General features: G+C 42.1%; 1 protein-coding gene across 1 annotated transcript; it reads left to right on the top strand.

The window, feature by feature from the left end:
• The first annotated feature begins 84237 nt into the window (after positions 1-84237).
• On the top strand, positions 84238-266458 carry kdrl (kinase insert domain receptor like). Its single transcript, XM_080187404.1, has 30 exons — positions 84238-84637; positions 114673-114763; positions 130139-130353; positions 146328-146452; positions 163551-163710; positions 164870-165009; positions 168696-168855; positions 171684-171801; positions 178391-178560; positions 185796-185952; positions 186791-186905; positions 194245-194353; positions 199993-200301; positions 204838-204984; positions 209662-209793; positions 210745-210851; positions 214150-214285; positions 216408-216512; positions 220389-220502; positions 224014-224102; positions 225075-225240; positions 226294-226391; positions 227795-227917; positions 228014-228125; positions 237589-237688; positions 239295-239400; positions 244353-244483; positions 244661-244751; positions 249255-249355; positions 260318-266458. The coding sequence occupies exons 1-30, from the start codon at positions 84568-84570 to the stop codon at positions 260529-260531; spliced, it is 4011 nt and encodes a 1336-aa protein (XP_080043530.1). The 5' UTR covers positions 84238-84567; the 3' UTR covers positions 260532-266458.
• The last annotated feature ends 21900 nt before the right edge of the window (positions 266459-288358 follow it).

The following is a 288358-nucleotide window of genomic DNA, read 5'->3' as shown; positions in this document are numbered from 1 at the left end:
TACGTGTTGGGGTGAATGGATGGGGGTGGGGAGCCTTTTCTTTACTTTTATTTTTTGTGATCGGCCTTGACCTATCAGGAACCGAGGTCACTGACAGGGCATCCTGCCAGCATGACATCAAGGGTCCTGTCCCTTCCATTATTTTTTCAAAGTGCTTGAAAACTTGGCAGGAAAAGCCAGCAAGGTGGATGACAAAATGAGAAAATTCCACCCATTGTCCATTTATTCCTATCACCCTGCAGTTCTGGTTGCTACACTACCAGATGGACATGGAAGCTTTGGAGAGAGTGAACAGATGGGTCACCAGGATGTGGCCTGGTCTCGATGGCACTGGCTATGAGGAGAGGTTGACTAAACTCAGATTGCTTTCACTGGAAAGACAGAGACTGAGGGGAGACCTGTTAGAAGTCTACAAAATTATGAGAGGTATAGACAAGGTGGATAGTCAAAGGCTTTTTCCCAGGGTGGAAGTGTCAATTACAAGGGGGCACAGGTTCAAGGTGAGAGGTGAGAAAGTTTAAGGGAGATTTGCGGGAGAAAATTTTCACACAGAGAGTGGTGGGTGCCTGAAACGCATTGCCAGAGATGGTAGTAGAAGAGGCAACATTTAAGCGGCATCGCTCTTAAGCGAAAAGGGAGAGAGTAGAGAGATGCAGTCTGAGTAAGGCAGGTTTTTTTTATAGTTTAGTTCGGGTATCATGATCAGCACAGGCTTGGAGGGCTGAAGGGTCTGTTCCTGTGCTGTACTTTTCTTTGTTCTTTGCTTTTGGTTCTATTCCAAAAGTGACTTCATTAGCTTATGTCCAGGTGGTAACTCAGTCAGCTTCCCATTGTCCAAGCGACAATGTCTTAAAGACCCATCTCTAAAATACCTCAGATGATTGTCATGGATGTCTTGTTGCTGAGACAAGAGGTATAAGTCTTTCAAACTGCCGTGAAGTCACTGGGGGAAATTTTTCCACGCTACTCACCATGGGAATTGTAGCAAGCGGGATGGGAGTGAGGGGGAAGCTGGGGACAAACCATGTAAAGATCCATTGACCTCGGGTGGGATTTTTCCAGTTTTGAGGCGAGTGCGGCCAGAAAATCCCACCCATTATCTGTGATGCTTTTGCAAACGGACTGACTGCACTCCAATGAAGTTGAAATGTATGATACTGCAAATTGGTGTTAGCCATCTTGGGCTCTGAGTTCAAATCACTTTAGTCTCTGTGTTTTTAAAAATTCTATTTTCAAAAGTTCAATTCAGATTTCCAGCTGGAGGATGAAAAAGCATTATCTGGCAGAAATGCCATTTTAATGGCAACATCTGCCCTCATTTTCTAAGCAAGGTGCATAATGCACCAGGCATCCCACAGCAGAAAGGCACCCATAGCTTGTTCATTACTTGCCTGAAATTAAATCTGGCCCTTTAACATCGTGATAAATGAATGTCCTTTGAATAAACTTTGCTTCACCAGTCCAAACCAGAATATTCCAGATGTGTGTTGCAAAAGCTGCCTCTAATCATGTTGTTTTTATATTTTTTTTCCTGCTTTCCTTTTCTACTTGCTAGAGAATTAGTCTCTAACGGTGCTAATTGTTGTTATGTAATTAATCTCTGTCATTATCTTTTATCTCAGTGGAGCAGCCTGAATAATCCCATCGAAAGGAGGTCAGGATATGCCTTCTTACACTATTGCTCTCTTCATTTGCCTGCATATTTTTAAAAATATTTCTCTGATTAGGCTTTACATTTATTGCATACAACTGAAAAATGAGTGTAAGCACACAATAGTGAATTAGCCCAGAATTTTCTAGGCGTACCAATGAAGTGTACTCCCCCTTGAGTAAGTCTTGACTAATTTATGCTACTTAATGGCAAAATGTCATTATGAGTGAATTTTCTCGACTGCCAGAATATGTTCATCAAAATTTTCTGCTGTTCATTTACATGGCTTTACTCTCTGAACAACTAAGAACATGTGAGTTTCTTAGGTTTCTGTAAATAGCGCAGTAATGTGGGGTTTCATCAAAAACGTAGATATTGCATGGCCAGAATCACCTGAGGGGCAGAAATCTCCTAAAACGTTTCTGTCCTCAGTGGAAAAACCAGTGAGATTCCTGCTGGATGGTTTGGTGCAACTCAGTTCGCAATTCACCCACAATTATAATTATTTTTGGGGTCTGGGGAGATTCAAATTACATTCACCCACACTTATAGGGTGGAATTTTCCTGTCCCACCCGCCACAGGTATCGTAGCAAGTGAGACATAGGCCATGCAAAGGTCCTTTGACCTCAGGCAGGATTTTCTGGCCTTTGGGGCAAGCGTAGCCAGAAAATCCCATCCAGAGTTTTTTTTGGAGCAGGGACCTAAAAAGAACACCCTGAACTCCGGAAAACCATACACTCACAAGCTAAAACTATCTCTTCCCTGTCACTGGCATCAAGCCACCCTGATTCACTGGTACCAAAGCTCACTACATGTGAGCGACATACCACAATGGGGGTGCAAAAGGAGCTGCTACCTGCCTCCCTTTGGCACTGCTGAAACAGCACCTTTTGGTGGTGCCAACCTGGCCATGCCAATTGGCACTTCCAGAGTGTCAGGGATAGTGACCAGGCATTACCCAGCCATTCCCTTGACAACCTAGGGCCTTGAATAACTTCTAATACTCCCCAGTGTGACCATCACAAATGGTCTCCGTCTGTGGAGACCGATTGTGATCCACATTGGGTTCCTACTGTGCCAGAGGGTCGGAGAACTGTAGGAGTCAGGAGAATCCAGATCCAAACTGACCCTGTATATGCAAATTAATACTTAAATATGCTAAGCTAGTTCATGCCTTCAACGGGCGTAGGGGCTGGGAGAATCCCAAAAGGGATGCTTGCTGGTGCTAGCCATGCTATGGCCCCTCCCCAGCGATTCCCCGGCCCCAGTGCAATTTGTGCTTGAGTGCATAAGGCTGGAGAACCGTGCCCAAGGTTTCTGGAGTAATGCTATTAGGTTTTTTTTTCCTGTTGTTTTTCTAAGATCAGCACTATGGCCAAGATGCTGTCAGTCTCAGAATAGCAAAAATATTTTCAAATCCACCCCCGCCATCGCTCTGCCACATCATCAACCTATTCAGAAGGGCTAAGTCACTGTAATAATTTTGCCAACACTAACACTAACGCATAATTATAGGAGGGGAAGAGGAGCAGTAGAAACATATGAAACTCAGTGTGAGAGAGGATGGCAGACAAAAACACCCTAATAACAGAAAACTATCATTTTTCTCTTCTGTAAATGGGGCAAAACTATAAGAGAACTGGACAAAGGGAGCTTTACTCTGTATCTGATTGTGCTGTGCTAAACTGAGCATGAATCAATGTACCCTTCGATGTGTCAGCAGTAGTGAATGAATTGCAAAGCCAGCCTCCCCACACGGTGTATAAAAGGCTCATTAACGTGGCGAGCAGGTGCTGGGAGCCAGGCCAACAGCACAATTGCCTGGGGGATGGGAATGTTGGCCCATCTTCAGCACTTCAATCGGCGGTGCTCATTTTTAAAGGGAAATCTTTCTTCCTGTTTTGTTGATAACATTTTTTTTGTTGAGGTTGCAGTGGGATCAGTGTGGGGAACTGGTTTTTTGTAGGGAGAAGCTTTGGACGTGCTTACGCAGGAGGTGCAACACATTAGTGTCACATGTAGGGTAGCACTAAAGTTTATTTATTAGTCACAAGTAGGCTTGCATTCACACTGCAATGGAGTTACAGTGAAAATCCCCTACTCGCCACACTTGGCACTTGTTAAGGTACACTGAGGGAGAATTTAGCATTGCCAATCCACCTAACCTGCACATCTTTGGACCGTGGGAGGAAATTGACGCACCTGGAGGAAACCCACACAGACACAGGGAGAATGTGCAGACTCGACACAGACAGGGACCCAAGCCAGGAATCAAACTTAGGTCCCTAGTATTGCGAGGCAGCAGTGCTAACCACTGTGCCACCATGCCGCCAATAATAAAATGTTGAAAAGCAGATAGAGCCTCATTGTTCCATATGACCTGGGTACCATATGACCCAGGTACCATATGACCTGGGTACCAAAGGATCTCGATAGAATAAGAAACATTCTCAATGGAACCAGAAAGTTTGTCAAAGGACTTTTTTGGGGCTCTCCTGGGATCATTCTATTAAGTGGATGATCTAAATATCATCTTTAATGGTAAAAGCTAGCAATGAAACATCGCTAAAGTAGCCCATTCAGTGCAAGTTAATTGTAGTCGTACCAATTCAGACTGTTGCGCATTCAACTGAGTGAATGCCTGTAAAGCAAGATTATGCTATATCACTCTCATCAACTAAATATTCAAACCGTTAATTGAACATTTTTGTCATTTCTATTGCACACAGTTTGTAATGTACAGTAGTAAACTAGTGCAAGTTAGTTTTTTCCAACCAGAAAAGTCTTTGTCACCAGAGGTTTTGCCACAAGATCAGGCACAGTACTTACCATCCATTGATCATTCGGTCAATCCTTTGAGTGCTGAGGCTTCTGGTCCTCCAAATTCCTGCCTCCTCTCTTGTGCGAGGGAACAGCAAGCTCTCTCATGGCTGCCATCTACCTTTGATGCCCCTGCTCCAACAGGCATCTCCTTGCAGAGTCCAGTGCCACTAACTGGATGCCAAGTTTACCACCGGCCCAGAGGGGGGGATTAACCTATGAAGATTGCATCACTTGAGGGTTTGGACCTGGAAATTATCCAGGCTTTGGGTTCCAGAGTCAGATCCAAAAAGCTGCCATATTTCTGAGAATGCACTTGCTGTAACTAAATAATTCCATAATCCCTATAATAAATGCAGCATACCCGCAGACTGAAAATCTTTTTTTAGATGATATTCACTGTCTAAATGGAACTTAAACAGATACTATGCGCGCACATAAACTGAGAAGCAATGTGTAAGCGGCTCCCGTATCTAAACAAATGATCAAGAGAAGTGAAAGGTAGTCATTTATAAAGAAGTGATGTCCCATCAGTACATGCATTCAGACTCAAAAGGATGCAATGTTTTACAGCTGATCTGATTTTCTTTCCCATTGTGTTCATAATCTGACAGTCTTTGTTTAAGTTTAACGCAGGCCTCAGCAATGAATGTACCAATAAAATTCACGTGAAAAACCCCTACTGCTGAATGACATTCAGCTGACCTACAGATTCACTGCACTTCACTGTTGAGGTTTAAGTCTGCACCAGCGTTTTATTTGTGTAAACGCTGGAAACATGTGTGAGCTTGTCTTTTGTACTGGGGAAGGAGCAGGTGTAATAAGTGGCAGAGGTTTTCAGCAAATATGTCTTTGGAGCTATACAAATAATTGGGCAGAACTATGCAGAGCCAAAGTTCATCATGAATTGAGTTATAAGTGACTTTCTGCGGAAAGCTGCAACTCCTCTCCTTTGAAAAAAAAGGTTTCAGGGAATTCCGATTAGAAAGTTAGTTTCAACCTCAGGAAGTCATTACTTTTCACAGAGTCACTGACCTTGGAACAGATCATCAAAACATGTTCACAACTGGGGATTAAACCCTCCAAAGGGGAGCTGGATGATTTCCTGAAATGGAGAATTTCTCAAGCGGGGCAATCAGAGCTCATCTGATACCAAAAAAACCCTGTTGGGTTTTAAGCTGGTGTTGTGAAACTTCTCACTGTGATCAGTGGCAGGGTAACTAACCATTTGATTCGCAATGTCCTAGAGTTTATTTGATCAGTTCCAGCGGGAACAGAAGAATTTCCCAGAGCCTTTTCCCTTTCAAGGGGTGGAATCACCCTCTCCCACCAACTGAGAGGCTCATGGTGAGCAAAGGTGGTGACTATGACAACAAGTGAAAATTAGTCCTTATGGCTGAAAAATGATGGTGGGAATTTGCAATCCTGACCGTCATGGACAGCTGCTGTTCTTGCCAGAATTCAAAAGTAAACACCGTTTACCATGTCATTGCAGGATTCAAATCATTACCCATTGGAATTGTTCCCCTACCCCACCGTCCAATCATTTACCCTGCCAGCAGGAGTGCAAACTGGTCCAGAATATGGCCAGCCAACATGGCTTGCACGTGCAAGACTTACTTGGATGGCAAGTTGGAGCAGGTGGACAGAAGGCTGGAGCGGACAGAAGGTGTGTAGAGACCAGGCTGGTTGATGGGGAGGCAGCAGTGATAAAGTGAGGCGGGTGGGGAGGTGGGGAGGGAGGGAGGACGAGAGTTGTTCATGGGTCATGGGATAGCAAGGGACTATGAGGAGTGGTGGACATGGGGCTAGGCAGCAGGGAACATAAGAACATAAGAAATGGGAGCAGCAGTAGGCCATCTAGCCCCTCGAGCCTGCCCCGCCACTCAACAAGATCATGGCTGATCTGAAGTGGATCAGTTCCACTTTCCCGCCTTCTCCCCATAACCCTTAATTCCCCTGTCTATCAGAAACCTATCTACCCATAACTTAAATATATTTAGCGAGGTAGCCTCCACCACTTCAACGAGCAGAGAATTCCAGAGATTCACCACCCTTTAAGTGAAGAAGTTCCTCCTCAACTCCGTTCTAAACTGCACCCCCCCTTATCTTGAGGCTGTGACCTCTAGTCCTGTTATCCTTTCTAAGCGGGAAGAATCTCTCTACCTCTACCCTATCCGTCCCCTTCATTATCTTATACGTCTCTATAAGATCCCCCCTCATCCTTCTAAACTCCAACGAGTACAGACCCAGTCTATTTAGTCTCTCTTCATAGGCCAACTCCCTCAACTCCGGTATCAGCCTAGTGAACCTCCTCTGCACTCCCTCCAAGGCCAAAATATCCTTCCACAAGTGCGGCGACCAAAACTGCACACAGGACTCCAGCTGCCGCCTCACCAGTACCCTGTACAGTTGCAGCAAGACCTCCCTACTTTTATATTCTATCCCCCTCGCTACAAAGGCCAGCATCCCATTCGCCTTCTTGATCACCTGCTTCACCTGCAGACTGGGTTTTTGCGGCTCGTGCACAAGGACCCCCAGGTCCCTCTGCACCGTAGCATGCTGCAGCTTTTCGCCTTTTAAATAATAATCCCTCCTACTATTATTCCTGCCAAAGTGGATAACCCCACATTTGTTAACATTCTACTCCATCTGTCAGTTCCTCGCCCACTCACTCAGCCTATCCAGATCTCTCTGCAGACTTTCCACACCCTCCACGCAATTTGCTTTTCCACTCATCTTCGTGTCATCAGCAAATTTCGTCATCAGGAGGAGATGGGATCAGAGAGATGGGTAGGTGGTGTCAATTGCAGAATCAGAGACAAAGTGAGGGTACTTGTGGTAGAGGGAACAGTTACAGTAAAAGAGGCCAGGAGATGTGATAGAACAAGAGGATGAGGATCGATCTGTGGGGGGCCAGGAGCCAATTTCATCTGTTGGCGAAGACTCTGAGGTGGACACAGATCCTAAGGTTGGCCTGTGGGACAATGGCTGGGGTGGTCTTGTTGGGGAGAGAGGGCAGTTGAACAGTGACAGTGATGGGTTATAGGGTAAAGGTTTTACCGGTTATATCACTGCATCTGGGTTCTTCTCCAACATTCAGAGCAAGGGTGGAGGCAGCCTACTGACCACTATATCGTATTGTCTTTGATGACCTTGCTGGAAGCCTGGAGGGCCCCGGCCTTCTTTGAGTATCCTGCTGTCGCCCCTCAGAAGCTGCAACTGATGGGATCACAGAAGGGAGTCTGAATGCCGTGACATTCTTGGAGGGTCCTGGGTGGAAAACCCCAGGGGTGTCCATGTCATGCTTCTCTGTCTTTTTAGTCCGAGGGCCCCTTCCTGATCCCTTGAAGAGAAGGGGCACGTGGAAGTGAGATGTTCTGTATGCTTCTCACATAGCTGCAGCAAAAGCCCTTGTACGGCTTCGCCCATGGCTTTGTCCACAGCTTCATTCCTGGCTTTGAAGGTGGAGTGCATGTCAATGAGCATCTTGGCGGAAACTGGACTCTCCTCTGGACCAAGTTCTCTTCAGCATCTGCCATCCTCTCCTTGATGTGCACACATGTTAATGTCATTACATCAGAGAGCAGGCAGAGGGACTCTCCGCCTCACATGCCACTCTGTTGAGTACTTCTGACACCTCTCCCAGCTGTTCCCGCTTCTCACTGCAGAGACTTGTCACTAAACTCAAATTCGGCTTAGGGCCCTTCCTCAGCAGTCCTCCAAGTGTCTGAGGATTTGTCTCCTCCTACTGTGGACACCTATCCGTTCAATGACCACCACAGTGTGAGCCCAAGTCTAAACTAAGAATAGGCTCTTCAACCTCATCTGTACTCACCCCGCTGCCAGCGAGAATGGAGAATTTGCTGCTCAGCCAAAACTCCATTCACTGCAGCGGCACTGGAGAATCCTAGATGAAGTTGGTGGTTTTCAGTGTAAGTCCATGGTGAGTGTGCCTGAGCTTGTGGAGGGTGCAGCTGACTGCTATGATAGCTTGTCAGTTAAAAATTTGTCATCCTTGTCATCTTCCTTGTGGGCTAAGGCTGAATTTGGCGCTTGGCCTCACTCTCTTCCTGGTGGCAACTGTAATGGGAAGAGAAGAGAATGGATGAACGGATGAGCTGTTTCCTAATTTATACTGAGTCTCATCCTTGGGTTTCTATGTGCAGAGGTTAAGCTTCCTCACTGGATAGCTGGGAAAAACCAGCCTCACTGTTGAACGCCGGAACAGTCATCATTCTCCCTGCCAGCTCACTGTATGTACTGCGTGAGAGGGCAGAATTTGGGCATGACCCCTCCCATCTTCTTCTATCTTAAGGCAGGGGAAAAAAGTACACAACAGGCATGTCAGAGAGGATGGTTTGTGAAAACTTGTGATGCAGTTGACATTCGCATGCTGCCTATATCCACCACCAACCCACTGGCAACTGTGTTCCGTGCGAAAGGTGCACTGCTACTCGTCTCCAAGGTACTTCAGCAGCACCTTCCAGACGCATGAGCTTCAGCAGCTAGAAGGACAAGAAACATACCACAGTATCTGCAGTTGCCCTCTGCACCAATTAGCTCATCACGCGCTCCCCCCACCCTGCCCTCCCACCCGCTCCGCTGCCGCCCCTCCCCCCCAACAAAACTTGGGCCATCAATGTGGCAGTCACTTCTATACTTGCAGACCACATGGACTACAGTCAGGTAATGAGGCAGCAACCTAGCACCTTGCAAAAGTTTCTCTTATGCAAGTGCAACACAGATAGTGGCCTTGCCATTCAGGCCCTTATCCCAGTTTCTATTCAGGGCTGTGAGAAAGAGGAGTAGAGGGTTCACTTATCCTGCAGCGTGGATGAGGTTATTCCTTCTTTTCCTGCATTACATGGTGTTGCCCTCTGAGTTGAATTGGCACTTACCACCCTAGCTATCCCATCCCATGAGGTGAGACAGATGAAAACCCACCACCCCACCACCCCACCACCCCCCCATCCTTCAAGAAAAGGACACCATCCCTCTTGCCCTCCACTATGTGAAGAAACGTGTCCAGATAAGCATTGCTAAACCTTGAAACCACTGCAGGTTGATTCCTGTCTGTCCCCTCATAGCCCCTTTCAGATAATGCACCCAAAAATGACAGTGAAGCTTGAGACCTCCCGCCCATTCCACCATGTGAGTCCTTGGGAAACCCTTGGATGCATAATTAATCAGCTCAACATGGCATGATTTGGTGGGTTTTGCCACTGGGCTCTGTGGCATAGGTATCTCTGATTTCCTGCCCTCTTAGTCTCAGAGGAGTAAATCCCCACCATAAACTTCTCCCTGCAGAGATGGGCTGATGATAGAATGTGTGGACAGTACAGGATGCGTTGAGCATTTTGACTTCCACTGATCTTTTTGGGATATTAAACTGCAAAAAATAAATGATCAACACCAACCTTAAAGGCACAACTGAAATAATAGCTCTCTGCTTGACAGCACCATGGGCAAACTGAGTACAACGTGGACTGCAACATCTCTACTTTCTCAGGAGGCTAAGGAAATTCGGCATTTCTGCTATGACTCTCACCAACTTTTACAGCTGCACCATAGAAAGCATCCTTTTCAGTTGTATCACAGCTTGGTACGGCTCCTGCTCTGACCAATACCACAAGAAACTACAAGGGGTCTTTACGTAGCCCAGTCAGTCATGCAAACCAGCCCCCATCCATTGACACTGTCTATACTTATCACTGCCTCAGCAAAGTAGCCGGCATAATTATGGGCTCTGCATACCTTGGACATTCTCTCTTCCAGCTTCTTCCATCAGGAAAAAGATACAAAAGTTTGAGATCACATACCGACCGACTCAAGAATAGCTTCTTCCTTGCTGACTTTTGAATGTACCTACCTTATATTAAGTTGACTTTTCTCTACACTCTCGCTATGACTGTAACAGTGCATTCTGCATTCTCTCCTATCCTTCTCCTCTATGTACTCTTTGAACGGCATGCTTTATCTGTGTTGCATGCAAGAAATAATACTTTTCACTGTATGCTAATACATGTGACAATAATAAATCAAATCAAATTCATCAAATCAAAATGCAGCAGTTCAAAAAGACCAATCAGCCATTCACCACCATTATTATTCCATGGATAATTATTTTTAATTCTGATACATATTCACTTACCAATGTCATGAAGAGCAGGCTCTAGTCCTTGACTATTATTTATGTTGGCAATCAGTGTCATCTGCAATTCAGAATAATGAAAACCAATCCTCTGTAAATCTCATATACAGTGAGAAGTCTTACAACACCAGGTTAAAGTCCAACAGATTTATTTGGTAGCAGGAGGATGGGAGCATATTGCCGTTTCCTACCTAGCAATAATGACTGTAGTCCAAAGTACTTCATTGGCTCCGTAGTGCTTCAGCATGTTCTATGCTCAGGAAAGGGGCTAGATAAATGCAGATTCTTTCTCCTTTTGTGCAGGAGGGAGGATCTGCAGTTATACTTCTCCACATCAACTGCTTTTGAAGATGTCACAAATTCTCTTTTCAGGAGATGTTTCAAATTCTACCAATTATTAATCACGTTTAGGGAAAGCGATCCCTTATCACACAAATGCAATGAAACGGCCTTTTCACATCTCTGAATTTTTATGGAAGATTTGTAACACTGTGGGAAATTGCGTTACAGGCAATGAATGTGGAATTTCACCCCAGCTGTGTTAAATGGCTACAAGTAAAAATGTTATTCAGTCAAAATGAATAAAACCCAAATTGACTCACACTCCCTCATTATTTCCTTTCATTGTTTGAAAATGTGATATTTAACTGCTGATGGAGCTTATGGCCACTCTCTGGTTCAATATATGGAGTATTTTTTCACTCCTTATCTGCCATTACTTCCCACAATTTGCCTTTCGTTTATCTTTTCAACAATCAGGACCATATTGCAATTTGGTTAAGTGTCCCTATCTCCCAGCAATCTTTCATGATTCATCTGGTTTCTTTTCATTTACTTTCTTTGTTCATGCACTGTGCCCAGAGTTTTATGTGTTAACTGTTGCTTTGCCATTGCGCTCCTGTGCTTTTCTGTTTAGATGTCTTACTCAGCCTTCCTTTATTTTTCATCTCCATATTCCCAACCCCTTTTCCTGTGGATCATTTCTTTCCTCAGCAAATTGCAACTTGTTTGTTTCTGAGTATTTTGAGGCTCATGTTTACCCAATTTATGTGTAAAATTAGAAACAGGTTTCCATTTTTTGTAAAATCAGGTCCCATTTATGTTCATAAACCAGGGGCAAAAGTAATTGTTTCCCCTCTCCTGAAGCAGGCTGTGAGGCTGTTTAAATCTGGAGAAAAGGCACAGAGTGGAGAACCTGCCTTTCACCTCCCTGACTCCAACAGCGCCCCCCCTCCTCCCCCACCTTCCCCTTATAAAATCAGGGGAGAAGAAGATCAAGGCTTCTTGTGCCAAAGCCAGCTGAGGCCTAGACCAGTTAGTGGCCAATGAAGAGCCTCTTCCCACCATCACTGGTACTATGAAAAGGCCAGTAGAGGGCAGGAGGCCCTCCTGTTCATGCATTCAGTATCCCTAAGAGGGCCTTGACAATGGCTAGTGGTGCCACAGAATCTGAAAATTTGCTGGCATCTGATTGGATAGTAACTCTTGAGATGCAGGATCTTCACCTTCAAAAGCCTGGGAATCCCAATTTTAGGTAAGAATTTAATCCTGTTAGGGTTCCCAGAAATGGCTCTGTGTTTATGTATTGACTACAATCAGGTGCATGAGGTTGGCCTCTTAGAGTATGAGTTCCCTGATTGAGGTAATGATTGCCTGCCCAATCAGGGAGTCTCGTCTATACAAATGTCAGGACTACTGACAGTCTGGATTCTGACTTTGTAACTGAAGCACTCTTGGGAGTTTTATAAATCAAAGGAATCTGGTGAACCGAAACCAGCCTCTGAGAAGTTATTTCAGTTTGCCAATAGATTTCTGGGTGATGTACAAGGCCACCCTTGTACCAAGGCCATAGCTCTCAAATTCAGGCTTAGAAATCATGGAAGGCTCTTGTGCAGAAGGAGGCGATTCAGTCTCTTGTGCCACTGTTGGCTATCCTAATCACCTACTTTTTCCTCATCGCCCTATTAATTATTTTCTTTCATATACTTACCCAATTCCTTCCATATCTGCCTCCACAATGCTTTCATGCAGTGCAGTCCAGATCACAACAACTCGCAATGTAAAACAATGTTTCTTCATGTTACATCTGTCCCTTATACCAATCACCATATATCTGTTTCTTTTGGCTGACAACCAACACTTCTGCCAGGGGAAAGTGTTTCTCTTTATTTACCCAGAAGCCTTCAAACACATACATGGGCACCACAGACCTTAATTAAAAACAGCTTGGATTCTAATGAGAAACAGGCAACATTATTTCATGTGGTTGCATCCAGTGAAATTCATGTGTGCCTCCCTTTTTTGGACATAGATATCACTATCGATGCCTTATTCATCAGCAAAGGAATTCTAGAACAGGTGATAACACACATCACTGACAGTACAGTCTGGAATTGGCACCATTACCTATTAGGAAAGCATCTTTAAAACTTAGCACTGCAAATCACGAAAGACTCATGGACTTTCAACACGTCAGAGTTGAACATGATAAGACACCTGTTACAAAAAACAGATGTAGCTTTTCACTAAGCTGGAAAGAAAACAACTTTTAAAAATCACTATTCCCCTATTAACAGTTCAAAATCATATACCAATGTAGAAGAAGGTGAAATTAAAAAAGAATAATATTAGCGCATACTGGGAGGATTCCCTGCTCCCATTAGCTTCCGGTGAGAATCACAATGGCCCAGAGAATTGGGTGTCAGGCAGCGCAAACAGTTTTGTGAGCAACCCTTCTTGATGCAGTCAACCCACCAGCTGTCCCCATAGCTGGCGGGAACCTAATAAATATTCACATTGGCCATTTGACATCTAATTAGCGAGCTTGAAGCCAAATTCAGCGACCTCTCCCACTATTCACCCACCTCCCCAGCAGGAACTGCTGAACGGGCTTTCATAAAGGTCCTTTCAAGTGACGATCTGGCCTCTTGGACACCAATGATGCAAGAAGCACCACCAATCCCCTCAGCAATCCTCTCCCCTGCACTATGCAGGCATGAGGTTTATCTGACACAGCTCCCTACTCATGCCCCATTCCCCCTCAGTCCTCCCACTTAGCCCCCCCTCCTCCTCTAACTTGCCACTCAGGCCCCCTACCCCTCACATCCCACATACAGACCATGCAGCTTGGCTGACTTGAGAATGTTCACAGCTGGCAGGCAGGAATGTAGACATTGATCACAAGGCTGCCTGAAATCACCACCCCGGGGTGATCTTCACTAGAGGCAGCAGTCTGGCCATGATACCCATCCCAAGATCAACCCTCTGCCCCCAGCCTGAGCCCACTCCACCTCCAGGACCCCTGAGGTACCCTTACTCTAGGGCTGGCCAATGGGTTGCTCAAAATGAGCTTAATAGCCTCCTTCAGATGGGTGAATCCCACTTGACAGATGCTGCTAATGCCAACAGGAAACATTTCTGTTTTTCTGCTGTGGGCACTTAATCCCAGTTCGGGAGAATCGCGGCCATTATTTCAACACATTGGGCACGATCTTACCAGCTCGCCAGGCCGGTCAATTGGTGCAGTGAACCAGTAAGATTGTGTGTGAGGCCAAAAACCTGGTCCACTAGTGGAGACCAACTGTGATTCTTGCCAGCATGAGAACTGATCAGCAAGGAGGTAAGTGCAAGTGAGGCCGGATGATGTTAACTGCATTAATGAAAGGCATGTCATTAATATGCAAATCCGCTTTGCACCCTTGTTGGACACAAAGCCAGTCCTGCTAGCAAAATGGGTAATACTGCTTGCAGTATGAAAACAGACGCAAACCCAATTTTTCACTCTGCACATTATCTTACCGGCTCACCACCCCGATCAACTGGTGCGGCGAGCCAGTGAGATCATGCTCAACATCTCTGGTAGTCTTCTGTAAGCAACTTAAGAACCCACCTCTCTAGATTTTCATAAAGTGGGAAAACACAATTTTTTGAAAAGGGACACTCGTTTTATTCAGGTGATTATAACCCAGCTGATAAATATTTAAAAGGCTACCTGGAAGAAGGTAAAAGCTCTTAATATTCATCTTCCTTTAGAGAGAAGTAGTTTAGTTGCTCAGACTCAAATTAAGTGTCCGTAGGAGATGGTTCCTTTGAACTCAAGTGAAGATGATTATTTAAGGGGTGCTTCTGATCTGGGGTAGGCCCCAAAAGGGAGTTAGGTTGATCTCCCACTACATTTTGATGCTGGATTGTATCTTTTCTTTTTTCATATAATTTCGAAACCAGGTGACATCATGATCAATGTTTCCCAAATACTCTCCCACTGAAACATGCTCTACTTGCCTTGTTTCATTCCCCAGAACAGAAACTGGGCTGCTTCCTTCCTCTTTGGCTGGAAAGTTCCCTTTTATACATTTCAGTAATTCCTCTTTCCCTTTACAGTGTTACTATCCTAAGCTATATTCAGATAATTGAAATCTCCTGTCGTCACTATTCTGTCATTCTTGCAATAATGAGTCACATATTTTATATGGGGTGCACCATGCAATGGATGCAGATGCTCATCATTGATTCTGAGCACCCACATTGATTCTGGGCACGCATTGTCTGACAGTGTCTGGAGATAGCATTAGCACTCATCTATGCATCAACACTGATCAGTTTAAGAGAGTGAGTTGTTTTGTTGAAAACTTGTAACATAAGAACAGGAGTAGGTCATTCAATCTCAAATTTTTCTGCACTTGAACATCTTTCACCCAACTTTGATCTACCTCTATGGCTCTATAAATGAGGGCAATTAGGACTGGATTAGTGGTGAAAAGTGGCGGCATGGGCAAGTTGGGCTGAAGAGCCTGTTTCCATGCTATGACTCTATGAATCTATATCAATCAATATCCTTACCAAATAATAAAAATTACAATCATGATCTTAACAATTTTAATATTCTTAATATCCAGAGCTTTTTGAAAGAGGTAATGTCTAATTTCACTCTGTGTAAAGAAGTGCCTCCTGATTTCACTCCTGCAGTACCAAACTCGAATTTTAATCTTAAGTAAGTTTCACAACACCAGGTTAAAGTGTTTAACTTTAACTTTAAGTGGTAGGTTTATTTGGAATCACAAGCTTTTGGAGTGCTGCTTCTTTATCATAGTAATTTCAATAGTATGGATGCTGGAAATCTGTTTCTATCTCCACAGATGTTGCCAGATCAGCTGAGATTCTCCAGAATTCTCTTGTTTTATTTCTAATTTTAAGAAGAATGTTCTGAATTCTCCAGTTGACAGAACAGCTTCTCTGTGTTGACTCGATTAGGTTATTTTATCATTTTGAACACCTCAGTTAAATTACCCTTCAATCTTCTGAACTGAAAGAAATAGCCAAATTTATGCTACTTGTCCTCATAGTGTAACATCTTTCACCTTGGTATCATTCTGGTCAGTCTTGAGCCATAAATGCTCCAAGGTCATTACCATTCTTGACGTATGTTGCTCAAAAACTGAATGACCGTCCAGCTGGGATCTGATCGATGTTCTGATGTAGCTGAAGCATCACTTTCTCCTCTTCATATTCCAGCTTCCTTATAATAGAAGTCAACGTTCCAAAAGGCTTTTTGAATATTTTTTGTAATTGTGCAGTCATGTTGAATCATTCTGTACGGCAGCATAGTGGTTAGCAATGCTGCATCACAGCACCAGGGACTTGGATTCGATTCCAGCCTTGGTTCACTGCATGTGCAGTCTGCACGTTATCCCCGTGTCTGCCTAGGTTTCCTTTGGGTGCTCCAGTTTCCTCCCACAGTCCAAAGATGCCCCTTAGGCTCCCAAGATGTGTAAGTTAGGGGGGATTAGTAGAATAAATGTGAGAGGTATAGGTATAAAGTACGGGATGGGCCTGTTGGAGAGTCGGTGCAGACCCAATGGCCTCCTTCTACACTCTAGGGATTATGATTCCATGATTTTTTTTAAACTGTTGCTTCCTCTGGACCCAAGACAGAGGAATTATTCTGACTCTAATAAGTAATCTCATTAATAAATTAAAAAAAACAAAAGATCATCATTATAAAGTCAGCTTTCATGCAAAACATGTCAACACTGTTACATGTTATTTCATGTTGACCAAACTTAAAGAAAGATTGTGATTGTCACAATGACTGAATTTTTCTCAATGTAATTATGAAATGGTATTGCTGTATTTTACATCAAAAACATCACCATGCTATTGCAAGAGATGTCCTTCCTACCCTTATCATGGGTGTTTTGAACCATCATTCCATCAACCACAAGGTGGCAATAGCTCTCCAAACCTATGTGACTTGTAATCCATCCATTCCACAAGTCTCTAATTCTGTTAATAACATTCAGTGAAACGTAATGCAATCTCACTGCTTTTAAGGTCTCAGTGGTGGACAACCCATGGCCTGGGAGTCACATGAAGCTCACCTGGGCTCTAAGTGCAGCCCACAAGACATTTTCTTGACTGTTGCCCTCGCATAGGGCTGTCATATTCTGTTGGTTTCCATCCATGTAGTTTTTTTTCCCTACTGGTATGACTGAAATGATAAGCAAGGGTAAGTGAAGTGAAGTGCATGCACACAATACTGACTGTGAGAGCTGTGTGCTCCCAGTGTGTCCAAAGTGTAAAATTTTTTTTATCTTTTGAAGTTGATGATAGCTCCATCAGTATATAAATGATTAAATGATGCCTTATTGTGAAATTGTTGGCATGTATTAAATGTATTTAATTTAAGTCATGGGGTCATAGTTAGTGAAAAAGCCTGTGCTCGCATGTTCCTTTAAGGGGCAAGCCTTTGGAGGGTCATATGACCCAATTGAGCAATGGGTCTGGAGCATGCAAATCGGCCCTGGAGGGAGTGCAGAGGAGGTTTACTAGGCTGATACCGGAGTTGAGGGGGTTGAGCTATGAGGAGAGGCTGAATAAACTAGGCTTGTACTCGTTAGAGTTTAGAAGAATGAGGGGAGATCTCATTGAGACGTATAAGATGATGAATGGGATGGATAGGATAGAGGTGGAGAGACTCTTCCCACTCAAAAAAGACAGTAGGACTAGGGGGCACAGCCTCAAGATAAAGGGGAGGCGGTTTAGAACGGAGTTGAGGAGGAACTTCTTCACTCAAAGGGTGGTGAATCTCTGGAATTCTCTGCCCGTTGAAGTGGTGGAGGCTGCCTCGCTAAATATTTTTAAGAAGCGGGTTGATGGGTTCTTGATAAGAGAGGGGATTAAGGGTTATGGGGAGAGGGCGGGAAAGTGGAACTGAGCCACAACAGATCAGCCATGATCTTATTGAATGGCGGGGCAGGCTCGAAGGGCTAGATGGCCTACTCCTGCTCCTATTTCTTATGTTCTTATGTTCTTAAATCCTGGAGCCCATCCTGGGTTTTTCTTGTCATGAGGAGTCTAGAGTCATGAAGTACAGTAGCCTTTATATTACTCAATGTACATAGTTAGTTACCTTAATGAACCATTCTTTCATTAATCTTGGTGGTCACCCATTTTTGCAAGTCTGATTTCAATCTTGTGGCCCACTGAGACGAAGTAGGGCCATTCATGCATCCCACTCACCAGCCTCAATTGCCCATCACTACTTGGTTTAGTGGTGGCACTCTAGCCTGTGGGGGTGATTTTACCACTTTACCATGCTCACAAATTGTGGGGGAGGTTGGGGGGGGGGTGGGTGCGGTGGTGGCGAGCTGGTAAAATCACGCAACAGCCGAGCAATCAGGTTCGCATCTGATTTCTCACTTCTCGCGATCTTACCAGCACTGGATATCCAGCACATTCAGCCTCCCGGCCATTTCCAAGTTAAGCACCACCCACTCCACCTCATAGCCAGAGAAACATATAGTCCATTGTTTCTTCGCTAAGTGCATAAGATACTGAATTTGGGCTCACCCAAAAAACGGATCTGAAACTCTCCCATTTACACGCTCGTTAGACACTTAGAATTTTTCTCATCAAACTGCCCCTCCTGTGAGTAGGGAGCTTCTGGGATTAACCTCCATCCACAAATTGAACATATAACTCAGATCAGCAATTCAGTTCACTACTCAGGTGGAGATGCATTGTCAGTGGTGGCACTTTTAGCAGAGACATTAAATGCTGACACTGTTGAGATAAACTGCAATAGCATCATTTCAAGAGCTACAAGAGACTTTCTGTTGCCCTGGCTAACATTTATTCCATCCATAAGATATAGACACAGAAACAGACCATTCAGCCCAATCAGTCTATGCTATTTATCTAACAACTAACACCATCGGAACAGATTAGCTGTTCATTGTTCTTCGTAATGTATACAGATTGGCTGTCTACATACCAACAGTGAGTATAATTGATAATTAATTGGCAATGAAGCACCAAAGACACCCTGAGGATGTAAAAGACACATTTCAGTGCAAGATTTTTCCTTACACTTGCTAACATTTTATTAGAGGCATAAAATATGTATCAGTTCACAACATTAAATCAGGAACAAAGACAAATGTTCTGCTATCTTCAAGCCATAAATTAATTGTTAAACATTGCCACACTGCTGGCAAACACGATAAAACATGAATAAAAAATATTTCACTTACAACGTGGAAGATTTATTCCTTCTTGGAAATGTTTCATTTCATCGAAAGCAAGAACTCACAGAAAACTAATGGCAACTGCCATTGATATCCCTGTAACTATCAGGAATACAAATATCTATTCATTCAATATGTCTAATAAATAGATCTTAATAAACACGTTTTGTGGCTTTATTACACATATCACACTACAGTTCCAAATTTACTGGTGGGAACTTTGCATCCAGTGGGAGAGTACAGATGAATGGTGAATCATTTAATCCTCCACAGATTGAACCCAGTGAGATTTGAAGTCCCCAAACTCATCTGTATAGATTCCACAAGACTCCTCCTGGAGCCTGTTGGGAAACATTGAGAAGGACTGTGGGCATCAAGAGGCTGCTGTGAACACAATATACCTCAGTAAAGTGATTGTAAGGGACGTTGGGAAGTCACAACACTCAGGCCAGTAGGAGAGATGCTCAGGACAATGGAGCACTTCCAACAGTGAGCACCAAGTCAGCAGACCCAGAAAAAAACAAGAAAATAAATGAGCTGACCGATTTGTCCATGAGCACAGTGATTAGCACTGCTGCCTCACAGCGCCAGAGGCCCAGGTTCAGTTTCTGGCTTGAGTCAGCATGTTCTCCCTACACATCTTTGGAGTGTGGGAGGAAACCAGAGCACCTGGTGGAAAACCACGCAGACACAGGGAGAATGCGCAAACTCCATACAGACAGTGATGCAAGGTCGGAATTGAACTCAGGTCCCTAGCACTGTGAGGCAACCACTGTACAACTGTGCCGCCTTATTCTGTACTCCATGAGTCCCAAATGTTTCCCCGGTTGGTGATTGAGTAGAGAATTGGTGCCTCACAGACCCTTCCTTGAATTCTGCCAGAGAGTCTATCAGTCTGCAAGTAAAAATCATGAAGCAGTTTATCCATTCATGACATAAAGACACAGGGAGTACATGATTGTGTCAAAGGGAGCAACATGGCCAACAGGGTTCTTACTTTGTCATTTCACAAGCTTTGCATTGATCAGGCAGACTGGCAGGACACCATGATTGCTGGCTTAGCCTGGGTCCATTCTACCCTTCATCTGGCTCAAAGGAATCATCACTGTCATCAACATCTGCCATTCCTGCACATATGGGCATGACGTTGCCAGTGTATGAATGTTTCAGAATTGAAACCAGATTTGCAGTCACGACAATTGTCCTCATGGGTCTAGCTTCATGTCTCTCAGCCACAGGCCCAAGTGGAGCTGTATAAGGCAGTGCAGTGCTGAGCACACTTGAACCTGGTATCATGGCATCAGGGATCTGGGCCAGCAGGGAGATGGGGGAGGGAGGAGATGGAATGAGTAGGGATCCAGGCCAGCGTGGAGACAGGGAAGCAGGGTCGGACTTTCCCAGGCTAGCGTGGGAAACTCCAGTGACCTGATACCTTCTGTATTTCGTACACCAGTATTGAGCTGCATTCCTGTCTGTATAACTATTCCCAAGGAATTGACTTAATGTAAGGTTCTTCTCCAGAAATCATTCAAAACCAAGCTGAAGTGTCGAGTCCAGAAATCTCTTGTTTGGAAACACCAGGGGGTAAATCTTCCGGTTCTACCTGCCGGTGGAATCCTAGAAAGTGGGGTTGAAAATTTAATGGACCATTTAAAGGTCCGTTGACATCAGGTGGGAACTTTCGGTCTTGGGATGTGCGCAGCAGGAAAATCCTGCCCCAATTGTCCAGAAGATTCAGAGCAATCCCAAGCAACTCATGGACTCATTCACAGGGCCAGTGGAGCGGGACCTATTGGGATGAAGCCTTTGGAGAAGATCGAGGTTGGTGGGGGTGGGGGGGGGGGGGGGGGTGGGGGCAGGTGGGGGTGGTAAGAGATTTGAACATCAGGGTTGGTCCAGAGATGTTCAGGGGGCCAGCAATCAGGGGCTGGGGTGTCGGAGGAGAAGCAATCGTGGGACTGGCCAGCGACCAGAAAGCCAGCAGTATGGACCAACTGTGCATACGCCCATCTCCACTCTGACAGATCGGCGCATGCACAGTGTCCCATTCAGCATAATGTTGCTGGCCTCTACTAAGGGAATTGGCCATACCCTTAGATTTTCAGCGTGAATCTTTCTGAGGCACTCTGCAGTGCATGGAGTGTCGGAGATTCACCTTGAAAATCCTACTAAAAAACAGCAGGAGTTATTCCAGTTTTTACACGAGTTGGTACTTAGAATTTTTTTTTGAGAGAATCCTGGCCCGTGTTTCTTTTCAAGAGGAATGTTGTTGGGCCTCAGCTGTTCAAGTCCAACAAAGAAAGTCTATGGGTTATTTATTTCATTAGAAAATGAGCTCCACAGCACTAAAACAATCAACACGGACAATATCACCCTGAGTAATCTCTAATTTAATCAGGAAAAGCCATTTCATACTTGAAGCCATTCTGCCATTCACTGCACAAGCTATCGGAGGTTGGTTCTGATATGAGCTGCAATCATTGCCAAGCTGAAATGCAAAGGTGCTTCCTCTGTGTGGAAACTGTGACTCACAAAAACTGGTGTCATAGCGTCAAATGTTTGAATGAACTTACCACATACTAAGCTGACCTTTCTCTGCACCCTAGCTATGACTGTAACACTATATTCTACACCCTCTCCTTTCCTTCTCCCTGATGTACTCTATGAACAGTATATTTTTGACTGCATAGCATGGAAAAACAATACTTTTCATCGTATCATAATACATGTTATAATAAATCAAATCAAATAACAGAATTTAAAGGTGTTTTTGAATTGTCCCAGTGGCAGATAAGTTGGATAAGTTGTAAAAACTGACTGAGGCCAGACCTTTTGACCCTGTGAATGCTGCTGGGCCTTGTTAGAATCACAGACAACCCATTCATGTACTATTGAAGCTAAAGCAAGGGGAACTATGAGAACTAAAGGATCCATCTTAGCTTTCAGCCTTGAAAGGCTGTGATTTGATACAAGGAACTGCCATTGACTGTGTGCATGATGTTGTCTGGCAGCTAGCAAGACTCTGATTGAAGCCAAAATATCATCTGGGTGCATTCAGCATTAGTAGAAATTTTTGACATAGCTGCTCAAAGACTACTCAGTATAAAACCACCAAATTTAATCTCTTACCTTCCAGGATCTATCAACAACATTTGGTACACTGAAAAGTGAATGAATGTCTTTTATATTGCTCAGTTCCTGTGCTGTTTGGCATCCTTAATGATTCCTATAAACACCACCTCCTACTAGAAGAAGCTATTCATGCAAGGATAGAATAGAACATAAGGAGCTTTTTGCACTGTAGGCAGGTGCTCATTAACTACTGTGGAGAATATACCAATCGATCCATGAATATAAATTTCCACCAGTTGATGTCGGCTTTGGGACCACCATGGGCCTACAGCATTTTTCTTTCGAAGGTTTCAATAGAAAGCTATCGAAACTTGTCCACAATGCAAACAAACCTATCATGCGGATAGCAAATGCTGTTTCATGGGATTCCTGAATTGGGTGTGAGATTGCCTCCTGATTCTGAGGTCGCTAACTTCTTCAATCATTTGGAGAATTGGGGATCAAAGCATCAAATCAGCTCCCCCATCACAATATGCAAAGTGAGTCTGTTGCTGATACAGAGGTTTTATCCCCTGTGCAAAGTGCAGGCTTGGCTCCAAAAGCTCTGTTCTCTTTCTCCTGTGCCAAGATTCATGTGCTGGATTTGTGTGGTCTTTGGTACTCTGCATTTAAAGGAAGGATATTATCAGCTGTTATTTTTTGAAAGATGGCACCTTTGCCTGGGTGGAATTATTTTTGAGCTGTGCACCCTGCACATAGAATATTAATGTGAATCATAGAATCCTTACAGTGTAGAAGGAGGCCATTCTGCCCATCGGTCCTGCACTGACAACAGTTGCAGCTAGGCCCAATCACCATAATCCCAAATATTTAGTCTGACATTAGGAGGCAATTTAGCATGGCAATCAACCTAACCCACACACCTTCAGAGTGTGGGAAGAAACTGAAGCACCAGGAGGAAACGCACGCAGACACAGGGCGAACATGCAAACTGCATACAGACAGTGACCCAAGGCCAGAATTGAATCTGGGTCACTGGCACTGAGAAACAACAGTGCTAACTATTGCGCATTCCTGCTTCCCTTATATGCGTATGTGCTACTATGGTAAGAGGTATCTGTTGTAAGTCGTACAGATGTTGGGCTCTGCAATGATATGTTGATAGGGATTACAATTCCTCAGGCATGTTTAATGCAAAAGAAATCTGAACAGCTTCTAGAGCACCCCATAAATTGCGCAGAAGATGTTTATGTGTACAATAATCTTGGCTTGTCATCGAACCACATTGAAGGTGATGGAGATTGTATTATGGCAGCACTGGCATCATCAACTTCTGTCCAGCTGTAAAACTTAAATCTTGAGTTTGGAGAGCTGTAAAGTCCCAATTAATTTTCCAATATTAATATATCCTGGTTCAGCTTACCTTCAGTAATAATACTGATTTAATTTTACTTTTCCCTTCAGGATGATCATTGGGAGGTGGACATGTTCGCTACCGCCTGCTCCATAATAATCATTAGTATGTGCACTTAAAGCATTCTGCAAGCACTTAACTAAATTCTGTATCTGTTAACTGTGAGTACCTAAACAGCGTCCTCAATCTGCTTGATTACTTAAGGTATGTGCTGTGAACTCCATTGACGCTAGCTGAAAGCTGTTTCAGCTTCATTCCGCGTCAGCTGAATACCAATGCTGTCAGCTGAATGTTTGTAAGCAAATAAATGTTCAGATATGATTTGGTTTGAGTGTTGTGTGATTGCATTTCAAGTCAGTAATTTCACTTGATCATTATCAGATGTCAAATGATGACAAAGGGATTGCTTCAGTACTCAAAGTACCAAAGCCAAGTGCAAGTTAGACTCCTGTGTGAAAAATTATGTCAAAATCTTTAGGTCACTTTCATTAGATGCAAGTACGTTTGTATTAAGGAAATAGTAAGAATTTTAAAGATAATGCGCTCAGCAGTAGAAATAATGGGTGGGATTTTACAGCCTGGTTTGTCCTGAAACCGTAAAATCCTGCCCAAGTTCAATGGACCTTTCCCTGGTCCACCCTTCGCCTGCTCCAATTCCCATAGCAGGTGGGATGGTAAAATTCCAGCCAATCCATTCAAGCATTAAAATGAGTGCAATAATTTATGCTGTGAATACTTAGGAACCCAGCCACTGCTGCAGGCATGTATCAGTTCCAATCCCCAGCCTGGGTGAATTGAGAGGGTGAGCAACAGCAAGGACCCGACAAATCCTAAAATGATAGTTGAAAAGAAGAGCGATTAGCCAGCATTATAGCAAAATGTGAAATGGAAAAAAGCACAAACAAAGGAAGGAGTCTATGAATATTTATTAAGAAGAAATTATTTTACCTGGGTTTCCTCCAGGTGCTCCAGTTTCCCCAAATAGTCCATATATATGCGGGTTAGGTGCATTGACCATGCGCAATTGCCCCTTTGTGCCCTGGGATGTGTAAGTTAGGGGATTAGCGTGGTAAATGTGTGGGTTTGTGGGGATAGGGCCTAGGTAGGATTGTTGTCAGTGCAGACTCAATGGGCCGAATGGCCTCCTTCTGCACTGTAGCGTTTTTATGGTTCTGTGAAAATATCTTTGATGCTGATATGAGAAGTCAAATGTTCTCATGGCATTTCTTCCCTCTCTACATACAAAATAGGAGCAGAAGTAGGCCATTCAGCCCCTCAAGCCTGCCCAGCCATCCAATAAGATGATGGCAGATCTCTTTGTTTTGAATTGCACGTTCCCACCTACTCCCAAAAGACTTTAATTCCATGGCCAAACAAGAACCTATCTTCCACCGCCATAAAAATATTCAATGACCCTGCCTCCACTACTCTGTGAGGTAGAAAGTTCCAAAATTGCACAACCTTCCAAGAGAAAAAGATATTTCTCAACTTTGTAGAAAAGGGTGACCTCTAAATTTAAAACAGTGCCCTCGGTTCTGGACTCTCCCACTAGAGGAAACAGTCTTCCTGTGGTCACTTTGTCAAGTTCTTTCAGGACCTTTTATGCTTCAATCAATTTATGCTTCATTCTCCTAAACTCCACTGGAAACAACAGTTCATCCAACCTTTACTCATAAGACAACCCATCCATTCCATGTATCAATCTAGTAAATCTCCTCTGAACCACCTCCGACACATTACCATCGAATCCATAGAGTTCACGGAACAGCCGCCTAATGTGCATTCCAGTATAAAACAATATCATCCCCCTGCCCGCATAGACACAGGAAACCCGTCCACCCACCCCAACCACAAACACCGGGGCAACCCCCTTTCCCATACAAGGGAATCCCCCTCCAGTGGACTTCCTCAGAGAGCTGGCAGTGCCAAGATGCCCATGTCAGGGCACTGCTCGGGCATGTCTCTGTCCCCAGGGGGCTAACCTTACTTTTGCACACCTGACAGGTTTCCCTCAACTGCTTTATGTTTTTCAATATCTTTCCAATCCTCACCAACATCATGTCACATCAGTGATGGAGGAATGTTTTATTTGGGGAGATCATATGGTGGGGAAGCCTTTTAACCATAAGTCAATTTATAAAAAGAATTTAAATGAGGTTCCCAACATTTCTGGGAACCTTGACAATCAGAAGTCTCACAACACCAGATTAAAGTTGACCTTGACACTTTCACAGTCACCACGAGGGGCAGGAAAAATCAGAAAATGAGATTTTGCTACCGGGGCCTTCTGCCGTTGTTGCCATTTTGGCCACTGGCAAACACCAGCAAAATATAGAAAACAATCCTAAACAAGGATACGGTATAATTCTTAAGTGTTCTATTCTGGTCCTCCTTTTGAAAACACACATGCAGATCTCACATGCCACTGTTGGGACAGAGGTTATGCAGTTTTAGGAGAGCAGAGGCAATGGGTGGGATTTTCTAGCCGCACTCGCCCCAAGACCGGAAATTCCCACCTGAGGTCAATAGACCTTCAACCGTTCCTCCAAATTATCTGTCCCACCAGTAACAATTCCTGTGGTGGGCAAGACCAGAAAATCTTGCCCAATATATGTATCACTCGGCATCTAAAGTACACAATGTGGAGATGCCAGCGTTGAACTGAGGCGGGCGCAGTAAGAAGTCTCACGACACCAGGTTAAAGTCCAACAGGTTTATTTGGTAGCACAGGATTTTGGAGTGCTGCTCCTACATCATCATCAAAAACAGGGCATATATAGACACAAACTCAATTACAAGATAATGGATGGAATGAGAGTCTTAACGGGTAATCGAGCCTTTACAGGTGCAGACAATGCGAGTGGAGAGAGGTTTAATCACAGGTTAAAGAGATGCGAGTTGTCTCAAGTCAGAACAGCAAGTGAGATTTTGCAAACACAAGCAAGTCGTGGGAGTTACAGATTGTGTAACATGAACCCAAGATCCCGGTTGAGGCCGTACTCATGTGTGCGGATCTTGGCTAAATAGAAAACAGTACCACTGCAGGGAAGTCCATTGTCAACTTGTCGGACTACACACTTCAACCAGGCAAAATTGAAGTTCTCAGCCATGGGCTCAACTTCTGCCCCAACACCAAAGTGGGCCTCATCAGTCTTGCAGCAGACACAGAGGAATTCATCAGGCGAATGACACTCTGGGAGTTCTTCCACAAGCCCCAAGAGGCCAACAGTGAACCCAATGAGACAGTCAATGAACCGGAACAGCAGACAGAGAGATCCGCAGTGCAGCAACCAAAGAGGAAAGAGTTGAATTGGACTCCTCCGGAAGGCCGCTGCCCTTAACTCGACATGTATGCCCAAGCCGTCAGGAGGTGTGTCAAAGCCAGATTCATCAACCACACTCGCAAGACAGCCTCGAATGTCACCCAAGCACAACTCAACGTGCTCTCAAAGACCAACTGCAACATTGTCATCAAAGTAGCAGACAAAGGAGGGACCACTGTCACACTGAACAGAACGGTTTACTGCAAAGAAGTACACCAACAACTGAACAATGAGGAACACTACAGACAGTTATCTGCTGTCGACTCAACACTCTGATCAAGGTCTTTGATCCGGACCTTCAGAGCACCCTCCATGTTCTCATCCCATGCATTCCCTGCATTGGTGATCTCTGCTGCCTCCTGAAGATACACAAGGCAAACACACCCGGCCGTCCCATCGTATCACGCAATAGAAACCTGTGTGAGAACCTCTCCAGTACATTGAGGGCATCGTCAAACCCATCATATATAGAACCCTCAGGTTCTGTCGTGACACCACGGACTTCTTACAGAAGCTCAGTATCCATGGAACACTCCTTGTCACAATGGATGTCTCAGCACTCTACACCAGCATCCCCCTCGATGACAGTATTGCTGCAACTGCCTCAGTACTCAACGCCAACAACACATTTCCAGGCACAATTCTACAACTTATCCGCTTCATCCTGGACCACAAAGTCTGCATCTTCAACAATCAGTTCTTCGTCCAGACACATGGCATGGTCATTCAGGACCAAATTCACACCTTATTATGCCAACATCGTCATGCACAAGCTCAAACAAGACCTCTGCACTGCACAGGACCTTCAACTGATGCTATATACTGGATACAACAATGACATTTTCTTCCTTTGGACTCATGGCAAACAATCACTGAAACAACTATATGATGACATCAACAAGTTCCACCCCACCATCAGACTCACCATGGACTATTCTCTGGAATCGGTTGCATTCTTGGACACACACATCTCCATCAAGGACCATCACCACAGCACTTCACTATGCCACAAGCCCACAGATAACCTCATGATGTTCCACTCCTCCAGCTTCCATCCTAAACATGTTAAAGAAGCCGTCCCCCACGGACAAGCTCTCAGTATACACAGGATCTGCTCAGATGAGAAAGATCGCAACACACATCTACAGACGTTGAAAGAGCCCTCGTAAAAACAGAATATGGCGGTCGGCTCATTGATCAACAGCTCCAACGCGCCACAACGAAAAACTGCACCCAACCTCCTCAGAAGACAAACACAGGGCACGGTGGATAGTACTGGACATCATCCAGTACTTCCATGGAGCAGAGAAGCTACACCATCTTCTCTGGAGCCTTCAACATGTCATCAAATGAATGAAGAAGAACATCTCACCAAAGCCTTCCCCACACCCCCATTTCTTGCTTTCAAACATCTGCACAACCTCAAACAGATCATTGTATGCAGCAAACTACCCAGACTTTAGGAGAACAGTGACCATGACACCACACAACCCTGCCACAGCAATCTGTGCTGGATCACAACACAGATGCCATCATCTCATGTGAAAACATCATCCACCAGGTACATGGTACATACTCTTACAACTCAGCCAACATTGTCTACCTGATACGCTGGAGGAAAAGATGCCCTGAGGCATGGTGTTTTGGCGAGACCATGCAGGCATTATGACAATGGTTGAATGGACACTGTTTGGCAATCACCAGGCAGGAATGTTCCCTTCCTGTCAGGGAGCACTTCAGCAGCCATGGGCATTCAGTCTCTGATCCTTGGGTAAGCGCTCTCCAAGGTGGCCTTCAAGAAACACGACAGTGCAGAATTGCCACACAGAAACTGATAGGCAAATCCCACTTACATGAGGATGGCCTCAACTGGGATCTGGATTCAGGTCATACTATCTGTAACCCCCATGACCTGGGCTTGCAAAATCTCACTAACCGTCCTGGCTTGAGACAATTCGTACCTCTTTAACCTGTGATTAACCCCCTCTCCATTCACATTGTCTGTGCCTGTAAAGATTTGATTACCTGTTAAGACTCACATTCCATCCATTATCTTGTAATTGAGTTTGTGTCTATACATGCCCTGTTTGTGAATCCAAATCCTACTCACCTGATGAAGGAGCAGCAAAGCACATGCTGTGAAATAAACTAATTGGACTTTAACCTGGTGTTATGAGAATTCTTACTGTACCCAGCTAAAGTACAGGCATTTACATGTTAGTAAGCTGGTTTAAGAACATAGGCTGTATTGTTAGGCTTTCTTGCACCAGCCCTGCCAGATGTGTTTTTGTTGGGAGGTGCAAATAAATAGGCTGAGTTTCTGCCCACCCCTGACCCATTTCCAAAATGCAAGGGGTGGGTAAGGCATCCTCTAGGCTGTCTGTCCTTCTGCAGTTGGCGGCCCTTAGTTTTCCAATCAAGGGCCTTAAATCTGCCTCCATTGCCTTAAAACACTGCACTGCAACAGCTGGGCCAGAGTGCAAAGGCTATTTTTAAAACACATCAACTGGGGAGTGCCCTGTGCGCATCAGGGCAAATCCCTCAGATGTCACCCTCCCCTTTGTTCCTCCTCAGATGGCCTCCAAACCTTGCACACCAACCCCCCCTCCCCCAGCCACCCCCAGACCCCTCCCCACAACCCTGTCAGGGTCTAATCCCTTCCTGCCTAAAAGCCCACGACTTAACTCAGTTTGGTCACCACTGATCTTCTTCATGCAATGGTTGCAATCCTGGCAGCACCCACTACCTAGTTGTGGCACTGCTGAGACTGTAAGAGTTGCTGGCTGGTCAGATTGGCAAGCATTTCTCAATGGCAAGACTTCCTCCCACTGGGGGGGTGGACATCAAACCCTCAGCTTGTTTATGCTGCCCCCAGTGTGTTATCACTCCAAGACAGGCTTCTTAAAGGGACCTACTTTTCTTTGGACAGGAGATGAGGTGCGAATGGTCTACATTTCCAACCCCCTCTAAAATCCGGCCCTTACATCAGTTAGAAGTCAGACTGGTTTTCCTTTATCTAAATCCAATTAAAAGCTATCTGGCTGGAGGAGAAAGGCAACATTGATTACAATACCCAAGAAGTGGAGATGCCGGCGTTGGACTGGGGTAAACAGTAAGAAGTCTCACAACGCCAGGTTAAAATCCAACAGATTTATTTGGTAGCACAAGTACTAGCCTTTGGAGCACTGCTCCTTCATCAGGTAAGTGGGAGTTCTGTTCACAAACAGGACACTTAAAGACACAAACTCAATTTACAAAATAATGGTTGGAATGCGAGTCTTTACAGGTAATCAAGTTTTAAAGGTACAGACAATGTGAATGGAGAGAAGGTTAAGCAGAGGTTAAAGAGATGTGTATTGTCTCCAGCCAGGACAGTTAGTGAGATTTTGCAAGCCCAGGTAAGTCGTGGCGGTTAGAGGTAGTGTGACATGAACCCATGCACACATGAGGATGGCCTCAACCAGAATCTTGGATTCATGTCACACTACATCATTCTCCAAATGGTGAAACATTTCCGTTTTACCATTTGGAGAAGGAAATCTGCTCATCCTTACCTGGCATGTCTTCCATGTCACTCCAGAGCCACAATAATGACTCTAACTGCTCTCAAGGGCAATTAGGGATAGGCATCAAATTCTGGCCTTACTAACAACAGTTACGTCCCATAGAAGAAAAATAAATTGTCTTCAGAATTCATGTTCACGGTACTTTTGGTAGCTTCATGCTGCTGCTGTAAAGTTGGTGTTTGTCCATCTCTCTCTATCTGGGCAGAATCTGGGTCCTGTCCCACCATTCAAAACTTCATGACTTCAGTAAGACCAGAAGATCCCATCAGCAGAAGGAAACATCAAATTCCATCCAACCCTAATTGCATGCTGAAATTCAGTCAGGACTTGACCAAGAAAATTATCAAGGAATTTTATTGCAGCAGAAGCCAATGCCTTCAGGGGAAGCTTATTTGGCCAAGGTAGTCCATCCTCAGCAAAGTGCCTTTAACATCATAAAATGTACCAAGGTGCATCGTAGGTTACATTATAAAACAAAATTTGACACTGTACTGGTGGAATCCTCCCCTCCCCCCAGTCGTGTGTTTGTGGCGGTACGGGCAGCCCGCTATTGGCTGGCGCTGGGACTGGAAACACAGTTCCCCATTGTTCACCCCCCCTGCCGCCGGAGAACCCACGGTCAGGAGTCAGTGTCAGCGGGTCCGGAAGATCCTATCAGCAAGAACAGTCAGAAAATCCTGTGCATTAAAGTCAGTTGACCAGAAGCTACTGGAAGGTGTGTTTTCAAGGAGAAAATTGAGGTAGAAATGCAGGGGATTCCAGAGTTTAGGGTTTAGGCAATAGAAGACACAGCGATTAAAATCGGGAATGTACAGGTGGCCAGAACTTGAGCAGAGCAGCTACCTCAAAGGATCGAAGGACTGAAAGTAATTGCAGGGATCAGGAGGGGCAAGGCCTGGGAAAGATTTGAAAAGGAGGCTAAGAATTTTAAAACCAAAAGTTTGCTTGACAACGGACAAAATGTTACCGTCTCGCTCACCCCAGAATCGCGGTGATCGTGGCTCATAGATGGCATTCTCTGTTGGCCTTGGGTGGGTGAGGTGGCAAAATTCCAGCAAATATTTTATAGAAACTCTACAGTGTCAAAGGAGGTCATTTTGCTTATCAAGTCCACACCAACAATCCCACCCCAAGCCCTATCTCCACAACCCCACATTCCAGGGCACTATGGGCACTTAACATGGTCAATCAACCTAATCAGCAAATCTTTGGACTCTGGTAGGAAACTGGAGCACCCGGAGGAAGCCCACACAGACAGGTGAGAGAGTGTGCAAACTCCACACAGACAATGGTCCAAGTCAGGAATCGAACGCAGGTCCATGGAGCTGTGAGGCAGCAGTGTTAACCACTGTGCTACCATGCCGTCCTTTCGGATGGCTTCAAGTGGATTGAGGGATGAATAAGAGGGGGATGAATGAGAGGGATGAATGAGAAGTGCATCAAAATAGTCAAGTGTTGAGATAACGAATGCGTGAATGAAGGTTTCAGCAGCAAATGATCACAGGCAAGGAAGATGTTAAGGAAGTGGGAATAAGCATTCCTATCCTCACTATAAAATATTATTGAGGATTTGTATTGCAAGTTTCTCTTTATATTTGTAATGTTATTTTTCAGTTAAAGTACTTCTGAAAAGATCATTATGATCTTCAATGTAAATTTATTTTGAGTGTATTTATAAGCAAATATTTTTGGTCCGAGCGTGAGCTTTAAAGCTACAATGAGCTCAATAAGTCTTACTGTTTGAAAAGAACCAGACCGAATACCAGTTTCAACAGGTACAGTCTGCATGGATTAAGCTTGATGATAGTTGCATCATTAGCAAGGTTTTAAAGGTTTGTTTTGCTTTGATAAGGACTAATTATTATTTTAATTAGAGCTGTGGCATTGTTTAAAAAAGGAAGATCAGTCAAAAAATCTTTAATAATTAATCCCAGTGTGACATAACAAATTGCAGAAAGCAATATAAATTAGCAGCAGCAAGAGACCTTCAAAGCGGTGGAGAAAAGTTTCCAGATACTGTGGTTTGTATGGCCTGCATAAAAAAAAGCAAGGCTACCATGCTTGCTCCTAACTGTAGTATGAATATGTATTTCAAATTTTCTGCTTTCACAAGAAGCTTGCTGCTCCTGCCTGGAATTGGCATGAATACTCTGGTTCTCATAGCCACTGTCATGTGCCTGAAGAAGAATAAAATTTGCATCAAGAAAAGCCTGGTGGTTTACATTGTGGGAAGCACGCTTTGCAGCATCAGCAGTTTGTTGTCCTGGCCTCTGTTGATTGGCAAGTCCCTCCATTACAGGTGGCATTTTAGTTCTTTCATCTGTGATCTGACTGTCCATGTGAAACAAATCGCAAATATTCTTTCCTTCTACTACGTGTTCTGCATAACCTTCTCCATCTACCTCACCATTGTTTGTGGCTGCAAAGTTACTGAGCAAAATGCATTCATAATTTTCCAGGTCGTCACGCCCCTTGTGGTGCTGCTTGCTGAGGAATTTTTTGAGCATTTCTATGATGGGAAGAAGAGTCATTTCAACAGTGTGAATCAGACATGTTTTATGACCATAAACAATGGCCGAATTAAGGTGAGACTCGTGACGATAACACTTGTGTGGCTCCCTCTGACATTGTACTTATATCTACACATCCTGTACACCATCATCCAAAGTGCTCAGGCAATGCGGCGAAGCCAAGCTACCAACAAAAAACTTGCAATAATGTTTTTATCAATCTTTTTAATCGCTTCCATTGCACGCATTCCAGGTAGGTCATAAGCAGGTATATATATATATATCTCTATATCTATATATATATACTTTTATATAGTTAAAGAATTGCAATGTTAGTTGGTGAAACACACGTCAGCATGAACTATAGCCACTCAGGAATTCCCAAATTCTGTCCGGGATCTCTGCTGGGTTAACTGATTTTCATTTAAAGTTGCAGCAGAAAAACTACGTAAGACTTGCTGGGCCAATAAAAACAGAAAACTCAGAGTTCTTGCTGATTTGTAATGCAGTGATTCTTTCTTCCAAATGTAAGTGTGCAGATCTGTGATTGTGGAATTGTACTTCAGTGCTTTCAGAGAGACAGTAAAGAAAACCTAGGAAAAAAATTGCACTGGCATTTTGTTGGGAAAAATAATAGAATTGAAAACCAGACGTATGAGATATTGTGAATATTTCAACTGAAGAATCAAGAATTAAGAGGAAATTTTGTAGCATTTTATTTGATTTGTTGTTGTCACATGTATTAGTATACAGTGAAAGTACACATGCCATACAGACAAAGCATACTGTGGTGAAGAAAAGGAAAGGATGCAAAATATAGTATTACAGTCATAGCTTGGGTGTAGAGAAAGATCAGCTTAATATATGGTTAAGTCCATTCAAAAGTCGGATGGCAGCCGGGAAGAAGAAGTTCTTGAGTTATTAGTACGTGATCTCAGACTTCTGTGTCTTTTTCTCGATGGAAGAGGAGGAAGAGAGCAAGCCCACGTGCAGGATCCTTTATTATGCTGGCTGCTTTCCTGAAGTAATGGGAAGTGTAGACAGAGTCACCGCATGGGAGGCTTGTTGTGCCATGGACTGGGCTACATTTATAACCCTTTGCAACTTAATGTGGTATTGGTCAGAGCAGAAGCCATACCAAGCTGTGATACATCTGGAAAGGATGCTTTTTGTGATGGATCTGTAAAAATTGATAAGAGTCAAGATGGATGTGCCGAATTTCCTTAGCCCCCTAAGAAAGTGGAGATATTGGTGGGCTTTCTTAATTATAGTGAAAGCGCAGAGGTACCAAGACAGATTGTTGGTAATCTGGACAACTAGAAACATGAAGTAATCGTGTTTTAAATTATAAGGGCTTTGTTAAGATGAGTTGGTAAATACAATTTCCCCTGTTTGGAGAATTAACAGCCAGGGTTTCGCAATTTAAAATGATAATTAAGAGTGAGGAGCGAGGTGAGGAGAAATGTATTTTTACAGAGAGCTTATGGAATACTGAATGCTTTGCCAGTGGGAATGTTTGAGGTGATAGGTGTGTGTGTGTGTGGGTGGGGGGGGGGGAGAGATATTTCCATCTTTTAAGGGAAGAATAAATTTAAAAATGGAATATTTGAAGCAATGAAGATATAGGGCTGTAGAAAGAGATCAAGGCATTGAGTACTGCAGCAAAGAAATGGCAGACATGCTGGGACATAAGATCACCTCTGCTCAAAAATAGCACTTATTGTTAGCAACAAGCTTACTTCAGAAGTTACAGAATGATAGAAAAGTTACAGTGCAGAGAAGGGCCATTCAGCCCATCATGTCTGCACCAGCCACAAATGAGAAAAAAGAAACCAGCTGCACATTTCAATCTCACTTTCCAGCACTGTAGCCTTGCTGGTTACAGGATTGGTTTTATTCCTTGCTTAAAATGTAATTTAATAAACAGGTACAAATCTTGCCCTGCCTGGGAAAAGGAAGGAAAATTGATACTTGTCCTTTACTGTCACCTTCCATAGCATTTCTGGTGGCCACATTTGTAGGAAATGCATTACTGAAAGGTACAGATACATGTCACTGAACTTCATACAGGTTCTTACTAATTTATGCAGGGTGCAATGCAGGAGAAAATTTCTCCCAGAGTAATGCTGTTTCGCTGTTGTCAGTCTGAGAAGGCCAGATGTTGTTGTCCAGGTGTGTCTCCATTTTTGACTTCTTGAATAAAGAAAACTTGGTGGTTCAGAACCCCTTACTAAATGATATAAGTTTTTTTACACTCATTTTACATGGGAAACTGTTTTCAGTACTTGGCAATTTTCTGTTGTGAAGAAAATTAATTTGGAAACAAGGGGAAACAACCACATGCCCTGCAATAGCTAGTCAAGTCACCCACTTGGGCCTCTCCTAAGCAGGGATCCAGGATTCACATTCCCCCATCCCCAACTCTCCCATTTCTATAACAGCCTAGCTACCCTACATAAACCTGGAATAAACGGTCTCCCAAAGCAAAACTGCAAGGTGTCTAGACTGCTACCAAGGACGCTGTTGCCATCCCAGCCATAGCAGAGAAACACATATTCAGGGGATGGATGGAACATTGAAATAAAACATCAAAACGTCCACCAACTTTTAACATACTAAAATGTCCAAAGTCATTTCACAAGGGCATTAGCAGACAAAATGTGACAATGAGCCATAGAAGGAGACCAAAAGATTAGGCAATGGGATAAGTTTTAAGGAGTGTCTTAAGAATGGAGAGAGAGAGAGAGAAATGTACAGAGACAGATGGAATTCTAGAGCTTAGGTCTGAAGCACCTACTCTTTGAAAGATCATCTAACCCAGGTCCATTCCCGCACTATCCACCTAACCTAAACATCCTTGGACATAAGGAACAATTTTGCACATCCAATCCACTTAACCTTCACATCTTGAACCATGTCTTTGGTGGAGATGGCAGTGTAATAGTAATGTCACTTGGTTAGCAATCTAGCAACTAGAGCTAATGTTATGAAGATATGATTTCAAATCCCACTTTGGCAGCTGGTGGAATTTAAATTCCATTAATAAAATTTGTAATTGAAAAAGTAGACTCAGGAATGGTGACCATGAAACTATCACTGATTGTTGCAAAAACCCATCTGATTCACTAATGGGAGGAAAATCTGCCATCCTTACCTGGACTGGACTATAGGTGACTCTTGACCCACAGCATGCCACTTTGTTCAAGGAAAATTAGTGATGGGCAATAATCATTGCCCTTGCCAGCGACACCCAGCTCCCATGAAATATATATTTTTAAATGTCTCATTAAAGAAACATTGTCATGGAAGACTTATGATGGAATGTGACAGCATTCCCAGACACTTCGTACAGATTTCATACTTTTTATTAATCTCTTCTGTAAGCTTTGTATATTCTTCATCAAACACACTTTCACCTTAATGTAGAATTTTAACATTTGACATAAAAGATGAGCAAATTCTCCATGTAACTTTAAGACTATTTTTCCTTCTGATTCTTATCATCCAATGTAATTAATAATTGTCTAACATTCTGGTGAGAAACACCAGAGGTTTTGATAAGGAGAAGCAATAATGTTCCGATTGGGTAAACTGCAGATCCACTGACTTCCCAAAATTAATTGTCTTTTTATGCTTAAGTTTCATATGTGCCTTTTTCTTTGAAGGTTAACTCAACAGCATGGGTCTCACTAGAGTTTACATAAGCACATTTAAACTGGCTTACTCCAGCTATTTTGTATGGGGAGATAATGGCCTAGTGGTATTATCACTAGACTATCAATTCAGAAACTCAGTTAATAGAGGAAAGTTTATTTATTAGTCACAAGTAAGGCTTACATTCATACTGCAACGAAGTTACAGTGAAATTTCCCCAGTCACCACAGTCTGGCACCTGTTCAGGTCAATGTACCTAACCAGCACGTCATTCAAAATGTGGATGGAAACCGGCACACCCGGAGAGAACCCATGCAGATATGGGGAGAATGTGCAAACTCCACACCGACAGTGACCCAAGCCAGGAATCGAACCCAGGTCCCTGATGCTGTGAAGCAGCAGTGCTAACCACTGTGCCTCCATATCACCCTGGCACTGTTCTGGGTTTGAATCCTGCAACGGCAAATGGTGAAATTTGAATTCAATATAGAATTCCTAGAATTAAGAATCTACTGATGGCCATGAATTGATTGTTAGAAAAACCCATCAGATTCACTGATGCCCTTTAGGGAAGGAAATCTGTTGTCTTTACCTGGTCTGGCCTACATGTGACTCCTGAGCCAAAGCAATTCGTTGACTATCAACTGCCCTCTGAACAAGGGCAATAAATGCTGGCCAGCCGGTGATGCTCATGTACCATGAATGAATAAAAAAACTACAATTTTCTTTCATGGTCTCAATTTTAAGATGTACTTTTATACACCTTAGGCAGGATTTTATGGTCTCACTCAGGTGAGATCGTAAAATCCCACCTGAGGCCAAAGGAGATTTCTGTTCTGGGGGCTTCACCTACCCTGGAATTGGAGTCGAATTTTGGCCTGTGTGTCAATCCTCACCACTTCATTGCAAACACTGGTATTGCAGTTAAAGGAGTCTGTACCAAGCACATTGATCACAGGGTTAAAACTCTTAGTGATATGTATAACTTGCACAGATACAGCATAGTATTGATGCCTGCATCCAGTGTCTGGACTATTTGAAATCTTGCAATCAATGAATCCTCTATTCTTTGTGTCACCACAGAATGTCCCACTTGTTTCATGATGGCTAAAGGAAATGACTGTGTCTCTGGGATTTTTTTCAAGGCTACAGACATCTGATGCAATGGGCACCCCTCACCCCCACCACCGTGTCCTCTCCAAGAAGCAAATTAAAACTCACAGCTGCCCAGATGAGACACCTTAGCACAATCCAGCAATTTAAATACTAGGACTGATCAAGGGATGTCCAAATTGAATTATCAATCTTTCATACTATCAGTTCAACCTCAGGATAAAGTTGCATGCAATAGCCATCAGTTTTCCAAAATCTCTCAAAGCCTGACAATGCTTCATTCATAGGTATTTTAACAGATCAGTTTTCGAGCAAACTTCATCTGAAAAATCTAGTAGAATGCCAAAATCTTCATCATTATCCAAATAACAGGCATCCACCTCACAAAATACTCCAAACGAACAAGTTTCCCTCTTTGGTATGGATGTAGTGAGTGTCAATATTTCCACATCATTCTTCCGCTGGTCATAAGTTCAGATTTCAAAATCATCAGAGAGTAATCATATCCCAACAATTTAAATTTACTTCCTGCCATTTTCCAGAATGACCAGTAATCTTCTTGGTATCTGACAAAAAAACATTTTCATAGATTCCAATCTTCACCTTATGGCAGCCACTTTCTGCTATTTTATTCCAGGAAAAGGGAATTAAGGGTTATGGGGAGAAAGTGGGAAAGTGGAACTGAGCAACTTCAGATCAGCCATGATCTTATTGAATGGTGGGGCAGGCTCAAAGGGCTAGATGGCCTACTCCTGCTCCTATTTCTTATGTTCTTAAAAACAGTTGGTAAAGGACAGAACTGGAACTAACTTTTATAAGCACCTATTTCCAGACTTACACATTACAAGCATCCTAATTTAATAACAAGTATTCCAGCCTGTGACTAGAATTTTCCTGTCCCCCATGCCAAGGAGCCAATCATAGCAGGTGGGGGAACAGATCATGCAAAGGTCCGTTGACCTCAGGCAGGATTTTCCAGTCTTGGGGTGAGCGCAGCCTGAAAATCCAATCCAGTGTATTTTTCACTTTTCAATTATCAATTAAATCAATTGATAGTCCCAAAGAAAACTAAAGGAACTAAATTAAATAGAAATGTTGCTTTTTGGAGTCGATGGTGCCCTTCATCCCCTGCGGCGCCCACTGTTTAGGGAAGGCCTCAATCATGCCAATGGAATCCTCTGAGAATACCCGGCCGCACACTTGGTCGCAGAATGGGGAAGACAGTCAGGCCAGCTAAGCACCTCAACTGCAAAGGTCAGTTTGGCCAGATCCACGGGCAGCCTTACATGGAGATTCTCCTCCTTGCCACCCGCCCCTCCGCACTGTTTGTCAAAAGATAAGGAGCATAGGGAAAAATGCTAGAAGAACTTGAGGAGTAACTCTCTCAAAAAACTCAAAAGGGACTACAATCTCCCACAATCTCTGATGTATCTAACACGGACTCATCAAGACTACAATACAACCAAGCAGCCTGGCAGTCCATGAACCATTGGAATCTATAGTTGTATGGGACAGCTGCGTGCAGCTCTCTTCCCGGTCAGATCTCCAATAGAATGAGGATGGAAACCACAGACAGAACCCTGCACAGGAGACCCTGGGCACTCTAAGGCAGAAGATGGAACACCACAGCATGCCTGGGTGATAGATGACAGTGAGAAAGTGAAGGGTATGCAGCAGCAACCCGTACAGGAAACCCCCCAGCACTGTATTTATATTCTCTTATTGGAATAACCTATAAACAATTACAATAAACTAATTCATTGGAGGTGACAACCCCTAATCGATAGATTCCATGCAGTGCAGAAGAAGGCAATTTGGCACATTGAGTCTGTACCAACTCTCTGAAACAGCATCATACCCAGCCCAATCCACTCCCCCGTCCCACCTCCATAACCCTGCACCTTTACCATAGCGAATCCATCTAACCTGCCCAGCAACATCAGTGGAGAGAGAAATAGAGTTAAGTTTTCAAGTTTGCATGATTCTACTAGAGAGCTTCATAGTATTAAAGACTTGTCTCCAGAACTAACCCCATGCCTAGCCAAGCAATTCCAGTGATAATGATAGTTAATCGCATTGATAATTCCTACTGTAAACTTCCAGGGAGTTACCATTGACCAGAGACTGAACTGGACTAGTCATGTAAATATTGTAGCTTCCAGGGCAGATAAGAGGCTGGCAATTCTGTAGACAGTATCTTAACTAACTCCCTCAAGCCTGTCCATCATCTAGAAGACATAAGTCAGAAGTGTGATGAAATACTGTCTACTTGCCTGGATGAGTGCAACTCCAACAACACTCAAAAACCTCAACACCATTGAGAACAAGGCAGTCCTCATGTTTGGCACCTTATCATCACTTTAAACATTCATCCCCTCCACCAATGAGCTGCAGTGGGTACCACCTACAAAATGCACAGTGGTAACTCACCAAGGTTTCTTAGACAACACATTCCAACTCCACAACCTTTTCCACTGAGAAGGACAATGTAACAGATATATGGGAACACAACCACTTGCTGGTTCCCCTCCAAGCCACATACCATCCTCACCTGAAACTGTGGGTGGGATTTTCTGGCCTTTCCCAAGGGCAGATCTTCCAGAACCGCTAAAGGTGCCTCTGTCCCTCATCCGCCCAGCAGTGGGTTCCCCAGGGGCGGAACAAACGAGCCATGGAAAACATCATTGTCAGGATCAGAATATCTTGACAGCAGTCAACAGAGGGTCACTTCCACTGTTGGCAAATATTCCATGGCAGGGAGGTGTGTCAAAAAATCCTGCCCTATATGACCATTCCTTTGCTGTCATTGGGTCAAAATCCTGGAACCCCCGTCCAAACAAAATCTTGGGTGTCCCAACAGCATACCGACTGCAATGGTTCAAGAAGGTGACTTCACCAGGCTGATACCGGAGATGGGGGGGTTGGCTTATGAGGAGAGATTGAGTAGATTGGGCCTGTACTCGTTGGAGTTTAGAAGGCTAAAGGGGGATCTTACAGAGACTTACAAGATAATGAAGAGGCTAGATAGGGTAGAGGTAGGGAGATTCTTTCCGCTTAGAAAGGAAACCAGAATGGGATGGCACAGCCTCAAAATAAGGAGGGTGGGGCAGTTTAGAACAGAGTTGGGGAAGGACTTCTTCTCTCAGAGGGTAGTGAATCTCTGGAATTCCCTGCCCATTGAAGCAGTGGAGGCTGCCTAGTTGAATATGTTTAAGTCACGGGTAGATAGATTTCTGATCAATAAGGGAATTAGGGGTTATGGGGTGTAGGCAGGTAAGTGGAACTGATCCACTTCAGATCAGCCATGATCTTATTGAATGGCAGGGCAGGCTCAAAGGGCTAGATGGCCTACTCCTGCTCCTATTTCTTATTTTCTTATGTTACTATCACCTGCTCATGGGCAGTTAAGGATGGGCATAAATGTTGGCCTAGCCAGACATCCTGTGAAAGAATTTTTATTTTAACTAACCAGAGGGTGCAGGTTTAAGATGATCAGCCAAAGAACAAGGCATGACATGAGCAAATGTGTGCAAATAGTGTTTAAGCTTTGGAATGAACAGTCTGATAGGTTGTAATGTAGATTTAATTAAAGCCTTCAAATGGGAATTAAATAAACACTTAAAGGAGAAAAAAATGAAGGAGACAGGAAAGACCAAGGGAGTGGAGTTAAATGAATTATTTCTCAAAAAAATGCAGACTCAATAGGCCAAATGGCTGTTCTGTTATTCACAACTCCTGTAGCGTATTGTTCCCTGGTTCTATAATTCTACACTATAAACTACGATCTTACTTTCCACATCAAAATCACTTGAAACATCTCTGCAATTTACTTCATCATGACTGTTTAAGATGGTCTTAAAGAACCAAGGTTGTTCTGCTTTTATAGCTAAGGTGAGTAGAATTCCCATTATTCTCATGCCAAGAATGTGAGCATCAAATTAGAAGGAACTTTCTGAAAAGGAAAATCAAACTGAGCTGTTGAATGTTTTCAATACGATAATCAGGAGGGATAACAATTGGTGTTAAACACAATTTTAAAGTGTCAATATATGTGCCTGAATAAACAACTTCAATAATTAGAATGTGTAATTTTAATCACATTGCAGCACTTATCATTGAGAACTCATGGATATTTCTATTCTTGTTTTGATAGGAGCAATTCTTATCTTAATGGCAAACCAGAATATTTGCTTTGAAACAATAGCTGAGTTCTTGTGTGAACTTCCAGCCCTGTTCAATCCCATCGTTCTTCTCTGCATCAACACAGAGCTGCGAAATCAGTGTCGACATATTCTGAGCCGCAAGTCTTCTATCAATTTTAAAAGCAAGCAACTTCGTATAATGGTCAACTCAAAGGAAAACAATTGTGTAGAAGAACATTTAAAATGTAACCAGTGGAGGGCTCTCAGAAATCAGTGAGACTTACTTTGCAGAAAGATGAAAGTGACAGGAAGGCTGGAAGATTAATTAAGAGGACATAAAACCCAACAATCCCACAGTCTGGCCAGAATTTCACCAGCAGAGCAGGCTAGCGGTGGAACAGGGGAAGGTCTGTGGGATTTTAAGGTTTTGGGACAAGCGAGGCTGTAAACTCCTGCCCACTGTGTTCAATTGATCGTTTTCAATATTAATGAAAATTTTTAAGTGCCTGTTTTTATTTCATTATCTGTGAACTGTTATGTGTTAAACTAGTACAATATAAAGTGATGAAATATATATTAGAACATAGAACATAGAACACTACAGCACAAACAGGCCCTTCGGCCCACGAGTTGCGCCGATCACATCAACACCTACCAATCTATAGACCTATCTATAACCCCCAATCCCATTAAATCCCATATACTCATCCAGAAGTCTTTTAAAAGACCCCAGCGAGTTCGCCTCCACCACCACTGACGGCAGCCGATTCCATTCACTCACCACCCTCTGAGTGAAAAACTTACCCCTAACATCACTTCTGTACTTTCCTCCCCGCACCTTAAACCTGTGTCCTCTCATAGTGACCATTTCAACCCGGGGAAATAGCCTCTGAGAATCCACCCTATCTATTCCTCTCAACATTTTATAAACCTCTATCAGGTCGCCTCTCAACCTACGTCTCTCCAGGGAAAAGAGACCCAGTTCCCTCAACCTAACTTCATAAGGCATGCCTCCCAGTCCAGGCAACATCTTTGTAAATCTCCTCTGTACCCTTTCAATAGCTTCTACGTCTTTCCTATAGTGAGGCGACCAGAACTGCGCACAGTACTCCAAATGAGGCCTGACAAGGGTCTTATAAAGTTGCAGCATTACCTCCCGACTTCTAAACTCAATCCCTCGATTTATGAAGGCCAGTACACCATACGCCTTCTTGACCACCTCTTCCACCTGCGAGGCCGATTTAAGAGTCCTGTGGACCCGGACCCCAAGATCCTTCTGCTCCTCAACACTACCAAGACTCCTGCCCTTGATAGTGTACTCGTTCATTAGAGATCACATTAGCTCAGTTCTTCTGTCATGGTTGTCCAACTTAAATCTACCTGCCACTACTGTAAAGAGAAACAAATCCTGGCTCACTTAATTGATGCAAAGGAGCACTTTGCTGTACCAAGATGTTTCAACTTGAGAAGGGGACATAATAGATAGAATCACAGAATCCCTGCAGTACAGAAAGAGGGCATTTGGCCCATTGAGCCTGCACTAACCCCCCAACCTCATGTATTTATCCTGTTAGTCCCCCGACACGAATGAGGAATTTAACATGGCCAATTAATTTAACCCATACGTCTTTGGACTGAGGAAGGAAACTGGAGCACCCTGAGGAAACGCGTGTAGACATGGGGAAAACGTGCAGACTCTACATGGACTGTCACCCAAGGCTGAAATTGAGTCCAGGTCCCTGGTGCTGTGAGGCAGCAATGCCAACCACAATGAGCAAATGCCCTCTTTCCCAAAATTTTACTGATGAGCTTTGCCAAAAGAACCTTTGTGAAAATGTGCCACAAAGTTAGAAAAAAATTGTGAATTACCTTGATATTCATAAAAAGTACCTTCTGTTGACCAATCACAGAGTTGTCCTGATGTAGTTTGAGTACTGTGATGTGGTACAGAGTACTGAAGCAGCCAACCTGCTGGTTCAGCAACAGATGAAAGGTAAGATGTTAAGGGTAAGATCCTGGTATGGATAGAGGATTGGCTGGCTGGCAGAAGGCAGAGAGAGGGGATAGTGGGGCCTTTTTCAGGATGGCAGCTGGTATGCCTCAGGGGTCAGTGCTGGGACACAACTTTCCACAATATACATCAGTGATTTGGAAGAAGGAACTGAAGGCACTGTTGCTAAGTTTGCAGATGACACAAAGATACGCAGAGAGACAGATAGTATTGAGGAAGCAGGGGGCCTGGTTAGGAGAGCAGGCAAAGAAGTGGCAGATGGAATACAATGTGGAAAAGTGTGAGGTTATGCACTTTGGAAGGAGGAATGGAGGCATACACTATTTTCTAAACGGGAAAATGCTTAGGAAATCAGAAACATAAAGGGACTTGGGAGTCCTTGTCAAAATTCTCTTAAGGTTAATGTATAGGTTCAGTCGGCAGTTAGGAAGGCAAATGCAACATGAGCATTCATGTCGAGAGGGCTAGAATACAAGAGCAGGGATGTACTTCTGAGGCTGTACAAAGCTCTGGTCAGACTCCATTTGGAGTATTGTGAGCAGTTTTGGGCCCTGTATCTAAGGAAGGATGTGCTCGACTTGGAAAGGGTCCAGAGGAAGTTCAAGAGGAAGTTCACAAGAATAATTCCTGGAATGAAGAGCTTGTCGTATGAGAAATGGTTGAGGACTCTGGGTCTGTACTCATTGGAGTTTAAAAAAATGGGAGGGATCTTAATGAAACTTACAAGATACTGCAAGGCCTGGATAGAGTGGGCGTGGAGGGGATTTTTCCACTAGTAGGAAAAACTAGAACCAGAGGGCACAACCTCAGGCTAAAGGGACAGTCCTTTAAAACAGAGATGAGGAGAAATTTCTTCAGCCAGGGAGTGGTGAATCTGTGGAACTCTTTGCTGCAGAAGGCAGTAGAGGCCAGGTCATTGAGTATCTTTAAGACAGAGATAGGTTCTTGATTAATAAGGGGATCAGGGTTATGGGGAAAAGGCAGGAAAATGGGGATGACAAAAATGTCAAACATGATTGAATGACAGAGCAAACTCGATGGACCAAATGGCCTAATTCTGCTCCTATGTCTTATGGTTTTATGGTCTTATGAAGAAAAGAATGATATAATCTATCAACCTTTTTCAGAGTGGATGCACTTCTAAATTATTCCTGAAGCTAAGGTACCTTAAAGTTCTCTTGGTAGTTCACCAGCATTGGAATGACAATTGTTTAGAACTTTCCACAGACACGTGAACTTGATTTAACAAAGTGCCTTCTATCCAAGGGATTGCTGTAAAGTTTATCACATGAACAAGGGGCTGTTGAGAGAAACAAATTGAATTTTTTTAAGAATCAGCCAGATGCTCCATTAAAAAGTTGATACCAAGAGCTAAATTAGATGCTTATGGATGCCTCTCAGCCAACTAAGTCTGAAAAATGGGGTTCACACATTTTTGTTGAGAAGTGTGCGAGATGATGTTTTGGAAAAGGAGTTTGGACGCAAGCCTAATAACTAGCAGCAACAGAGCAGCAAAATTATCACGCATGTTGACATGATCTGAAACCGCCCCCAGTCAGTTTGCACTTAAACATAGCAGCTAGCATCTTAATTTTGTAGAGCTGAACACTACATTGAAAGAAATAAAGGATTCATTCAAATGGCCCTATTTAAAATGGTCAAGGTGTACTTGCAGTTAATTGCTGAATTGTTTTTCTGGCCACTTTTATACTAATTGTAGTTTTGGAGCTTTCTTATATTTGGCCCTCTCACATGTTCAGTCATTTTTCAATAGAGCACAGATTCAGTTCACAAAAGATACCCACCATTTCTTGCACCCACAATGCATCTCCCCTTTAAGAGATGCAGGCTGCCTTTAAGTAGAACGAGCCATTTAGAATGCTTGCCCCCAAACTGGTGTCTGCAGCCAATGAGAATAACATGGCAAATATGTAAAACATCATGCAACAAAAACTCAGCGTGTTTCTGCACCCCAATAAACAGGCATTGATTAATCACACACCATGATCCCCAAATTCAAATGGGACAAAGGTTTGGTTAGAGAATGCCATACCTTGCAGTTTCATGATGTTAGCCCAGCAGTGGGGAGTTCACCTGGAGCAGGAGGAGGAGGAGTGGTGAGGAGGTGAGTGGACATCCTGCCATATGAGGAGCCAAAGGTAGAGAGCAGGAGATGATGCCAGGTGTCCGGTAGGGAAGGATAGCAAGGGACGCTTTGATTTTATACCACTTCACCTCACTAGTGCTGTGCAGTGAGGGGGCTGCAGCCAACACACATCCACCACATCCCAGGAGCTAGTGCAGCCTCTATCCCTCCTCCAAATCAACCTGGGCCCTTAAACCACCACATCACCTTCCCCAGTCTCTCTCATCCCACCACCCTATCCCCCAGAAACATCCAACCCTATTACTGTGTCTGGGCTGGCAATGGTTACTAGTCTTGGTTGAAGGCTGGAGGATGATGATGACCCGCTGTTGTGCGCACTGTGATCCTGCCCCTAGTGCCCCTTAAGTCTGACTCCTACCCATACTCCAAGTGCACGCTGCCAGTCTGGTTATAAGGGTTGGGGACACATGTTTGTTGGGAAAATTCCCCGAGTTTGGTGATGCACCTCCACCAGCCTTGGGATGAACGAACCCTGAGACCCAGTATCTGACTTGGGGACAGCTGAACCCTCGCCTCCGGTAGACATCTGTGTACCCGAGCCCTTGGATATGTCCACCTCCACCTCATGTGCATGTGTCTGTGATGTGCCCACTAGTTAGTGACCCAGAAGCCTCAACACTAAAGGTACCCACTGTGGTGATAGTCTCCATGTTGGTTGGTTGTGTGGTAGATGCCAGTGTCGCTTCACTGATGGTGTCCTCAGCTGCTTTCAATTGAGTTTCATGTGCTGATTGGCTGCCCTTCAATATTCAGGGCTTCCATTCAAAAGAGGGAATGCTCGCAAGCTGGGGTCGTTCATATAGATGATCTGGAGGAGGGAACCGAGTGCAGGGTGTCGAAATTTGCTGATGACACCAAGATTGGGGGAAAGGCAAATTGTGCGGAGGGTGTGGAGAGTCTGCAGAAGGATCTAGATAGGCTGGGCAAATGGGCCAGGAAATGGCAAATGGAATTTAATGTTGGCAAGTGTGAGGTGGTCCACTTTGGTAGGAAGAATGGTAGGAAGGACTATTACTTACGTGGCGAAAAACTGCAGCAGGCGACGGTGCAGAGGGACCTCGGGGTCCTTGTGCATGAGTCGCAAAAACCCAGCTTGCAGGTGCAGCAGGTGGTCAGGAAGGCGAATGGGATGCTGGCCTTCATAGCGAGGGGGATTGAATATAAAAGTAGGGAGGTCTTGCTGCGGCTGTATAGGGCATTGGTGAGGCCGCAGCTGGAGTACTGTGTGCAGTTTTGGGCGCCGCACCTGCGCAAGGATATTTTGGCCCTGGAGGGAGTGCAGAGGAGGTTTACTAGGCTGATACCGGAGTTGAGGGGATTGAGCTATGAGGAGAGGCTGAATAAACTAGGCTTGTACTCGTTAGAGTTTAGAAGAATGAGGGGAGATCTCATTGAGACGTATAAGATGATGAATGGGATGGATAGGATAGAGGTGGAGAGACTCTTCCCGCTCAAAAAAGACAGTAGGACTAGGGGGCACAGCCTCAAGATAAAGGGGAGGCGGTTTAGAACGGAGTTGAGGAGGAACTTCTTCACTCAAAGGGTGGTGAATCTCTGGAATTCTCTGCCCGTTGAAGTGGTAGAGGCTGCCTCGCTAAATATTTTTAAGAAGCGGGTTGATGGGTTCTTGATAAGAGAGGGGATTAAGGGTTATGGGGAGAGGGCGGGAAAGTGGAACTGAGCCACGACAGATCAGCCATGATCTTATTGAATGGCGGGGCAGGCTCGAAGGGCTAGATGGCCTACTCCTGCTCCTATTTCTTATGTTCTTATGTTCTTACAATGCTAGTTCTTTGCAGGGCAACAGTGAGGTCAGTATGTTCAAAGAATAGAGAGCATGGGTATCCACATTATCCGTATCCATGGGGTGAATGGCCAGCCATGTCTACGTGGGGGGAGGGGATACCCCACGATTCTGTGTAGGGGGAGTGGGAGTGGGAGGGGGAGTGGTCAGCGGTGCATGTGAGACGGGGGCAGAGAGGTCTGTGTGGGAGGGAGGGGGTTTAGGGCCAGCGATGTCTGTGGGGACTGGACGGCAGCGATGTCTGTGTGAGGGGCAGCGATGCATGTGTGGGGAGGGGCCAGCAATCTGTTGGGGGGGGGGGTGAAGAGGGGCCAGCAGCTGTGGCCAATGATGCCTGGGAAAGGCGGATGAGGCCAGCGATGTCTGTATGGGGGTTTTGGGGGCCAGATGTCTGTGAGGGGGTGGGGTTGTGGGGCCAGTAATGAAGCCAGTGATGTCTGTGGAGGATTGTGGGGGCCAGCAATGAGACCTGTGATGTCTGTGGGGGCTGGATGGCATTGATCTGGATTCTGGGAGGTCTACTCAGTGATCTCCCAGAGATGTACTCATGCGCGGGTTCCTGCTCATCCTGCCAAATTTCAGGCTCTTTGGTGTGAATAGGTCCCGCCCCTGAGCATTTAATAACATTCACGATTGTGACCTCTGCATTGCACAGAGTAGGGAGATTCCAATCTGAAGATGCACTGAAAAAACAGTTGTGATTTACATTATTTTTCATGCCAATTCAGCACTTAGAATTTTTTGTTGGCGAATCGGGCCACAAGGACCCAATTCTCCAACCACCTCAGGTGGCCAATGACAATCCCAATCCTCCGGTGAATGGGGTATCAACCGAAAATCAAAATTCTCGATGGACTTGAAGGTTCTTGGGATTCACTCACCCCGCCTGGCCTTGTCCTGCCAACCCCGATCAGGATCCCATCCAAAGTGGGCAGCAACTCAATAGTTGTGCAAACCCGCTGATTTGAATGTCATTAGTCGGTTTGACAGCCAATTCACCAGCCTCCCACCTGGCTTACCAGCGGGGATGGCACCAAGCAGACTTTACTTGCGCTACACGCATGGAAACGTGGCCTGCTGTTTCTAAAGCATCCAGAGAGCACCAACAACCCCTCAGAAAAGGAGGACATCCTCCCTCCCACCATGTAAATCATGGGTCACCACCCACCCCCCCTACACACACCACACAGGCATCTGGGTGACCCAATCCCCCTGAGCCCTCCTTCCCCCTCAGACCCCCCAGTCAGTCTTCCTACCACCTCAGACCCCAAGATACCAGGCCAGGGTTTCAGTGCCAAGCTGTCAGGGGACAGTGCTCCATGGGCACTGCCAAGATGGATGGCTTGAAGGGGGATTGAGCGGAGGGTCTGGGGCAAAGGGACTAAAGGGTCTGACAAGGGAGTTCAGGTCATCCTCATACCTGAGGGGGAGGTGGTTACCTGTTATTTGTGGGTGGAGAAGGATGGCCCCTCTTTGCTGAGGGGTTGGAGGTGCTCTCTTGGTCAGTGTGGGGGGCACCAGTTCACCAGGAGATCCTGAGTCTGGATGGGGAGATCAGAGTGCCTTTTAAAAAGGGCAGCCAATTTTTACATTCAGTTATCTAATGCCTATTTCAAACTCTTTGGGCGCGATTTTACCATTTAGATTCTAAGTACTGAGCAGACTTAAAACTGGGAGTATTTCAGATGTGACTTTTAGACCCGTTCTCAGACACCCCCATACGCAGCCTGCCTGTAAAAATACCAGTGAGTCCAAACTGTACTGAACAAGCCTGTGGGCGGGCTTAACGCGCCCGAAACCCTGCAGCTCCGATCGACGCCTTCAACTCCGCAAGCGCAAACAAAAAGAATAATTCTCCCCTGTCACAGCCATTCTCAGGCAGTGGCAGTGGACCCTCCCTCCCCCCCCTCCGCACTGGTCTCAGGCAGAGTGGCAGCAGACCTCCCTTCCCCCACACCGAACTCAAGCAGAGAGATCCACCCTCCCCCCTCCGCCCTACCGATATCAGGCAGGGTGATCCCCCTCACACCCACCCTGGATCCTCGCATACAAGGCCCAGACTCTGATGGCTGTGACACTTCCCTCTCTCTCTCCTATCCCCAATGATTGAGGCACTGATCCACCACGCCCCCCCCCCCCCCCGTGCAACCCCTCCCCCTCCTCCCCATCAGCTCACTTGCCTTCCCCTCAGTGCTAACAAGCAAACTGCGTGGAACTTGCTGGAATCTCTGCCAAACTGCCTGCAGCTGATCTGTCCTAATGAGGGACGGCTCCATTAAAAACTCAAGAATGGACAGGCAGGCAGGCATTCCTGCACAAAATGTGTGCACGACCAGCCCCCTGATTTTCTGAGGGCAACTTGGGGAGATACTGGATGCAGCAGAGGCAAGGTGGGACACCCTCTTCCCCCCAGGAGGATGCAGACACAGAGGGGGCCGATGGAAATGTGGTCTGGGAAGAAGTTGCCACTCGGTCAGTGCCAGGGCACTGGCCTCCCTAAATTGCAAAGCAGTGCCAGAAAAAAGATCAACGATCTCATCCGTGCAGCAAGGTCAGTGCTGAACCCCATCTTGCATTGTCCCCCAAATTTCCCCAGATTCTCCCATCCCCAGTGCCCTGCATGCTTCCAGCTCCTGAACCCTAAGTACCTCCATGCTATCCCTCCAAGAGCCCCACTGCGCTTGCCCTCGAATGTCCACTACCTGATAATCTGCAGGAATCATACCACCATTTCTTTCATGGCTCCTTCTGTCTCACAGTAAAAAGTCTGACAACACCAGGTTTTAGTCCAACCTAAAGACGGGGTGATGAGCCAGACCTCCTGGTCCTCATTTTCTTTGAGGAGCGGGCACTGGAGCTGTCAAGGGAAAGGCAAATCACTTCGAGGCAACTTCTCGGGAGCATGGGTTTCTGGTGCAAGGGGTAAGGTTTAAAGCAGATGTACGAGCCATGTTTATTTGCACAAAGAGGATAGTGGGTGCCTGGAAATTGCTGCCGGGGGAGTTTGCGGATGCAGATACGATAGTGACTTTTAAGGGGAATCTCCACAGCTATGTGCATGGGATGGGAATAGAGGCATATGGTTCCCAGAAGGATAGGGGATAACAAATCAGATGGACAGCCTGGTCGCTACAGGCTTGGAGGGCTGAAGGGCCTGTTCCTGTGATATAATTTTTTTGGTGCTTTGTTCTATGTTCACAGAGGAATGTGACTTACGTGTTTGGCATCCTGGATTCCTCTCATTCCCTTGAACTTAACCTGGCGTCCTGTGTTGCAGGGACAGATCCAGATACCCAGAGGCCTTCTGGACTCAAGTCCCATACTGCAACTCTCACCCAACCTGGTCCACAAAGCTTGGGTGAGTCCTCGGAGGATATGAATGAAAGGACCTCTGAGGGTGGCACCGTTTTGGCATCAGCTTCCACCTCACAACTCACCATCCCAGATACTGACACATCGATCGGTCCAGTTAGTGGTGAGGTTTCTATGTCACTTTCTGGTGAGCACAACACATCTGATAACAGGTGGAGGAAGGAACGTCGGAGGCCTCTGACATGCGGAGTCCTGCCGAAGGTGAGGACTCAGCTGGTCCCAGGCTACATGCTGGGCCTCTGAGATCACTTCGCCCTCAGCTGCTGGAGATGCAGCAACAGAGCCTGGGAATGCAGGAAGGCTGACGACCACATTGGACCAACTTCAAGGCTGCTGGGAGTAGTCCCAAAGCTTTCAGGTGGACCAGCTTTGCCTGTCTTGTTCCCAGGCCAAAACTACAAGGATGGCATCTGTAGTGGAAAGCCTGGGGCAGGGGATCCTCAATATGAATAGCAGGCCCCAAGTGATAGGCGAGTCACAGCAGGCCATATCAGAGCCCAGAGGGCCACAGCCAAATCACAATGGGCCACAGCTGATGGACTGAACATAAATTTACCGATCTCTTGTATTGTCCACAGTAAGTCAAGTGCAGGAATTCTCGAATTTGGTAACATAAGATCTGGCAACTTGGTATACCGGTGCTTTGTGAGCACTGGGTTAGGGAGCATTCAAGGAAAGTGGGAACAATGAAGCGGCCCAAGAATAGTGGTTACAATAAAAGGAGATATAATGGCTACACAACCACAGAAACAGTTCAGAAGCTCACCATCACAGCAAGAAGAAAGAAATGACAAGAGCTGCATAGAAGAGGGCAGTTTCTGAAGACTTGAAGAATCCTGCTGCAATAACAGAAGAGACAAAATAAAAAGGGTGACAAAAGCAATGACAGCACTATTTATTTTTAATAATACTTGCAGTCAGCAGCATGATAACACTGCACTCATTAGTCATCTTGCCATCTTCTGCTTTGTACACAATCATGATAAAGTGGCTCAACTACCCACTACTATAAAGCTAACCCTCCTTTAATTAAATAAGATCAGTGAAACACAGTTGCCTTTGAGTTCCTATTTTTTTGGTCTGATGTTTCCAAGGCTGGAGATTTTTGGATTTCTTATGCTGAGTTTAGTGTTTAACATGACATTTTTGCCTCAGTAGCCACATGATTCCCACTTTCTTAACATTGGAGGTTTATTTTTCTGATAATACCTTCAGTTAAGCTGAAGTCATGTCCTTAACGGGTAGGTCATGTGTGCAAAATCATATCAATTGGGCATTTCTGTCAGACCACAGTATACTGCAGGGTTGTCTGATCCTTCCTCCCCTTTCTCACAAGCTATCGTCAGGGTGTTGTTATCTCTGAAATGAGCAATACCACCTACCAATACCAAAAAGATTTCAAACCATAACCTACCTCCTGACACAGAAAAGAACAGTGATGTGGAACATAACAGTCAACATTAAGTGTCAACTCTGCCTATTGGAACAGCACTTCCTATAGCTTCCTGTTGTACTATTTTACAGGAATTACACAGCACAGAAACAGGCCCTGTAGCCCATTTCAGTGTTCCTGCTATACATGAGGGTGACCCTACTATTCTTTATCGAACCACATTTGCATAAGCTTCTAATTCTTTCTTGTGTTTACCTTGCTTCCTCTTGAATGTATCAATGCTATTTGCTTATCTAACCCCTCTCTAGATAAAAACGTTTCTCCTAAGTTTCCCATTGGACATGGTGGCATGACCTCAGGTGACTACTCGTGTAGAGTTTCCACGTTTTCCCTGCGTCTGCGCGTGTTTCCTCCGGGTGCTCCGGTTTCCTCCCACAGTCCAAAGATGTACTGGTTAAGTTGATTGGCCATGGTAAATTGCCCATAGTGTCAGGAAGATTAACAGGGTAAATACAGGGGGTTATGGGGATAGGGCCTGAGTGGGATTGTTGCTGGTACTGGTGCGATGGGCCAAATGGCCTCTTTCTACATTGCCATGAAGTGATTCCAATTGGTGGCTATCTTACATTTATGTTCTCTAGTCTTGACTCCCCAACAACAGGACACATTAATGAAACAAAAGTTGTTGTAAGCAATTATTTGTAGTGTGCAGTGAAGAGGCACTACAAAATAATGTATTTTGTGGGAGAAAATGAGAGATTTTATCAATGATTTCCATTGATTTAGCTGATTGCAGCTGGGGATTGATGATAGCACTCTTACAGTGATGAGTAGAAAGTCTACCTGGGAAGTCTATCCCTACTGCTAGCCAGTGAGAATATGAGCGAACACGTGAGGTCATCAGATGAGGACAGACTTTAGCTAAGATGGATAACGCTTCCACAGAGTGACAATGTACAAACTCTTGCATAAAGAATGGGTATTTGGATGATTTTTCAAAGGGCGACCAGTGTCAATGGAACCAACCCAAGTAGCCAATACATTCCAGAAACATGGATCATTTTAGGGAAGAGATGAAACCAAAACAGCAGATCTTTCATTAGCAGTGGGGATGGAAAACAACTAACAAGGAATCAGCCACCCCTACTAAATTTGCTTTCCATTAATTTAAACAAAAATATCATGTTAACCCAAGTACAGAGTTTCCAAACTCCAGATATGTGTCTACCGAAGCATGGGAGTACAAGATCATACTGGAAGGAATTCTAATGCAATATTAGAAAATGTGGTTAGGTCTCCTGCTGAACTTTTCCAGCATTTTCAGTTGATTTCAGATTTCCAGCATCAGCAGCATTTCGCTTCCATTTTACTAGAGGGAATTTTCCCTGCGTCAGAGAACATTCTCTGATGCAGCTGGAAGATCAGCAACAGTGAGAACACGTAGCATGTTAAAAATGGGAGACCGATCAGGAGTAGGTTGGGATAGTCTTGTCTATAGTTGACAAAATGCATGCTGGAGGATTCCATTGGAGACAGATCAGGGACAGGAGCAAGTTGTATAGCAAGGTGAAAATAGGCATTCTTAGTCATGGCCTGGGCTTGTGGTAGGAAGTCCATCTTTGGGTCAAATACGACATCAAAATTGTGAACAGTCTGCTCAACTGTAGACAGTTGCTATATAGAGGGATGTAGTCAGAGATTAAAGAGCTGCATCTGTGGCAGAGACCAAAACAATGGCTTTGGTCTTCCCGATAATGAGTTGATGGATCCTTGTGGAACACACTAGGTAATGGTATAGGAGCAAGTATGGACTCCACTGCAGCTGATTCTCTGGGCTGGATTTTATGGACGTGCTCGCCCCAAAACCAACAAATCTGGGCCGAGGTCAATGGACCTCAGCATGGTCCGCAAAATTCCAGTCCCTGTTTATAAGCTGATACATAAAAATGGAACAAGGCAGTTGTAGTCTCACCTAAGCTGGATGGAAGTAGAGAGGTATTGTTTAAAGATTATTTATTAGTGTCACTAGTAGGTTTACATTAATACTGCAGTGAAAATCCCCTAGTCGCCACACTCCAGCACCTGTTTGAGTACACTGAGAGAGAATTTAGCGTGGCTAATGCACCTAACTAGCATGTCTTTCGACTGTGGGAGGAAACCGGAGTGCCCAGAGCAAATCCACACAGACACGATAGAACATATAGACTCTGCAGTCACCCAAACTGGGAAACCCGGGTCCCTGTGAGGCAGTGCTAACCACTGTGTCACCATACCGTCCTATTGGAGGAGGATGGTCTGGTGAACCATGTCAAAGGACAAAAATAAGCTGAGATAGGCGAGGAAGGAATAGTTTACTATTGTCACTGTCATAAAGAATGTCATGAAAAGGCGTCTTGATGCTGTTCTGGGGTGGATCTCTGATGGGAGGGATTCAAACATGGAGTTCCAGTAAAGATGGGCATGAATTTGGGAGGTGGCTACATGTTGAAGGACTTTGGAGAAGAAAGGGAGGTTGAAGATGGGGTGGTGCAGACAATTCCTGATTTTACAATTTTCATGTTATGGTGAATGGCACTTATGTTGTTTATAAATTGACACTTCATTTTGACTTTCCAGCAACGGTTTTGGCTTTTCAACACCAAGCCAGCATATTCACATTCATTCTGTGGTGTCCACCTATATGAATGAACAAGATCATTGCAGCCACAGTACAGTCTTTATTAGGTGAAAACATCTTTACTCTGTTGGAAACAAATGTTCTATTCTGTTAATCCACCTATAAGTCAATGTCAGCATTTTTTTACCGCTACCATCACACAACACTCAATGCGTCGTCTAATATACATTCAGACTTACAAGGTTAAACAAGCAACTGGCAGTGATTGATGTCTTCATTATATCCCCACAATAACTGAGGAACTTGTAGTAAGACGTGCAGGCATCAACAGTTACTTGACAGGGCAAGAGTTGAGAGCATTTAACACCACCAGGCGTCCCATGAGTGATTTCTGGCTTTGATACAGGAATCCCTTGTTTACATAATTATTTCACTGGGGAAATCAGTTCCAACTCCAACATTTTGATTCACAATGCGGTTTTCAAGAACCAATTGCATTGTAAGTCCAAGGTGACTGCCATAGCTTACAAGGATGAAGAGGTGAACAGTTAGCATTTTGAGGAAGGAAGGGGGTGATGATACCAGATTTGAAGGCAAGGGGACAGTATCTGAAATGAGATAACTGTTAACGATAGCAGCTAAAATGGGGGTCAGCCTGGTGAGCACTTTGGTGTGAATAAGGTCAAGGATGTAGGAGGTAAGCTTCAGAAATGTGATGAGCTTGGAGAGGCCTGCAGGGGACATGGGAGAGAAGCTAGAGAAAGATACAAGTTCAGGGCTAAGGCAGGAACAAATTTTAGAGGAAGTTTGGTCTGGTGGGCTAATGAAAGGCAGGAACGCAACGGGAGACAACTGAATAGGTGGACTTAATCATAGTGACAGAGAAGTCCATGAGGCGCTTGCAATTATTTTTGGGGAATAAGGTGGCGGAGACAAAGAAGAGGGTTTAAGAAGCTGGTTTGCAGTAAAAGAAGCCAAGATTCAATTTCATTTGCAGAATATTCTGGGGTAGTGGGCTGCTTTGGCCAAGGAGTGCTTTGTGTGGTCCAGCCAGACCTGGCAAGAGTGATTATATCATTTGTCTGCCACATCTACTTGAATCTACATTCCTGGAACACTTGGAGTTAAGGGAGAGAAATGATGGTCATAATGGAAAATTGCCCAATATGAGAGGGAGTAATGATTTCAATGGGCACTAGACCATCAAAGCCAGAGATGAGGATATAATTCAGCAGATTAGTAATTGCAGAGATATCATGGTGGACTCTGAACCAAAGATTACGCAATTAGGATTTTGAAAGCGCAGTTGAAAATGAAGTGGAAGCGAGAATTTTCCAAGCTGGATACAGAAGGAAGTAGGGTTGGGAGAGGGAAGTAGGGTGTGGGTACAAGGAGCAGTACAAGAAAGTGATCAGTAATGACTTTATCCATAATTGACACCATGTGAATAACAAGGCAGACTCACTGTCACAAATACTGTCAGAAGTAATCAGACAAGAACATCAGACAAATTTCATTGAATATGCTGAAACATATCATCTCAAATCACTCAGCGCTCACCATCCAGGAGAAAAATGTGACAGAAAATAAAACAAACCCAGCAGCAGAAGTGAAGAAAGTCTCCAAAAGTAAAAATATTTTCTGGAAGGGTGGACAAAAAAAATGGCAAAGAGTTGTTTCAGGTGTGAAATGGTGGTGGTGTTCCCAGGTACTGCTGCTCTTGTCCTTTTGGATGGTAGTGGTCATGGGTTTGGAAGGTGCTGTCTAAGAAACCTTGGTGAGTTCCTACAGTCCATCTTATAGATGGTACGCACTGCTACTCCTGTTTGTTGATGATGGAGAGATTTAATGTTTGTGGAAGGGGGTAACAGTCAAGCAAGCTGCTTATTCCTGGATGGTGCTGAGCTTCTTGAGTGGCGCTGGAGCTGCAATCATCCAGGTAATTGGAAAGTAGTTCATCACACTCCTTACTTATACCTTGTTGGTGCCCGCAGTGTAAGGATACTACTTGTTTTTCTTCAGTGGTTGAACTTTGTGGCTTTAATCCATACTGAGTGGCTGATATCCAAGAGAGTAATGCCATCTTACCATCATCACCCCCACTGTCCACCATCCCCCCCCACCTCCCCCCGCAACACCTCTACCTCCCCTATCTGTTCCACTCCCAGCACTACAACACCACTGGCAGACCCAGTGCAATGTAGGCTGGAACTTTTCCTCCATACTTCAGTCAAACATTTCCAAATCCGCCAAAGTTGCAACTTGTTGTTTATTTTTCCTATAAAGCAACCACTGGACTAGTGATACAATGCAATAACAAATCTCACTCTAACTGTTTGTTTTATGTGTCGTATGTGAGGCACTTGGGTTTCAGCTTTCACATTAAAAATACAGAACTGCAGAATGTGATCCCAAAACATCAATAAAATTCCTGCACATCAGCTCGATCATAAGGAATTCAACCAATTCTGTCATCTTTATTGTTGACCTTTATTCCAAGCTGTTTATCACCTGCCCAGTGTGTTTTTTTTTGTTGACAACTTTTATGGGTCTGTATCAGCTTTTTATTAAAGCTGTTCATAGCTCTTCCATGTCTCATAGGTGTAGTTACATGGAGGATAGTGAACAAAAAGATAGAATTAGAAGGTATGTTGGGCATAACTTGCAAGAAGTCGCCACACTCCGGCACTATCTATTTGAGTATAGCATATGACTCAGGAATCAGGAGAACCTTTTGGGCAAATTCCAGGCTTATATTTTTGTAGAATGCATGCCTGCTATGACACAATTAGTGGGATTTTATGACCTCCCTCATCCCAAAACCGTAAAATCACGTCCAAGGTCAACAGACCTTCCAATGCTCCACCCCTCGCCAGCTCTGATTCCTGTGGCGGGCATGGCAATAAAACTCCGGTAAATGTCCTTGCAATGCACCGTTATGCACCGACCTGTGATCACTTCAGGTCCAGTTTCCCGCTGTGAGTGAACAAACACTAAACTGATTTTTTGATTTATTGCAGGACCATCCCAGCATGCATGTACATGTTGTCAGATATCGTCATTTTGCCTGGGATAGTGTTACTGTCACTAGTCATAACTTACATGGGCAGGTCTAGGTAAGAACAGCAGGTTCCCTTCCCTCAAGGATATTAGTGAACCAGATGGATTTTTCTGCAAATCGACAATGGTTTCATGGTCATCAGTGGATTATTCATTCCAGATTTTATATTTATTGAATTCAAATTCCACCATCTGCTGTGGTGGGATTCAACCTGGGTCCCCAGAACATTAACTGAGTTTCTGGATTAGCATATTAGCAACATTTAAGAGACATCTGGATGAGTACATGAATAGGGAGGGGTTAAAGGATACGGACCGAGTAAAGGCAGAACGTTTTCTTTAGTGTAGTTAGAGCACCATGATCGGCACAGGTTTGGAGAGCCGAAGGGCCTGTTCCAGTGCTATATTTTTCTTTGTTCGTTCTTCATTGTCTCTCCAATGCTGCCTCTGTGTGATTCATAAGATTCGACCTGCTAAACTTTTCATGACATTCCAGTAACCTGGGATTGTCTTCTCTAGCCATCCGTTAAAATAGGAAAGCAGAGAAATATTAAGGAGATCAACATGTGGCAAAAAGCAAGTGGGGAGTGGAGGTGTGGGCGAGTGTTTGCAGGGAGGGGTCTGCATCATTTTATTGGGTATTTCCACCAGTTCTGGGACGATCGGAACTTTTCTGTGAAGATGGCCCCCACCTGAACAAGAAGAGTGCTAGTGTACTGGCATGAAGAGGGAACTGAAACATTATTTACATGAGGAGGCCAAGCAAAAACAATCGGAAAGACTAAGTGGAGACGCTAGAGACAGAGGAGATAAATATGTAAGTAAAAATGTAGAACCTGACAGAAAGAGAACTGGGGAAATTCAAAGTAGCCATTTAAAAGCAAGACAAAGAAAATCAAGGGAATTCTGAAACATGAACAAAAATGCAGTGCAAGTGGAAGTGGTGTCCAAATCTGCAGAATTCACACATCTGAATCAATAAGATTATGGGTTCAAGCCCCAGTTCAAGACAATGGGTGGGATCTTAAGCATACATTCGCCATCCACGGGATTGGCGACAGGGGCTCAATATACGCACGAGAACCAAAAGTCGTGAACCTCTCCGGCTAGATCGCGACTTCCGATTTTCACCAACCCGTGCTGGCGACATAATCAAGCATACGCCCTCAACAGGCATGAGCCTGATTTACATACACTATAACATATTTCCACATGGTTAAAGACCACCTTCCCCCCACCAAACATTGAGCCCCAGCCATATTTTCAAACCACGCCAATGTTGACGACAGGTTCACCCAGACATGAACCAGTTCTGGGGTGTCCTCCTGGGGGTGTAAAGTAGCCCCCGGTAGAGAGGGACATGGCCAGGCCATGGCTTGAAAATGCCCCCGGCACTGCCTTTTGGCACAGGTTGGCATTGACATGTTGGCATCGACCTGACAAACTGGCAGTGAAAACCTGTGACGTGGCAGGCGCCAGTGGCAGCCTCATAGGTGAGGGAGTATTCATTTATATGTGGTGGCGAGCATGGCGGACATGGCAGATGGGAATGCCGACAATGGCTGTTTGGAGAAGGCTGTGCCGGCAATGACTGTGTGGATGGGGCAGCTTGGAAGAAAGGGGGTCGATGTTTGGGGAAGAGGAAATTGCCAGCAATGACTGCTGGAATGGGGGAAGGGTTCTGACTTTCTGGGGGAAGGGGGTGGATGTGCTAGCATGCACTGCCAGAGATTCAACAAACTAAGTACAACCAAAAAAAAGGCTGGGAAAGTCACAAATTTTCCTGCCCATTTTTTTGGGAGAATCATCCCACCTCCATCGTTTTTCTAATGGAACCAACATTCTGCATTTTTTGGGAAGATTCCCCTCTATAGCTAAGTTGACATTGAGTGCCTTGCTGAGGGAATGATGGTCTGTCAGAAGTGTTGGCTGGAATTCTCCCAAAAAGAGTCCCCAATTCTCCTAAAAATGGGAGTGACTCCTGTGTGATCTTCAGAACGAATCTCCCACACTCTGAGGACTGCAGAGTGCTTCAATGGGATTCCCTCTGGAAATTAGTGATCACGGCCTATTCCCGCTGGAGAGCTGGCAGTATAGCACTAAGCAGGTCACTGCGTATGCATCATTCTATCAACATCAAGATCAGCGCATGCACAGTGGCTCCTATCTACTGGCCTCCCAATCACTGGTCACCCCATTTCCCAATCGCTGACCTCCCAGACTTCTCAGGGCAAGACCCGATGTCCTTCCGACCACGCATCCTTCAGTCTACCCCAATCACCCCAACTCCTGGCCAGCCCCAATTTCCCCAACCCCGCAGCCCCCCGCAGTCCTGACCTCCACCCCCACTATTTGGCAGTCCCAACCCCACCCCCCAACCAACATCCCCCCACCCAGATGACTAGATCTGATTGCCATCTACTCTCCCTCTGCCTGCGATCATCTGGAAGAGTGGCATTGGGATCCCCACTAATTGTCCTCCCATAGGCCTCGCCCCCAAATAGACCCCCTCCGACCTGCCCCTTGGAATTGTCCGATGCTCAGTTGGCACTGTCTATGGGGCACCACCGGCTTCCCCTGACCTCCTGTGGAGTCTCAATGGCCTCTACTCCCTTCAGCGGAGACAGCCGCCCGTTGCCTGTTAGTGGGCAGCAGTAGTAAACTCGCTGGCAGAAAGGGCGACCCTAGCGGGCCAGATGATTTCTGTCCCAGGCCCGCGAACGGGACACAAATGGGAATTCAAATATTGAAATCAGTTCCACACCAATTTCCAGCATGGAACTGACGGTGAACAAGGACTTGGAGCTGGAGACGCACAGAGATGCAAGTGTCCAGTGGGGAGCCTGCAAAACAGCTTCTGCTGATGTCCCCCAGCCTGTTGCGCTGCCAGGGCAGTGCAGTGGGCTCAGAGAATCGCTCCTTTTATCTTTGGATAAGACATTAAACCAAGATCTCATCTGCCTTCTGCTCACTGTAAAAAATTTCATTTGAAGAGCAGAAAATTCTCTGAGTGTTCTAGCCAGAATCACTGAAAAAGATTCTCTGATCACATATCTTATTGTTGTCTGGTAGTCACTGCCTGGGTATCCGGTGGCCACTGCCAGCTGGATTAGGGGTAGGGCCACACCACCAGCCACCTAATGACTTCAATAGCCTCCAAGTCCCCAGGCACGATCTTCATGCCAGGTCTCCACTAGTGCAAACCACGCCTGAAGGCCAGAAAATTCTGTGCGCTGGAAGTTAAACGGACTATGTATATTTCGGTGCTACTTTAAATATGCTAATCAACCTCCCCCACCCTTTTCTGGACGTGTCAGGTTTTTGCCATTAGGAAAGGGTTGGGAGGATTGCAAACTGGCGCTGGGCGCAAAACCAATTTTTAGGCCTGCGCACTATTTTCCCGGAGCGGCGTGATCTGCGCCAGACATGAAAGGTGGGAAAACCATCCCCTACTTTCTTCACTTGTTACAAATTAGTGACTGTACCAATGGACACCTTCCTCCATTTCATCTCCTCAGTAAAACACGTCTCAAGTGACTGAATGGAAATAGTTGCATCATATGCAATTACGTTCAAATCAAATAATCATATTCCAAAACATTTTACAACAATAGAAGATAACTAAACAACATTAAAGTCGCTGACAAGAGTACATGGGAAAAGAACAATTTGTTCCAAAGTTGCATTCAGTTGTAACTAATGCCAAAAATCCAACAAACCAAGACCGACAAGATTCTAACATTTCCCATGTTAGGACTTAGATAAACTGCCATATTGAGATAAGGTGACGCAGGAATTGATGATATTTCATTGAAAAACTTAATAGATTTTGGTGACCATTCGCAGTGAGAGACAACAACGAGCAAGTGGTTCTGCCACAAGATAAATAATAGCTTGGGTGATTTACATTTCTTTTATAGAGTTATTTAAAGGCTGATTTACGTTTCCTTCATCAAATGAAACCAATGATAAATACAGGAGGTTTCTCATCAATTGGAGCCAATTTGTCTGAGCCGGCCAGCGTACGGCAAAGTTGAGTTGTCTGGAGCCAGTCACATCCGTTTGCATACGTAGTTAATGTCAAGACTTACTCAGTCACCAGACAGGAACGCAAGCTTCCACACCCAAAGCAGCTTGACCTGTTCAGCCCATTTCCTGATTGACTCAGTCATATTACTGTTAACATAATGACCAAAGCAGCTGCCAGTTCAATATTTTTAATGCTGGAACTAGTAGATATATCTATTTTCTAGAGTAATTGTTTTACCTCTCTTTTGTGGTAAATTTTGAAATATGAGCAGAAAATAGTGTGAAAAAAAAGCCGTCAGTCAGCATTTGTGAAAAAAAAGTCAAAAGCTGAGAGGAAATCAGACTGGGCCCAAAATGCATGACTGAAGCAAGAGAATCATGGAATAGGACCCCTACAGTGCAGAAAGAGGCCATTTGACCCATTGAGTCTGCACTGACAACAATCCCAACCAGACCCTATCCCCATAGCCCCAAGAATTTCATCCTGCTAGTCTTCCTGACACTAAGTTGCAATTTTGCATGGCCAATCAACCTAACTTGCATATCTTTGGGTTGTGAGAGGAAACAGAAGTTCCTGGAGAAAACTTATGCAGACATGGGAAGAACATGCAAACTGTGCACAGTCATCCAAGCCGGAACTGAACCCAGGTCTCTGGTCCCGTGAGGCAGCAATGCTACCCACTGTGTCACCATGCCACCCTTCCTTTGAGGATTGACAAAAATTGGTCTCGTCTGAACAACTCAAGCAACCTCCGCAGGCAGTTCCCTTGATGGGAAGATAAAATACTGAATATCATGAGTGACATCATTAATCCAGATGATGGAACCTTTAAGGAATTAACTATGGACATATTTTTCTACTTGTGCAGATGGCCATGCCTTTAAAAGCTGAACTATTATTAAATGTTGACGTGTCCATTTACTTGAGCAGATGGCTGTGCCTTTAAGCGAGGGATGACTATTACATATTGGAGTGCTCTTCTGCTGAGCAGATGTCTGTGCCTTTAAGGGAGGAACTATTGACGTGAAATAATGTGCTTTTCTGCTTGAGCAGATGGAAGTGGCTTTGAGGGACAACATCCTCCTAAAGGTCTGATCAATTTTAATTGTATCTCAAGCCTGAGTAATCTTAAACCTGAACAGGAATTGTGTCCCCAAGTGATGCCAGTTGCCAGCATTGTATTATATTTTCATATCCAGTGTTAATGCTTTTGCACAGATATCAGCAGAAGGGAAATATCCACTGAGCTTCCGTGATTGCGTTTGTTAAATTTTCTGGAACAGAAGCATTGTTTAATTTCATTAGGGTCAGATCAGAATGGTTCAACGTATATGGGTAGATTTAATTTTAACATTGCAATAAAACTTTTACTTCAGCATTTTACCCACCCTCATAGCAACACCTAAGACTTTATTTCAAATCAGCGTGGAAATTGAGGGTGTGATTAGCCAAAGCAAGCAGCTTAGAGTCGCAGAGATTTTAACATGCGGGCCTTATTTGAATGCTGCCTGGCGGAATAATGGCACTGTCAGCAGGTAGGAATCAAAATTGGCAAAGTGTCAGACTGTCACTGGAAATCCTTAAGAAATAGTCCCTAGCCAGATAGATCAGGAATGGCGAAGATTGCTAAAGCCCGTATTCAGAAAGTCCAGGATGGGAAAGCCCATGGAATCCTTTAGAAAAATAACCTGCACCTAACTGGGGCTCCATCAATCGTGCTATCAGCTCTCACTAATGGGCTTGAGGCCATGCCGCCTGGTTAAAATGGCATCCACATCTCAGTAACATTACCACAACATGACTTGTGATTTAAATCAGGCCCTTAGTCATTTGGGACACATGACTTTCTCATGCCTGATTCTAAGCTGGTTAAGATGGTGGAAGGTAGGGACGCAGCACATAAAGCCCCTGCCCAAACCATTCCTACATACAGGAATTTCCCTTTGGGGTACAAAGGTGTGCATTGAAGTTAAAATGTAATCAACATATTTTCATTTGTATCCATTGTAAAAAGGAAAATGTTAAATATTGCATTACAATAAATGTCACGGTGACATCTTGTCAACAGTATCAGTGTTGGGCAAAAATTATTCCATCTGTTGGAAAGGATGGTGACATTTTCTTTACACATTCAGATGTGATGAATCAGGTTATACTGCAGAGTTTCAACTGTGTGGATGCTCTTTAAAGCAAATGGTAGAATAAAGAGTCAGATTATTACCAAAGGGCTTAGATGAACTATGGTATATTTAGTACACTGCTCTGATGTAGTAACAAGACAAATGCATGCATTAAAAGGTGACTGAGCCTAACAAAAAGAAATAACAAAATAAGTTGCCTGAAATCTAATCCCCACTCTGATACCAATTTCTTAACAACATATGAAATGATTACAGATTAAGTATACAGATACACGGATAAAATTATAGAATGGTTACAATACACAAGGAGGCCATTCAGCCCATCAAGTAGATGCCAGCTCTGTGCAAGGCCAATTTAGTTAGGCCTATTACCCATTTTTTCCCCATAGCCGTGATGAAAAGTACCCAATGCCCTTTTGGAAAGGACACAATTCAATCAGCCTCCATTGACCTCTCAGGCAGTGCATTCCAAATCCTAAAGACTAACCACTTAAAAAATAAGTACAGAGCACTCTAATATCACATGCCGAGAATTTTGTTAATAAGCTCCCCCTTGAAGTGACTCATGAAATAAGCAATTATGGATGGATGGCGTATTGTTCACTGAAGCATTCCTCTCGTCTGTATATCGCCAATGGAATGAAAATGGTATGAGATACTGCAAAGAGCAGCATTCATCCAAAAGTTGTTTGAAAAATAATGCTGACCTCGTAGTGGCTGAGGTCAATCAACTCAGTGCAATCCAGCAATGAAACTTTCAATCACCATGGACTTACTATCGAGTCCCACAGTGGTGCTCTCCACTGGAAAACCATGGCTTGGATTTTGTAACAGTAATGATGGTGGAACTGGTAGTCCACTAAGGTCCACTGAAGTCTCTGGGCATGCTGGCCGTGATTCTACACTTCTCCAGAGGGTGTGCTGCTAAGGTTTACTCAGGCTACAATCAGGTGGAAAGCATTGAGTTGGTGAGAACTCTCATTCTTATTTTTATTTATTCGTGTCACAGGTAGGCTTACTGCGGAAATCCCATAGGTGCCGCAGTCCAGCGCTTGTTCGAGTATACGGGGGAGAATTTAGCACAGCCAATGCACCTAACCAGCGCATCTTTGGACTGTTGGAGGAAACTGGAGCAGCCAGAGAGGTGAGAACATGCAAAGTCCACATTGACAAGGACCCAAACTGGGAATTGAACCTGGGTTTCTGGCACTGTGAGGAAGCAGTGCTAACCACTATGCCACCGTGCCACCCTTATTCTCACTATACACATTGCACTTGGTTGAATGAAGAATAATTGGGTTTTTAATAAGTGTACAAAGCTCGCAGTTGCTGCTGATCACCCTCACTGGTCTTGAAAGAGTCATTTTACATTTCATGAATGGCAAGCTTATTTATTATGAAAAGAAATTCCACAGTCCAAAAATTCCAACCTCTAGATCAGTGTACCCAGAGGTACTCCCCTCCCCCAAATTATGTGCCGAGGATCCCCTCAGAAGTTCTGATGCACTGATGACATAGGAATTGCTCAGGAAGTTTGAACATCTCCACCCATGTGGAGGCCTCATGTCACACCACTCATCACTTTGTTCCAACTTAAGGACATGTCCAGAGATAGTTTTGTGGGCCAGTGTGCTGGCAATTTAACCCTATTGCCTGTGTGTCAGTCTGCCAGCATATTCCCATTTCTGGTTTATTTTCAGGGGGGCTGCTTCTGGAGGAGTCATGGCTGTCCTGCTGGCATCAGCAAGTGACCAATTAAAGTGCCAACTGGCAACATTTTTCACACGCCACTTGGATTTTTCAGACACCCTCTATCCTGCGACCAAACCCCCCACTCCCGCTAGTGGCCTGAGCCTGCAGATGGAATTGCTTCCTGCAAAGTAGTCCAGCACAGATTCACTGGCCTGTGAGAGCTGCAGACACACACCATCTCAAAGGGCCCTTCGTAATGATGGTCTGGTCTTAATGGTTGCCCACTTAGAATGGCAGTGCCCACCTGCCCTGGGCGGGGGGGGGGGGGCGCTGCCAGCTGCCCAGACCCTGAGGTGCTCCCATTGGCCTTCCTGGCTGCTAAGCTCATCCATCATCTGGTGCCCAGAGGCAGCCTTTTAATTGGATGCTTTTCCCAAAATCTCCTTCAGAGTTTCTCCACACCACTACTGGGTTCCCAACCTGGAATTCAATCCAGAATCAGGGCCATGATCCTGGGATTAAAATTCAACCCTTTATTTCTGCACTCTGCTTTCTTCTGAGAAGGAAAGACAGAAAGAAGGACAGAAAGACGGAAAGAAGGAAAGAAAGGCGGAAAGAAGAAAAGAAGGAGAGAAGGGAAGAAAGAAGGAAAGAAGAAAGTTAAGAAAGAAAGAAGGAAAGAAAGAAAGAAAAAGAAAGGAAGAAACCATGTATTATGAGGAATGACTTAGATGGAAATCCCTAGTTGAATTTCTAAAAAGACAAGTCACTTTCCAAAGTCTGAAATTGCAATCAAACATGGCTACATATTTGCATCACTGTACCCAGACATTTCAAAGCCATTAAGTGGATCCAATCTGTCTGCAAAGCCTCGCCATGAGCAATGCCCATGAAGGACTATGCATAGGGGCCATCTCCTATCACATTATCAAACTTCCCCCCCCAGTCATCTGGGTACTCAAACTATTAGACATAACATTTAGGACAATGGGATCCTGGCTGGGAGAAGAATGATGTAAACATGCCGACGTTGGACTGGGGTAAACACAGTAAGAAGTCTCACAACACAGGTTAAAGTCCAACAGGTTTATTTGGTAACAAAAGCCACTAGCTTTTGGAGCGCTGCTCCTTCATCAGATAATTGGGAATTCTGTTCACAAACAGGGCATACAAACTCAATTTACAGAATAATGATTGGATTGTGAGTTTTTACAAGTAATCAAGTCTTGAAGGTACAGACAATGTGAGTGGAGAGAGGGTTAAGCACAGTTTAAAGAGATGTGTATTGTCTCCAAAAGGGACAGTTGGTGAAATTTTGCAAGCCCAGGCAAGTCATGTGGGTTACAGATAGTCTGACATGAACCCAAGATCCCGGTTGAGGCCATCCTCATGTGTGTGGAACTTGGCTATCAGTCTCTGCTCAGCGAGTCTGTGTTGTGTGTTGTGAAGATCGGACGCCAAATGCCCGTGACTGCTGAAGTGTTCCCCAACAAGAAGAGAACAATCTTACCTGGTGATTGTTGAGCAGTGTTCATTCATCCATTGTTGTAGCATCTGCATGGTCTCTCCAATGTATCATGCCTCAGGACATTGTTTTCTGATGCATATCAGGGAAACAACATTGGCCAAGTTGCAAGAGTATGTACCGTGTATCTGGTGGATGGCGTTCTCACGTGAGATGATGGCATTCATGTCGATAATCCGGCACATCTTGCAGAAGTTGCCATGGCAGGATTGTGTGGTGTCATGATCACTGTTCTCCTGAAGACTCGATAGTTTGCTGTGACAATGGTCTGTTTGAGGTTGTGCAGTTGTTTGAAGGCAAGAAGTGGGGTGTGGGGATGGTCTTGGCAAGATGTTCGTCTTCATCAATGACATGTTGAAGGCTCCAGAGAAGATGCCGTAGCTTCTCTGCTCCAGGGAAGTACTGGACAACGAAGGTTACTCTGTCCGCTGTGTTCCATGTTTGTCTTCTGAGCAGGTCGGTGCAGTTTTTCACTGCAGTGCATCGGAACTGTCGATCAATGAGTCGAGCTCCATATCCTGTTCTTCTGGGGGCATCTTTCAGCATCTGGAGGTGTCTGTTGCGATCCTCCTCATCTGAACAGATCCTGTGTATGCGGAGGGTTTGTCCGTAGTGAATGGCTTCTTTAATGTGTTTAGGGTAGAAGCTGGAGAAGTGGAGAATTGTGAGGTTATCCGTGGGCTTGCAATGTAGAGAAGTGCTGAGGTGACCATCCTTGATGGAGATGTGTGTGTCCAAGAATGTAACTGATTCCGGAGAGTAGTCCATGGAAAGTCTGGTGGTGGGATGGAACTTGTTGATGTCATCACAGAGTTGTTTCAGTGATAGCTCACCATAAGTCCAAAGGAAGAAAATGTCATTGATGTATCTAGTGTATAGAATCAACTGAAGGTCCTGTGCGGTGAAGAGGTCTCGTTCGAACTTGTGCATGAAGATGTTGGCATATTGAGATGCGAATTTGGTCCCCATGCTATTCCATGTGTCTGGATGAAGAACTGGTTGTTGAAGGTGAAGACATTGTGGTCCAGGATGAAGCGGATGAGTTTTAAAATTGCATCTGAAGACTGGCATTTGTCAGCGTTGAGTACTGAGGCAGTGGCAGCATTGCCGTCGTCATGGGGGATGCTGGTGTGGAGCGCCGAGACATCCATTGTGATGAGGAGTGCTCCTGATTCAACTGCTCCGTGTGTGCTGAGTTTCTGTAGGAAGTCCGTAGTGTTGCGACAAAAGCTCAGGGTTCTTTGTACAATGGGTTTCAGGATGCCCTCGACATAGCTGGTGAGGTTCTCGCATCGGGTCCCTTTGCCTGATACAATGGGACGGCCAGGTGCATTTGCCTTGTGCATCTTTGGGAGGCAGTAGAGAATTCCAACACGGAGAGTACTTGGGATGAAAGCATGGATGGTGCTCTGAAGGTCCTGATCAAAGGTCTTGATCAGTCTGTTGAGTTGACGGGTATGTTCTCTGGTCAGGCCTGGGGGTAACTGTGTGTAGTGTTCCTCGTTGTTCAGTTGTCGGTACACTTCTTTGCAGTAATCCATTCTGTTCAGTATGAAAATGGCCCTTCCTTTGTCTGCTGGTTTGATGACAATGTTGCAGTTGGTCTTGAGATGTCATTGCATTGTGCCTGGGTGATGCTCGCGGCCATCTTGTGAGTGCAGCTGATGAATCTGGTGTTGACGCACCTCCTGATGGCTTGGGCATACATGTCAAGGACAGCAGCCTCCCAGTGAGTCCTATTCGACTCTTTCCTCTTTGGTTGCTGCACTGCGTATCTCTCTGTCATCTGTTCCCGTTCATTGGCCGTCTCATTGTGTTCGCTGTTGGCCTCTTTGGCTGGAGACGATATTCATCTTCTTAACCTGTGCTTAATCCTCTCTCCACCCACATTGTCTGTATCTTTAAGACTTGATTACCTGTAAAGACTCGTATTCCAACAATTATTTTGTAAATTGAGTTTGTGTCTTTATATGCCCTGTATGTAAACAGAACTCCCACTTACCTGACAGAGCAGCAGCGCTCCAAAAGCTAGTGGCTTTTGCTACCAAATAAACTAGTTGGACTTTAACCTGGTGTTGTGAGACTTCTTACTGAGAAAAGAATTTCCAGTAGTGATCTAATCAAGGTACAACTGAAATATAATTTACCACCGTATTTTGGTCACTGGGCAGTTGAAGATAGAGCAACATGCCAATCCTTTGTGTATTTAATCACTTGCTTTCCCTTGTGTATTCAAGCAACTGAATCACTGAAGGAAAAATGACCCTGACCAGGGGGGATTTTCACCGTAACATCATTGCAGTGTTAATGTAAAGCGACATGAGCGTCGCTGGCTGGCCAGCTTTTGTTGCTCATCCCTGGTTGCCCTTGAGAAGGTGGTGGTGAGCTGCCTTCTTGAAACAGTCCGCGTGCTGTGGGTTGATCCACAATGCCATTAGGGAGGAAATTCCAGCATTTTGATTCAGCCACTGTGGATGAGTGGCAATATATTCCCAAGTCAGGAATGGTAAGTGGCTTGGAGGGGAGCTTGCAGGTGGTGATGCTTCCATGTATCTGCCATCCTTGTCCTTCTAGGTGGAAATGGTCATGGATTTATAAGTGCTGTTTAAGGTTCTTTGGTGAATTTCTGCAGTTCATCTGCACTGCTGCCACTGAACATTGGTGGTGAAGGGAGTAAATGTTTGTAGATATAGTGTCAATCAAGCAGGTAGTTGCCCTAGGTGGTGGTGAGCTGCCTCCTTGAACTGTTGCAGTTCCTGTGGTCTAGGTACACCCACCATGCTGTTAAGGAGAGAGTTCCAGGATTTTGGCGCAACAATAAAGTGGTCCCCACTTGCCATTCTTGCACCCAATTAAATGCTCTCTGCCACCAAAGCTGCCTTGGGAAACAGCATGAGATTTTACCCCTGCTTTCAGAATCTAAGACCTAATCCTGTGGGGAAACAATCTAGGCAATACAATGGGAGCAACTTTCTTTCATTGCTTATGTACTTAGAAAGCACATCCCGTTCCTATAACCTGTACCACCGAGAAGGAGATCAGCAGTAATGTCATAGAAGCATGGTCACTTTCAAGCATCCCTCCAATGTATATACCAATCTGATGATAATATGATGCCATTTTTGGGTCAATATCTGCAGTATTTGACCCAACATCATAATAGGGATATCGAGAATTGCAGCAGTGCTTGAAGACCAACAAGTTCAAAGAGTACCCCGGTCTGAACATGAAAAATCTGGTTTTCCCTTCATTGACCACATCTGGTGAACAAAAACAAGATGTTGGCTTGTGTTTTTCACTACATGGCACTGTTTTATTGGGAGCTGGTGTACTTGGTCACTGCCTTTGTCCCCTCTGACATGACGTGCTTGGCCAGTTCCCCAGGCTGCAGCAGGCGCAAGGCATTCTGGATCTCCCAGGAGCTGATGGTCCACCGCTTGTAATGGGTCAGGTAGGAAGCCTTGTGACAGTGTGTTCAAAGATGTCTTTGTTGAATGAGTTCATGATGCACATGGCCTTGGAGGAAATGCCAGTGTCGGGTTAAACGACTTCATCACTTTGTAGATGTAGATGGTGTAGCTCTCCTTCCTGCACCTCTTCCGCTTCTTGCCATTCTATTGAGTCGTTTTTTTGAGTATTCTTTGGGAACCTTCAGTTTAAAGTTTATTTTCTTAGTGTCACAAGTAGGCTTACATTAACACTAATGAAGTTATTGTGAAAATTTCCCAGTCACCACACTCCAGAATCTGTTTGGGTACATGGAGGAAGAATTTAGCATTGTCAATGCACCTTTCAGGTTGGAGGGAGAAAAATCGGAGCACCTGGAGGAAACCCCATACAGACATAGGAAGAACGTGCAAACTCCACATACGAATAGTGGCCCAAGTCTGGAATTGAACCCGGGTCCCTGGCACTGTGGGGCAGCTTTGCTAACCACTGTGCCACCATGCTGCCTTTCTTGGGAGCTACTCATTTCTTGTCCTTAGCCATGGTGCTGTTTCATTTCAGATGCCAAAATCAAAACCCGACTCCTGCCTTATTAAAAGTAATGAATTGAATTGTGGTAATCTGAATCAGCTGTAAATGTATGAAGGCTGACAGCATAAAAGATTCCTTCATTCAGCACACATTTGCACAAATTGGATGACTTTGCTGAGAGTGAAACAATTAATGATCATGCTCTTGCTAAAACTGCTTTTCTGCCACTATCTCCTGATTTGATTTGGTGGCTGTAGCACAGCAGGAAACATTATTTATTTGTGTTCTTTTTATCTGCTCCAAGGCACCACACTCTTTAAACAACATCCTTCTGCTTGTGCACACAAGTTAAGGGAGATAGTTTATTATTTGAAGCATCAGAATACCGCGAGTTTAAAAATATAGTTGGGAATGCAATGCTCATCCTGTTCCCACAGGTGGTCAGGTCCCATTTTAAAACAAAATGGGAATAGTTTTCTCTTCTGTCCCTGTTTTAAGGCTTTTCACATTCATTGTATGTTTCTGTCCCTTTGCTGTGCTTTACGTACCAATCTACAGCAAGTGGTGGCTCTCTCTGCCTTAGACAATCTGGCAAAGATACATTATGGCAAAAATCTATGTCCTACAATAATCATAGAATCCCTACAATGCAGAAGGAGGCCATTCAGCCCATTGAGTCTGCACTGACCACAATCCCACCCAGGCCCAATTAACTCCACATATTTACCCTGCTAATCACTCCAACACTAGGGTCAATTCAATCTAATCCACACATCTTTGGAATAATGTGGTAGAGCAGGTTTGAACAGCAACTTGATGAGCCTTAAACTGCAGCTGCTTTGTTTAACTTATGGAGATTGAGTTTTTAAATTATTACACATCACTAAGCGTTGTAATCTTAGCCTCAGCAGCAAGGCTTATTAAAGATATGACTATCTACAAATGTGAAATCTATGCTAAATGCACTTACACTCATCTTCAAAATTCATGTGTTATTCACATTCTCATATATGTTGTGGCGAGAGGTGAATTAAGTTTATTAAAAACAAAAATAATGCAAAAATCCTTGAGTAAACAAACCTTGTATAAATATCAACGATAAATGTCTTCACAAAGCAGAACAGAACATTACAGTAATCAATGATCCCCTGCATAATTAATATTTACGTTTATTATTATTGTTTAAATGCCCAAATTGCATTGCTCAGTATGGAAGTGAGCGATAGAGATCAAGAAAGTCACTGGCACAATCTTTGGTCTGTGCTGGGTTAGTTGATCTTAACTGGGGGAGGTAAAATAAATTAGCCTTAACTAACTTCTAATTTCCCTGTGGACATTAGATCAAAATCTATCTGGTTTCAAACTTGGCGTGTGGTAGCAGTCTTATTTATTCCCTCCATTATAGCATTATTCATTCTCCCAAAACTGAGTTCAGCATAGGTTTATGCTATTAATATTCATGAGTTTCTCTTGTAGCCCACTTGCCAGATATAATCCATTTTCATTTCTGCTCTATGGTTTTTGACCGAGTCAGTGGATCACCCCAGCGTGCTCAGCCTGCCTAAATAATGCATCCATCTATTTATTGCAATGCTTTGAAGAAATGGGAAGATTTACACTGTTTTATCATGAAAAATTAGCATTGAGTCACCTACCTTCTAAAAGGAAGGTACTAATTGATTAACAAGTTTGTGGATGATACTAATGTTGGCGGAGTTACAGATAGTGATGAAGATTGTCAGACAAGACAACAGGATATAGACAGACTGGAAAATTGGGCAAAGAAATGACAGATTGAATTTAATCCAGACAAACGCAAGGTGATGTATTTTGGTACATCCAATTCAGGTGGGAGCTATAAAATAAATGACAGAACAATCAGGAGTATAGACACACAGAATGATCTGGGAGTATAGGTCCATAGATCCTTAAAAATGGCAGCAGAGGAGGAAAAGGTAGTAAAGAAAGCATATGGCATGCTTGTCTTCATCGGACAGAGCATTGAGAATAAAAGTTGGCAAATTATGTTAAAGTTGTATAAAACATTGGTCAGGCCATATTTGGAATACTGTGTCCAATTCTGGTCACCACACTACCAGAAGGACGTGGAGGCTTTGGAGAGAGTACAGAAAAGGTTTACCTGCATGTTGCTTGGTCTGGAGGGTATTGGCTATGAAGAAAGATTAAATAAACTGGGATTGTTCTCCCTGGAAAGACGAAGGCTGAGAGGCAACCTGGTAGAAGTCTATAAAATTATGAGAGTTATACAATAGGGTGAACATTTTGAACCTTTTCCTAGGGCAGAAATGACAATTACAAGGGGGCACAAGTTCAAGGTAAGGAAAGAAAGGTTCAGTGGAGATATGCAAGGGAAGTTTTTTACTCAGAGGATGATGGGGGTCTAGAATGCACTGCCAAGGGAGGTGGTTGAGGCAATTAATGCAGCAACATTTAAAACTTATCTTGAGATGCATATGAACAAACGGGGAATAGAGGGATATTAACAGTTGGTCTAGATTGGTAAACATGATCGGTGCAGGCTTGGAGGTCCAAAGGGCCTGTTCCTGTGCTGTACTGTTCTTTGTTCTTCGTTTAATGCTTAGGATGGAACACTCCTGTAAAGTGTGGTCTATGTCTAACTTGCACCTAAAAGAGATTCCAGGAATCATTTCAACAATAATAAAGCTGGGCCACAAACAGTAAGCTGAATGTAGCATGGTTACCTCTTCCTACCCATTCCACTCCACAGTTATCTTCTTCCAATAACATTACTTATCTAGGAAAGGATAATTCAAATTGTTTTCTTTTATTATTTACAAGAAACTATGGAGAATCACAGAATCTTCATTGAATCCTTACAGTGCAGAAGAGGCCAATGTGACCGACTGGGCTTGCTCCAACTCTCTAACAGAGTATCCTACCCAACTCCTCTCCCATGCCCTATCTTTGTAATCCCTCACATTTACCGTGGCTAATCCATCTAACCTACACATTTTGGGACACTAAGAGGCTATTTATCATAGCCAATCCAGCTAACCCACATGTCTTTGGACTGTGGAAGGAAACTGGAGCACCTGGAGGAAACCACACAGACATGGGGAGAATGTACAAACTTTGCACAGACAGTCACCCAAGGCCAGAATCAAATCTGGGTACCTAAATTGTGAGGCAGTAGTGCTAACCACTGTGCCATTATGCCATCCAAAGATGTGCTGGCTAGGTTGGTTAGCTATAGTAAATTGTCCCTTAATATCAGGGGGAGTAGCAGGGTTAGTAAGTGGAGTTACAGGGATAGCACCTGGATGGGGTTGTTGTCAGTGCAGACTCATTGAGCTAAATGGTTTCCTTCTGCACTGTAGGAATTCTATGAATCTAGGATATTTTTGTGTTCTGTTAGATCAGAATTTCCCAAACTGGGTTGTCCCTGTGATTCCACTGGATACATCCAGGGATTCTAAGATTGGCCAGGTTGATGTATAAAAGTTGAAAAATACTGCAAAGTCACTTGCCCAATCAGGAGGTTTCCTTGCCCGTGCAATGAGACTTCATGGAAACAGAGTTGTTGTTGAGGATTTATAGAACTGTATACCACTATGCCGCCAGCTCTGCTGGTGACTGTGGTATCTGAGACTTTGTAAGGTATGATTCCATGAGTATGACTCTGTCAGACTATTGCTGGCTTCGTCCATGACAGCTCTCCCAATCTTAACCAAAGTGCCCAGATATTAGTAAGGAGGGTCATCAGGGTTGGATTTGCTGTTGTTGTTTCTGATGCCAAAGTTGATGCCAGGTGGTATGGCCATTTTCATTCCATTTTCCTTTGTTTTTCTTTTAGAATACAACTGTTGGGATTCAAACACGCATTCCCAGATTACTATCCTGGGTCTCTGGACTACTAGCCCAGTAACAATAAATACCATTGTGCCATTGCAGTAATTCCCTTACAGTAATTAAATGAAAGCCAGTTTAAATCAATTCCACTGTCAGAGCTTGCAGTTATGAATTTATAAGGAACAGGCAGAAAATAAAAAGTGACAGAGGCAATAAACAACACAGTCAGAGCGATGTGCCAAATGAACCTCATGGTAGTCATAACAAACAGACAGTTGGCTTTTGAGGAGCACTTCAACTGTGTCGTTGATGTTTAATGCGCACATGTTGTGATTTTCGGGTAGGTTTGTAAATGCGAAAACAATATACCTGTCTATTTTGGGCAGAAATCTAAAACCTTCCTACCGTATCAATGATCTGATTCCTAACCAAGAGACAATAATTTGTGCCTCAGGTTCAACTCAGATTCTCAGTCTGGTTAACCAATGACTGCAAAACTGATCAGCATGCAATAAAAAAGGCAAATGGGACTTTGGCATTTCGTGCAAAGGGATTGGAGTATGTAAGTAGAGAAGTTGAAATTGTATAGGGTGTCGGTGAGATCAAATCTAGAGCATTGTGTTCAGGTTTGGTCTCCTTATTTGACAAAGGATGTGCTGATATTGGACACAATTCAGATGAGGTTCACCAGATTGATTCCGGGGATGAAAGGGTCGATTATGAAGAGAGATTAAATAGTCTGGGTTTATGCTCACTTGCTGCAGTTTAGAAGAATGAGCGGGGATCTGATCAAAGCATACAAAACTTTCAAAGGGATTGGTGGAATAAATGTAGACTAAATGTTTCCTCTTATGGGGTAATCTAGAACAAGAGATCAAGGGTATGGGTTGAGAGGCGGTAAATTTAAGACTGAGATGAGGAGGAACTACTTCTTGCAGACTATAAGACCGTATGGTATAGGAGCAGAATTAAACCACTTGGCCCATTGAGTCTGCTCTGCCATTCAATCATGGCTGATACTTTTCTCATCCCCATTCTCCTGCCTTTTCCCCATAACCCCTGATCCTTGATAACCCCATGATTTATTAATTAAGAGCCTATCTCTGTCTTAAAGACACTCAATGACCTGGCCTCCACAGCCTTCAGCAGCAAACAGTTCCACAGATTCACCAATCTCTGGCTGAAGAAATTCCTCCTCATCTCTGTTTTAAAGGATTGTCCGTTTAGCGTAAGGTTGAGCCCTCTGGTTCTAGTTTTTCCTACTAGTGGAAATGTTCTCTCCATATCCACTCTATCTAGGCCTCGCAGTATCCTGTAAGTTTCGATAAGATCCCCCTCATCCTTCTAAACTCCAGAATACAGATTCAGAGTCCTCAACTGTTCCTCGTATAACAAGCTCTTCATTCCAGGATCATTCTTGTGAACCTCCTCCGGACCCTTTCCAAGGTCAGCACATTCTTCCTTAGGTATGGGATCCATTGTGTGCTCACAACACTCCAGATGGAGTCTGACCAGAGCCTTATACAGCCTCAGAGGTACATCCCTGCTCTTGTACTCTAGCCCTCTCAACATGAATGCTAACATCGCATTTGCCTTCCTAACTGCCGACTGAACCTATATGTTAACCTTAAGAGAATCTTGAACAAGGATTCCCAAGTCCCTTTGTGTTTCTGGTTTCCTAAGCATTTTCCCATTTAGAAAGTAGTCTATACCACTATTCCTCCTTCCAAAGTGCATAAGCTCATACTTTTCCACATTGTATTCCATCTACCACTTCTTTGCCCATTTTCCTAACCTATCCAAATTCTTCTGCAGCCCCCCTGCTTCCTCAATACTATCTGTCTCTCTACATATCTTTGTATCATCTGCAAACTTTTTCCAAATTGTTAACGTATATTGTGAAAAAGTGTGGTCCGAGCACGGGCCCCTGAGGCACACCACTAGCCACCAGCTGCCATCCTGAGAAAGACCCCTTTATTCCCACTCTCTGCCTTCTGCCAGTCAGCCAATCTTCTATCCATGCCAGGATAGAAGACCCTTAACACCATGGGCACTTAATTTATTTAACAGTCTCCTAAGCGGGACCTTTTCAAAGGCCTTCTGGAAATCTAAATAAATCTGGTTCTCCTTTATCTAATTTCCTTGTTACTTCCTCAAAGAACTCTAACAGATTTATCAGACACAACTCCGCGACCCCCCCAACCCTTGACAAAGCCATGTTGACTCAGTCACGTTATCATGCACTTCCAAGTACTCTGCGATCTCATCTGTAATAATAGACTCTAAAATCTTGCCAATGACCAAAGTCAGGCTAACTGGCCTATAATTTCCCTTCTGCTGCCTCCCTCCCTTCTTAAACAGCGGTGTTACTTTCCCGTCCTCTGGTACCCTCCCTGCCTCCAGTGATTCCTGAAAGATCACCACCAATGCCTCCACAATTTCCTTAGCTATTAGGTATAATCCATCCAGTCCAGATGATTTATCCACCTTCAGACCTTTCAGTTTCCCCAGAACCTTCTCCTTAGTGATAGCGGATGCTGAATCTGTGGAATTCGCTGCCCCATAGCATGGAGGAGTCCGAATTATTGAATGATTTCAAGAAGGAGATAAATATATTTCTAATTTAAAAAACAGGATAAAGGGATATGGAAACAGGTGAGGAGGTGGATTGAAGACCAGGGAGAGATCAGCCATGATCTGATGGAATGACGGAGCAGGCTTTTGCCTCCATCTGGTCCTAATCCCTATGTTCCTATGTTAATACCACCTCCACACTCATTACTCACCAGATTATGATTCCTATTTAGTTTGGTCCATTAGTATGGAGGATCACGTCCAATTCTTGGCACCACTCTCGAGAAAGGAAATGAAGGCTTTGGAGAGGGTGCAGAAAAGATTTAGCAGATTGATTTCACAGTGGATATACTGGAGGAGCTGGGAGTGATCCCCCTAAAGCAGGAAGAGGTCAAGGGATGACTTGATAAGCTATTTCCAATGATTGGAAGTTTAATAATAGAAATCATAGATTTAAAATAATTGACAAAAAATCAGAGGTAAAGTGAGAAAAATACTTTTGCACAATGAATGGTTAGGATTTGAAATGCTTTGCTTAATGCAATACAAGACAGATTCAATTAGGGATGAAAAATTACATTACAATTACAAAGTTTTCTTAATCCCTCTGTGCTCAGAAGCTTGAAGTTGAATGAAATTTATCTGAATTTGCATCCATACGCATTTTTCAAGTTTACTAACGGACATAAAATTAATACATAATTTTAATGGTGGAGGAAAATGAATGCTTGCATATTAGAAATAAAGCTATTACTTATACACAGAACACGGTGGTACAATGGTTACACTACTACTTCACAGCTCCAGGGACCCATGCAGAATCTGTACATTCTTCTTGTGTTCGCATGGGTTTCCTCTGGGTACTCCAGTTTCTTCCCATAGACCAAAAATGTGCAGAGTAAGTGGACTGGTCATCATAAATAGTCACTAAGAGTCCCAAGACGTGTAGATTCAATGGATTAGCAATGGTAAATGTATGAAGTTACCGAGAGAGGGCCTGGTTAAGATATGCTATCAGAGAGTTGGTGCAGACCTGATGCACCAAATGACCTCTTCTACACTGTAGGCATTCTATGATTCTATAACAATCACACTCATTCAATTTTCTGTGCTGAAGATAATGCATGCCATCTCAAATTCAAAATGTTCTTCCAGATTTTATTTTATGACAAAAGAACCATTTACTGGGCTTCAAAATGCAAGAGTAGACCTACACTTTCACGGTGACAGGTACAAGTTCAGGGAGGATTTTACGGTTCGTAGATTTAGGAGCTCAGAGGAGATCCAAGCTTAGTGAAGATTCTGTCATTTTTAATTTATAAGTGCATTTCATGGCCGTATTTGATGGCATTGTTAAGCTGCACCTAGCTGTTCCATGATGTATACAGGGCATTGGTGAGGTCACACCTGGTATATTCTGCATAGTTTTGGTCTCCTTATTTGAGAAATGATATAGTGGCATTGGAGGCAGTTCACAGAAATTTCAAAGAACAAAGAACAACACAGCACGGGAAACAGGCCCTTCGGCCCAACGAGCCCGCGCCACCATTTTAGCATTGTGAGTGCCCTCCTCTACCTATGACCTTCGTCTACGCCTATTGGGGAAGATTGAGGAAAGACTATTTCATTAGATTGATTCCGGAAATGAGGGGCTTGTCATATGAAGAGAGATTGAACAGTTTCCGCCTATACTCTCTGGACTTTAGAAGAATGAGGGGCAATCAAATTGAGGTATGTATACAAGATGATAAAAGGTATGGATAAAGTAGACGTGGAGTGGACGTTTCTGCTGGAGGGGCATTCTAGGACAAGAGGTCGATCTTAGGATAAGGATAGCAAATTTAAAACAGTTGAGGAGAAGCTACTTCTCCCAAAGGGTTGTAAATCTGTGAAATTTACTACCCCAAAGTGTGATGGATTCTGGGACAGTGAATAAATTTAAGGAGGAGTTAGATAGATTTTTGATTGGTATTGAGTTGAAGGGTTATGGGGAGAAGGCAAGAAAAAGGGGATGAGGAGCATATCAGCCATGATGGGATGGCAGAGTGGACTCGATGGGCCAAATGGCCTAATTCAGCTCCTGTACCTTATGAATTTATGAGCTTATATCTGTTTAATGTTCCACTTCCTTATGTGCTGAGTGTTTAAGCACAGTTATAATGAACAATGTAAGTGATGATCATAGGCTCTGGTGTAACAGCAATTCTCGAGGTTACCACATTGTAAATCACATATGAAATTCTGTTTCCTGGAATTCACTTTTTTTATGAATCTACAATATATTCCAATATTTAGTGCACATATTCCCTACCTAAGACTTCACTTTCTGTCATGTTTGCTTCATACTTTTCTGTCAATGTTTTCCCTTGTAAATTCCCATATTCATATTTATAATGGACATTGCATTGTAAACCTGTTACATTGTAATTACAACATCTCTCCAGTGGTGGCGCTGGATCACCTCGTTCTTGCATCTCCCAACTCTTTGGTCCATAGAGTGAAGAACATTCTTCAGCCCAACCAACTCTACCTCTCTTGTTTCCTTGATTGGTGTTAAGTTTTATCATATAACTATGACATGTAATATAAATTAAAACATTATATACAAATAAGGACAGAATAAATGACTTTAAAATGGGAACAGAATTGCTTCTATGCATTCTGGGCACCTTATAGTCCATCAACTATCCCTGCTTCCCCTAAAGTTATAATTTATGTCCCAGTTTGTAATTTTTAAATAAATCCAGGAATATGCTTGCCGATTGTTCTGAGGTTTAACTGTGTACATTTCTGACCAGAATGTCCAATTAACTGGTCACTACCAGCAATGATAACCTAGCTAGCCATCAGTAGTGGGTAACAATTATCATAGAATCCCTAAAGTGCAGAAGGAGGCCATTCATCCCATTGAGTCTGCCCCATCTCCTACCCAGGCTTTCTGCATAACCCTGTGTATTTACCCCACTAATCTAAATATCTTTCGTCACTAATAGGCAATTTAGCATGGCCAATCCACCTAAACCGCAAGTCTTTGGAATGTGGGAGCAAACCAGAGCACCTGGAGGAAACCCACGCAGACACAGGAAGAACATACTGAATCCACACAGACAGTCACGAAGGCCAGAATTGAACCCGGGTCCCTGGCATTGTGAGGTAGCAGTGCTAATCACTGTGCCATCGTGCCACCCATGCAAAGCCAATAGCCAACCTCAAGAAGTGTCTGTTTACCTTCAGCAGCTATCTAAATTACCAGTCAGTTAACCACCATTAACAGTAAGCAGTCAACTAATGACCAGATATCAACCAAATGCCAGCAACATGGTACAAGAGTATGTTATAAATGCAGGGTTGTTCACTTTGAAAGCAAAAACAAAAAAGCAGATTACTACCTAAATGGCTGTAAAACTGAGAGAGGGGAGTGTACAGCAGGACCTGGGTGTCCTTGTGCACCAGTCACTGTAAGTAAGCATGGCGGCGCAGCAGGCAGTGAAGGAGGCAAATGGTATTTTGGCTTTCACTGTGAGAGGCTTTACATATACCCGATGTTGGGGAGTTCAGAACCAGGGTTCACAGTCTGAGGACTCAGGATAGACCATTTAGGACAGAGATGATGACACACTTCTTCACCCAAAGAGTGATGAGCCCGCGAAATTCATTACCACAGGAAGTAATTGATACCAAACCGTTGAATGTATTCAAGAGGCGGCTGGATATAGCACTGGAATCAAAGGTTATGGGGAAAAAGCAGGACTAGGCTATTGAGTTGGATGATCAGCCATGATCGTAATGAATGGCAGAGCAGGCTCAAAGGGCAAAATAGCCTCCTCCTGCTCCTATCTTCTACGTTTCTATGTAAGCTATCATTAACATCCAGCCATGACAACAACGCACCTACAATCAGCAACCAGGCACCACCTTGAATGATGAGACCTGGAGCCTGGCAGGACAAACATGGTAAGAAGTTTGACAACATCAGGTTTAAGTCCAACCGATTTATTTGATAGTAAGCTAGCAAGCTGGCCAGAACTCTCCATTCACCTGACGAAGGGGCAAACCCCGAAAGCTTGCAAGTTTACAATCAAATAAATCGGTTGGACTTAAACCTGGTGTTGTCAGACTTCTTACTGTGTTTACCCCAGTCCAACGCCAGCATCTCCACATCAGGACAAACACCGGCAGCTGAAAAGAATTGGAAACTGCTAGGAATGTGTAATGAAGGCTGTAGGTTGAAAATCAATCTGGTGAGAGTGGATGTTAAGAGGCAAAGGTGAAAGATCAGATGCTGGTGGCCTGTGTTTATTAGAAAAAAACATCAGGGTGTGAAAATCGAGGGAGATTTTGGCATGTTGAGATTGACCTGTGAAATAAACAGTAGTACAGACTGCAAAAATCTACTTGCAGCAAATATTGGTTTTTACAGGCATACAGAAACATTCAGATTATATTGGTAGCCAGATGTCACCACCCCATTTACGCTGTTGCGGTTTGGTTCAATGAATTAAAGTATTAAGAAATATTCTCACTTCAATCAGTGGTCTGTGCTGAGTTAGCTGAACTTAGCCATGCTATTGGTCGGAGTATTGAAGTTGTCTTCTAGATGAGGAAAAGTTAATAATTTGTGTCACAAGTAGGCTTACGTTAACACTGCAATGAAGTTACTGTGAAAATCCCCTAGTCGCCACACTCCAGCATCTGTTCGCATACACTGAGGGAGAATTTAGCACAGCTGATCCACCTAACCAGCATGCCTTTCAGACCATGGGAGGAAACGGGAGCACCCAGAGGAAACCCACGCAGATACGGGAAGAATATGCAGACCCCGCACAGTGACCCAAGCCAGAATTCCAGTCCAGGTCCCCGATGCTGTGAGGCAGCAGTGCTAACCACTATGCCATCCAAAAGTATTCAGTCTTCTTCCTTCAGAGATAAGGAGCAAAGGTAAAAAGGATGAATTGAAAGAAGTGCCTTAGAATGTAAAGGATAAGCAGCCAATCGTAAAAGAGACCTGAGAAAAGGATAAAGCAAATTAAAAAGACAAATCTGAACAAAAATTATAAACTCAAAATGAAGAGGAGATCAAGGAAGGAGCAACATAAACAAAAATTAAAATAGTAGATTCAAATTGAAGGCAGACTACAAAACAATTAATTAACAAAAGGCAGAATGGAGATAGTGAGGAAAATGGAATACAAAAGGAATCTTTATTTACCAATGGATCCATATATTTGTAGCAACTTCCCCGATATGTTGATATATTCAACTTGGCACAAATGCACTCTTACTTCTGGATCACAAGGTTGTGGGATTGAGACCATACCAGGTCTGGAGATTATATCCTAGGCTGATATATCAGTTCAGCATCAAAGGACTGTTGCATTCTTAAAACTAAATTAGACATTAAGTAGAGGTCTCATCTGCCTGTTTTCCCTAACAACATTTAACACCACTTAAGAGAAGAACCGAGAGTCTCCTTAGCGTCAAGCCAACGTTGTCAATTATTAACTGCCTAAACAAAACTAATTAACAATCTATTTTATTGGTGTTTGATGAATGTTACAGATATAAATTAACCACATGGGTGCTGATATAGTAATAGTCACTCAATTTAAGTAACACACTGCACCTAGTAACTGAATCCTTTCGATGATGTGATGAGGTGAAATTTAAGTGCAGGGATTCCTTTCTTTCTATTCCCTTAAAAGTACCATGTGGCGTAATAGTGCAGTGACATATATTATGTAAATTTCCTTTCCTAATGGAAAAAGTGAAAAATCAAAGAAAGAAAATACTGAGAAACAATAATGTTACAGAAAGAAAAGAAGTTTCTGTGTGCAATCATATTCAGCAATGTTGAAACTTAAGTTAAGGATCTTTTTTGATATGAGAAAAAAATCACAAGACAAATAATGCAGAAGAGCTTGGGAGGTATATCTAGTTTACAATGAAAGCATGCAAATTTTGCTGCCGTGTATTAAATAGTAGTAGCTGACATTGCTGCTGTTTGATTTCTGACAGTAAATGGGCTCCCTCTGGCAGCAGCTGACGTAGCTGCTTTCCGCTGCTTTACACTATAAAGGATCTGGAGGCTGAAAAACAGTCCAGCACCACCTAAACTCAGCTCAGATTTCATTGCACTGTGCAGTCAGATAGGAAACAACCGGGCAACTTTTAACAATGTTCCTATCTCTCAGTGGAATTGGCTTTGTGGTGGAATTGTGATGAAGCATTTGGGAGTTTTAAGAGCTGTGGGAAATTGAAAGTTTCATAAAGTGAGAGAAACTCAAGACCTGAGACAGAAAAAGACACAGCACCTGCCTCCTGGGATTGTTTTTAGTGCACAAACTGCATTGTACTGAAATTTCTGCAGGAATCTTATTGGAATTACACATAGAACAGATCCAGGATAGGAATATCCATTTCAGCTGGAATGAAAATGTTCCCTGGATTTTTCACAGCAACAGTTTTTTGTATTCAATGGAGATTCATTTTGATGCACGGTAAGAAATTACAGAAAAATTAATGTGCTGATTATTGATCACATATTAGTGTGGAATCCATTGTACTTACTTTCATTGCAGAATAGCATGTTTGTAATGATATGTAAACACTTAGCAGCCTCTAGCCTGAAATGATGAATTTCTCAGACATATTCACATCGGTGTGTTTTCAGTGGTGAGGACATACAATAACAGTAATACAGTGCACAATTTAATCATAATACACATATTTGCTTAAACACAAATATTGCCTTGATTTAAAGTTCCTGTGTGCTATCTGCCTTCGCTAACTTTCAGCCAGCTAAACTATTTGTCCAAAAAGTTGGTTTCTGTTAACCCTTAACCCACTAAACAAGCACTAATGTAGTTGACAAAGCAAAAGTTGGGATTGGCATGCTCATGATTTTTCAGTGAGATTTTGACAACTTGCCTCCCCATTCCTTCAGGCTTCTAAAACTTGTAACTTGGTAAACAAATCTTCTGAGAATAGGAAGAATAATGTAACAGGGTCCATGACATGAAGTAAGCAAATCCATTCAACCTATTAAAGAGCTTGATTATGTACATCTAGTGCTGTACTGAAGGAGCAAAAGGGTAATGCAAGTCATAACAGTAAGTCACACAAGAGCAATCTCCTTCTCTGTATTGATTTTCAATTAAGTATCAACAATAGGAGGTAAAGCTATTCTTTCAAAACCATCAAGTATGCTCGGTTACTGTCAAAATCAATCGTGTACAAGGAGCACTGATTGTACTTGAAAGAATGATTCAAACCCCTAGCCTATATACATGATTCAGATTGTTAGCCTTTCTGCAAATCCAAGAGACACAAATGGGGCTGTAAATAATAGGGGTATCTGATTATAGGCAATGTGTCAGAACAGGCTACAAAGTTATTCAAGGATAGGTATAATTAGTGTAAGGAATGCATCATTAATTTGGTAACTATATCAAGAGATACAAAGGAAATCTGAAATAAAAGCAAAGAAAGTCAATTGAGATTATTGTTTTGGTTACAAATCTTTTCCAAGACTCCATCAATTGGAGAAAGTGTCTCTCCTAACAGATCATCCATGCATATCCATTTTTCTTTGGCTTTATTATCTATATTATTATCTTTATTATATATTACCTAGAGTGAGCCCAAAGATGTGCGGGTTAAGTTCTTTGGCCATGCTAAATTGTCCCTTCATGTCAGAAGATGTGTAGGTTAGGGGGATTAGTGGAGTAAATACTTGGGGTTATGGGGATAGAGCATGACACTCTGTCAGAGAGTTAATGTAGACTCAATGGGCCGAATGGCATCTTGCAGCACTTGCAGGGATTCTATGATTTTATATTATGTTATCTGTATTATTTATAATAGTGCTTGCATTTATATAATATCATATCGAAACAATGGAATTCTGGAGTTCGGTGATTATTGCTATGTAATTAATCCAAGTATTTCTGCTTCTACAATATGCCCAAATAACATCACACCAATGTTTCATACGATTTTGCTACTATTTGTTGAGGGAGGAATATCAGATAAACTCTAGGGAAACTCCCTGCTTTCTTTAAACAGTGCAATGGGACCTTTAACATCTCACTGAATCACTTACACAGGCAGGTATGTCTTTAATTAGCCACCTCATCCAAAACATTGCTGCTACAAGATTTGTTGAGAAGTACTTTAAACTGCATTTTCATCATCAATTTAAATTCATAAAAACCTATGAACTATTTGAATTTGAATCAGTGTTAAATCAAGTAGTTGATTAATTATTGAGGAAAGCGCATTGTAAATATATTCATGTCATCATGCAACAATGGCATTGCTGAAAATACTGATATTTAATCAGCTAAATTCACTTGTAAGGTTCTTTCACATCGTGGTGATATTTAATGTCTCCAGCAGTTGTGAAACAACTTTTCCGATTAGAATTTTCCATTGCTTTGTGACCTCCACACTGAACAGATACCACTCTAAAGAAGAAGGGCGATTTTGTAATTTCAACAGGGAGCCATGTGGGGAGTGGGAAAGGGTCTGAGAATTGGAACTGCATTATTAGAACCCTAAGTGTGGTTTGTGACTCCAATAGAATTCCATGTTGGAGCACAAAATATTAAACTTACTCCAAATTAATTTTGAGATTTCATGTTATTTCCTCTTGAGTGATAAAAAGTGAACTTATCAAAGTCTTCTCCTGAAATAGTTAAACTTACCTTTAGTTGCCTGATAACATTATGGAAAATTCCTTTGATTTGATTTATTATGTCACATGTATTATTTACAGTGAAAAGTATTGTTTCTTGCTCGCTATACAGACAAAGCATACCGTTCATAGAGAAGGAAAGAAGAGGGTGCAGAATAAAGTGCTACAGTCATAGTTAGGGTTTAGAGACAGATGAATTTAATATAAGGTAGGTCCAATCAAAAGTCTGATGGCAGCAGGGAAGAAGCTGTTCTTGGGTCAATTGGTATGTGATCTTAGACTTCTGTATTTTTTTCCCGACGGAAGAAGGTGGAAGAGAATATGTCCAGGGTGTGTGGGAATCCTTGAATATGCTAAAAGTTTTTGCAAGGTAGGAAGAAGTGTAGGGTGGAGTCAACAGATGGGAGGCTGATTTATGTGATGGACTGGGCTGAAAATATCACCACAATGTGAAAGAATCTTACAAGGGAATTTAGCTGATTAAATATCAGTTCACAACCCTTTGTCATTTCTTGCGGTCTTGGTCATAGCAGGAGCCATATCAGGCTGTGATGCAACCAGAAAGAATGCTTTCTATGGTGCATCTGTAAAAATTGTTGCGAGTCATCACAAATATGCTGAATTTCCTTAGCCTCCTGAGAAAGTGAGGTCTTTGTGGGCTTTCTTAACTATAGTGTCAGCATGGGGGGGACCAGGACAGGTTTTTGGTGATTGGGACATCTAGAAACCTGAAGCTCTCGACCATTTCCACTCCATCCCCATTGATAGGTGTCCCCATTGTTTGCAGTAAATTACACTTGAGAGGAAATACAGTTAGTTTTTTAATTACCTCAATGGCTACATTTGGCTTTGAGGCAAAGAAAGAACTGAAAGAAAGAAAATCATTGAACAAGTTAATAATTTCCTCTCAATATATAGTCCCATCCTGTCCGATTGTTTTTTTGAACACTGTGAACCAAAGCACTCTTACTTATACCCAGGCAATGCACATACATACATTAACACCAGGTGTGGAACAGCCCCTGAGCTCATTTGTACATGACTACACTACATTCTGCACCCTTCCCTTTCCTTCTCTTTGAATGGTGGCACTTCTTATTCAGGCCATAATCTGAATAACAAGTGTAGAGGGCAATCAGTGGGACATACCTCCACCATGTTGTGTTAACTCAATGTTATTACAATTATGCAACTACTCTGCGAGGCTTTTCCTTGCCTGCTTGGTGCACTGTATCTGCAAAGCTGAAAGAACAAATCCTTTTACAAGAGCTTCCATCTCACTGAGGATGCTTTAGGCTTGTCCACATTCTACAACCTGCCCTGAAAACTGTTCACATTTTCAAGACAGCTGTAACAGATTGCACCACAGCATTCTAAAACAAGGACATTCTAAATAAAACAACCCGTAACAAACTTAAAACAAATCAGTTTTCCCTATCACAGAATGTTAATGGAGCCTTTTAAAAAAAAATTCCAAGATCCAGACCCAGATACAAATCTTCGCTAAAAAATAAGCAATTCTTCCTTGGAACATATCCTATCTTGTAGCAAGTTTTGTGAAGTCTGTCCATGAGATTGCCAGATAAATTGTTTACAGACAAACAGGAATACAAACAACGGTGAAAATTCTCTAGCCGTTCATATCGGTGAGATTCTTGGGTTTCACAGAGGTGTGAGATAACATCAATGGGATATCTTTCTGACAGCAGCGGGACCAGAGAGTCTGTCTCTAGTGAACACCATGCCACCTCCCACCGCAGCAAAACATGTGGCTGGGATGCCGGAGAATTCATTGTGACAATGAATTCCAAGCTACCCTTAATGGGGGTCCCCCATTATGATTTGGACATCATAACACTTTGCCACTGAATGAATGAATTTGGATGAATTTTTTGATGGGAGAATGTCAATATGGTAGATGAGTCCAGTAATGAGACGCGAATGTATTATAATAATGAATGTATTCTAAAATGATCATAATCATCTTATAAAATCATAATTTTACAACAGAAGAGGACCACGAGTTAACCAGACCAATGACAGGAGAGGTAAAATTACAATGCAAAATCCATCCGTAAATGGTAGCAATGAAAGCTTGGAGATGTGTTATGAAGGGATAAAAAAGCTAAAGGTGTATGCATGTTTTAACCTGCTTCCAGTCCTCTTCCGATATACAAAACACGCAGAGTGTTCATTAGTGCTGACATTGGTGAGATATTTGTGGTATGTGTGTGTGCCCTTCTGAGGTTACGTAGAGAGAGTAGCCTTTGAAAATAAAAGTTTAACAGTCTCCTCATCTATTCACTTACAACATAGATTCCACTTGCCCTTTCCCATTTGCTGTGCGGTCAGCTACAAAGGCTAAAACTCAGGCTGCCCACTTTTCCAGCCGTCAACTTTAGGAACCCTGTAAATAGATTTGAAAGTTGTCATAAAATGTGAAACTATGCCATTGCTAGTGGTAAGAGAATGTATCAGACCACTTCCAGCATCTGGGACAAGAGGGGCGAGCCAAATAATTGAACTTGTTGATAGTTCTCAGCGACACTGTTAGAGTTTAACCACAGAGGGAGTTCCTAAGTTTGTGCTCACAGTATCTGATACTCCTTAGGTCAAAAGGGAACCACATTTTCTGTTGATGGGATTAGGTTTTCAAATAATCCCGGCAGACTGATGTCCAAGATCATAAAAAACTACTTCAGAGCTGCACTAGTTTAAAATAAAAATCCAAAATAAACACTCTCTGCATGACCCGCCATAATGCTGTGACAATGAATTCCAATAACCTAGTTTGAAAAGTGTAACTAAAACAAGCTGAAAGTTAAAAGTTAACAGATGTATTGTTCCAGTTTCTGTAAAGATTTGTACCTTAACCCGGACTACTTTGTTTGAAGTCTTCAAAACACCCTTTTTGCACAGTGCCAGTCAATTGCCACTGTGCAAATGGAAACGTACATTTAAAGGGATCAGACATTGGGTGAGATTATCCCAGGAATTTGCAGAGGCCAAGGGCAAGTGGGAAAAATGGTGCTGAGCCCATTGATAGCAGTGGTGGCTTTTCATGCCATATAGTCATCTGAATGGGACTTTGCAAATCCTCGGCCTTCAGACAGGAAAACAATGCTCACAGATGCCGTACAATGATAATGAAATGTCCTCACTGGATGTCCTCATCAATCCAGCAGCAACGAGCACTTCCTGAGCTCATCTGCCTTGTCTTGTCATTGCCATTGTCTCATGGCCAACATCCTGTCCCTCAAGGACTTCCTCAGTCTCGTCCCGTTTAACATCCTCCTCATCAGAGGGAACTTGTCACTCCTCCATCTCCTCTCCAGGCAGTTCTTCCCCCATTGTAGCGCCAAGTTGCACAGGGCACAACAAGCAGCCATGATGCTTGACATCCTCTACAAATTGTGTTACAGGTTTCCGCCAGAATGGTCCAGTCACCAGAATCTCAGCTTCAGCTTTGCTATGGTCTGCTCCACCATTTTCTGAGTTGTAGCATGAGCTTCATTGTATCTTGTCTGATGCACTCAGTGGCCACCCCTCAGTCAGAGCCAGTATCCTCGGTCAAAGGGTGACCGGCTTTTGGTCACCTCCTAGTCAGAGCCTGGTCACCTCTGAGTCAGAACCAGTACCGCCGGGTCAAAGGCTGGTCACCCCAGTCACAGCTGGTACCACTGAGTCAAGCCTGCTCACCTCCAGGTCAGAGCCACTGCCCCCGAGTCAACCCTTTTAATATGTGAAGCCACTTTGCAGGTATTATGCTCACTCAGAGCTACCCTTGATGAGGGTCCCCCATTATGATTTGGCCATCCTAACACTTGGCCACTGTGGATGAATTTTTTGATGGGAGCATGTCAATCTGGTGGATGAGTCCAGTAATGAGACACAAATTATTTTAATAATGATCTCAATGTCACCGAGGAGGGAGGAGAGCAATCACTGCAAGCTAGCACCATCAAACTAAGACTCCATTAATATTTGCTTAGTGAAACCAAACGGATAAAGGGAACATTTATCTGCCATTGAGTGTTGCCATCAAGAAGCATTTACCATAGTTTTGCTTTTTGTACAGTTTGATGAGGAATATTAAATTTGTACTTTGATTTTGTTAACAAGGCTGTGCATTTACAGTAGGCAATTTATGTTTAATTTATTTTCCTTCGCAGCTTACAGAAATCTATAACCAGGGACATAGATTTAGAATAATTGGTAGAATGATTTGGGGAAGGTAATGAGAAATAGTTTCATTCAGTAGATGCTTGATTTGGGGGTGGGGGGGTGGTTATCAGTAGAATCTCAAAATCATTGCTTGAAAGGGTGGTACAGGTACAAACACTCATCCTAATTATAAACACTATGGACGGGATTTTGCAGCCTTGCTCGTCCTGGAACGTAAAATCTTGCCCGAGGTCAAAAAGCCTTCCCCTGCTTCGTCCCTCACCAGCTCTGATTCCTGTGGAGAGCAAGCCAGTAAAATTCCTTCTTTTGAATGTACTTAGAGTGCTGTAACCCACAAGGTTATGGACCCAAAGTTGGAAAGTGAAATTAAACTAAATAACCTCCTTCCGTGCCATAATTCAATGTTTGAGGCCTATGGAATTTATTCTTGGTATTTGGAGTTCAATTCAAGAAGGAGTGACTGTTACTGTGCTACTTACAGAATACTGAGAGGCCTAGATAGAGTGGATGCGGAGAGGAAGTTTCCACTAGTGGGAGAGACCAGAATTCGAGTGCACAACCTCAGGGTAAAGGGACGCTCCTTTAAAACTGAGATGAGGAGGAATTTCTTCAGCCAGAGGGTGGTGAATCTGTGGAATCATTGCCACAGAGGCTGTGAAGGCCAGGTCATTGAGTGTCTTTAAGATAGAGATAGATAGGTTTTTGATCAATAAGGGGATCAAGGGTTATGGGGAGAAGGCAGGAGAATGGGGATGAGAATCATATCAGCCGTGATTGAATGGCAGAGCAGACTCGATGGGCCCAAATGGCCTAATTCTGCTTCTATATCGTATTGGCTTATGGGGTGGCAAAGGATGGGTGTAGTGGGGCTGAGTACTGGTGGAGGGAATGGAAAGATAGAAACATTGACAATGGTGATGTTCTTGGACAAAGGCAAAGACCAAACACAACTTATTCCAATTGGCGTATGGTAGACGGCATTTTAACTACACATTCAAGGCGGAGGGCAGTAACCCCAGTGAATATTTTATATGGAGCTATAAAAGAAATTAACAATAAAAAAGGATGAGCTTACGTTTAATATATTGGATTTTTAATCAGGATTCTCATTCTCTAATCTCAGTCTACATCAGGGTGGCACAGTGCAACAGTGGTTAGCACGGCTGTCTCACAGCGCCGGGGACCCAGATTCGATTCCCAACTTGGGTTTTTGCCAGTGCAGAGTCTGCACGTTCTCCTCGTGGCTGCGTGGGTTTCCTGTTATATTTCAAAAATGAAGCTCAATGAAAATATAAAGGCTAGCAACTAACATGCATAATTTTTTTTAATTCATGCATGGAATGTGGACACCACTAGCAGAACAAATATTTATTTTTGCCAGTTAGAATTAAGGTGGTATTGAGCTGCTTTCTTGAACTGCTACAACCCTTGTGGTGAAGGAATAAAACACTTGGTACTGTTAAGAGAGAGGGTACCAGGATTTTATCCAGTGATGATGAAGAAACATCCATATACCTCCAAGTGAGGAAGATGTTTGGCTTGAGGGTTCACATGAGCCTGCTGTTCTTCTAGAATGTAGAGGCCACAGGTTTGGGAAATGCTGCCAAAGAAGTCTTGTGAGTTACCTCAATACGTCATATAGATGATACATATTACACCATCGTGGTGGAGCAAGTGAAGGGTGACAATCAATGGGTTCTTTAGTCTTGGATGGTGTTGAGCTTCTTGAGTGTTGGTGGAGCTGCGTTCATTCAACACATCTCTAGCTTGTGCCTTGCAGATGGTGGAAAGGTTTTGGAGAGTCAGAAGGTGAAGAACTCACTACAAAATACCCAGCCTTTGCCCTACTCTTGTAGCCAAAATATTAAGGTGGTTGTTTTAGATGAGTCTCCAATGGTGTCCCCCAGAACGTTGATGTTAGTGTTGGGAATGTTATTGAATAGCTGGTGGCTAGGCTGTCTTGTTGGCGATTGTCATTGTCAGGCAGTTGTGTGGCACAAATGTTACTTTCTACTTATCAGTCCAAGTCTGAGTGTTGGCCAGGACTTGAACTGTTCATTACCTTCATAGTCTTCATCAAGCACAGCCACCTTCCTTTCTGTTAGGTATAATTCCAACCACTGGAGACTTTTCCCCCTGAATCCCATTGACTTGAATTTTACCAGAGCCACACTTGATGCCACACTTATTCAAATGCTGCCCTGATCTGAGCAGCCTTGATCTCACCTCAGTATTTTTGTCCACATTTCCACCAATGTTGTAATGTGGTCTGAAGCCAAATAGCCATTGAGAAACCCAAACTGGACTGTGCTAAGCAAGTACAGTAAAGCACTGTTGATGATATCTTCCATCAGTTTGCTGATGATTCGGAGTAGGCTCATGAAAGTAACTGGCCAGATTGGATTTGTCCTGCTTTCTATGGACACAGCACATGGACAATTTTCCAGATAGTTGGATTGCTGGGTAAACTTAAAAACTTTCAATCTTTAGTGTTGCAACTACACTGGAATCACTGGCTGGAGGCATGGGTAGCTAATAAATGAAGAAGGAAAGAAATGTTCTATTTTTGACCTTTGAGTTGAAGTTTTGGAATAAAGTCCTTTTATAATGCCTTGTGATGCAGCACTGTTATTTCAAATCAAAGTGAGACCTGTTCTGTGGCATGAAATGAATGCAGAGACAGGAAATAGTCTGTGGTCCGTCTGCATCAGAGATAAGGGAATTCCGCAAATTATTCCTGCTGCTCTCAAGCTGTGACAAAGGATTTCCTCCCTAAGTGTTCAATAGATTAATGGGTCAGAGCTCAGCATTTTAAGATTTGTAATAGTTTTGTCTCCAATTTACTTAACCTTTAATTTAGTGTTTACTTAAATAAGTCAAAGTTCTCACTGAAATTCAATAGGACATGAAAAGTATTCTTGCCCAAAGTAATGCTGTAACAAATGTTTTATTTTGCTTCAATTTATGTCAAAACTTAAATAAATAATAATGAGTGCTACTCAGTGGTAACAATGCATTACATCAAAGAACTTAACTCAAACTGAGATAAACTATAATATCCTTGTCATCTCCCTGTTTTGAACCTGTGAATCCAATTTTGGGATGACTGATAATTTCTCTGAAGTGTAAAGTATATGCTCAAAGAGGTTGAAATCAAGCTGTGTGACATTAGTAACAACCTTAATGCATTTGTATGAAATGCCCTTATCCTGCTGTTTTAACAAAGGCTCGAACACATTTATTTTCAATGCAAGTACTTTCTAGGCTCAATTAACCATACACTCACACATCTTATTCAGAAAGTAGAGTTCAAGTTCCACACACCCCAGGGCTTGAGCACATAATCCAGACTGATCCTTCAGTACATTTCCATTGGTGCCAGATTTTGACAAGAGACTTTAAACCAAAGACTCTTAGGGTAGGCAAATAGACAAAAATAAAACTCTTGCACCTCTATTTGAACAGGCAGAGTTCTCCCAGTTTCTGAGCCAAGATCCAACCAACAGCACATAAAACAAATTCACTAACTGGTCATTAAGTTCTCTGTTAATGCATCCATTGTTCAGTTAGGGGGGGGCTGTCTTCAAGTTGTTAATTCCTATCGATTCATTCATAGCCAAAGAATCACCTGCAATGGTTTCTCTTCCCATCCAAGGATGAATCATAGAATCACTACAGAGCAAGAGGAGGCCATTTGGCCCAGTGAGACTGCACCAACAACAATCCCACCTAGGCCCTGTCCCCGTAACCCCATGCATTTACCCTGCTAGTCCCCCTGATACAAAAAGGCAATTTAGCATGGTCAGTCAACCTAATCCACACGTATTTGGACCTTGGAAGAAAACTAGAGCACCCCGAGGAAACCCACGCAGACACGGGAAGAATGTGCAAACTCCACACATTCAGTGACCCAAGGTTGGAATTGAACCCAGGTCCCTGGTGCTGTGAGGCAGCAGTGCTAACCATTGTGCTGCCATGTGTTTTCTCGGCCCTCTTTGCATCTACATGCAGTGATTTGGTGACATTTTCCATTGACAAAATGTCAAGTTCTGCATCTACACCAATGACACCCAACTCAATCGTACCGCCACCTTTCTCAAATCTTTCAGTCTTTCTGATTTGTTAAAAAGCTTGTTCACTGTCCAGTCCTGGGTGAATGGAAATTGGCACCAATTAAATGATAGAAAGATGGAGCCATTGGGTAAAATTTACAGGTGACAAGGCAAACATATGAATTAGGAGTAGGAGTAAGCCACTCGGCCTGTCAAGCCTGCTCTGCCATTCAATAAGATCATGGCAGATCAGCTTGTAACTTCAAGCCCACATTCCTGCTGAACCCCTAATAAACTTTCTCCCCCTTGTTAATCAAGAATCTATCTAATTCTGCCTTAAAAATATTCAAAGATTCTGCCTCCACTGCCTTTTGTGGGAGAGTTCCAGAAACTCACGATCTTCTGTGAAAAAAAATCTCCAAGTCTCTATTGCAAATGAACAACCCCTTATTTGTAAAAAGTGACCTCCAGTTAGAGATTCTCTGACAAGAGGAAACATCCTCTCCATGTCCATCCTGCGAAGATTCCTCAGCATTTAGTATTGATGACAGGGGCCCTGCCCAGTGGTTGAAGAGCTGGTGAGGTTGCCTCGGTATTTTTCTCCAGGGGGTCCAGAGCTGTTAAAGTGTAATCGGGCATCTACCTGGACAGCTTTCAGGCCTGCCATTCGATCCAGTCACTGATTGGGCAGGAACATCACCCCGAGCGCTGCTGGGCATTCAGAGGCCTGCAGGTAATGGGCAACATTGTGGCACAGTGATGCGCACCGCTACCTCACAACACCATGGACCCGAGTTCAATTCCTGGCTTCGGTCATTCTCTGTGTAGACTTTGCACATTCAAAGCCGAATCTGATGGGCAAATGTAGTGTAAAGGGGAAAATTCTGGTAAAGTTGGGCATGCAGCCCATTAAGTTAATTTAAATGCATGCAAGTGAATTTAAGTGGCCTTTGCACCTGTTTCAGGTGCAGTCTCAACCGTGGCTATTTCCAGGCCTTGGTAAAGGGGGAACTGAGGCAGGCACGGATCACGCTACTCTCCTCACACATGACTTTATCAAATTTTTGTGTCTGAAAACGGGCATAACTTGATGGTAAAATCAGGCCCATAGAGTCAGAGGATATACTTTACGCACTAAGTTAGAGTTTGTCATTCTCCCTGTCTATCTGTGTGGGTTTCCTCCAGGTGCTTCAGATTTCTTTCACAGTCCAAAGATGTGCAGGTTAGATTGATTGGCCGTGTTAAATGATGATGTGGAGATGCCGGCGTTGGACTGGGGTAAACACAGTAAGAAGTCTCACAACACCAGGTTAAAGTCCAATAGGTTGATTTGGTAGCACTGCTCCTTCATCAGATGAGTGAGATTTCAGTTCATAAACAGGGCATATAAAGACACAAACTCAATTTACAAAATAATGGTTGAAATGCGAGTCTTTACAGGTAATCAAGTCTTAGAGGTATAGACAATATGAGTGGAGAGAGGGTTAAGCACAGGCTAAAGAGATGTGTATTGTCTCCAGCCGGGACAGTTAGTGAGATTTTGCAAGCCCAGGTGAGTCGTGGGGGTTACTGATAGTGTGACATGAATCCAAGATCCCAGTTGAGGTCATCCTCATGCGTGTGGAACTTGGCTATCAGTCTCTGTGACTCTGCACTGTCATGTGTCGTGATGGCCGCCTTGGAGAATGCTTACCCGAAGATCAGAGGTCGAATGTCTGTAACCGCTGAAGTGTCCCTCAACAGGAAGAGAACACTCTTGCCTGGTGATTGTTGAGCGGTGTTCATTCATCCATTATTGTAGCATCTGCATGGTGTCTCCAATGTACCTTGCCTCGGGATATCCTATCCTGCAGTGTGTCAGGTAGACAACATTGGCCGAGTTACTGGATGATGAATACAGTACTTCTCTGGAGCGGAGAAGCTACGACATCTTCTCCGGAGCCTTCAACATGTCATTGATGAAGACAAACATCTCGCCAAGGCCATCCCCACACTCCCACTTCTTGCCTTCAAACAACCGCACAAATTCAAACAGACCGTTGTGCACAGCAAACTACCCAGCCTTCAGGAGAACAGTGACCATGACACCACACAACAGCAATCTCTGCGAGACGTGCCAGATCATTGACACAGGTGCCATCATCTCATGTGAGAACACTATCCACCAGGTACACGGTATGTATACTTGCAACTCAGCCAACATTGTCCATCTGATACGCTGTAGGAAAGGATGTCCTGAGTCGTGGTACATTGGGGAGACCATGTAGACACTACGACAATGGATGAATAAACACCATTCAACAATCATCAGGCAAGAGTGTTCTCTTCCTGTTGGGGGACACTTCAGCAGTCACGGGCATTCAGCCTCTGATCTTCGGGTAAGCGTTCTCCAAGGCGGCCTTCACGATACATGACAAAGCAGAGTCACTGAGTAGACACTGATAGCCAAGTTCCACACACATGAGGACGGCCAACCAGGATTTTGGGTTCATGTCACACTATCTGTAACCCCCACGACTCGCCTGGGCTTGCAAAATCTCACTAACTGTCCTGGCTGGAGACAATACACATCTTTTTAACCTGTGCTTAACCCTCTCTCCACTCACATTGTCTGTACTTTTAAGACTTGATTATCTGTAAAGACTCGCATTCCAACCATTATTTTGTAAATTGAGTTTGTGTCTTTATATGCCCCGTTTGTGAACTGAAATCCCACTCACCTGATGAAGGAGCAGCACTCCAAAAGCTAGTGGCTTTTGCTACCAAATAAACCTGTTGGACTTTAATCTGGTGTTGTGACACTTCTTACCATGTTAAATTAACCATAGTTTCGGGGACATTAGCAGGGTAAATATGTGAGATAGGATGGGATTATCATTACTGCAGGCTTGTTTCCAGTATTTTCTGTTTTTGTTTCAGATTCCAGCATCTGTGATATTATGCTTTTAACCTTAAAATATACTTAATTAACCAAGCGTTTGGTCACCTGTCCTAATATTTCCTTGTGTGGTTGGGTGTCAAAATTCATCTGGTAACATTCTTGTAAAGAGTATTAAATGTTCCACATTTCAAAAGCACTGTGTAAATGCGAGTTGTTGTTTTGTAAAAAATCTTATTACGTGCAAATTGGCTGTTGCCTGTGCTTACACGACAGTTATTAAATTCCAGGAGTAATTTTAAAAGCTGTGAAGTTTTTTGGGACACCCTGAGGATTTGCTATGGCATTTTATAAACTCTTTATCGAACTGTGGAAGCTCATTAACGCATTTGTTCTGAACATTGCATTCCATTACTTCAACTAAATGGTCCATTTTGCTTTAAAATCTAAGTTGTTATCACAGGATCACAGAATGGTTACAGGGCAGAAGGAGCTCATTCTGCCTGCACCAGCTCTCTTTAGGAGCAATTCACCTAGTGCCACTTCAACCCCTTGGCCTCCGCATTCTTCCTTTTCAGATAGCAATCCAGTTCCCCTCTGAATGTCTCAATTAAACCTGCTGCCACCACACCGTCAGGCAGTGCGTTGCAAATTCTAACCATTGCAAGTCTTAACCACTCGCTGCATGAAAAGCTTTCTCCTCATGTCTTAATTTCTTCTTTTTCCAATGAATTTAAAGCTAACATTTCGAGTAATAACCAGGATTCAAATCCTACCATGGCAGATGATGAAATTTAAAATCCAAGAAGAAAAATCTGGATGGGCATGAAAATATTGTCGTAAAAACCCATCTGATTCACTAATGTCCTTTCGGGAAATGAATCCAGAATGTTGAGCTCTTGAATTCCTGGTGGAATAGTTTCAGCAACAACATTTCTTGCGATAAAAGCAAATCGCTGTGGATGCTTTGACAAAAGGTCTTCTGGACTCAAAACGTCAGTTCTTTTTTCTCTTTACAGATGCTGCCAGACCTGCTGAGATTTTCCAGTAATTTCTCTTTTGGTTTCAGATTCCGATATCCGCAATAATTTGCTTTTATCCAGACTTTAAATCTATGCCCTACTGCGCAATGATATTTCATTAGTACGGTCACATTCATTGGAACTGTAGTTACAGCCCCACTTTTATTTCCGCCCACAATCTAATTTTAGATTTGACAAAAAAATGTCTACCCCATTGAACTACAGTTGATAAACATGGAAGAAATTGAAACTTCACTTATGTTTTGATTATCAGCCAAGTGGCCTCCTTCTATGCAAGACGATTTGATGATTCAGTGTTTCTTATATGGCTTGGTTAATGAATGAACTCTTCACAGTTTCTGATGTAGAAGGGAGCCATCCAATTCATCAAGCTTGCACGGCAACAATCCCGCCCAGGCCCCATCCATGTAACCCCATTTATTTACCTTGCTAGTCTCCTGACATTAAAGGGCAATTTAGCATGGCCAATCAACCTAATATCTTTGGATTGTGGGAGGAAACTGGAGCACCCGAAGGAAACCCACACAGACACAGGGAGAACATGCATTCTCGGCACAGCCAGTCACCCAAGGCCTGATTCAAATCTGGCACTATGAGGCAGCAGTGCTAACCACTGCACCACCATAGCACCCAAATTATAGTGTGAATTCCTAAGTGACTTAACACAGTCCTTAGCCAAATGGGTATCAGTGCTGGGATTTAGAAACCAACTGTGACCCTAGTAAATTAAACAACTTGAGGATGGTGATTCAAATTTACGCGGCATTTGTTCACTCACTTCTAGTTATTAACACTTTCCGCATCTTGTACATACACACATTTGCTGTTAAGTAATACTCAAGAGAGAGTATGAGAAAAGAGTGGCAACTAGCAAAAAAGGAATGCAAAAGTCTTAGGCATATAAATAGTAAAAAGGTAATAAAACATAAATAGGGCCAATCTGGGACTACAAAGGGATTTACACATAGTGCGGAATTTTACCAGCACGTCCACCTGAAGTTCGTACGATCCTGCCCAAGACCAATGGAGAATGCTATTCTCCGAGCCTCGCCTGCCCCCGGAATTGGATCGGGTGTGCCAGTAAAATTCCGGCCATAGAATCAGAGGATATAGTTAACACACTAAATTACTTTACATCTGTCTTTACCAAGGAAGAAGCTATTGCCAATGTTAGAATGAAAGAGGGAGTAATTGAAACACTGGATGATCTAAACATTGATAAAAAGGAGGCATTGGAAAGGCTGGTTGCAATCAAAAGTTGATAAATTACCAGGACTGGATGCGATGCATCTGATGATGATGAGAGAAGTAAAAATGGACATTGCAGAGGCAATGGCCACAATCTTCCAATCCTCCTTGAATACTGGGGTGGTACCAGAGGACTAGAGAATAGCAAACATCCTTGTTCAAAAAAAAGCTTAAAGATATAAGCAAAGCAACTGCAGGCCCACCAGTGTAGCTCCAATGGTAGGAATGCTTTTCAAAATAATCCAGGACAAAATTGCATAAATGTGGATTAATTAAGCAAAGCCAACGCGGATTTGTTAAAGACAAATTGTGTTTCACAAACTGAATTGATTTTTTTAATGAGGTAACAGAGAGGGTTGATGAGGGTAATAAGTTTATTTATTAGTGTCACAAGTAGGCTTACAACACCGCATTGATGTTACTTGAAAATCCCTTAGTTGCCACACTCTAGCACCTGTCTGAGAGCACTCACCTGATGAAAGGGCAGCACTCTGAAAGCTAGTGGCTTATGCTACCAAATAAACCTGTTGGATTTTAATCTGGCGTTGTGAGACTTCTTACAGTATCATTAAAGTTCATGGAATAAAAGTGGCAGTGGCAACATAGACACAAAGTTGGATGAATGGCAGGAAACAAGGAGTGGTCGTGAAACTTTTTCTCGCACTGGAGTTAGGGACTAGGATCACTGCTTTTCTTGACCTACTCAATGACCTAAACTTGGGTGTATAGGGCACAATTTCAAAACTGGCAGATGGTACAAAACCTGGAAGTACTGTAAGGAGAATAGTGATAAACTACAATTGGACATAGGCTGGAATGGTAGACGTGTGGCAGATGAAGGTTAATGCAGAGAAGCGTGAAGCAATGTATTTTTGAAGGAAGAATGAGGAGAGACATTTCAAAATAAAGGGCACCATTCTAAAGCGCATGCAGGAGCAGAGGAACTGCAGATGTCGGTGTACAAATCATTGAAGGAGGCAAAGCAGATGTGGAATGTTGATTAATAAAGGATACAGGATTCTTAGTTCTTGAGTAATGGAAGAGAGAATAAAAGAAAGGAAGTTGTGGTGAACCTGTATAGATGATTCAACCTCAACTGGAGTATTGCGTCCAATTTTGGGCACTGCGTCTTAGATATGATGTGAAGGCATTAGAGACGGTATAGAAAATGTTTGTGAATTGTTCTACGGCTGAAGAATGTCAGGTGAGCGTGTAGATTGAGCAACCAGAGAAGAGGAGATTTGATAGAGTTGTTCAAAATCATGAGGAGTCTGGATAGTGTAGATAGCTAAACTGTTCCTATTGGCAGATGCATTGAGGGGATGCCAATTTAAGATAATGGTAAAAGAACCAAGGAAGGAATGTAGAAAAATATTCACGAAGTACGTGCTTAGAATCTGGAATGTACTGCCTGTGAGTGTGGTGGAAGCAGATTCAATCGTAACTTTCAAAAGGAAATTCGATGATTATCTCAAGGCAAGAAAGTTGAAGGACAATGGGGAAAGGGCAAGGCCTAACCGAGCTGCTCTTGCAGTGATATGAGACCACAGAATACAATGGGCCATATGGTCGACGTTAATAAAAGCAAAATATAGCAGATGCTGGAAATCTGAAGTAAAAGAGAAAATTCTGGGGAAAAACAGCAGGTCCGGCAGCATCTGGTGGGAGGGAGAGACAGTTGTTTCAAGTCTGTATGACTCTTACTCACAGCTAAACAGGGGGAGAAATGTGATGATTTTATATAATTAGAGAGCGAGTGGAGCAGATGGAGCAAAATAGGTCAGTGAGAGATTTGACAAAGATGTCCTGGCACACAAGACGAAGTATAATGAACTAAGAATGTTCAGATAGTGGCATAAAGATGAGATAACAGAATGCTTTAATAGCGAATGACCTCCTTTGCTGTAACAATTCAATGTTGAATGATTCTATGACCATCACAAACTTGACTAGAGTTTAGCCATCGTTTATGTGGAGTAACAGCCTGTGTTTCTTCCTTACTGTCTTCAAAAACACTAAATGCGCTGAAGGACTTGTGGCTCCTTCCCAGAAATGATTGGGAACAAGGGCTTTGACATTATATGGAGGGCAGAGCCAATTTCAAAATGAGGCAGATTGGCCTTCTGCTGCTAGACTCCCCAGTGCGACGGGAGCTCAAACATTGCAATCTGACCTCAGGCTGATTCAGGACTTAAATAAAAACAGAAAATACGGCATGAGCCCAGCAGGTCTGACAGCCTCTGTGTAGAGAAAAACAAGTTAAAGGGCGGAATTCCCCAGCCGCATTGGTCCAAAAGCTGGAAATTCCCGCCCGACTGTCAATGAGCCTTCACATTGTCCGCAACCCACCAGCTACAATTGCAGTGGCGGGTGGGGTGGAAGAATTCCGGTCAACGTGTTGAGTTCAACTGAACCTTCTATAGAACTCAGGACATGCTTGATGATGACAGTAAGTCTTTTTACAGACAGGTTAAGGGGATAAGCAATGGTGTAATTAGCGATGCAGCATGTCACTGTTAAAGCTTTCTTGTTTCTAAATCATGAGACTGTGAGCTCAAATGCCATTTTAGAATTTGAATCCATATTCCTGAATTACACATCAATGTAGTGCTCAGAGATTGCGATACTGTCAGAGGAGCAGGTTGGTTACTGTCCGTAGATTTACTGGCTCATTACTACTGGCAATTGTTTTGGTTTCACATTCCTTTTAATAAATAAATTGAGTTACCGTGACATGCATTGAATCCTAACTGCTGCTTTAAGATTGAAGTTTTTGGAGTAGATGCGATGCAATTCACTTTGGGGTTTTTTCTCTCCCTAAAGTAAACCAGTGCCATAGCGTTGAAAATTGATTTCTACAATATTTCAAATATAATTACAAACACTATGAAAATACTGACATTTCTCAATGTATGAATGTTACCCCACTGGAGACCAGTGTTATGACTAATTGATTATCCAACTCCAGTCTAATTCTAAATCAATGTTGAGTTAATGGATCTCAGTCAATTTTCTCAGATCTGTGGAAGAGAGAAAGGGCTTCCTGTTATTAGCTTCTACCCAATGCCCTCTGGAAACAAGTCACTAAGTGTGTACATCAGATAAAGAAAGCATTTAGACTTGGTTGAAATACCCAGCATAAATAAAGCTCACACATAATGACTATTAGCACAAAGTGTCAAAGAGCTATTGGCATCTATGGAATTGTCCCTAGCATAAATCAACTAAATCTAGCAAACAATCTGAGTAATGAGAATGCCGAAAGGTAGAAGTTGTTCTAGCTAAGGGCTCACCTATCCTCATCTGATACCTACACAACCATATTTTCCATCAGGGCTCCCTTGGTGTAAACCCTGGCTGATTTTCTTCTTTATAATGAAGAGGTACTGATGTCACTTTCCCAGGCCTCAGATATCTTATTGTAAATCAGAAAGCAGTCTAGTCTATGTGGTTTGGAACTACACCAGGCATCGATTTTACCATCAGCCAACTATATATACATAGAAACATAGAAACGTAGAAGATAGGAGCAAGAGGAGGCCATTTGGTCCTTTGAACCTGCCCTGCCATTCATCATGATGATTGTTGATCGTCCAAGTCAATAGTCTAATCCTGTTTTCTCCTCATAACCTTTGATCCCATTTACTCCAAGTGCTATATCTAGTCACCTCTTGAATACATTCAATGTTTTGGCATCAACTACTTCCTGTGGTAATGAATTCCACAGGCTCACCACTCTTTGGGTGAAGAAATGTCTCCTCATCTCCATCCTAGATAGTCTATCCTGTATCCTCAGACTGTGACCCCTGGTTCCGGACACCCCCACCATCAGGTACATGCTTCCTGATTTACCTGCACATGAAGATTCTTTAGGATGCATATTATGATGGGAAATAGATGGCTACCCACTCCACCGGCTGCAAACTTAGCATGGAGCTGACTTGCTAAACATCAAACCAAAGGCGTTGCTAGCTAATGAGAATGGCTGGCAGCTCCTGTAGTCCAAGGAAGCATTAGTGGGCAGTGCTGTGACTGCAATCAGACCCAAGAGAAAACACCATGATCCCAGAACAAATCCAAGATATTGAGCAGGGAGGGCTTTCGCACTTTGGGGATGGTGGTCAAGCAGGTTCATAAAATCCCTAATAGAAACCCTACAGTGCAAAAGGAGACCATTCAGCCCATTGAGGCTGAACCAACTCTCTGACAGGGTATCTTGCCTAGGCCAACCACCCCACTCTATCCCATGGCTAATCCATTTAACCTACACATCTTGGGACACTAAGGGGCAATTTAGCATGGCTAATCCACCTAACTTGCACATCGCTAGATCGTGGGAGGAAACTGGAGCACCCAGAGGAAATTCACACCAATACGGGGAGAACATACAAACGCCACACAGTCACCCAAGGCTGGAATTGAACCCAGGTCCCTGGGGCTGTGAGGCAGCACTGTTAACCTTTGGGATGGTGAGTTTTGAAGCAGGTGGGCAGAAAGAAAGGGTTGGGTCCTATCTCAGGGGGGTTTTGGGGTGGCACGGTGGCACAGTTGTTAGTACTGCTGCATCACAGCGCCAGGGACCCAGATTCAGTTCCTGGCGTGGATCATTATCTGTCCGGAGTTTGCGTATTCTCCTTGTCTCTGCATGGGCTTCCTCCAGTGCTCCGCTTTCCTCCCAGAGTCCAAGGATGTGCGAGTTAGGTAGATTTGCCATGATAAATTGTCCATTAGCGTCAGAGGAATTAGTAGGGTCCACATATGGGGTTATGGGAATGGGACCTGGGTGGGATCGTTGTTGGAGAAGGCTCAATGGGCCGAGTGGCCTTATTCTACACTGTGGGAATTCTGTAATTCCCCACAATGTGTAAAGGGCAGTTTCCCCAAATACAGTACCCCCCTTCCTGCCCTTCTAAACATCCAAATGCTCATGCAAACCGCATTATAGCATGGGCAACATATTAGTGGGGTCAATTGGCTTGTTTACAAGCTCAACTGATCCCTGAATAGTTATTTAAGTATGGTGGATGGGCTGTGATTTTGGTGCATGTACATCTAAGATGTTATAAGTATGAGCTCCAGTATGGGCAGAAAGGTTGAGGGTAGGCACCCAGCCTATCTTACATGTCCCATAGACAAAAATATGCCCAGCTTGGGTATGTAAAATACAGCCTGGTATGTAACAGCTGGTCAAATTTCCAAAAAGTCACCAAGACCTTGTTGAGGCAGCCAGCATCAATCTGAGTGGCTGATTTGAAAAAGAAGCATTAATTAACAACTCGTTCCTACATCTCTGCCTTACCCTGAGGCTCAGACATTCTGAGTATATTAATATAACATAATTGTGACTTAAGATGAGCTGTAATAATCATTAGCTGTTCCAAACTAAATCAACCTGGCAATCATTAACAAGTTAACAAAAAGGCAACCTGTCAGAGAGAATACATCTTAATTACAGGGAAGAGATACTTGACAGTTCCATGAATACAATTTTTTGTAGAAAAATAAAGCCTTTGCTAGTACCCTCATCAGAAAAGCTCAATTACTCAGATCAGCTTGAGCTGAAGGATTTCATATGGGAAAGCAAATGTTTTTAAAGGATTTGGAACAACTTACATGCATTTGGAATTGCACAGTACTTTACTATCATTTCTATCACAGCAAAGTCTCCTCCATAATATTGTGCATTATGCAAGTTAACATTTGTCCTCGAAATGCATAATTCTCATCATGGAATGTCCGGTTCTTACAGCCAATACCAGTACTACTTATTCATGTGCCTTACCAGTACCCAGGAAATTATGATCCACTGTCTCTATGGCGGCATAGTGATTAACATTGCTGCTTCACAGCACCAGGGACACATATTCAATTCCTGGCTTGGGTCACCGTCTGTGCAGAGTATGCCCATTCTCCCTGAGTCTCTGTGGGTTTCCTCTTGGTGCTCTGGTTTCCTCTCACAGTCCAAAAGACATGCTGGTTAGGTGCATTGGCCATGCTCATTTCTCCTCAGTGTACCAAACAGGCACCAGAGTGTGGTGATTAGGGGTATTTTACAATAACTTAATTGCAGTGTTAATGTAAGCCTATTTGTGACATGAATAAATAAAATTTAAACTGTTTAAATTAAGCACCTGTTTGCGAAACAAGGGCTCCATCCTGTTAACCTTACATATTTAGAAGTAACTGCAAGTCTTTTGTTACCTCTTCAAGAACCTTACAGCCTAAGTATCAGCAAACCATAGCCTGAAGTCACCATGGTCAGTAAAGTATATATGTTTATTAAAGCTTTTTTAAAATCATATTCATTGCTGCCCAATTGTAATGCAAAACTCAATGATTCCCAGTTTTCCTTTTTCCGGAGGTAGAAAGCAGGAATCTTGCACCTTGTTGTCTGCCGTGCTGACCTTGTAGGGGGGAAATGCTTTTTATAATAAGTTCAATGTCTTCAAGGTTAGGAGTATTGTGTGCTTTTCTGTTTGGCCATTTCCCTTTCATAATGTATAAATTAGGCAAAGAAATTTAAATAGAAAGCATATTGTTTTTACTAAAGGCTCCACATGGAAGGAACTGAGTTGCCAGAAAATAAATAGTACATGTTGCCACAGCTGGAGATCTCTCTCCTGATGTATCAGACATGATGATAAAGTAGGGTCTTTAGTCTTAGCAATCAATGGGCCAAGTGTCCTTAACTATCCTAAGATTCTGTTCAAATGAAATATACCACAATTGGTCTCTCAGGTAAAGTGTTCCATTGATTACAACCAGACTTAGTCTAGGAAAATTCCAGGAAATTGCCAACAGTGAAGGAATAGCTTGTCACTCGTGTAACTGTTTGGGAATTCCTCATGGATTGTCCGAATCAGCTGCCAGAAGTTGATCAGAAGTTCAAAGGAAACCCTTTCTGTGTGATATATCCAGATTTTTTACCTAAGTTATGCCAGGGGAGTGGAAGAACCCCCAAGGAAACTTATGGTGCGTATTTTCTAGAACCTTAAAGTTGACTTCCAAAGCACATTCGGTCACAATAAGTGCTGCTTCCTTTTCCTATTTGAAAAAGATCAAGAAAACATGCATTACAAAGCTTTTAAAATCTCTATTAACATTATTTGGTGATAATCTCGTTTCAATCTGTGCTTTGCCACACGAAAAGGACTTCTATTAACTTGAGGCACGAAAAGAATACCAATACTGCATCAGTTCTATAACTAGAACTGGTTGATGCAGTGAAGTAGGCACACCTTTCATCTTGAAAACCACACTTAAAATCCGGCCCAGAATGATGGAATTAAAAGCTCTCTTTTCTGTTGCCGTTCCAATTCTCAGTCGGCCTGTCAGAAAACAGGTCTCAATTCTGAATAATTGTCAATATTTAATTTGGCTCGGTGGTAATTTTTTTTGCTTCTGACTCAGAAGTTGTGAGTTGGAAGATGGCACTGGAGACTTGAGCACAGACCCTGGACTGACAAACTCCAATGCAGTAATGAAGGAGTTCTGCATTATTGCAGGTGGCGTCCAGGATTCTTTAACTTCATCCACGGCTAGGATTCTCCAATCCTGCTGCTGTGAATGGAGATTTGGTGGAGCACCAAATTCTCTATTTTTGCTGGCAGTGGAAGTGGGGCATATCACTCTGGAAAATTCTGGCCAGTATCTTTTGGATGCAAAAGGGAAGTCCTGTCTGCCTATTCAGGAGGATGTAAAAGATCTCATGCTTTTACTTAAATACGAGTGAGGAAGTTCTCTTGGCGTTCGGGTCAATGTTTGTCTCTAAATTAAAACCACCAAAAACAAATTAATTGGACTTATCTTCTTGTCTTTGGGATCTTACTATTTGGAAATTGGATGCTGGTTTTCCTGCAGTGATGACATTTCAAAGCATTCGTTAGCTATCATGTGCTGTGAAGCATCCTGAGGACATGAAAGATTCATTGGGATCTTCTGCCCCCTACCCTCCCTTGCAAAATATCTTTGACATCAGTGGGTTATGAGTGCGGCTACAAAACGTTTTGTTGACCATTTTCCACATGCGCTGTTGCCTCATTCTGTTGATTTCCATCCATGTAGTTTTTTTCCTACCAGTATATGCACATACAGGAAGGGCAAGTGAAGGGAGGAGCATGCTGACTGTGCCTAACATTGACTGTCAGAGCTGTGTGCTCCTTCTGCATCCAAAGTATGAATGTATCTTTTGTTTTTACCATTTGAAACCGATAGTTGTATTAATATATAAATGATGAAGCATTTTCTTTAACATGTTATGAAATATTCGGCATGTATTAAATGTATTCAGTCTTATACACGGGGCCATGGTCAGCAAACATGCCCGATTTCAATCTTGTGGCCCACTGATAAGAAGGAGAGCCACTCATGAGGCCCATTTCCTAGACTAGGTTGCCCATCACTGACATATTCTGTTATCATGTGAATGTCTTTTAATGTTTCAGATGATGAGAGTCCAGAATATGGAGCATGAGAACTACAATTTTCCATCTGTAATACACAAAGTAAATCAAATAAAACACAATAGTTTTCCATCTGGGATCTTTTCTTCCCCATTGGACATCTTAAAAACAGATACAAAAGCAAAAAATGCAGGAAAATCTCAGCAGATCCAACAGAATCCACGTAGAGAGAACAGAGCTAACATTTCGAGTCTGGGGGAGGTATTTTACCATTTTCGTCTAAGTGCTGGGCAGACTTGAAACTGGGTGAGTTTCAGGTCCATCTTTTGGGTGTGTTTTTAGGCCCCGCCCCACACACACTCTGCTTGCAAAATTCTGAGCGCGCCTGTTGCTCAGTGCAAAAGCTAGTGGGCAGAGCTTAATGCACCCAGAAGCCTACAGCGGGAGATAGTGCGCATGTGCAGGCCTCTGATGCTGCAAATACGCATTGGCAGTAACAGGGGTCTGACAGACAAAGAGAGAACTGTCAAGCCCCTGCTACTGCAGACAGCCTGAAGCAGCTCCCCCCTTGCAATTGCAGGGGCCATTGCTGCAGCGCCCCAGCTACCCAGTCTAACCACGGACTCCCCTCCCCCACAAATCGCAGACCCGCCGCCCTCCCCCACAAATCGCAGACCCGCCGCCCTCCCCCACCAATCACAGCCCAGCTGTCCTCCCCCGCACCGATCACTGCAGAGTGGCAGCAGGCCACCCCCTCCCTCCTCCCACCATTCGCTGCAGAGTGGCAACAGCCCCCTTCACCATTAGTCCCACCCCCACTGGCCCCTCCACCCACTGGCCCCTCCCTTATTGGCCCCTCCCCCATTAGCTCCACCAATGCCCCAAGGACATTGCCCAGGTGCCAGGTGGCACTGCCATTCTGGCACTTCCAAGGGGCACCCACCCTTGCCTTTGGCCTCCCCAGGGGCCTCAATGGCCTCCAGTTCCCCCAGTGAGGCGAAGTCAAATGCTTCCCATTCATAGTAGAATCCTGGCCCGGATGTCCATGCAGACGCTATGATGTGGAAATGCCAGCATTGGACTGGGGTGGGCACAGTAAGAAGTCTCACAACACCAGGTTAAAGCCCAACAAGTTTATTTGGTAGCACAAGCTTTCAGAGCAGATGCTGCCAGACCTGCTGAGATTTTCCAGCATTTTCTGTTTTTGTTTCAGATTCCAGCATCTGCAGTATTTGGCGTTTATCTCAAAATCATAAATTGCTGTTACCAGACAGACTAAAAGAAGGTGAAATCATCGGTCAACCCAAATAGTAATTTTATTACTCCAAATATTGTGCTTGTATTTCACATGACTTAATGAGGCTTACACTTGCCAGTCTTACAATTGCAGAAAACTGGAGAAAAATGTTTGATTTTCTTCGTAATTAATCAGCTACCTAAATCAATAAAGTTTGTTTATTCGTCACAAGTAAGGCTTACATTAACGCCCCAATGAAGTTACTGTGAAAATCTCCAAATAACTTTGAAATAAGGAATTTCTGATAGACAATTTAATTAGTGAATTGTGCTCATGGAGAATTAAACAATCGATCAATTTTCATTAAAAATGAATTTTGCCTCATGTAGTCTCAGCATAAGTAATGCCAGAGGAACAATTTTACACGGTTACTTTGTTTTTGAATCCCTGAGATAGAAGTTTATATGCAGAATTAAATTGCAGCTCCACATTGACTGAACGTGTGGTTGAGTTATCACTCCTAAATCTTTACAGCATTCCCGCGATTAGTTTAACACCATTTATTATGTTTGATATTCACCCATTTGGAATCGTAATCTATTATTATAGGGTTTTAAAAGGGAATAATTATAGAAGCATTGAACTAAGACTAGTCTCTGAACAAGGGAATAGAAAATTATTTAGTTTAAAGGAAAAAGGTTTACCTAGCACAGCCCCAGCCATTTCAACTTTGACTTATCTAAAACTGATCCCACTTTGCCCTGCAATATTCTCCTGGCTTTGTGGTTTTCTCTGATTTCAATTTTTAATATAATTTTCCTTTAAAAGATCCAATGGTTCTGCTTTAACCATTGTTCATTGCAAAACATTCCCAGCTCCAATAACTCCCTGTGTAAAGCCATTTCTCTGTACCTGTTACTACTTTCATGATCATTTTAAATGGACGCAGCCTTTGGTAAAGATTTATGATGGTTAAAGATGTACAAAATATCAACAATTCAAATCCAGACCCTGCCACAATTTGGAGATTTTCGCAGTAACTTCACTGGAGTGTTAATGTAAGCTTTACTTGTGACTAATAAATAAATTTTATTGGTTAGATGCATTGACCCAAATAGGTGCTGGAGTATAATGACTAGGGGAATTTCACAGTAACTTCATTGTAATATTAATGTAAGCCTTGCTTGTGACTAATAAACAAACTTTACTTTCCTTTAATGTAAGCCTACTTGTGACACTAATAAATAAACTTTAAAGAAATACCACAATTTGTAGTTTGTCTTTTTTGTGTGGTTTTTAATGAATAAATTTTGCATTCCAATTTGATGAAAAAAAAGCAATTTCTGCATTTGCTTTGAAAGGTTGGATTCTCCCCTCACCGTTTGACTTGAAAGGTGTTTAAGAGCTAAAGCCATGATTACAGGTTACGCGTTATCTACATTGTGTTTGAAACAAATCTTGACATCCACTTAAAATTTTGTTGGTTGAAGTGCATTCCAGGCACTTCAAACCATAATGAAAGGACAGAGACAGAACATATGAGTAAGAGATTGAGTTACATCATATGTCATTTTTTGTGTGTTCAAGCATGCCACAAAATAATTAAAGGGACAGGCTGCTTTTTTGTGCCCTTTGACCTCAAGTTCACACTTATCAAATGTAGGTTCTCCATTAATTCTCTTATGTATTCCAAATCTCTAGGCATACAATTTCTAGGTGTGTAATTTGGCAGCCTTGTAAAATAATGAATTGCGCTGTGGTGGTCAATAGTTAAATAATTCAATTTAAAAGCCCATTTCTAGACACCTTTCAAATGAATGATGGGCAAAAGCTTTTCACTGATTTAGCCATGTGTTTATTCCAATATATGGTTTAATTTTGCATCCAGCCACCTGATTTTCCTCCATCTCTTGAACATATTTTACAAGCGCAGGAAAAGCAGTCAAGGGTTGATTTTATCAGAATACAAAGCCCAATTTTTTAACCTTGCAGTATAAATTACCCTTGGCAATTTGTCAATTTTTAATTTTTTTTTATATATACAAGACATACAATGAAACTGGGAGAGAGATTTTACAAATTCACTACAGAATAACATCTAGTGCCAGGACACAAGCTATTTTGTGGCTATTAATTTACTAGGGATAAATGTTGTAGGAAAAGAGTGAAGCAAAATGGTAGTAACAACCAAAAGAGGTTTGTTAACGGCAAGTGTGCACTATACAAAGTTTACAATAATGTATTGATAATGCCTCCCTATCTCTTAAGCTAAAAGAATTGTAAACAAGATGACTAACTTCATTGCAGTGTTAATGTAAGCTTGCTTGCGACACTAATAAATAAACTTAAAAATTTAGCACTTAAAATGGAAGAATGTCAAATTCCTGGCATAAAACTAGATTCAGCTGCTCCCAGATTCAATAGTGACGAACAGCTCAGTTGATAACATTCTCAAATGTGATTCAGGAAGCTAGAGATCAGATCCCACTCCATCATCTCAGTGCATAACCCTGATTGACATAACACTGCAGAACTGTGGAGTGTCATATTAATCTTATCGCAGTAAATGGGATATTAAACTAACATCCTGTCCGCTGTGTCTGGTAATTCAAATGGATATCAGTTTAATTGATAATATTCAACCAATAGGGGGTTATTCAGGTGCCTAGGCCAATATTCCTCTCAAAATTGATCTGCATCTACTCAAATAATCTCAGATCCAATATTCTGGGTGTTTTTCATTCCATGGTTTAACTTCTTTTATTGATGATTACTTTAAAGTCATATCTAAGCTGGTTAGAAGTTCTGGACACATTGGTGCGTGAATATTCAGCACTTTCCTACGACATTCCTCTGTCCATTATTACAATGGACACATTAACTCACTTAATATGATTGGACGAAGGCCAACAGTGAAGTAGAAGATAGGAATGTCACACAAATGTGCTAAACATTCATTTGCCAATGTCATCAGCAGTAATTCTAACCTTAAGGTTGTAAAAAAAGAGCGATAGTGGTAAAGCACGTGCTAGATATATGTTTGATATCCCAAGTACATTAATTAAATTAGTGTGTACTCATGTATCAAAGATAGAAGTTGGCAGTAATGCCAGGCAGGAACGTTTGCTAAATGGGTAATCTAGTAGAGGGTGTAAGGGGGACCGAAGTCAAGAACCAGAAAAATAAAATGCCTTGAGTGACATTTTTCAGTGCAATTTCAAAACCTGCCTTCTCTGCCTGCAGCTGTTATGTTTTCATGTCATGTTTTTGAACATATCAGCCACATTCTCCAACTTCGCCCGCACCTGGGATTCTCCAGTCCCACTGCAGTGAACGGACATTTGACTAAGGGCCAAATTCTCCATTCTTACTGGCAGTGGCCACAGAGTATGAATGGCTGGAAAATTCTTTCCAGCATTTAATCTACCTACGTTTTGTAACAACTGAAAATAGTTCTATAGGTTATGATAAACGGCTTTTACTGATCAGAGCCGCAGGTGAATAGAATCAAATTCAGACCTGTGGGGAAGAAAGTCATCCTGGGGACTGGGCCCTCACAGGCCTGGGAGTACTGTCCAAAATCTCCAGGGCATTTTTTTTGAGCAACCAACTGTGATTCCTATAAGCACCACTAGCTGCTCAGTGTCATGTGCAATTGAGTTAGAATGCTCCACCCATTCACACTTGAATTTTGTTTCTGAGGTTCAGATTTATATATTTAAACAGCCTTCTGCTTGTTTCAGGCATGTGGGCGGCTCGCCCCATTTTATAATTCATCAGCTGGACTTGGGAAGGCAAAGGAATGGCTGTGGTACCCTGTAATTTTCAACAGTGGGTTGACTATTTCTTCAAACACAACACAGGCTCTCGTATATCCAATTTCTCCTCTATTTAATCTTGTAAACTCCATCTGTTTGCAGACACATATTAAATTTGTTCATCATGTGGTGAGACAGCAAAGAATGGACAACTGATCAGTGCTCCCTGTATGAAATGTGCCAAATTATGATAGAAACATAGAAACTAGATGCAGGAGTAGGCCAATCAGTCCTTCCAGCATACTCCGCCGTTCATTTTGATCTTGGTTGTTCATCAAATTCAATATTCTGATCTCCTCCTTCCCCTCCCCCCATATCCCTTGATCCCTTTAGCCCCAAGAGATATATCTAATTTCTTCTTGAAATCATATAATGTTTTCGCCTCAACTACTTCCTGTGTTAGGGGATTCCACAAGTTCACCACTCTCTGGGTGAAGAAATTTCTCCTCACCTCCTTCCTAAAAGGTTTATCCCTTATTCTCAAACTATGACCCCTGGTTCTGGACTTCCCCACCATCTTTTTGCTTCTACCCTGTCTGTGGTAATTTGGAGAAGGATATTAATGCTGGCCTGGAGCTTACTTGTCTAACTGTGTGGCCAGTAAGGTAACTGAGCGAGAGTGGGGAGAGGAGATAATGTGTTTTTACAATGTTGATCCTCCATTCTCAACATTAAGGCTATTTAGAATTCTCATTGTTTAATCCACTCAATATCACTTTGTTCATGCCAGGTTTCTATCAGTTTTGATCTGTTCAAAATCAGCTGTGTGCTTTTATGTTGCTCTTTCATATGGACAACTAATGTTAAATATCAACAAAAGCAGTAACCTAATCTTGCCAAGAGGTGTACGAACCCTACTTTCAGCGTATACAGTAACTGCTCATCATCTTGTTTAGCAATGCTCCACTAGAATTGGGCTGATTTGAATGGGTTGTAATTAAATGCATGTTATAATTTTTCTTTATTATGTTCAGCTCCTCGAGTCAATTGGACTGCACCTGAACTGAATATACCTGACAAGCAGTTGGTCATTGAAGTAAACGGAACAATCACTGTCACATGCAGGTGAGGTTACATTTTTTTTTACCATAAGGTGATATGTTTGGGCTTGAGGAAGACAGGGCATTGTACAGTCAACGGGGAACACTTTCCTGCCAACTCCAAAAGGCCCGCTGCCATTTCACATTTAATGAACACTGATTGGCAAAAGATGGGGAGTGAAGGTAAGTGGCATGGATCCCAGAGAGCAGTCGGTAGGTGACATCTGTGAGGTTACTGGGAGACTGGGGCAACTTAAGGTCTTAGGGAATGACCAAGAGTGATGGGAGGTCCAAAGATTTCCAGACCCTGAAGGAGGTCAACGCCAAGCCCCCCTTCCTCAACTTCCCACCTTGGAAGTAGCTCTGGTAACTTTTGTGTTCCCCCACCCCACCCCAATCTGTGATTCATCGCCAGCCTAAGATTTGAAGCTGGGTGGGAAAAGCCCTTCAAATGGTTATTAATCAGTCACTTAAGGACCTTAATTGGAGCTGGAGGGGGTGGGGAGCAGGGAGGGTGGGGATTCCTTTCTGAGGTCTTGCCAGTCCCACCATAGTATTGCTCACAGCTGGGGGCAGGCAAGAGCCTGGTGGGAATCCGATCCATGCAATTTCAACGTGCCCCCACACATGAAGATCTGCTGGAGTAGTGTAAAATCCTGATTATGGTTAATTTCTTGTCTCTTATCCACTTTCTTTCTTTACAGAGCATTATGCTTCCAATTCACATTCCAGAATTTCCATTGGTGATTTTACATAATTGATTGACTAATGCATCAAAATAGGTTAGGTCATCAGATTTATCATTGTGTTACATCCTAGCTTATGTTACTACTAAACAAGTCAGGTTCCAGAGGGGAACCTGGTGTCAGTGATCCAAACATTGTTTTGAAACCATGGAGAAAAGCTAGAAATAAAAATCACAGAAGTCTACTCATGAACTTTTAACACAATGAATAAAACATTTATTGGAAATGAAAAATGCATTATATTGCACCAGACAAAAAGGCTGGAAAGATGTCAATACAAGAACAGGAAAATTATTCAGATATTCACTATTCCTTCACTCTAGTGGTAGTTAGACAAAATAAAACTATTTACCATAACATCTTATACTTGAATGTTCAAGATGAATGCATGTGAATTAACAGGTGAACTCTCCAAAGCAAATGACAAATGCAACCTAAGCAGGTTCCATGGATTTCTCAATAACCCAGCCAGGTATTCAACATACTGTGAGCCAAATAATCTCATTGAAATTCTCATGAGTGTCTCTGATCTCCATGTCTGAAAAATAAGTCTCGGAGTTCTCTACAAAAGTCACTCGAACCCAGGCAGCTTCAACATGGAACTACCTCAGGATTTCAATCTTGCCTTCTGGGATTCCTTTCCCCTGGATCTCTGAGTACACTCAAGATCCGTTCATCATGTGGCCAAACAGTTATCAACCTGTAGATTCTTCCCACATGCCTGATGGCAGGCATTAAGTGCACGAGAGTTTCCTGGTCAGCATCTTGCAAAAACAAACAGCAAACCACTACAATGTTTTACCAAGCAGACTCATGGATCAATCAAGCCCCACCTTATCTTTACTAAGCTCATTTACCAAACCCATGAGTTTTGAACTCATTTATTGTGTTCACTTCAATTTGTTCAAGTCTCTTTGTTTCTTTGTCATGCTCATTTTGAATGGAATGAATTCGAGCTATTTGCAATCATGATTAAAGCCCTTTTCCCCATTATGTTCCCCTCATCAATTCTACATATGGTTATTCTATCGCAAACTACACCCACACATCATCTGTTGACTCTTTACTTCAATGAACATGGATTTCCTGACTAGTCACTTATGTTTCCTGTTTTTTTGAACCCATCCTAGCAGGGAAAAAAAATTGTTTGGATCAATTCATCAATTCATTTACAAACAGGTAAACTTCAGTTAGGCCATTTGAAAGTTTCCCATTTCTCAAAAAGAACAAGCCAAATTCCTCACACTTTTCTGAAGTCAGTTAGGTTACTCACCTCTTACTGCTCTATGAGGGAATTATCTTTCAGCAGATGTGGTTGTGAGTATTGCAAATAAATCAATGCCTGCGCAAGTGTTCCACCTAATTGATGAACTGCCCAACATTGAACATTCTTTCATCACTTGCAAGTCAAATTATTTGTTTTATGCCAAGCAATGCTCACTACTGATCAGAATGAACTGAAGAGGGCATCATTCAGGGAGATCCTGTCTGATAAGTAATACTTTGCACAAAAATGTCTCTCAGAATGAAAAAGCAGCACTTGCGTGTTAGAAGAAAATCAACTCATTGTTTGCGAGGCTATGACTTTTAGTTAACCTTTTTAGCAACTCAGACTACAGTTTGAACCTAATTTTTTTTAAAGATCAGGGAAGGAATGGGGTTAAATAAAGAGCATATAGGATTGGGACAGGGCGGGAAGACCTTAGCATAACAGGGACAGGGGAGATATCCTGAAAACAGGATGATTAATTACTTATACATGCGCCACTTGACTTGATTTAATGCTGCAGTACCTTTTCAAACTGACAGATCAGATATTTATCTGTATCCCGCTGAATTGTTAATCAGAACCTCAGAACATTTCTAGTTTAGTCATATTACACGTCTGTTAAATGTAACAGAATTGACTACTTTATGCATTATTTATCTCTGTTCTACACTGTTTCGGAAATAAAAACAATTATATATCTATCAGTTTCTAAGAACGCCATTTTATTTTTGAAGGTAGCTGAGCAGACTTAAAAATATCCGGGGAGTCCTCACTTTAAGTGACAACTGTCTTCCTGAAAATCACTACTTAAAGTGAAAATTCTTTCAGTGAAACTTGGTTTCCCATTGGAAACATTGGCAAAGCCATAGTTAGGTACCCCAGGACAATTTCTGTGCAAAAAAACATGTAAAATTTGAAACACTGCAGCCTACAGTCTGAAATACTGTACAGTACAGTAAGTGACTGTAAACTTTCTGCCTTGTGCAGACTTCATCCTAGCAGTGACGTCTTTAAAATACCAAGTTTACCATATGCTCCTCAAACATAGGTACTATACAGTACAGAGCAGTACTGCTGTTTGGCACAGAATTATTTTAAAAACAGAAGTCCACAGCAGTTCCCCGGGTAATGGGTGTCAATGTGGCACAGTGGTTAGCTTTGCTGCCTCACAGTGCCAGGGTTGCAGGTTCAAATCCAGCTTTGGGTGACTGTCTATGTGGAGTTTACATGTTCTTCCCATGTCTGTGTGTGTTTCCTCCGGGTGCTCCGGCTTCTACCCACACTTCAGATTAACAGGGTAACTACATAGGGTCACAGGTATAGGACATGGGAGGGATTGTTGTCGGTAGTGGTTCAGTGGGTCGAATGGCCTCCTTCTGCACTGTAGGGATTCTGTGATTCTAGATATGTACTGTCCAGCAGCAAAGAAATTTGAAAAACAAAGCCCACGCTACAGTACAGTATCTGTATTGTAAGCTACAGATCAATGGAGAATTATTTTTAAAAAAAGTCCACAAAGTTATTCAACTAATACAGGATACAGGTTAAAGGAAAAGTTTAAAAATGAGGATTAGTTTAGTACAGGGAGGGGGATTACCTGAAAATGCAGCAAAAATCAATGTTCCTCGAATGTACAGAAAGGACAAAAAGGTGTTGATCACAAGCCAGACATCATACAGAATCATTGGGCCTGGTTGTACTAAGAAGTTATCGCACCATCGCATTGCTCACACGTGTTAAAACAGGGAATATTGCACTGCATATAAGAGCCAGACATTAAAGAATAAAGCCCTTTAAAATGAAACCAATTTAAAAGAGAACACTTAAAACAGGGATCTACTGTACTCAAAATGTATTTGGCCACAACTCATGCTATATTAGACACCTGAAGCAAGCGTCCCAGTCAGTGGAAAAATGTAGATCAAATGGGAATTGTACAAAATTAGTCAAAGCTGCATTGAGGTTAAGTCAAAGGAATGGAAACTGAGAGATGCAATAATGAGGCTCAATGGTTTATGGACATCATCCAAACCTAGTGGATGTGTTAAAAGTTCACACAACATTTTATATTGCTTAAAATAAATCATCTACGGGGAATGGTAGAATAATCAGAAAGTATGTTCACTTAAATGGACCCAAGATACCAAGGATGCAACTGGGACCATTCTTTGGCATCAACAAATAGGAGAATAGGGTGGACACGAGGTTGAACCAGTATTTTGTCTCATCTTCTTACAGGGTTGGATGCGTCTTCCTTATGCCTCCCTCACCATCAGTCAGACAGGTGAGGGAAGTTGTGTCAATCAACCCTTAACATAAATCATGTCATGTTATGTCATGAAGATCAAATCAGCTAAGAGCTGAAGTGAGTTCCACTTCAGACCCCAGAAATGGATTGTGGGAAGCGGAGTCTAGATCACAGAAGTGGGGTTTCCCATGGTGGTCATATTATTAATTTGGGAAGGAGACACTCAGGGAGGTATCTGATGATGGACAGGTGTCGCAATTCCAAGGATGATTCCATAGGGGTCCAAAGTTTCCAATCATTATGGTGATGGTTGACATGAAATTGTTGGCATGCCAGACTCCAATCCCACCACCCCCACAGGATGACAAATCTGGCCCTTATAAGTGTTTATAATGGAAATTGAACTGTCTGATACTGTTGATACTGTCATGTGATAAAGACATTTTGAGTAAAAGCACAATATTCGTCACACTAGATTATAATGTTCTTGAGTATATACTGTAAACTGCCTTCTAAAATTCAAGTGAATTGTAATTTTCTTACAGTGAAACATTGGCTGGGATTTTCTGGTCCCATCCATAGCTGGAACCGGACATGGGTAGGACTGGAAAATCTGGAGACAGTAGCCAAAACTCTATTGACATTGGATGGAAATTTGGAAATTCCCACCCATTATACATACAATTGCTTTTGCTCGGTTTTTTTTCATAATTTGGTATTTTCTGAAGACCATTTTTAAAATCATTCTCATTCTACAAACTGTCTTTACTTCAGTTGATTATAGTAGCATCCACGTGTTGGTTAAAGCCTGTGAAGAAATCTTCAGTGAAAGTTGTTAATCGCATTAAAATAAGTCATTCTTTACAATCTCAATATGGCTGAAGTTCAGCATATATTTTAAATCAGTATATCCCTAAACCAGACAGATTATCATAAATAGATAAGATAAATGGATTGGATTGGGATGCCCAACATAGCTTAGAGAATTCACTGCAATGTAGAACATAGTTTTATTGATTATTTTAATGACTGCTGTTATATTTCATTTTATACATCATTAGTTACTGAGGCATGTAGCTCACTTCATACAGCACAGTCCTCCCTGGGTTCTGTATTATTATTAGAAATTGCTTGGAAAATTTCATGTTTCAGCCAATCAGGGGAAATGACTTTCCATAGTCTGATGAGTTGAAAAATAAAATAGTGGTCTATGTGTAACAGCCTGTGTTAATCCCGCCATCTCCATTCCTTCTTTTGATTTATTTATGCATCCTGTCCTCTATAACCTGTTGAAAATTTACCCAAACTCATTGATTATAATTAATTAAACAGTTGCAAATATATAACAAGCTAAATTATTTAGGGGAGCGACATTACTGGGAGTGTTCTGTTAGTTTGGTCCTTACCCTTATCCGAAAACTTGAAGGCAAGTTTTGCCCTGTCAGTTGTCAGAGGTTGAGAGCCATGGGGCACCTGAAATCTGTGTGAACAATAAATAAGGTTTAAGGATTGAGAAAGAAACAGGGAATGACAAAGGAGAGTGGTGAATTAGGATAGATGAATCAGTACAGGAAGAGAAATGAAGTGAGCAAAAAATAATTGAATGACAAGAGAAAGAGAAAAAAGTAGAAAGTAAGAATACATGTTATGGAGTCGGTAATAGATGTCCCCATGGGTTTCATAGAATACGAGCTCCCTTATTAGGCAAGTGGAGTCTCGACTAATAGTGGGGGTGGGGGGGTTTCAAATCAGTTGGCTCCATTCGGGTCGGCAGTCGAAAGACTTGGGGATGACCTCTACACTGCAGCTGCTGAACAGCATTTTGAACACACTGTGAGTAAAGGGTGATTGATGACAGAAGATTGGCCTAGGTAAGATTATTACAGTAAGAAAAGCTTTCAACATTTAGGAGGTGAAATTGATTTATGCCAACAAGATGAAATGAACACTTGGAAATTGGGAGATGACTTTTTACCATTCCCAATCTACTTCCATTGAAGTTGTACAGTTCAAACTATTCTTGGAGACTTGTTTGCAATCTCGCTGTTATTTTGAAGTTAAAATTCGTAGAATTATAGAACCCCTGCAGGGCAGAAAGAGGACATTTAGCCCATCAAGCCTGCACCAACAGCAATTCCACTCAAGTTTTACCCCGTAGCACCACATATTTACCCTTCTAATCCTGCTGACACTAAGGGGCAATTTAGATTGGCCAATCAACCTGACCCCACATCTTTGGACAGTGGGAGAAAACTGGAGCACCCGGAGGAAACCCATGCAGACACGGGGAAAATGTGCAAACGCCACACAAAGAGTCACCGGAGACTGGAATTGAATCCGGGTCCCTGGCGCTATGAAGCAGCTGTGCTAACCACTGTGCTGTCGTGCCACTCAAAGAAATGTTGAAGATTTGCAGCAGCAATTTAAATGCAGCTAATACACAGACGAATTGGAAGTAATAGAGCAACGAGAACAGGGAGAGAAATTAAAAACTGGTCTTGCGTTAGCCAGAAATCAAGCCAGACTTCCCATGTGGCAGGAGAGAATTCTACCACTGAACCACAGATGCTGTTGTTAAAACTACCAATACTTGGTAAAACGTTCCCAAGTCAGTGAAACGCAAAAAGCAGCAGGCTAAAACATTGGCTGCTGATTCACTATCAGCCTCATTGAAATCCCTGTTGTTCATTTGTCCCCTTCCTGACACCACCCTTTCCCCTCCCTTTTCAGAGGTGAAAAAGCATATGGATAGTACATTTCTCTCGCAAAATGTGAATCTAATCTGGAAGTAAAACTTTGGAAAGGAGAACTGAATCAGATAATAGTTGCTGCTGTATGACCTGCCCTGTCTCTGTCCACTCTCTGTCAGAGAAATTAAGTTCTAATTCTCTGCCCTTCCCCCATGGCCCTGAACTTTTTCTATTCAGGTACTTATCCAGTTTTCTTCTGAAAGTCATGATTGTACCTGCCTTCACCACACTCTGAGATAGTCTATAACTTAATGTACTTTGAATGGCATGATTTTAAATGGATTAAAGTAAGATATCCAAGTGCAAATAGAGAGCATTTTAAAGTTATAGTGCAAAAAAGACAAACAGGTTATTTTTGTTTCATACCGAGGGGCAGAATTTTACCATAGCTTGTCAGAGTGTCAGGTTCTGACTGAAAACTGGCATGTATCTGTCCAGGTACATGGATAAGTTTTCACACCAGGTCTTCAGCCAATTTGACAAAAAAATAAATCAGGGGGCATCGTTTCCACCTTCACTGTGGCTGGGTGGGGCCTGATGGAATCAGCAAGACCAAGTCACGGAGATCACAATGGCATTTTTAAAGGGCACCCCAATCAGCACTGAAATTAAACTCCCTCCTCTGCAACTCCCACCATAGCCACCACCCACCACACAAGTACCATGGCCCCTCCCTCCCCCACTACCCGCCCCTTCCCCATCACCACCATGGCGGTATAATGGGCACTGTCCCCCTCAACTCTTCAAAGGTATTGGAATTCTCCCCTCCCCATTACCACCATATTGGAACTCCCCTCACAATGGAGCTCCCCAGAGGGTCAATCCATGGCACCACCCCTTGGCACAGGTTAGTGTTCTAACTTGGTACTGCCAACATGTGCCATGGAGTGTGCCAACCTGTGCCAGGAGCAGTGCCAATCTATACCGGAGCAAGGCCAACCTGTGATGGGGCAGTGCCAGAGGAAAAGGCCAGGGCAATTTCCTTGCCCCCAGGAGTTATACTAACCTTGGCACCCATTGGAGAATCCCCTGACTGAATCCCATTATTCTGAATCCGGTGCTAACTTCGCTGATGCAATGTCACGTCAGTAAGGTTTGAATATTTAGGGAGGGGAATCATGTGGCAGGGAGACCCATTAATAGTATTCAAATTTATTAACATGCATTAGTGGGCAGGAACCTCATTGTGTCACCAGCAAGGAACATGGAAAATTGGGAAACGAGATCTCATTAGCAAGAATTTTGTTTCCTGACTGTTGCAGAATTTTTCACCCACTTTACCATTTACTTTCGCACTGGACGCCAGTGCATAATTGCCCCCAAAATGTATGAGAGCAGTTTTTAACTGAGCATACATTGCTCATTGATTTCACTTTTGTGTTCATTGCCTCATATTATGAACAAGCTGCCTGTAAGTCCATATGAATACCTCACCACAGGATATGCAGGAAATGGTGCAGTTTCTTCATGGGGCTGAGTCACAACTTGGCAAATGGGAGAAATCCAAGTCAGCATCACTGAATAACTAGCAGTCATCCCTAAGGTTTCTGTAGGATCAGGAGGCGAACACCTCGAGAGTGCGCAACAAAAATCATTACCAAATCATTACTTTCAGAACTATTTTCTTGGTGGCTGTCAACTATCCCTTTCAAGGCCGGCATGGTGGCACAGTGGTCAGCACTGCTGCCTCACAATGCCAGGGACCCAAGTTCAATTCCTGGCTTGGGTGAAGTTTGCATATTCTCCCTGTGTCTACTTGGGCTTTTGCCGGGTGCTCCAATTTCTTCCCACAATCCAAAGATGTGCAGGTTAGGTGGATTGGCCATGCTAAATTCTTCTTCCGTGTACCTGAATAGGCACCGGAATGTGGTGATTAGGGGATTTTCACAGTAACTTCATTATAGTGTGAACGTAAGCCTACTTGTGACTAATACTTTAAACTTTAAGTTTAAAATGGTTAGTTCAGTCAATATCCGGTACAAGTGGGTGGAAATATGCCAAATATGCTGTGCCCACTAGTGTTTGAAAATTGCAGTCATGAGATTTGGACAGAGCAATTTTTTTTCCTGATTGTGAGTTTCCCAAATTTCCCATTTGAAAACAGGAGCATCAGTTGAAAACTTCCCCCATGTATTTAATATTCAAGTAGGTACTGCAAGTCTGTTTACGATCTCAATTAATTCACCGTTGGAATATTGTGTGGTGTTTTTGCCATTCTGAAGGGGATATTAAAGCAACGAGAAAGATGTAGCCCAAACATGTAAGATGATGTAAGATCATGTAAGATGGTCATGAGAAGAAATCAAGAAATAAAGTATCGGGGGTGGCATGGTGGCACAGTGGTTAGCATTGCTGCCTCACAGCAACAGGGACTCGGGTTCAATTCCTGGCTTGGGGCACTGTGCGGAGTGTGCACATTCTCCCCATGTCTGTGTGGGTTGTAACAATTCCAAAATAAGCAGGTCAGGTTGATTGGCTGTGCTAAATTGACCCAAAGGGTGGGATTTTCCAGCCATGGTTGCCCCAAGACTCAGAAATTCCAGCCCAAAGTCAATGGGCCTTTGCACGATCTGCTGAATTTTCTGTCCCATGTGCTACAATTCAATGGCGGGCAGGACTGGAAAATTCCACCCCTAGCGTTAGGGGATAAATACGTGAGGTTATAGGGATAGGGCCTGGGTGGGATTGTTGTAATTGCAGGCTTGATGGGCCATCTAGCCTCCTTCTGATTCTATGATTCTAACTTTGATGTTATATTTGACCATGAGCTGATCTTCCAAGCTCATATTCATGCCATCACTAAAATTGCCTATTTCCACTTCAGTAACATCACCTGACACTGCCCCTGTTTCAGCTAAGCTGCCATTGAAACCCTCATTCACACTTTTGATACCTCTAGACTTGACAACCCAACACACGCAAATGTCCCAAATGGAATAAAATAGTGACGTAGGCTTAACAGGCCAAATGATCTGTTGCTGCTTTGGAATATTCTTTGCTTTCTGAAGACACTGGCCAGAATTCTCAAATTTCGTTCACAGTTGGAATTCTCCCAGCTGCAAAGAATGGAGATTTGGGTAAGCACCAAATCCTCCGCCCTTTCTTGCAGCAGCATTGTGATGTGAACAGCCGGAGAACACTAGATAATACTTTCTGTGAACGGGAAAAGTGCACATGTAGAAGCAGAAATATATCTTCCCATTGAATCTTTGCCTTCGTGATTTGCTGAGTGTCCCTGCTGAGGACTGGCAAGAACACATGAGCAGAAGTTAGCCGGTCAAGCCTATAATCCAAGCTCGATCTTGATGAATGTATGTCAAGGAACCTGCTGGAAAAATGTTCTGTAGGCGGCATCAGTCTCATTCTCATTCATTCATTATTTAGCTACTTTAAGCTCATCTGCAATTTGTATTCTTCAGTTATTTACCTCTTCTTCCATTTTTCATAACCGCAGTCCAAACATCCTGCTTCCAGCTGAGAATGTGTCTAATATGTGACAAACACTTTGATGACATTTGACACCAAATCTGTACCACTTTGGAAAATCACTCGAAGACCAGTAGCTGGACAAAGTCACATTCTTGTAAAATATGGGTGTATCCGAGTATCATCCAGCGCTCAGAAGTAAGCCAGCAGCCAAGGCCATGTGAAGTCATTTTTTTTATTATAGCACTGGCCGCCATCCCACACAATTCACATCATTCAAATTGTAAAGTGGGTCCACAGAAAGATGGTAGCAAGTTTCTACATTTCAATGATGATGTTTGACTCTTTCTTTGAACTACATGCCAAGATTGAGAGAGTTTGAATTTAGATCATGCTATTCTGGCTTAAATCCAGGCTATTCTTCCTAAGAAAATGACTACAATTACTTCACAAAGAATATTGTGTGCTTATACAATTGTGCAACATCCTGTCGTACTGTTTAAAGAAGTAATGCCTTCATGAGAAAATATTGAGTGCATTGTGTTGCATTGTAATTACAGCATAAAAACAGGTCATTCAGCCCTGTTTATATTCCACATGTGCTCATCCTCCTTATCTAAACCCATCAAGATATCCTTCTATTCCTCTCTCCCTCATGAGTTTATCTTGCTTCCCCTTAAATGCATTAACGCTATCTCCTTGCAGTAACAAGTTTCATCCTTAATGATTCTCTGGGCAGAATTTTCCAATCCCACCTGCCACGGGAATTGCAACAGACAGGTCACAGACTATGCAAAAATCCATTGATCTCGGACAAGAATTTCCAGCTTTCGGGCAAATGCAGCCAGAAAATCCCACCCTCTGAGTAAAAAAATTTCTCCTGAATTTCCAGTTAAGTTTATTAATGACTATCTTATATTTGGGCGATATGGTGGCACAGTGGGTTAGCACTGCTGCCTCATAGCATCAGGGACCTAGGTTCAATTCCGGCCTTGGGCAATTCTCTGCGTGGAGTTTGCACATTCTCCCATGTCTGCATGGGGTTCATCCGGGTGCTTTGGTTTCCTCCCACAGTCCAAAGATGTGTGGGTTACGTTGATTGACCATGTTAAATTGCCCCTTAGCGGCAGGGGGATTAGCAGGGTAAATATGGGGATAGAGTCTGGGTGGGATTGTTGTCAGTGCAGGCTTGATGGGCTGAATGGCCTCCTTCTGCACTGTTGGGATTCTGTGGGTTCTAGTCTTCCCTACACGTGGGAAGATCTTCTCTGTGTCTACCCTATCAAACCCTTTAATAGCCGTAAAGATCTTGACCACATCACTTTCTTCCAGAGAAAACAGCCCCTACCTGTTCAATCTTTCTAAAACAGTGTCACCGCTCAGAAATTGTATCATTTTGGTAAATCTTCTTTGTACCTTCCCTGGTGCCTCCATATCCTTTTAAGAATATGAAGACCGGAGGTGAGATTCTCTAGTTCAGCCTGCCAAGGCAGGAATTCCTGCCCGAGGTCAATGAATCATGAGATGATTCATTAAGTTTTCTGTCTCTCTTGCAACAATCCACACAGTGAGCGCAGGGCCAGATAATTTAATCCCAAGATCTCCCACAGTACTCCAAGTGTTGTGTGACCAAGATTCTAGCGAGCAAAAGTGGTAGAAAAGCATTTTGGTCACAAAATAGCTTCAAAAACCTACTGGTGTTCTTTGATGTAACATAAGTTAGCAACCTAAAAAAAACCTGTAAAATGTACTTTTCATGAAGGCTAACAAAACCACTCAATCTTCTCATTCTATGACGTAAGAACAATTGAAGTGGTTACAATATAACAACTGCATATCTCTATAAATATTGAAAAATATAATAATGTGAGATAAGGCTCTTTAAAAAATGGATGAAAGAACACTTTTTTGATCAGTGATAACACATTTTTAATCGCCAGCTCTACCAATCACTCAGCATCTCACTATCTTTATGTTTCACCTTTCTCTTTCTCCTCATTTCACCTTTTTCTTCTTGAGATCCATATTTTCCATCCATGTTCCACTCTGTGCGCAATTAAATGATAACCTTGCATCATCTTTTGTTACTTTTTAACTCGTTTCATCTCTTTTTAGTCTTTTAAACTTTAATTTTAAAAACAAAGCTACACGTTCTTCTCACCAGCGTTTTTCCCAAGATGTCACCTGTTGTAAACCATTAGTTGTTGCCTCAAACATTTTCTGTTCTGGAATTCTTTGCCAAAAATCTCTGTCGTCATTCACGGCTCGGAATCTCCAGTGCCGTTGAAATTGAATATAGAGTATTGGCTGGAACGCCAAATCCTCTGTTCCCACTTGCAGGGGAAAGAACATAAGAACATAAGAAATAGGAGCAGGAGTAGGCCATCTAGCCCTTCGAGCCTGCCCCGCCATTCAATAAGATCATGGCTGATCTGTTGTGGCTCAGTTCCACTTTCCCACCCTCTCCCCATAACCCTTAATCCCCTCTCTTATCAAGAACCCATCAACCCGCTTCTTAAAAATATTTAGCGAGGCAGCCTCCACCACTTCAACGGGCAGAGAATTCCAGAGATTCACCACCCTTTGAGTGAAGAAGTTCCTCCTCAACTCCGTTCTAAACCGCCTCCCCTTTATCTTGAGGCTGTGCCCCCTAGTCCTACTGTCTTTTTTGAGCGGGAAGAGTCTCTCCACCTCTATCCTATCCATCCCATTCATCATCTTATATGTCTCAATGAGATCTCCCCTCATTCTTCTAAACTCTAACGAGTACAAGCCTAGTTTATTCAGCCTCTCCTCATAGCTCAATCCCCTCAACTCCGGTATCAGCCTAGTAAACCTCCTCTGCACTCCCTCCAGGGCCAAAATATCCTTGCGCAGGTGCGGCGCCCAAAACTGCACACAGTACTCCAGCTGCGGCCTCACCAATGCCCTATACAGCTGCAGCAAGACCTCCCTACTTTTATATTCAATCCCCCTCGCTATGAAGGCCAGCATCCCATTCGCCTTCCTGACCACCTGCTGCACCTGCAAGCTGGGTTTTTGCGACTCATGCACAAGGACCCCGAGGTCCCTCTGCACCACAGACAAAATCGGAAAATCTTGACCCTCATTGTTTTTGTATTAATTTGATTTAGTATTGTCACATGGATTGGGATACAGTGAAAAATATTGTTTTTTCTGCGCTATATAGGCAAAACACACCATTCATAAAGTACATAGGGTAGTAAGAAAGGAGAGGGTGCAGAAAATAGTATTATAGTCATAGCTAGGCTGTAGAGAAAGATCAACTTAATATCAGGTAGGTCCATTCAAAAGCCTGATAGCAGCAGGGAAAAATCTGTTCTTGAGTCAGTCGGTATGCAATCTCAGACTATGAAATAAAATTTCACGATAGCATTACATACCATAAATATATATCCTGTTGTTCACTCAGTATGTGTAAAAAGTAATGCAGGTTCAACTTGAACAGGTAAAAATGGTTCAATGGATTTCTGAAGCGCTATATGACCAGAAGAATGTGTTGTTTTCTTTCCTTATCCTTCTACTTAATTGATAAATTATGCTAATTGTTCACCTATAAATTCTTAGAGATATATACATATATTACATATGTTATTTACATTATTATACCACCCTTAATCCACTGCTAGTTGCTGTTTTCCAACTTCTTCATATTGTGCTGTATTTTGAGTCTGTTTTCTATCCTGGGTGACAGACTCTTGGACAGCATTTGATATTAGTGCAATCCTCAGTGGGTTTGGACAGACCACCCAGTCGGTATGTAAAGTCATATTGCAGCAGTTTAGCTCAATTAACACTTTCCCTTCTGAATGAGCTTGCAGGTTTGATCAGTGTGAGAACAGGTCAGGTGAGGGAGATTGATTGTGATCTGTCCACACCCCTCCCCTATCACATCCCTTCCCCACCATGTCATCTCAGTTTGAGAATGGCCAATTTTGTAGGTCAGCACTTGACCAAAACTAACAGCATATATTTTACTCACCTTGCTGCCTTTGTTACCTCTGGAGATGACTATTCCAATGAACTGAGGGCATCCAAAGCTGTTATTATGTGTTCTAACTTGCACCAAGACCCATTCACCTAGCATCTTAGTTATCAAAGTAGGCTGAAAGAGTTGGGACTGTACACAGTAGTGCAGAGTAAAAATGAGAGGTAATTTGATTGAGGCTTTTCTGAAGGTGAATAGATTATATTCCAGTTAAATGTTTTGTGCCAATTAAAGGTTTGGGAGGAGAAGGAGCTGCAATTTGAAATTGTATGAGGCAAGATCTGGGTTAGGTGTCAGGATTTCTCATAGAGCATATTAAGGCCCTGAACGACTTGTGTGATGGATGCTGAGTCACTGAATTCCATCAAGGAAGAGTTGGTCCAGTTTCTTGTTGGTGCAGAAATGACTTCTTACAAAAGATATAGAGAGTTCAGCAAATTCAGGGCTGTGCCTACTGGACTGAGTTTTGATTTGTCAAATGGTTGCAGAGGAATTTCACAGATTTCTTTCCCACAAATTCATCTGTTTTTTTAAATAGTATTTTTGTTACCTCTTCCAGGAGATCACATGATTTCAGATGGGCTGGGGTGACATTATAACACACCAGGTATTGTATTGTGGAAGACACATTGGTTGGACCATGGAATCTTTTTTTGTCCACCATTGTTCATATTTTGGCATTTTCAGGTGCCAAACCCACGATGAGTGCAGAATTTCCCCAGTCGTGCTACACTTTGAGTTTAAAGATGATAAGGAGCTGTATAAATGAAAGTAATCATGCCATTTCCCTTTAGCTGGAGAATTGACAAGCTTTATGATACAAAAGTCTGGACATATGTTCAAACCATTTGTCAGATAAAAATGGGAAAAAAAAACAAAGCAAACACAATGGTACTCGTAATACAGCTGTTACATCTGTGATTAATCTTAGCCATTATGGTTTATCAACAGGGGGAAGGCATCCTTGAACTGGCTTGGACCCAATCTACCTACTGCTACAAATGACAGATTAAATATAACCGACTACAGGTGTAATCATCTGAAGAAGAAATATTTTTGCAGTACCATGACTTTGAGGAATGCCCACCACATTGATACTGGAAACTATACTTGTAAATATGCAGCCAATGAAAACCTTAAATCCAAGATCTATTTATTTGTCGCAGGTAAGGAAACCCATTTGAATTCCCCTTTGTGTTGAAATATTGGCCTTGGCTTCGAGATGTACTCTAAATCAATAATACTGTCATGGATAAACCTGAATTTGAAACAGTGTGGCTTGATGAGCCTTCGACTGTAAAATACAATAAAATGACCGAGACGAACATTCAAATGAGCTTACAACTCAAAGAATAAAGGTTTAATTGAGACTAAATAGCCCACACTTGCTGAATAATAGTCTGATTGAGTTAGTAACTTATTGATAAATCAATATTCCTACAAACATGAAGTTTGAATTGATGGGGTGTTGTACTGTAGAGAACAGGAAAGTGACTATTCCCTTACAGGGATAGTTAACAAGTTACCGCAGGCCTCTCCTGTGCATCTTCAGATGGTGTCCTTCCATCACACAATAGTATGCAGTATGGAGAAATGGCAATCATTTAAAGGAGATTTAATTGTTTAATAATACATGTAATCCAATTATATTAGATGGTGCATGATTCAGTTTATTTATAATCTTGTTTAAAGATTGATCTCAGATCACTGTAACATTGCTTTGATAATCAACATACTTGCTTCTCCTGACTACACACAAATAGAAATGAGAAATTCTAGATGGATTCTTGTAGTGAAGTATATAGCATGGATTTACGAGGTGCTGGGAGCTGAGGAGTCAAGTAACATGCGGGAAACTCAAAAGTCAGTGCAGCGGATCTGGGAGTGGCTATTTAATAAGTCATTGTCACATGATTTCTAGGTTTCCTAACCATATAGCATCAGTGGATGTGATGATACTGCATGAAGTAATTTCACCTCCATGATTTAGAAAGGCATTCCAAACAGGTAATTTGAAGGACATTGGAATTGGAAGCTAAGAAAAAGGGAAAATGAGTACAGAAACCAAAAGGTTAGAGGCAGTGCCTCATCTCTCCTGGATGCTGGCTGTGAGGAACTGAAGAAATACTCTGTTCCTTAACGATGCAAGCTGGGGTCACCAAGAAGCCATGGTTGGATGTGGCACAAGAGGTCAAACAGCAAAGGCATGTCACTCCTGGTTATAGGTAATGATTCAATAACCTGAACAGGACAGGAGAAGTGCAAACAATGGCTCAATCACTTACATTCTGATGTATCGCCTCAAGCCACATTGCTTAAACTAACTTACATTATAGGCACATCTATCCTATCTTACCTATGCACTTCCTGACATCTCCACTACTGACATTCACCCTCATCCTGATGCAATGTTTTGCCTCTCCCTCAAAGTCACCCTCAACAAATGTTCACCATCCATCTGTTGAACACATGTCATCAGTGTCCCTCCTGGCAGGAGAAGAAAGCACAGAACACTACAGAAAGAGAGAGAGCGTTCCAATCATCCAGTTCCTGTATTACATAAATATTATTGTTTTAAACCATCATCCATTCTCAGTAGCTAGTTGGTAAGCAGTCTTTTCAGTGGCTTCTTGACAAATGGGAAGGCATGAATTGACATCAGCAATGGGTTGGGGAGGAGGGCGGGGAGAGAGGAGGGGATCGGTATGGAGGGGTTTCCTATGGGGGTTGTTCCCTGTACTAGTTTGTGTTAGTGCCATGGTAGAGGATGAAGTGGGAGGGGGTGCAAAAGTGGCTTTCAGAGGCACACTGGAGGAACATAATGAATTGTGTAGGGTCAGATTAGGCATTTAGGCAGTCTAAGGTAGGGAATACTTTGAGGGGTTTATTTAGTTGAAGCAGAGAATGGGGTGTGGGAGTGCAGGGGATGTCGTGAGTCAGGACCAGTCTGGGTCTTTAAGATTGTTACACTGAAATTGGAAGCATTTGTATTTTTTTCTACCTCTTTCAGAGTAACTATTAGTGTAACACTGGCAGAACCAGTGAGATTAGCGAGTTAAGTTGTTTCCAGCTCCATTTGTCAAAAGGAAATTAGCACTTCTGGATGGTTACCGGACAAACCCTTACCTCAGAGCTTCCAAGAGGGATTCCCCAGCGCATCTTTGGAGTAACCCCCCCAGGTCTGATGCTGGTGAGCCAAGAAGTCATGGGGCATTATTTTCACTTTATTTCCACTTTTACAATCAATGTAAGGCATTCATGATTGGGTACTACAAGAGGAAGAAGAAGTAAAAGATTCTACTGTTTGTCCCAAAAAAGAGCCAGTGTGGTTTACCACCAGTTTCCTGACTGAATATAAGTTGCCCTATATTAGGACTAGTTCTGTGCTGTAGACCAGGAGTTAGTTATAAGTTCACATTATATGTTAATAATTTGGAAGCGCAAACTCCAAATTTGCAGATGATACATCTGGGTGGGAGGGTGAGCTGTAAGGAGGATGCAGAGATGCTTCAACGTGTTTTTTATAGGCTGAATGTGTGGCCATCTGTATGGCAGATGCAGTACAATGTGGATAAATGTGAGGTTATCCATTTTGGTAGCAACAATAGGAAGACTTTATTGAGTGTAAATTGAGAGAGATACTCAGCCAGACCTTGGTCCTTGTGCGTCAGTCACTGAAAGTAAATGCGCAGGTACAGCAGGCTATAAAGAAAACAAATGGCATGTTGATTTCATAGCAAGAGAATTTGCATAAAGGGATAGGGATGTTTTGTTGCAATTGTATAGGGCATAGCTCTAGGGGCTAAAGGGATCAAGGATATGGGAGGAAAGGGGGAATCAGGATATTGAATTCAATGATCAGTCATGATCAAAATGAATGGTGGAACAGCTCGAAGGGTCAAATGGCCTATCCCTGTTTCTAGTTTTTATGTTTATATGTTTCTATGACCCAAAAGCATTTCACTTATTCCCTTTACCAGCAGAAGGAAAAGGGGACTTTTACTATCTTGTCCTGATATAGTAACAAATGCAGATGTGGGTTACTGAAAAATATTGTAATCTCAAGTTACTTGAACGTTACTTTAAAAAAAAATTCCCAGAACTCGGCTGAAATATGTAAACCAAATACAAAGTCACCCCTTCATCTATAGTAGGTTGCGACATAACAGATATGTCACAATGGTCACATAGTTTAGATTCAAAGCCACTATTTCTCATAGTATGTCAGTTTTAAATAGAAATACAGGAACATGTTCAGTGAAATACAGAAAGAGTTAGCAGGGTGGAAGGTATGTGAATTGAATAAGATGCAAATTTCTGAAAGGGAATTGGCTGATGCACTTCTGTTATAGGGAAATGGATTTTGAATACATCAGAACTTCAGGTCATTTCCTTTCCTCTGGTATTTTTAAAAGTTCCCGATATAACATGATACATCAATGTCAGGAACTTTGCAAACTGACAGTGACTAAGACGTTCCAAGAGAAGAGTGTCATGTAGTTTAGTTGTACGTTTATTTACTCAAAACCAGTCTTTCTTTATCTTGATTTAGTCTAGTTAAAGTCATTTAGGAATTAGTAAGTAAATTCAAAGGTCATTTTGTGGTAACAACAGCTCCCTAGGCAAACTTTTTCCAAAAATGAAAGAACCATTTTGGTATACGTTGTCAATTTCACAAGCAATTTGCAATATAAATTGTTGGCGACATAGCCATGCAACAGAGAATAATAAATTGGCCAAACTTCAACATCACAGAATGAAGCTATAGGAGTTCAAAAACAAGAAAACAGCTTGCATTTTTAAATGTGTCTTTAGTGTATTAAAATAATTTTCGATGCTGAGCCACATATAAGTTATGAAGACAGGTAACCAAATGTTTGTTCAGAATGGTAGATTTTAAAGAATGTGTTAAAAGAGTGGGAAGTAGAATATCTTTAGAGAGAAAGTTCTGGAGCTTTAGGCCCAGGCAGCTGAAGGTAGAGAGAATAAAATCAGTGTTGCAGATGGAAGCCCAGAATTGTAGGATCACAGATATTTCTAAGGATTGCAGAGCTGAAAAATGTTGTAGAGATAAGGACAGATGAGGGCATGGACTGATTTGAACACAATTACGAGAATTTTACCATTAAAGCGTTGCCAAATTGGTGTCAGAGTTTTACCCTGGAACTAGGGTTAGATAGCAGAATGGGTGCAACCACAATGTAATTCCATCCAAAAATGTTAGAATTACGGCCTTGTTTCTTAGTTGACTGAAATAAACAAGTGAATTTCTGGTGACAATACTCAAAGTAGATTGGGTAATTTGATATCATGAACTGTTCCAAAATGAAAATGTCTTTAATTTGACTTTTAATGTCATATGGTGTATTTGGAAAGACAGATATGCCTAGCTCAATGTAGGTTAATTAATGTAGGTGAGGGAAGTTGACAGATTGGTAGATGCTTACTAAATCAACATGAAATTACTGCCTGCATTTCACATTAAAGTATTAAATGTTTAACAAAGCTGAAATGTATAAAATGCAGCTAACATATGATAGATGCATCAGGCCTTTTATAGGTGAATATTTTGCATCATTATCAATATGGACAATGAAGTATGCAGAACCATCAAAACAGTATTATTCATGGTTTCAATACGCATATTCAAAGACTTAAGCATACTTTCAAAAACTCCCAAGAGGAATTTAAAACAACTTAAATGTGTTCACATTAATCTATAATTGTAAAAAGCATTTCATTCTGTGCATGACCAGTTCAATCCTTTCAGATTTAATGAGCATTCTGCATCAAACCTAAAGTAAGATTACTTTATAGTTTATGATACATCTGTTGTGACCTTCACTGTCTTCCGTTTAGAATGATGAGCTCCCAAATTGCACAGTACTGTACTGCTCTCGTGGACGTGAGGTGATGAAAAACAGGTTTCCAGTTTTAAAAAGAATCAAATACATTCCACAATGGACAGCTTTATGTATGAAGTACATATGTTCACTGCAGACCCTCAGAATTCCAAGTGCAGGAACAGCATAAAATAGGTCCAATATGTCATGAATTATGTAGCAGAAATGGAATGACGCTGTTTTACCCGGAATATGATTTTGGGTCCAGTGTACATCTAAATGTAGCAATACTGGAACTGATATCCTGAATTGAGTTTTGGGCTTTGAAGAAATCCCTAATGCCTTCACGAGAAACTTGTCCATTTAACCTACACCTGGGGTGAATGAGATTGGCTTGCTGAACTGTCCCACATTAGGTTCCGATTATATTAGTATTTGCATCACTAACACCTCATCACAATCCGCACAAGCTACTAAGTAACAAAATTAAACTTATCTGGACAATTATCAAAGAAGAAGTCCATATTATGACCACAGTCATAAACTAACAATAGTATATTAATGTGGAAACATAGCAGTGATTTGGCTTAAACATTGAATGTGTAAATATTTTGTAGACATGGTTAATTTATGAAACAAAGGAGAATACAAATCTAGTTGTAATGCCACACTAACCTGGCATTAACTGATAACTTTACAGCTGAGATCCACGTCAGAGATTACAATAAACTTGTGAGTGTATTTTAGTATTAGACCAGCTGAAAATTGATATTAGATAATTGATTCCAAATTGCAACAGTAAATGCACTTCTAGAGTACTTTGTTGACGATAAAGTGCATTGAGGTGTATAGTGGCCATGAGAACTGCTACATAAATGCACATTTAGTCTACTCAGTAGGTTAAAGCATACATGGTTATAGTTAGCAATGTTTTCAGAATTTGTACAACTTCTTCGTTATATGACATGGATAAACTTTGCTTTCTATGGGAGGATGAAGCTAGCTTTCTGAAACTTCAAAGTGATTAACCATCGTCTTCACGTTAAAGATGCAATATGAATGTAATTAGTTGTTGTTGTAAATGTTCTACCTGTTTCTGTCAGATTGTTGTTCCTGAATAAATTTATCTTCTACCCTGTTAACTATGTCTGAATTACTTACCTTAAATCTTCCTCCCTTGATCTCAAGGTGGTTGGCAATATCTAGGTGCCATGTTTCTATGTAACTAGTATCACTGCTAGGTTAGATGGTCTGACTAGAGAGGGGGCAAAATTTGACTTTCTCTTGAGAAATAAGGAAGGGCAGGTGACAGAAGTGTCAGTGAGGGATCACTTTGGGACCAGTGACCATAATTCCATTAGTTTTAAGATAGCTATGGAGAATGATAGGTATGGCCAAAAAGTTAAAATTCTAAATTGGCCAACTTAATGGTATTAGACAGGAACTTTGACAAGTTGATTTGGGGAGTCTGTTGGCAGGCAAAGAGACAGTAGGTAAGTTTTCAAAAATGTGTTAACCACTGTTCAGAGTAAACATATTCCTTTTAGAGTGAAGGCTAAGCTTGGTAGAAGTAGGGAACCCTGGATGACTTGAGATATTGAGGCCCTGTCAAGAAGCAGAAAAAGGCATATGACATGCATGGGCAGCTGGGATCAAATGGATCCCTTGAAGAGTATCGAGAGTGTCAGAGTAGTGTTAAGAAAGAAATCAGAAAGGCAAGAGGAGGTTGCTTTGGCAGATAAGGCAAAGGAGAATCCAAACAGCTTCTACAAATACATAAACGGCAAAAGGGCAACAAGGGAGAGAATAGGGCCTCTTATGGATCAACAAGGTAATCCGTGTGTGGAGCCACAAGAGATGGATAAGATCCTAAATGAATATTTCTCATCAGTATTTACTGTTGAATAAGGTATGGATGTTAGGGAACTTGAGGTGCTGGAAGCCTTAACGTGCATCAAGGTAGATAAATCCCCGGGACCTGATGAAGTGTACCCCAGGACATTGTGGGAGGCTAGGGAAGCAATTGCAGGTCCCCTAACAGAGATATTTGAATCATTGACTGCCATAGCTGGAGGTGCCTAAAGATTGGAGAGTCGCAAATGTTGTACTTTTGTTTAAGAAGAGTTGCAGGGAAAAGCCTGGGAATTACAGGCTGGTGAGCCTAACGTCTGTAGTGGGTAAGTTGTTAGAAGGTATTCTGAGAGACAGAATCTACAGATATTTAGAGAGGCAAGGGACAGTCAGCATTGCTTTGTGAGTGGAATATCATGCCTCACAAATTTGATTGAGCTTTTTGAAGGGGTAACCGCGAAGATAGATGAGGACAGTGCAGTCTGTATTGTCTATTTGGACTTTAGCAAGGCCTTTGACAAGGTGCCATATGTTAGATTGTTGCATAGGGTTAAACCTCACGGAATCCAGGGTGAGGTGGCCAATTGGATACAAAATTGGCTTGACGACGGAAGACAGAGGGTGTTGTAGAGGATTGTTTTTTAAACTGGAGGCCTGTAACCAGCAGAGTGCCTCAGAGATTGGTGCTGAGTCCATTGTTACTTGTTATTTTTATTAATGATTTGGATGAGATTTTAGGAGGCACGCTTAACAAGTTTGCAAATTCCATCAAGATTGGTGGCATAGTGCACAATGAAGAAGGTTATCTAGGATTGCAACAGGATCTTGATCAATTGGGCCAGTAGGCTGATGAATGATGGATGGAGTTTAATTTAGATAAATGCAAGGTGATGCAGTTTGTCTTACTCAGTTAATGATGGGGCATTGGGGAGAGTTATAGAACAAAGAGATCTAGGGTTACAGGTTCATAGCTCCTTGAAAGTGAAGTTACAGGTGGCCAGGGTGGTGAAGTAGACATTCGGCATGCTTGGTTTCATTGGTCAGAAATTCAATACACCAGTTGGGACGTCTTATTGAAGATTACAAGTCATTGGTATGGCCACACATGGAATACCATGTACAGTTCTAGTCACCCTATTATAGAAAGGATATTATTAAACTAGGAAAAGTGCAGAAAAGATTTACTAGGATGTTATCAGGACTTGATCGTTTGGGTTATAAGCAGAGACTGGATAGGTTGGGACATTTTTCCCTGGAACGTAGGAGGCTTACCGGTGATCTTATAGAGGTCTATAAAATAATTAAGAGCACAGATTAGCTGGATAGAATATAAAACACAGAACATAGAACATTACAGCACAGTACAGGCCCTTCGGCCCTCAATGTTGTGCTGAGCCATGTCCAATCCCAAGATCAAGCTATCCCCTTCCTATAATTCTGGAGTGCTCCATGTGCCTATCCAATAACCGCTTGAAAGTTCCTAAAGTGTCCGACTCCACTATCACAGCAGGCAGTGTATTCCACACCCCAACCACTCCCTGGATGAAGAATCTGCCTTGGACATCCCTCCTATATTTCCCACCATGAACCTTATAGTTATGCCCCCTAGTAACAGCTACATCCACCCGAGGAAATAGTCTCTGCACATCCACTCTATCAATCCCTCTCATCATCTTATAAACCTCTATTAAGTTGTCAACGTCTTTTCTCAAATATAGGGGAGTCTAAAACTAGAGGGCATAGGTTTAAGGTGTGAGGGGAGAGATACTAAATGATCCAGATGGGCAATTTTTTCACGCAGAGAGTTGTGAATGTCTGGAACGAGCTGCCAGAGGAAGTAGTAGAGGTGGAAACGATCTTGTCCTTTAAAAAACAGTTAGATAATTACATGGATACAAAGGAGTCATGCATTGTTTCAAACAACATTATTTTTCTTTTAAACTAACTGGCTTATGGTTTGATGGCTTGTTTTCGATATCAGATAAGGAATATGGGGTCGATTCTCCCAGAAGTGCTGAATTGGCAAGAAAACTGATCTAGATCATGATTGTTCTTTTCAGTGAAATTTCAGAACCATACGCCACTCTGTGCAATGCAGAGGTCACAATCGTGAATATTATTAAAAACTAGGTGGGGGAGCGGGGGGCAGGGGGCCTGTTCACACCAGAGACTGACAGCTCTGGAAATCTGCATATGCACAGCAGTCCCGATCTGTCAGTCTCCCTGTCTCCCGGCCAGCTCTTTCACTGGGACCCCCACAGTGCTGCCCCTCCCAACATCACGACAGCCTGATCGTGGCCCCCATCCCAATTCCTGGGACAGCGCCAACCATCCCCCATTTAGGAATGCCTCGATGTTCAGTCCAACCCCACTGAGCTATAGCGATCCCCCATCCCCCCACCACAGCAGACCCCACCTCCCTCCCCCGCTAACATCACCACCCCCCCCGGCAGATTGCTGACCTCTCCTGGCAGATCAATCCCACCCCAGAAGCAAACCTCCCTCCCCCCTTCCCCGACAGGAGACAGACCACCTCCCCCCTCCAGTGGAGCATCATCCCAGCCCGCCCCCATCACTGGCCTCCCTCCAGCCCAGACCGATCCCCATGCAGAGTGGCATCAGGACCCTCCACCGATCACCCCTTAGGCCCTGCCCACTAGGGGGCAGTGCCACCCCCTTGGCACTGCCCGGTGCCCAGTGGGCAGTGCCAAGGTGCCGCCGGACATGGGCACTTTGTCCCTTGGACAGTGCTGGGAGGCAGAGACTGGCACTAACAGGGTGCCAATACCCGGGGGCACCACCCCCCTGCCCTCTGACCTCATGAGGGGCCCCAATTGTCCCCCTTCACTACGGCAGTATCTCCCATTAGTTCCCCAAAAGCGGAGAGCTACTCTAAACCCTGCCTGAGTGAAATACGCCAGGCTGGGCGGGAGATGCTCTCAGGCCCGGCAAGTTCCGTGTCGGGCCCGATAATCACATTTAAAAAAGATTAAAAATACATTTAAAACAGATGAAAATCACTTACCTCTTTTACCGCTGGTTTCCAGCGCAATCCTGACTGCCCCTTTTCTCTGGCTCTGGGAGACGTGCATGTGTCAGAACGTGAATCCCATGAAATGGCCAACACACACATCTCCCAACCCGACCCACTAGAACATTTGTGAGTCACAATGTGAGAACCAACCCCACTGTGTTTGTATAAACTTTCATGCTTAAATGAGCATTGGCCTTATCTTTTCTCGTATTTTGACAGCTCACTCCATTTTCAGGACATGGTGAAAGCAACTCTTTGCACATTTCTCTCACATGTGAAAGGGGAAGGTCAGAGGCAAGATTCTGTTTTGCAGCGCAGCTGTTAATTTTTTTTTCGCAGTCTGGCACTCATCAACCTGAAGAATTTGAACGTTGCAAAGTAGTAACTTCAATGTTAAATTAAGGGCAATTTGGTAGTGCAGACTGGTGAAAGAAAAAGAAAAGCAAGACTTGCACTTAAATGGCACGTTTTGCAACCTCAGGATGTTCCAAAGTGCTTTCCTGTTGCAATATAGGAAATGCAACAAACAATTTTCACATGGCAATTTCCCACAAACAGTAATCTGATAAAGACTAAATAATCTGTTTTTTAGATGTTGATGCATATTGGCCAAGACATGGGTGATAACTCCCCCGCCTCTTTCTTTAATTAGTGTCACATGATCTTCAAAATTCACTTCAGCGGGCAAGTAGAGCTTTGGTTTAACCACTCATCTGAGGGCAGCATATTGGTATCCTGGGTGGCACAGTGACACAGTGTTTAGCATTGTGCCTCACAGCGCCAGGGACCCGGGTTCAATTCGGGCTTGGGTGGAGTTTGCACATTCCATGTCTGTGTGGGTTTTCTCCAGATGCTCCGGTTTCCTCCTACAGTCCAAAGATGTGCGGGTTAGGTTGGTTGGCCTTGCTGAATTGCTCTTTAGTGTCAGAGGGATTAATAGGAAAATAGGTGGAGTTACGGGGATAGGGCCTGGGTGGGATTGTTGTTGGTGCAGGCTCGAGGGCCGAATGGCTTCCTTCTGCACTTTAAGGATTCTATGATTCTATGAAAAATGGCACTGTTGACAGTCCAGCACTCCCTCAATACTACCCTTAGGTCAACTTAGATTTTATGCTCAAGACCTTGGCGTGGAATTGTGAATCCACAATCTTCTGATTTGGTTCAGCTAGATCAGGATTTGGGCACAATCATCTCACATTTTGTTTTACCAGAAAGCATTCAGTTCATCAGGCAAACAATTTTAAGAAAGCATTGTAAAACTCCATTAGCAGTTGAGGTTATTCATTTGGGTTACAGGGTCAAAGAGTTGCACTGAAGGTAAGGTAATATGTTTGCATTTTTGTTTGAATCATCCTAAAGCATGCCACATTGACACAGTGATAGTGATTGCGGGCAGAGTCTTGATTACAAAGTTCTTCTGTTTAGTTTATCTTTGCATGTTTGCTAACTGAAGCATGTGGTTCAGTTTGGGAACGGACAGAGGCAATTGCAGACGTGCTTTATTGCAGACCGCATCTATTGAGAGAGCAACAAAGATATTAATAGGTTAGGCCTCCACTTCATTCTGAAAATTTTAATTTAATCATTCAGTTCTAGGAAGGCAGATGGGGGGGCTCAATCCCAGTTTTGATTTTGTGAGGGAAAAGAAGCGGGAATATTTGCTCTAGTTTACAGCTGTAAAAAATCTACAGTGATCCGCACTGAGCCACATGGCAGAAATCGTTCAGTAGATTAAGCTCAGAAATCTGTCGGAAAGCAGTTGGGTATCTGCTGGCAACTGAACGAGGAGCTGGGGCATCCACAGTTGTGAACTCTGTAGAACTCTGTAGGATCACATAGCCAAAAAACTAATGGAAGAATTCCAAAAGGATCTCATCTTGGGACAGCTAGAACAGGAAGAAAATTAAAATGAATTTCAGGGGGCTGTGGCATATCTTTGGGTTGGTCTCAGGATGAGTGAATGAATCTTCAAGATTTTGTACATAAAAGAAACCTTACGGGAATTATAAAGTGGAACTGAGCTCATAGCACAAGTCCTTAAAAGCTATAGTGTGAAGTTAGTGGTGTTTGCTCTGTTTAATTTCTCATTATATATGCAATAAAATTTGTTTTTGTATGAAAGCATGAAATCTGTCAACTGATTGTTGGGTTTTCAAATTTCTTTAGTGTCAGAACAGGATCATACACAACTTTCTTCACATATGTTTCTGATTAAATATAAAAATAGAATGGCTATTTCTATTTCCAGTTCCCTGTAAAAAAAAATCTCAAAACAAGTACAAAGTGAATGTATGACCTCTGAATGTCATTTAAAGTGCCTGTGGTTTGTCTGTGAAGTAAGTTGTGCATCACTGAATCCATTGGATATGAGGTTACAGTCAGCTGAAATCTGTAGTTGTTTTCTCATGCACCAAGCTATGTGACAGTAGTTTCTCTTAGAACAACAATTACCCACCAATCAACTATGGATAGTAAGGAGGAAGAAAATATTATTTCATCGATCACCAACCAATCAAATTGGAATACACTACCTTTGGTGGTCAATTCACCATCCTTTCCACTGCAGATTTTTTTTAGTTGGAGTCCTGCCATATACCTCAAATGAATATTACATTGACCAATACAACTGAAAACCAATGACATTATTGTGTCAAGCAAAGAGGTCCCTTCAAGATTTTAAATGGCTTCATTTTTGTGAATACGCTGTTTGACATTCATGTAATCAATGAGCCTCCATACTTGAAAATAAGGTGGATCATGAAGATATTCTACAGAAGTGAACATAGGACTGGAGTTTGCACATTTCCTGTACTTCCAACAATTATAGCTGCAAACTGATACATTTCTGCATCAACAACTAAGGAGAATGGCCTGTGCAGCTCCGAACACAGATTGTTACAGAGCAGTATTATCTGCTGTCAGAAAAGCTGAGCTAAATTCCACAGTAAGGACAACATTGCCAATGACAGCCAACTGTCTCCTTTAATATCATGTCCCTGCTTCTTTACAAGATATTTACAGATGTACCAAGCAAGCAACTGATGCATTGCAGGATTAGTACATACGACTCGCTTCCCATCAGATAGAAACAGTAGTGTGACATAGCTACATTTCTAGTACTGATGGTATCCATGCAGCGATCTTGAAGTTCTTCTCATGTCAGTAACTGAACAAGGTGCAATGATGTAGATCATAGATCATAGAGCCCTACAGTGCAGAAAGAGGCCCTTCGGCCCATCAAGTCTGCACCGAACACAATCCGACCCACGCCCTACCCCCATATCCCTACATATTATGCCCACTAATCCCTCTAACCTACACATCCCAAGACACTAAGGGGCAATTTCTTAGCATGGCCAATCAACCTAACCAGCACATCTTTGGACTGTGGGAGGAAACCGGAGTGCCCGGAGGAACCCCACACAGGCACGAGGAGAATGTGCAAACTCCACACAGACAGTGGCCCGAACTGGGAACGAACCCAGGACCCTGGAGCTGTGAAGCAGCAGTGCTAACCACTGTGCTACTGTGCCATCCTGCAGAACTTGTTGTATCAAGCAAAAATGTTAAGGTTTCAGTCTTGCAATGTAACTTGTCTCCTATATTTAAGTGTTACTCTATGTTTGTGAGCTGAGATGAAATCCATACTCAGTTCACAAAGAGTTATGATAGCCAATAAGAGAAGCTTACAGGATTCTGGATAGAATTAGATACAAGTTACCTCCACTGTGATAAAAAATGTGAGGTTGAAGGCATCTTTGAAGGATAAATCAGTGAAAGATTTTAAGAACGCATCATGCAATGTGAAAACTGGAGTTAGGTACTTTCTTGTATCTATTGTGCAGCAATCTATTGTGAACTTTCCTTAGGTCTGTTTGTTTCTTTCTTGCTGGATGTTCAACGAGATTCTTCTCCACCAAGAAAGGGGCTCTTAAATATCAAACAGCAACACCTCAAAGACACCATCTGGAAATATTTTCTACTCCTGAGAAAATGTGAAACTTCCTCTCAGTTCATATGAAATTGAATTTTTTTCGCAGGTTTTATTGACTTGGATTTCAAAACAATTATTTTGTTACTTAATGTTATTTTACTTGCTAAGAATGAAAATTTAAATATGAATTTGTAGCAGTTGGCCTTTGCCAAAACTTACTGCAGTTGCTTAAAAATAAAATCCATTTGTTCCTCCAATTTCAGTGCACAAATACTGCTTTTAGGTGCAGAAAACACATTACTGATGTTGATTCCAGATTCCAGGCTTGCAAACTGCAGCCAAAAGGAAATGCTAGTGGGAGATAAGGCTATGACATTGTAACACCATTCCTCTGATTCATCATTCCTACAAGCACAACTCACTGTTGGAAACATAAGATTATACAGTTAGCCACTTGGTTTAAAATCTTTTCAAAAATCAGAATACTCCACCTCATTAAAGAACTGGATGTTCTAGTTCACTGCGAAGCTGTGTGTTTTGTTGCACTCTGTATGTAATGTTCTACAGTCACATTCCACATCTGTGCACTTCCTATCAAACTCTATGGTCTCACAAGTGCCATCCAATTTTTAAATTCAAAGCTATAATATCATCAGTAAACTCATTGCAAGAGGAGGCAAATAAAACCATGGGCAGCTTAAGTTGAAACAATAGAAAAGGGGGCAAATTGGGACATCTAGGGCCCGATTTTACCATTGCAAATGGGCGCGAAAATGTGGTAAAGTTGGGCATGAGGCCTTTAACATGCCTGCATCCACAGAGATGCCCACTTTACCAAGGCCCAGGAATGGTATCAATCTGATTTGCACCCGAAACGGGTGCAATGGCAATTTAAATGATTTGCATGCATTTAATTTGAATAAATGAACTACCAGCCCAACTTTATCAGTAGTTCCCCTTTACCATTGCAATTGCATGTCCAGCTTCAGCGCGAAACAGACATGCTCGGCAAAGGTCTGTTTTGGGCGCACCAGCTTCTGAAGCAGTAAGTTCAGAGCTTCCAGCGGCTCTCTGACACAGATCGGTGGTGGAGGGGGGAGGGGGAGACAGGCCAGGTCATTCTCTGGTAATGGGGGGGGAGGCAGGACAGATCACTTCCTGGTTGAGCAGGGGGGGATGCAGAGGGACAGCACATTGCCATCCGGTGGGGGGAGGGAGGTGAGGTGGGCCCGATCACTCTCTGGTGAGGGGGGAGGGAGGAGGAGGTGGGTCAGATGTATCTCTGGTAGGGGGAGGCGGGGGGCGGGAGGGAGGAGGAAGGTCAGATCATTGTCTGATGGAGGGTGGGGGGGGGGAGCAGGTGGAGGAGGCCCGAGCATTCTCTGGGGAGGGGGCTGCAGGGCAATGGGAGAAGCCTCATCATTCTCTGGGGGAGGGTGGCCAGATGGATCTCTGGTAGGAGCTGACGCGGGGGGGCAGGGAGCGTCCGCTGCCACTTTGCGGGCAATGGATGGGGGGGAAGTGGGGCAGAGGGTCGCGATCAGTCTGGGTAGGGGGGGGTGCGGGGTGGTGGATGGATAAGGGGGAAAGTTATGTTGTAGGGGTGGGGGGGGCGATATCTGTGGGGGTCATCTCTCCCAGGCTGCTTTATCTGCTTTTTGCAGCCTGGGAGCGATGTGACAGCGGCGCAATTTAAAATTTTTTTTTAACTGCACATGCGCAGTTCAGAGCTTCAATCATTTCAGACACGATAAGCCCCGCCTGCAGCGCAATTTAGAGTTGCAATTTTGTTTTCAGGCTAAATGTATATTGGGGCGCCCGAGAGCAGATTTCCAAGTTGGATCTGAATTGCACCCAGATTCAGCAGTTCGAATGAAAATGGTAAAATCAGGCCCCTAGCATAAAACAGCCTTGGAAAGGATATCAGGAAGTGTCCTGGTGCCCCATGTTCTCACCCTGTTTAAAGGTTATTTATTAGTATCACAAGTAGGCTTACATTAACACTGCAATGAAGTTACTGTGAATATCCCCTAGTCACCACACTCCGGGCCTGGTCGGGTACATTTAGGAAGAATTTAGCATGCCAATAACCAGCTTGTCATTCGGACAGTGAGAGGAAACCGGACAACCCGGAGGACACAAACAGTGACCTAAGCTAGGAATCAAACTCAGGCCCCTGGCATTGTGAGGCAGTAGTGCTAACCACTTGCTTTTGTTACAGAGATATCTTATCATACCTATGTGATAAGAAGATCATTCATGCATGTGATTGCAGGGATCTGGATGGAATTTTAAAACTGCAAATGAAGTTTAGCTTTTAAGGGGTTAAAATCCTGTTTCAGAAAACAATGATAATATTGACTACACTTGAGTTGGGCTGTTTTAGGAAACATCTGCACCTTTAAAATACAATAAATTAGTGTGGAGTATAAACCTTACAGTGTGTTTTGTCCATGTGCTTTTTTTAAACAAAAATAGATCGTCAAAATCCATTTGTGGAGCCTCATACAGAATATCCTAAAATGATAAAGTTCAGTGGAGGCAGTGAGATTATCATCCCCTGTCGCGTCACAGCACCAGATCTAAGGGTCCACCTACTGTCGGTAAGAGATTGAAAATAAAAGTTTTTGTAAGGGCATCAGATCTGCAACAAACAAGTTACATAATGTAAAGTGCCTTTCCAAGAATTGTTACATAAAAGAGCTGAAAAGGTTGGAAGCACAAACAGGATTCTTAGAAAGAGAATAACAATTTGCAGGTTGACCAGGTAACGTGGTCAACTTATAAAAGCAAAGTACTGCGGATGCTGGAATCTGAAACCAAAGGGTCATCTGGACTGGAAACACAGTGTTGACTTGACAAAGGATCATCTGGACTGGAAAAATCAGCTCTTTTCTCTCCTTACAGATGCTGTAAAAAGTCTGACAACACCAAGTTTACTTACAGATGCTGCCAGACCTGCTGAGATTTTCCAGCTTTTTCTCTTTTGGCAATTAGCTACCTTTTCTCTTTTCAGTTCCAGACTAATCAACCTCTCAATTTTAACCTTTTATAATTTTATTGCAGCTTTCCGTCATTAACATTTGTCTTTTCTAAAAATGTTGCTTGTTTCACCATCAAGTGTTACCAGGCTCATGCTTTTTGTCCACTGGTACATACTCTTTGAAAATGCTGATAATTTGTGCCTAAATGTTTCCGACGAGCATCTAAGTTCCATGGTTCAATTCTTGGTCTGCATTAATTAAAGTGATCTCAACCTTGGCAGTGATAGTGGTGCTATAAATCAGGTATGCCACCCCTCCTGAGTTTGGCAGGAGTATATGCAGAAAGTCAGAATGTCATACTGGCATTAATTTTGCCCAAGATTTCTTTTGCTTTGCCTGTCTGAAAAGTAAGAGAAAGTAAAATGTTGGGGCAATTCTCCCAAAAAATTTCGAAGTGTCAAATTCACAGGAAAACTGAAGTAAATCCTGCTGTTTTTGTTTTCAGTGGGAGTTCAGAGAAGAATCTCCCCACTCTGCAATGCAGAGGTCACTAGATTTCAGGGGGCAGGGCCTTTTCACACTGGAGAGGCTGAAATCAGTGAGCCTTTGCGCATGCGCGACGGCCCCAAAGTGTCAGTCTCTTGTTTACTGACCAGCTCGACTGCTGGACAGCCTGGGACCCCCACAGTCCTGCTCCCAATCTCACCATGGCCCACCATCCATTCACAGGTCAGCCCCGAACCCCCGACCCGTCCCAGCCCACCCCGATCTCCAGCCCTTCCCCACCCCCAACACCCCCTAGCAGTGATGATTTCCCCCACCCCCTACAGGCAGACCCCCCCAGTAGGCATCACCCCCACAGGCATACCCCTGTCTGACCAAACTCTCCCCTGCCACAGCCCGCCCGATCACCGCCCTCTATCCAGCCCCCTTTGATCCCAATGCAGGGTGGCAGAGGGACCGCTCCAACCCCACCAATCACCCCTAGGCCATGCCCCAATGGGCCCCGCACCCTATTCCCCACCCAAATAGGCCCTGCTCCCTTGGCACTGTCCCAGTGGGCAGTGCTAAGGTGCCCCCGGGCATAGGAACTTTACCCCCTTGGGCAGTGCCAGGGGTACAGGCTGACACTGCCAGGGTGCCATGCCCAGGGGGTACAACCCCCTCCTCTGCCCGACCCCCTGAGGGGCCTCGATTGTCCCCCTTTCACCCCAGTGGGGTCGACCTGCTAGTTCCCCAAATGTGGGAAGCTATTGTAATCCCCGCTGGAGAGAAAAACTCTGGTGGGGTGGGAGATGCTAGTGGGCCCAGAAAATTCAGTCTCAGGCCTGCTAATAGTGTTTAAATAGTATGTAAAATACCATTTAAATGCTAGCCCCTCCAATTTCCGGTGCCGCACAGACGTTGCCAGAAATTCAGGCCTGGGAGACGCAAGCGTGGCACGGACACTCATGGGAATCCCACAAATCGACCAACGCATGATTCTCCTGGTCTGCTGCGCTAAACAAACAGCACAGCGGAATGGAAGAATTGCCCCCAATGTCTGGGCTGAACTCCCAATACCACTGATATAATGTACCAGCACATCAACTTTGGTTCAGAAGAAGAAGAAGTGCAAACAAAGTGGAAAAATTGCAACACGGTACAAACATTTGAGAAAAATTAGTTTCTTCAAGTTGATGAAAGAATTGATTTTACTCATTTATTATCTAAATGAATTAGTTGTTAGTTGTGATTTATCTGCTAACACACAAAATTGGAAGACGATTGCAGTCCTCCACCCAAACTGAACATTTGAAAAATGATATACTTCGCAATATCCGTTATACTGTTCAATCCCCTATTGCTCAATCTCTTACTCTGCCAAACATCTATCGAGTTCCTTCTTCACTCTGCCAACATTCTTCACCTCTCGTGTTTCCTGATACAAGCAGAATGTTTCACATACCCACCATCCTCTGAGAATAGCAATTAAATTATATTTGTGACTGAAGTAGTCCATATCCATATGCAGCAAGACCCAGATAACATTCAAATTTGTGCTGATACATGGCAAGCAATATTCACATCACACAAGTGCCAGGTAATGAACTCAGCAACAAGAATCTAACCATTTAACATTAAATGGCATAACCATCTCTGAATCCCTCCCTATCAACATCTGAAGGGTTACCATGACCAGAAACTAAACTGGTCTAGCCAAAAAATACAATGGTTGCAAGAGCAAGTCAGAAGCTGAGAATTTTGCAGTGAGTAATTGGCTGCTTCACTCCCCAAAGCCTGTCCACCATGTACAAAGTACAAGTTAGGAGTACTCTCTGCCTCCCTGGCTGAGCGTAACTCCAATGATACTCAAAAAGTTCAACACCACCCTGGACAAAGCAGGATGTTGTACTGCAATTATACAGGACATTGGTGAGGCCACTTCTGGAATATTGTGCGTGGTTTTGGTGTCCTTATCTGAGGAAGGATGCCCTTGCTATAGAGGAAGTACAGCAAAGGTTTACCGGGCTGATTCCTGGGATGGCAGGTCTGTCATATAACGAAGGACAGAGTCAGTTAGGATTATATTCATTGGAGTTTAGAAGATTGAGAGGGGATCTCAGAGAAACTTGTAAAATTCTAACAGGATTAGACAGGGTAGATTCAGAAAGAATGTTCCCAATAGTGGGGGAGTCCAGAACTGGAAGTCATAGCTTGAGGATAAGGGGGAATCTCCCCACTGAGGGGGGAGAAATTTCTTCACCCAGAGGGTGGTGAATGTGTGGAATTTACGACCACAGAATGTAGTTGAGGTCAAAACATTGTTTGATTTCAAGAAGAAATTAGATATGGCTCTTAAGGCTAAAGGAATCAAAGGATTTGGGAGAAGGCAGAATTAGGATATTGAATTTGATGAGCAGCCATAATCAAGATGAATGGAGGAGCAGGCTGGAAGAGCCAACTACACTAGTCCTGCTTCTAGTTTCTATATTTCTACATTAGTCCACTTGATTGGCATCCAGTCCACCACCTTTGACCTTCACTCCTTCCACCATCGACTCACAGTGGCAGCAGTGTGTACCATCTACAAAATGCACTGCAGCAACTCAACAAGGATCCATCAATAGTACCTTTTAAGCCCATGACCTTCACCTAAAAGGACAAGGGCAGCAGATACACGGGGACATCACCATCTGCAAATTCCCCTCCAAACCACACACCATCCTGACTTGGAAATATCTCACCATTCCGTTACTGTTGCTGAGTCAAAATGCTGGAACTCCCTCCCTAACAGCACCGTACCTACACCACATCGACTGCAGCATTTCAAGAAAGCAGATCACATCACCTTCTCAAGGGCAATTAGGAATGGGCAATAAATGCTGGCCTAGCCAGCAATGCCCACAACCTGTGAATAAATAAATAATATAAAACAGGAATCCTACATTGTCAGATAAGTAACCTTCTGTATGAAAAATTAATCTGAAGTTTCATCCACCAGGGCAGATGATCATATAAGATTTCATTGATTCTTTTCCAAAAAATAAATTGACATTTCTCTTGATATCCCAATTAACATGCAGCTCACAACCAAGAGTACCAAAAATTATTAACTGCTGTTTATAGTTCTTGTTGTGTATTTGTTGGCTGCTATATCTGCCAACAAGTAAAAGCGATTACATTTCAAAATATAACTTCTTGGCTCTAAGACACTTGCTTGTCCTAAGGATGTGAAAGGTACAATTAAAATGCAAGTCTTTATTTAGTTTGCGCTCTATGAGCACTTCTGCATGCAGCGCAACACGTTGCATTCATATGTTCTTGTGTTCAGTGAGTTATCCTCTGGGATACTCCTCCTGGTAGATTAACTCAGCTTATCCTATCTGTCAGATCTTACTTTCCTTCCACTTTCTCACTAATTTATATATATCCACATTCTTCTACTTGTCAGCCAAACTTCTTAACCTTGCATAGTGAACAACAATGGTGCCAAGAGCTGATCCCTCATTCTTTCCTGATGTGATTTACTGTAAAACTATGCACAATTTTCTCTGATGTGGAGATGCCGGTATTGAACTGGGGTGGGCACAGTAAGAAGTCTGTCAACACCAGGTTAAAGTCCAACAGGTTTATTTGGTATCACGAGCTTTTGGAATGCTGCTCCTTCATCAGGTGAGTGGAGAGTTGGATCCACAAACAGAGCATATATAGACAAAGACCAGAATTTTACCGGCACGCCGACCCTGATTCCAGGGGCTGGTAAGGCTCAGAGATCAGCATTCTTTGTTGGTCTCGGGCAGGATAGTATGAACCTCGGGAAGACGTGCCGGTAAAATGCTGCCCAAAGACTCAATTTTCTTTGACACAGCCACTTCTGAAGATTCCCCATTACTTCCAGCATTGAGCGTCAAAAAATGTGAAAATTTAAGTGTAATAACTTTCAGTGAATTCCCTCACCACAAGATTTAATGGCATGGCTCCTTGCCCCTCCCTTCCCATCCCCCCACAGACGCTCCCCCACCCCTTGTCCAACAAGCTATTCTGACCTCTTATTGCACTGGTAATTCATTACTTCCCCCCGCCTCCCAAACCAGGATTCTTTTTGCTACATGTCATGTTCACGTCCCTATATTCCCTGGGACAATTGTTATGTTTCTCTTCACAAATTGCTTTATTCAACTTACTGCAATTTTTCCAGTACCGTTCCTGTCTCCAATAATTCCCTAACATTACTGACCAGCATGTGACTGATCTAATTAGCAATGACAATAAGTAGGCTATTGCAATCCATGTAGGATTGGTGCTCTCAACAACCTTGCACACTTTTACTGATAAATCTTATTATTTTCACTCTTTCCTTATTTTCCCCCTGCAAATCTTGTACATTTGTTTAAATGTATTCATTGCATCCTCAGGCTGTTACAAATATGCGTGCAATTGTTTGCGGATGTTTACTACATCTGTATAGGGCTTAAAATATTTAAGATATAATCACATGGAAACTTACTATACTCCTGGCCAATAAACAGTACTGGGGACATAAATGTCCATGAGATGGAATCTTTTGATTGGTGCAGGAAATGGAGGAAACTCCTTTGAAATAAATATGTTTAATATGCATCTCAATATCTGTTCTTAAATGACCGTGGTTAATGTTTTACCTCTCCTTGTGTGTTACTGAGTAATAGAGACATTTGGGTTGGTTCCCAGGTCCCACTGTCTGAGTGTCACAGAGACAAGCTGTCTGCTTCCTGCTTTGTGAAAGGAAGCGACAGGAGAGTTTCAGCATCCCACTTACAAACATCCTCTGCCAAGCCTTCAAATGTTACAAACTTAAAACAAGCCGTCTATTCCAGGAAAGCATGAAAATGTATTGACGTTGTGCTGGGCCCTTTTCCTTCTTGAACGTTTTCCAATCTTGTATTGATAAATAATGCCAACAATGCTTGCCTGATGTTCTCCATGTACTGAGTCACATCAATGAGCAAGTCTTGGATGTGATTCCCAGTCTTTGTACAGTTAGTTTGCATAACAGTTAGTGCACTAAATTTAGTCTCGACAACACCGGAGATAATTCATTGGGGTGTCTACTGTTGATCACGACTTAGTGATTCCTGTGAAATGCCTTTGTGGGAACAATAAGTGAGGATATGATGCAGCATTCCACACACTCTCTCACACATACAACATAAACTACTAATACTCTTTGTTAAGTTTCACCCATGATTAAAGTACAAAAGGTCTATTAGGGTCATTACTGCTCACGAGCCTGCAGACTGCAATGAGTCGCTATCTTAAGGAAGAAAAGGAGAAAAGTTTTTAATTTGATTTGGTTCATAGAATCACAGAATCCTACAGTGCAGAAGAAGGCTATTCGGCCCATTGAGTCTGCACCGACCACAATCCCACCAACTGCCGACCCCCATAACATCTTTCATTTATCCTAGCTAGTCCCCCTGACATTAAGAGGTTATTTTGCATGGCCAATCCTCCTAATCTGCACATCTTTTGACTGCAGGAAGAAACCGGAGCAGCCAGAGGGAACGCATGGGGAGAAAGTGCAAACTCCACATAGACAGTGACCCTTGTTGGGAATTGAGCCCACATCCCAGGCACTGTGAGGCAGCTGTGCTAAACACTGTGCCACCCCGCCACTCCGTGCCATTCAATATTTGATTTATTATTGTCACATGTACTGGTATACAGTGAAATGTATTGTTTCTTGCACACTGTACAGATAAAGCATACCATATATAAAGAAGGAAATGAATGGGTGAAAAATATAGTGTTACAGTCATAGCTAGGGTGTAGAGAAAGATTAGCTTAATATAAGGTAGGTCCATTCAGAAGTTTGATGGCAGCAGGGAAGGAAGTGCTCTTGAGTTGGTTGCTATGTGACCTCAGACTTTTGTATCTTCTTCCCAACGGAAGACAGGTGTGTGAGGTTGTTGATTTTACTGGCTGCTTTTCTGAGGCAGCAAGAAGTATAGGTGGAGTCAATGAATGGGAGGCTGGTTTGCGTGATGGATTGGGCTTTGTTCATGACCCTTTTTAGTTTCTTGCAGTCTTGGTCAGAGCAGGAGACATACCAAGCTGTGAAACAACCAGAAAGAATGCTTTCTGTGGTGCATCTGTAAAAGTTGATGAAAGTCACAGTGGACATATCAAAATTGCCTTAGCCTCCTGAGAAAGTAGAGATGTTGGTGGGCTTTCTTAACCACAGCATCAGTGTGGAGGGACCAGGTTGTTGGTGATCTGAACCCCTAGAAACTTGAAGCTCTCGACCATTTTCACTTCATCCCTGTTGGTTTAGAGAGGGGCATGTCCTTGACTCCTACGATCCCACCCTACAATCCAAATCTAAACCAATCACTGAAATTAAATTCTAATACTAGTGGGAATCTAACTCTGAAACAGCTGAAATAGCATCAATGTTGTTGAATGTTGGTGGTGAGTTGATCTAGATAAAGTTGGCGGATTTAACTATTGAAATCTTCAAATGGTTGGGTCCCCAGACATCAAAGCGTTTATGTGAAAACTAAACTGCCTCAACTCTTCAAAAATAGCTTTCTTGAAACGATTGTGACAGACTTAATCTACTATTATGTTGGATGCACTGTCATTTCTCAGGAATTTAAATCTATTCCCAGAGTCATCACATCCCAACGAACCACATATTTTTAAAAACCCAATGAATGGAATTATTTTGGTGACTGGGATGATATGGTTTGCAGTACTGATAGTGGCCTAGACTGTGAAAGAACACAGACCAGCTAATGGCTAGTTATTCCCTGAGAGAGACAGGGGCCAATTTCAATTTAAACTGCCACAAACTGGCAGGGATTAGAATTGCTATGCACCACTTACCAACACCTTATTTGCTGGAGCAGCCATACCTTCCTGTGGAAGCCTCACAAATAGTGTGCAAACTAAAAGCATTGTTGAGGGATAACTGTATGATCATAGGATCCCTATAGTGCAAAAGGGGGCCATTCAGCCCATCAAGTAAACATCGACCCTCTGACAAAGCAGCTTACGCAAGACCACCCCCCAATCCCCACTATCCCTGTTACTCCACACATTTACCCCACTATGCCCCTAACCTACACTCCTGAAACAATAAGGGACAATTTGGCATGCCAATCCACCTAACCTGCACTTCTTTGGTGTGGAGTAGAGAGTTTTCCAAAACTGTCTGGGGCCAGGAAGAGCAAAAATGCTTCCTCTCTGCTCTTAACTTGCTGCTGGCTAAGTCAGCCCATTGGCCCACATGATTGTTGCACTGGTTCTGAGGCCACTGAGCTGCAGGATGATACTTATTTTGAACATGCAGCCTACTAGTGGTAAGACAGTGAGTTACAACTTCTCCTCAGACACTTTCATATCAATCACTGTGTGGCTAATGCAATTTTATTTTATTTGTTTCAATCCAGCCCTCATTGCATGGCAAAGTATCCCAAAATTCTCAAGATTTTCCCTTTCCATTTTGCAAAAGGAATTTTGGAAATTGCCATTATTGTTCACTCATGATGGAGTAAATCCTCTGTGACTGCAACACTTCACCTTTTCATCCTGTTTTCATACTACTAAATGCCTGTGTCTCCTCAGAACTGGTGTGTTATAGTTCTGGGACTGGTTAGTACCCATTGATGATAAATACTGAGCAATAAGATTTCATTTTTGTGGCTAGTGAGAGGGTAAGTGGAAAGGTTGAATTTAACACAACCTGCCTGGTGGTAACTGGCCTATTAAAATTAACACAGTTGAATTATCTGCTCAGAATAGTGCACCTTCCACTATTAAACTCCGTGGCTCTGCAGGTAAATGAGGTACTGCCTAATTTTACAATAGTCTAATCTACCAAATTAACCCCCATTAACTCACCACCAACAAGGATGCTATTTCAATTTTGAAGTTTCAAAGCCAGATTCTGATTAGGATGAAGATTTGATTTCAGAAGCAGAGGCCTGAAGAAATTACACAGATATGAAAGGCTCTTTCAAGCCAATGGCATCCCAATGACGTTTTAACTGGTCCCTGAAAAGTGTTGGCATTGCAGTTTCCCCAACAGGCTGCAGATCAGTAGCAAGTGAGAAGGATGAAAGAAGTCATTCCAGGTATAAAAAGGAAGAAGATATTTTATTTATATAACACCTTTCATGATCCTAGGATATCCCAATGTACTCTGCAGACAATGAAATACTTTTGAAGTATTGTCACAGGGAAATGCAGCAGACAACTTGTGGACAGCAAATACACAAAAACAACAATGTGATACCTGGGCAAATAATTTGTTTTAAAATTTAGTGATGTTGGTTGAGGGCTAAATATCGGCAGGTAAACTGGGTAGAATTTCCTTGCTCTTCTTCCAAATAGTGCCATAGAGCGGCACTGGGTGGCATGGTGGCACAATGGTTAGCACTGCTGCTTCACAGTGCCAGGGATCCAGGTTGGATTCCTGCCTTGGGTCACAGTCTGTGCAGATTCTGCACACTTTCTCCCTGTCTGCCTGGGTTTCCTTTGGGTGTTCCGGTTTCCCCCCCTCAGTCCAAAAGATGTGCTGGTTAGGTGCATTGGCCATGCTAAATTCTCCCTCAGTGCACCCGAACAAGCGCCAGAGTGTGGCAACTAGGGAATTTTCACAGTAATTTCATTGCAGTGTTAATATAAGCTTACTGTGAAAGTGAAACCTGATGATGCGATAATTCAGATTTTCCCCATTAAAAGACTTTCTTGTGTTAATGGAGAGTTCCTCAACCCAGGATATGAGATTGCTGCAATGTGAAAGAAGGTAGAGATTTAGGGTACCAATGGTTATGGGGTCAGCTGGCAAAATGGAGTTGAGACTACAGCCAGGTCAGCCATAATCTTATTGAATGAAGGCACAGGTTTGGAGAGTTGGCGTCTATGTCAGGTTTTCAAGGTTTTCTTTGGGTCCAGTTCCAGGGTTGCATGGAATGCTGGGAGGCATTCCTTGACATTCAATGGTGTTACCCAGTCCCCCACTGTCAACATCCTTGGGGTTACCATTGACCCAAAAGTCAACTGAACTCACTACACAAACACAGTAGCTATAAGAGCTGGCCAGGGGCTAGGATAATTGTGATGAGTAACTCACCTCCTGACTCGCCAAAGCCTATCCACCATTTACAAGGTTCAAGTCAGGAGTGTGATGGAATACTCCCCACTTGACTGCATGGGTATAGCTGTAACAACACTCAAGAAGCTTGACACCATCCAGGACAAAGCAGCTCACTTGACTGGCATCACATTTACAAACATTCAATATCTCACCACCGATGCTCAGTAGCGGCAGTTGATACTATCTACATGATGTACAGCAGCAATTCACCAAAGATACTTAGTTAGCAGCTGCCAAACCCACAACTACTTCCATTCAGAGGACAAGGGCAGTAAATGAATGGGAACACCATCACCTGCACGTTCCCCTCAAAGCCACTGACTTGGAAATACATCACCGTTCCTTTGCAGTCGTTGGGTCAAAACCTGGAACTCCCTCTGTAATGGCATTGTGGGTCAACACTTTGAACATGGACTGCAGCGATTCAAGAAGACAGCTCACCATCACCTTCTCAAGGGCATTAGGGATGGGCAATAAATGCTGGCCAGCTAGCAATACCCATGTCCCACAAATGAATTAAAAAAGGGTCAATTTCTGGAAATTTTTCATTGTGAACTGTCTGTTAGCAAAAATTTTTGGGGGTTCTTAAACATTGGCTTCTTTTAAGTTGGATGTGTTTTTGCTGAAGGACACATCTTCCTGGAAAACATCACCTGTTATAGTGCAGCACACCCTTAGCACTGCACTGGAGTTCCAGCCTAGAGTGAGTGCACAAGTCTCTGTAAGAATTTCTTTGGTGGAGCCTGGGAAAGAAGGGGTGTGGTAGTCCCTCTGCACTGAGTTCCCATTCTTTCTTCCCACTAGTCAATCCCATAACCCCATTCCCTCCATTTATCTTGGAACTAGTTGGGGGGGTGTGGTGGTGGGGGGAGGGCAACCCAATTGTCCGCCCTAAACAACTGCTCTGTGCCTTCTTCTTGCCTGCTCCCAAGGATAAGTGGACTGGCAGCTTTTAAAAAAGTTTGAGTGCTGAAACTTGCCAGGTTTTTCTGCTATCTTTATCGGGCAGGCAAATGTTTCTTAAAATTTTTATTTCATCCAAAAAAACCAAATCCAATTGAATCCAATTCATGGACCCCACGAGAGGAACAAGCAAGATCCAACTGACAAGACAAGGCATTGCACCCCATCTTGGGCTTCGTCATACAAGATCCAATCTAACAAGATGAGGAATTGCACCCCAATTTTGGCTTGACGCTTAGCCAAAAAACCGAGATGGCTTTGAAAAATTGCATCAGGGAATGCCTCAGTTTAACCTCATTGACTACCGTGATCTTTTACCCTTGTCTGAGCAAACCATTATCACAGGTGTCAGCACACCCAAGGTACAATGCGCTAGCCTCATCACCTACCTGTTCATGGTTCCACCCCAGAGTGTGCTCTCTAAGAACAGATACTACACTTGATCTTAGCCAAAAAGTCAAGAGCCGGGCAAATAACATCACCACAAAGCTGTGCAAATTAGATTAGAAAGCTATGGAAATATCTTGTTAGAGATAGAACCATGTTCCTCATTATCTTCAGAGTTGATGTGGATTCTATTTCAATGTGACTTGTAGAGTTACAGACTTGACTCGATTGAAGTAGTCACCCTGATTGGTGTCGGCAATTGGGTAGCCCTCCCCCCCACCACCACACCCCCCTAACTAGTTCCAAGATAAATGGAGGGAATGGGGTTATGGGATTGACTAGTGGGAAGAAAGAATGGGAACTCAGTGCAGAGGGGTTCCCATGGTTTACCATTCGCAGCTGTTGAAAGAAAAATGAAAATCTCAACAGACTTGGGACCAATGGCAGGTTGTGTCATTATTTTGTCAACCAATTTTTACATGATGATGTATCTTTTGGGAAAATTGTTTATTTTGATGTCCAGAATAATTTTCAACTATAATTGGATGCGGAATTTACTTCTCATGTCAAAATACAACAATGAAAATGTCAGGCACATTAATTTCAACATTTTTTAACATGACATGAAATTAACTTTACATGAAGAAGGCATCTATTAGCATTCATTACAAATTGATACTCATTGTCTCATGTGATTCTTCGCAACAAGGGATGACTGGTGAACCTAAGCAGTCAACCTAAAGTTGCTTATCTCTCCATCTTTGTTAGTTGACCAAAATCTCTGACTTGTAAAGTAGGATTTGATATATATTTTAGATTTACCTTGCCAGATTGATTAAGTGTGAAGAATGTTGTTGTTAACCAATAGCCTACAGGTACTGAGTTTTAATCCCAGTCACTAAAATCAGTGGAGAAATAAAAACAAATGTGTTTTGTCAGTAAGTCATGGGGGAATATCATATATAGATTTTTAAGAGGCTAAGAGGAAAAGATGGCAAAAATGAAAGCAGTCTGTTCAATTTGGGCTACAAGTGCAGAACTAGAGCATTCATGTAGAAAATTAACAGGCATCAAATGAAAATGAATTTTTTTTTTCACCATAACAGTGGGTATGAGGAACAGATTTCCAATTAATGTAACTAATTCCTAGCTGAAGGCATAACTTTACGTGAACAGTGTTGAAGATTTTATTGATAAATAAGGGCAGAACATGGAACACTATGGACCTTGCATCGAAGGAACTGAAAGATGTAGAGTGCGATCTTACCACCCGTTCACACCCCACTGCCACTGCAAACGAGGACGGAGAATTTGGCACTCAACTTACTATCCTTTCACCGTAGCGGGATCAGAAAATCCCGCCAGCATGAAAGGCCATAAGATTTGGCCAAAATTTGTCAAAAGAAAGCACAGGATTCAGTAATAGAAGTTCTGACAAGTTTCTTTCCATTCGTTCACAGGCCAGCATTTATTGCCAATCCCTAATTGCCCTTTATAGGCTGCGCACTTGCTTCTGCTGTTTTGCCTGATTACTTTGGGAATGGGCAGGCAGTGTTTTTTTGTAAAACTCTTTCTCAAGTTCTTAGACTTGGTCTAAAAATAAAGTTTATTTATTAGTGTTACAAGTAGGCTTACACTGCAATGAAGTTACTGTGAAACTACCCTAGTTGCAACATTCTGGCATTGTTCGGGTACACTGAGAGAATTTAGTATAGCCAATGCACCTAACCAGCACATTTTTCGGACCGCGGGAGGAAACCAGAGCACCCAGAGGTCACACAGACTTTGCACAGACAGTGACCCAAACCAGGAATTGAATCCAGCTCCCTGGTACTGTGAGGCAGCAGTGCTAACCATTGTGCCACCATGCTGCCCATAACAGACACCAGTAATTTCCAGCCTATAATATCATGTTGGTCTGTTTATATATCAAGAGATTGAACTGAGTATATCTGCCCAGCACACATGGTGATTGCCTGAATTGGGGTCCATTTCAAACATTCCAGATGCCCAGTGATGCCAGGAGTTTGGAAAGAGACTGTGAGGCATGCTATCAGTTTAAGTGTTTCATGGAGAGGTGAAAATAGCTAAAGAAAATAAATTGCTAATGAAAATATATGCAGTTCAGTTTGGAAATTAAACCAATGTTATATATCCATAATGGCACGTCAATTTTAGAGTGCAGACTTTGGAATTTCTCAACACTCACTGACATAAGTGAATGTTTCAATCCAAGTACGTTCTCACCACATTTCTGTTAACATAACTTGATGCGACTATATTGAAAATGTAAGTCAGCTTTACGAGGTGAAAGTTATAAGTAGGGATTGAGTTGTTAAACTTTATCTGAATGTAAATTTGATATCAGCAATAATAAATGCAGTTGCTATTGCTTCAATAAGGAGAACCCTAAAATGATCTATAAAACTGAGCATCTGAATTGTATGTGTAAAGTATCAAAATACTCTAAGTGTTAGACGAGCAAAGTGCCTGCGGGACTTGCACCTGATTACTTCAAAAATCATACTTACTAAAAGTCACAAATTTTGACTGAAAATTTTGTAAGTTTACCAATGACAAATGTGTCCAGAAATTACAAACTGGTGGTTTTCCTCTCTACTTGTTATTTTGAATCAAAAATCAATAAAGAGTTGCTAGTAAAACTGTAAATAAGCCAGAGTCCAGGAATCAATAAAATCAAACAAAATATGTTGGCAAATGCCTTCCAGCATGAGGCATTTATAATGGCAAAATGCAGAGGTTTTGGAACTAAACATGACAGATCCTTCAAACATGAATGACAGACCAAATAACTTCCACCAAATGATGTAATTTTCTGTTGCTGTATTACAATATCGTGTCCAATCAGTAACCAAAAGAAATTATATTAAAATAGGAACTTCTAGCATAATAAAGACAAACAGCTTCAAGTTTATTCGTAAAATTGTTCATGTGCTCAAAATGCTTCCTTTAACTTCTGATTTCAAAGACCTAGCCTTACTTTGGAACTCAAAGTTTGACCCTCACTTCAAATGTTCAGCTTTGACCTCACTTTTGATATTGTTTTGGCTGCCATGCACGTATGAGGGACAAAGAAAGAGAGAAACATTTGCAGCATGGGTGGAGGCCATTCAGCCCATGTTGTCTATGCTAGCTGTGCAAGAACTAACCACCCTAATACCAGCCAGCTCTTGGTCCGTAGCCCTGTAAGTTAGGGCACCATAAGCACGTATTCAATTTTAATGTATGATATTGATCATTTTGTGGTGGTTTCATCTTTATATATTTTCAATGCGTCATGAATGGTTAGAGCAGCAGCACTTTTTTATGCATGTGTATATCTGAGAGAGTACCATCAGAAACGGTGAAATTCTGATGGTAGTTTGAAGAAAGTGAGAACCGTGGAGGTTCCTGAAAATAAATATGTTTATTTAAGCAGAATCAGTTATATAAAGTATTTAGACATTTGGAAAAGAAGGGAAAGTTTTAAATTAGGTTAATTTTCTCAAGTTTTAAAATTGTTTGTTTTCACTGTAAAATTGTAAATGTGCAAGTCATTCTGTCCTTTATTCATTTTAGTTCCTAAATTCATAAGATGCAGGAGCAGAATTAGGCCATTCAGCCCATGGAGTCTGTTCCGCCATTCGATCATGGCTGATATGCTCCTTATCCCCATTTTCCTGCCTTCTCCCCATAACCCTTTAACCCATTACCAATTAAAAATCTATCTAACTCTTTCTTAAATTTACTCACTGTCCCAGAATTCACCATATTTTGGAGTAGCAAATTCCACAGATTCACAACCCTTTGAGAGAAGTAGTTTCTCCTCAACTCTTAGTTGGGAAGATACATAAAAATTGGATATGCACTTAGTGGGGAACTACTGTGATCAGTTTCTTGTAGAAGCCTTTTCCTAAAAACTATTAATATGCTATTTTCTATAGACATTTATATTCACAACTCAAGAAAAGAAAAATAGTCATTTGGACAAATAGAACTTGAGCATTGCTGAAAATGACATGTGTTGAAGCTTTGCATCCTGCACTCATCATGATAATCTCAAAAATACCAATGTAAGGGGAAATAAGGATAATTCAATATCCTGTATATAAACATAAGAAATAAGAGTAGGAAAAGACCTTCTCCCCCTCAAGCTTGCTCCACCATTGCAATCAATGCTGATCGAATTGTGGCTTTAACACCACTTTTCTGTCTGCCTCCAAAAACCTCGACTGCCTGGCCAATCAAAAATCTGTCCAATTCAAACCTGAATATATTAAATGGCCTAGTTTCCACTGCTTGCTAGGAAAGAGAATTCCAAACACCAATGACATTCTGATGGAAAGAATTCTCATCACCTCCATCTAAAATGGACAAATCCTTAAGCTGAATTTTCGCCAAGCAAAGATGACTTGGGAGCTTCTTAGAAATGGCAGCTAGCACCTGATTTCAGGATCCCCAAATCCCTTCCCAGGGTTTCCAATGTTTGGAAGCGCCTATTAAGAGTGTGGCTAGTTTAGGTCAAACATCAGAGCCTGCACGTCAGGGAAAGCGCATCCTAATTCCCTGAAAATTTCATGGAACCAGGTTAAGTGTTCAATGAGTCAAGTTTCAGGGATGTTGCAAACCATTGTCCCCACAAAGGGACCTTTTGAAAGGTAAGTTCAAATGGCCCTTGTCATTTTTTTTGGAGGGGATAACTTGGCATGGGGGGGCTTGAGAAGCAAAAGGGGCTGAATGGGGGCATGAGATGCCATGGATGGTGCATGTGGAGTGAGTGGGGGATATTTTGATGTGGGAGATGAGGGTTGGAGGGTTACCTGTTTTTATTTTAACTGGTATAAAGCACTTAGATGGCTGTGGCTGCCAAATTTCTTAATGGATCGGTTGTCCTCACTTGTACCCTCACTTCCCTCCTCTAACACCACCATTCCCCAAAGCCCTCAATCCCCCCAAACTTACTCCCACACTCTCCCCACCCCCACAATCCCCCACCCAACCCAGACACATACTCGCACACAATGAAAATCACATCCGTGTAACAAGGTGGCACAATTGTTCGCACTGCTGCCTCACAGCGCCAGGTTCAATTCTGGCCTCAAGTGACTGTGGAGTTTGCATGTTCTCCCTGTACCTGTGTGGGTTCCTTCCGGGTGCTCCGGTTTCCTCCCACAGTCCAAAAATGTGCAGGCTAGGTTGATTGGCCATGCTAAATTGCCTGTTAGTGTCAGGTCGGTTAGCAGGGTAACTGTGCAGGGATGACACCTGGGTGAGACTGTTGTCAGTGTAGGCTCAATGGGCCAAATGGCCTCCTTCTGTACTGTGGGGATTCTATGATCTTCTCCCAAAGCGGACTGGCTGAACCAAGAATTTTCCCAACTCCCACTACTCACTTCATGAATGAAAATCCAGACCCTTGATTTGAAACTGTGCCCCCTAGTTCTAGATTAAACCTTGAACAGTGACATTCTTAAATTTCACATTGCTGTAATGAAACTGAGCATTAAATAACACTTGGTGCCATTTACATTTTTTCTCTTTTTTAATTGATTAGAAATATAAAACAAAATAAAAATTTAAGAGATTGTAACTTTACCCAAGTATGAAATGGAGTGTTAGTAAGTAATTCATTCTTTAATGAATACCCACTAAAAATGTTCACTTCTTTCTACATGATCATTCAACTTTAGCTTGTTTATCACGGGCTTTAGTGTAACAGATAATGATTTCTGCCAGAAACAGGACCTTATAACCTTTGAAACCAACGGGATAAATGTCATATGGGATCCTAAGAAGGGGTTTATTCTTCGAAACCTGGAATATATTCCATCTGGCATGCTGCACTGCGAAACTACAGTGGATAATCAGGCTTTTGTATCTTCTTTTATGATAGTCAAAGAAGGTAAGTGCTTTCTTTCATTCTGAATTCACTGGGCTAATTTCAATTCTCCCTCTCAAGCCAATGTGAGTGCACAGTCATCAGTTTCCATTCTGGGTCTGTTTGATTTTAACTGTCTGATCCTATTTTGAATGTCACACGTCAGTTCCTGGCCTGTTTTGGGTGGAAGTGGCAGCTTTGCCTGTCTTCTCAAGTTTAGTGCATTTTGCAATATGAGTTTCAGCTGTTTTCACTGAGGTAGCCACACAGCAAACCAAAGCCTAAGGGGGAAAGGGAATGTCTTCTCGCTCTCCAAAGAAATTCCATATCAGATAAAAGGGATTTTGCATTGGCAATAAAAATGTTCTTCTGGGTCCAGAGTAAAAACACATTTCTTGAGACAGAGTGATTTAACATCTGAATTAAGCTTTAACACAACATAAATGTGCATCATTTAGACACTGCTTAGAACACACAGAGAAGTACCATATGCTTCTTGTGTACTATTTTGTCTTTTAAAAAGCATTTAGACAGTTACATGGGTAAGATAGGTATTTGGGCCAAATGCAGGCAATTGGGACCAGCTTAGTAGTTAAAAAAAAGGACGGCATGCAAAAGTTGGGCCAAATAGCCTGTTTCCATGCTGTAAACCTCTATGATGCTATGACTATCCTTCACCTTGGTGATTACGAATTTCCACCAAACAAAAACGGATACTGTTCTACTCTGGCAAACAAGGTGGTGCATGGTAGAACTGAAGCCAATCTTTACAAAGTTTTATAAGAATTTATTTACAGGGACACATATGACAAACATGATACCTCCCAACCCCATGAACAGTTTCATACAGTTACCATATATTTTGCAAGGGCTGGGAATCAAAACTGGGTCAACTGCGTGGAAGGCATCTATGCTCCCTGCTATAAACCATCACTGACTACAATTCCTATGTATAAGGCTGTCAGTGAATCTCCAGCTAATGCCCATTATCTACAGTTAAATGCAGCTAATATGCAATTAATATCCGGTATCTGATTCCCAGTTTGTTCAACTAAATTATTCATAACAGTGCAAGACGAAAAATGTTGCACTATTCCTTTGTCATTTGTTTTCTAACCTCAGGTCAAGTAATTGATTATTGTGTTTTATTGCATGTATATTATATTTTGGTTTTTATCCTCAGTTGAAGGGGTGGAACATATTCACCTCAATACCAGTGCAAGAATCAAGGTGTTGTCTGGGGATACACTGTCCATCAAGTGCACAGCAAAAATGCCTTTGAATGCCAGGCCTGAATTTCAGTGGGAGTACCCTGGCAAAGCAGTAAGTCCTAACTTATGTCATCTTGAAGTACATTTACCAGGTTTTTTATTAATATTTTGACACAAAAGTTTCTAAATAACTGCTAGCACATTACATTAATGTCATTCCTATGTCTGCTATGTTAATGCTGCATTGAAATATCAAAGGAATGCTAGTCAAACATATTGAACCTTCATCCACGAGAAAAGACAAATCTAATTTCTGGGTAAAAGCTTTTGATTTCATGCAATCGGAAAAGCATACACTGCCACAAAATTCCATTTGGATTTTTTAAGGTAAATCTCTCTGGCATAATACAAGAATTTGTACTAATAAACCTAACAGACCTCAAATAACTAATTATGATTTGTGCTCACACTTCTGATGCACATAGAATCATAGGAGAATCACAGAACCCCTACAGTGCAGAAAGGGGCCATTCAACACATCAAGCCAACAATCTCACCCAGGCCCTATCCCCACACTCCAAGTATTTACCCTGCTAATCCCCCAGATACTAAGAGGCCATTTAGCATAGCCAATCAGCCTAGCCCACGCGTCTTTGCACTGTGGGGGGAAACCCACGCAGACACAGGGAGAATGTGCTGTCTCCACCAAGACAGTTATCCAAGGCCAGAATTGAACCCAAATTCCTGGCAGCAGTGCTAACCACCATGCTACTGTGCCGCCCCATCAATTGCCATTTTATTGATGGTTTCAGTGTATGCAGGGAGCATTCACCTGATGTATGCAGAGAGGGTGGGTCACAATGTCCCATATTGAGACCACGTTGCCAATTTGACAGAATCCCTACAGTATAGAAAGAGGCCATTCGGCCACTCGAATCTGTGCCAACCACATCCCACCCAGGCCCAATTCTCACAACACCAGACATTTACCCTGCTAATCCTCCTGACTAAAAGTCAACTTAGCATGGCCAATCAACCTAACTCGCACATCTTTGGACTGTGGGAGAAAACCGGAGCACCCCGAGGAAACCCTTGCAGACATGGGGAGAATGTGAAAACTCCACACAGACAGTGACCAAAGGCCGGAATTGAACCTGGGTCCCTGGCACTGTGAGGCAGCAGTGCTAACCACTGTGCCACCATGCCATTGACCTCAACACTTAATCTGCCATTTTCTCTTAAACAAGCACAGCTGAACATTTATTCAGCAGCAGCAAGGCTGTCCCAATAGTGCTAAGAAATAGATCATAAACTGCTTTGAGATTAATTACTGAATGATTTCTAGTCACTACTGCTGTGATTTTACAAGTCTTTAAACACAAAATAGTGCAGATGCTGGAAATCTGAAATATATGCAGAAAATTCAGGATAAACTCAGCAGGTCTGGCAGCATCTGTAAATGGGTCATTTAGACTTGAAACTTTGTTTCTCCACAGATGCTGCCAGACCTGCTGAATTTATCCAACATTTTATTTTCAAAAAGTTTATTGGCTTTTAGAGTTGTTTAAAGTTGCTCAAGCTGACAGGGAGAGGTATGGCATTTGCTGAATGACTCTGTCCTGTCTTCAAGAATACTGCACAAGCCACTTTCTCCCAGATATGGGTGCACCAGTATGAATTCCTGTTGAACTCCAGCGTGGCAGAATGAAGGAGCCAAGTTGACACAGAGCAGGGCAAGTTGCTGGAAGATGGAGGAGGAGGAGGTGAAGCTATATTCTCAGCAGGGGGCCATATTTGTACAGGGTATTCAGGGAGCAACTCTCCTGTCTGAACCTCAGCAAGGAATGGTGAATCAACAACTACACTTCACAAATTTCCTTACTGAAATCTGCCAACTATAGCAGCCACATCTGCAACCTCAGAACAGGGTGAGGACTGGATTCCTGATGGCTGTGAAGGTCACCATGATGATGCTTTCTCCCTCTAAGCTCGAGCAGATGATATTAACAACATGCTCCGACTGGCATTAAGGAGGTCACTGAGACTGTATTCCAAGACAGAAACAAAGAAACTAGAAGAAGGAATAGGCCACTCAGCCCTTTGAGCCTGCTGTACTATTCTTGATAGATCTTGGTACATTTCACCCTCTTGTCAGAGTGAATCTGGCAGAAAAAGGATGCAGCTTTAGAAAGATTGCAGGTGACCCTGTGGTACAGAGTGCCACAATGCTTTGCAGATAGTGCATGACCACTCTTGTGATATGTCATTAACAACAGGGATTCCACTCCCTCAATGTCCAGCTGGGGTTTGACCACATGCAGAGAATCATGCAGGTCAATGCCTGGTACCCTGGTACCAGTAACGTACCACCCATTCCTTCAAAAGCAAGGGACATATATCAGTGTCATGTTGAATAGCAGGCCATGTGTGAGCTCTGAGATGTGGATGTGAGGTCGGTGGCAGTGTGAGGGTAAGGTGATGTTATGAATGTGAGGTACAGATTATGATCAGCAGAGATTGTCGATAGGTGGGAGTGTGGTCCATATTGAGCAGAGCATGACACTGCTGGTGCACTTGGTGGGATATGGCATTTGAAGATACCTTCCCTGACCTTGATCACTTGTGAACTCATTGATGTTTTTGAGGCATCGCATACAGGTCCTTGGGGGTTGACTTCTGCCATTGGCCGTGATCGTTATCTGGTCTCACTGCCTTTGCAAGGTTTATCTACAGGGCTTCCTGGCTTCTGATCATATTACTCTTCGTTATTGTCTTCTCAATTAAGGGATCTCAAGCAGAAGGAAATCTAGAGAAACAGTGACGAGAGTCTTGGAGCGCATTCCCACTGCCCCCACCAGCAGCCCCCCCCCACCCCGGCACCCTCCCACCACCAGCCTCCCCCTCCCCACCTCCCCGCACCATAATTAACCCTTCTACTCTTCATTTGGTCAGACTATCTTCCCCAGCCACTCCCAACACTGATCCAGCAAGGATGCATCTCCACAATGAGGTGCAGGCTTTCTTCACGGCTGGCTTCAGGTGGCACAGTAGCACAGTGGTTAGCACTGCTGCTTCACAGCTCCAGGGACCTGGGTTCGGTTCCTGGCTTGGGTCACTGTTTGTGTGGAATTTGCACATTCTCCTTGTGTGTGTGTGGGTTTCCTCCAGGTGCTCCGGTTTCCTCCCACAGTCCAAAGGTATGCAGGTTAAGTTAATTGGCCATGCTAAAAAATTGCCCCTTAGTACCCTAAGATGTGTAGGTTAGAGGGATTAGTGGATAAATATGTAGGGATATGGGTGTAGCCTGGATGGGATTGTGGTCGGTGCAGAGTCGATGAACCAAATGGCCTCTTTCTGCACTGTAGGGTTTCTATGATTCTATGATTCAAGTGAAGCAAGCCAGCTTTAAACATGCTAGTCTCTCACAATTTTAGACCAACCCCCTACTGATGTATGCAGCTACTTAACAGCACAATTAATGCTCCATATTAATGCTGCATGCAACAGTCATGTAAACTGACATGCAGTACGTAGCTGGCATGTTGCCTGCATCAGAAAACAAATTAATCATACATCATTATCCCCACAACTGCTATCAGGGACTATCAAGTTTTGTCCCCATAAAATTTCAACATGCAAAAACAGTAACTATTAGTAACTGAATATCCATTTATGTTTCTCTCGCTCAACAAACAGCACAGGGGGGAAGCCATTTCAATGCCTCAAATGAGTGTTTGTTTTCGTGAGGAGCTTTAGCATATTAGTACGATTGAAATGCATAATTCTCTTTATTCACAGGTGAATCGGACACATGCCATTGAAAAGAAACGGGAAATGACATCTGTATACTACAGTATTCTAACTCTGAAAGACATTCAGCGAAATGACAAAGGAACGTACACATGCAAAGTATTGAACAAAAATACATCGCAAACCAAGACTAAAGTTAACGTCATTGGTAAGTTATTTTAAACGCATTTCATTAACGTGGCTTTGAATGGGGCAGTAAATCAACCTGCACCACTATCAGGTACTTCTTGGTGCATCCTGATGGTTGGTTATACAATATACCAATAGCATGAAGTTTTTCTTAATTTCTAATCCTACTCAGTTTTGGGGAACATTGAGTTGTTTATATCTTCTAAAGCCTCTAGGCAGCTTGTCATTCACGTTTTCATTTTTTTAAAGTGTATTTATTAGTGTCACAATAGGGCTTACATTAACAATGCAATGAAGTTACTGTGAAAATGCCCTAGTCACCACATTCTGGCATTTGTTTGGGTAGACTGAGGGAGAATTTAGCATGACGAATGCACCTAACCAGCACATCCTTCAGACTGTGGAAGGAAACCGGAGCACCCAGAGGAAACCCATGTAGACATGGGGAGAATGTGTCGACACCAAACAGACATTGACCCAAGCAGGGAATCACACCTATGTCCCTGGCACTGGGAGGCAGCAGTGCTAACCATGATGCCACCGTCCATATTATTTTTAATTCCTTCATCTCGATTTGATACATTAGAAATAATCAATATGGCAACAATGTATATTTATGTAGCAGATTTGAGATCGTATAATATCCCCAAGGCATTTCACAGAAGTAATTATCAGCAAACTGACACGTAAGGGGATATTAGGACTGATGACTAAAAGCTGGAACAAAGAGCTTCAAAGAGTTTCATAAAGGAGAAACATTTCTTAAAAGAGGAGAGGGATGTAGAAAAGTGGAGAGTTTAAGAATGGAATTCTAGAGCTTCAGGTCTTGATAGCAAATAAAATTTGAGCTGCACATAGATTGGAGAAGCGCAGGGATCTCAAAGTCTTGTCGGAGCAGAACAGACTACAGAAAAAAGTTAGAACTTGAGAAGTGAGGTATTTCCTGGCAGTGAGCAGCACACTGCTGGGTGACCAGGACCTGGTACGAGTTAGGATAAGGACAACAGAGCTAGCAATAAGCAAAGGTAAGTAGTATAGGAGATGTGGAGATCAGCCAGTAAGCACACTCTTGCAGTAACAAAAGTAGGAATGGGGGTTCTAGCAGCAAAGAAGCTGAGCCAGGGGTGTAATTTGTCACTATAATAGAGGTGAAAGTAGGTTGTCTTGAAAGAGAAAAGTGATCAAAATTTTATCTCATGGTCAGGTAGCATGCCCAGGTTGTGAGCAATCTGGTTCAGCTCTGGGACTGCTGCAAGGAAGAGGATTGGAGTTGGTGTCTAGGGAAGGAAGTTGTGGCAGGGACAATGAACGGAATTCTCCAGCATCCCCCACGACAGGGGTGGCCCACTATTGGCCACCAGCATGGTCTTCCAGTCCTGCTGTAATCGATGATGATTTATGTTCCTTGCCAGCATTGTGCCATCAGGGAACCCATGGCAGGGGTCAACTGTGGCATGACCGGAAGATTCCCACTGACAGTCGTCATGAACTTGAATACCTCTATCAAATCTCCTCTCAACTTGCCTTTCTCCAAGGAAAACAATCCTAACATCTCCAATCTATCTTCATAACTTTAAATTCCCATCCCTGGGTCAATTATTATGAATCTTTTCCACAAGTCAAAGGAAATTCTGGGGAAAATGGCTGCCATACAAGCTAGTCCACCAGAGTCTGTGGAAAACAACCTGCGAGGGCTGGTGGGGGGGGGGGTCTCTGGCCTCTCTGCAATGTCCTTCTTGTGACAGGAGGCAGCCACCTTGGTTCTCGGCGGAGCAGATGGGGCGAAACTGTTTCCGCTTGCAAAAGGATCAAAAATGAAAGGGCGCAGGTTTAAAATAATTAGTAAAAGAAGCAAAAGCGATATGAGGAAAAGCTTTTTTGCGTGGTTAGGGAATGCGCTGCCTGAGAGCTTAGTGGAGGTAGATTCCATCAAAGCATTCCAAATGGGATTTCCCATTGACTGCAGCCCATGCTGTCTGGCACATGTCTGCCGTAGGTTTCCATTGGCAGGACCAGGTGATCCCATTGGCATGAACAGCTTGAGAATTCTGGCCTCTATTGTGTTCATTTACTACCTGGAATGTATAACTTAAGGTTGCCTTATCAGTTGGGAACCACTTCTCTCCACATGGCAGACTCATCTCTACTGTCAGTGACATCCACATGCTGAATTCATTGCAATAAAAACAAAAGTGGCTGAAAATTCTCAGCAAATCTGGCAGCACCCGTGGTGAGAGAAACAAGCAGCTCTTTTTGCAAACATGGTGCTGAATAAAATAACAGAGGTGTAGAACTTTCTACTGGTTTGACATACGTATGTCACTTTCACTGCCAACGTGTAACACATAGGATGACTTCCGGAAAAAAGCCAGTGAAGTGTGCCAAGGTTCAGTTCCTTACGACACTTTTTAAGCTGTGCATTAAAGCTGCTTTAAAATACATTCCTGAAAGCAACAGAAGTGGCAAGCATGGCCAAATTACTGTGAAACTAGATGTAAACCCCTGGAATTTCTATGAGGGTTTTCTGGCCATCCAAAGTAACATCAGCAGAAACCGTGGTATGACAGCTTCAGTTCCACCGCACAACTGCTTTCAGCCAGCCTCAACTTGGTTCATTCGACATGCTGCCTCACATTTTTTATTTATCTTTTATTTTGTTTTCATCTTTACTTTACTTATTAGTGTCACAAATAGGCTTACATTAACACTGCAATGGAGCTACTGTGAAAATCCCCGAGTCGCCACACTCTGGCGCCTGTTTAGATTCACTGAGAGGAATTTAGAATAGCCAATGCACCTAACTGGCACTATCTGCTAACAATGATATTTTTTCTCTTCCAATTTCAGATAAGCCCTTTATTGAAGGAGGTTTCAAAATTCAGAGCCCTGTGTATGTTACAGCTGGAGGAAAGCCTGTGAAACTAGCTGTGAAAGTGAATGCATTCCCAACTCCAGAAGTGTCCTGGTAACATCCATCATTTTGATTCATCTACAAATTCCACTTTCTCATGAGCTTATTGATTTGAAAGTCTTTTTTTATTCTCTCATATTTTCCTACAGGTGAAGACATACTGGCATGTAGTTTCCCAATGTTTTCTTTTGCCAAATGACTGTCCTTGCTGTTTAAATCCAGATAGCATGGATCAACAGTCTATTCACAGAAGGACAATAGGTTCAGATGGTTTCCACCCAAGGTCAAAGGACCTTTAAATGATCTGCCAAATTTTCCATCTCGCCCACAACGATTCCTGCGATATGCAGGATCTGAAAATTTACCCCAACTCTCTGTAGCCACCAATTCTCTAGCCATGCACATTCCAGCTGGAACCATTGGACAATAATGAGATGCTGGATGTCCTTTTGACTGCCCAGCAAAGGATGATGAGGGCGTTTACTCATGTCCTGGCTACAAATTGGCACAGGGTAGTGTTTGAACTGCTGAACTGCCTGATCAGTTGGTCTATTTACCGTTGTTTTCTATTCAAACTTCACAACTTAAGTGTTACCATGTCTGGTGCTAGACGAGACATGGCTGTTTATGAGTGAGTTGCACTGCAACATAGAAGATTAAGGTCTCAAAAATACTGAAGTTGATAATCTGTTATATTGATTGAAATTATCCAAAGTTCACCATACTTGATTGTGAGGATCTATGTTATAATGTTCAAAACATTTCATAGGATACAGAGCTAAAACCAGCTAACATGCTATTAACATTTTTCACAATGGAGGTGGGGGGTAGGGGGTATGTGGAATTTTATAGTCCTTATCAGGTGTGTTTGTGCTCACTGCTGGCTAGCCCACCCCCAGGCTGTTGCCCGTAATAATAGTGGGCAGCGACAACCTACCCATTCATACACCTATTGAGGTCCTTAATTAGCCAATTAGGTGTGGAGATAGAGGGTTTAACCTACTTTATTCAGGTGCCCTGGCATAACTGGAGCATTTGCCTCTACATGATGCCCCAAATTTTGTCTCCCTCTGGCCTCCAAAAGCTGAATTCCATCCCACTCCCCACCCCAACCCCTAGGAAGGCCCTCCCCACCTTCCTAGTGTCCCTGAATCATCCCTGCTCAAAAGAACAGTGACATATTAATCGAGCATTCATGTTACTTCTTGGCACTTGCTTGTAGTACCAGTAGCAGTCATTATTTGGTTCTTACACTGTTGTGATTACTCAGCTGCTAGCTGAGTAATCACAACAGTGATTAGATTGGCCAGTATCTCTTGAGAGTTGGACTTGCTAACCCTGAAGGTTGGAAATCTCACACTCCTCTCATTAAAATCACCCTCAATGTATTTGACTAACATTTCTACCAGGGGAATAAGCCATAAGCCCCTGCGGTACCCCTTCCCGTCCATCCCACTGACCTCTACCGTCTAAAAGGACAAGGGTAACAGATGTACGGGAATAATCTATTTGCAAGTTCCCCCTCCAAGCCACACACCATCCTGACTTGCAATTGTATCACCATTCCTTCACTGTCACTGGATCAAAAACCTGGAACTGTCTTCCTAACAGTAAAATGGGTGTGCCTACAGCAGATGGACTTCTGCAGTTCCAGAAGGCAATGTGCCATCTCATTCTCAAGGGCAATTGAGGACAGGCATCAAATGCTGACCTTGCCAGCGAACCTTGCTTCCCAAAATTAAACCAACACGTCAGCCGCAGCTATTTATAATCTATGGCAAGGACTTAGATGAGAGCGCTGAATGTAACACATACAAGTTCGCTTGTAAAGTAAGCAATGAGAGGAGTGCAAATATGCTGTAGAAAAAAATTAGCCAGTTGAATGGGGGAAATGGAATACATTGGATGGGATTTTCTGGACTTGCTCGCCCCAAAACCAGAAAATCCCACCCGAGGTCAACGGACCTTTCCATAGTGTGTCTCTTGCCTGCTCTGATTCCTGTGGTGGGTGAGATAGTAAAATTCGCCCCATTGTGTAAAACAGTGAAATTTGGTAGGGAAAATAAAGCAGAAAATCTTTGAATGGAAAATGTCTGCATTCCGTGGAACTTGCACGTCCTCGTACATAAGTCGTAGTAAGTTAACACGCAATTTGAAAGGCAATTTGAAAGATATATTGATGTTTGTTACAAGGGGCATTGGAGTCCATGGGCAGGGTTCTCTTGCACCACCCCTCCAGATGCATGTTCCTTGGTGGTAGGAGACTCGTTGATGGCAGGATTCTTTGGTCCCACCACAGTCAACGGGATTTCCCTTTGAAACCCTCAGGTGTGAGTGCACTGCCAGTAAGGCTAGAGAATCCCACTAGTGTGAATGATTGGAAAACTCCAGCCTCTAAGAAGCCTAACTTTAACTGTACAAGACATTCACCTGAAGTACTTTGTGCAGCTTTGATCTTCTTACCCAAGAAATGATGTAATTTCCCTTGACAGATTGCAATGAAGGTTCACTTGACTATTTCCTAGGATGAGGGAATTGTCTTACAAGGAAAGATTGACAAGACTAGGCCTTTATTCCCTGTAGTTTAGAAGAATGATAGGTGATCTGATTTAAATATAGGGGCTTGACAGGATAGATGCTGAGAAAGTGCTTCCCCTGGCTGGGGAATCTAGAACCTTTCATATGTGCTTCTGTTAAGTAGAGGAGATGGTACACACATCTGATCAGAATAACTTTATGATTGGAAAATGATATGTGTACTTTAAATCCCTCCTTCTGCCAGGATTACTATTGTGTACTATTAACAAGTTGCTCTTTTTCCTTATAAAGAGCAACTTGTGTGCTGATCACTGTTAAAAAGCATTCATTCAAAGTGTCTTGAACTCATAAACCAGGAAGAACTGATTGAAATTAAAGCTATCATGCCACCTCTTGGCCTCTCTAGCAATTATTCTGTGTTATAATGGAAGCAGTGGTTCATCTTTTTCAGCTTTTCCCACTGCTTTCCTTGAGACGTTGACTCAAGTGTCCAGAGCTGTCTGGCAGTATTAGCATGCGGGAGTTGATAATGATTTGTTGGCAGATTAATTAACTGTGGAAAGTGTAACAGTTAACCCTGATCAGGCGATCACTTGGCATCCACACACCAGTGCATTCAAGCAACAATCATTGGACACCAATTAAGATCAGATTATTGCCTTATTTTTTTCATACCCTCTGAAACACAGGGGAACAAACCACATGCCACCTAAGGCCCACGAAAGTGGCATGGATTATTTCTGCCCAAATAGGCAAAGAATTTGAGGTATAAGCCATTTAAGTCAGGTTCTGGCCTCATTTGTAATGTCCCATTAAAATTTGCCTTTGAACTATCTCATATCAGAAGTATCTTCCCATCCTATCCTTTTAAAGGCTCAGTCAGTTCATATGCAGCCTGCTGAGATCAAGAAAAAAAGGTTTCAGAAGCTCCTGTAATAGAGGAGGAATAGATCAGTTGTCAGTTATCTTTGATATGCTCCAGGTCAGTGCCTAAGAAGCAAAACCTCCCCTAACATCATCCTTTATGTCAGCCTTTTATGGATTTTGGTGCCCTAGTGTTGGGTTGATAATTTTCAATGCTCCTCTGCCATCCAGCAGACAACTGAAGTACCTTTGTAAGCTCAAAGCAGCTATACCACAAATAACTAACCTCGCAATTGTGAGATGGTGGCCGGAATTCTCCAATCTCGTAAGCCCCGCCACCAGTGAGAACCGGAGAATTTGGTGCTCAACCAAGTCTCTATACACAGCAGCAGGTCTGGAGAATCCCAGCCACAGATGAGATCAGAGAATCCCAGCCAGTGCCTGTGGGTTTACCATCAGTCAGGAGATGGGGGTTCATCTCTGCTGCATTTACACTGGTGGACAATTGCATCCCATGTCAGGGTTGCCATGTGTTTAGGGCATTTTATACATGGGAGGGATAGCCTCTTTGTACAGGATGAACATGAAAATATAAGCAAGCCGTGTGCTACAGCATGATTTCCCTACCTCTTTGTAGTGTACTTTTACAAGCAAGAGGTTATTACTGCTGCCAGGAACAATTATGCCCACAATTATTCTAAATCATTGAGGCTAGCACTTTAGGTAAAACCTACCAAAGGAGATTGCTGTTTGAAATCAGTTTCCTGACTACAAGTAGACACCAGAGTTAAGTACAATAGCTTTGAAAATCAAAAATAAAACCATATCAGTTGATAAAACAAAAAATGTCATACTTTAGATATTTCAAAAATTCCTTTAAAGAATTATACAGTATCTGCAGTTTTCATAACTTGGTACTCCCATTCCTGCTACCATTTCATATATTAAATTAATACCAAAGATAAGATGAATGAAGTATCCCAGAAAATATTTAATTTATTTTCCTGGCAATGATTGTAAGAAAAACATAGTCATGTACCAGTAATAAATACTTAAATAAAAAAAACCTCTTAAAGCCATGTATCAGCTTGGTTCAACTGTCAGCTCCATAACAAGGGAATAAAAGTAAATCAAATCTACAACTGAGTAACCCCATTTTAAATTACTTCTTTGAAAATTACAACATTATTTCCTTGTTATACTGTGGTACGATATTCAGTTTATTGGTAAATTAACAGAACAATGGAAGCCATTCAAAACCGACCTACTAGCATTTTTTTTAAGCATATCCTCAAACACAATCTTTTTTTCCCCATTTGGAGAATATTGGGGAAATGGTGGAAGGATTCCCAAGCTGATTATCAGTTCGCTGAACCATATAATGAACGCTGCTTTTGTGGCCAACAAACCTGAGCATTGGAACTGAATCCTCTGGTCTAGAGGTAGGGATGCTATCATTGGGCCACAAGACCTCCCATTAGTTTCTTTGTGCCCAAATGATCCTGCTTAATATTTGCAGCCTCATCAAAGACATGCAAAAAATTGTAGTTAGTGGAAATGGCAAATGATGGTTAATTCACTTTGGAGGGATTTTCAGTTTTGTGGGTGGCTCTATTTCTACCACAATGTTTTTAAAACTAATGCAAATGGTCCTCAAATTGAACGGAACTTGCACTCAAAATTCCACAATCTTTTTGCACTGGTTATGTCAAAATGAAACTTGATGAAGCTTTGGAAAAAGAAGAGATGCAGATGTTGTTGGATTTCCAGATCACTGACAATAAGGACTTTCAGCAAAGAATATTTTATTCACTCGTTAGCAGCTGCTTCAACACATAAATTCTGCTCATCCTCTCAGGGACAACTCCCGTGCTCCCGGGGACAACTCCCGTGCTCCCGGGACAAGTCTCGTGATTCCGCCACGTGACATCTTATGTTGCCGCATCATCACATTCCCGCGCGATCACCCGGTCTTACAGGAGCAATTGAGCAGAAACTCTAAGTCTTAAGCAGGGCTGGGAAACAGGAACTGTTTCCTGGACTAATGGAGCAACTCAAGCAGGACAGCACAGATATAAATCTGGGCTCTTGGTGATTAGCCAGGCTAACTATTACACCTGAATGATCTTCAACCCTTCTTTCTGATAACCATAGTAACCGTTTCCTGAATGCAGTTTGATGCATATGAGAGATGAAGAAAAATGTAATAGAAAAACATTAACTGCAGCCAGCAATCCAAAGCTTATGAACCAGCACTCTATGATGAGTTTATATTCCACGTGAAGGTGAAAATGAAAAAAGAATAATAATTTCATGCTGCCTTGTGTATATTTGCAAGCTCTTTAAAATGTTTCATATACACAATGAATGACCTTACAAAAGCTGCTACAGTAGGAAGTGTAGCAACCATATTGTGCATATGAGTATTTTATAAGTAATCAATAATTCTGCAGTAATCAATTGGCAAAGCAATGGCCTCATGGTATTAATCCAGAAAATCAACTAATGATCTGGGGATGTGGGTTCAAATCCTGCCACAGCAGATGGTGGAATTTGAATTCAATAAAAAATATCTGGAATTAAGAATGTACTGATGACCATGACATCATTGTCGATTGTCGGGAAAACCCGTCACTAACGTCCCTTTAGGGAAGGAGATGGACTTACCTGAGCTTACCTTACTTGATCTGGTCTACATGTGACTCCTGAGCCACAGCATTCAACTGCCCTCTGAAATGGCCTAGCAAGGTGTTCAGTTCAAGGGAAATTAGGGATGGGCAATAAATGCTGGCCAGCCAATGACGACCATGTCATTTGACGACCAAATGAATAAAACACAATTGCTCCTGGTGATGAAGAATGTCAGCCAGAACTATGTGAGACTGCACTGTTCTTCAAATTGTGCTGTTAGATTATTTACATTCAGATGAACCATCTACAAAACATTGATGTAACATCATATCTGAAGGAAGGCACCCATTAGCTATGCAGCACTCTGTCAACATTGCACAGGACTGTCAGCATAAATAGAAAGCTCAGATCCTGATTTATGAACTTCTGATTCAGAAACGCAAACATTGCCAACTGAGCCAATTAAGTAGGTTAAAGTTAGAGTGCAAATATTAAAGGTTACAATTGGAATAAAATACGCAAGGAATGCCAATCTTTATTTAATGCATCTAAATTGTGGTTTTTGCCTATCTTTATTTAATGCATCTAAATTGTGGCTTTTGTGTAACAGGTACAAAAATGGAAAACCCATTACACAGAATCAGACTTGCTATATACAAAACCACTATGCATTAAAAATCATGCATGTGTCAAAGGATGATGAAGGGAATTATACTATTTCACTGACCAACAAGCTGCATAACCTGCAGAAGAACCTCACCATTACGCTAAGAGTGCTCGGTAAGTCCATTGCAATCCATTCATGTCTAATGACGCATAATATTAAAATAGTATTAACTGGCAAGTGCTACGAATAGCAGGGTAATGTGTTAAATTGAATTTTAGGTTGTTACTGGGTTAATTCTGGTCATTTATTACGTTGATCATATACTATGTGCATTATCACTGGAACTGATGCAAGTTCACATGATTTGGTCTTTCATACAGCCTTGTGGCAGATGGAAGTCACAGCTGTAGGATGTGTTCCAATAAAGACGTTGGGAGGATTTTCCAACAGCACTCATCCCCAAACCGGAAAGTGCCGTCCGAGATCACTGGGCCTTTGAATGGTCCTGACCCACCCGCTACAATTCGCATGGCGAGTGGGACAGGAAAATTCTGCCATTCTTTCATACACATAGAATCATAGAATCCTACAGTGCAGAAGGAGACCATTCAACCCATCAAGTCCTCACCAACCACAATCCCACCCAGACCTGATCCTCATAACCCCATGCATTTACCCTAGCCAGTCCCCCTGATAATAAGGCACAATTGAGCATGAAAAATCAACCTAACCAGCACACCAGACACAGGAAGAATATGCAAATTCTACACAGTGACAAAAGCCAGGAATCGAACGCGGGTCCTGGTGCTGTGAGGCAGCAGTGCCAGCCACTGTGCCATCCTATTGTTGTTGCATTCATAAGTGGTATTTGCAGAGTCACTAAGAATTTGTATCAGTCTAACAATACCAAGAATATTGTGTGGTGCACGAAAAATAATGAGAGAGAGAAATTTTAACCATTACCTGAAGGCTTTGAAAATGTGGCAGATCTCAACTATGCAGAAGCATTACCGAAATGATAGCAAGGTTTGCCAGATTTCACACCACATCAGGTTTTGCTGCAAAGGTAAGCAGTATGCTCTTACATGTGATGGGTGACTGCGCAGATGATATCTTTGTCATACAGGGTATCAATGAATAGGATGCTGCACACAATGAAATAATTTAAACAATTGATACCTACTTCAATCTGAGAAAGAATCTCATTGCTAAGTGGGCTAAATTTAACAATGTGCCCCCATCATGGGGAAAGTGTTGTAGCATTCATTAGTGACCTGTACAGACTTGCAGAAGACTATGCATGTGGCAGCTCAAAAGATGAACTGATCAGAGACAGAATGGATGACACATTGTTGGACTATGTGTAGTCAAGAAATGATATAACCTTAGCGAAGGCAGGCCAACTGAGCAGACAGCGGACGTCATGAAACAGAATCAATTTGTGATTCGAAGTGACAGGGAGCGCGCTCAAAAGTAAATGACTCAGTAAAGGATATCAAATATAACAAAGGAAAAGCTTTTGTAAAAAAAAGCAAGGGAGACAGGCAGAGCATCCATCAATAACACAAGCTATCTATAAGAGGAAGGGGAAAACACAGATGTGAAAACTGCCCTGCCAAAGAGACCAAACGCCATTTATGCAGAAATATGGGCCACTATCAACATTTGTGCTATGACATGAAGGCTGTACAGAGTACACACTAAGGTAAGAAGGAAATTGACTCTACGTTGAACCAAGGGGTTATTCCGCCTGTAACAAAACCAACAAGTTGGTGCTCAGTGACGGTCCCATAGCCAAAGCCCAAAGGTAAATCTATGAGAGATGGCAAGGTGGATGAATTGGAAAATGTGCATATTGAGGTGCCTTTCCTTGGAGAGATCCAGGAACCAAGCAGAAGCTATTAGAGTGCTGATATAGAGGAAAACAGGACACACTTTAAGTTAAATTCTGGTGCCGTGGGAGTTCTTTCTGATGCTGAACTATGGTTGGAGAAAGGTTGCAAGCAAATGATTGCTTGTGCTACTCATCATCAGGAGACAAGAACCATTAATGTCTCTTCCTTCCCATCATGACCATGGGATTGGGATGGACTTCTTCGAGCACAGAGGTAAGGAGTTCTTGATCATTGTAGATTACTGCTCCAGAGAATTGCTGGGTCACGCTTCAGGCACAGTAAATATGTCACTGAAGGAGATATTTGCAACACATAGAAATCCAGACCTTGTCAGACCATGGACTGCAATTTGCCAACGAATATTTTGAAGCATTCACAGCATCATGTAGAGTTGTCCATAATCCTGGGTGAAGCTGAAAGCGGAGTGAGTACAATGAAAGCATTGTTTTAAATGAACAATAACATCCAACTTGGATCATTGTCCACTCCAAAATGGTCTAATGCCATGTGAACTCATTGTGGGAAGAAGATTGAGGCTCAACTCCCTACTCTCACTCACATGCTCACATTGCAAGTACAAGTTGACGACTTGGATAAAGTGAAAGAGAAGAAGGATTAGAATCTAGCCAGGTGTTGAACAATGACAAACATCAACAAGGCAGGCCAGAGCTACAACAAGGAAAGCCAGTTTGGAATTGAAACCAAGCTTGCTACGGACAATTAGTTGAAAAGGCACCATATCCTTCATCATATTTCATCCAAATAGAGCATGGTACATTGATAGGGAACAGACGTGCATTGGTTGCCATACAGGAGCAACCTCCTACCCCATGGAAGTAACCATCTGCCCAATCTAAATGACAAGTCCAGATGACAATCTGACTGGTGGGCCAGTGTTTTATTGCCCTGCCCACCACAGGAATTGAAGTGGGTGAGGGACAGACAACTGGAATGTCTGTTGACCTCTGGCGAGCTTTTACAGTTTTGGGACGAGCAAGGGTGAAAAATCCGGCCCTTTAACTGAGTCATCTACAAATTCACTTCCTGCTCAGCAGAGTCTGAGGGAGAAGTTACAGGATTCAAACATCCAGTCACTCCAAAGGAGAAAGGGAACTATTCCAGTAGACTTGTCAAATTGCCACAGCAGCAGTCCATATAGGAAGAACAGGGGGTGAGAAGAAAAAAAGATGAAGGCTGGTAACACTCCAGAGTTGAAAGTTGATGTTTATTTGATCTTCACGCTATAGCAACAGGAATCAGAGATTTGGAGGGGAGAGATAATGCAATATGCTACATTGGATATCACATCCAATGAGCAGGGAAAGCAACAAAATTGTATTGACAGGATTCCCTCCAGATCCTGTCCAGGCCGACCTAAATATGATAGAGTAGACAGGGCCTCAGATGGCTGGCCCACCCATGCCCCTATGAAGGCCCTTAAGTGGCCATGTAATTACTTTTTCCCACTGAACCTAAATTTTTAGACTGGCAGATGCCAGTTTGATTGGGGCACCAAGTAGAAAAAGTGAGCTTCCTCATTCTTGGGTGGAAAGAGGAGTGGGGGATGCCTCAATCTGAAGACCCTTTCAGATTTGGGGCATTCTCCTATCAGGGATAAAGGGGTACAAATAGTGGCTTTTGAAACACAAATTGTGGTCAGGGTCTGAAAGGAAAAAAGACAATCCAATAAACTGACGGCATGACCTTCATCAGAACTTATCTAACTATACCTAAAACATTAATCTGTGTTACCTTTAAACTTTTCAGACTCTGATGAATCTGCTGTGTCTTTCCAACATCTCAGTTTTGATCCTAGTGTACATAATGATCTAAGTTAGCTGGAAGAGCCTCAGGGAATGTGTGTAATGCAAGAAAAATCACCCAAACTATTTTGATTTCATTAGAAGTAGCAAGCATTTCTTTGGGGGGTTAGACATTTTCTGCCAAAAAATTCAAAGCATGCAATTTTGCAGAGCAGAGTACCCTTGTAGGCTGTAAAGGATTTATTGTTTGCACATTGTGTTATGTTTAGTTTTACTTTGCTTTCTTGTCAAAGTAGTTTTCTTGAAGGAAAAGCTAAGTCATACGCAGTAAAAGAAAATCAGCAGCTTTACAGCAAAGGAATGCTGGTAATAATTACAAGCAGTACCTCAACAAGCAAAATTTCTTTTGAAGTAAGCTTAATATAAAGCTCTGTGGCTGTAAGAGCAATTGTCTGTCAAGGGAATTTTTGAAAAAACATGAGGTGATAGTTTGTGAGAAACACCATGCTTTTCTCTCTCTGACCGGAGGGTGGTGGGAGTTTGGACACAGATCTTAATGCTCTCCTGTTTCATTCCCTGGAAATTATTAACAAGCAGTCACTTTCAGCATTGAACCTGAGTTAATAGTTTACAATGAGGAGTCAGGGAAGAGCAGGATGAAATTGATAATATGGAGCTTTGGGTGGGTTTCCTTGGGTGCTCCAGTTTCCTCCTGCTGTCCAAAGATGTACAGGTTAGATGGATTGGCCATGCCAAATTGCCCTTGGTGTCCAAAGATGTATGGGGTGGGGGGGGAAGGGGGGTGTTGGGGGGAGGGGGTATTAGCAGGGTAAATACCTGGGGTTATGAGGATAAGGCAGGAGGGTAGGCCCAGGTAAGATGCTCTATCTGAGAGTTGGTACAGACACAATGGGTTGAATGGCCTCCTGTTGGGACTCTATAATTCAAAAGCAGACCAAGGGTCTATTAACCTGTATTAAGTTGCCTATTAAAGATTCAATTTCTAGCAAAACACAGTAGGCTGTATTTTACGGCCAATCATGCCAGCGGTATCAACAGGTTCCACTGATGGTGACCGCCCCACCCGCCCCCCCTGCCTAGATTCCTCAGAGGCAGAGGGTGCAAACAACGCAAAACCCAGAAGATTCTGCCACAAGCCAATGGTGAACCACTGCAGAACAGTCTATGGTGGGGCAGAAAACCCAGTCCAGTGTAAATTTTCAATCAGTGGAGATGCTTCTGATGGTTCCTACCAGTAACTGGACTTGAGAGTGTAAGCCGGTGGTCTACGTACCCAAAAGTCAAAGATTCAATGTGTAATTATTACAGTGGTGTTACTGTTACATTGAATAGTTACTCCAAAGTGTGCATTTGTGGGCTGCAGATGAGGTCAGAACTTGGTACAAGAGGGCTGCAGCTCTAGGCCCGCTCCGGAGCTGGCCTCCACTCTTTACAAGCTGACTACATGATTGATAGGAGATTCTCCCTGAGAGAGGATTCCACCCCCTAGTGGAAATTCACTCTGTTTCCATTGGCCCCTCAAGTCAGGTGACTCATTTCTGCACTTTTTTTAAAGAGTCAGGCACAACAGACACAACAGGTTTTGAGGTGAAAGATCTTGCCCACGATCACACGGTTACTTTGTGAGATTCTGGGGTTGAGAACTTAATATGCGGTTCAGAGACTTGAACATGTGACCTAGGTTGTCCAAGGATGTGCTGATTAGGTGGATTGGCTATGCTAAATTGCCCCTAAGTGTCCGAAGGTTTAGGTAATATGGGTTAGCCATGGTAAATGTGCAGGATCACAGAAATATGGAAAGGGGGGAAGGGCTGGGTGAGATGCTCCTTTGGAGAGTCAGCGCAGATTCAACGAGCCAAATGGCCCCCTTCTGCACTGTAGGCATTCTATATTCTATGGGACACCTGAGGGAATACTGTACGGTTAGAGTTGTCACCTTTTACATGAGATGTTGTTTTCACCTAACTATTACAATAGATTTTTAATCAGTTAGGGAATCAAGGATTCTGGAGATAAGGTAGGAAAGTGGAGTTGAGGATTATCATATCAGACCACTCATTTGATGATGGCCCAGACATGATGGGCTGAATGACCTACTTCTGCTCTGACATCTTTTGGTCTTGTGGAATGCTCGAAATCGGAATTCAAACAAAAAGTGCTGGAAACACTCTGCAGGTCGGGCAACATTTGAGCCAGGATGTGAGGCCCCTTCTGCCAGCGGGATCTTCCGAAGTCAATGGATGTTTGGCTGGCTCACCGAGGTGGGAGCCTCCACACTGGAGCGGGAGGATCCCGGCCAGTTTCTTTAGCCTCAATATACTGAATAGTTCTTTCTAGAACGTGAACATGTTGTCCAAAACAAACCAGCCAATGGGAATGAGAATGTTCTAAAGCAAAACTTTTATGTTTACATCTTGCCTTTAACATAATAAAGCATCCCAAGATTTTTCACTGAAGCACTCCAAACATTGGTCACTTGCAAGAGATTAAATCTGGTCCATCTGAAGTGCAGACAATGAGATCACCTGTGAAAAATCATGATACAATGGATCAATTTTCATTCACATGTTTACCATCAGAACTTTAGTGGAAGGGTCTACAGAAAGCCTGGATAAACAGATTCACCGAAGGCATGAGGGATGGGAGGGCGAGCAGGAGAGCCTCCATGGAAATATTCTGCTTGAATGCAACTTATGTCTTTTTCATTGTATTAGATCCCTGTTCATTTATACAGCCATCCTCAGGGTTTGACATTTGAGGATGGGGGTCGAAAGCTCTGGCTGTCGATTGATTTAGGTTTTATTAACATATTAAAAGAAGGACATGGAAAGGTTGCATCCCTTATTTTGACCCTAAAGGCATGCTGAACACTGTGTGGGCTAAACTGAACAGAGCCAAAAAAGAGGAGTGGGGCACACTATATGCAATTAACCCGCACATATTCAGTGTGATACGGACAGCACCTTAGTTTCATGCTGTTTGCTCATCACCATGATTATGCCAAGCAGCCTGTACTAACCATTCTGTTAAAGCACAGGGAGGTGATGGCCCAGTGGGATTATCGCTAGACTATTAATCCAGAAACTAAAGTTCTGGGGACTTGGGTTCAAAACCCACCACAGCAGTTGGTAACATTTGAATTCAATAAAAAAAAATCTGGAATTATGAATATACTGATGACCATGAAAGCATTGCTGATTGTCAGGAAAACCCCATCTGATTCACTAATGTCCTTTAGGGAAGGAAATCTGCCATCCTTACCTGGTCTGGCCTACATGTGACCCATTTCACACAAGACAGCATCTTTCACACCCATGATCTCCACCACACAGGCAGCAGACACCTGGGAACACCACCACTTGGAAGCTTCCTTCCAAGTCACACATGATCTTGTTTTGGAACTAAATTACTGTTCTTCATTGTCATTCGGTCAAAATCCAGGAACTCACTTCCTAACAGCACTGTGGATGTACTACACCATAGAGACCGGAGCAGTTCAAGAAAGTGTCTCACCAGCACCTTCTCAAGAGTAATTAGGAATGGACAATGAATGGTGCCCTTGGCAACAACGCTTACATCCCAGGAATGATTCAAATAATGAGGAGTGGCAAAACCATTCTTTCCACAGTTCCCAGAACACATTAGTAAATATTGTAAATATTGCCAAGCTTGGTGCTGTTTTGCTTACCAACATATTAAAATCTCACTTTCTATTGCTTTAACTTTCAGTGAAACCACAGATCTATGAAAAGGGATTGGGGCTGGAAAAAGAGAAATTTTATCAAGTTGGGAAGAAGCACAAGCTAACCTGTACAGCCTTCGGATTTCCATCCCCCACAATTCACTGGCAATGGCAGCCTTGCATCATCAACCAATCCCATACAACGTAAGACTTATTGCCTCTTCTTTCCCACAATAGACACCAAGCTATGGCAATATATGTAGCGCAGGGAAACAAAAGGGAAGAATGGGATGAATAGATAGATGGCAGTTAACCTGGCATGTTTAGGAACTAGCAAACATTATTTCTGTATAAGCTTCACCAGACATATATAAGTACCATTGTATTTCCGATTTTCTTTCCTGTCCAAGAGTTTCTATTTAAACTGGTCCAAAGAAAAATGTTCTTGTACTTTGATCAATAGTGTATACGGTTATACTGATTTTCTTTGCTTGACTTTTAATTCCTGATCCTTCAGTGTTATCACATTTCTCATAGATCCCTCGATTTTATTTAGTTTACATGATAAATTGTGTCAAGAAGGTGACTTTAGTGAGAATAATGCTATAGCAGTGGCCTTCATCTATGAGGCCTTGAGTGCATTCTTATCTTGGCCTAACAGAAGGTGAAATTGCTTTCCTGCGTGAAATGACGCATGATTTGCTTTCCTGTTGTTGTCTGTCTTCCTCCCTCATGGAAAGCCATTCCCAGTAACCCAATTGTTCTCTTCTCCCCGACTGCACTGTGGCTGATTTCCTCTAGGTTTCAGACTTGTATTGCCTGCCTAATCTCTCACTGGCATCTAGTCCAAGAGTCTCTAATTGAACACGGGGAAAGCCTTTCTTTTCTCTTTCAGTATCCGTCGACACACGTTTCTTCACATATAATTTACAAGTGACTTTTCTTGCAACTCTGTGGCCATTTTCTCTTGAATGCTATTAATCTATTGCAGATGTTTTTCTTTGAAGCCGGCTTGTAACCATTTCTTATCATCTGTTGACAGGTGTGAGACAAACGATGATATGAAAATTAACATTTTGAAACCATTTCAAACAAATCTCGGGAACAGAATTGAGAATATCACTGATAGAGTGGAACCCTGCAATGATAAAAACTGTGTACGTATGTGATTTATCTGGAGTTGGTGTATTTACACAATAAGGTTAATGTTATTGCCGCAAATTGTAATGAAAATGTTACAATGTAGGACATGTAACAGAGAAGGTGGTAGTGTAGTAATGATGATACTGAACTACGAACCTAGAGGCTGTGGCAGTAATTTTCAGTGTGGGCACAGGGGGAATATCTGGTGCTTGTGAATCAACTGCACTTTATATATCCCACTCAATTTCCTTTTAAATTGAAGATTATTGAAAGGGAAATCAGTTAGTGTGTAAATTGTAACATCAGGCAGCTGGTCTGCACCCACCAATTTTCCACATATGGGCAAAGGAAAATAACCACCCCCATCCCCCTCGCTGAGATTAAATTCCAACTGACAAGCTGTCAATCTAAAATCAATAAATCTGATAACTCGTGGAGTAGTACCAGAAAAGAATAAGCATGAAAAGAAAAGCTGCCAGATTGTGGTATAAAGCCAACTGGTTCATTATTGTCCTTTAGGGAAAAGAACATGCCATCCCTTCTGAGTCTTGCTTCCAGGTAATCTACGCAGTTGATTCCTAATTTCCTCTCGCTAGATAGACAGTTTTACAATCACACACCACCACCTTCTGGGGGCAACCAGGGATGGATAATATCTAAACCATGCCAGCAATCTGCACACTCCAAGAACATTCCTTTTAAAGTTGAGTCGATTGTTCCCAGTGCACATATCCAAACCATTTCCTGTAGCTTGCAGTGGATAAGATCAGGTGTCGGGATATATGGAAGCAATCTGATATAATGAAAAATAGCAAAAAGATTGATTTAAGAAATCGCTATGCAAGGCCTAACATTGGCTTCATTCACAGGAGAGGGCGTCTAGTCAATTTTGCAATGAAACCTCTAACATTTAACTTTTGAGGTTTTCGGCATAAATCTGTATGGAGTCCAAAATCTTTATTTCTAGAAGTGTCGAGTGGCAGTCTGAAGTACCAGTGAATCTATTAGTGTTGCTGAATCTGGTGCTTGTTGCTATAATCAATTTTTATTCCTTCTTAAGCTTTAGAGAATGCAGCCACAGATATTATTTAATTTACAGCACTGAAACTTCAATCCAGCCCTGCTTTTCCTTCTGCAAAATGTTTCCGTTTGAGCTCGAAGTCTTTGTGCGTTCCTATACCTCAAAGCAGTAGGATCTTAGGCCAGAGCATCTCTGAGAAAGTAGATAAATCTCCTGTCGATTTCTCCCCCAAAAGTTCTGAATTAATCCAAAACAGATCTCAAGTGCCAGTGTTGAAATGTCCTTTGATCTCAAACACTGCAAAATAACTTGATTTCAAAAACAGAACCTTTGATAACAGATAGGCACCCTTTCTGACTGTAATCACTTCTTGTGTAATTCATTTATTCGTGGATAATTTATCGAAGGAAATGCAATCCAGAAGAGGTCATGGAAAAGTTTTCAGAATGGCTGATGTCTGCTAGCCACTCACTTTATTTTAGTCCCATGCTATAATTGCAACACATGACGGTTTCATCAATTTTAATGTTAGTAAATACTTTCTATATATTTTATCTGGATTCCTATCATCCTGTTGCTTCGCCTCAAGCTTTACTTCTTTCACAGCACTACTTCCACTAGGGAGTCAGAGTTTCTTGGGTGCAGAGAGGAGAGTGGATTTGAGACCATAATCAGATCAGCCATTATCTTACTGAATGGTGGAGCAGGTTTGAGGAGCTGAATTGTCTATTCATCTTCCTAAGTCCTACAACTCCACTGGAAAGGATAAGGTACCACATGAACCTTCCAGCTCTGGCCAACTGTTTAGCTTAGTTTATTTATTAGTGTTAAAAGTAGGCTTACATTAACACCTCAATGAAGTTACTGTGAAAATCCCCTAGTCACCACGCTCCGGCGCCTGTTCAGGTGCACTGAGGGAGAATTTAGCGCAGCCGATATACCTAACCAGCGTGCCTGTCAGACTGTGGGAGGAAACTGGAGCACCCAGAGGAAATCCATGCAGACACTGGGAGAACATGCAGGCTCCTCAAGACAGTGACTCAAGCCAGGAATTGAACCCAGTCCCTGGCACTGTGAGGCAGCAGGGCTAACCACTGTGCCACAAAACATAAAAGTTGGACTTAGATTTTCCTGAAGCAATGGGCCAGGATTTCCCCTCTGGCCAGGCAGAGGTCAAGTGAGAAATCCTCCACCTGCCACTTGGCCTGCAGTGACTCTGCTCTACTTTCCTCCAGTGGTAAGAGGAAAGCTATTGTTGCTGAACTAGGATGATGCAGCTGGATACATTTTGCAGTCCCACATCAAACGAGAAGATCTCGCTTGTAAAAAGGGGTACACGCACTACGAAGGCTGTAGCAGATATTCTTTGATGTTGGCCTTGAAATGGACGAAGTTGTGTTTCTGTCACCATGATTGAGGGAGATTAATATGCCTTCTCTCTTCATTTACTGACTTAGGAGCTTTACTGTTACCAAACTCGTGACTATTACCACCCTAGTCTTTTCATTTCCTCTGGTTGGCACACATATAAGCAGTTGCCCACATTTTTCAAGTGGATGGACCACTTCATAGAATCATAGAATCCGTTGAATGCAGAAGAGGCCATCAAGTCTGCACTGACTCTGTGGCAGAGTATGTTACCCAGGCCCTATCCCTGTAAGCCCACACATTTACCATGGCTAATCCATCTAACCTTGGGACCCTAAGGGGCAATTTAGAATGGCCAATCCACCTAACCTGCTCATCTTTGGACTATGGGAGGAAACCGGAGCACCCGGAGGAAGTCCACGCAGACACAGGGAGAATGTGCAAAGTCCACACAGACAGTCACCGAGGCTGGAATTGAACCCAGTTCTCTGGAGCTGTGAGACAACAGTGCTAACCACTGCCCCACTGTGCTGCCCATTTGCCTACATACAAACCTATCTAATAACTGCATGAGATGGAATATGAGTATCAATGGGGTACGTGGGTGCATCCCACCCAACCCTGATTATCAACTGCCAGCTATCCATTTTCCAGGCAGAACTCGGCATACTAACAATTAAAAATCACTCTAATGCCTTTCATATATCTCCTCAATTTTTCTGTCGTCCGATTTGTGGCTTGGGTTTTCTAGTCCTGCCCGCAGCCGTACCCATTACAGGCAGGAATGGAAAGTTTGGAGAGCCATTGACTCCTGACAGCACCGAAAAATCTCAGCCGCAGGTGAGACCAGAAAATCCGGCCAATATCTAAATAATTTCATCGACAGCAAGTGAACTTACAGTCAAAGCAAATTCCACTGGCTTAACTCAATTTCACTTATTTCTTTAAAAATAAATAAATCACGCACTCAGTGGCCTGTTTTTTTTTGGCATTATCTTTCTTTCCAACTATTTCTAATTATAAATACTGTCCTTCTGCATTTTATCTTCCAAGTTCACATTTCAGGTTTACATCTGACAGTCTCACATTTAAAGAATAACTGTCCATGTGTCCTTTGTTCTTGGCTCTGTGACCTTAGCCAAGGGAAGGTCTTTGATGTTGATTTCCTCCTTTTTCAGCGATTCACACAGAGGTCTGTCTGTACAACCAGTTATACCCACTCCCACTTTGTGGTCTGAGCTTAAAGGAATGTTTCCTCATGTTTTCAAAATGAATGGAGGTCACCTTGTTACAAATGAGTTAAGAGGCCATCAGCCTAGTGGTTTGAAATAGCCTATAATATTCCACAAATAGCTCATCTTGTTTTAATGCACAGCTTCAATGTCTACAGCTTGTACACTTTGAACTCCATGTTAGCTTAGTTTGCTTTAAAGCACAGCACGCAAATATAATTCAATCCCAAAATTATTTCCATGAAGAGAAATCTGATCAAATATTCTGAAAAGAAATGGAAGTAGGCACCAGCTCAGTGCCTGATTTGATTCAACAGGCACTGTTGTGCTAGCCACCTCAAAATGTTACAGGGGTATTTTAGACAACCCCAAGAACATTTGTAAGCCATTAGATACACAGCATAGGAAAGATAACACACAGGGACCTATATGGGAAACATGTGGCATTGAGCAGTAAGTGCTTCACAGTTATGTAGCCTCTTGAGTCTTTTAAGATGCAGCACAAATCAAAATCACATATTGTACAAAATCACAGCAGGTTAAGAGGTATAAATGGATTAATATTTGTGTGGAAGTTTATACCAATTCTGGATCTTTTTTAGACACTGATAGTACCATAGAAAACTTACAGCACAGAAAGAGGCCACTTGGCCCATCATATCTGTGCCAGCCAAACATAATGAGCCACTCAGCCTAACACCACATCCAGCATTTGGCCTTTAGCCCTGCAGGTAATGGCATTTGAGGTGCACACTGAAACAAATTTTAAATGAATTGAGGGATTTTACCTCTTCCATCCTTTCAGGCAGTGAGTTCCAGATGTCCTGAATCCTCTGAGTGAAAACATATTTCCTCAGTCTCTCTAATCTTTCCACCAATTTCATTAAATTATGTCCCCGAGTCACTGACCTCTCTGCTCAAGTAAATAAGTCCTTTCCATCACTCTATCCAGGCCCCTCATAATTTTGTACATCTCAAATCAAATCTCCCTCTGCCTCCTCTGCTCAAAGGAAAACAAACTCAGCCTATGCAACCGCTCCTCATAGCTGCAATTTTCCTATCCTGGCAATATCCTTGTGAATCTCCTCTGTTCCCTCCCCAATGCAATTACATCCTTTCTGGATGTAATATTTTCCTTGGATTTCTGGCCCTGGTGCAGTGGCTCCTGTCACAGCGGATGTGGCAAGCCAGCTAAGAGTCTATTGACTTCATCAAGACTACAGAATCCTACAAGTGGGCAGAGCTAGAACATTCCATGCCTTATCTTTTCTCTTTTTATTTATGCCAAGTAAATATGGCTAGTTCTTTCATCAACCCATGCCCTCTCCACGCTCATCTGCCAGTACCTGCTCCGATGTACTGACCTCACTGCCCTGGTAGTCACAGCTTCTGCCACCTGTCAATGTGTACAAGCAATAAATGAAAAGTTAAAGTTTATTTATTAGTCACAGATAGGCTTACATTAACACCGCAATGAAGTTAGTGTGGAAAATCACCTTATTGCTATGCTTGGATGCCTGTTTGGGTACACTGAGGGAGAATTTAGCATGGCCAACGCACCTAACCAGCACACCTTTTGGACTGTGGGGGGAAACTGGAATACCCAGAGGAAACCAACACAGAGACGGAGAGAATATGCAGACTCTGTACAGACAGTGACCCAAGCCAGGAATCAAACCTGGGTCCCTGGCACTGTGAGCAGCAGTGTTAACCACTGTGCTACCATGTCACCCCAAATGCAGGTGGAATAGACTTTCCACCCTAGGCAAAAACAGAAATCTGGATGAAAATTGTACAATATGATTGCACTTGTTTTGAAAGGTGCTTTATTTCCTTAACTTACGGCTCAAACCTATTTGCATATTGCCAAATGCAAAATCTGCCAGGTACTAGCATAATCAGGTAGCATTTTAAATTTAATTTAATTTTTTAAATTTGCTTGAGAAAATATCCCTTGATTTTTTAATCATGTTTTTGATGCAGTTTAATTAATATAGCTGAAATTGTCTTATTAAAAAAAAAGTACATTTAATCAGTGTCAATTCGCGAGCTGTGAGTAACCAGATTTGAATGAAAATAACTTTTTTAAAGTATGCAGGGGCAAATATCCTGAGACTGTGTCCTTGTGTTTTAGATTCCTGACCAGCGGAAACAATCTGTGTGTCTACCCTATCAAATCCCTTCAGAATTTTGTAGGTTTCAATGAGATGGCCACTCATTCTTCTAAAATCCAGAACCTAGAAGCACAATTTACTCAGCCTCTCATCATAAGACAGACCCCTTATCCCAGGGACCAATCTAGTGGATCTTCTCTGTACCACTTCCAACGCAATTACATTGTTTTTAAATGTGGTGACCAAAACTCCAAACAATTCCAGATGTGATCTCACCAAAACCTTGTACAACTGTAGCAAGACTTCTTTATTCTTGTGCTCCAGTCTCCTTGCAATAAAGGTCAATATTCCAATTATTTTCATTGTAATTTGCTGCACCTGCATGCTAATTTACACAGTCCTTGTCTGATTACAGCCAAATGTCTTTGAATGCCAAAACTGATAAGTTTTGCATCCCTTAATATTCTGCATTTTTATTCTTGTGATTAAAGTGAATCATTTCACGTTTCCCTACATTACACTCCACTGGCCATTTTGTTGCCCACTCACTTAACTTGCAGTCTCTCTATTCCCTCCCTCCAACTTACCTTCCCACCTAGCTTGATAGATCAGCAATCTTAGATATATTATTCTCTGTCTCTACACCAAGTCATTAATATTGTTAATATTTATCAATAGGACTGATCTTCATGGCACTCTACTATTCATTGTTTATGCTTGCTCTCTTCTTTCCATCCATTAACTAATCCTCTCTCCATGCTAACAAGTTATCACAAACGTAGTGAGCCCTTGGACAGAATTTTCCTGTCTCACCCACCACGGGTATCATAGCGGGGGTGGGGGCACAAACGGACCATGCAAAGGTCTGTTGACCTTGGGTGGGACTTTCCAGTCTTGGGGCGAGCACTGCTGGAAAATCTCGCCCTTAATTTTGCCTACTAAAAACTTTTTTGTAGAATATTATTGAATGCCTTTTTGAAAATCCAGGTATACTACACTGTTTCCCTTTTGTCTATCCTACAAACTACATTCTCAAAAAATTCTAATAAATTTTTCAAACAAGGTCTCCCTTCCATAAAATCATGTTGATTTGTTCCAATCATGCAATGTTGTAAATGTATTGCTATAACTTCCTTAATGATAAGGCCCAGCATTTTCACAACTGATGTTAGGATAACTGGCCTATAACTTGATATTTTATCTCTCCTTTCTTAAAAACCAGCGTAACATTTGGAAACTTCCAATCTGCTGGGACCATTCTTCACATGCGAGCCTTGTCAATGTTTGATGGCAGGCTTTCAAATCATAGCGAGCGTAGCAGCTTCGTTATGTTCCTGTCCAGTATCCACATACATACACCTCCAGCACATGACATTGGATAATATCTGAAACAGGAACCTTTTTTGTACATAAAGGAGAGAGATCTGATAGGTGTGAATTGTATACCGTGCTGCGATTCTCCAAACAGCCACAAGATCCTGCAACAGTATGTCAATCTCTGTGGGATCTCTGCGATTTTCTTCCCTTAACCTAAGATGTGGTACCAATTTTATCTATTTTTTAAAGAGCAGGTTCACTGTATTTGGTTAATACATGGAACTCTTTTCTGTTGTTTTAGACTGTGAGCACTCTGATTGTGGCTGAAACCAAGGTCTCAGGGATTTATCACTGTATAGCTACCAGCGAACGCATTTCAGACAGAAGAGAAATTAACTTCTTTGTTACAGGTAAGCAGCTGTCTGCTATCAGGAGTCCTTGCATAATCAAAGTAAAGATTTAACACTGACTGTCAACATCTCGATCCATTTGCCAGCTTGTTTATATTTTACAAAGGAGAAGGCAATCTAATTTGTTCATCATGATTGGAGGCTTTTCATTGTTCAGCAATCAGATCAGTTGAAGGACAGGGCTGGAAACCTTCAGAACGAATCAATCAGGCTCAACTTTCTCGCACTGCTGGCAATACACAAAAGTCAGACTGAAAAGTTTTAAAATGAGCCAATCACTTCTCAGCGTGACAAGGCTGGGTTTTGGCTCCTGAGAAATTACCCAACTTATTGGAGCAGTAAACAGTGCCCTGAATCGGGAGACTTTTCACTCCAGAGTAGGGGGGGTGAGCATGGGAGGAAATCGGGTCTGCCAACCCTGGATGCTGATGTCAGGAGAACACGGGAATGGGCGAATAACAAAGCTGGCTGGTTAGAATGCTAATTCAAGTCACGTAATGATGAAAACAAATGTTAGAATTACTGGGTGAAAGGACAAGTGGACAGAAACATTTGGCCAGAACATTTCTCTTGTGGGGGTTTTGCCAAGAAGGGCAGGCGAGGAGGCTTCCTGTGCATAACTTCTTAACATTTTTAATCGCCCTAGTTATTGGCACGTACATTCATTTTCCAATATTCTTTTCACTGCCTTGCCAAGATGATCTTTTCCAAGACAGTGGTTAGAATATGGTTCTTGGGGACTTGATTGCAGTTGTTTTAGAAGATTTTAGGTCCTCTAGCCCTTACCACTCACTCCCACTATGATCCCTCACACTCTTCATGCCAAGTCAATGCCAACTCCCCACCTACCTCCCATGGCACCCAATTTTTTTTACTCACATTCACGCACACAATATTTTCCACACTGTTGAAACATGGATTTCATCCTGGTGGAGTAAGTTCTTTTTTGATAGGCACCCTGCCCACATACATCCTGTGCACACCTATGTCTGTTACCATCTAAATGATCTTGTATTGTTCAGATATTTAAAACGACACTCAAAATGATCTCTTCAATTGAATAAAAGCTGTCTTCAGGGTTTGTGGGATTTCCTATTATACAATTCTACAACATAAGCCTTTTAAGCCCTTAACGGACTGCCTTCTCAGCTGATGTGCACCATTGTTATCCTGTTGGGTGCTGTTCAAGAATATTACTGTGTTTAAAAAGCAAGAATGGCTGACATAACTGAGAAAGTCTACTTTAGGTTGCCAGTTCTGAGATTTGTTATTTTGTATGATGAGTGGCAGCATTTTTCTAGGGAGTCATTTCGAGATATCTTAAACTTCAGATTCTGGTCAGATCTGAAAAGGAATACTCATTAAAATGAGCGCGTATGTGTTCATTCACACATCACCAAAAACAGTGTTAGCAATCGCTCGCCTTCAACAAGAAGCTGTTCAAAACCAGTAGGTTCAGCACTTAATGTTGAGTTAGCTGAACTAACCTGGGAAACTGTTGGGATGCTGCAAATGGATTGTGAACCATGGGACAGCGAAGGAGGAACATAGCAGTCAAAGCTCCCACAGCTCATCACTATCCAGTGACTGATGTTGGAAGATGAAGGCTAGGTGGGAGGAGGCTCATCTGTCAGCATAATGAGATAAGCTCTCTTTGCACATGCCTCAATGTTTTAACAACACCTTCAAAGCTGTAACCTCAAAAAAGTTGTAACCTCAGGAAAGAAAATTGGCAAAGAAAAATAACGCGCAAAACAGACTTTCACTTAGTTTATCTTTTCTTTCTCTGCTCCAAATTATTTCTCCATAAACTAGTAAGAGAAGTTTGAAGAAAAAATGATAAGTAATAAGATGGAAGTGTGTTCCTCAAGCACCATTTTAGAACCTCAGTGTTCCAAAGTTTGTTTATTTATAGTATCACAAGTAGGCTTACATTAACACTGCAATGAAATTACTCTGAAAATCTCAATACAAACACAATACAAGTGGTTAGCACTGCTGCCTCACAGCGGCAGAGACCCAGGTTCAATTTTGGCCTTAGTTGACCTGTGTAGAGTTTACACATTCTCCCTGTGTTTGTGTGGGTTTCTTCCGGGTGCCCCGGTTTCCTCTCACAGTGCAAAGATATGCAAATTAGGTGGATTGGCCATGCTAAATTGCCCCTTAGTGTCAAAAGATATGTAGATTAGGGAGATTGGCCATGGTAACTGAGCAGGATTACGGGGATAGGGCAGGGGAAAAGGGCCTGAATAAGATATTCTCTCAGAGAGTCGGTACAGATTTAATGGACTGAAGGCTTCCTTCTGCATTGTAGGGATTCTATGATTCTGTGCAGCAATGAGCATAAATAATATTTTCCACATTCAGTCTGTGCATATGAAGATATATTCTTAATTATTACTTTGGGCTGTCTATCACTGGCAATGTTATTCCCAAATATTGCAATTGAGTAAATGTTGAGTTGAACAATAATTCTATTTTTCCACAATAATGGTGGTATGAGGCATATTTGCTTTTGCAAGATGCAGTGAGGAGCATCTCTGCCTCTGAGCCAGGAGCTCTGGGTTGAGTGATACCTCAGGAAAAATTACCAAGGAAGGCGAGTTCAGAAACACAGCCAAACAGGTTGAGGATCAACCTGCAAATCCTTCCGGACACATCAGTGGCACGTGATAAGAGCAGGAGAGATCCCTGGTCAGCATGTGATGGAAAAAATGTTGGAGTCTCTACCATCGCCATCTGTGGCTCCAGGAGACAATGTACACATTAACACAGCAACTTGGACTCTGTGAGCAGAATTTTTCCATCCTGCCTGCCATGGGAACCATAGCAGGCAGAACACAGACCTTGCAAAAATCTGTTGACCTCGGGTGGGATCTTCCAGTCTTGGGGCAAGTGTAGCCAGAAAATCCAACCCTATGGGTGAACTGTAACACACCATATTTACTGTTATCTCAATTCATTCCCTTTCAATGGTAAAGAAACTCATAGTAAAGCTTGTTTATTCCCTATTAAAAGAAGGCTGCACTAACATTCTTTCAGAGATTTCTCTCTGTTGCAGCATGGTCCGTCTATTCCATCCCATCAATAAAAAACCTCCAATTGCATCAGTATAATATTTTCCCATTTCTTAAAGTAGGCATTTTTTAAACCAACTTGAGTGAAATTGCCAAAATAGCTGCAATTATCAAGTAAGCTGCATTTTTATCGCACCATTTTTATGGCAACTAGCAATTACCTTAAGACTAGTTTGAATTGGAACCCAGACTCCAAAGGTAAAAGGATAATTTTTAACCCATTTCTTCATCCACTTTTCTGCTACATTTTACTAGCCAACCTTGAAGTTTCTGGTACTAATTACTATTTTCCATCAGTTTTCTCCCAATTATTGTCAAAAAATACCTATTGCTTGTGGTTTGGCCCCTGTGGATGCCATACCCAGATATTTTCTCCCATGTCAAGTACGCAGAATGGGGAGACTTCCCAGCTCTGCAAATTCATTCTTTCAAAATCGCTGCCTGGACATCAAGTTTCCAGCCCAGGAAGGTGGGCCAGGTCAGAAATTGGGGTGGGCAACACCCAAAGAATTCAGGAGTTTTCCAGGTGTGGAGGAGGGTTGGCCTTGGTTATCTGGCACTGTTCCAAAATTAAAAATAAACAATAAAGCATGAAACATCCTTCTCACCTTTCATACCCCACAAACTACCCATGTCCCATCCATGCTAATCCATGCTACCTCATGCCCTGTACCCACCCCATAACCCTTCATACCCTCCATACCAATTTATGCCCATGTACCCACTCTATAACTTCTCATACCCTCAAAACCCACGCAGAATGAGATAAAATGAAGTTCAATGAAATAAAGTGTCTACTTCAGCCTTCACTTTATTGACAAAAAAATTCATTCATAAAAACATGTTTACTATATTTACATTCTATCAACTAAATAAAGCCTTAAAACAACAATCATTTCATGCAAGTGCACAATCTCTTATGGCCAAGCACTGGAACTCAGAGCCCTACTTCAAAGAATTTATAATTACTTCTACCAGTCAAACTGTGAAATGTCAGGCACCATACTGTGATAATGAACGGCTGTTAAATCAGTCACAAAGCAGTAGTCCAGTAATGGAAGCCCTCAATCTTATGTCAATAGACACACTAACATGTCAAGCAATTTTTTTTTAACATTCAGTTTTTATAAGATTTAAAGGACAGGACATTTAAATGACTTGACAGCTCACTTTGACAGGTCCCTTTGACAAGTATTGCTAACACTTTTGACAGTTAATTTTGACAGTTCTGTTAGCAATCCCGATGAACTGGACAGCAATGTATTTATGCATGTTGATGCCTACTTTTAAGTATTCCAAAGGGTACTTTATCTTCTCCAAATGTATCTTGGGACCAGATCCAAAAGGGTACCATAACAGTTCAAAGAATCCATAAAGTGTTCAAATCTGAACACTTCAGCTTTCACACTTCAAAGCCAGAGACCCTCCCCATCATGAAAGTTCAGACCTGAATATACAAGTAATTAGCCAAGAAGTTATTTTTTCCAATAAATATTAGAAGTCACATCTGCTCAGTTACACCACAGTAATTCAGCATTACCTGATTCCTGATTGAAAACATACTGTTGCAAAGTGTTTGAGATTGATGTACTTTTTGTCATTATTTAGTATTAGACTCAAAGGGTGGGATTTTCTGGCTGCGCGCACCCCAAGACCGGAAAATCTCACCCAAGGTTAACAGACCATTGCATGGTCCTGTCCCTCCTATTGTGATTCCCATAGCGGGTAGGATAGTAAACTTGAGCCCAAAAAGAATTATTTAAATTAATAGTGTTAAGTAGCCAGTCTTTTTTAATAACATCTATAAGTTTGTAGTTAACGATGTTTCCAGAACTTAAACTACATTCAGAATTGTTGCAAATGAACTGATCGATTGTGGAATGATGGTATTAGTATTCTGAAGCTTGAATTTCCATTTATGGAAGAGTTAGAATCCTCCTCTTGCATCTTCAAGTGATAAATAAATTCACTTTCTGCACAAGTTTCACTTAAACTTATCCAGAAAGTCACTCATTGAAACTGTGGTTTGGTAAAGTTAGGAGATGGATGCTTGTAATATTTCACTCTGTATATAAATGTAAGCATGAGCAAAGATTGGTTCCAGTATTATCGTTCACCAGCTGGCTTTCAGGGTTAGAACAGATTAGAACTTGATACTTAAATCACTTCAAACAAACCTTTGTCCATGAACATTCAGTGTTCCAACCAAAAATATTTTATAATCAACGGAAACAGAAATGAAAAGGAAGTTAATATTAATAATAATGTTTTATAATTGTGTTTTAAAAAGAAATACTGAAGTGAAATTCGACCATTATATTTTTGAAAGAAATTATTTCTATAAAATTCCTGGCAAATGGACAAGTGCATCAGACTTTTGATAGACTCGGGCCTAAATTATATGTAGTTCCATTGAATAGCATTTTTTACGTGAATTTTTTTTAAATGGGCATTATGTTGAAAATTCTATCTTTTGTTAAAAATCACTGAAGATGTTTTACAAAACGGCTGATGGATTTGATATGTCACTTTTGTTTACTGCCTTTGTCTGTTTTGGATTAGATCAGCCAGATGTCTTGCATCTCAAGGCAAGTGTCAACGAATCTCAAACTGAGGGAGGCGACCTTAATCTCACCTGTGTAATCACAAAGTACTGCATGAATGAGTTTGCCTGGTATTATCAGTCCTCGGTGAAATCAGCTGAGGTTAACCTGAACAGTTCCACTCAGGTAGTTTATGGAAACTACTCCAACACATTGTTTCTCAGTATCAGAAATGTGACAGAAAGGAACACTGGCATTTACAAGTGCAGAGTGATTAACAAGACTTCCAAGAAACCATATGAGAAACACACTATGGTCTACATAAAACGTAAGTGAGTCCTCACAAGAACTTTAACCATTTAGATTGTTTCTATTTTGGCCCAATTAAGAAAATTTTAGATCTGCTCCAATGGATTGCTTACTATGCTAACCTATAGGCTGTACCGTAACATTCAAGAAGATCCTTAGTTTAACCCGTGGCCTGTCTTGAGTTAGCCAATCTCAGGTGTCAGAGGTTGAGAGCCCATGATTTACATGAGTTCCCTTGGTGCAGAAGGAGAATATAGTCATGGTTTCTGAACACAATCGCAATCCAGAAGCCCCACTTGAGTCCTACGGCGCGATTTCATGGCCTTGCTCAATCCGAGACAGAAAATCCACACAAGGTCAACAGACAATTCCATTGCTGCCCAATGGAATTGCTCTAATTTTTGATCCCAGCTAAGGCCCAATGCAGGCCACTTATATGTCTGATTGGCACCGAATATGGTGGGTCCTCCCCAAAGGAGGTGACACAGGGCTCTCGCTGGTTCTTCAGCCTGTGCACAAAGCTCATGTCATCTAGATTAAATATCACCCATAGTGTGGGCTGGTTTCAAAACCTGGAATGAAAGGATAGCTTCTAACTGCACCATTTGGTTACCATAACTGTCTATATTATCAAAAGTTGAAAAAGGAAAATAAATTGCAGATAACATAACAGCTAAAATATTTTGAGACTTTATTTTAAGGGGAAATGGAATAGAATAGTTGGAATAGAATATACCATTGGTATGTTAGTATAACTGACCGAAAAGTCATTAAAGTGTTCCGTAGGATTATGTAGGGATTGCACATGTAAACAGGACATTCAGCATAACCAGTTCCAGATTATCCTTTACATGGATATTTTCTGAATGCCATGTTCCCACTCAAGTTTCTAAATCTATTATTCCTCCCTTCTTTAACTATCTTTGTAAATAAATGATCTTTAAATGCTAACACAGGCTGGGAATTCCCTTGGAGTTGCTCCAACTCTGTGGCATAACTTACTGGAATTGTGGAGAGAATTATCCAAAGTGTTCCTGCCGCACTTCCAGCAGAGTGGAAGCAGCACAAAAGAACTTTTTGGCCACGATGTCAGCTTTGTTCTTTAACACTAAGTGCATGCCACAATCTCAGAAACCTGAACTGTTCTCTGACCTAAATCTTTTCACCTTAGATCTATGTCCTCTTCTTTCAGATCCCTCAGTTTGTTTCTATCTATCCGTCCCTCCATCATTTTAGTCACCGAGAGTCATAGAACCCTATAGCGCAGAAGTAGGCCATTTGGCCCATTGAGTTTGCATCGACCACAATCCCACCCAGGTACTATCTCCATAACCCCAAGCATTTACCCGAGCGAATCCCCCTCACACTAAGGGGCAATTTAGCATGGCCAATCCACCTAACCTGCACATCTTTGGACTGTGGGAAGAAATTAGAACACCTGGAGGAAACCCATGCAGATACAGGGAGAATGTACAAACCCCACAAGATAGTGACCCAAGCTGGGAATCGATCCCGGGCCTCTGGCGCTATGAGACAGCAGTGCTAATCACTGTGCCATCATGCTGCCTGCCTCTATCAAATCATCCCACAATATCCTAAGAAGAATATCTCCAACATTACTGATACTGTTAATCCAGTATAGCTGGAAAGTTATGTTTAATGGACCAGGTACATTGCAGTTTGTTGTCAACATGACTTTTTTAACTTTCTGACCACATAATGCAAAAGTGGCAGCAAAACTGGAGAGTGAATTCTTGTGACAAAATATGAAATGACCTTAAGTTTGTGTCTTCACATCAGCTATGTTACAGATTCATAAAGCTATCATTAGTTTCCCAATGGAGCACACATTGAGGGCATTGCAGTGTAGTGGTTATATCACTAAGTTTCTAATGCAGAGCTATGTAATTAATAATGTGGATTTAGATTTAAAACATAGAAACTTGAGAATGTGAAGTTGTTTAAATGAAGGCTGGCGTCAGTCAAATCTAAACATGAAGCTGTTTAACTGTTGCAACAATCCTTCGGAATAGCACAATGGAAGCAAGCCCTTCAGCCCATTAAGTTCTTGCCAGCTCTTTCAAAGAGTAATCCAGTTAGTTCCACTTCACTATATTGCCCTTTTCCCTCTGTGATAACCCCTGAACTTATATCGAGATTCACTGATTGACCAATTTACAGGACCTGTAGCATACAAGCTCTCTGGTAATTGGTAATGACCTCACCAGATGGAGCTTGTATATCAAGCCCTTTATAAAGCAGACCCCGGAGTTTGTCCATTCTTGTATTGTCCTGATTGGGATCTGCTTATGTTCACCACAGGCTTGCAGTTTTATTTTACTTTATTTTGTGCAATAAAGCACAAAGCACATTTACAGCTGACACCTGGGGTTATTACACCCTCCAATAGAGTATTTATCCATCTCCAATTTAAGCGTTATTACTGAATCTGTATTGAACCTATCAGGCAATGTATTTCAAATCCTAACGACTCATTGCATAATTGCAATGAGTGGTTTTTGTCACCTCCAGTTCTTTTGCCAGACACTTTCAGTCTATGTTCGTGGTTATCAACTCAGGGCAACTTAGCAATAACCCACATTCCCAAGAATGAACAAAAACATTTTTTAGGTTTCAGGTTGAATTCGCATTGAATGATTATGCTTCTTCAGACCATTCTAAAGCTTTAGAAAACAATTACGCTCCCTCCTGATTATATTCTGTCCATCCACATCAATTTTAGGCCAAAGATTAGTTTAAGTATTTACTGCCTGATGCGGAAGACAAAATGGTCAACATAGCTGGATAAAGCGGAATTTCTATTGATGATATCTTAAAATATTTGAGCTTATTTCTATGGGGAGCCTTTTTACTGACTCATCAATTTCTCAAAGCCATGATTTCATCTTTTTGAGCAGTTATTACATACACCCACTTAAAGTTTAAAGTTTATTAGTGTCACAAGTAGGCTTACATTAACACTGCAATGAGGTTACTGTGGAAAGTCCGTGGTCACCACATTCCGGTGCTTGTTCAAGTATACTGCGGGAGAATGTAGCATGGTCAATGCACCTAACCAGCACGTCTTTCAGACTGTGGGAAGAAACTGGAGCACTCGGAGGAAACCCACACAGACACAGGGAGAAGGTGCAGATGCCGCACAGTGACCCAAGTCCGGAATAGAATCCGGGTCCTGGAGCTGGAGCACTAAGTGGGAGTGGTGAAGTCACCTGGATCTGACATCTTTAAGCCCACACAATGTTTTATTGTTGCTCCAAATTAACTGGCCCTCCACTGATCCCAGTCCTCCATTGATTAAACCATTAAATCAAGACAAAAGAAGAAATATAAACACTTATTATTTTGAAAACTGCTGTTCTTCCATATATTCTTCCTGAGTATAATGCCACCCAAATTTTACCCATTACATCTTGCATTGCACAGACTGAAAATGTGCAAAGTGGAGGGAGATAAACTTCCACTTACTTCCAGTAATAGCACACTCATTATAAATATATCAGTCTGTTTATCTCATTGCGCAGATGGTTTTCCACCAGCATTGTCTAAAGCAATTTGTTTACTCAGTGATCATTAATTGTTCCATCTTTATTGCTTTGTCTTGTATAAACCTGATCTCCTAATGTTTAAAATAATCGAGATGATTCCGTGATACAAGTACCGTGAAGAGCTGCTCTTGACAAAAGAGTGGGTCAGAAAGTCAGCATTCACTTATAACAAAAAAAATACATTGTACAATTTACAATATGCATACCAGATCTTAGAAACAACCTGTGGAGATGTAACAATTGACGCTGTTCTTCCTTTCCAAGTGAAGGAAGGGAATGATAAGCTTCCGTTAACTAAAACAGAATACTGCTGGAAATCTGAAATAAAAATAGAAAACGCTGGAAAATCTCAGCAGGTCTGGTAGCATCCGTGGAGAGAAAACAGCTAACAATATGACTCTTTTTCAATCCTGAAGAAGATTTATATAGACTGAAAACATTAACTCTGATTCTCTTGCCACAGATGCTCTTAGACTTAATCAGTTCATGTTCTTATTCCTAATCTCTATTCAAATACTCTAACTGAATAGTGTGCCAATGTGGAACACAATTCAAAGTTATGATGTCCTCCCTGGTTCAATATTTTAACGGACTCCCTGACCAGACCCATATTTGGAAAGCAGTCTTATGGAACCACAAAACCATAACTGACAGAAATCATGCAAACATACAAACAGGATGTGCAGGAAAAGGCCACGTAGTCCATCAAAGCAGCACCACACTCATAATACTAAGAACTTTGTGAATAAACACTTCCTCCCATCCACCAGCACCACCCACCCCCCCGCCCCCCCCTTGTAACCACGTCTCCCAGAAGAGACAAAATCTCAGGTCCGATTATAGGGGAATAGCTCTATGTTCATCTCCTCTTGCAATCAAACTCAGTCTTGAAGATCACATTGAAATCAATACTTTTAGGAGAACAAAAGAAGAAAAATAGTAAAAAAGCCAAAATGAATAAGTAGAAAAACATGTGCATTTCGTTGCAGCTAAGACCATTCCAGTTTTACAGAAGAATCTGACAAGCTTGGCTGTCAACAGCAGCAGTACTATGAGCCTGAACTGCAGTGTCAGTGGACGACCCCCTCCCAGCATTACCTGGTACAAAAATGAGCAACAGATTCTCCCAGCTTCAGGTGCAGTATATGATATTTACTATTTTTTTCCTGAACAAGATGATGAGGATAGTAGATGGGCATGCTATTTCGTTTCAATGATTCTGGTCTGTCTGACCTTTGGTCATTTTCTCAAACATTGGGTCTTGATGCTTCACCTGGATTTCTCAAATAAAAAATAGTACTCCACAGTAATGAATGGAGATTGCAAAACTGATGTTTTTTAAAGATACTTTTTTTGTACCTTTAAATAGTGTTAGCTGTTGACAATTTTATCAGTTCCCTCTTATGTCCATCTGGAAATGGTATTTGAGGCCTATGGGGCAGCTGTCAAGAAAATAACTGCCCTATCACATGTGGAACATATAGACAATGCTTCTTGGCAGATCTTTGAAGGGTTTATAGTTCAGACAGTTGCCTTTTTGGTGATGGTTTATATTCTAAAGTCACGTTCACCATGAACTTTGACAAACATTCCCATCTGTCTACATAACAATAGTCGCTGCATCGCACATTGCACTGAGTGCTTTGAAATGCTTTGATCTGAAAGTTGCTGTCGTAATGCAAGTATTATTCACGGTATTTTCGCACAATTTTGATGGCACTTCAAGAGATATCACATTCTGCCTGTATCATTCTTCCAATGTGTGCAAAAATACAAAGAGACTCAGAAAATGTTCTCTCATTCCCAGCAATTTGTCCTTGATCAACTTACTCCCATCAATCAATTTTTAATCATTTCCAATTTTTGATTCTTTTTTCATTTTCATTCAAATTTTCATCTGCATTTTTTATTTATCTATCTTCTGTACGACAAAATCCTGAGGGTGAATTGGTGCAGGTACTACGAGTATCAGTACTACAAACATGTTTACCAAGTCAATGACAAAACAAGCACATCTTACTCTCAAAATAAATCGTAACAAGTACATAAATTATACCTTTGTGTCAAATTTTATGTCTTTTAGCTTGTACCTTAATCTGGTTTGGAGGTGACCATAAAATAAGGAGTGCAATATATCGACAGGATTTAGCTGTGGTCACCTGAAAACAGATACAATTAGCTTTTGTAAACCAAAATGTTATGTGATACCAAGGCTTACCAAGTGCTAAACCTCAGATAAATTTCCCAATATATCAGGTTACCTGATTTGAGCCAGAGTTTTTTTGATGTAATTGTATTTATTATTGTCACATGTATTGAGACATGGTGAAAAGTATTGTTTCTTGCATGCTATACAGACAAAACATACTGTTCATAGAGTACACAGGGGAGAAGGAAAGGGGAGGGTGCAGCCACAGCCAGGGCGCAGAGGAAGATAAACTTAGTGTAAGGAATGTCCATTCAAAAGTCTGTTGGCAGCAGGGAAAAAGCTGTTCTTCAGTCAGTTGATACGTGATCTCAGACTTCTATATCTTTTTCCTGGTGGAGGAAGATAAAGGAGAGTATGTCCAATGCAATAAGTTCCCTCAGCAACCTTGGGTTAGAGAGTAAGAGTACCTGCCCCTAATGGCTAGATTCTGTGCAGGTTTGGAGGTAAGAGCTAGGATGATCTATAATAGTTAGATTGTGCAAATTAAATTGCTGACACTCACTCTATCAAACATTTTAAAAATTTGTAACCATGGAAGTGCCACACAGCATGAACCAGTGCATTTGGGAGAGAAGAAGAGTAAAGCAAAGGGAATGGAGTGAGGGTGGAAATATATTCCATTAATACTGAGCATTGTTTAAATCGTGCTGGGATTTTGTCCTCTTCTAAGAATTTTTTTTTGAAATATTTGAAGATATTATTAATGAGGAGTATAAAAACATTTGAATGACAGACACAGTTTGGTTTGCACATTCACCTCAGCTCTGTTTGTGTTTTCCCTTATATAAATTTCTTTTATATAGCACCTTAATAAGATGTCACGAAAGTGTTTTACAATCTCCACCGTGCAATAAATCATGACAGAAAAAAAAGGAACTTCTTACATCGCTGCATAAAAATAAAATCAGATGCATGTACATAGAGTCAAGGTTATTTAATTGTCTTACCACAGTATCAAGTGCTGTCAACTTTGCCAAGAAATATCTTGTCTGCCTGAGGATTTAACATGTAGAATTAAAAAGTGGATTTCCACATTCTCCTGTCTTTTCGGATATTTCTTCTTCTGCTTTTCTCCTGAAGTTGATGACCTTTGTCGCAATGTTGTTCCATATAGAATCATGGAATCCCGATAGTGCAGAAAGAGGCCACTGAGCCCATCCATTCTGTACAACTCTCTGATGGAGCATCCTATCCTGACCCTAACCCTGTAACCCCAAGTATTTATCCCGCTAATCCTCCAAACCTATATATCTTGGGACACTAAGGAGCAATTTAGCATGGCCAATCCAAAGACAGATACAGCGATACTAAATGAATGGATTGTACTTGTATTCATGCACTTGTTGCCCCATCTATGTGGCCATTTGACATCTTTGAGCCTAAAACATGTTAGCAGAGTATAAAAGATATTAGATTCCCACCCCTGATTATTCTCCAGCGATTGCCATTCCATGTAGAGGAATCGCAGACATCAGATCATCGTGCTGTTCCCTCATAGTCTCATACTCACTACCAAGGTCAACATAGAAATAACAACTATTTCAGGAAGACCTCAGAAAATGTATCCGTAAACATGGTTATCAGAAAAGAAGACAAATGCAGAATTCTGATTGGAAAAAAGGCATAGATTGAGAAGATAATGCTGATCTAAGATGGTTGTGGACTGTAACTATCCATTGACCCACATGGTAGTTAGCACTACTGCCTCACAATGCCAGGGACGCGGGTTCAATTCCTGACTTGGGTCACTGTCTGTGTGGAGTCTGCACATTCTCCATGTGTCTGTGTGGGTTTCCTCCAGATGCTCTGGTTTCCTCCCAAAATCCGAAAGATGTCCTGGTTAGGTGCATTGACCATGCTAAATTCTCCCTCGGTGTACCCAAACTGGCACCGGAGTGTGGCGACTAAGGGATTTTCACAGTAACTTCATTGCAGCTTTTATGTAAGTCCACACTAATAAGTAAACATAAACTTAAACACTTGACTGAAACATCATAGGCTACAGTCTAGAAATGATTGTTGTTAATAAAAGCATACAAATATAATACATTTGTTTAATATCCCTGTATCTGTCATTTTAATTTATATTATTCCATTAAAGTATGAAAATGTTTCACAGAGGTGTAGGGGAATAATAAGGATATCAAGCTTTGGGAGATAGAAGGAAGTGATAAAAGTGGTGGTATTTAGGGGGATTCTAAAGATGAAAGAGCAGGATGGCCTAAAGAGGCATTCCTGAGAGAGGGACCTAGGCACCGGAAGCACAGCTTCTAATAGAGGGGTGAGAGGAATGGGAGGAGTACAAGATGCTGGAATCATAAGAACAGAGGGTTGGTGCAGCTTGGTATTGGGCAACGTCGGGCAGCCTCTTCTGGTGTTGGAGAGGCTTACGGAGGTGGATTGGGCAAGTTGTGGATGAATTTTAACACAAAGGTGAGAACTTTATTCATGTTGATTGTTTTTTGTGAAGCAGAGATCATGACATTGGATGCTTAGCTCATGGTTCAACAGAGCACCAAGATTGTGAACTATGGAAGGATGAACATATTTGAAATAAATGGATTTTTACTTCTATTAAAAACAGGCATGGAGCAGAGTTTTTCAGATGCTGGAGCTTCCTGCCCAGCTCCCTGAAGGGTCAATGAGGAATCCATCTCCATAATCCCGCTGCCCTACTGCCATTGAACATTCAACACGCGTTAATTGCCTAAAGTTGAGGCTTTGCCCCAACTGAGGACAAAGTCCTAACCTAGAGAGTTGCCAGCCAAAATGATCGACCAGCAACACCAGGAGTGAGTGGTGGCCACAATTGGGACCACATGCAGTCACTGAAGATGATGCCGGGGTATCAACGGATGGAGGATGAAGGGGGCGTGGTTGGGTTTTAGAGCCAGTGGGATGGGTTAAAAGGGGGGAGTGACCTTTTTTGGAGGTGCCTTCGATGGACACAGGGGCATCCTAAAGAAGGACCTCCTTGGCCTAATACCAGCATGCTCAGTTAAAGCTGCCATGCTCTCCACCTGCTGTGGGCCTTTCCCTGCCACAGGTAATATTGTGGCAGGGTTGGCATGAAATTCTTTAGTGGCCATTAATTGGCTACTTAAGAGCCTCAATAGGCTGAAACCAATGCCTCCACCTCTCTTCGACAAATGGAGACAGACCGGTTAAGACGGTTTGGTGGTATACAGGCCACACATGACATTTTATGAGACTGCTGCCTTCAAATCATGGGGGAGTGTAAAAAGTTGCTCATGATGTGCTGTTATGCTAATCTAGCACTTAGTAATTTCCAGGTTCATGTCTTAGAAATTAAAGGTAAAACCTCTTGGGAAACTTCGTAGCTTGACCCATCTAGATGAGGCAATGAGTAGTGATTATATTTCAGTAGGTGCATAGAATTTGATCATTATTTCTTTACAATTTAGATTCACCCTATGATCCTAACTTAACTTTTATTTGTAGCAGAAATAGCCACGGAAACAAAAATTTAAAATGGAACAAAGATTGTATTCTTGACTGTTTACTTATAACTTTGGAAGACGTACTGTGGCAAAAACTTCCCAAATATTAATACCCAACAACGTGATTTCTTTCCTAAACCCAGGCATTTTACTGGAAGCAGGAAATAAAACTTTAACCATTGAAAGAGTCAGATTTGACGATGAAGGAGAATATAAATGTAAGGCCACCAATGAGAAGGGAACTGTGGAAACCTCGGCATATATAGCTGTTCTAGGTATGGATCTGCAAGAATTGTCTGCCTCATTTTGAGAGAAATTGCGGGTAGTGGATGATAACATTAAATTTTCTTCTCCTAGCATGTCTGCAACACTTTTTCTATCGTATGGCCACGACCACTGTTTCCATAGAATCCCTACCATGCAGGAGGAGGCTATTTGGCCCATGAAATCTGCACTGACTCTCTGATAGAACATTTTACCCAGGCCCCATCCCTGTAACCCATGTATTTACCTCACTAATCCCCCTAACCTACACACCTTCAGACACTAAGGGGCAATTTACCATGGCCAATCCACCTAACCTGCACATCTTTGGACTGTGGGAGGAAACCGAAAAGTATCCGGAGGAAACCCATGCAGGTACAGGGAGAACATGCAGACTCTGCACAGACAATCATCCAAGGCTGGAATCGAACCTGAGTCCCTGAAGCTGTGAGGCAGCAGTGCTAACATTATACCACCGTGCCTCTGAATTTCATTTACTGACGGCCAATATCACAGAAATTCATACCAGAGTCTTAATTTCAGGATCTTATGTAAACAGTAAGGAATTTGACCTGTTCAATCACCATTAACAAATGACCCATATTTAGCGCTGCCTATCTTTGGAGTCTTTGCATGCATAAATATTTTTGTTAGTAATTTTATTTTGGTGCCTTTGTTGCATACTGAGTTGGCCATTACTATGGCAAATTTAAATAATGACTTAACAAGATTTAATAGTTATGTATTAAAGTTCCACCTGCTTGCACTTTCAAAAGGTCAAAAGCTATCACTGAAACAGGTCGATTCCAGTTTTGTACCATGAAATACTGTAAGTTTCTCATCCCACCAGTGGTGAGTGGTACCTGTCACCGTAAATAAATTCAACTCCAGGACATATTAAACTTTTTCTATGAACAATGACAATTTTTTTATGATGTCTTTTAATTCTTTCTCTTTTTTAGGGTCTGAGGAAAAGTCCAACCTGGAACTGATTATTCTGGTCTGTACTGGGGTCGCAGCTACACTATTCTGGCTTTTACTCACACTTTTTATCCGCAAGCTCAAGAAGGTGAGGTTATAAATTATCTTTCTGGTTGCTAAATTTATGTCACACCATGAAACAAAGGTTCAAAAGGGGTGGCAAGGTGGAACAATGGTGAGGCACTGCTGCCTCACAGCCTTTCACTGGTACTATAACTTATTTGTTATTCATCTTGGCTTAGATCCCACCACTTACTGACATTATGATAGTATTTGTTTTGTGAAGTTTTGTGTGGGTGGTTTTCCATGGAATTATGTTTTCAAGTTCTACTGTTACATTATCTAGGAGTCCTTGGCAATCGATAAACAAAACACTGTCAAACAGAGGGTTGGTGACATCTAATCTTAAATTTAATTTGGTGCCAGCCAACTGAAAAACAGGAGTTTTTCTTTTTAAAAAATATATTTTCACCTGCTAACAGGATGGACAGAAAATGCCACTCTGCATCTCGATGTTCATTACTTGCACAATGTGGGAGTTAGTTGACTAAAAATGTAATTTGTGTCTACTGTCCAATTAGTGCAGTCAGCTAAGCTAGACTGAATATTAAGCAGATCTGTACACAAAGAATCCAGAATGTGCCCAGGTTAGCCACCTGGATGTGTTAAAAGCTTCAATTCTGAGCTCAAGTGAAACAGATTTAATACAAGTTCCCCACACTGGCATTGCATCAAACAGGAGGCTAGATAGCTCATTGTCTGCCTCTTCTGTCTGCTTGTGTGTCCCCTGGTGGCACTGGACAAGATCAAGGACTTAAGACATTGTTAGAAAATTTTGGACTGACTGACTACCTGTGGCACAGTGATGCACTAATGCCGTCCAGTGGTATCTATAATTTCCCATTTACAATTTACAGTGACAGAACAGCCAGCAACAAGAAGTGAAGGATTTTTCTCGAAGCACTCCCAGTGTGACGCAACCAGTTACATCTTGCATTAAAAATAGGCTTGCCAACTACAATTAAATTTATCCCTGGAAACTATGACACGAGTTAGCCTATGCTTCAGTCATTAATTGGCCTTCACATCCATCCTTATGATGCAGTTGTACTACTTTTCTATGCCAATTGGAAAGCAAAAAAAGATTCATTACCCAGTCAGAAAATGTTTGGCTGTTCATCAAACAGTCTCTTTTCCCTCCCATTTTTATGTCTGGTAAAGGGAAATATTCAAAGGAAATTGGAACAAAAATCTTTTCTAATGCCCCTATGATTTTTCTCCAAGGTTGCAGTGTCTTGGAGATTGTGGACAGTGTTCTGGGATCTGGATTCAATTTTGGCCTCAAGTCACTGTCTGTGCAGAGTCTGCAAGTTCTCCTTGTGTCTGCATGGGTTTCCTCTGTGAACTCCGGTTTCCTCCCACATCCGAAGATGTGAGAGTTAGGTTGATTTGGCCATGATAAATTGACTCTGGTGTCAGGGAGATTAGCAGGCGGAGTTATGGGAACATGGTATTATGGGATTGCGATTGGTACAGACTGAAATGGGCCAAATGGTCTCCTTCTGCACTGTAGGGATTCTATTTTGTTCTATTCTAAAATGTCAGATGAAGAACAAACATGCAAATTGATGGCACCTCACTGCTTCAAGCTGGATGACTTCAGTATCCACTTCCATTCAGAGTTGCCAGTTTACCAACACCTGAAATTTTGCCAGGGTATTGCGTACATCATTAATTTGTTAATCAAGTGTTAAGCCCTGACCAGTGTTCTCTACAATATACTTCTAGAGCAAATGGAGATAACAATGTTTTCTCTTTTGCTGTTAGTTTTCTCCCCATTTGGAGAACTTGGTGTCATGGTTTAAATCCAGGTCTTAGCCATAGTTGAGTGGTAACATTCACCCCTAAATCAGAGAATCAAGACATTCTCTGGAGACCTGAGCATGTAATTTGGCTGATACTCCACTTTTGGGAAAACCATACTTCAAATGTCTATTTTTTAAATTGGATGTAAAAGATCCCATGAAACTATTTGAGGAGAACAGAGGATTTCTTCCTAGCATCCAGCCAATATTTACCCCTAAAAGAACACCTAAAACAGGCCTTTATTCTTATCATTTACTTGCTCCTTGCCTGGTTTCCATCATTATTGCAGTGACCACACTTTATAGATGTTTAACTGGTGACAAGGAACATCCTGAGGTTGTTATGTAAATGTAAGTTCTCCCTTTAGTGGCAGGGATCCCTCAGGGCTGTATTTAAATGCTCACTCTTGATATCTAATCCTAAATAAATTCTATTTATTTATTTATTAGTCATAAGTAAGGCTGATATTAACATTGCAATAAAGTTACTGTGAAATTCCCCTAGTCGTGCTTTGCTGGAATTGGGTTCATTTCTCACAGGTCTGACTTGAAAAACACCATGGGCAGAATTTTACAGCTTTGCTCGGAGATTTCCGCTGTCGGACTCTCACCTACTCCGATGGCAGCCGAGATGGTAGAGTTACAGCGTTTACTAGGCTCTTTACAGGTTTACTAGGCTCAGTCAGTCACATATTTTTGGTTGGCCCATTGGCTTCGACCAGAACCACACGTGGTCTTAAGAGGCAGATCAATTGCAGTCAAGTCTGCCACAGTAGAACATCGCCAGCATCCCTTGTACTGCCAAGAGAAAATAAATGAAGGAATTTCTTAAAGAAATCTCACGTGGTAATGGATGGCAGAAACTTTTTGAATTTTAAACAGCCCCTCACTGCATCCCCGCCCCCCCCCCCCCCCCCCCCCCCCCACCACTCACCAATACTCCACACCTTGAAGAATTTGTGATGTTCAGCTTTGCTGGAGCACACAAATATAGTAAAACACAACAGATGATATCTATCTGCAACTTGAATGCTATTAGAATATATTTAAATCATTATATATGTAGAAATATCACAATCCATTCCTTGTGGCAAAAAAGACATTTCCTCTTTCTGCCCCGTCTCCTTTAGTTCTGCATTAAAATCAATGGAAAATTTATTTCAGCTGATGCTGACAGCCTGCTCAACTATGTGCAAAAGTAGTATTCAAACACAGGGGTGCACAAATTTCCAGTGGGATTCATTGATCCACAGTAGGAATGCCTGGCAATTTTTTTTTGAAGCGCAGGTATGCTTTTGCCTATTGTGGTGACAACACCAAGAACCTGGGCTTAGACTAACTAACTCAGTACAGGACAGAGTTTTAATCTGGGATGCTCCAGAACTGTATGGCTCACTACTAGACTGAATGGTGTTTTTGCTCAGCAAACAGTCAACAGAGCTATTCGGGCAGTATTTACACAGGAACAGGTAAAGGAGCTGCATGTGCGTGAACTGACAATGACCGCTAATATTTTTGCAGCCAAGTTCTGTGGATGTTAAAGCTGGATATCTGTCAATCATAATGGATCCAGATGAAATGCCATTGGATGAGCAGTGCGAGCATCTCCCATATGATAGCAGTAAATGGGAGTTTCCCAGGGACAGACTGAGACTTGGTAAGAACAGCAGCACACTTACGGTTCGGATGTTTTAAAACATAATAATATAACAAAAGGCATGAGTTAATCTTGGGAGCAAACTTTCCTTTGTTTTGACATTTTAATTTCAATCTGGATTCACGACTTCAAACTATTTGGCCAATTCTATTAATGATTGGTTTTATCAGTCTTGAAATCTCACCATTTGCTCATCTAGCTACTTGGGCTGGATGTAATGCAGCTTGTGGCGGTGGCAAGCATGGTGACCAGGCCCATTTTTGGTGAGAGAGGGCCTATTGTCAGGAAGCAGAGCCTTGTCTGATTAAGTGGGAGGGTAGAAGGGTCTGACATAAGATTCACAGCCACCAGCAATGGGATGTCAATTAGGGTCTTTAATGAGCCAATTGACACCAATTATCCCTGAACGCACTGCAATTTAGTAATGGTGCACAGATTAATGAAGGTCACATGACTTTCCTGCACCCTTGGAAGGCTGCCCAGCAAATCCAGTGGCCTCCTGGTGAGGGGTCTCCTTCATGATCAGCATCTCTGTGAGGAATCCAGCATTGGGCAGAGGACTTTCTACTGAAAGGCACCACCCCACTCTGGACTTCAACTCCTCCTTTCCCATGACCGCACCCCCCCTCATCCCGTGACCATCATCCTGCCCTTGTTTCCTTTAGTCTGCAGTCCTATGATAATCCTAGACCTTTGGCAGGTGCAGTAATACCAACAATCGCTGTGCCTACTGGCACTGGGAGCATGGTCTTGGCAAGCGACACTTCCACCACTGGGGAACTCAATTTTGTTAAGTTCCTGGCAACACTCGATTCCATTTGGCTTCCCCGACAGAACTGATGGAATTTCACGTCAGTTCTCTTACCGCTGTGTGAGACCTCTGTCAGCCTGACAAAACTCCAGCCATTCTTGCCAAGCTTCTTAAATTGTGCAACAATTTGTGCCTCCATACTGCATCCTATCATCTGTAAACCTTTAAAACCCAAGCTTGTGACACCCAACCACTACTGGTTCTGTCCGATCTTCTCTCCTATTGTTTTGAAGATTGATATTATCCTGAGGGCACTTTTGTTCTTTAGCTGGATTTCTCAATCAAAAAGTACCCTATCTAGGGTCAATTCAATGTACAGACCTGCAAAGTCTCGTGACCTTATGAGCAGAGCTCATTATAAACTTAAACCACTGTCTGCCAGTTGCATTACTTGAACAAAGTATATACAGCGGGATCTTTCAGGCCCACCAATGGTAGCCCCCGCCACACATTTCCCAGCAGCAAGGGGTGCGATGGGAAAGCTCGTTGACAATGGCAGGACCATAAGATTTCCATACCAACAAGTGGCACATTTCCTTCCGCCACTGCAAAACACATTGTGGAGAGGGAGAAAATTCCTACCAACGCTTAGGACCCTGATTGCTATTTCCACTTTGTTGGTTCGCGTGTGCATTGTGCCCATTTTGACTATATTGTCATACAAATCATACAATCCCTACAGTGCAGAAGGAAGCCATTCAACCCATCGAGACTGCACTGACTGTCTGACAGAGCATCTTAACTAGGCCCACCTCCTGCCCTATCCTCATGACCCCACTAACTAAACTACACATCTTTGGAGCACTTGGACAAAACCCATGCAGACATGGGTGAGGGGGGTGGGGGGGCAGGGAACAGGCAAACTCCACACAGCCACCCAAAGCCAGAGTTGAACTCAGGTCCACTGTACACCAGACCTATCTTCTTCTAGCATGGAGGCAATGGTTGCCCCAGTAGGCTCAATCTCTGACCATGATTCACTGTCCTGTGACCTATGAGGCATGGCCTTCAAAATGGCCAACCTCCCCAAGACTGTTCAGAGAAAAAGCCACCCCAGATGTTCACCTCATTGCTAGGGCTTTTACTCTATGTTCAGTCAAGAAAAGCAATGTGTATACTTTGTTGATTAGATCAAGTGATGAACTATTGCCTCTCTAATCAATTTTAGGAACTTGTTATTGTTGCAGAATTTGCTTCATATTGCTAGATTTTTCACATTGAATTCCATCTGTCTACTGTTAAATGTTGGAGAGGCTGATTTTTTAAAAAAACATTGTAAGCTGAACCTGTTTCTCTTTATCTAATGCACAGGCAAAACTCTGGGACTTGGTGCATTCGGCAAAGTGGTGGAGGCATCTGCTTTCGGCATTGATAAATCTTCAACCTGTAAAACAGTGGCTGTAAAAATGCTGAAAGGTACTTTTCTGCACCCTCGATAAATGTAGATTTCACGGAGATATAGCAGTTATTAAAGTCAGCTGCCTATAACGTACTGTGCGTCCAGCTACAAAAGAGGGGGGAGCTGTGTTGATGCAGCTTCCAGTCTCTCACTAGATCCTTCTCAAGTGAGCAATTCATTACTGCAAAGATTGGAGCTGGGGAAATCAAAAGGCAAAAACCCATCCAACCAAAGTTTTGGGGGACTTATCAATAGAAATTTTGTCCTGCACATTGGAATTAGGCAGAAATCAATTACAGTATTTATGGAGACAATGAGCAGGAATTTTTCTGTGGAATTTAGTCAGCGGCACATGAGCCAGGGCAACATGGTGGCACAGTGGTTAGTGCTACAGCCTCACAGCACCAGGGACCTGGGTTCAATTCTGGCCTTGAGTCACTGTCTGAGTTTGCAGTTTGCACATTCTCCCTGTGTCTGCATAGGTTTCCTCCTGTGCTCCAGTTTCCTCCCACTGTCCAAAGATGTGCAGGTTAGTTTGATTGGCCATGTTAAATTGCCCCTTAGTGTCAGGGGGAATGGCAGGTAAATATGTGGGGTTATGGGAATAAAGCCTGAATGGGATTGTGGTTGGTGCAGATTCGATGGGCTGAATGGCCTCCATGTCCACTGTAGGGATTCTGTTAGACTGCTGTGTGTCTGAAGCTTGTTTATGCATAGGAGGAATCAGCACATCAGAAAGTTGGAGCACTATGAGATTCATATGCAGTGATCACTCTAAAGGACAAAATTGGCAAATCTGAGGAGACCTGCAGGCAAACACTTGCAATTGTTATGAGTAGACAGATCCACCAGATAGCACTGTGCATGAGCAATTGGCTGACAGTCCCATCAGCCTTATGATGTGTTCATCTTGTGCCACCTTCTCCAGTTCTATCCCCCTTGGAGGTACCCAGCATTCACAGTGGGCTCTGTGGCTGCCCTTCACTTTGGGCATTCCGATTAGCTTCCCCATGCGTTCAAGCTACTTCCTGTCACATCCTCAGATGCCCCAAAGCTTCATAAGAAGCGAGTTTCTTTTGAAGTGCAGTCACTATTATTTGCCGGGCAAGTAGAACAGCGAACATTTATATAATAAGATTCCACAAACACCAATGGAGTGTTAATTTGTTTTGGTGGATGAATTATTGTTGAGCAGGCCATTGGGAGAACCATTTATTCTTCCACAAAAAATTGCCATCAGTTCTTTGACATTCAGCTGACCATATAGATAGGGGACAGAATTTAGTGTCCTGCCCTGTGGCAGGTTTGATGGCGGGAGCGCTTTAATTAGACTGGAGGATGTGGGTAGGGACCCTGCTGTCTTCATGTCTCCACCCCAATTAAGTACATGCAAGGGGAGGCTCATGGACAGCCTTCCTACACATCCCTCCTCCTCTATCCCACACCAGTTGCGGACCTCAAGTAGACAATTAATAACCATTTGAGGGGCCTCTTCTTGTTGCTGCTGTTATTTCCCCAGCAGCATTGCAGGGATCATGATAATATGACAAACAGGATTGTTTGCGGGCTGCCAGAGAGAACCCATCTTCAAATATTCCCAGTCCCTGATTCAGCGAACCAACATCGGGAAGGAGGGATTGTCATTGAGAGCTATGTCATGTCCATGCTCCTGACCACCCAGCCCCCAGTCACTGTAACCCAACCCCACCCCCCAACTACACTTAACATGCATCAATCACCTGTGACTTGGGTTTGTGGAAATCCTGAACATAAGAACATAAGAAATAGGAGCAGGAGCAGGCCATCTAGCCCTTCGAGCCTGCCCCGCCATTCAATAAGATCATGGCTGATCTGTCTTGTCTCAGTTCCACATTCCCGCTCTCTCCCCATAACCCTTAATCCCCTCGCTTATCAAAAACCCATCAACCCGCGTCTTAAAAATATTGTGCGAGGTAGCCTCCACCACTTCAACGGGCAGAGAATTCCAGAGATTCACCACCCTTTGAGTGAAGAAGTTCCTCCTCAACTCCGTTCTAAACCGCCCCCCCTTTATCTTGAGGCTGTGCCCCCTAGTCCTACTGTCCTTTCTGAGCAGGAAGAGCCTCTCCACCTCTATCCTATCCATCCCATTCATCATCTTATACGTCTCAATGAGAGGTGAGAGTCATACCAGTAGAACTATCATCTCCCTTATGGCATTGTCGTTCAATAGAGCCACCAGCTTCTGATTAATGGGTGGGTGGGAGCTCCACCCTGAGGATCCTTGATACTGGGGAAGGTCCACCCTTTTCCAGTTGGATTGACTCAGCATGTTGAAGGCATTCCCAAAAAAAGGCAACATGTGATTCTTTCTGGCAGACAAGGCCCTCTGTCGCCAGAGTCCGGCATCTGTTTGGGTCAATGCACCTAACCAGCACATCTTTCAGACTGTGGGAGGAAACCGAGAACATGCAAACTCCACACAGACAGTGACCCAAACTGGGAATCAAACCTGGGTCCCTGGTACTATGAGGCAGCAGTACTAACCACCGTGCCACCATGCTGCCCCCTGGCATTCACTCAGTATTGTGCTTAAGTTTCAGCGTAGATTCTGTGCTCACGTCCAAAAGTACAGCTCAAAAACAACTTCACAGCCAGAAGCGAGAGGGTTATCACTGAGCCTAGCTTAGTATGTTAGGTGCTATAGCTGTCAACCCAGCACAGCACTCCACCATTATAATTAGAGTAATGTCAAATACAATAGCTATTACATTTATGAAAGCAAGTAGTTGATTAACTATGAAACACCAGTGGAGGTCCTGAGGATGTGAAAAATGCTATTTAATTACAAACTCTTTCTTTAACTTGTCAAGAGAACATGGATTTCCCCATTCACCCTTGAAAACATTAGATATATAAAAACAGCAGTTTAAATTTTTGTATTAGATATTAATCACACGTTAACAAATTCCACAATACAATAAATAAAACATAAGAGATAGCACTTAAATATTAGTGAAAAGAGAGATATGTTGCCAAAACATTCTTTTATCCTATAATGTAAATTGTTGTGATCATTTGAAATTTGGCCTCCTCGCATTTGTGCTGATGAGTGCAAGACAAAAAGCTTCAGCAACATGTCTCCCTTTCCAGCAATATTCAGCTCTGGACTACCACTAAAAGCCAGTGTTGAAATCTCTATAACAGTTTGTTTTAATCTCTGGATCCTACTCTATAATTCACAGAACAGGATATATTCATTTGGAGGTTTCTGGTTTTGTTTAAGGTAGTAAGTATGGCTTTAAATGGGTTGTTACAATAAAGGGCACAGATCCTCCTGCACAAGATTAAGCTCAAATTGCAATATCATTCACTTCCAAGTTTCTCTGAAATGAAGTGGCAGGATTTCAAATTTAACAAGAACTGTCTCGCAGGGAGATTGAATTGAACCTAACAGATTAGCCAAAGTGTATCCCTGACCTTCGAGATATATCTACCAACTGTAATTCAGAGTTTAGAGTTAGAGAGGTGAGAAGCTAGAAGTACAATGAAAAGGTAATAAGGAAAGATCAAGGGACAGAAAAAATTGAGAATTCAAACCCGTCAATTTTTCTATACTACAAACAAGGAAGCAACACATCCTGACCACTCTATGTTCCAAAATGTTAATTCTGTTACCTGCACGTACTGTGAAAGTATTGTTTGGAATGTGTGACCTTACAGTTAGTTTATAACACAAACTCAAGATATTTATTATTAGAAGAAATGAGATCAAGGCCAAGTCTTGAGTTAATACCTTATTACTTCCTTGTTCCATTAACCTTCTGAAAAAAGCATTGCAACCTTGGCTTTGTAACCCTGCTTTGTAGATAGTTCTTATTCTATGAATTCATTTCAATCTCATTCTTTAACAGAAGGGGCTACAACTAATGAATGCAAAGCCCTGATGTCAGAGCTGAAAATTCTTATCCACATTGGCAACCACCTGAATGTAGTGAACATGCTGGGAGCCTGTACCAAGCCTGGAGGTAAGAACTAAAAATTCCTCAACTGCTACAGTACTCAAGAATTTTGATGGATCCTCCAAATTGCCCACCTACTTATAATATCCTTCCCCCCTCCAGAAACCTTTTGAGTTGTCTCTTGAGTTTATTAATGCTGAATACTTTAAGGAGCTTCCCAGCTAACTTACTCCACAAGTTACAGCATCAATAAACTAATTTCTTTTCTAAGTGTGCGCTCTCCTAATTTGGGCTAAGATAACAAAACGGCAATCTGTAGTGAAGGTAAAATGAACCAGTCATGTGTATTGTGTTGTTTACTTCACTGTAGTTTCACATAGTGGATGTCCTTCACCAACAAACAACTAAACAACTACAGTTTACCAAAATAAAACATTGCATTTGTGCATGTCAAGGGAACTCAGCCAAAATGTTACATTCAGCTTCAGAATGTTGGTTTGTGAATCTCTGGCTCCAATGTTCTTTTAATGGTGTGTTTAGAATATAATTCAAAGGAAGCTTCTGTATTATATATTGCATTTCCATCATTTTGTTTGCCAAGCATAGCAGTGGCAATAAAGTTGAAAGTGCTGTAACACACATGCAAAACAATGGAGTGACAATTGAGTCAGTCTCTGCAACCACCAGCCAATGATGTGTTTTTGACTATTTGTTTCTTCAAAAGCACTTTCTTATGGAGCCAGACTGATTGGAGTGCTTCCTCATCACTCCACAACTGTCAGAATCATCATCACTAATACACCCATCCCACCTACCCCAGGCCCCGCCCCCCATTGACTGTTCCAATCCCTGGAACTTATCTGAGGACCACCATTGGCAAAGGCGGTGAGGGGACTCATTCAGATGTCAGGCCTGAGAATCAACTCATATCATAAAGCAGGCTTTCTGCTTCAGACGCAGACTGTCTCCACAGCTCCCAGTCTGTATCTGAAAAGGGCCATGGACTAATTTCTATTCCAATGTCTAAACTTAGAAGAATTGTTACAGAAGAATTATAGCATCATGAAATGGTCACAGCGCAAAGAAGGCCATATGCCCATTGAGCCTATGAACATATGAATTCGGAGCAGGAATAGGCCACTCAGTCTTTTGGGCCTTCTCTGCCATTCAGTAAGACCATGGTTGATCTGCTTGTAACTTCAACTCCATCTTCCTGCCTATTGATATCCTTTCGCTTCCTTATTAATCAAAAACTCACCTAGCTCTGTTAGATTCAAAGACTCTGGGCTGAATCCTCCAGCAGCCACATGTCTCTTGGCAGTGGGAGGTAGCATGCTGTTTGCTGGTGGTGGGATTCTCCAGTCCTGCCGCTGTTCATGGCATTTCGCCTCCGAGAAACCTGTGGGTGGAGGTGCGTTGCCAGCGGGACCAGAGAATCCCACTGATGTGAACAGCCACAGAATCCCAGCCTCTGTTCCAACTGCCCTTGAGGAAGAGGACAGTCAGAATTCTCACAACACCAGGTTAAAGTCCAACAGATTTATCTAGAATCGTGAGCTTTTACAGCGCTGTTCCTTCATTATTTGAGGAAGGGAGTTCCAGAGACTCATGACCTCAGAGATTTTTTTCCTCATCTCCATCTTAAATGAGTGGCCAGATATAATTTTTTTTTAAATGAATAAACTATTAGCTATTTTTTATTGTTATTTTAGTGTAATAGCCAAATTGCAATCAATTACAACAATTAAGATTTATTTTCATTTCACAGTCAAACTTTTCTATCATAAATGTATTTCCTTACTGATAAAACTATGAAAACAAACTGGAAAAGTTAACAATGATATCTTATTTCTTTAACCAAAGAAATGGGCCAAGTCTGGCAATAAGCCACATGGACCAGCAAAGTTTTTTAAGGTTTGTTCCTAGTCTGTGCTGAGTTTGTTAATCTCAGCGTGGCAATAGAAATGCTTCAACTGGCCAAAGAGTTAAACCTGAAGAAGGAAACAAAAAAAAAATCAGTCAGGGTTTCTATTCCCAATCATTCTCCAATGAACCTAGCTGCAAAGTGCTTGGTTGTTCCTATCGGGTTCGCATCCAAGTTCTGACAAAAGGTCATCGGCTTGAAATGTTAACTGTTTGCTTCTCCACAGATGCTCCTGATCGGCTGAGTATTTCCAGTGTTTTAGGTTTTAGTTTGTGATTTCCAGCATCGACAGTGCTTTAAGACCAGATGACAATTCCCTATGACCACAGACATTTGTGGTGGCAATTTGCTGCATAATATTATTTTCTTTCTCTCATCTGGAAGAGGGCCTAATCTTCAGGAGTGTCAAATCAGAAAATAAAGGAAACCCATCATGTGTGGGTCATTTGATTCCCCTGTGTTTCTTTGCACTATCTCTATCAAAGGGTTACGCTATGCTATTAATTGAATGATGAAGTTACTAACTATAGCTAATTAATTATTGTTTAACATATACCCATATTATTTTGATTGAAGAATTCTAATAATCCTGGCATTTATAGCTTAAGAAATAAAATATAAAGGTAAGGAAGTATTGTTGCAACTATACAAGGCACTGGTGAGGCTGTACCTGGAGTATTGTGCATAATCTTGGTCCCCTTATTTGAGGAAAAATGTAGTAGCATTGGAGAAATTCAGAGGAGGTTCACTGGATTGATTCCAGAGATGAGGAGTTTGTCGTACGAAGGGAGTTGGAACAGTTTAGATCTATACTCTTTGGAATTTAGAAGAATGAGGAGTGATCAAATTGAGGTGATAAGATGAAGGTGATAAAACGTAGGAATAAAGTAGATGTGGAATGGATGTTTCCTCCTGTGGGACATTCTAGGACGAAAGATCAGCCTTAGGATAAGAGGTAGCAAATTTAAAACAGAGTTGAGGACAGACTACTTCTCCCAAATGGTTGTGAATCTGTGTAATTTGCTACTCCAAAGTGCAGTGGATTCTTGGACAGCGAGTAAATTTAAGGAGGACTTGGACAGATTTTCAATTGGTAATGGGTTGAAAGGTTATGGGGGAAGGCAAGAAAATGGGGATGCGGGGGCATGTCAGCCATGATTGAATGGCAGAGCAGACTCGGTGGTCTGAATGACCTAATTCTGCTCCTGTATCTCATGGATTTATGAGAAACAATTTTTTACATATAGTTCGTGATCAGCATAGTGGTCTTCTCAACATTACCCCTCACCTGAGGTGTGATGATCCTGAGGTAAAATCACCACCTGTCAGACTGCATCCCCTCCACCACACACACACACACACACACACACACACACCCCGGGGGGAGAGCTCAGCCTATGGTCACCTGGGACTATGGCAGCTTTAGTAAGTTGTAATAGATGTTTTGTTAAGCATAACCTGCAAAGTCAGGAGCAAGAACTCTTTCCAAGCATAACAAATTGTTTGTAAAAATTAACTTTTTGTGGTCAACTTGCCAATTCAAAACTGATTTTCCTTTTGTTGGCATGCTTGTGCAAACAAGCAGTGTTCTGTGAAGATTTTTTAAAAAGTCACTGACTGTTTGTTCCCTGGAACTTGTTTGTTTTTCAACAGGCCCTCTGATGGTAATTGTAGAATATTGCAAGTATGGAAACCTATCCAATTACCTCAGGAGCAAGAGAAATGACTTCATTTTAGTCAAGGTATGGCCAGGAACTGAGAACGAGAATGTCCAAGCCTATTTTGGTAACCTGAGGGGTATTGGTTTATCTAACAGCCCAAAAATTACAATCAATATGCCTTATTATTATACCCTTAGGGATACAATTTTGTCAATCAGCATTCTGGCTAACTGATTTGCATTCATCCTATTGCAGTCATTACCTGGTTTGGATCAAAATAGATTAACAATTGCACTGAAATAAACTTGCAAAGGAATTTTAACTAATTGCATAAATAGTGCAGTATTAGATAAAATGAAACATCTTGCAAGTCCCTTTTTTATAAAGAAAGTCACATACAAACATTAACACAAATACCAACACACCACTTGAAATGGTGGAAAAATCATGAAACAGGGAGGAGGGAAATATAAAACAAAACACTTTAATCATGTGAATTAGAGTCTACTATCTAAAGGTCTTGTCTTGTATATATCACCATCCCATTAAAATCAAGCACATACACCACACATAAGGACATTTCAGCTGTTACACATCTGGACAATATCTATTCGCTACATAGAATCATAAAATCCCTTCAATGCAGAAGGAGGCTATTCAGCCCATCAAATCTGCACTGACAATAATCCCACCCAGGCCCTATCCCACAACTTCACATATTTACCTTGCAAACCCCCCCACCCCCCAACCGACACTAAGGAACAATTTAGCATGGTCAATCAACCTAACCTGCACAATTTTGGACTCTGGGAGGAAACCGGAGCACCTGGAAGAAACCCATGCAGACACGGCGAGGACATGCAAACTCCACACAGACAGTGATCCAAATTGGGAATTAAACCCAGATCCCTGTGAGGCAGCGGTGCTAACCACTGTGTTGCTGTGCCACTCTACCGTGTTGAGTCTTTGACATTAGCTCTAATCATGAATTGCCCCATCTATTGAATACACCTGACTTCCTGATGTCTTGGTAAACTTTCTATCCATTCCTAGTGTCAGAAAAATGTCAACCAGCCTGAAACACTTCTGGATGAGACCAGCCCCGATGTAATGGAAAGCATAAAGCGAAGACTGGAGAGCGTGGCGAGTACAGGAAGCTCAACAAGCTCAGGCTTTGTGGAAGATAAGAGTTACAGTGATGCGGAAGAGGAAGAGGAAGGTACGTTGATCTTCCTTCCTCGCCTGTAGTACATTGGGAATAATTGAATTGCCACGATTGTTTCCACTAGCATAGCAAGACTATTAAAAATCTATAACAGGAATAATTTATTGTATGAATGGGGGACTTCCTTTCAAATTAAACTCAAGAGACTCTCTGAAAGGCTCAAAATAGACCTTCCAAAAGATCAAAACATCCTGTTGGACTTTACAATATCATTGAACTGCTTAGACAAATCCAATAGCATTGGGTTCTTTACGCTATCGTTAATAATCATCTTGCTAGTGTCAGTAAACTGAATGGTATCAGAAGTAAACAACCCTGATAAGCTTGCAAGCTGACAATACAGCCTCAAATCCAGATGGAGATTAGCCTTCTGAGGGCTGCAAATGTCTTCCAGTTACCTAGTTTGTGCTCTCAAGTGACGGAAGCCAATGTTTAGGAATAGAATGTGCTTCCGGTTTGAACACCAGTATCAGCAACTAGCACTCAGGTCAGCCTTGCAATAGGAACATGCAGAGTAATAGCAGTTTTGTACTGAGGCCACATGTCTGTACCATGAAGGTTTTCAACTTAATTACATGAATGCCTGGTTTCCACATCCTTTTTAGCCTTTCCCTATGCTGTGACCAACAAGTATGCAAGGTGCTACTGCTGGATGACATTTAGTAGAACTTTCACCCAGTTTCAAACTCTTAACCTAGCTCCTGTTGGTCAGTAGTGAGGGTCTTGCAATGTTAGCCTGTGCAGACCCTCTCTTAGCACTGAGTAAGATCCATTGACAGAAGCCTAACAGTACAGCAACTGCACACCTGTGAGATTGCGCCCACATGCTATATTTTAAGCAGCTATTGTGGCTTAAACAACTGTCCCCTGGACAATGCAGTGAATGTGCTTCCACCTGTATTCTGAATTTCAGCCAACAACAGAGAGGACAAATCCAGATTGAAACTGCTGATTGCAATAAATAAAGGTCTATTGAAAATAAAAGGTTGGCACTTTTGATACATTTACATCCATTCCTCTGTCACTGACACTGAGTCTGTTTTGCAGATGCCGAAGATCTATATAAACGACCAATGGCTATGGAAGATCTGATTTGTTACAGTTTCCAAGTAGCCAAAGGCATGGAATTTTTAGCTTCAAGGAAAGTAAGTTCATTTCCAATTCTTGCAGACATCAGGTTTTGCCCTCAGCAGAACTTTGCACTTTCTCCATACTATCCCAGGCCTTCATATCCAGCATCCTTGTCAAAATTGGCTTAATAAAATTGGACAGCTTTTAATCATTGTACATCATGACCTCGCTCAGGCAAGGCTCATAAAATTCCGCCCCAGGCCAACACAGAATTCCATTCTGTGAGGTAAAATTCCACAGAAGTACCACATTTTAACTTCAAGTCGAGAACGGATAGGTTCACCTGTCAGGTTGCCACCAGCCCAAACTTTTGGATTTGAGATCTGAGTCGTTTTGAGGCATAGGTCAGGTTGAATTGTGGAACTTGTTGGCACCAGAAGTAGTTAAGGAAACTAGATTAGATGCTTTCAAAATGAAACTAGACAAGCACATATAGAAAGATATGTTGAAAGTCTAAGATGAGGTAGGCAGAATAGGAAGAGATTCATGTGGAGCATAAATATTAATACTAACTAGATGGGCTGAATGATGTGTGTTTCTGAGCTATAGGCTCTATATAATTCTAAGTTCTATACATGCTAAAATATAAGGCAATTGCTTCACTACACCATAAGCTAGAGGACAGGAGCAGACTCTGACCTAGAATCACAGAATCCCTACAGTGCAGAAGGAGGCCTTTTGGCCCATCAAGTCTGCATCAACCACAATCTCATCCAAGCCCTTTCCCCTAAACCCCAAATATTTACCCTGCTACTCCCTCTGACACTGTGGGGTAATTTACCATGGTCAACCAACCTAACTCACACATTTTTGGACTGTGGAAGAAAACTGGAGCATCCAGAGGAAACCCACGCACACATGAGGAGAACATGCAAACATCACACAGACAGTTGCCTGAGGCCAGAATTAAACCTGGGCCCTGGCTGATAATTGATGGTTTGTACCTGAGGACAAGGGGACAGGCCTGTAGCAGGCCAAACTTCTCAACCTCAACTAAACCATTATAAAGAGACACTAAGCAGAGCCTAGTATCTCCCCACAGGGAGGGAAAATCTGTGTGAGAGGCCAGCCATGTTATTATTGCACTCTTATTGGAAGCTGAGAATGTGTTGGCATTGACGGAGGGCCTAGCAAAGGGCTTTTGATTTCCATCTTCGGTAAATGGCAGAAGCTTACTAAATAAAACCCCCAAAAACTGAAAATTAGTGTTCAGTAAAAGAAATACAACCCAAAGTACATAATAGGCATTGACGGAGGGCCTAGCAAAGGGCTTTTGGCTTCCATCTTTGGTGAACGGCAGAAGCTAACAAAATAAAACCCCCAAAAATTGAAAACTAGTGTTCAGTAAAAGAAATACAACCCAAAGTACATGATGGGCTTTATTTCTAAGCTCCTGAACATTCCATTTTACTTCCAGTGCATCCATCGAGACTTGGCAGCCCGCAACATCCTGTTGTCTGAGAGCAACGTTGTGAAGATCTGTGATTTTGGGCTGGCTCGTGACATTTACAAAGATCCAGATTATGTACGGAAAGGAGATGTAAGTTTGCAGGATACCAGCGTTCGATCACAGAAGTTGAATTACTCGTGCCTTCTGTTTCTCTGTCCAGTGGCTGATGTCTTTGCATCTTTGCAGGCTCGACTCCCACTGAAATGGATGGCACCGGAATCCATATTTGATAAAATCTATACGACTCAGAGTGATGTCTGGTCTTTTGGAGTGCTGCTGTGGGAAATATTTTCCTTAGGTAAGCCTGAAGGAAAAGGAACAATTAACATCAAAAAGCAATTATGAGCCTTACATTTAAGATCTAAGTGTTGCCCGAGGCTGCATGTCAAAAATTAGGATTAGATGCCTATTTCAAAGTTATTAGTCCTTAGAAGATGCATCCAGTTATTTTTTATACTTTGTGCATAACTCTGTTGTACAGAGATACCTTTGTGTTTCAGGATCTGCTTATAACATTAGCATTAATAATGCGCAGATTCAAAATCAGTTGGGTGGATGGGTGGCTTGTGATACAGAGCGAAGCCAATAACACGAGTTCAATTCTCATACCACCTAAGGTCATTCATGAAGGCCCCACCTTTTCAACCTTCCCCTCGCCTGAGGTATGGTGACCTTCAGATTAAATCGCCATCAGTAAGCACTTCCCCTCAAAAGGGGAAGAGCAGCCTATGGTCATCTAGGACAATGGTGACTTTACCTTTTACTTAATTAATTCCAACAGGAAATGCTATTGCCTTGAAATTGTGTTGTACAATAAATAACGAAGGCTGTTAATATGTCAGAGTTAAATGCTGTTGTCCAGTTTTAGAAAATCTGACTTCATCGTTTTATGGAACTTGTAATTTTATCATGAATCTTAATTTTTGGAGAATGTCGATGACAAAGGCCTAGAAATGAATTGCTTGTTTATTCTTCATTGTTGCGTATGGCATTTTAATCGAAAGTTTCTCAAAATTATTAAGAGCATCTACATCAGCTGCGCCATTAAGTAAGGTGAAAAATAGAACTGACGGATGATCTCTTCTGATGATTTTGTATTACTAATGTAGTAGGGAAGATTTCCTAATTTTCTTTGCAATGCTTTTACAATTTTGCTTGAAATAACAAATATTTTCCCCTACCCTTACACATAGTAAACAAAGGGAACCTTACCTTCCTGCAGTGTGACCTTGCAGTCTACAATATCTGGATTTAAAGTGGTTGAAAATCAGGTCTGAAAATCTTTCAGCCAATAAATGCTCTGCATTGATCTCATTGCCAAATGGGGCAAACTGAATGGACCATTCTATTCTCGTTATCCAAGTGATAAAGAGCAACCTAACATTTACACACTGTCTAGGTCTTTATTTACAGAGATCAACATTACAAACATGTTCCTCCTAACCAAACAACCATTGTTTCAATTTGCTGCTATTTACTTGAGCACAAGTGAATCTTCAACCACCTGAACATTGCTACTCAATTAACAAACAGTTAACACAGAGTAATTTAAGAAGAGAATAAAATAATCTGGAGGTGATTTTGACTTCAATGGTCTGAATCAGGCTGCAAATTCAGCTTCAACTGCCTTATGCTTCTGTCAAAGACCAATTTCAATCTGTGGGTTTTTAAAAAAAGGAATCATGGTTAGACTAAATTAACAAGAGTAAAATCAAAGTTAATGTGAAAAGGATCAAACGAAATAGAACAGAATGCAAATCCAAGGCAAGTAGGGATGGGCAATAAAAGCTGACCAAGACACTGACAGCCACGTCCCATAAATGAATTTTAATAATGAAACATATGCATGGTAGGATAAACACTTTGATGTCAAATATTATGTGTTGGGGTTTTTAATTTAGTGATTTAGTGTCAATCTGACAACAATAAAGTGATTCTTAATCCACAATATTCATTTCAATGCCAATGATGCCGAATGCCAGATGAAAATTAATCTTCAGTCCAGAAGGACAACATTTCCCCTGAATGTAATGAATTCCCCAAGATTAAAAGATAATCAGAGAAACTAATTTTACATCTGCACACTCAAAGGGTGAATAAATGCAATATATGAAACGTAACTGTTAGTTTGCAGACTAGATGAAGCTCAAGAATTTGAAGACATGTTAGGACTTGACTTTATTATTTATAAATTGATGATAGTCACGTACCACAAGAGTGGGATGCATCATCGTTATTTGATGGCTGACCTTGAATGATAACAATTATGGATATTGGTTCTTGCAGGTATTCCAACCATCTATTTCATTCTTCTTTCAGAAGCCAATATATCCAATTTTGTTTGCTGATTCAGAATGCAGCTTTGAAAAGTTACGAATTGAATCTATTCAGTGTGCATTTTACACATTGCAGCTCTGTGGGATTTCACAGTTTAATTTGTTTTTTTTTCTGTTGCAAACCTCTTTTCAAATCTCATTTTAAAGAAGTTGCAGATTTCTGCATGATTGTATTCATTTTTCTTGGTTCGTTGAGCATTATTCTCCATTTTCTCACCAAAGGAGCATATGTGTGCTGTGTCACAGCCTCCTGTTTCTGGGGATTTCATCACCATGACTATTCTTTATGTCCAAGTCTTGGTCCTGGGGGCCAGCCAGTTGTTGGACCATAGGGTTGGTATGGGATGTGGTGAGGGCTTTGCAGTCCAAGTGTAATCTTACCTCACCCAAACACCCACCTGTGACCACTTTCTAACATGGTTTACTGACTTCTGATCAAAGAGAAAATCTTAACTATTTTTCTCTAATCTTTCTCAAGACACTGAGAGGTACATTAAGTTCCTACAGTGCTTCAACTGGTGTCAGCCAATTTAGCATCATACAGTAATGGGAATTGGATCTGTCCACTTTTTTTTAAGTTTAAAGCTTAAAGTTTTACTTTGTGCCACAAGGAGGCTTACCTTTACACTGTAATGAAGTTCCTGTGAAAATCTCATAATCACCACACCCTGATACCTGTTCGAGTACACTGAGGGAGAATTTAGCATAGCCAATGCACCTAACCAGCATGTGGGAGGAAACCAGAGCACCCGGAGGAAACCCACACAGACACGAGGGGAACATGTAGATTCGGCACAGACAGGGACCCAAGCCGGGAATCAAACCCGGGTCCCTGGTGCTCTGAGGTAGCAATGCTAACCACTGTGCCACTATGCCACCCCTGGTTCACGTGACATGACTCCCCAGCTGTCAGTGTCTACTCACTGAAACTTTCCAAATTCTTTTCATCTCTGATTTTTACTATCCTTCATAACAAAGAATCTTAACCAACAGCCAATGTTGGCATTGTTTGAGTGATTTACAATATTTGCTTTCTTCACCAACAATATAAAATAAAACCCTTCAGCTTCAGTGAAATGTTCTGAAAATGAGCCAAAGTAAAACAAATAATATTCGATAGTTGTAAAGGTTTTATAAATGTTACAATTTACTTGGATATTTTGTTTTTTTCAGGGCTGCTACATGTTATGAAATGAATAGCACCACAGACTGTGCAATATTTTGAATTGGTTTCATGTGAAGTTTGACTATTATAGGCAAAAGGATAATATTTCTGCAGAGTAAGCAGTGAGGGATTGGCATGATATATAAATACAGAACATAAACAAGAGCTAATGAGTAATGAACAGCAGCAAATTGGCCACCCAGTTAGGACATCTTTTCAAATTTAATTAAACGTATGTCCAGTCGACAAACCTCCTGTACCAGATGCTATTATTGAATAGATGGATTAGACTTAGCAAAATCAGCAGCCACTGTCTCACCTTGTGCAGTAAAGTAAGAATGAAAATTTAAGGAATATCATATGCAAAGAGAACAAATGATTGTTTCAGTCTGAAAGCTTTTCACGAGTTTATAGATCCATATGTACTGCTTCTGCTACAGTGACAAAATACAGGATTCTCCAGCCTCCCAGCTGCTTGCTTTTTGGCAGTGGAAGGCAGTGTGCCTTTCACTGGTGGTGTGTTTTTCTGGATCTGCCTCTGTCAATGGGATTTCCAAATCACCGGGAAACCCACGAGCAGTGATGTGCTGTCGGCGGGAGTGGAGAATCCCTCTTGTGTTAACAGCCACAAAATGCCAGCAAAAATGTACAAATAAAGCTCAGTAAACACTTAGGCCTCCATTTTCATTTGGGTTGGAGAGGGTCTTCACCTTAGCCAGAGCCAAGATTTCCGAAGTTTGTCCTTGTGCGAGGCACCTACTTTTACCAGGGTGGAGGAAGAGGGCTAGGTTGTAGTTTGCACATCCTTGGCTCACCGAGGTGACTTCACACAAAAAAGTGCAGCCTTTGGATCCTTTTGGAGAGATGGGGGGAGGTGGGTGGAGATCATTTGGAAAGGTCCAGAGACATCCCTGGGAGAGGTCAAGCGCTCAAGTGATTTTGTTAAAAGTAGACATGAAGTGGATAAAAGCTGTAACTGTCAGACATTTGAATTTCATATTTCATGCCCTTCATATTTAAAAAAAGGCAGTTTTTTTAAAACTTAGTGCTTGTTATTTCATTGTCTATTGACATAAGCCTGAGGGCTATCATTATAGAATTTATGCTCCAAGCCTGATTTCACAACCTATCATCATCACATTGAGGTGCCTGTCAGTTCACAGTTTGTTTGACAGTTCCAAGTTATTATAAAGTCTTGGGGCTATGAATACAAATGCTTGTTTTTATAGGAGATTTAGTACTTGAATAAAATGATTGTTTTGATAAGGGATTAAGAAGTTGAATGTAGTGAGTGAGTTTTTTTTAATTGTTTTTTTTAATTTTTTTTAATAGACACTTAGCTCGTTATTTTATTTCATCTCAGAATAGCATCAGAGGTCTGCAATATGATGGCTATTGGGTGAATTCCACAGAGAGTAAAAGAGAAAAAGACGGTGAAATGGAAATTAGGGACATCTGGACCACTTTCTCCCAAGTTGGATTTGTGGAGTTGGGAATATTCCTGACTGTGCATTCCTGACCCAAGGGAAGAAATTCATCCCTTAGAACGCTTTTGCTTGCTACATAATTAGGTGACGATTTATCTTTGTCGTAAGTATCCTGAGCGCTACATTATCTGAATTTTTTTTGCAGAATATTGAAAATACGAAGTAGAAAACAGTAGAGTAGATTTTCCTCTTGTTGTACTTGGCAACTAAGGATTTCCTGGCCAGTGTAGAGAGGAAATTCAGCAGAGGAAGATTCCACACCTGTGATGGAAAAGCAGAGGGACTTTACTATGGATATGTATCCTTCCCAGCCAGCTTTCCTCTGTGTGTTACACATAGGAAACCTTTTATGTCAAGTTCAACAGAATAAACAGCCTGAATAAATCATGGAATTCTGAAGTGACAGCTACGCTATTTGTTTGTCAACAAAGTTGCCTTTATTCATTCTGATAACCGGACAGCAGTTTTAATTAAGGAAGAAAGGCAGCTTCTGTGGTAGAAACTTAATTTCATTTTCACAAGACACCATTTAGAGAGTGGGCACATGCTGCTGAAATTTCACAAGTGTTTGTGAGCAAAATGGAAATTGGAAATAAATCAAACCTCTCAACCTTTTGCTTTGTGAGTGTTCCACTTAACTTCAAGCACTGGCACCAGGCATTCTGGAAAACAATGTCACAACTAGCAATTTTAAAACATTTCCAGTTTACTTTTTGTGCTTTTGCACAATAGGATCTATTATGCAAACTAAATGGGGTGCATTAATATTGCACCAGGATCTAAAGGCACTGTTATGGTGCTGCTTCTTGAGGCACACCAATTGCACAGTAATAGAATTCAGAAGAGGCCATTCAGCTCATCTAGTCTGTATTGAATTTCTGATATAGCTTACCCAGGGGCTCTCCCCTACCCTATCCCCATAATCCCACACATCTCCCATGGCTAATCCATCTAACCTAAACATGTAAAGGGCAATTTAGCAAGGCCAATCCACCTCATGCAAAAGTAGAATGAAGGTCTTTTGTGGCAGTTTCGGCATAAGTCTTTCATTCAGAAAATAGCAAATCCATCATCAGCTGTCCCTAGATTCCAGGATGACATCTTGAATTTCTCCTCAAACGTCTTCATTTGACTGAAAAAGCTGATTCTTGACCTGAAGGTCATTGGGCAAGGTGTCCCAAAGGGTAAGGGGATCCAGAGTGCAGGATTTGTTTGCTTTTCTTTCCTTCTCTGCCTCATCACTAAGGTGTTTGGACTCACAACATGATGCAGCTTGTTGGCCAATTTATCATGTATTTCAATGATTGGGAGCGAGCACCTCCCAGTCATTAATGTTAATGCTGCTGCCCTTCAACGAGAGCTTCAGAGTGTTTTTGTACTGTTTTCTTTATCCTCCCCTGGACCGCTGGCCATTTGAGAGTTGAGAAGGCAGGACTTGGTGGGAGAGACACTTTTCAGCCATGGAGATAAAGGACAGGATTTTCTGACCATGCTTACCTCAAGACTAGTAAATACCGCCCAAGGTCCACAGACCTTTGTATGGTCCATGTCCTGCCTGCTATAATCCCCATAGCAGGAGGGATGGGAAACTTCTGTCTGCAGTGTCCAATCATCATAGTTAATGTTGCAGGAGCTTTGCCTGATTGCTTGTGGAGCTGGCTTCAAGAGCTATTCCAGAGCTATTCCAAAGATGGTATTAACAAAGGACACACATCCCCTTGTGTCACAGTGATGCTGACTGAACACCTATCATTTGTTCATCTCTGCAGTTACTCTCTGAAAAGAAAATCCTTCTATCAATTCTCAGATTTTCTGTGCTTTCAACTTATATTATGAAAATGGGTCTTTCACGCATTAAGCCAATTTTGCATTAATAGCATTGATCACAGATGCAGTGCATTCCCATGGTAAACTTAGTATAGTCCACTTTATAGAGTTTGGAGGCGAACATGGATTTCCATTCTTGTAGCAACAGAATTGGTAGATTTTCAGTCTTGATGGCAGAGAGGAAGATAAATATGTGAGTTCTGAGATACCTCCAATTAAATGATGAGCTCCCCAAGATCGCCTGATAGAATGTAAAGGGAATATTAAATAAAGTACAGAATCCTGACAGTGCAGAAGAAGGCCATTTGGCTTATCGAGCCTGCACCAACAACAATCCCACCCATACTCTATCCCCATAATCCCACATATTTAACCTACTAATCCCTACATTAAGGAGTAATTTAGCATGGCCAATTCATCTAACCTGCACACCTTTGGACTGTGGGAGGAAACCGGAGCACCTGGAGGAAACCCACACAGACATGGGGAAAATGTGCAGACTCCACATAGATGTGGGAACTTCATTGCCTGCCCATCTGAAGCTCGTAAGAACCCGCCCGAGGCCAATGGAGAATGCCATTCTGTCAGCATTGCCCACCCAGATTCTGGGATGGGGAAGGCAGGAAAACTCCAGCCAGAGTGTCATGTGGCAACATTAAAAAGACAGCCAAAACATTACTCCTGGTGTGAAGAAAAGACTAGCAAAGAATATTATCGAATTCAGCCCAGTTTCTCATTGCTCTGAAATGTACTATCCCACATCAGTAAGGCTGCAGGTAGGGTCTGCCTGTGACTGGTTCAGTCTAGGAATTAGATCTCCTTATCAAGTTGATTTAAGTTACACAAAGGAAAATTTGTCTCACACACACAGTTGGCCGATTATCCAGTTCTGATTAAATTCTCTTATTTGGTAAGATACTTTACTGTAACATATTGAAATTCAAATGATAGAACGTTAGTGGCAGGAAGCAAAGTGGGAGTGTATTTACTGTTGTAAATACTGTGCTCATGGTGAATGAATGAAACAATTACATTTGTGGCCAGTTTCAGAAACAGCTTTTGGGGCAAACTGAGATCTGGAGCACACCATAGAAGCACAAGTTCCTCATTATTGGAATTTATAAATATTAATGTTTGAATACTTAACATATTGTATTTAATGTTGTCGTTCATTGTTCGAACATATGCAATAGACCTCCATTAGAATAATGAACGTAGGAATTCCTTTAAACCTGTGAATGTGCTAATAATAGTCAAATAACTCACACTCAAGAGGAATATTTCCTACCAAGGTCTATTTATTTCCACATCATTACATATTTTATGGTTTGGAAGAATTGTTTCGTACACTTTCATCTGAAGCAAAGAAAGCCAAAAAACACAAGTTACGATCCAAACTTCTACATTGGAGCACAGTAGTCAGCACTTCTGCTTCACAATTGACCCGAGTTCAATTCCAGCCTTGAGTGACTTTCTGTGTGGAGTTTGCATGTTGTCCCCATGTCTGAGTGGGTTTCCTTTGGGTGCTCTGGTTTCCTCGCACAGTGCAGGTAAACTGGATTAGCCATGCTGAATTGCCTCGTAGTATCCAAACATCTGTAGGTTAGGTGAATTAGTCATGGTAAATGCGTGGGGTTACAGGGATAGGATGACTTGGATGGGATGCTCTCTTGGAGAGTCGGTGCAGACTTAATGGGCTGAATGGCCTCTTTCTGCACTGAAGAAATTCTATGGTTCTATTTTCCCGTCTCTTCAATGTTTTTTTTGATATATCAGCCCACTGACAGAGTGGACAATTTTCCACCGGTGAATTGTTGCAGTGATTTATTAGTTCAGCCATATCTTCAAATGTGTTGGAAGGAGAAGAAATGCCACATGAGCTTTTTATTCTTCCATAAGTAAGTTATACTGAACATTAATTGGCTACATTTATAGAAAAGTGTGTAGAGTTGGCAACATTTACCTTGGGCAGTTTCCTGCACGCCTTTTAAAATGCTTTGAAATATTTTTAGTTATTTCACAGAAGATTAGAGAAAATATTATCACTCCATCTCCTTCTTTCTTCCTATAAGCAATCGGCACTTGGCCACATGTCAATTTTAGAAATAAAAATTTCTATCTTTAATGATTTTGACAGGCAATATCGACTTCCCGGCAGTTTCCCTGGTGGAATTAGAATGATGAGAACGACACTCTTGCAGCTCCGTTTTCATTTCCGCATGACTTCCATTGAAATTTTCCCCGTGGTTCCTGTTTTTGCAGATTGTTTTAGTGACTCTGAAAATAGTCATGGAGCGAGATAACAGGAGTTGTTAGTTCCTCCTAATGGTTCAGATAGTTAGAGTATTAGTAGCTTTGCTTAACAGATCAGGATGGTCCACATTCAATCCCCTATCTGTAATATATAAGCTGATTTCCATAGAAATACTAAGAGAACAAAGAACAAAACAGCACAAGAACAAGCCTTTTGGCTCACCAAGCCTGTGCCGATATATGGTTTCTATCCCGCTCTTCGCCTCCAGCTCATGCGTCCATCAAGGTACACCTTGAACATTGCTAATGTGCCTGCCTCCATTGGAAACGCATTCCAGGCACCCACCACCCAATGTGTGAAAACGTTTCCCCGCATTTGTCCCCTAATCTTACGCTCTGTCACTTAACCCTGTGCCCTCTTGTAGTCAACCCTTCCACCCCTGGGAAAAAGCCTCTAACCATCCACCAAATTTTACAAGTGTCTCTGCTTCCTAAGGACAAAAGGTTGGTTGAGGACAGGATTGAACTTGATTGAATTGTCTGCTATGCACAAGCTGATGGCCACTGTCAAGGCACACATGTTACCAGTGGCCATTTAGACAAGGTAACAGAGGGCAGTCAATACGTGTGTACTTATGGAGAAAACTGCTGGTAAAATAAGTAAGTATTGCCTATTCCATTGCTCTGTTCTAGGTGCCTCGCCATATCCAGGAGTCCAAATAGATGAAGGATTCTGCCATAAGTTAAAAGAAGGAACAAGGATGAAGCCTCCGGAATATTCCTCACCAGAAATGTAAGATTTAGCAGCTGATCTCTTAGGCTTTGTTTGAAGCAGAATTGTTCCAGTTACTGTTGTAAATATTGAAATCATCTGGGTGAGCTTTTGATGAGCCAGGGGTGTGGAAAAACCAGAGATAATGGCTGGAATTTTACCAGCATGCCCGCCCAAAGCTCATAAAATCACGCCCGAGGCCAATGGAGAATGCTGTCCTGCAGGCCTCTGGGCGTGCCAGTAAAAGAGCCGACATTTAAATAAAGTCTAATTGCAATGGGGTGGAACAATCTGTGGCAGAACCCAAATCCATTCAGTTTATACCTCATTGATTCAAAAATAAAGTGGGCTTTGGGGTGATAGGGTGAATTATTCATCTACACAGCCCTGGCCTAACAGTTTCAGGATACATCTTAGGGCTTCACCCACATCCCAACACCCCCAGGAATCCTCTCAGTCAATATCTGCTGAAGGGTGTTCTAGGTAGCCAGCATGAGTCTGAATTGGGGCCTGAAGCTGAAGATAAATGTCAGTCAACCACGGAAGTACTGATTGCATTGCTGAAGGAGATTAGACTTTCCTGCAAGTTCTTTTTTGTTGGTTTGGTCACTTCATTTTAGGACGGCAGAGTGGTTAACACTGCAGCCTCACAGCGTCAGGGATCTGGGTTCAATTCTGCCCTCAGGTCACTGTCTGTGTTTACAAGTTCTCCCTGTGTCTGCACGGATTTTCTCCAGGTGCTTTGGTTTCCTGCCACACTCCAATGATGTGCAGGTTAGATGGATTGGCCATGCTAAATTGCCCCTTAGGTCCAAAGGTGTGTATGTTAGGGGGATTAGTGGGGTGATTACATGGGGTTACAGGGATAAGTCCTGGGTATGATGCTTTGTCGGAGAGTCACTGCAGAATTGATGGGCCATTCAGCCTCCTACTGCACTGTAAGGATCCTGTACCACCTGGCATACGTATATGTTCATCTTTCAACCTGTCTCTTCTGTACCTCAAAAAAGACCAGAGTGCCACTTCCAGATCCACCCTTTCTCTGTCATAGCACTACAGCAACAAGCAGCACCTGGTTATGTGTTGGGGATGGAGGATTTACACCCTCAAACTTCCACCAATTCCAATGGCTCAGTAGGATTGCAACCCCCATTATATGAACTGTTCTTTGGAAGGTTTTTATGACCAAGCAGATCACAGGTTGTATCTTCCAGTAAATTCTGTTGCTTGGACCTTCAAAGTAAAAGCAAGAAGTTCAAATTCATTTTTGTCACCAGTTTTCACTCTGTGTGACCTAGTGTATGTGCCATTGTTGCATCTGTCTTTACCAGCTACAGCATAATCTGAATTCACGGATACTTTTAAAGCAGTATAACTGTACCATTTTACCACAGAGGGAACTAATAAACAAACCAGTTTGCATCTGTAGCTGCACATCAAACTGTATATAAAGGATTGGCTTGTACTGGATTGGTGTTGATACAAGTTTAGGGCTAAACTCACTTGATCCAGCCTGAATACAAATTTCTGCAACAACTCAGATCTCTCTCGGAAGGTGTATTAATTTAAACAGTTTAACATGTCACTAACTAAGTTATCTAATACTCTTGCTTTGTTTGTGTTTCAGCTATCAGACAATGTTAAACTGCTGGCATGGGGAGCCAGGAGAAAGGCCGACCTTCAGTGAGTTGGTGGAGCAGTTGGGAGACCTGTTGCAGGCCAATGTTCAGCAGGTAGGAGAATATAAACAAGTGAATGTTATCAGAGGAGTGCGGGCAAGGGGGTGAACAAGTCAAAAGTTCCTAAAAGTGGAAATGACAAAAGAAGTTGCGTACCTTTTTTAATACATTTCACCAATGAGGGTTGTTTACTTTGTTTAATGTAACTGAAATGGCGTCACAGAAACATAGACACACATAGAATCCCTAGAGTGTAGAAGGAAGCCACTCAGCCCATCTGCACCAACTTTCCAACAGAGCATCTCAACCAGGCCCTATACCCATAACCACATGTATTTTCCCCCTTAATCCTCCTAACCTACACATCTTGAGACACTAAGAGGCAATTTAGCATGGCCAATGTACTTAATCTGCACATCATTGGACAGGGAGGAAACCCATGCAAATACGAGGGGAATGTGCAAATTCCACATAATCACCCGAGGCCGGAATCAAATCCAGGTCCCTAGTGCTGTGAGGCAGCAGGTCTAACTGTGCAAACCAAGGCCCCAGTTCAGACTCATGTTAACCATCGCTAGTAATGGAGAAGATATCCAGTGGCTGCCAACGGCAATGAAGTAATACACCCATTTACAAAGAACATGTTTATCACTTCAGGGCCAGAGGTATAGTTTGGAAGAAGTTTGGAGAAGGGAAACCAGGCTAGCACCTGAAGAAGGGGGAACAGGTCAGGGCCTGAGAATGGCCAAATGTAGAGATCGGAACTTGGATGAGGCCTAAGAGTGAGCTCAGGCCTGAAGGAGAGCGTTAAATGTAGAGGTGATCTGAGAAAAATTTGGAAGACCCGGAAGATAATAGAAAAAGAAAAGCTAAAAGAATCAATCAATCAATCAATGAACAGATCAATGAATGGCTTTGAGAGGCCATGGTTGGTGGGACTCCTGTGGGGGAAGGTGCTCACACCTTGAGAAATCTTTGGATGGGCCCAGCGGGATGTTAATGCAGAATCACCCACTTGTGCAGGGAAATCTGCCAGACTAGGCATTTGGCAGGAACTTCTCCCGCTGCCAGCTAAATCCCAGGGTGCTGGCACTAATTGCCCACTTAATTGGTGATCTACCACCTCCTCTGCACTGGTAAAAGTACAGGGGAGGTGGGTGGGGGTGCTTGGGTATCACTGGACTTTAGGCCCTGCCTGCTTTCAAGCCCACCAGCAAAATCTGGAAGGGCAGAATGCAGATAAAGACGTTTTGCAGATCCCTGAAACAATATAAAAACATAACATTTGGTCCAGTAGTCTAAGAGAGCATCAGTGTTCCATTCAAGCCTTCTGTCACCCTATTTCATAGAACCCTGAATAAGGAAGCCAGTAATAAAGGAAGCCAAAAATCCAGTCAGAGTGTTTCCTTCAGAGGTTACTTTTTAATAGTAGTATCTTCATGCTTACTTTAAAAATAAATTCTCACCATCTCCAGTTAAGGTACTTGAATATTTGCTCTGGGTCGATTTGAAATCCAGCTCCCACATGATTCTGGTATCACCACTGGCACCATTTGCTGCATATGGTAGTAAACCCACCCTCTATTATTATTTAGGTTTGCTCTTTTCTCATAACTGTCTTCAGTTAAAGTTTATTTATTTATTGCTCACAAGTAGGCTTACATTAACACTGCAATGAAGTTACTGTGAAAATCCCCTAGTCACCACACTTTGGCACCTGTTTGAGTACACTGAGGGAGAATTTAGCATGGTCAATGCATCTAACCAGCACGTCTTTTGGACTGTGGGAGGAAACTGGAGCACCCAGAGGAAATCCATGCAGACACTGGAGAATGTGCAAACTTCACAGATGCCAGAATATCCATGCAGACATGGAGTGAACGTGTAGACAGTGGCCCAAACCAGGAATTAAACCGTGGTCCCTGGCGCTGTGAGGCAGCAGCGCTAACCACTGTGCCATCGTGTTAAGTCAGTGTGCCTTTGCCAAAGATAAATCACCCAAGTTCAAGACCGCATCAAGAAGGATTAAAATGTATTGTGAATCTCCAAGCATATTTTTTAGTTAGAATATTGTCCTTTTCATGTTTCTCTGACCTGCAAGTTTCATGGCAAGTGCGTTTATAAGGACACCCAAAAATTAATGAATTAATATGGATCGGTAGTGCCTTCCTCTTAATTACATAAGCATGTAACCAGCCTAATTGATGAAACATTCAGTAATTCAGATGGGCAGTGTTCAACCCTCTGCAGGAAAAATAATTCTGGAGAAACTCTGATTGATGCAGCAGGCTCTGCACGTCGTCGGAATTTCAATAGAAATCTAAACAAAGTTAACATGATTAATCCCTGAAAAAACGAATTCCGAAAGTAAGGAGACTTTAAAAACAAGTGATCTGTATTTCCAGGCAGAATGGGAAATTTTAGAAATAAAAAATATTTCATTTCCAACAGATTACGCTATTGTGACTATTTCCAAATATAATACAATAATTTGTAAATGTTTTATCTGTGCAGGAAAGGAATTTCACCAAGGTTGGCCTTCCAAAAATATTTGGATTCAGCTTCTAAGATGTACAGTTACTTTTGCCACACACATTACAACCCACACAAACCACTAATATGAAATTTGATATTCGCCTGCCTTAAAAGCTGTATTGCTAGTTTGTGAAATTGTATGTTATACAGTCTGTTAACTATAAGACAAACCTGCTGCTGTACACATAGTTTACAAGATTATCCATTTATGACTGCATATTGTGATGACATGGCCCGCACAGCAATGTTTAATCTGTGTTTGAAATTCCCTGCTGCTTCATGAGCAGAGATGCATCCCACATGTTTTCAATTTCATCAACAATAATTTGTGAAGAAATAGGAGTTTAACAGATTGCTTGTACTTTACTACACCCAGCCAGCTCCCAAAAGTAGATCATTTTATAACCAGACTACCCAATTCCAGAAACTTTCTTGGACTCCTTTCCTCTGAAGGAGATGAGAGTGGATTTTATTAAATTCTGTTTGAATTAGCTTGGGCTGACATCTAAAGGGGTTGAGAGAGAGATACAATTGTATTCTAAATATCACTATTCAAGTAAAACTGATCACAAATAAACATCAAGTTTTCCCTCACAAATTCAAACTCTATTTATGATATTAAAGGTATTTATATCAAATTATTTTCTCCGCTAATGTAAAAGGAGCATTATTCAATTTGTTTTCTTTGGTTTTGTGTCTTCATTAAAATAATAGGTCAAATTTCATACTTATACGTTAGAACTTTTGTTACAAAGATCACATAATGGCATTCAACCCCTTTCAATATCTTTCATACCAAGTGCTTTCAAGTTGCAACAGACATCCCCAATACCAGACTGAAATCTCCTTTCTCGACAGAAATTTGTAAATATAGAAGCTCACTTTCTGATAAACAATTCCAAATAAGAGCAGCTGGCAACATAAGATCATCATCTTACCTGTATTGGCATCAGTCAGAACTATATGGCTAGCTTTTTAACAGGAACTCACATTCACATACTTTCAAGAATTTTTTTTATTTATGCATGGGATATGAATGCACTTAGTCAAATCAGCACTTGTTGCCCATCTCTAATTGCCCTTGAGAAGATGATGTTAAGCTGCCTTCATGAACTGCTGGTTCATCTGGTGAACTTAAAATATTGTTGGGGAGAGAGTTCCAAGTTTTACCTAGTGACAGTGAGGGAACAGTGATTTAGTTCCAACTCAGGATGGAATGTGGCTTGGTGGGGAATTCATAGGTGGTTATGTTTCCATACTCCTGTTGCACTGGTAGATGTCAAGGGTTTAGAAAGTATTGTCAAATGATAATTAATGAATTTTTGCAGTGCATCTTTTAAATGGTAAACACCGCTGCCACTGTGTATCAGTGGTGGAGGGAGCGAATTTTTGTGGTGGTGGATAGGGTGCCAATTAAATGGATTCCTTTGTCCTGATAGTGTTAAGCTTCTTGAATGTTGTTGGAACTGCACTCATCCAGGAAAATGGGGAATACTCATTCACACTTGTGATTTGTGCTTGAAGATGGTAAATAGATTTTTATAAAGTCAGGAGGTGAGTTCTGTGCTGCAGACACCAAACCTTTAACCTGCTCCTGTAGCTGGTTAAATTCCTGGTCAATGATAACTCTACAATGCTGACGGTGAAAGATTAAGCAATGGCATTGAATGTTAAGGGCTTGATTCTCTCTTATTGCCTGGCACTTGTTTCCAGTGTTCCCAGCCATGGAGTGCTGAGATGCAGGCCCATGACCACAGCTCCCCATATGATAAGCTCTTGACTTGAAATGTGCTACCCTGAGTAATTAACAAATGGAAACCAGGAACCTCTACATTTATATACAATAACTGAGACTTCTATTAAAAAATGACAAATTTTAACAGCTCAGTAGCATCCCCATTGTTCTCAGAGGAAAGGAATCTAAGAAAGTTTCTGTTAAGACCATAAGATATAGGAGCAGAATTCGGCCATTTGGCCCATCGAGGCTGCTCCACCATTCAATCATTGCTGATAAGTTTCACAACCCCATTCTCCCGCCTTTTCCCCATAATCTTTGATCCCCTTACCAACTAATTGTTTGGTTATTGATAGTTTGGTTATGAAATGGTCTACTTTTGGGAGCTGGTTGGGTACGATAAGGTATGATCTTCCTGTTAAACTTTTATTTCTTCATAAATTATTGTTGATGAGGTTGAAAACATGTATGCTGCAAAAGCTCACTTTGCGAGGCTGCAGAATATATGTCTTCCAGCGCTGCTTTGGCATAAAAAAAAGTCAATGTGCCATACAAACATGTGGTAATCAAAAAATGGAAAATGGGTTAAATAATATGTAGCTGTATGTAAATGTTCAAAAATTTAACTTAAATAAATCAACAATGCTGAGAAGAAGGAGATTGAGTAGCTCAGTCTCCAGTGCTGAATTCTGAGCACATTCTTTCATTCTCTGACTTGCTTTCTTTTCTTTAATAGGATGGAAAGGATTATATTCCTTTGAATACTATGTTGCCAACAGATGGTGATTCAAACCTTTCTGCGGACCCCGACCTCACAGAAGACATAACAAATCCAAAAGTTAATTACAGTTGCACAGGAGTCATTGGGTTAGTTAGTTATTAGACTAATCAAGAAGTTCTCATTAAACAGTACAAAAGAAAACAAAGCTCTTTTCCTGTGTAGAAGTTTCTGGAAAATTATCCTGATATTTGTATTATTGTGTCATGCCCTGTTTCCCATTACCAACCTGCTTGCACTGAGCCTTTGTCCCTTTTTGTTGATAGACTCAACTGCAATAACGCAAAGAAGAGGCCACTGAGTGTAAAAACATTTGATGAGGTTCCTGTAGAAAATAAGACCACCGTGATACATGAGGTAACCTTTTAATATAGACCTGTCAATCTAGAATTGAATGATGAATAAAATCACGCACTTAATGTAAGAACGTGGAGTTTGAAATGAGAGATAGTCATCTGGCTGATCAAGGACATTGTTGTCACAGTCCACGTGGGACCTCATAGAGTATCCAATTCCCATTGACTTTTCCCAAGATTCATACACTTTCTCTTTAAGCTCTGTTTAAAGTAAACAGACCTATTTTGCCATAACCCACAAACTCTATTCTTGACAGGAAATGATCCAGTTCCTTTTTAAAGGACTCTGTGTTTCTTTTAGTTTATTTATTAGTGTCACAAGTAGGCTTACATTAACACTGTGAAAATCCCCCAGTTGCTGCACTCCGGTGCCTGTTCGCGTACACTGAGGGAGAATTTAGCATGGCCAATGCACCTAACAGCACATCTTTCAAACTGTGGGAGGAAACCAGAACACCCAGAGAAAGCCCACAACGGCACGGGATGAATGTGTAGACTGCGTGCAGACAGTGAGACAAGCTGGGAATCGAACCTGGATCCCTGGCTCTGTGAGGCAGCAGTGCTGACCACTGTGCCACCGTGTCAATCCAAATAGAATTGGAAATGGTTTACACCACCGCTTCTGCACAAAAACACCAACTTGGTAAGATGTCACACATGGAAGTGCAGAATCCTCCCCACATTCCACTAGCCACATTCTGTTTTGTGGAGCATGTGAAACAATACACTAACTGGTACATTATTAGTATACTAACTATCCCAGAAATTAAACTGCAATATTAGAGTATATATGCTCAATGTATTCATATGAAATTACTTTGCCCATTGTTTTGATGTTGCTGTTAATTAAATCTATTAAAGATAACAAGTTAGCAACCCCAATAATTAGCAGTGCAATTTTAGACATTCTCTCCCCACAGATGCTGTCAGACCGGCTGAGATTTTCCAGCATTTTCTGTTCTTGTTTGAAAGTAATACGTGTGCTTTTTCGACCTACTGTAAATATTGTTTCGGAAAAATGCACAACTGGATTAATATGGAAGTCAATATAAAGTTAAGAAAAAGACTGTTTTGAGAAGGATTATAATGAAAACAGCTTGGCACCCTAATATTAATGAAAACTTGAAGCAATTTCTCTGTTCCTTCTCTGGGAGGAGTCATTGGAGTAACATAACTCCACCAATGTTAATTAAGACATTCCAATATGCATTCCTGTGGTTGGAAAAAAAGTCACTAGAGGTCAGACTAAATGAAAGTTGCTCTCATTGTTGTCTAGTGGGTTGTTTTGACAACAGACACAGACTGCTGTCCAAGGTGAACCAATAGTTCACAGACTATCTAAAGCTCCTCTCAAATAAAAATACAAATGAATACCAAGGATAACCAAACAAACATGCTTCTTATTTTTACATTCCCACAAGTAAAATAGCAGTATGTATTTTTAGAAATGACAGCTGAAATCTAGTAAAGGATGTGAAAGTAAGCTTGCTCTCAGATTGTAACCCTTCAGGATTGGTCTGGAGTCTCCAGGAATTCAAAACTAATCATAGAATCCCTACAGTGCAGAAGGAGGCCATTCAGCCCATGGAAGCTGCACTGACCATAATCCCACCCAGGCCCTATTCCTGTAACTCACGTATTTACCCTGCTAGTCCCCCTGATACTAGGGTCAAGTTAGAATGGCCAATCACCCTAACCCATACATCTTTGGACTGTGGGAGGAAACCCAGGCAGACACGAAGAGAATGTGCAAGTTTCACAGAGTGATCTGAGGCCCGAATTGAATCCAGGTCCCAGGACACTGTCCAGGACACTGTTCACAATCTCCAGGACACTGCTGTATGCAACCCTGGAGAAAAATCATAGGGGCACTGGAAAAGATTTTTGTTCCAATTTCCTTTGGATATTTCCCTTTACCAGACATAAAAATGGGAGGAAAAAGAGGCTGTTTGGCTAACAGCCAAGCATAATCCGATTGGGTAATGAGTCTTTTTTGCTTTCCAATTGGCAAAGGAAGGCAGTGCAGCATAAGGATGAATGTGAAGGCCAACTAATGACAGAACATAGAGCTAACTCATGTGTTGAGAGCTCCAGGGATAAACTTAATCGTAGTTGGCAAACCGATTTTCAATACAAGATATAACTGATTGCACCATGCCGGGAAGGCTAGAGGAAAATCCTTCACTTCTTGTTGTTGGCTGTTCTGTTGATCTATGTTGCAAATGGGAAATTATAGATATCACCAGACAACATTAGTGAACTGCTGTGCCACAGGTAGTCAGTCAGTCCAGAATTTTCTAACAATGCCTTAAGTCCTTGATCTTGTCCAGGGCCACCAGGGGACACACAAGCAGACAGGAGAGGCAGACAATGAGCTATCTAGCATCCTGTTTTATGCAATGCTAGCATGGGGACTTATATTAAATCTGTTTCACTTGAGTTCAGAATTGAAGCTTTTTAACACATCCATGTGGCTAACCTGGGCACACTCTGGATTGTTTATGTAAGATCTGCCTAATATTCAATCTAGCTTAGTTGACTGCACTAATTGGACAGTAGACATAAATTACATTTTTAGTCAACTAACTCCCACATTGTGCAAGTAATGAACATCGAGATGCAGAGTGGCATTATCTGTCCATCCTGTTAAAGGTTAACAGATGAAAATATATTTTAAGAAAAGAAAAACTCCTGCTTCAGTTGGCTGGCACCAAATTAAATTTAAGAGTAGATGTCACCATTCCTCTGATTGGCAGTAATTTGTTTACCTATTGCCAAGGTCTCCTAGATAATGTAACAGTAGAACTCAAAAACATAATTCCATGGAAAACCACCCACACAATACATTACAGAACAAACTCTGTCATAGTGTCAGTAAATGGGCAGGACCTAAGCCAAGATGAATAACAAATAAGTTATAGTACCAGCGAAAGGCTGAAGTTTAATCTGACAGTGTTACAGTTTATATATGATAGCATCAGTGCAAAGGTGAAAACTAATCTGATATACATAAAGTAAGTGGAATTCTTTCCACCTTCACCAATAGAAGGTAAATATTGGGAAGTATTCTTTGAAATAATCTCTAGAGTGACTCAGGCAAGCATTTGCTAATGCTAGCACAACTGGTTCATATATGGTGTGTTAGGGCACTGGTGCTGTTCTTAGGATCTCTACAGTGCAGAATTTGGCCATTCAGCCTATCGAGTCTGCACTGACTCTCTGACAGAGTATCTTACCCATGCCTTCTTGCTCCACCTTATCCCACACATTTATCATGGTTAATACCCCTAATCTATGCATTTTGGAACACAAGGGCAATTTAGCACAGTCAATCCACCTAACTTGCATGTCTTTGGACAGTGGCAGGAAACCTATGCAGACACAGGGAGAACCTGGTTTCTGACACTGTGAAGCAGCATTGCTAACCACTGTGCTACCATGCTGCTCAACTGGAGACCTCCCCTGTACGAGTGCTTCAGTCACTTTTTCTTGTATACGTTGTGGTGTCAGTCCATAATGGGTCCGATGGAGACTTTGTGTGGACCTCAATGGGTTCATGAAAGTCAGGTCATGACACTGTCTCAGTGCAGAGTTTGGGACCAGGATTTTACACGGAGGCAGTGGCTCTGTTCACCAGCTGAAAAGTCAGAGGTAAGTTCCCCTTCACCTGCCCTAAACGACATGACCCAATGTTTTGTTGTTTAGGCAATTAATTGCCCACAGCCACGGCTTCCACACCTCTGAAGCAGGTATCCCAACTCCACAGCAAGGTGAAGGGCCTAGCAGCCCACTTCATACCACCCGATTTTATGCACCCCACCCCCACCCTGCCACTCCTCATCGCCACTTCGCAACCCTTGTAGAATCTTGCCCTGAGTTACTCACTCAGCAGCTGTCAACAGTGGCAATGTCTCATGATGGTTTAATTTTAAGAATAACCAAGCTTAACATTCAGAGCACACTGCCCAGATTCTTGAGTTAGTGCATGGCTTACCATTGATAGGAATATTCCACAACCCTTGTGATCTGGAAATGACTGGTAATAATGTTATATTTTAAACATCTTTGAATAAACTTCCTCTCTTGAATATCTTATTAAGCAGTTTAAATTAATTAGCAAGATGATGAGAGTGCACTATTTTCTGTCATCCTGAATGAAAGGTTTTCTTAGAGAATCAGGAAGTCTATAGATGACTCATTTATAACGTGTTTACTTGTTTTCATGCTTTATTTTTAGTTTGTCACTTAATTGGCTGCAAAATATCACTGCAAGAAATCAGCAAGCCTTTTACTTCAGTATTACTTATATAGAATGTGCGACATGGACAATTTGGGCCGAAGGGCCTGTTTCCACTACGAATCTAGTTCAAATATATTATGTCACTGTGGTTTCAGCTTCAGTAAAATAAATGAAGAAATAGAGCAAAGTCTATGAAAGGTTAACATCTCACTGCACAACTTGGTGCCCAAGTACATCACTGATTAGATGTGATCTGGTCCACAGGAAGGTGAAACTGACAGTGGAATGGTGCTTGCCTCTGATGAACTGAAGACCCTGAAGCATCGAGAAAGCAGGTCCCGCCCTTTTGGAATCATTACACTAGCGTGAGTACAACCACTCCTTTAAAATTAATTGCAAAGAACTTTCATGATGCATCAAGACATCTGACACATCAGTAACCGAAGTGGTTGGTTTGGAAAAGTGCGTTACATTGGGAAGTTTAAGAATTTGCTCTTCCCATCACCCCAAGATAAAGTTATATTTAAATAGGTTCCAAACTCTCCAAATCAAATTTAATATTGTTCTCTGATTTATTCTCTGGATAGGTTTATGGACGAAAAGGGATTGGTATAGGCTAGTGGGTCATTGTTTTTGTAACTGGTCGGCGCAACATCGTGGGCCGAAGGGCCTGTTCTGCGCTGTAATGTTCTATGTTCTATGTTCTATGTTATTGTCAGATTGCATATTTACACACTGAAAATAATTCAACTCTAAATTATTTTTAGTTTCCTCCTATATCTTCCCCCCCACTCTGTTTCTGATTAGCAAAGTGCCAAACAATACAAAGTAAACTCATTGTACACTGCTAGATGGCACCATTCTCCCAGTACAGAATAATTGCATCAAAGTTATTGACTGGTTGTAGCTATCACCTGTCCAGAGACGAGAACAAATTACTGATTTCTAAATTACCTCATTATCTTGTATCCCAAAGTTTTCCAGTTCTGGAAGACCTCGTGCATCAATGGATGCACAAAAGTAGCTTTTGTGCTTGTTTGAGGTCAGTGTTGATGTAAAATGCTATGGCAAGATCTGAACTTTTAGGATGGTGGGAGTTCAGCCCAGCCTTATAGATTTCTGCAAATTTTTGCTCCAACGAGGGTTGATTGACATTAAGCGAGACTTCTGCCCCTCAGGTGGGAGGATGTCTTGCCTGAGAGAGCTGCCAAACAATCTGATTGGCCCAGCAACTATCCTGTCCTGCCAGCAACAGCGCTGCAGTGGCCAGAAGAAGAACTGCATGGAGCTTCCTCAGGCGAAGCACAGGAACCCCAGATACAGGGGTCCCAGGGCCGAGAGGTTAGGGAAGGCTTTGGAGGGAAGAGGGGGTCTGGTTTGGGAGGGAACCGATCAAGTCTCAGGAGATAGGCCACAGTATGGGTGGACAGGGAGGTCTGGAGATCATGAGGCCTGAAGGAGAGGGTGACCCAAGTCAGAAGGGACTTCTGGTAGTGCACAGCCCTACTTCCCACCCAAGATCTGACTTTCTTTCTATTCGTGTTTCCCCTGTGGAATTTTAATGCACCTGCCGGTCATAAAATTGAGGTTGGGAAAGACACAGTCCTTAAGTGGCCAATAAATGACCACTTCAGGGCCTCAAATGGGCAGTCTAAGGCCTTGCACTTCCCAGCATAAAATGATTGCACGGTCGGAATGGATGGGAACATGGAGGAAATCCCATCCCTTCAATTACACCCATCACCCCCTCTCACCCTCCCCTACCTAAAAACCCATGGTGGCAGGGTTGGGGGGTGGGGAGGGTGGTGGCGGTGTTGTGCAGCACAAAAATTTGGCACAGATTAGGCCACTAATTCTGAATATGGGGACACATTATTAAAATGTGGGATGGAGGAATGAATAACAATCATTGTGATCTATCCCTGAAGTGGTATTTTAAAATTTAGGATTTCAGATGCCATAGAGGGAAGTAAGAACTGGGCATGATATTGGTTCAGCGCTACGTTGCATGTCTGGTGAATCTAGAGAGAAGAAAATGTGTCATGTAATACGGGATAAATATTATAACCAATTTGGATATATCACAGAATATTCTCTGCAAGCTGATGAGCTATGAAGTGGTCCACTTGGTGGAACAGAAGACACAGCTGCTGAGATAATAGGGCAACATGGCAGCACAGTGGTTAGCACTGCTGCTTCACAGCTCCAGGGTCCTAGGTTCGATTCCCAGCTCAGGTCACTGTCTGTATGGAGTTTGCACATTCTCCTCATGTCTGTGTGGGTTTCCTCTGGGCACTTTGGTTTCCTTCCACAGTCCAAAGATGTGCGGGTTAGATTGATTGGCCATCGTAAGAAATTGCCCCTTGGTGTCTAGGGATGCGTAGGTTGGAGGGATTAGTGGGTATAATATGTAGGGATATGGGGGTAGGGCCTGGGTCGGTTTGTGTTCAGTGCAGACTCGATGGGTAGAAGGGCCTCTTTCTGCACTGTATGATTCTATGATCATTTGCCTAAAGATAGGCCAGCGACCATGAAGTTATACAGTACAGAAGAGGCCCTTCACCCCATCGAATCTGCATGACAAACTACATTACAGCTACACTAATTCCACATTCTGTAGTCTTGAATTTTATGACATTTCAAGTTCACCCACATACTTTTTAAAGGTTGTGAGGTTTTCTGCCCCTACTACCCTCCCAGGCAGCATATTCCAGACTTCCACCACTTTTTGGGATGAAAAATATTTTCCTGAAATCCCCTCTAAACTTCCTGCCCCTCACCTTAGAATTGTGCCCTCTCGTTATTAACCTGTCAACTAAGGGTCACAGTTGCTTCCTATCCAGCCTGTCTATACCCCTCATAATCCTATACACCTCAATCAGGTCGCCCCTCAGATTTCTCTGCTCTAAAGAAAACAACCCAAGTCTATCTAGCTTCTCTTCATAACTCATATGCTCCATCCCAGGAAACATCTTGATGAATCTACTCTGCACCCTCCCTGTGAATTCACATCCTTCCTATATTGAAGTGAACAGAACTGCACACCATACTTCAGCTGTGGCCTAACCAAAGTTTTGTACACTCCAACATAACTTTCCTGCTTTTATAGAATCATACAATCCCTACAGGGCAGAAGGAGGCCATTTGGCCCATCATGTCAGTACCAACTGCAATCTCACCCAGGCCCTATTTCTGTTACTCCACCCATTTACCCTGTTAATCCCCTGACACTGGGGTCAATTTAGCATGGCCAATCAACCTTTGGACTGTGGGAGGAAGCCGGAGCATCTAGAGGAGACCCATTCAGGCACAGGGAAAAAGTGTAAACTCCACACAGATAGTGATCAAGGCCAGAATTGAACCTAGGTCCCTGGTGCTGTGAGGCAATTTTGCTAACCACTGCGCCACTATGCCACCATATTCTTATAAACTATGCCAGAACTGATAAAGGCAAGCATCCTGTACGCAGTGCCAGGGAACCGGCTCAACTCCCAGCTTGCATCACTGTGTGAGTTTGTACCTTTTCCCCATGTCTGCGTGGGCTTCATTTGGGTGCTCTAGTTTCCTCCCACATTCTGAAAGACGTGCTGGTTAGGTGCATTGACCTGAACAGGCACCAGACTACAGCAACTAGGAGATTTTCACAGTAATTTTATTGCAGTGTTAATGTAAGCCTTGAAATAAACTTTAACTTGAACTACCCTATTAACCTGTCCTGCTGCCTTCAGGAATCTGTGGACTATCCCATTTCAGAATCACAACAAAGGATGAATTGATGATAGTGAAAATATAACAGAGAGGAAAATAGAGACATATTTGTCTTGACAACATGAAAGAGGAAATTTTAACCCTACCACCTGGGTGACTTGCCCGCAGATATCCTACTTGATCCCTTTCATCTTTAACCTGCTCTTCTGAGCAGGTGGCCAGGCTACCCACCTTCAGCTTAAACTCTGGCCTGAGAAAGGAAGCTTTTATGGTCAGGTGAAGAAAACAGGAAGAGAATCTGTGACCAGAAGCTGATATTCAACGTAAGCATTTTTTTAAATGCCTGCTAGGTCCCACAAGCAAGATTAAATTGTCAATTTCCTCGATAGGCTTCCTGAACCCTCTGCCCTCGACTTGGTGCTGGCTGGCCTGACCTTACCTGATTGTGCTGTCAATAAAAGCAGCAATTGGCCTACTACCAATCGCCTTGAATGCTTATGTATACACGTGAGGCTATGGTTCAATGGTCTCTTAGATGAGTCAGCCTGCGTTTTGCAACTAGTCATTCTGACCTTTCTAGTAGATTTGTTGCAGTTTATAATTGGTGTTACCTGGGACAGTGACATCAGGTTTTAATGGCCCTGGTTTCTGCTATTTGGCAGTCTTCTCAATGGTGAGTCTGATCAAACCTCACCTTGTTTTATTTTTGTTCCTTCCTTGCAATCTGAGCTATTTTTCTCAAATGTATTTTTTCAAATATTCCTGTGCCTAGTGGTGTATAATCTTTCTTAACACATCTCTCCAGAATAATTATTTCATAAAATCAGAATATTGAGGATTCAACTGCTCAACCAAATGCTGTGAAACTTACTTTTTTGCAAGCAAGGTGATCTGCCCTGACCACCTCCTCCTATAGCCTACCACTGAGCTACAAAACTGCCCTGACATAATTGTCTCCTTCCAATTCGCCATTAGAATGCTCAACATGAAGTAGCTCATAGATTGAAAACTGAATTGAGTTCCATCCATCCTCATCCTGTTGCACAATGTTAATTCATTAATCTTAAGCATCACTGTGAACACTGGGAGTGGGGGGGGAGCGGGCAGTGGAGTCTAATGAACCCTGACTTTTGCTGCCCCCACCATCAGGGGGAGAGGTTTGGGAGACAGGTAGGCCACACAATCAGGTGGGAAGGTACGTGGTGGAGAGCCCGTCACCTTCCCAACTTTCCCCACTTAATTCAGGGGTCAGAAGATTGAGATCAGCCTTCTCACCCCGAGGCCAATTGAAACTTTTAAGTAGCCCTTAAGTGGACACCCAAGAGCCTGGTATTTTACCAGAGAAAAGGGGCCAGATGCCATCTGGGGAGGCTGCCAGGTATACTGGTGGCATTTCCTGCAGGCACAACTGAGAGGAGGAGGGGGGTGATCCCTCCAGATCTGGCACCATGTGCAAGAGTTGGCCCCAATTAAATTCCCTCCTGTCCTCCACATGTATCCTCCTCCCTCCTCCCCACCTCACTTGGGTCTGCCTAACAGTAATCTTGCCCCATTCAACTCTTGCTAGGGCCTCCGTAGTTCCCAGCCTCCTACAGTCCCAGCAGTGACCACCTCTCAAGCTACCACTGCAGGCGCTGAAGAGCTGCTGGCCCTCTGATGAGTCAACAGCTCTTTGAAGTAGAATCTTTGCCTTTAGCAGCACAGCAACCCTAGTTAGATGTCTGATCGACAGTTAGATCTCCATGAAATGGCTGTGGTGCTTTCCTGCCAATGGACGGACCCATTTCCACGACCATTAAATTCTGCCCGAAAGGTTCAGATACTGCCGCATGAATCTGCCATGGCTCATTTCACAGAGGCACCAGCGGACAGTGTGTTGCCATTTCAACAACTTGTCACATGACTCTCCGACAAAGGTGACAAGTCCCTCTTTATTTGCGATCTCACAAAATGCTGATCAAAGTGAGGATTGTTGGCATTGGAAATAGGATCAGTTTGCCTGCAGCTACTTAGTTTAGAACCCCAGCTGATCAGGTACAACACCATTAGTTTCACAGCAAAACTCTTTCTACTCTGCCCTAAAGTATCATATTCGACATCACAGACCTTTTCCTGATGATGACTTCGGAATAAGGTTGCCAGTTGATGCTACATTCATGCCAGCTTCAACACTGGCTCATGTTCACTAGAAATTGAATATGAACTATTCAATTCCATATATGTGGGAGGCAGCAGACAGAGAAAATATTCATTCTTTGAATTAGATTTAAATTCTGACTGCATAAGTCAATGGTCAATGTAGTAACTCATCTTAAAGCATTTTTTTTTAAATCTTATCAAAAGGCAGCATCTTCTAACCTTGTTTTCTCAAAGTCCATTTTGAAAGTGAAAATTGTCATTCTTCCATTAAACCAAAGCCTTGTTTTCATAAGAATGCCAGCAATGTCTTGGAATATCATGGATTGTCTTACAAGTAGTCGATAAGGCACTGCTTGTCTCCTGTGGTTTCAAAACCACAAGTATTTCACTCAGACGTGCATCCTCATGTATGAGCAAGAAAGCCATTCTCCTGAAATTTTGCATCTCTGATATTAGACATGCATTGTTCCGTTACAACTGTGATATGAATGTATTCATGAGCTTTCACTGGTAATGTTTTGTAACCTGTGCTTTCAGCTCACTGTCATTCATTGAAGTTTGATTTTCATGAACAGAAATGGAATGGGATAAAACGCTTAATATATAGTGTGCAGCACAAAAATTATTACACAAAGAGCATAAGCATTTCATCATAGAATCCCTGTAGTGCAGAAAAGGCCATTTGGTACTTCGAGTCTGCACCAACTCTCTGACAGAGTATCTTACCCAGGTCCTCTCCCCCACCCTACCCCGTAACACCACATCTTTCCCATGGCTAATCTATCTAATTTAAGGGCCAATTTAGTATGGCCAATCTACCTAACCTGCACATCTTTTGAGTGTGAGAGGGGAACCCAGAGGAGACCCAAACAGACACAGGGAGAACATACAAATTGTGCACAGTCAGCCAACACCGGAATTGAACCTGTGCAGCAGCAGTGCTAATCACTGTGCTCCCCAGCGCCTTTTGTTTGATTTCATGCATATCCAACAGGTTCAAAACCAATTGAAACTGCATACAAATCCATAAAGATACAGTCACTGGCTCCCATCTCTAATTCAATACAGAAAAGTTGATGTTCATTTTCTATTTTCCTCAAAAAGGTACCAGTGATACAAAAGTTACTTAATTAAATTCTTTGTAAATGAAATACCTTCCCTAATAATTTTATTATAGTAATCATGAGGTTAATCTTGGAGGTTAATCTTGGCTGCATTAATCATTCCAATGAGCTGCAAAGATATCATTAAAAATATTAAATGTCAAAATCAACAGTTAAACTTTGGTTGGGAGTGTAATTTAAATGATGGACCGTCCTTCCCAGACAGCTATTCCTAACCTTAGGACAGAGTACAATTCGACCACTGACTGTGAAACTGTAAGGCTCACAAAATTTCTTATTGTGTGGTCAACTATCCCTAATGCTATGTCTTTTATCTCACACTCCAGTCATCTGGATATTTTCCAAGAAACACAGATACTTTCATGTTTTCTCTTGTTTCTCTTGACAACTCTAATACATGGAAATTAAAAACAAAGAATCAGAAGAAGTTAGTTGCCGAATGTCAACAGAACTTTGAACAAAACCCAATTTGCCAAAGACAGAAAATGCCACCTTTTCAGGAATGATCATTTTATTTGAAAATAGTTACTATTTTTCCTCTTTTCAGTTTAATGAAGAGGATATGTATTTTAATAATGTCTTTTGGCAAAAATGGTGGCTATTTCAAATTTGCATGCAAAGTTGGAATGTAATGAATTCTATAACCATTTCTTCAGCTTCATGTCTGGTTTTAGTCGGATATGTGAACTCCAACACAGTTGAAGCTACTTCCAGCAACAATATAATCTACATGACAAACCTGACTGCATAGCCAGGCATTTCCAAAAGCTGATGTGAACACATCAATGCATTTGTGATGTCATTGAAATTAGCTGTTTGTTTTTGGCTACTAGTTAGCAGGTAGCTAGTTACTACAAGTTACTACTGCCAACCAGTTAATCATTGCAACTCCAGGAAAAATGCACCTAGTTTAGCTTGTCAGTTGACAGATTGGCATGATTGATATTACCTCAAGTCAGAAGGTCATGAGTTCAAAGCTCCTGAGCACATAATCTAGGTGATGGGCAGGTGATTAAGGGGCGGCACGGCCTTGTGGCATTATTGCAAGATTATTATTCCAAAAACTCAGCTAATGTTCTGGGAACTCAGGTTCAAATCCCACCATGGCAGGTGGTGGAATTTGATTTTAATAAAAAAATCTGGAATTAAAAATCTACTGTTGACCACAAAATCATTGTTACAAAAACCCATCTGGTTCACTGATGTCCTTTAGGGAAGGAAATCTGCCGTCCTTACCTGACCTGGTCTACATGTGACACTAGAGCCACAGCAATATGGTTGACTCTCAACTATCCTCTGAAATGGGCTAACAAGCCTTCAGTAGTATCAATCACTACTGCAGTGTTTCAAGAAGGCAGCTCACCACTATCTCCTCAAGAGCAAAAAGGGATGGGCAATAAGTGATATAGTGTAAGTTTCAGAAAATCTTTTTCACACCTATCCACAACCTATAGTTTATCTGCTTTGCTGTCCTTTCTCCAAGTTTTAATAAAGATTGCACTCATTCTTTAAGTGTTCCTCCTTCACACCTTATCATGAACCATTTTAAAGAGAATACTCTCAGGTTTTAGACATATTACTCTGAGACTGACCATTGGATCTACGTGAGGGCTATCCAATATTCTTGCACTACCTTAAAGACTATGTTAAGAGCATATCTACAGATGTCTTGGCTGAATTTTGGATTTTTCTATTATTTTATAATGTTGCACAACATTGTGCACTGCATTGATGCTCCAGTTTTATAATGTTTGAAGAAGCTTTGGATTTGAAGTAATTATGAGCCTCAAATAAAGACAATGACCTGGAGTTTCACATTGAACGCAGCATGTGGGAGTCAGAAAAATACCTGTCCCTGAGGCAGCCCATCTGCCTCAGGAAAAAATGCCTACAAGATTGGGATTCTCATAGAGTCTTAGAACCGTAGAGGTTTACAAAATAGAAACAGGCCCTTCCACCCAACTTGTCCATGCCGCCCTTCTTTTTTAAACTCCTAAGCTAGTCCCAATTACCTACAATTGGCCCATTTCCTCTAAATGCTTTTTAAAAGACAAAATTGTACCTGCCTCTGCTACTACCTCTGGCAGCTTGTTCCAGACACTCACCACCCTCTGTGTGAAAAAATTGCCCCTCTGAACCCTTTTGTATCTTTCCTCTCTCACTTTAAAGCTATGACCTCTAATTTTAGACTCCCATACCTTTGGGAAAAAATGACTATCTCGCTGATCTATGTCCCTCATTATTTTATAGACCTCAATAAAGTCACCCCTCAACCTTTTACGTTCCGGAGAAAAGAGTCCCAGTTTATCTTCTCCTTGTAATTCAAACCATCAAGTCCCGGTAGCATTCTAGTAAATCTCTTCTGCACTCTTTCTAGTTTAATAATATCCTTTCTATAATAGGGGACCAGAATTGTACACAGTATTCCAAGTGTGGCCTTATCAATGTCTTGTACAACTTCAACAAGACATTCCAACTCCTGTATTTGATGTTCTGACAATGAAACTGAGCATGCTGAATGTTTTCTTCACCACTCTGTCCACCTGTGACTCCACTTTCAAGGGGCTATGAAGCTGTACCCCTAGATTCCTGTGTTCTGTAACTCTCCCCAGTGCTCGACCATTAACCGAGTAAGTCCTGCCTTGGTCCAATCAAATAAATGCATCACCTCACATTTATCTAAATTAAACTCCATCTGCCATTCGTCACTGTCGCCACTGGCCCAATTTCACAATGTTTCTTACATGAATTAAGGGGTTTCAAGTGCTTGCAATTTCAACTATTGATACTTTAAAGAGTCTGGACGATTGAGGCTTTTATTGAGCTGTAGTAAAAAGGATTTTTTTAAGGGAGAGCAAATTTATCAATTAATGTTTTTAAAGCTTTTTCTACACATTGTAGGTTTCATTGGGTATATGCTGGATATCGTGGATGAATGGGCAAGGAAGTGCCATAGCCTTGGCAGCAGAGGCAGAAGAGTTGTTTGGGGGCAATGGCTTGACATGGGAGGCATGATGGTCCTGGGGGAGTTGGGGGGGGGGGGTCATACCTTGGCATGGAGGGAATTAGGAGTAATAGCGATTGTTGGGGGGGGGAGCAAGAGGAGGACCTTTTAACTTACCTTTTAAATGGTCCCATTCTGTAGACTATGGTTCACAACAGCTCTGAGCTGCTGTGAACCGTGAGTCATTGAGCAGCTGACCTGACTTGACAATAATCGCAGAGAACTAGGGTATGCTTATCCCAGAAATGGAGATGGCTAGGTCAGGTATGTAGATTATGGGCATACAACCCAAACAAGCCCAAAACTTTAAAAAGGACTCCTGAAATCAGACGCCATGGGAAAGGGTTGGGAACTCTCAAAATGAGTCTTGGCCACCATTTTTAAATGGCTGCTGAATCTCAGTGAAAATCCAGGTCAGAATCTCTGGCAATATAAATACAATGTATAGCTATAATATCTCTATGGTGTCATTTAGCATAGTAAAAAGTCTGACAACACCAGGTTTTAGTCCAACCGATTTATTTGATAATACTCACAAGCTTTCGAGGTTTCCCTCTTTGTCAGGTGAATGAAACCTCGAAAGCTTGTATTATCAAATAAATCGGTTGGACTAAAACCTGGTGTTGTCAGACTGTTTACTGTGTTTACGCTAGTCCAACGCCGGCGTACCCACATCACGTCATTTAGCATGTCAACCGTTACATTGGCTTGCCAATGCATAACTGTGAACACTAAATTAAACAAAATATTTCTCCAAACAGTATCATTTAAATTTATTGGGCACGATCTTACCGCCCGTTTACACTACGCTCCTACTGCAGTGAAGATGAAAAGCTTGGCAGGAAGCCAAATCTCCATTCACTACAGCAGTATGGAAAATCATGCTGGCATGAACGGTTGGAAAATCCCGTCTATTAACTGGTCATTCACCTCACTATTTGTGAGTTATTTCTCTGTGTCAAACAGTTGCTACATTTGCCATCATAGCAATCATTGAACTCAATAATGAGTTAATAAATTCACCACTCCATAGTACCAGCAAGGAGCTGTACTTGAATGAAGTGTATGTTGGACAGAGGGCTGCTACAACATTGCACTGACTCTCTTTGGCTTTAAGTTCTTGCTGGGAAGCAATGATCAATGAATTGATCCTTCCATTTGAATCACTTAAAGACATATCTAAGAAATATCCCATAGAACCATGAACTTTGATTTTAGAACTTATCTAAAGTAAATTGTAGCAATTCTTTCTTCGGTGCTTATTTTTGACAAGGCCTATTCAACACTACCTCCAGTAGAAATATTTAATCAAAATTAATTGCTTTTCTTTCTTTTTTCCTTTCTTAAAACAGAATGAGGGCTGTCAGTAAAAGCAAAGAGTCTGTGCTGTCTGAGTCTGACAACCATACTAATCCACTCCAGCCTGCTGTGCGTGCCACAGAAGATGAAGGCCTGGATTTTGCACTGGAAGATTCAATCCTTTTAACTATGGATCAAACTTTGGAATGCCACAGCCCACCACCAGATTACAACTCTGTCATTCGCTACACCACACCACCAGTGTGAATAAACTGAACTTTCCAAGTGCTATTGCCACACCACAATTGTCTGTGCAGCTTCTGAATGAGAAATGTAAAACAGCGCAATATCCTGATTATTGCAAACCAAACTCTTTCTTGGTTTAAGGAATATAGAGAGATCCATTTACTTATGGATGTGAAATTTACTATAAATACTGATGGTAAAACCCCATCATCCACCCAGTACATAGTACACCTGCAGGTAATGTTCTGAAAAGCCCCAGGCAGTGAAAAACTTCACCCTGTATCACTGTTACTCCAGTGCTGAGTGACTGCAGATATAGCTGGTAATCTCACAGCTGTGGTGGGTAGTCAAGTAAATCAAATTGTATTAGTAAAATGGTCCAAACATGTCCAAAATACCCCAGTTAATATAGAAATGTCAATGTAAAAAATTATTCTCATGAGTATAAAACCTATTTCTAACAACTGTTTTACTAAATGACTGGAACCTATTCTCTCCGCAGATGCTGATGACCTGTTTCTTGTTTCCAATCTTTTCTGTTTTTATTTTACCATCTGCAGTATTTTTACATGAATATTTTTAATCCCTTTTCCAAATGAATGTTTGTTCATATTTCCCAATGTTCAGCTCTCACACAGTCCAGTCAGGAGGAGATCATAAGTATTGCTATCATTCTGCGATAACCCCACCAGAAGTTATGACTTAGTTTTGTCCCTTCTCCTAATTGCTTAACTCTAACTGTCAAATAAAATTTCCCACACTTTAACTGGTGTCAGTGAGATGCTGAATGCCGTTTCTGTACATTATAAGACAACATTATATGTCACCTTTGGTCCTTAACATAAAGTTGTGAGCTCAATTGCGAGGACTTGCGTGTTTCAGCTGGGTGAATTTGAGTTGAGCCTCCAAATGAAATACATCTCACAGAAATGAGTGGTCCATCCCATAATAAGAAGCAGCAAGCTGTCTAGAAAAATTGTATTCACAAAAACTGTGTGGCTTAGTTCTTCTGATTCTAGTGAAGACAGTGGGTGTGACAATTTATTGAGGAGAATATAAGATGGTGGGGGGAAGCAAAAAGAAGGTGGCTAATTGAAAAGCAGTGAAAGAACCTTTTGCTCATCACAAACTCTGTTCAAATTGACCCTGCACCAGTGTGGGTAGGCAAGCTGAACATATCATTACGCTGCTCCAGGCATGATGAATTTTAAATAGTTGCAGAAGACAATTAAAATTTGATTATTCTGCATCTAACTGAAAGCAGTGGAGATTACAGCCATAAAAACTGTAGGATTATTTCATTTTAAGGATGTCTCCACTATTATATATCCACATTTTGATGGTTTTCCAAACAAAATTAGCCTTTAAAAGAGCTTTTCTTTTCTATTAATGCTTGCTCTTCCCGCATTCTTCATGAATTTTGTGTTGAGGCTTTTCCTGAAACCTCCGCCCTGCAAATGCACAATGTGAAACACATACAGAATTGCTATCGTACCCTCAATAATAATAATAACTGATCTGTTCTAATATCATGAAAACGAGTATAAGTTTTGCACAATGATTCACTTGTATACCCAGCCCCCACACTTGTGAATGAGGCAGCTCCTACTGGACACAACGTAATGCCATACTGCACACACTCATTAGGCAGGGACACATTATTTCTATCTACAATGTTCAGTAGAGTACATATTTTAATAAGGAGATGGCCCTGATCTCTTACATGTGGTGAGTGTGTCAAATGCTCCAGAAACAATATTTTAATCTGAAAAGAAATGTTTTTTAGAAATGTAAATAGCTAATTTTCAGGGAAAACACAGCTTCAAAACAGTAGGAATGAGATTGATTATCAATAATATAAAATACAAATTCAACTACTTTACAAACTCAGGCTATTTTGTCAGGATCATGTAAAATTAGAATTTTACGCTCCAGCTGCACCCTATTCGCACTTCCCGCTTAAGTGAATGTCATTATTGGTCAGTAACTTTAAACAATGAAAGTACACTATTATAATATTTCCTTCATATAATTTTAAATACCTTTTGCATTTGATGTAAGGATTTTTCTTTAATTCTCAGTTTTTCTCTTGTGTGTTGGCAGTGGTGGGGGCGCAAGCATCATCACAACTATTTAAATGCAAATTACCCCAACATTTTTCCATTCTCAGAAGTGTTTTAAATCTGAATGTGTTAACCGGATTGGTTTTATTAATTTTCTAATATTTTACAAATTGCAGTTTTTCAAAAAAAAGTACTTATTTAACTGCATTTGGTGAAATTAAATGCTGAATTTCATAAAACAGCAAAACAAAATATCGAAAGTATAGTTACTAAAGCAAAAAGTAATTTCAATATTTCAAATTAGCCAGTTATCTCATTACAATATTTCTAATACTGAATTTATATATTTTATGAAACAGTCAGACTTTAACATCTTCCTAGTTTATCACCAGTCAGAATGTTGGCAAAAGAAGTATTCGGAAAGTCCAGGAAGAACTGTTATGGCTCTCATTATTCTCTGCCTTTATATCAATAATTGTAATTCAACTGAAAAAAGTCTCAGGTAATCTTATTTTGCTCTATCCCTTTTTCTAGATCATGCACAGGTATTCGTTGTAGCAAATAAAAAGCAATTAACTGTTTAAACCATTCCAAGTATATTCATGTCCCTAGATGACAGATTGTGAATGGCTTTTTTCTTAAATAAATTAGAAAAAGAATGCTGTGGCATAAAACAGGGAACATTTTGCTTACTGTGAATTTACACTTCTTTAAATGAACTCTGGAATATGAGGAAACAATATCAAGAAAATGGTTATTATTCACTGAAACTCCCAGTTGTCCTATGAATGATTCAAATAGGTCAGATTCCATTGGGTCTACTGTGAATGTGATAAATATAGAAAGATGCCCAGTATTGTTGTGTTATATAGTGTATAGTCACAAGAATTAAAGGTATCCAACATTGCACCATCTCATATATATTTCCTAGTCTTCTATTACCTTAATCACGCGTTCATATTTGTCCCATCTACATATCATGGCCAAATAGAACTGAGCATAGAGAGAAATTAGCTAAAAGTTTAGAATGAGGAATTTTGCCTTGAAATTAAATTGTAAGAATGCAGCACAATAGAATTTAAGAACAAGCGTTGATCATTCAACCCCTCAAGCCTGGCTGCTCTGTAACTCAGCACCTATTAACCAGCTTTGTTCTATAATGTCTTGATATCCTTACCTTAAAAAAATGCATTGAAATCGAAGTTAAGATTTCTCTATCCACTACTTTAAATAGATTACTGATACTATTGAAATAGTGGACAGGGGAGAGAAATCTATTAAGCATTAGTGAACTATTTTCACATAATATACTTTCAAGACTTTAAAGTAGGGTATCAAAAGATTGTAGAGAAGTGGTGGTGCGTGACCATGATCAAATAATCAAACACGGGCTCAAAATGGAGTGGAGCTGACAGGTCAGCTGGCCTTTTCTTGTTGCAGGGCTTACTTTTTATCTGAATTCCTTATTCAGAATTTTTATTTTAAAACAAAGTCTAGGGACTACATAATATAAAAAATATCTAGGGGAGATTATACAATATAAAAATATCCAATGTCTGGGAGTGACTTTAGGCAGTAATTTGAACTAGTAGTCCTGATGATGTCCATGAACACTCAATTGTTCTCATCGCAAGTGTGGATGTCATCAGGACTCGGTTGAATTCCTACCAGTCATCAATTATCCTAACTGTTCAATTACACTTATTTGTAGCTTGATTTTGTTCATGTACAATTAGCTGGAAATGTGTTTATTTTGCATTAGGTAACGAGCAATGATTAAGGTTTGATAGGCAAACAACATTTATATAAGGGAGGTATGTGGTGTCAAAATGTGACAAAGGAATTCTGTCTGCAAAACAGCTAATATTAATTATCTTATACATGCAAAACACCAGTAACAAACTTGCAAGTTTTATTGTTTCTTTAAATTGCTCAATCTATGTAAAGTTTTTATTACCTTGTATCTTTTTATCTATTCAGTGTTTATACAGAATGTAATGGCCAGTATCCAAGGTGGTGATGTTTCATGTCTAGTTTGCCAGCACCAGTATCTCCAATGTTCTGGAATTAAAATAAATGTGTAACAGAGATATACAATGAAAGAGCTGAGTAAATGCACAAGAGTTTAAAATGTTATGGCCACCCTCAATATTCAGCCATTTTCAATGTTTTAGTATTGTTCCCAATGAGACTTCGCTTAGTACAAATACACAAATCACAGTGCATCAGAATTTTGCAACTACTCAAATAGGGCAGTTATAATGGCACAATTAAAGAATGAGGCAGCTTTTATTGTAATTCCAATGAAATGTTCAAGTACAAAACCCTAAAATTCAAATAGATCATTCCTGTAAATTTTTCATTCCATTGATTTCCCCTCTGCTAACAGTAGTGAGCTATGTATTAACAACTTCTTCTACAACAATAATAAGAGATGTATAGTCTAGAACTGTTTTAAAATTAGATGTCACCCTTACTGGACGGAGATAAGGATTTTTTTCTCCCAGAGGGTTGTGCAACTTTGAGATTCTCTGCCTCAGAAGGCAGATCATTGAGTATTTTTAAAGCAGAGGTAAATGGATTTTTGTTAAGCAAGGGAATCAAAGAGACATCAGAGATAGATGGGAATGTGGAATTTGAAACACAAACAGATCAGCCATTATCTTATCGAATGGAGGAGTAGGCTCGAGGGGGCCAAATGGTCTAATTCGGTTTCTATTTTGTAAGTCCTTATATACTCCTGTGTGTATAGAATGTCTCCTCATGGATTCTCTCCTGTCCATTGAGTTGTCAGGCATCAAAGAAATGGTAATATAGCATAGGAGAGTTAGCAAAGATTGGGATCAAAACCCTCAAAATTAGAATTTACTACTAATGTCATGCACTTATTATAAGTAATAAGTAATCAAGTTGGTAATTGAAATGCCCCCTGGCATCCTTTAGGAGAGTTGCAGGAGACGGCAGTTATAAGTGGAAGGTAAAATGTGCGATTATTTGAGAACATTTGGCAATGAATTTTTGTAAGTGTCAGCTGAGGTCTTTTCAAGCAAAGGGTTATTCCCATTTATTCAGGCATGGTGTTGTGATTGGTGTTTATATTTTATAGACACCACTCACCAGCTGCCTGCAAATATAGGACAATTTATAGGAGTGATCGAGTGGATTGCTCGACACCAGCTTTCTGTTAAAAATGAAAATTCGGGCAGGCATGAAACTGGAAGGTTTGCAACGCATTGGTATGTGAGATTGTTTTTCAATTTTGCACACGGAAGAACTTTTCAAAATAACATTATATTGTCAGAAAAAACTAATAGTAACACAATAACAAATGACAAAACACTGCCTAACAAATGTTCAGGAAGCTAATGTAGCCCTCAAACAGTTCTCAAATATGTTCCTCTTTTGTGGATTTGCTGACAGATTTTGAATAAGGAGCACAAGCATTCCACAGAGAAACAGACTATTCTAAAGCTTGATGTATGCATTATAAGCTCTCAAACTCATAACTCAAAGTTCTTTTTGACATTCTAGTTTATCTTTACTTTTGAACTGAAATGTGATGCAGAGTTAAAGGTTTGTTTCCGAATTCTACTCTAATGCTTGCAGGGCAGGCTAATCCTTTGTATTAAAGATGGCTATCTATTCACGTCAAAGCAACTCCTTTCTCTAAGAACCACTTGTTTTAAAGTGCCCATACAACTCTTTTTAGATTATTTCTTTTCTCAAGCAACAGCAGGGAACTGCCATTTATTCTGCAGGAAAGTAATAAGCAATGTCAATGTATTATCTGTGTAAGAATGTATGCACTGGAGAACCCCTGTATTTCATATAGCCTAAGCGCTACTGGAGCTATTAACAAAAAAATAAAGTTTACATATATTTATAGTTTTGTTTGTTCTGTGTTGCTTTTTTTAATGATGTCATTAATTCAGAAGAAAGATCCCCTAATGGCACTATAATGGGTTGAATTGTGTGCTCTCGTGGCTAGTGAGCTTGGAGGTGGGAAGGCATGTACTAAGACAAGACACTGGCGTGCCACAACCCCACCACTTTCTTGACTCTCCTTATATGAAGCCCTGGGCAAATAGCCCAGGGTCGACAAGGTAGCCCAGTGGTTAGCACTGTTGCCTTACACCACTAAGGACATGTGTTTGATTCTGGCCTTGGATGACTGTCTATGTGGAGTTTGCATGTTCTTGTCATGTCTGCGTGGGTTTCTTCAGGGTGCTGTGGTTTCTTCCCACAGTTCAAAGATGTGGAGTTAGGTGAATTGCCATGCTAAATTGCCCCTTAATGTCCCAAGATTTGTAGGTTAGGGGGATTAACAGGATAAACGTTTGGTATTACAGGGATAGGGCAGGTGTGGACTTGGAGAATAATCTGTCAGTGCAGACTCGATGGGCTGAATGACCTCCTTTTGCACTCTCAGAATTCTATGATCTTTCAGCCTTGCTGCAAATTGAAGTCCTTAAGTGGCTAGTTGAGGGCTACCTAAGGGCATCATCTTGTCACCACTGGGATTAAGCTAGCTGGCAGTGGGCTTGTCACCATGCAGCATGACAGTTGCTACCCAGCCAGTGAAGGCCTGATGAAAATACCTTGCACCTTCCTCCCATGACCCCAACTCTGCAACTGCACTCTCAGCACCTCCCACCCCCTGCCGTCGCCGTTATTATTTACCAATGTCCTAGGTTACTCCAGTATCACAGGACTCAAGGCACTGTTCATCTGGCAACAGCCACAGACTCCTCTGTGGCGCTGTTGAACACAGCAGATGCCAGCCTCTAGTTGACCGGCAGTTCATCACCCCTAGGGGCCTGAATCTAGAGGAAGGCCTAACAATGGCCTCACCACTGCCTGACTGAAATGTGGTTTGGTGGATCTAAGTAGCACAGGTTTACAGCCAGCTCTCCATCTGACAGGCAAGATCCATGACAGATTTGTTGTGTTCAGGATTATACGCCTCTTTATTGACCTCTCTGTTACGTCAAATGCATCTTCTTATCCAGTCTCTGTTTCTATTAATACCCTAACAGATTGCTGGACTTTGAAACAAGCATACATAATGAGGCAGAAATCAATTTACCTGTTGAAACAGATGAGCACCAGGAAAACATTGCTTTATTGACAGCTCTGGCACTCAGTCCATGCTTTCAGTTTCACAATATTTACTTACCCAAGATAATCATCTTTCAGCTGCTTGCAGTTTTGACTATTGGCACTTTAAAGGGTCTGGATGAATGACATGTTTATTGAGCTCTAGTAAAAAGAAAGTGGAAAGTTATCAATAAAAGATAGTTTGTCAGGGAGGTTGTTTCCAATGGAGGTGAAACTAGGACTAGGGGGCGTGGCCTCAAAATAAGGAGGAGTAGATTTAGGACTGAGCTGAAGAGGAACTTCTTCATCCAGAGGGTTGAGAATCTGTGAAATTCCCTGTCCAGTGAAGCAGCTGAGGCTACCTCATCGACTGTCTTTAAGGCGAGGGTAGATAAATTTTTGAACAATAATGGAATCAAGGGTTATGGTGAGCAGGTGGGTAACTGTAGCTGAGTTCACGAAAAGATTAGCCATAATCTTATTGAATGGCAGGCAGGCTTGAGAGGCCAGATGGCCTAACTCCTGCTCCTAGTTCTTATGTTTGTTTTTATAAATTCTGCTGTAACTATATGATTTATTGGTACTATACAATGTACCCCGTGTGAATGGGACTTTAAGTGCCATAACTGGGCAGGAGGGACATGAAGAGCCATAAGATTTGTTTGGGAGGCATAGCTCAACATGGGGATATAGATTTAAGGGGCTATAGAGGGTGTTTTGGGGGAGTAAGAGGGAGGCCATACTTTTGGGATGGCAGGAATAAAGAGAACCTTTTGACCTTATCTTTCAACTGGTTCTCTCACGCAGACAATGGCTCACATCTTTGAGATTCCATGAACCACGATTTTTTGAAAAGCTGGCCCGTCTCCATGAACATGGCAGAGAATTAGGACATGCATGTCCCAGCCATGGGGCCAACCAGTGGTGGAATGTAAGGTATGGCCTCATGGCTTGAACCAGCCCATGTGAAGAATCAAAAAATGCAAAAATGGAGTTAGAAATCCAAGAATCCACAACTTTTAAAGGATTCCTGAGTCATCCCGACTTGAAGAAAATCCAACCCATCTCTTCATGAGAACATTATTGCCTGAAACCTCTATAGCTCCTCCTTGACTGCTTCCCACTGCTCGGATACTGATTTATCTGCAAATAGCTATTTTCATTCCACTTTTGCCAATGAATCACATCTCAACTTAGTAAAACTGGTCTTGCCATAACTAAAACTTGCTCTATCTTTATCCTTTTATAACAAATCTACATCTAGCTGATTTATGATTGTTGCCATTATTTATTTATTCATTAGTGTCACAAGTAGGCTTATATTAACATTGCTGTGAAGTTACTGAACACCCTGGTGCCTGTTCGGGTGTACTGATGGAGAATTTAGCATGGTCAGTACGCCTAACCAGCACATCTTTTGGACTATGGAAGGAACTCGGAGCATCCGGAGGAAGCCCACGCAGACACGGGGAGAACATGCAGTCTCTGCACAGACAGTCACCCAAGCTGGATCCTTGGTGCTGTGAGGCAGCAATGCTAACCACTGTGCCATCGTGCCACATTAAAATTCTCTTCCATTGATATGCCCTTGAGACTGTCAAGATTCATTATCTAAAACTAAGATTTGAGTTTCACTTCTCCCACTTGACTTCAAGTTGATCAGCATCATTACAAAGAAGAAAGAACAACACAGCACGGGAAACAGTCCCTTCTGCCCAATGAGCCCGCGCCGCCATTTTAACATTATGAGTGCCCTCCTCTACCCATGACCCGTTACATTTGGACAAGTCGCCCACAACTGCCTGAGTTAAGAGACAGGGGACAAGATTCATGGATGTCATTGGGTTTCCCTCATCCATTCTTGAGTAGCTAGCAGAATCGTGCTAAGCAGGAAACTGTCAGCAGAAGATGCATATGAAATGAGGATGCCAAAAGCAGTTCGGCAGGCCTCAAAATCATTCTCATTTGTAACTAATTCTCTGTTTTTAAAAGCAGACCTAGTAACAATTACAATATTCAATATAAAATCAACATCTTTGCTATGATACTAGGGTGGTGTAGGGGAGGGAGTGGCTAGAGTTTCAACAACTCCTTTTTTCATTGTGGAAATGCAACATGAAGACATTTTGTAGCCTCCCCCCATTCCCACCCCACCCACACAACAAGGTACAATTTAGATCAACAATTCCCTGTACAGGGCTATGTGAGCAAAAAAGCTGGCATTTTGCCATGTCCAGACACACTATACAATATGCCAACTCAACTCGTACAAATTTGAATTTATAAACAAACAAGACATAGAGGGAAAGAGAAACTTCCTGGGTGGAATTCTCCCAAAATATACACGTTGGGTGAGAAAACCAATGTGGTAGTCATTTATTGGGAGGAGGCAAGTTTTACACCGATCCTGAGAGTGATTCGATTTAAACACAGCGACAAGCGTGGCTTCATAGAGATTGGGGGGATTTCTAATGGAGGCCAGAATCTCAAGGTGAAATTGAAGAACATCATCACCCCACTTCCTTCAAAGCATGTTTTACTAACCCCCCCTTCCCAACATAGATCACCAGCATTGGGGCCTTCCCAAGAGGTCCTCCTTCATGTCCCACACCACATGACACCCCTCAGGTACCACCCCCTCAGGCCCCACCCCCTTGACACTGCCCCTGGCACCATGGCAGCATCCATCTGGCAGTACCAATCTAGCAGTGCCCATCTGGCAGTTCCCCCTTATGTGCCAATTGGCCCGGCCAGTTTGGCACTGCTAGAGTGCTAGGTTGGCACTGCCAGTTTGGTACTGCCAGTTGGGCATTGCCCAGCCATGTCCCTAACCATCATGGGGCTTCAATGGCCTCCGAGCCCCACCGACCTGGCCATCACATCTGGCCTCCCTTTTTGGAAAACAGTAGTGATTCTCGTTGGGTTATCACTGAGCCCAAGGGTCGGAAAATCCCGAGAGCCAGAAGAATCGAACTTGACTAGGCATATTTAAATACGCATTTAAATTTGCTAATCTGGTTCCTGCCCTTACTGCAGAACGGGAGAGAAATATTCCCATAATATCCAGTCCAGTGTTTCAAGATCATGATCTTTCATCGTTGTAGCTTTTCTTCTTCTTCCTTCAATTCCTATTGCACTACCCCTTTCTCCTCTCCGTACTCCTCATCTTCCTCCTCCTCCATTTCCTCCTCTTCCACTTCCTCAGCTTCTAACATGACAGGTGGCAATAAGGCCTATTCCTTCATAATGGCCAGGTTGTTACAACAAGCTTTCACAAATCTTTATATCTACTCAGCTGAATGATGCAGGCCTCCTTCAATCCATTTAGCAGATGCTTTGATTAGGCAGCATAGCTCTCATTGTAGACCTGTGGTCATGATCTGGACCAGAGTTGTGAGTCATGCCATGAGTAATGAACCCTTATTTCTTCCTTCCAACACTCCTGTCTTACCTGATCGACTTGGGCCCTAGTCCTCCAATGTTTCCAAATTTCAAATTCCCTTAATTTGAATCATTAGTGTCATAAGTTATGCATTACGCTATGGAATATTCTCTCAGATGCAAGCAGACCTCTTTTGTGCAACACAGGTGGCACAGTGTCACAGTGGCACAGTGGCACAATGATTAGCACTGCTGCCTCACAGTACCAGAGACCTGGGTTCAATTTCAGCCTCGGGTGACTGTGTGGAGTTTACACATTCACCCCATGTCTGCGTGAGTTTCCTCCAGTGCTCCAGTTTCCTCCCACAGTCCAAAGATGTGCAGGTTAGGTTGATTGGCCATGATCAATTGCCTCTTAGTGTCAGGGGGATTTGCAGGGCAAATACATGGGGATAGGCCTTGGTGGGACTGTTATTGGTGCAGACTCGATGGGCCAAATGGCCTTCTTCTGCACTGTAGGGATTCTATAGCTTCTATGGAACATGGGGAAGTGTAAAATAGAGGGAACAGGTGAGTGCTGTGCATTTCCTTACAGCTGATTCCATTATTAGATGCTTTCAGTAAAGTTTGCCATTTTATTGATCACAGCTGGGACAAGGCAAGGAGTTAATAAATGTGTTGATGAGAATATAATAAAAATAAAACCTCAACCAAAACAGAAAACAAAAAACTGGCACTCAGTTAAAATAAAAGTCATTGAAAGTATCTTTTTAAAGCACCACTAGCTCGGAATGAATGGCAGATGTGTAGCAGATGTTTACTTGATCTGGTAGATTAGTTCTTATTGCTTCAGTGCATTCCACTTCTCTTCAATATATCCTGTTAAAGTGATTTAAACCTGTTCCCCTTTTCTACTTCCAGCTTATTCCAAGTTTCTAAGGAAACCAGAATGATATAATGTATTGGATTTGGGAGTTGAATATGATGTATGAGGGAACAATGTCTGCTTACAGCTGCGTGTGACATAAGTAGACCCCTCTCACAGGACTATCTGATAGAACTTTCGTCACATTCTTAGATTTCAGCTTTTATAAAATGGGAATTGAGTGACTTAACTGATCTTATCCTGTTAATAAATCTTGGACGTAAATACGCTGAGTACAGTTTAATCGAATTTGTTGTTTGCATTTGTCTAATGCTTGGACAAATAGTGGTTATTTCAATTTTGCACAGCACTTGTGCAGTGCATTTTGTTGTATTACGTTTTTTGGTCAGCCAGGCATCTGACATCCATGGGAACCCTTCAACGTATGTTCAAATCTCCCAGTTCAAACGATTGGGAAATCTATATCTGCCAGTATGGTTTATGTTTGTCCAATATGAAATGCATGCTTTCTCACAATAAAAATATATACTTTTTGCCCCAGTTTAGAGAGTTTCAATGCCAAGAAGTATGAACAAGGGCATACTAGAGCTTAACTGGCTGAAACATTGCCTTCTATTCATTTCAGCATTCGCTTCTAGGTTTATTGATGTGGTAGAACTGCTGTCCCCAATGACTGTGCTATCCGTCCAAGCTTTATTAGTAAACCACGAGAGGCTAACTGTCTTTCAGAGTACTCAGCGACAGATTAGTGCAGGCTAACACTCGGGAACCACTTCCTCTGTTTGCTACAAAATCACCTCACAACACAATCCAGAATCTTGCCTCTGAACCAGTTAGTAGCTTAACTTATAAACCTCAAAAAGAAGACTGAGTTTTATTAGGGGCTGACAGAATAGTCTAGAGGCAAACTATGCAGGATGTCAAGGTAGATGTCTTGGCCGGAATTTTCTGACTTCATGCCACTAGGATTATCCTACCCCACTGCAGTGAACGGAGATTTGGCCTGTTGCTAAAATCTCCGTCTTTGCTGCAGCAGGAGTGTGCTGTGAATGGACAGTAAGAACGTGCCCCTTGACTATGTTTTGTTGATATTGTTTCCTGTGCTCTATTGTATTGCCCAGGCACCTTAGTCAGGAATTCATTTTTAAAATGTTATCTGGGTATCACTTATAAACAGAATTAGGATTCTGAAAAATGACCTACTAGCTATCAGGTAATAATTGCACAATATGTGGAGTTAAAATTGATGGTTGTCACTGCACATTTCTGAAATATTAACTCAATAGTCCACCCTGGTCTGATGCCATGATAGGTTGCTCATCAAGACAAGGAATGTTAAAAACTGGAAACTGAATACTTCCATGTTAGACACTCTGTGAAGATGCTGCAGCTCACTTCTTGGGTATCTTAACACAGACACATCTATGGCAACACTGTAATGATCCAGCAGATTTTAATTGCTCCACAAATCACATTCCAAAGGGAAACTTGGCCCACTACTCATAACTCTTTCTTTTTGTATTCTGATCATAAGAATATAAGCATACTGAATTCAGAAGCCACAAATTGCAGTAACACTTTTGGGATTTTAAACATTAAATTAAAACATTCATTAAGAAAAGAAAACTTAAGTACACAAGATTATATTTACACTGTTAATTTCACTTCAATAAAACAACTCCCTCAAGAAGACTTCCTACTTGGTCAGATTGAGAAGTAAACACCCTTTAGGCAACAATCCTCACAGATGATTAACTCTAAAAAATACAGTAATATTAACCCCAAGGAAAAGCTACTGTCATTTTGGGTATTCTCATCTCTCAATCCTGACTTTCACTCTGCTGTGGAACTTCAAAACATCAGCCACTATATTACTTTTTGCAGACGCAGTATGTTTCTAGCCCAACTGGATGGTTGATTTAAAACTGCATCTCTTCCAACCCAGAAGTGTTGCTAACAGGTCTTTCTCATATAGCAAATCCCCAGGAGAACTCACATATCCACTCCCCAAACACAGTTCTCAACATATCTCCTTAAGTGTCTTTTTTATCTTTGTTTCAATTGTCCTTAGCCCTTTTCTGAAACTTAACTTTGCTAAAATATATATTTTTTTCAAGTTCTCCTATTGCCCCAAAGTTCATGTCAAATAACACTTAACCTGTCTGTTCATGTTAAATAAAACTTAACCTATTCAGTTTATTTATGAAGCCTTTGTAAACTGTAAAAAAAATTTTATTCCCTTGGACACACACACACATACACACACACGCAAACATACGAACCTGCTTCACAAAATAACACAATAAACCCCAAAAATATTAAATACAATACCATGTCTCGTCACAATTGTGAAAACTCTAAAAAAAATGACTGAATAAAGTTGACCCCATATTTTCAGCTATAAAAGCTGCCCCAGGTTCCAAGAATACTTTGCTTCAAACTGCTGTTATTCAGTACAATGACATGCAACTTCATCAATAATTGTGATCTTATACAATTAAAATAGTAAGCGTGACACTAATTTGCTAAGAAATTATATGCTCGGAATTGTAGAATCTTGCAACATAGAAGCAGGCCTGTTTGAAAAAAGGTTATTTGCAAGATCTATCCAATTAGTCCCATTCCACCACACTTTCTCCACTGCCCTGCATTTTGTTGATTTTCAATTGTACATCAATTTAAATATGTAAATCAATTTGAAAGTAACAAATTAACCTGCTTCACCATCCTTTCAGGCAGTGCATTCTAATTTATAACAATTCACCGCCTTAAAAAAGTTTCCTCATTGTCCCACTGTTTCTTTTGCAAATTTTCTTAATTTTTTGTCTTTTGGTTACTGACTCAGTCAGTTGCGGGAAACAGCGTTGTCTTATTTACCCTATCACCATTATTCCATGCTTGATTTAGAGCTGTTATATAAATTGTAGTAAATGCTTTGGGCACATTGGATCAGATACAATCAAATAGCAATCTTGTTAGGTGGTTGTGATTTAACTTTATTAGAGAGCACTTCCATTATATTGGATCTTGGAAAAAATAATTACAATATAAACTTCAACATTGCTATAATCATGAATATGCTACAGAGGTCAATAATACTGCCCAAGATGTATGCGAGCGTTACATTTTAGTTGCACAAATGGTAATATTTTTCTATAAAGTTACAATGTTCTGAGATCAAACTGTATGAAACAAAACAATCTTACTAATACCAGCAGCTTTTAAATAGATACTTTTAAAGAGTTGCTTTAAAGCTACACTGCTACTAAAATGATGAATGCAACCCATCCAGAGTTCAGCACTGAGGGTCTCTGCGCTATCAAATGATGGAAGGAAAGTTAACACATTTTGAATCGAAGAGCGTTCTCCTCTGCAGAGCCACACAAAAGTAGCCTGGACAGAGATATATGGGTTGGTGGATTGGGCATTTTTATTTGTCCCTTAGTGTCAGGGGATTAACAGTGTAACTATGTGAGGTTTCAGGAATAGAGCCCGTGTGGCATTGTGTTCAGTGCAGGCTCGATGGGCCAAATGGCCTCCTTCTGCACTGTAGGAAGTCTCTGGTTCTATGAGTCTATGGAGATAGCAGAAAGCGCAAAGATGGTCTTATCTAAAACCAGATCATGAAACAAAAAGGAGAAACCTCCTAATTTCCATATGTTAACCATAAGGGAGGGCAACACAAGGGATGGACATAAGGTTTATTAAGGGAAAAGAATGGGGAGCAGGGAGAGAGGTGGGATAGCGGCCTGTGAGAAAGGAAGATGAGTAGTGAAAGAGGCAAATGTAGTGGGATGCATGAAGGAGGTCATAAAAAGAAAGAGACATGGGATAAGCAAAGGTGGAGTGATTTGGATACACGTTCACCAAAGAAATGACAAAGATCAGGGGAAGCAGACATTTGACTTAGCTGCAGGGGAAGAACTAGGAGTAAATTAAAATCCTTATCTTTTTCACCTTTACCATGAATGTGACACCAGACCATTCAAATCAATGGGCATGCTGTAATGCTGCAGTAAACATTCCTCTCATCAGTATCAAGTTTCTTCACCTTAATCACAATGTGAAATATGTCCTGCACAGACAAATATTTAGACCAATAGCCGTTTTGCCTGATTTCTGTTATATATTCATCATCCAGCTCTTTGTGGAATTTGATTTCAAGCACTAATACAAAGCAAACAATGTTTTCAACCATGCAGGAGAATCAGTGCAATAAATTACAGTGCACTGTTCTTTCATTTAAGGTTGAATGCCACTTAATTAATGCTCTTGTGCAAGTTTGGTGATTTATTTCACAGCCTCACAAATAAAGAGAAAAAGGATGTCAAATACTAAGGGACAAAAACAATTCTGGTCATTTCTATATTCTGCTTTGAAAAGCTCAGGTTTCTAGACACTAATCAATTCCCAGACACTGTTCATAATTCATTGCTTTTAAATGCCTGCTAAGTTTCAACTTATTTAAACTTTACAACAAACCCACTTAAAGAGCTTGCATTTTTAAAATGTTATTGATGTCCATTATTTGACCAAAGCTTATTTGACAGAATTAAAATTCTGTTTGAATCACTTGACTTTTGCGTGTGTTTCACAGAATACAACACCCAAATGTACGTAAAATCCTATCGATGAAAAGCATGAAGAAAATGAAAGGGTAATAAGTCAAGACAATTCAAAGAGCAGGCTCAGGTGGGACCAGTGTGATATGGAGGTGGTCCTGACTGATAGCATCTGGCTAAATATTCTCTCAGAAATCCCCAGTTTGAATGTGACAATTCTGTGACTTACTCCTCGCTTGTTCTCAACCATTGGCATATAGCTATGTTGAGGTCCATTGACATGAATGGTGACATGCTGCTGTGTGTGGGTCATTTCTGGTGCCACCTGCTGTTGCGCCATCTACTCTCCCTGGCATATCTTCATTGTTCTTCTACAACTAGCCTTGAAGGCCTTGATTCCCCATTTTAAATGGGCGCGCTAATCCTGGATAAGAAATGGCCAAGAAAATAAGAGATACTGCATTATGTCTGGCTTTGACTATAATTTAGGTCGTTTGTTATCATAAACATTGCTAACAGATAACGAAGTTGGGATTAACAACCAGAAAAACATGCATTTATAATGTCTTTACCATAGTATAAGTACCCAAATATAAGTGCATAAAAATGTACTTATAAGTGTCCAAGGCAGATCTTGGGAGCATTGTCAGACAAACTTTGTCACCAATGCGCATAAGGAAATAATAAGATTGATGAGCAAAAGCTTATTCGAAGATTAAATGAGGAATTTAAAAGAGGAAGAGGTAGAGAGATGGTGGGAGGGTTTACTGAGCAGAATTCCAGAGCTTAGTGCCTAGGGAGTTGAAAGCACAATTGCCAATGATGGAACCATTTAAATCCAGGATGAGCAGGAGGTAAAATTCAGAGATGGATAGATTTCTCAGAGGGCTGGAGAAGACTAAAGAGATGGGGAGGCCATGAGGGATTCGAAATCATGGATGAGAATTTTAAACTCCAAGTCCACACCAGCACAATATTGCTTAATTGAATTAACTCACAACAAAGATATAGCAGAAAACTGGACAGAACTCATGGTTGAAAGCTGTATTGCTCCTCCTCCAGTGGTGAAGATGCAATGGTACAAGTGGTGCAAGTCGTGCAGTGATGCATGGGCAATAAGGCTCAACAATGCCCCTAATGCCAACAATGACCCATAATTCAATAATATACTTACAAAAATTGCAGGAAAATTTGTTGTTAATTTTTGAAAAAACTGACCTCTGACACTTCCAACTCTGTCTAATTATCTCCAACGGGTGTAACAGGACCAATTTATTGCATATGTTTCTCAAGAGACTTATGCATTTCGTACTTCCATTACTTGCTGTATTCAGTTATTGGCAAACAAGAACATTCATTCTTTAGGTGTCAGCATCACCATTCTCAACAAGATCAGTCAATCTTCAAAGAGTGCTGACAAGTTTATAAGCATGCCTGTAAAACGTGTATGGTAATTTTTTTTGTACCAAATAACCCATTTTTATTAATTAGAAATGTTACAGAATTAAATTTAATTATATTTCTTGAAGTCAAAGTCCTGACTAATAGACACAGTAAGGAAAGCTGCACGTTTAAATAAAATGGGCAAAATTGTCTGGCCTCGCAGTCGCATTTGACACCCACCCCCTCCCCCCACCACCCAGCAGCAGGTGGAGCATTGTTTGCTAGCGGTGGGATTTCCCTGGTCTCACCGCAGTCAATGGGAATTCCGAATGATGTCACCCCACACCAGCGGGAAGCCCCCAGGCAGGATGTGCTGCCAGCAGGACCGGAGAATCCCACCAGCATGAACAATTCTAGCCAAAAAGTAGTTTTGTTATCGCCAGTTTTACTAATCCATTATGTTAATAAGGCTTCAATTAAATTGTATACACTAACTGCTGACTGATAGCTGGCTGACAGATGGTACTTTTGGAAGCAAGGATCCATTCCTCAGGAACTTAAAGATGCTTCCATCGTACACCTGTGCAAGAGGAAGGGCAATCGGCAAGTATGCGACTATGACCGAGGAATCTCGCTGCTCTCCATCACAGGAAAAACCCTCGCAAGAGTCCTGCTAAATCGTCTGGTCACTCATCTGGAGCTGGGCCTGCTTCCAGAGTCACAATGTGGCTCCGCAAAGATCGTGGGACTATTGACATGATTTTTGCTGCGCGCCAACTTCAGGAGAAGTGTCAGGAGCAGAATCGCCAGCTCTACACAACCGTTGTTGACCTTGCAAAAGACTTTGATACTGTAAGCCATCAAGGCCTGTGGAGGATCATGTCAAAGTTCGGCTGCCCCCCCAAGTTCATTCAGATGGTACACCAGTTCCATGATGGCATGATGGCCAGAGTACTGGATGGCAGAGAACCCTCTGAGGCATTCCCAGTCACCAATGGCATCAAACAGGGCTGTGTGCTCGCACCCACACTGTTCAGCATGATGTTTACTGCCATGCTGAATGATGCCTTCCAGGACAGTGTTGCTGGAATCAGCCTCAAGTACAGTGTGGATGGGAAGCTTTTCAACCTGAGGAGACTTCAAGCTATTACCAAAGTGAAAAGACTGTTCTGAGAGATTTCCTCTTTGCCGATGACTGTGCCCTGTATGCTGGCTCAGAGCCAGAGAGGCAAGTCAGCATGGACAAATTTTCCACGGCTTGTGACAACTTTGGACTCACCATCAACATTAAAAAGACTGAAGTCATGCACCAGCCTGCTCCTCGTGCACCGTACACAGAACCCATAATCACAATCAAAGGGCAGAAACTACAGGCAGTGGACCAGTTCACTTATCTTGGCAGCACCCACTCCCAAGCAGTGACTATTGATGCAGAAGTTAACTGTAGAATAGCAAAGGCCAGTTCTGCTGTTGGTAGACTGCACTCCACTGTATGGGAATGTCGAGGAATCAGCCCAGCACCATGGTACTCACTACCTTCCTGTATGCCTGTGAAACGTGAACTGTGTATCGAAGGCACGCAGGACAGTTCAATCATTTCCACATGAATTCTCTTTGCAGAATATTACGCATCCGTTGGCAAGACAAAGTACCAGACACTGAGGTTCTCTCTAGAGCAAGTCTACCATCAGTCCACACACTGCTGATGAGAGCACAGACCCGGTGGGCAGGTCATGACCCATGTCATCCGTATGTCAGACGACCACATACCCAAGCAGCTCCTTTTTGGGGAACTCTGCTGGAAGACGCTCACATGGAGGGCAGAAGAAATGTTTCAAAGACACACTCAAAGCCTCCCTGAAGTCGTTGACATTGACACAACCACCTGGGAAACGCTGGCACAAAACCACCCTACCTGGCACTGCCTCATCCACAAAGGCTGTCAAGCTCACGAAGCAAGGTGTATTGCTGAAGCACAACTTAAGCGTGAGCTACGCAAGTCCAGAGTCACCAGCGCAACAACTACAGTGTCTACGCAATCCTGTCCAATATGTGCCAGGACATTGCTTGCCCGAATTGGCCTGATCAGTCATCTTCGGACACACCGCAACCAGCCTCAAAATGACTAATAGTGTCGAAGTCCTCATCAATGACGATGGACGAGCAACAACAACAACAATATAGTAACTGCACAAACCTCATCCAGAGGGATTCTTCATGCTTCACAATTGCAGAAGTCTTACTGCAATTAGTGAGACCGCACTTGGAGTCTTGTGTACAGTTTTCGTCATAGAAAGATATTCTCACCATAGAGGAAGTGCAGCGGATGTTCACCAAACTAATTCCTGGGATGGAGGAGTTGTCCAGTAAGGAACAATTAAATAGATTGAGCCTTTATTCTCTGGAATTTAGAAGAATGATACCTGATTTCATTCAATAATTTAGGACTGAGACAAGGAATGTCAGAGGATATGGCAGGATATAGATCAGTTGGAAACTTGGGCAGAGAGATGACAGATGGAGTTTAATCCGGGCAAATGTGAGGTATTGCATTTTGGAAGGTCTAATACAGATGAGAAAAATACAGTGAATGGCAGAACCCTTAAGAGTATTGAGGGATACGCAGAGGGATCTGCATTTACAGGTACTTGCATCACTGAAAATGGCAACGCAGGTGGAGAAGGTGGTCAAAAAGGCATACAATATGTTTGCCTTCATCGGCTGGGACACTGAGTCTAAAAATTGGCAAATCATGTTGCAGATTTATAGAACCTTTTTTACCTCCTGAAGTTTATAGTCTCTTGAGATGGCTACAATGAAGGAAATTTGAATCCTGTGCTGACTGATTATTGGTACGCCACAGCCAAATTACAATAATTGCACAGGAGTCAAAGATTTTCTTGGAAATAAAGTGATTAAAAATATTATTAAATATGTAAAGAAACAATTAAAGATGGAGTTCATTGACAAGGTAAAATGCAACTCTGATATTACCCACATCTGGTTAAGTGTTCTGTTTACATGTGTCAGTCTGGTTTTGGTGGAAGTTTAACCACAAGAGAGTTTAATAACAAACACTTAACTGCTTCAATTAAAGTTCATAATCATGCAGTAGTTTTGCAAAGCAGACCATCGTGTTACAAAGCTTGATTAAAGGAATACTTATTTAAATGGTAATCACTGAACAATTGCTCCTTCCTAAACAATATTCAACATGATTTTTGAAGCTTTCCCTCACTATGGTATGTGCCAGAAAATGCTAGCAAGCATTTGCGTAAACCCGCTCAACCCTCCAGAAGTTATTAAACTACTAAAATGTTCCTTATCCGTTATTTTGTTATGAAGAGGCTCAGTGCCTGAAACTTCAAGCATGTCCACACCTTGTTACAAAGATCATAGAATCAGAGAAACCATACAGTGCAGAAGAAGGCCACTCAGCCCATCCAGACTGTGCCGACAACAATCCCATCCAGGTCCTATCCCCATAACTCCATATATTTACCCCACTAATCCCTCTAACCTAGACATCCCAGGAGACTAAGGAGCAATTTAGCATGGCCAATTAACCTAACCTGCACATCTTTGGACTCTGGGAGGAAACTGGAGCACTGGGAGGAAACCCACACAGATATGGAGAGAACATGCAAACTCCACACATACAGTCACCCAAGTCGGGAATGGAACCCAGGTCTCTGGAGCTGTGAGGCAATAGTACTAACCACTGTGTTATCATACCATCCCGATATATAAAATTCAAGAGAAGATAGCATAAAATTGGATAATCCAGCTGTCTAATTAAAGTCTTGTAAATCAGTGCCAACATTTCTTGAGGTAAAGTCCATCCATTATTTTCCATCTACTCCCCTGCAGCAGCTGAGCATAAGCTGACAGACAGCCAGAACGCATCCACGTTTCTGTCATTCTGACTGATGATTCATTTCTCTCCTTCCCTATAGTAATTAGTGCCTACTCACTATTTGTCCTTACATGTTGAATTAAAATTTAAATTTAAATATTGCATTGAACTAGTGGTGATGTTACAAGCCAATGTTTGAACATGCAATGCCAAAATGTGATGGACTGCCACATCATATCTACAGTCATGGCTCCTGTTCCATCCAAGACCGCAAGAAACTACAAAGGGTCGTGATTGAAATCCAAACCATCACTCAAACCAGCATCCCATCCATTGACTCCGTCCACACTTCCCGCTGCCTCAGAAAAGCAGCCAGCATTATCAAGGACCCCACACATGCCGGACATAATTTCTTCCACACTCTTCCATCGGGAAAAAGATACAAAAATCAAAGGTCACACACTAAGTGATTCATAAACAGCTTCTTCTCTGCTGCTGTCAGATTCTGAGTGGATATAACACACATTAAATTGATCTTTCTCTGCATCCTAGCTATGACTGCAACACTCCATTCTCTACTCTCTTCTTTCCTTCCCTATGTGCGGTATGTTTTGTCTGTATAGTGCTCAAAAAACAATACTTTTCACTGTATACTAATACATGTGACAATAATAAATCAAATCAAATCAGTTCCTCATTCAGTGGGTTCCAATCCCAATCTTGACATTTAACCGAGGGCACAACACAAAAGCCTCCTCTACAGATGTACATGATGTATAACTCCTATAGTGACCAGTTATAAGACAGCATCAACAGAACTCTTAACTGCCTTTTCATCCACCCCAGGAATGGCACAGAGCAGGAAAGAATCTGAAAAGAGAAGGGGGAGAAAATGAGCTATTGAAAATGAATTAATATTATGATAATGTTCACATACCCTTGATGGATGATGGAACCAGAGTGATGGCAATGGGAAGATTCACCATTGCAGGAGATTCTCTGTATACAAATGCAGAGGAAATAAAGTACATTTATTTCCTAGGACTAGGATTATTTCCTGGTCTGTGCTGTTGGTTAACTCAATCAAAATAATGTCAGAAGCACTACCTGCTCATGTTCAAAATCCAAGCATACTTCTGTTCACACCGGGTGAGAAAAATGAACATAGCTGTAATTCGAGCTACGCTGATAGTGGTAAAGAATTTGACTTCAGATCAAGAGGTCCCAGGTTCAAATACAGCTGCCTCTTTTTGCTAACTCTTACTGTTTCTACTGTGGCCTAGTGGTAAAGGTCTGTGAACTAGTCATCCACAAACCTAAGGCAATGCCCTGGAGTTGCAGACTCAAATTCCACCACTGTAGGTGGTAAACCGTCCTGTGGGTGAGCTGAAAAAAATTCCCACCTAAACTCGTCCTTTTATTCCTGCAAGCTATTCTTACTTGTTACCTCAGTGTTTGCAACTCTATTTTTGCAACCAATACAACCTCCTCCAGCCTCAGTACATTCCAAAAGCATGAATTTAATGCTTTTATACCATTCTTGCTTTTCAACTCACAACTGAAAGTAACCTTAGAACATGTATCTTGTGTGATAGTCTCTTTCATGATATCCTCAAGTTCCACTTCAGTGGCATTGTAAATAGGCCAACAAATTGTGGCCAGTTTCCTTACTCAGGTAAGACAGACAAAAAGTACTAAGCTTGTTGGTATCACACTTTATAACATTTGGAATTACGAGATACATCATCACAATGTACTGATCAACAGAACTGTGGGCATGATCTTGCTGCTCGCTCACATCACACTCTCATTGCAGTAAAGATGGAGAATTTGGCAGTCAGCCAAATCTTCTTTCGCTGCAGCAGAATCGGAAAATCCCGCTGGCGTGAATGGTTGGAAAACGCAGCCTAATGTTTTTGATCAATGGAGTCTGTCAATTGGAAAGCTTCAATTCTAAAGGCACCATGAGGTGACATTACATGGTGACATCTATTATACATCATCTTGGTCTGGATGTGATAGTTTTGTTGAACAGAATCACAAATGCCGTATGCAATATATGAATAAAAATGTGTGTGTGCTCTTAACAGAAGATCAAAAAGAGACTGAATCATTTTCCAAAAAGAAATTAGCCTTGCCATGAACTGAACTGATTCTGCAACAGAAATGATCAATTTGGCTCAGGATATTTTAATCATTCTTGCAAGTTTTATGACTTATTTTTCCATATCCTCTCCTGTGCTAGACATCAGACCTTCACCAGGGGATGGCTTGGCAGCATGCCTTAGCTCATTAACGAGTCTTAAAAGACTTGTGAGAGGACTGAGGTGACAGATTCTCCCTGCCCTCTACTTGTGAGAACTATCTGATCTGTACAGTCTCTTAACAGCTCTGTGAGTTGTTTTTCCACCTCTGTACAAATGTGCTAAGCCTTTAAATTTATCATGGAGCATTCGCAACCCTGTCTGAACTTACCTTCCTTACCATAGTTGGGCCAGACTGGTTTTAGTGTTGAAAAGTAATAAATGACTGACATGAAAATATGGTATTAATTTAGCAAAGCAGAGAAAAGTATCAGAAGGTGCTGATTGTAGCTCATTATCAAACATCCCACCTCACTAAAGTATCTGTAATTAGTATCGATATATAGAGCCAAAACACACACAGCCATACCAAGACTACATGGCTTTGCACATTAACTACTTGGCTTTCCTCCTTTGAGTGTTTGTCTTGGTTCCTTAGGGATGTATGTGACACCAGTGCAAAATACAGTTTTGACACACTGGCACAGCAGGAGGTTTTAGTCATGAGATGGTCTGTCTGATTGGATTATATTTTCCTTGGGGTCAATTTCACTAGTCGAAGCAAACTCGCCAGCCACCTAATAGAAACATTCAGAGCCTACATCAGTTGACTGTCCCTTTAATTACCCAACTGTGGATGGAATGAAGACTTTTCTGCTAGATTGAAAATTATGTAAGAAAATCTTAAACTGCCACAAATATATGTTATTGGAACATATGGCCAGAAAATTGACCAGTGAACAACAACAACTTGTATTTATATAGTATAATGCAATAAAATTATCAAACAAAGTTTGACACTAAAACCACGTAAGGAGGTATTGACCAGGTAACAAAAAACGTAGTCAAAAAAGGAAGGTTTTAAGGAGTGTATGACAGAAGGGAAGTGCGATAAAGAGATAGAGAGATTTAGGGAGGAAGTTCTGGAGCTCTGGGCCACACAGCGGAATGTATGCCACCAATACTGGACGATAAAAATCTGGGATGCACAAGAAATCAGAATAGGAGGAGCGCAGATGGTGGAGGGTTGTAGGTCTTGGAGGAGATTGCAGAAGAAAGGAGGGAGTAAGGCCTTGGAGAGATCTGAAAAGGCTAGGAACTTTACAGCCTTCCAGTCTCAGCATCAAATTCAGCAACTTCAGATGATGTGCTCTACCACATCTCAGCCCCCTTTGTTTTCATTCTATTTAATTTTTTTACCGTTCCCTACCTTTTATTTCTTTATTATCTTTCTTCATTTTCCTTCCCCACACTCTTTCCCCATACTTCATCCCCCCTCCCTTCCCTTTTCTCCCCCCACTTCCCCTTTTCTACATACTACCTCTGTCCCATTCTGCCCCCCCCACACCCCCTCCATCCCCCAACATCTCTATCTGTCACAGCTTACAGCTTCTCTGCCGTTTGGCCATTCACACCCTTTATCCTCCCTGTGGACAGCTATTAGCAGTTTTTTCCTCTGGTTTCTATGGCCATGACTCATCTTTCATGCCCTCTCCTTTGAGTATAAATATCTCCCACTTTCTGTGCGTTTTAACTTTGACAAAAGGTCATCTGGACTCGAAACGTCAGCTCTTTTCTCACCTTACAGATGTTGCTAGACCTGCTGAGATTCTCCAACGTTTTCTCTTTGTGTTGGGAATTATTTTCCTTGTTATAATAAACGTAGTTAGCTGTGTGCTAACTAAGTTGATTTTCTATTAGGAACAATAAAGTTGCATCATTTAATGAGGCTTTGAAATCATTAAGCCTCTTGCAGCACTCTCAGGATCAGACTCTGAGGGTTGGCCTCCCTGACCATCTACCCTTATTCCCTCCCTCTGAGATGTTCCTTCAGGGTTTCCTGGCTCCCTGATGAAGCATGGCCTTTCTGAACCTGTCAACCATCATCAGTAAATCTTCCAGCACCTCATCCACGAGTTTAGGTTATATTTGCAGGCAATTTCACTACAGTAAGCATGATGTGGAGTTGCCGGCGTTAGACTGGGGCAGGCACAGTAAGTAGTCTCACAACACCAGGTTAAAGTCCAAAGGTTTATTTGATAGCACGAGCTTTTGAAGCATTGCTCCTTCATCAGGTGAGTTCAATTCACAAACAGGGCAGATATAGACACAAACTCAATTACAAGATAATGGTTGGAATGTGAGTCTGAATAGGTAATCAAGTCTTTCCAGGTGCAGACAATGTGAATAGAGGTAGGGTTAAGTACAGGTTAAAGGGGTGTGAATTGTCTCCAGCCAGGACACTTAGTGAGACTTTGAGATCTCTACTGCCTCCCAAAGATATACAAGGCCAACACACTCAGCCACCCCCATCATATCAGGCAATGGGACCCTGTGTGAGAACTTTTCTGGCTACTTCATGGGGAATCCTGAAACCCATCATACAAAGAACCCCAGCTTCTGTCGCGATACTACAGACTTCTTACAGAAACTCAACACCCAAGGAGCAATTGAACCAAGAACACTGCTCGTCACAATGGATATCTCGGCACTCTACACCAACGTCCCCCACAACGACGGCATTGCTGCAACTGCCTCAGTACTCAATGCCAAAAACTGCCAATCTCCAGATGCAATTCTACAACTCATCCGCTTCATCCTGGATCACAATGTCTTCACCTTCAACAACCAGCTCTTCATCCATACACATGGAACAGCTAAGGAGACCAAATTCGCACCTCAATATGCCAATATCTTCATGCACAGGTTCAAAGACTTCTTCAACACACAGGATCTTCAACCAACGCTATACATTAAATGCATTGATGACATTTTCTTCCTTTGGACTCATGGTGAAAAATCACTGAAACAACTACATGATGACAGCAACAAGTTCCATCCCACCATCAGACTCACCATGGACTACTCTCTGGAATCAGTTGCATTCTTGGACACACGCATCTTCATCAAGGACAGTCACCTCAGCACTTCACTGTACCACAAGCCCACGGATAACCTCACAAAGCTCCACTTCCCTAGCTTCCATTCTAAATACATTAAAGAAGCCATCCCCTATGGACAAACTCTCCACATACATAGGATCTGCTCAGATGAGGAGGATTGCATTAGACGCTGAAAGACGCCCTCGTAAGGACAGGACATGGCATTCAACTCATCGATCGACAGTTTTGATGTGCCATAGTGAAAAAACGCACAGACCTCCTCAGAAGACAAACACAGGACATGGCGGACAATGTACCTTTCGTCGTCCATACTTCCCTGGAGCAGAGAAGCTACGACTTTTTCTCTGGAACTTTCAACATGTCAACGATGAAGGTGAACATCTCACGAAGGCCATCCCCACATCTCCACTTCTTGCCTTCAAACAACCGCTCAATCTCAAATAGACCATTGTCCGCAAAAAACTACCCAGCCTTCAGGAGAACAGTAACCGTGACACCACACAACCCTGCCACAGCAACCTCTGTAAGACATACCGGATCATCAACACAGATGCCATCATCTCACCTGAGAACACCATCCACTGGGTACACGGTACATACTCCTGTGACTCGGCCAACATTGTCTACCTAATAAGCTGTAGGAAAGGATGTCCCGAGGCATGGTACATTGGGGAAACCATGCAGGTGCTACAACAACTGATGAATGGACACCGCTCAACAATCACCAGACAGGAGCATTCCCTTCCTGTTGGGGAACACTTCAGCAGTCAAGGGCATTCAGTCTCTGATCTTCAGGTATGCATTCTAAAAGACAATCTTTGCGACACACGACAACGCAGAATCGCTGAGCAGAAACTGATAGCCAAGTTCCACACACATGAGGACAGCCTCAACCAAGATCTTGGGTTCACGACACACTATCTGTAACCCCCACAACTTGCCTGGGTTTGCAAAATCTAATTAACTGTCCTGGTTTGGAGACAATTCACACCTCTTTAACCTGTGCTTAACCCTCTCTCCACTCACATGGTCTCCATCTGTAAAGACCTGATTCCCTGTTCAGACTTGCATTCCAGCCATTATCTTGTAATTGAGTTTGTGTCTCTATATGCCTTGTTTATGAACTGAACTCTTCACTCACCTGATGAAGGAGCAGGACTCCGAAAGCTGGTACTACAGTAAGCAGCAGCTTTTTTCTAATGAAGCTCCCCTTTACGAAGAGTAGATAGGCTTTAAAAGGTGTTGACTCACTGAAATGTGTGCTAGCCTTGCTCACTCTTAGGCTTCCTGTTGAGCTTTCAGGAAACAGGCAGAAGGGGTGGCACTCAGCCAAATGTTGCAATCATTGAATTGGGGGAAACAGCACAAGCATTGGATGATGGCTGCCTCAACAGAACATGGTCACAAATTATGA

Source organism: Carcharhinus amblyrhynchos, chromosome 4 (assembly GCF_965287045.1).
Source record: "Carcharhinus amblyrhynchos chromosome 4, sCarAmb.v2.hapA, whole genome shotgun sequence".
NCBI classification, from domain to species: Eukaryota; Metazoa; Chordata; class Chondrichthyes; order Carcharhiniformes; family Carcharhinidae; genus Carcharhinus; species Carcharhinus amblyrhynchos.
This window is presented reverse-complemented; position numbering and strand designations above follow the sequence as displayed.

Bases quoted from the DNA above. Each gene is read 5' to 3' on its own strand.
- kdrl (XM_080187404.1), top strand. From the start codon at position 84,568: ATGAAAATGTTCCCTGGATTTTTCACAGCAACAGTTTTTTGTATTCAA. The intron at 146,453-163,550 runs GTAAGAGATTGA...TGCCAGAAACAG, and splicing joins TAAGGGTCCACCTACTGTCG to GACCTTATAACCTTTGAAAC. The intron at 165,010-168,695 runs GTAAGTCCTAAC...CTTTATTCACAG, and splicing joins GGGAGTACCCTGGCAAAGCA to GTGAATCGGACACATGCCAT.